This window comes from Manacus candei, unplaced genomic scaffold, assembly GCF_025592945.1.
Source record: "Manacus candei isolate 608988 ecotype Guabito, Panama unplaced genomic scaffold, ASM2559294v1 h1tg000151l, whole genome shotgun sequence".
Taxonomy (NCBI): domain Eukaryota; kingdom Metazoa; phylum Chordata; class Aves; order Passeriformes; family Pipridae; genus Manacus; species Manacus candei.
Window position 1 is genome coordinate 351,582 of NW_026138199.1, and position 286,560 is coordinate 638,141.

The 286,560-nt window shown below is 45.0% G+C and overlaps 5 protein-coding genes and 1 long non-coding RNA gene across 17 annotated transcripts; 4 read left to right on the top strand and 2 right to left on the bottom strand.

Moving 5' to 3' along the window:
* Nucleotides 1-9,428: 9,428 nt before the first annotated feature.
* LOC127463181 (uncharacterized) lies at nucleotides 9,429-12,990 on the top strand. The gene is made up of 3 exons (XR_007900684.1): nucleotides 9,429-9,478; nucleotides 11,909-11,946; nucleotides 12,587-12,990. It is a non-coding gene; the product is annotated as an uncharacterized LOC127463181 (long non-coding RNA).
* Nucleotides 12,991-60,897: 47,907 nt separating this feature from the next.
* Nucleotides 60,898-112,158, top strand: RLF (RLF zinc finger). Of its 4 annotated transcripts, none has more exons than XM_051772231.1 (8): nucleotides 60,898-61,128; nucleotides 66,279-66,433; nucleotides 73,410-73,491; nucleotides 83,234-83,366; nucleotides 92,652-92,854; nucleotides 98,771-98,907; nucleotides 104,168-104,309; nucleotides 106,299-112,158. In XM_051772231.1, exons 1-8 carry the CDS (start codon nucleotides 60,919-60,921, stop codon nucleotides 111,030-111,032), a joined length of 5,796 nt encoding a protein of 1,931 aa, XP_051628191.1. In that variant the 5' UTR covers nucleotides 60,898-60,918; the 3' UTR covers nucleotides 111,033-112,158. The 4 variants fall into 4 exon arrangements, with proteins under 4 accessions (XP_051628191.1, XP_051628190.1, XP_051628192.1 ...); XM_051772230.1 differs by lacking the exon at nucleotides 60,898-61,128 and adding an exon at nucleotides 61,157-61,544; XM_051772232.1 differs by lacking the exons at nucleotides 60,898-61,128; nucleotides 66,279-66,433 and adding an exon at nucleotides 76,017-76,069 and having other exon boundaries at nucleotides 73,411-73,491; nucleotides 106,299-112,157.
* Nucleotides 112,159-115,317: 3,159 nt separating this feature from the next.
* ZMPSTE24 (zinc metallopeptidase STE24) lies at nucleotides 115,318-137,771 on the top strand. 4 transcript variants are annotated; one of them, XM_051772258.1, is made up of 11 exons: nucleotides 115,318-115,477; nucleotides 116,745-116,891; nucleotides 120,680-120,766; nucleotides 121,361-121,516; nucleotides 125,097-125,249; nucleotides 129,557-129,698; nucleotides 132,690-132,850; nucleotides 133,973-134,059; nucleotides 134,228-134,332; nucleotides 136,528-136,671; nucleotides 136,975-137,771. In XM_051772258.1, the coding sequence occupies exons 1-11, from the start codon at nucleotides 115,361-115,363 to the stop codon at nucleotides 137,197-137,199; spliced, it is 1,524 nt and encodes a 507-aa protein (XP_051628218.1). In that variant the 5' UTR covers nucleotides 115,318-115,360; the 3' UTR covers nucleotides 137,200-137,771. The 4 variants fall into 4 exon arrangements, with proteins under 4 accessions (XP_051628218.1, XP_051628219.1, XP_051628220.1 ...); XM_051772259.1 differs by having other exon boundaries at nucleotides 121,361-121,477; XM_051772260.1 differs by lacking the exon at nucleotides 133,973-134,059.
* A 2,910-nt stretch (nucleotides 137,772-140,681) lies between these two features.
* Nucleotides 140,682-192,806, top strand: KDM1A (lysine demethylase 1A). Of its 3 annotated transcripts, none has more exons than XM_051772235.1 (20): nucleotides 140,682-140,981; nucleotides 143,605-143,770; nucleotides 148,600-148,659; nucleotides 152,225-152,358; nucleotides 155,123-155,201; nucleotides 165,548-165,640; nucleotides 166,390-166,496; nucleotides 169,172-169,253; nucleotides 171,950-172,044; nucleotides 176,606-176,748; nucleotides 177,269-177,359; nucleotides 178,077-178,211; nucleotides 180,184-180,257; nucleotides 180,934-181,045; nucleotides 181,407-181,539; nucleotides 182,193-182,380; nucleotides 182,807-182,921; nucleotides 186,863-186,990; nucleotides 187,348-187,494; nucleotides 188,517-192,806. In XM_051772235.1, the coding sequence occupies exons 1-20, from the start codon at nucleotides 140,697-140,699 to the stop codon at nucleotides 188,700-188,702; spliced, it is 2,553 nt and encodes an 850-aa protein (XP_051628195.1). In that variant the 5' UTR covers nucleotides 140,682-140,696; the 3' UTR covers nucleotides 188,703-192,806. The 3 variants fall into 3 exon arrangements, with proteins under 3 accessions (XP_051628195.1, XP_051628196.1, XP_051628197.1); XM_051772237.1 differs by lacking the exon at nucleotides 140,682-140,981 and adding an exon at nucleotides 141,230-141,518; XM_051772236.1 differs by lacking the exon at nucleotides 148,600-148,659.
* A 4,948-nt stretch (nucleotides 192,807-197,754) lies between these two features.
* Nucleotides 197,755-235,934, bottom strand: LUZP1 (leucine zipper protein 1). The gene is made up of 4 exons (XM_051772234.1): nucleotides 235,785-235,934; nucleotides 208,080-211,349; nucleotides 203,818-203,982; nucleotides 197,755-202,338 (listed from the first exon to the last, which is right to left on the bottom strand). The coding sequence occupies exons 2-4, from the start codon at nucleotides 211,239-211,241 to the stop codon at nucleotides 202,303-202,305; spliced, it is 3,363 nt and encodes a 1,120-aa protein (XP_051628194.1). The 5' UTR covers nucleotides 211,242-211,349; nucleotides 235,785-235,934; the 3' UTR covers nucleotides 197,755-202,302.
* A 16,176-nt stretch (nucleotides 235,935-252,110) lies between these two features.
* HTR1D (5-hydroxytryptamine receptor 1D) lies at nucleotides 252,111-264,335 on the bottom strand. Of its 4 annotated transcripts, none has more exons than XM_051772268.1 (3): nucleotides 264,172-264,335; nucleotides 255,325-255,544; nucleotides 252,111-254,472 (listed from the first exon to the last, which is right to left on the bottom strand). In XM_051772268.1, the coding sequence occupies exons 2-3, from the start codon at nucleotides 255,354-255,356 to the stop codon at nucleotides 253,305-253,307; spliced, it is 1,200 nt and encodes a 399-aa protein (XP_051628228.1). In that variant the 5' UTR covers nucleotides 255,357-255,544; nucleotides 264,172-264,335; the 3' UTR covers nucleotides 252,111-253,304. The 4 variants fall into 4 exon arrangements, with proteins under 4 accessions (XP_051628228.1, XP_051628231.1, XP_051628230.1 ...); XM_051772271.1 differs by having other exon boundaries at nucleotides 252,111-254,476; XM_051772270.1 differs by having other exon boundaries at nucleotides 252,111-255,246.
* Between the last annotated feature and the right edge of the window lie 22,225 nt (nucleotides 264,336-286,560).

The window sequence follows — 286,560 nt, forward strand, 5'->3', positions numbered from 1 at the left end:
TCATTGCAACAGTATCAAGTTAAGGTTTTGTTCTGTGGGTGGGAGGCCTGGAAGGTCACCAAGTTGCTGCAACCTCTCTATGATCTCTTCTATGGGTGCCCCTGAGTTAGACACTAACAGTGGAATAATGTATGGTTTCTAGGGTACAGGACAGCCTTCTAACAATTTGTTTCGCATTACTGGAATTAAAGGCTGTTGCATGTAAAGTTCAGGGCTTTGCAGCTCAATAACTATTTTCATTTCTTCCCCCTTTAATATTTTGATTGCTTGATGCAGAGTTACCCAGGATGAACTTCCATCCTACCATGATCCATCATTAGTAAAACGGTCACTGAGACCTTCAGCAATAACTGAAACCAAAGTTCTATCAACTCCTGGTGTTCGTCTTAAACGCCGAAGGGCATTTTGTACATATACATCATTAGTTAACCCTAAAAACTTTGTGGCATCAACATCGTCTATTATCACAGAGTCAGCCCCTTGCTCTGTGTGCCAACTCATCTGATGTTGATAACTTCTCAGAATTTTCTATAAAATCGTCCTCATCAGAATCATCACTACTACTCTATATGTTACTATGCCACTTCTCTGGATCTCAATCAGGGGAAGTGATTATAGCTCGCACCCCTGGTCCCCGATCACTTGGGTCTATTTTCCTTTGTCTGTGCCGAACAGTTCTCACAGCATATTTCTCAGCTAAAGTAACACATTTATCTTCTACCCTGTTCTTTTCGGCCTGAAGGTCAAGTAAAATCTGGCGTTGTACCAGCTGAGTGGCTCTTACAGTATTCAACTGTTCCTGCAGTTTTTTGCATTTTTCCATAGTTAACTTGTATGCAGTAAGCAGTGCACCCCCCCATTTGTCCAGCCTGTTCCAGATGACTGCTTGATTTAGTAGTAGGGGTAAACTGCTCCCAGTATTGCAATACCTCCATTGGGGTCTGCTGCCCCCAATACTCAAGAGGAATCTTTGTACATACTTCCCACTTATTCTACAAGGTAATCTATGGCTCCTGCCCCAATTCTATTAATTCACGGGGAGGAGCTTTCTTAGGTTCATTGCCGCCTGTGGCTGACCCTCCTAACCACTTTTTCATCTTAATCTACTAATGTTCTCACTAACAGAACAATGACAAAAGATTCTCAATTTTTAAGCTAAACACAATGAGACACACTAATCCACAAACTATGGCTCTTACATCACAAACAAGCCTAACTACACATACACATCAAATCTAAAATCTTTATATACCAACCACAAAATACACACTCTACAGTAACTCTAAATGAATCCTCAGAAAGACATATCTATGAGTGAAACAACAATAAAACCTAATCCACTGGGTATCTTCTAGGCTTTGATTCGCTCCACACCAAATACAATAAAAATTTAAAGTCCGATCTAGCCTTATCTCCTGGCTGCCTCTAGGTCCCAAGATATATTTATTACAATTAATACAACAAAGTCGTACATAGAAACAACAGTTGCAAAAAAGGACAAATCTTAATTCTAGGTCTCAAGAAGTGTGGTATACTCACAATTAATTGCTCAGAACTACCTCCCATATGCAAAAAACAAACAAAGCATATAAAACACAAGCATTGTCACCCATATAGTAACTTAATCAACAAGAACAACAAAAACCACTTTAAAACAAAACAATTATAAGATATGAACCCAGACACTGGCACTCACGGCACCCACACAGAGTTCACCACACACACAGGGACGCGGCTTCCCAGGCTATGCTCTCCACCTGAGAATCTCCCTTTTACACAACTCACACGGGGACACGGCTCTCCAGGCTGTGCACTCCACCTGAAGATCTCCCACCAATACACAGGGACACGTCAGCTGAGTACTCCACCAACGAATTCCCTGGGGCACTGCTTATTCCTCCATGTATCCTGCCGACTACGCCAATTTATGTAGCAGTACGTTCGGATACATGTCCGGAATAAAGACAAGTACCAAAAATACTCAAGCACACAAAATATCTTTTATTACAGTGAGAATAATAACACTAGTAATAAACTTAACGAGAGGGATTAAAAACTAAAAAGAAAAAGGGATACAAAATAACTATCTTATCGGGTGGCATTAAAACAAATACTACGAACAGCATTTAATACAGTATTAACTAGTGAAAAAGGGATACCAAAGAAGGATCTTAACACAATATTATGGATAACACGATATTGGTTAGTAAAAAGGGAAAACTAAAGGAAAAATACTATAAACATAAAAGGGGAATTAAAGGAACACTAAAAGGATATTAAAAAAGTTTGTTCTCTCAGTTGCTTCCTATCAAAAAACTGTGCTTACCCACACAGACAAGCCAGGGCTGTCAGGATCTGCAGCAGCTGGTCGGTACCCATGCTTAGCGGGCGTCCCCACGGAGCAACACAGTCTCGGTGGTAGGATGAGTATCGCTCAACTCAGCAGCCCCGACACCCCATTTTTATCAGTTCCACATTACACTACGTAGGGCCAGTACGCAGTATAAGGTGATGCCTGAATGGCAGCCAAACACCGCCTGATCATTACCTCATGGCAGCAGTCTGCGCATGCCCTACTTGTAGGGCAAGGGGTGAGCGACCCCTGCCCACATAATCTTCCTCCCATCATCATCTTTCTCACCCCTATGTGTGACCTCTACCATTGTGTTTCAAGGGTAGATGTCTCTATCTTGCAATATGTAGCAAAACCAAGGAAGAACTCAGCTCTGATAATAGGGGATATCAGGTTGACTTGCTCAAAAGCACAATGGACCTTACAGTTACCTTGTGCCATGAAGTTACATTGTACCATACTCTAGCTGGTTTCACATCCTAATATGATTCCGTTCTCACGCCTCTATGCTCCATTGATCATCAAATTCAAAAGTACCCCCCTTACACTGTGTCACATTGTGGCATGACAGCACCCAAACTGTTAGCATGCCTGTTGATACAGAATTGTTAAAATAAACCTTGCCAGTAGAAGTTTTCAGACACCGATTATTTAGTGTCGTTTCACTTTAATCCACCCCAAGGGAATTATTAATAAAAACCTGAGTTACCCCCTCTCCCCTTTTCCTGGGGCGGGTTGTAACACCAATCAGCACTGACTCCGCCCAGTAGGCGGAGCCAGTGACGCAGAACAATCAACACGGACTCCACCTCTTGACTCCACCCAGTGGGCGGGGCCAGTGATCTATAGAAGCAGAGTACATACCGGACGGCGGTGGGTATTCTGCCAGACGTGCAACAGAACAGCAACAGCAAAAGCAGAGACCCCAGAGAGAAAGCAAAAGATTCTGACAGCGGTGGGCACTGAATCGGGCTTATAGCCCAAGAGGGGTTTACTGGGCACCACTGCGTTCCTGGAATGGGGTAAACCCGCGATAGTTAGATCGCGCATTGAGACAGATTCTGACTAACCCTAATCCTAACCCCAACCCTAACCCCTAACCCTTACCCTAACCCTAACCTTAACCTTAACCCTAACCCAAACCCTAACCCTAACCCTAACCCTAAACCCTAACCCTAAACCCTAACCCTTACCCTAACCCTAACCCTAACCCTAACCCTAGTAGCTCGCAGTCTCTTTTTTAAAGTTAGGGTTAGGGAACTGGTTTTGTGCATAGCTTGCAGTCTCATTTTTAAGGTTAGGGTTAGGTAACAGGGTTTGCGCATAGTTTGCAGTCTCTTTTTTAAGGTTAGGGTTAGGGAAGAGGGTTTGCGCATAACTTGCAGTCTCGTTTTTAGGGTTAGGGTTAGGGAAAAGGGTTTGCGCATAGCTTGCATTCTCACTTTTAAGGTTAGGGTTAGGGAAAAAGGTTTGCGCATAGCTTGCAGTCTCTTGGTTAGGGTTAGGGTTAGGGAACAGGGTTTGCGCATAGCTTCCAGTCTCTCTTTTAATGTTGGGGTTAGGGGACAGTGTTCTATAGAAGCAGAGTACATACTGGACTGCGGTGGGTATTCTGCCAGACACGTAACAGAACAGCAACAGCAAAAGCAGAGACCCAAGAGAAAAAGCAAAAGATTCTGACAGCGGTGGGCAGTGAATCGGGCTTATAGCCCCAGAGGGGCTTATTGGGCACCGCTGCGTGTCCGGAATGGGCTAAAACCGCGATTGTTAGATCGCACACTGAGACAAATTCTTCCTAACCCTAACCCTTACCCATAACCCTAACCGTAACCCTAACCCTGTCTTTTGCTAACCCTAAACCTAACCCTAACCCTAACCCTAACTTTGGCTAACTCTAACTCTAACCCTAAATTTCCTAACCCTAACCCTAACCCTTTCTAACCCTAACCCTAACTCAAAACCTAACCCTAACCCTAACCCTAACCCTAACCCTAACCCTAAACCCTAACCCTAACCCTAACACTAAACCCTAAACCAAAAGGAAACTTCCTTTACTATGCCTACTGGGCGGAGTCAGTGCTGATTGGTGTTACAACCCGCCCCAGGAAAAGGGGAGAGGGGGTAACTCAGGTTTTTATTAATAATTCCCTTGGGGTGGATTAAAATGAAACGACACTAAATAATCGGTGTCTGAAAACATATACTGACAAGGTTTATTTTAACAATTCTGTATCAACAGGCATGCTAGCAGTTTGGGAGTTGGGCTATCAGTTGGGAGGTATGGCTCAAAACAGGAAACAACAGCCCTAATTCCCAGGAAAGAAAGCCTGGAAGCTTTGGCTTTGTGGTGCAGTTGGTGTGCCACACTGGGCACTCCATGGGCAGGCAGCAAGAGTTTTCTGGATCTGGGAGTCAATCTGGGGGCCTCGGAGTGTTTGAGGGGAAGTTGGGAGTGTCCTGTGGGACCAGGATGGGATTTGAGGGTTCCTGGAGGGGTTGGGACGGGTGTATACTGCGGGCATCGTCTAGTATTGATGGGGGTAATCAGTGAGCTGACTGTTTCATAATCATCCAAATTTTAACATACAATATGATTATTAGAATAAAAAGCAAAAAGGTAATATCAACAAAACAGTAACAGGGTGTACTGGTTTAAAAGTTAACCAGCAGGGGGAATGAACTCAACTCAAAGGAGAGATTATAAATCAGAATAACAATTTATTAAAATAATACAGTAAGTACAATAATACAAACAAACAATTGGTCTCAACCCACAAAAACCCAAATGTATAACCCAGTGCCCTGGGGCATGAACAAAGTGGTGTTCCTTGGGCCCTGTTTGAGTCCAAAGTAAAGGGAGAGGGGAAGAACCTGCTGGTGGGAGAGCTGCTGCAGTCTGGCCAGAACTGGTGATCACAGTCCAGTGGTGGTCTAAGTCTGGTTGAGAGCGATGAGATGCAGCCGCCCTCTGGATCCCACGAGTGGGTTGAAAAATGTTCCAAAACTCCAAGATTATATATCCTCCAGTTCAGGCAGGAATGTTCAGTGCTCCCCTCAGGGCGGGGAGTTCCACAAAGGGTGTGAGGACAGAAACATCCTCCTATCTCACAGGCCTCTTAACACCTAGTTTATAACCTGAGGAGTCAGGCTCTATGGGCAGAGGGTGCGAATAGTCTATTGACAACAATAGTCTAGTTTCTGGGAAATGACATGGAAGGCTATAGAATACAGTTTTGGGTTACACCCACCATGATGAACTGATCTCAGCTGTCCTAACTAGGACACAGGGTGAAGCTCTTGGTTGAAGACTGGTTTCTTCTTTTTCTCCAGTGATTTTAATTCTTTTTTGTCTGGGTTTTAATCCCATCTTTGGCATTTTGCTGCCAACATTTTGTCCCCATATCCATTGGAAATTGTATTAACTGTTGATGAGAACAAAGTGGAATCCCAAGGTATGTGATATATTGATAGGATTTCACTGGTTGACTTTTAATTTGTCCAGGTTTATCGCCATAATGCTTCTGCTCTTTAACCACTTGAATCAGAATGAATTGAGTTGTTTTCTGGGTTGGGTTCTCTTTTTGAGTCCAAGGTTTTTTAGTGGATTCAGTATCAGGCACAAAGGAAATTGAGGGAGGTAAAGAATAATCTTCCCTTTGTTCATTATCACAGGGATCACTCAGTCTATTTTCATTAATGTGAGGAAAGCTGGGAGGCTCTAGAAACATCAATTGAACTTCAAATTCTCCTTGTTTCTTTCTCTGCTGAGACTTAGAATCAGGGTTCTCTGTGGTTTCCCAAGTCTCAATGCCAGGGTAAGACACTGGTTTATGAAGTTGCCTGACCAAACCAGGAGCCTGTTTTTTTAGCAAGTTTTCTCTCTGCACTCTGGCGCAACAAGACTTTGAAGGTGGTCAACCTCAGTTTGAAGCAGCTCATTTTTAGCAACACGTTTATCCGATTTTTCTCCTGTTTCCCTCTCAAAGGCTAACGATGACTTCAGCACCACATTTTCTGATTTCAAAACAGTAGATTCAACATCAGAAATCCATTCATGACTTCCCTGTCAGCACTCCATCCAAATGTCTGTGCTCTCACTTTGACCTGAGAGAAACCTCAGGCAGGTGGAAAAGGGCAGATAAAGAAAAAACAGATGGGTCCAGCAGAAGTGACGCTGCTTCTGTCAAAAGCAGAGCAGAGACCGAAAGCACTTTAGGAAGTTGCTTACAGAAGCACTTGTGCATTCCAAGTTACAGCTCAGGAGTCTCAGTGACTTGTCCAACATGAGAGTTTCTTTTCCATTTCTCAACCCCCGATTCCTCTGGAGTAGGAAACTGGAAACACTGACAGAGAAAAGCTCCATTCCTTCCTAATAATTGTGCTTTGTCCTTCCCATTTGACAGTGCTCTTGGAAATGTGCTGCTGTGATCTGGATCTGGGAGCAGCCCTGACCTCCCAGAGCACTCATCCAATGGCAGGAAGACCCCAGCTGGCTTCTGCTGGGGTTCTTGCCACCACGACCCAGTATGGGTCAATGGTATGGGGAGCAGGGCGGTGGGACCAGTAAGGACCAGTTAAGGGGGTTGGGGGCACTTCAGCATCTCCATCAAGGTCAGACCAGTACAGAGCAGCATAGACCAGTATAGATCGGTATAGACCAGTATAAACCAGTATGGACCAGTATAGACCAATATGGGTCACTGGAATGGGGAATGGGGCAGTGGGACCGATAAGGACCAGTTAAGGGGCTTGGGGCACTTCAGCATCTCCATCAAGGTCAGACCATTATAGACCAGTATAGACCAGTGTAGACCAGTATAGACCAGTATAGACCAGTATAGACCAGTAAAAAACCAGTACGGACCAGTATGGACCAGTATGGACCAGTACAGGTCACTAGAAAAGCAAGAAGGGTGGTGGGACCAGTAAGGACCAGTTAAGGGGGTTGAGGGTACTTCAGCATCTCCATCAAGGTCAGACCAGTACAGACTGGTACAAACCAGTATGGACCAGTATAGACCAGTATAAACCAGGGTAGAGCAGTATAAACCGATATAAACCAGTACGGGTCACTGAAACAGGGAATGGGGTGGTGGGATCAGTAAGGACCAGTTAAGGGGGTTGGGGGCGCTTCATCATCTCCGTCAAGGTCAGACCAGTACAGACCGGTACAAACCAGTATAGACCAGTATGGACTGGTATAGACCGGTATAGACCAGTATAAACCAGTACAGACCAGTACGGGTCATTGGAATGGGGAATGGGGCAGTGGGATCAGTAAGGACCAGTTAAGGGGGTTGGGGGCACTTCAGCATCTCCATCAAGGTCAGACCAGTACAGACCAGTATAAACCAGGGTAGAGCAGTATAAACCAGTATAAACCAGTACAGGTCCCTGGAACGGGGAATGGGGTGGTGGGACCAGTAAGAACCAGTTAAGGGGGTTGGGGGCACTTCAGCATCTCCATCAAGGTCAGGTCAGTACAGACCAGTATAAACCAGGGTAGAGCAGTATAAACCAGTATAAACCAGTACAGGTCCCTGGAACGGGGAATGGGGTGGTGGGACCAGTAAGAACCAGTTAAGGGGGTTGGGGGCACTTCAGCATCTCCATCAAGGTCAGGTCAGTACAGACCAGTATAAACCAGGGTAGAGCAGTATAAACCAGTATAAACCAGTACGGGTCCCTGGAACGGGGAAGGGGGTGGTGGGATCAGTAAGAACCAGTTTAGGGGGTTGGGGGCACTTCAGCATCTCCATCAAGGTCAGGTCAGTATAAACCCGTATAAACCAGTATGGGCCAGTATGGGCCAGTATAAACCGGTATAAACCAGTATGGACCAGTACAGGTGACTGGAACGGGGAATGGGGCGGTGGGACCAGTAAGGACCAGTTAAGGGGGTTGGGGGCACTTCAGCATCTCCATCAACGTCAGACCAGTACAGACCAGTATAGACCAGTATAGATTAGTATAAACCAGTATGGACCAGTATAGACCAATATAAACCAGTACGGGTCACTCGAACACGGAATGGGGTGGTGGGACCAGTAAGGACCAGTTAAGGGGGTTGGGAGCACTTCAGCATCTCCATCAAGGTCAGACCAGTACAGACCAGTATAAACCAGGATAGACCAGTATAAACCAGTATGGACCAGTACGGGTCACTGGAACGCGGAATGGGGTGGTGGGACCAGTAAGGACCAGTTAAGGCAGAACTCAGCTGGGACTTAGTGGTTTGGGGGTGGGCGTGTCCCTTCTTTAGGTGGGCGTGGTCTCTCCCTGGTGGGCGTGTCCCATCCCAAGGTGGCCATAGCCTCTGCAAGTGGGCGTGTCTTTTGCATCCTCTCCCCCTCCCTGAACTGGGAGCTCAACTGGGACTTACTGGGTTTTGGGTGGGCGTGTCCCCTCCCAATGATGGACCCACTTTCAGTCCCTCCCCCCACCTTTAAGGGCCCCCCCAAAGCCCCTCCCCCCCCTTCCTGCACCTCCCCAACCCTCAGGGTCCCTCCTGTCCCTCCCCCACCCTCAGGGTCCCTTCCTTCCCCTCCCCCCAGTGAACCTACTACCCCTCCCCCACTCTCAGGAGCCCTCCCTGCCCCTCCCCCACCTTCAGGGGCCCTCAGGACCCCTCCCCCAACCTCAGAGACTCTCCTGCCCCTCCCCCACCCTCGGGGAACTTCCTACCCTTCCCCCACCCTCAGGGACCCTCAGGGCCCCTCCTTCACTTTCGGGGTCCCTCCCTGCCCCTCCCCAACCCTCAGGACCCTCCTGCCCCTCCCCCCACCTCGGGGTCCCTCCTGCCCCTCCCCCACCCTCAGGGACGGTCCTGCCCTTCCCCCACCCTCAGGGAACCTCCTGCCCTTCCCCCACCCTCAGGGAACCTCCTGCCCTTCCCCCACGCTCAAGGACCATCCTGCTCCATCCCCACCCTCAGTGTTCCCTCCTTCCCCTCCCCCCCCACTGGGGCCGTTACTGGTCCCTTACTGGTCTGTACTGGGAAGGGAGAGGGGAGGGGCCGCCCCCTCGAGGCCCCTCCCCCCAGTGACGTCACCGGGTCCCAAAAATAGCCCCGGGGGCCCAAACTGGAGGGGGGACCTGGAGTCGCTCCCAGTGTGACCAGTTCAGGTACTGGGAGGGACTGGGAGGGAACTGGGAGGGACTGGGAGGGACTGAGAGGGGGCAGGGCTTCCCCCCCTCCCCCCCCCTCCCCCTCTGTGTCCTTGGGGTGACCTTGGGGAGGGAGGGGGATGGGCCGCTCCCAGTGGCTCCCAGTAGCTCCCAGTAACCCCAGTAATGCCTCCGGTATCTCCAGCGACCCCCCCAGTAACCCCAGTGACCCCCCCAGTAGCTCCTAGTAGCTCCGGGTAACCCCAGTGTCTATCCCAGTAGCTCCCAGTAACTCCCAGTAATCCTAGTGTCCATCCCAGTAACTCCCAGTAACCCCAGTGTCCACCCCAGTAGCTCCCAGTAACTCCCAGTAAGCCCCCCAGTAGTTCCCAGTAACTCCCAGTAACCCCAGTGACCCCCCCAGTAGCTCCCAGTAACCCCAGTGTCCATCCCAGTAACCCCAGTGACCCCCCCAGTAGCTCCCAGTAACTCCAGTGTCCATCCCAGTAACCCCAGTGACCCCCCCAGTAGCTTCCAGTAGCTCCCAGTAACTCCCAGTGTCCCCCCCAGTGCCTCCCAGTATGTCCCAGTTTAACCCACTTCCCCCCCCCCCGTGGGCCCTGGGCCGGGTGGGGGAGGGGCTGGCTCACATTTCCATGGCAACATCCCTTTCCCTCTGGCCCAGTTTCTCCCAGTTCCTCCCAGTTTAACCCAGTTTTTCCACATTTTTCCCCATTTTTCCACATTTCCCCCCATTTTCCTACATTTTTCCCAGATTTTCCCCCATTTTTCCACATTTTCCTGAATTTTTCCCCATTTCCCGCATATTTTCCACATTTTTCCCAATTTTCCTACATTTTCCCAGATTTTTTCCCATTTTCCCCCCATTTTCCCAGATTTTTCCCCATTTTGTCCAGATTTTCCCAGATTTTCCCCCCATTTTCCCATATTTTTCCCCATTTTTTCCACATTTTTCACATATTTTCACACATTTTCACATATTTTTCTCCAGATTCTCCCAGATTTTTTTTCCCATTTTTTCCACATTTTCCCCGATTTTTTTCTCACATTTTTCCCAGATTTCCCCAGATTTCTTAACCCATTTTCCTGGATTTTTCCCAGAATTTCCCATATTTTCCCCATTTTTCCAAAATTTTTTTTTTCTTTCCCCATTTTTCCCCATTTCCTGGATTTTCTCCCATTTTTTCCACATTTTCCCAGATTTTTCCTCATTTTTCCCAGATTTTCCCAGATTTTCCCCCATTTTTCCCAGATTTTCCCAAGATTTTTTCCCATTTTTTTAAATCTTTCCCCATTTTTCCCCATTTTCTGGGATTTTTTCCCATTTTTCTCCATTTCCCCCCATTTTCCCAGATTTCCCCCCATTTTTCCCACATTTTCACACATTTTCACACATTTTTCCCCATTTTCCCCCTTTTTTTCCTCATTTTTCCACATTTTCCCATATTTTTCCCCATTTTCCCCAGAATTTCCCACATTTTCCCCCATTTTTCCCCATTTCCCCGGATTTTTCTCACATTTTCCCCAGAATTTTCCGCAATTTCCCCATTTTCCCACATTTTCCCAGATTTTTCACCATTTTCCTGATTTTCCCCCCATTTTTCCCACATTTTCACAGATTTTTCTCCAGATTTCCCCCACATTTTTCCCCCATTTCCCCACATTTTCTTGGATTTTTGGGTCCCCAGTTTTCCAAATTTCCCCAGTGGGAAAAAATGGGGGGAAAAAACCAGGACTTTTGGGGAAAATGGGGAAAAATTGGGGAAAAAAGTGGGAAATTCGGTGAACACGAATGAAAAATTGGGAAAAATGGGGGAAAATTTGAGAAAAAAGTGGGAAATTTGGGGAAAATTGATAAAAATGGGGAAAAATGGGGGGAAATTTAGGAAAACTGGGGGAAAATCTGGGAAAATGTGGAAAAACGGGGGAAATTTTGGGGAAAAAGTCAGAAATTTTGGGAAATGGGGGATTTTGAGGGGAAATGGAGGGAAAACTGGGAAAAAAGTAAGAAATTTGGGGAAAACAGGTGAAAAATCAGGAAAAATGGGGGATAATTGGGAAAAATTAGGGGAAATTTAGGAAAAAATTGGGAAAAAATGGCGGAATTTGGGGAAAATGGGGAAATTTGGGAAAAATGGGGTGAATTGAGAAAAAATGGGGGAATTTGGGTAAAATTGGATGAAAAATTGGGGAAAGTTGGGAAAAATGGGGGGAAATTTGGGGAAAAGGGGAAAAATGGGGGAAATTTGGGAACAATGGAAGGAATTTGGAAAAGAAATGGGGAAAAATTGAGAAAAATGGGGAAATTTGGGAAAAATGGGGGAAATGGGGGGAAAATTGGGGAAAGAGTGGGAAATTTGGGAGAAATGGATGAAAAACTGGGAAAAATGAGGGGAAATTTGGGAAAAACTTGGGTGTCCCCACCAGGTTCGGCCCCGCCATGGCCCCGATAGCCCCGGGATCAGGTGAGACCCCTACCCCATGCCCTGACCCCTCCCCCTCCCCGAGGTCACTGCCCTGACCCCCCGAGTCCAGGCTGTGACCCCTCCCCCACCCCGTGGCCCCTCCCACACTTTATGGCCCCTTCCCCATTCTGTGGCCCCTACCCCATTCTGTAGCCCCTACCCCACTCTGTAACCCCTCTCCCACTTCATGGCCCCTCCCCCACTCTCTGACCCGTCCCCCACTCTATGGCCCCTCATCCACTTTATGGCCCCTCCCCCACTCTCAGACCCTTCCCCCACTTTATGGCCCCTCCCCCACTCTGTGGCTCCTCCCCCACTCTGTGACCCCTCCCCCATTCTGTGACCCCTCTCTCACTCTGTGGCCCCTCCCCCACTTTACGGCCTCTCCCCCATTCTGTCACCCCTCTCCCACTCTGGGGCCCCTCCCCCACTTTACGGCCTCTCCCCGACTCTGTGACCCCTCCCCCACCGACAGCTTCTCCCTGCAGAGAGAACAGCCAACACACTATTTCACTTCTCACTTTAACAAAGCTCTTTTCTCCTTCAAGCCCCTCAAAGGCGCCAAGGCCACATAGGAGGCCACACACAAACAGTACTCCTCTTCCCACTTGACTACACCTTCTCCCTCACTGTTCTACAGGGAACACCAGGAATCTGCTTGCAGAGGCCTCTCGTTTCCCATCAGTAGCTCAGCACAAGGAGTTAAAGGAGCTCAAGCCTTAGGCCACAAGAGCTGACAGCGAGGAAACTTTGGGAGCAAACTAATGCTGCTAACACGGACCCAGCTGAATCCAGCACACAATCACAGAATCCAAGAGTCCTTCAGCTTGGAAAAGACCTCCAAGCTCACTGAGTCTTGTGCAGCCCCTCCCCGACCGCCTGCAGGGACTGGATGATGCTTTGCACAAGCACCAAAAGGAATGTTGTGAAAGCCATGGCCTGCAGGAGGACACAGAGAAGGGCTTGGTTGGGGCTGGGAAGGAGGGAGCTGGCGCTGGGGGAGTGGGGATGGAGCCTCAGGGATGTGGCGCAGCAAGGACAGGGGCCCAGGCAGCTGGCAGGTGGCAAGGCCTCACCCCCTGCCCCAGCAGCAGCACCGGGCCCTGCCCAAGGCACTCCTACCAGGGGCTGGGCCCTGCAGGCAGGGGCAGAACCCACTCCCTGGGGCGGCCTTGCTGCCCTGACCCTCGTCCGGCCCAGCCTCTCCCTGTGTGCGTGCTCCCCACAGCACAGGTTGCACTGGGCAGCATCCCCTGATGGGCCCTGCAGAGCTGCCCACGGGGACACTTCCCTTTTATGTCACAGGTGCCACAGCCTGTCCCAGCCAGCCCTGCCCATTGTCCCCACCCCGGCTCAGTGACTCACAGTGGCCCCTGGCAACCAAAGAACCAAAGCCCCACACCCCCAGAGTGCAGCCCTACCCATGTGCAAGGGGCCCCCAAAGGGTTCCCTGCACAAAGCAGCCCCTCCAAACCCTTGTCAGATAGAAAACTGGGGTCGTGACCCTTGGATGCTTTTAGTACAGAGATACAAGCTTTTCTTGAATAATGGAGGGGGTCACTTTTTTATTATTAATATTTACAGTTATCCATTTGGGGACAGGATGTCCTACAGGCTAATGTGCTGTCACATTTGGAGTGAAAAGTACTTTTCAAAGAAACCCAGGGTGCATGGGTGATGCAGAGGAAGCTGCCAAGACACCCAATGTGAAGCTCAACACTGCTTTGCAACAGCATTGCCCTTTCACACACATCTTTGGCAAAGATGTCAGGGTTTAGTTTCTAAATCAGTAACACTTGACAAGACCTCTTTATGAACTGACAGCAAGAGAACTTAGGAGCAGCTTAGGGTTGGCAAGTGTAGGAGCCAAGAAGAGAAGGGCAGATGGGTATGTCATGAACACTGACAGCTGGATGGTCGTGGAGCCGACCAAGGGCTGCCAGATACAAAAGACATCACCTGCTGGACTTGGCCCAAACACCAGCCCCCTCCTCTCCCTTCTCAACCACTCAACCACACCCTGCACACACCCACACCTGCCAGGGCCAACTGGCTGTTTCTCTTCTCTTTTCTGCCTGGGGGTGAAGGAAGAAGGACAGCGAGGGCATTTGCCTTCGGGTCAGAGGTAAGGGGAAGGAGATCCCCCCAAATCCATCCCTGGCAGGATGGGGGCTGGAGGGGACATTGGGGGACCCCCAAGAATATTTTCAAGGGAAAGAAAGGATGGGGGAACCCACAGGGGGTTGGGGGGGGGAGGGACCCAGGAATCTCGTGGTGGGACACTGGGGAGTTCCCAGTAGTTTCTTGGGGGGGTGGACCCCCAGCAGTCCGGGGTGGAAAAATGGATGGAGGAATCCGCCGTAAAGGCTTGGGGAGACCCAAAAGACTCTAGGAGGGGGTCGGGAAGGACCCCGGAGTCCTGAAGAGTGTTTGGGGGTCCCCAGGAGGGAGTCTGGGGGTCTGAGGTGGTCCCAGGAGATTTTCAAGGGTTAAGGGGATGCACAGGAGATTTGGGGGACGAGGGGGAAAGGCGGAGGGTCCCCAGGAGTCTTGGGGGGGATCTGGGCGGCTCCCAAGAGTCTTGGGGGAGATTCGGAGGGGTCACCAGGAGCCCCCGGACCCCCTGAACTCAGCCCACACCACCATGGTCTCGTTGGGGCCGCACGTGAAAAACAACGCAGCGGGGGGAGACCCTGGGACCGGGATCGATCGGGACCAATCGGGTTCAATCCCGATCCTCCCCTCCCCCGCCATCACCGCCCCGCTCCCGGCAGCCCCCGCGGAAGTTTCGACGTTCTATTGGGTGACTCACCGGCACAAGGACAGGGGCCCAGCAGAATTTGGCAATGACGTCATTCCAGCAGAGCCATTCTATTGGCTGCGACCCACGAGGGAGCCCCAAAACCTGTTCATGGCTTGGGGGGAAAGGACAGCCGGCACGGCCGGGAACGGGGGTGCAGAGGGTGTTCAAGTGCCCAGGAAAGGGGCAAAAAACTTTCCCCTCTCCCTCCCAGTGCCCCCTCAGCCCATCCCAGTGTCTCCCCTCTCCCCCAGTGCCCTCTCAGCCCATCCCGGTCTCTTCCCTGCTCTCCCAGTGCCCCCGTCCATCGAGGTCCCAGCCCGGCCCTGCCCCCTGCTCTGCTCCGGCCTGGATTTCTCCCCTGCAGGGGCAGCTGAGGTGGCTCCAGGGCGGGCGGGAGCTTTCGGGGCAGGGGGTGGCTCCTGACATGCTGCTGGAACCGCCCCTGCCTCGGTGGGCCCGTCAGCCTGGGGCACCTCCTCACCCGAGCCTGGGGGACAGGTCGGCAACTGGGAGGGGCTTTGGGAAGGAATGGGGAGGCTGAGAAGGGGTTGGAGGTCGTGGGGGTAACTGGGAAGGGGTTTGGGGGTTTGGGAGGGAGGTTGGGGAGATTGGGGCAGCTGTGAGGGGTTTTGGGGAATCGTCGGGGATGTGGGAAGGAACTGGGAGAGAGTTTGGGGGCATACTCAAGGGGAAGGGGGCAACTAGGAGAGGGTTTGAAAGGTCCTGGGAGGGCTGGAGGTAACTGGGAGGGGTTTGGGGGCATCTTGTGGGTTTTTGTGGGTCTGGGAGGCAGTCTGGGGGCCTCGGAGGGTTTAAGGGGAAGTTGGGAGTGTCCTGTGGGACCGGGATGGGATTTGAGGGTTTCTGGAGGGGCTGGGAGGGCTTTATGCCTTTAGACTGCGGGCATTGTCTAGTATTGATGGGGGTAATCCGTGAGTTGACTGTTTCATAATCATCCAAATTTTAACAAGACTTTTAAGGTGGTCAACCTCAGTTCGAAGCAGCTCATTTTTAGCAACAAATTTATCCGATTTTTCTCCTGTTTCCCTCTCAAAGGCTAACGATGACTTCAACACCACATTTTCTGATTTCAAAACAGTAGACTCAACATCAGAAATCCATTCATGACTTCCCTGTCACCACTCCATCCGAATGTCTGTGCACTCACTGTGGCCTGAGAGAAACCTGCCTGTTTGCAGCGCACTGACTGGGCAACTTTTCTTTTTGCAGGTGGAAAAGGGCAGATAAAGAAAAAACAGATGGGTCCAGCAGAAGTGATGCTGCTTCTGTCAAAAACAGAGCAGAGGCTGAAAACACTTTAGGAAGTTGCTTACAGAAGCACTTGTGCATTCCAAGTTCCAGCTCAGGAGTCTCAGTGACTTGTCCAACATGGGAGCTCCTTTTCCATTTCTCAACCCCCAGATTCCTCAGGAGTAGGAAACTGAAAACACTGACTCAGAAAAGCTCCATTCCTTCCTAATAATTGTGCTTTGTCCTTCCCATTTGACAGTGCTCTTGGAAGTGTGCTGGTGTGATCTGGATCTGGGAGCAACCCTGACCTCCCACAGCCCTGACCACACACACCTCATCCAACGGCAGGAAGAACCTGCCTGGCTGCTGCTGGGGTTCTCACCACCCACCGACAGCTTCTCCCTGCAGAGGGGTGGTCAACTACCCAGGCAGGATGAGACCTGACCCCAGTAGGCAGCAAAGTCCCTGCCCTGGCACAAAGAACCCCGGAGCACAGGGACCCTGCTCTGCAGGACAGCCCCGGGCATCCCTGGCTGCACCCCCACCTTCCCACCCCGCAGCCATCCCTGGGAGAAGGAGCCCACCTGTGCTGTCCCTCTGACGGTGCTGCAGGGAAGGCCTGCCCTGGAGAACATCCTCCTCCGGCGCAACAGAGAAACTGGGAGAGTCCTGACAGATGTGCAAGGCTGTGGGATGTGGTAGCTTTAGGAGATTCCTCCAGGAACACAAGCGACATTGCCCTCCACCTGTAGACTCACTCTGCAGAGGAGTGTGAAGTTGTGTCCCCAAGTTGTGTCTCAGCTGAACACCTCCCATCTTTCTACTGCCTTTAACCTCCCTTTGCCTTTCTTCTCTCGTGCCTACAGGCAGTGCCCTCGGCCCTGCTGGGCTGTGCAGAGGAGCTGCTCCTGGGCAGAGCTGTCTCTCTGCAGTGCTGCCCGCTTGCCAGGATTTCCCTGTGTGCCAGGAGCCCGGCCCAGCTGAGCAGCACAGCAAGAGCCAAAGGCAGCCCTTTCTCTGCCCCTCTGGGTTCCCCACAGGTGTCCCTGGGGCTCCAGGGGAACCTGCTGTGGAACAGACTGAAGGAAACAATGATGTTCCCTCTTCTCACCTCTTCAGTGACACTTCTTTCCAGCAGTGACACTTCTTTGCAGCAGTGACATTTCTCCTCTTAGAAAATTACCAGGGTATGATGATCACCTTTTCTAGTTTCATCATTACACAGGACACCAGGAGGGTGACAGCAAAGGATCTGGTAACTCCCTGGCACAGCGGGGGTTTTCCTGGAGTCACACAGAGAAATGTGTCAGGGCTCTGAGAGGTGTCCAACCCTGAGCTGGACTGATGCACACACGGGGGTGTTCAGAGACACGAGTCCTTCCCTGGCACACACACAGGCAGTTCATTGCAGCAGGGGCAGTGTCTCCCTGGGCTCCTGCTACCACTCCCAGAGCCTGGAGCCACCTCAGCCCTGTAATGCTCCCACCCTGCCCACTCCTACACTTCAGATGAACATTGGGGTTTTCTAGTCACTGCCCTGACCAGCCCCTCCCTGGTCCCCCAATCTCCCTGCCCCGCCCCAGCCCAGTAGAGCAACACAGTCGTTTCTGGTCGTGCAGCAAGAAAGGGAGGCAATAGAGGACAGGGACAGTGACTGCATGTCTGGACTGCTCAGGAGATCATCAGCTTAGGCGACAGCTCCTGCAGCCCCAGGGCCAGACCCGCTTCCCAGTGGCCCAGGTAGCTGCTGCCACGTGGGCACAAGCCCTGCTGTATTGAAGGGCTTTGCAGATGGCCACGTAGCTGTCATAGGACATGATGGTGAGAAGGGCAAGCTCCGCTGTGATCAAGAATAAAAGCAAAAAACACCTGTGCAGCTCATCCTGAGTAGGACATGCCCCTGGTGTTCCAGAGGGAATTGGCCATGGCTTTGGGGAGAGTGGTGCAGATGCAACCCGGGTGTGTGAGGGAGAGGTGGAGCAGGAAGAAGTCCCTGGGGGGTGTGCAGGTGGTGGTGGCAGGCTACGGCGCTGAGGATGAGGTCGTTGCCCAGGAGGGTAGCCAGGGAGATGCCCAGGAAGTAGCAGAAGTGCAAGAGCTGCAACCAGGAGGAGGAAGTGGGGGATGGAGCTGCTGTTGGACATGAGCTTCCTCCGGGCATCAGGAAATGTCCAAGGAGGAAAAGGCAGTGAAAACTTTGGGACAGGTTTCCTAGATCAAACCCATGAATTCCTCTGAGCATCTACCCTCATCCCAGGTATCTGCAGTCACACATATATAGATTCTGGACTGTAGAAGACAGGCTTAGCATGACTTTAAGATGATTTCTTCTCAATTTTTTGATTTATTTTTCTACTGCCAGGTCTGAGAGGGGCATCGTGGAACCAAAGGAACCCTGAGACATTTCAGAATCCCACATGTGTTGGGTCTGTCTGAGCTGGAGTTCATTTTCTCACTGCAGGCGTCGCAGTGCAGTGCTTTGCATTGGGAGCTACAAAGGGGTTAATCACACCAGTGCTTTGGCAACTGCTGAGCAGGGTTGGTGCAGCATCTGCATTGTCATCTTCGTCCCCTGAATCGGGGGCAAGATCATGGGAGGCGATACAGACAGGTCAGTTGAGCCAAATGGACCAAAGGGACATTGCAGAATATATGGCGTCAGCTCAGCTACAAGAGCTCAGGAAAGGAACAGGAAAGGGGGAAAATCCATTTTTTTACAATACATGCCTTCTGAGCGGCTTCTCTGCGTGGTGAAGCCCTGCTTCCCATGAAGTGGCCAGGTATCGCTGCTGACAGGAAGTAGAGAGAAAATCTTTTTATTTTCCTCTTCACTTATGCATGCGCAAACTTTGGCTTTTGCTTTAGTAAAGTGCCTGAATCTCAAGGTAGAAATAATTTTCCATCTTATTCTGTCTCTTCTGTCTGGCTGGGAAGGGCAGCAATAGAGCAGCTTGGTGGGCACCTGGCATCCAGGTAGGGTCAACCCACTGCAACATTGCAGGGTCTCATGGAACCAAAGGACTGCTGGGAGACTGGGGGAACTCACGGAATCAAGTGGCCGTCGTGGCACTGCCCTGCATCATAGAAGCAAATGTTCCCTGGGAAACTACAGAAACCAGGGACTTAAGGGACATCATTGGGATGTGCGGGACCTCATGGAATTAAACAAACCGTGGGATATCTTTGGAACTTCATGGAATCAAAGGGATAAAACAAAAGAATTAAACCCCATGACCAGAAACCATTGGATCAAACATTTCTTTAATATGCCAGCTGAGGATTCATGGGGGTACTCTGCCATGCATGAATCAAAGAATCAGTATAAATTTCGGAGTATAAATACAGTGATACTTGAAAGACCCTCCCCTTCACAAGCAGTCCAAAATTCTCTTATGATTTTAGGGTCAAATAGCCTCTTGGATTTTATTCGTGGAGCAAGACTGCCATCTAGCGTCCATTTCTTGTGGGTGGGGCAGTCATTTTCACAGAGTGGTCTTCTCCCTTAGCAGGCCTCGTAGCATCTCTGATTGATCTATCCGACCCCTAACCCCTAAACTAAATTATTTAGGACCAGCTAAGACGTGTCTTAGAACTTCCCATTTGCTTAAACAATGTATAATTGACTTTCTTCTTAACAGAACAATCTCTTATTAAACAAGTTTTCTGAGGCCTGTAAGCTAATTTCTTGAAGATGGGCATATGATACACTCTCTATTAGTTTCCATGTATCATCTACATTCTCTCTCCTACAACTAATTGTAGTCTTAAAAGAAAAGACAAAACTGCTACCATGCCAAGAAAGTAAACCCCTTTGTTGATTAGGATTTTTATCTAAGAAAAACTTCTGATTTACGAAGCCATTAAGGATGGAGATCCTCTCTCATTTCAGTGCCATTGTGACAACATGGGGCCTCATGTAACACATGGAACACAGAACACTGCACATTCCCAAGTAATCAAGGGGCCATTGTAACACTCCAGGGCCTCATGGAAGACGGAGCCCTCGCAGAGAGACCTCAAATCAGAGGTTTGGTCAATCCTCAACCAGAGGACGTTCAACAAGGGGAAGTACCAGATTCTGTCCCTGTGATGGGGCAACCCCGAATGTCCGGACAGACTGGGAATGATATTCTGCATAGCAGCGCTGGAAAATGGCCTCTGGGGTCCTGGTGGATGGCCAGTTGGCCAAGAGTCAGTGGTGCTCTGGCGGGGGCTCACTGCTCGGTCACAGGAGGGTTTTCAGACACACGAGTCCTTCGCTTGCACACAGACACAGACAGTTCATGGCAGCAGGGGCAGTATCTCCTGGGGTTCCTGCTGCCACGCCAGGAGCCTGGATGCACCTAAGCCCTTGTGGGGTGCCACCTGCTCTGCCACTATCTGAGATGCCCCACCGCCTGAGAGATGGAAACGCGGAGCTCTGTCCAAGAGAAGCACATCCCTGAGCTGCACGCATGGGTTTTGCCAGGATTTAGAACCGTAAATGCAATGTGACACCGAGACACTCTTTGTCCCACATAACTTCAAGGTCTCCCCAGGAGGTTGATGGCAATTGTTCTTGCTCAGGGTCATCTCCCCACACCAACAGCAGGTGCGTGCTCAAGACTTGTCTGTGCAATGCAAACAGATACACGCTGTCTAGTTCTTCCGGTCTCTCCAAGGAAGGCAAAAGAATCTCTGTGTGCCGGGTGAGAAGCCAGTGCTGGAAGTTGTGGTTCTATTGTGAGTGCCAAGAGCGGATGGCAGGTCTGTGATGAATGCCCTGAGGAGATGACCTGGGTTTTCCAGTGCACATGGCAATAGATCACACCCTGCTTTGGTTGTCATTTATGTCCTTCGGAGGCGACAGAGATGGGAAAGAGAATGAAATTTTTGAATGTGCCTCTGAGTGCCCCTCAACCTGCTGCCAATGTGCAGATTCCAGTACATCCAGTTCAGGTGTGAGAGGCTGTTCCCTGGTCCTCTGAGCAAGAAGAGCTGGACGAGGGACACAGCAGAACTCGCTTACTGAGACTGCATCTCCATGAATCCCAAAGCAAGTGCGAGGGGTTATGCCACGTCCGAGTTTTCTCAGGGGAAGGTGTTTCTCCCATGCACTGCCTCCCCGTGGCACTGGTGCCACAGCCCCCGACAAAACCACAAGTGGTCTTTGTCCCTAGCAAAAGTGCTCCTACTGCTAGCAGGGATGTTCCACGGGAAAGGCCAGGAGAGGTTGAGCCCGGAGGGCACTGAGCCCGGAGGGATGTTCTGCCTCTCGTGCCCCTCGACCATTCTCGCAAACGCTTGCCCTGGAGGACAATTCATGAGTCTCTACGTACCAAAAGAGAGATGTGAGGGAAGAGACGATGGCGGTGTAGGAAGCACATGTCCTGTCAACCTGAAGATCCTCGATACCAAACATCAACCCCTAGCATCCAGCCCGGCCCCGCCGGTTCTACGGTGCAGAGCACGGACCGCCGCCGCGCTGCCGCCGCTTTCGCCTGGCCTCCGCCTCCAACCAGCACCCGAGGAGAGCCCGAGAGGCGCCGGCGCCTGTCCCAAGCCCGGGGCCGATTTGTCGGAGAAGGAGAGGGGAGGAGGGAGAGGAAGGCAGAGGAGGCGGAGAGGAGGCGGCCCGCCAGGAGCAGAGAGTCGGGGCTGGCGGGGGCAGCGGGGCACCGGGAAGTGGATCGGCGGCTGCGGCGCTGTCGGGGAGCGGGATTGGTGGCGCTGGCCGCGGTTTTGATCTGTGCGCAGGGCTGGTGGCCGGAGACCGTAGGGGCCGGGACAGACCCCGGGGGTGGACGTGCATATTCCTCGAGGCTGACCTCCTGTCTGGTAGGTTCTTCACAAAGCTCTTCTCCCGAACTATCTTCCCAGCACTCCCTCCCTCTGGTCCATAAAGTATTCCCCGGGAACACTCATCGCTTTTTTCTTTGTCGAGCCGTTATTCTTTCCTTGCTTTACTCTCTGTCCTTCAGTGAATTCGTGCAGTCCGTCCTTCCCCTTTCCTACTTTTCTTCCTCTCTTCACTTGGCTTAATCCCGCAGCTTTCCATTCCTCTGTGACTTCACCAATCCACTTCTCTTTTCCGCTCCCCTCTCTCCAGCAATTATTAATGGACATTTCAACTACTACACACCTTTATATCCTCTTAAAATTCTTCTCCGTATTGGCTTGACTGCTGCTGTGCCCTTTGTTTTGGGAAAAAATATCCAGTGCAAAAACACTTTCGACGGCTTTTCTTCATCTCCCTGCCAGTGTCTGCAGGTAGAGCCCAGTTGTAGCAGGACCCATTGGTAGAGACCAGCGAGAGCAGTGAAATCACCAAGTGCTCACACACGAACATACGGAACGGTGAATTTATCCATTCCTACCGGCAACTCCCAGGTCACAGCCCCGTGTTCCTCGGTGCTACATGGTCCAGAGAGCTGCTAAATGGTCCAGAGATCTGCGGGCGCCAACGGGGCGGCTGTGGGTGACGGGTGATGGTCTTTCCACCGTCCTCTGGCTCTCCGGGCACCGTCATGGAGACGAGTTGGGTATTACCGCTTCTATTAAAACAGGGTTTTCAGCCATACAAAGAGAACAGGTTTGAGTACCTGGGTGCCAAGTGACGTAAAAAGCACAGCGCAGCGCAAGAGGTGCTAGTGTTAGAACACTGAATTTACCCCTGGCCTATCAAATCCTCTTCTACTTCCAGGTTGCCTCTGGCACGACCTCCAGTTTTCTCCAGGCTGCCCAAATAGTTAGAGCTCTCTGTTTTCAGGACAAGCATACATATTTCAGGTGTTCCCTAGTCTTCTGAGCAGGAGAAGTGACACAACTGGGATCTCATCACGGAGACTGTATCTCCATTGTTCCAAAGCAGGTGGGAGATGCCATGCCTTGATTTGTCATGGGCAGTTGCTTCACCCATGCACCGCTTCGGCGTAGAACTGGTGCCACAGCCCAAGTCTAAAACTAAGGTGCTGTTTGTCTCCAGTAGAAATGCTCCTGCTGACAACTCCTCTCCCCACAGACGTCGATCGGTCTCCCGGTGTATCGCAGCCCCCGTAAGCCATGGCCCACTGCAAACAGAGAGACTTGAATATGTTGCCAGCCGGGGAAAACTGGAAGTCGTGCCAGAGGCAGCCTGCAGGTTGAAAGGGATGCATTAATAAAGCTAGTGAGATGAGAGTTTGATAGACCTGGAGCAACTTTGGAATGATCTCCTGATTTTCTTTAGAAAAGGAGAAATGTGTGACTGCAGAGATATCTTTTGGTGGCAGCATGTGGAGGAGAGGACAGACGGAGAGGGACAGCGAAGCTGAAGTGGCGAGCAGAGAAAGAGAAGGAGGCCTGAGCTTTCACTTCTTTCCCTCTTTATTTCTTTAGAGAAGTAAGATCGCCTGGAGTGAACACATGAAAGACAGCAAGTACATGATCTGCAGCGATGTTTCTCTATTCAGTTGTATTCCCCCACGGGGCCTGAAAAGGCAGTTGACTATTTCCTGGGACGAAAAAGAATGCATTTATGAAAAACTGGGATATAGAGAGGATGTGTACCAGGCAGAAAGTGACGACGAGGTAGCCAAAATTCATACTGAGACAAACCTGCCTGTTTACTGAGAGTGTCAGAAATCTCCACCCTGTGCCGAGAGAAGAGAGTTGCCAGAAACGAATCTCTTGGCGGAGCAAAGTAAGCAGGAGGGCCGAGAAATGAACGGTACTTTCAGTACCTCAAATACTCTCTTTGGGTTTCTCCCTCCCCAAGCAACAGCCTGTCTGGCTCCCCCAGCCGATGGCATTCTGAGCATTGCCTGGCTCTGGGGTCTCACTCAGAGATTGTTCCCGGTCAGCTCGCAGTGCAGTCCTCCCCTCCCCAGTTGCAATCGGCTGTTCTGCTGCACACCTACTGATGTGCTTTTGGGAGCTCCGGGCTTCTACCCTTCTGCACCTTTCACATCTTCCTGTGCTGTCTTCAGCTCTCTGGGTTGCTTGCAGCTTCCTCGGGGAACACGTGTCTCCTCCGCTTCTGTGGCTTTTCCCCTGTCCTTCTTCATCTGCCTGGGAAGAATGCCTCTCTCCCAGCTCCCCGGGAAAGGGAGATGAGCCCTGCTGGGCAGCAACCCAGTGTCTCTAGATTTGCCTTTCTCTTCTGCGAAAACGCAAAGTCTGAGAGGAACGTGGCTCCAACAGGGCTGCTGGATATCCTAGCTCCAGTGATGGCAAGGAGAGCATATGCCCCAGGGAATGTACTGAGGGATGAGCAGGGAGCAGGATGAAGACCCTGACGCACATGCAGGGGGCACATGGGGCAACTACTAGAGTGCTGCTTGCGAGTGGTAGGGCTAGGAGAGCCCTGGCCCACCCAGGGCAGTTGAAGGTCTGGGGGCTTGGCAGATGGAGACCCTTGCACCCAGCCCCTTCCCTAAACCAAGTCCAGAGGCATCACAGGCAGCACTTACACCACAGGAAACAGACGCTTTCACATGCTTCCCAGGTGGAAGAGCATTATCGAGTTCACTCTCATTATGCCTGTGTGCTCCTGAAAATTTTCTACCATCTTAAGTATCAGAGGAGAGAGAACACATTTAGAGGAAGTTGAGAATTCTGCATTTTTACTGAGAGGCTAATGAAGGATGGTCCTGCAACCATCCTTCCTGAGGCCAGGGCCACATGGATGGAGGTCTCTCCTTTCTTACTGCTTTGTTTTCCTCTCTCACCACCTCTAACGCTTGGTCTGGCTTGGTTGCACCTCACTCCTTCGCAACACGTCCGAGATGTAGTGTTCAGATCCTTGACGAGTGACACTCCAAATCTTGCGGACCCTTACTCTCTCTCTTTCCCACACTCCAGGCAAGGAAAGAACCCCTCCTCCTATCCAAAGAGTAAGATCTTCATGAACCAGAGAATCGCGGTTCCTGCCTGGAGTGGATCAGAGTAACCAGGAGAGGACGCTTCAAGAGAAGCTTGGGACACACATGGCAACTGACTGCAGGATGCCCAGATTTGCGCTGCCCTGTGCTGTATAAATCACTTTGCACTCAGGCATTCTGTCGCAAGCCTGCACTCTGTGTAGGAATGAAAAACCATGTTTTCATAGGGGTGCTAATTTTCTCTGCCGTAGAACAAATGAACCTAATTTTGTTTCTAAGAGAATCCCCTGAAATCTCTGAAAACGACAGTGTCAATAAGTCCGTGGCCACCAGGGCCCAGGAATAGAGAGTCGCGTTCCCATGATGGGGCCCAGAGAGCCAGAGGACGGTGGAAAGACCGCCTCCGTCACAAACAGCCACCCCGTTGGCACCCGCAGCTCTCTGGACCATTTAGCAGCGCGTACGAGGAGCTCGGGGCTGTGACCCGGGATCTGCAGGTAGGAATGGATAAAATCACCGTTTCGTATGTTGGCGTGTGAGCACTTGGTGATTTCACTGCTCTCGGTGGTCTCTACCAATGGGTCCTGCTGCACCTGGGCTCTACCTGCACACACTGGCAGGGAGATGAAGAAAAGCCGTCGCAAGTGTTTTTGCACTGGATATTTTTTCCCAAAACAAAGGGCACAGCAGCAGTCAAGCCAATACGGAGAAGAATTTTAAGAGGATATAAAGGTGTGTAGTAGTTGAAATGTCCATTAATATTTGCTGGAGAGAGGTGAGTGGAAAAGAGAAGTGGATTGGTGAAGTCACTGAAGAATGGAAAACTGGGCGATTAAGCCAAGTGAAGAGAGGAAGAAAAGTAGGAAAGGGGAAGGACGGACTGCACGAATTCACTGAAGGACAGAGAGTAAAGCAAGGAAAGAATAACGGCTCGACAAAGAAAAAAGCGATGAGTGTTCCCGGGGAATACTTTATGGACCAGAGGGAGGGAGTGCTGGGAAGATAGTTCGGGAGAAGAGCTTTGTGAAGAACCTACCAGACAGGAGGTCAGCCTCGAGGAATATGCACGTCCACCCCCGGGGTCTGTCCCGGCCCCTACGGTCTCCGGCCGCCAGCCCTGCGCACAGATCAAAACCGCGGCCAGCGCCACCAACCCCGCTCCCCGACAGCGCCGCAGCAGCCGATCCACTTCCCGGCACCTCGCTGGCCCCGCCAGCCCCGACTCTCTGCTCCTGGCGGGCCGCCTCCTCTCCGCCTCCTCTGCCTTCCTCTCCCTCCTCTCCTGTCCTCCTCCGACAAATCCGCCCCGGGGCTGGAACAGGTGCCGGTACCTCTCAGGCTCTCCTCGGGTGCTGGTTGGAGGCGGAGGCCAGGTGACAGCGGCGGCAGCGCGGCGGCGGTCCGTGCTCTGCACCGTAGAACCGACGGGGCCGGGCTGGGCATGCGAGAATGGTCGAGGGGCACGAGAGGCAGAACATCCCTCCGGGCTCAGTGTCATCCGGACTCAACATCTCCTGGCCTTTCCCGTGGAACATCCCTGCTAGCAGCAGGAGCACTTTTGCTAGGCACAAAGACCACTTGTGATTTTGTCGGGGGCTGTGGCACCAGTGCCACGGGGAGGCAGTGCATGGGAGAAACACCTTCCCCTGAGAAAACTCGCAAGTGGCATAACTCCTCGCACTTGCTTTGAGATTCATGGAGATGCAGTCTCAGTAAGCGAGTTCTGCTGTGTCCCTCGTCCAGCTCTTCTTGCTCAGAGGACCTCTCACACCTGAACTGGATGTACTGGAATCTGCACATTGGCAGCAGGTTGAGGGGCACTCAGAGGCACATTCAAAAATTTCATTCTCTTTCCAATCTCTGTCACCTCCGTAGGACATAAATGACAACAAAAGCAGGGTGTGATCTATTGCCATGTGCACTGGAAAACCCAGGTCATCTCCTCAGGGCATTCATCACAGACCTGCCATCCGCTCTTGGCACTCACAATAGAACCACAACTTCCAGCACTGGCTTCTCACCCGGCACACAGAGATTCTTTTGCCTTCCTTGGAGAGACCGGAAGAACTAGACAGCGTGTATCTGTTTGCATTGCACAGACAAGTCTTGAGCACGCACCTGCTGTTGGTGTGGGGAGATGACCCTGAGCAAGAACAATTGCCATCAACCTCCTGGGGAGACCTTGAAGTTATGTGGGACAAAGAGTGTCTCGGTGTCACATTGCATTTACGGTTCTAAATCCTGGCAAAGCCCATGCGTGCAGCTCTGGGATGTGCTTCTCTTGGACAGAGCTCCGCGTTTCCATCTCTCAGGCGGTGGGGCATCTCAGATAGTGGCAGAGCAGGTGGCACCCCACAAGGGCTTAGGTGCATCGAGGCTCCTGGCGTGGCAGCAGGAACCCCAGGAGATACTGCCCCTGCTGCCATGAACTGTCTGTGTCTGTGTGCAAGCGAAGGACTCGTGTGTCTGAAAACCCTCCTGTGACCGAGCAGTGAGCCCCCGCCAGAGCACCACTGACTCTTGGCCAACTGGCCATCCACCAGGACCCCAGAGGCCATTTTCCAGCGCTGCTATGCAGAATATCATTCCCAGTCTGTCCGGACATTCGGGGTTGCCCCATCACAGGGACAGAATCTGGCACTTCCCCTTGTTGAACTTCCTCTGGTTGAGGATTGACCAAACCTCTGATTTGAGGTCTCTCTGTGGGGCCTCCGTCTTCCATGAGGCCCTGGAGTGTTACAATGGCCCCTTGATTACTTGGGAATGTGCAGTGTTCTGTGTTCCATGTGTTACATGAGGCCCCATATTGTCACAATGGCACTGAAATGAGAGAGGATCTCCATCCTTAATGGCTTCGTAAATCAGAAGTTTTTCTTAGATAAAAATCCTAATCAACAAAGGGGTTTGCTTTCTTGGCATGGTAGCAGTCTTGTCTTCTCTTTTAAGACTACAATTAGTTGTAGGAGAGAGAATGTAGATAATACATGGAAACTAATAGAGAGTGTATCATATGCCCATCTTCAAGAAATTAGCTTACAGGCCTCAGAAAACTTGTTTAATAAGAGATTGTTCTGTTAAGAAGAAAGTCAATTATACATTGTTTAAGCAAATTGGAAGTTCTAAGACACGTCTTAGCTGGTCCTAAATAATTTAGTTTAGGGGTTAGGGGTCGGATAGATCAATCAGAGATGCTACGAGGCCTGCTGAGGCAGAAGACCACTCTGCGAAAATGACTGCCCCACCCACAAGAAATGGACGCTAGATGGCAGTCTTGCTCCACGAATAAAATCCAAGAGGCTATTTGACCCTAAAATCATAAGAGAATTTTGGACTGCTTGTGAAGGGGAGGGTCTTTCAAGTATCACTGTATTTATACTCTGAAATTTATACTGATTCTTTGATTCATGCATGGCAGAGTACCCCCATGAATCTCCAGCTGGCATATTAAAATAATGTTCGATCCAATGGTTTCTGGTCATGGGGTTTAATTCTTTTGTTTTATCCCTTTGATTCCATGAAGTTCCAAAGATATCCCACGGTTTGTTTAATTCCATGAGGTCCCACACATCCCAATGATGTCCCTTAAGTCCCTAGTTTCTGTAGTTTCCCAGGGAACATTTGCTTCTATGATGCAGGGCAGTGCCACGACGGCCACTTGATTCCGTGCGTTCCCCCAGTCTCCCAGCAGTCCTTTGGTTCCATGAGACCCTGCAATGTTGCAGTGGGTTGACCTTACCTGGATGCCACGTGCCCACCAAGCTGCTCTATTGCTGCCCTTCCCAGCCAGACAGAAGAGACAGAATAAGATGGAAAATTATTTCTACCTTGAGATTCAGGCACTTTACTAAAGCAAAAGCCAAAGTTTGCGCATGCATAAGTGAAGAGGAAAATAAAAAGATTTTCTCTCTACTTCCTGTCAGCAGCGATACCTGGCCACTTCATGGGAAGCAGGGCTTCACCACGCAGAGAAGCCGCTCAGAAGGCATGTATTGTAAAAAAATGGATTTTCCCCCTTTCCTGTTCCTTTCCTGAGCTCTTGTAGCTGAGCTGACGCCATATATTCTGCAATGTCCCTTTGGTCCATTTGGCTCAACTGACCTGTCTGTATCGCCTCCCATGATCTTGCCCCCGATTCAGGGGATGAAGCCGACAATGCAGATGCTGCACCAGCCCTGCTCAGCAGTTGCCAAAGCACTGGTGTGATTAACCCCTTTGTAGCTCCCAATGCAAAGCACAGCACTGTGATGCCTGCAGTGAGAAAATGAACTCCAGCTCAGACAGACCCAACACATGTGGGATTCTGAAATGTCTCAGGGTTCCTTTGGTTCCACGATGCCCCTCTCAGACCTGGCAGTAGAAAAATAAATCAAAAAATTGAGAAGAAATCATCTTAAAGTCATGCTAAGCCTGTCTTCTACAGTCCAGAATCTATATATGTGTGACTGCAGATACTTGGGATGAGGGTAGATGCTCAGAGGAATTCATGGGTTTGATCTAGGAAACCTGTCCCAAAGTTTTCACTGCCTTTTCCTCCTTGGACATTTCCTGATGCCCGGAGGAAGCTCATGGCCAACAGCAGCTCCATCCCCCACTTCCTCCTCCTGGCTGCAGCTCTTGCACTTCTGCTTCTTCCTGGGCATCTCCCTGGCTGCCCTCCTGGGCAACGGCCTCATCCTCAGCGCCGTAGCCTGCCACCACCACCTGCACACCCCCCAGGGACTTCTTCCTGTTCCACCTCTCCCTCACATACCCGGGCTGCATCTGCACTACCGTCCCCAAAGTCATGGGCAACTCCCTCTGGAACACCAGGAGCATCTCCTACTCAGGATGAGCTGCACAGGGGTTTTTTGCTTTTCTTCTTGATCACACCGGAACTTGCCCTTCTCACCATGCTGCAGGACCAGAAACGACTGTGTTGCTCTGCTGGGCTGGGGCGGGGGAGGGAGACAGGGGGACCGGGGAGGGGCTGGACTGGGCAGTTCCAGTGAGTAGAAAACCCCAGTGTTCATCTGAAGTGTAGGAGGGGGCAGGGTGGGAGACTACAGGGCTGAGGTGGCTCCAGGCTCTGGGAGTGGTAGCAGGAGCCCAGGGAGACACTGCCCCTGCTGCAATGAACTGCCTGTGTGTGTGCCAGGGAAGGACTCGTGTCTCTGAACACCCCAGCGTGTGTGAGCAGTGCATCAGTCCAGTTCAGGAGTGGACACCTCTCAGAGCCCTGACACATTTCTGTGTGTGATTCCAGTAAAACCCCCACTGTGCCAGGGAGTTATCAGATCCTTTACTGTCACCCTCCTGGTGTCCTGTGTAGTGAGGAAACTAGAAAAGGTGATCATCATACCCTGGTAATTTTCTAAGAGGAGAAATGTCACTGCTGGAAAGAAGTGTCACTGCTGGAAAGAAGTGTCACTGAAGAGGTGAGAAGAGGGAACATCATTGTTTCCTTCAGTCTGTTCCACAGCAGGTTCCCCTGGAGCCCCAGGGACACCTGCGGGGAACCCAGAGGGGCAGAGAAAGGGCTGCCTTTGGCTCTTGCTGTGCTGTTCAGCTGGGCCGGGCTCCTGGCACACAGGGAAATCCTGGCAAGCGGGCAGCACTGCAGAGAGACAGCTCTGCCCAGGAGCAGCTCCTCTGCACAGCCCAGCAGGGCCGAGGGCACTGCCTGTAGGCACGAGAGAAGAGAAGAAAGGCAAAGGGAGGTTAAAGGCAGCAGAAAGATGGGAGGTGTTCAGCTGAGACTTCCCTTGGGGACACGACTTCACACTCCTCTGCAGAGTGAGTCTACAGGTGCAGGGCAATGTCGCTTGTGTTCCTGGAGGAATCTCCTAAAGCTACCACATCCCACAGCCTTGCACATCTGTCAGGACTCTCCCAGTTTCTCTGTTGCACTGGAGGAGGATGTTCTCCAGGGCAGGCCTTCCCTGCAGCACCGTCAGAGGGACAGCGCAGGTGGGCTCCTTCTCCCAGGGATGGTTGCGGGGTGAGAAGGTGGAAGTTGTCTAAGTCTGAAGAGACTAGAATGTTTGCTAAAGAGGATGAGTTATGAAATAGATCAAACTCCTCTCTCAGCAATTGTGAATCCAAAATTAAGGGGTTTTAATTGAGGAAGTGTGGAAAAAAACCCAGAAGAAATAACAACCCTTTATTAAAAGATATATATATATATATTGGCAACAACAGTAACAAAACACAAAAAAAAGTCTTAGGGAATACTTCTTTGTCCCTTAGCGCAGTCCCAATCGTTGCCTGCAGGGGTGCTGTTGGATCGCTAAAGCTGTAGGACCTGCAGTACCTGTCATGGTCAACAGGGGTGCTGGGGGATCGCTAAAGCTGTAGGACCTGCAGTGCCCTGTCATGGTCAACAGGGGCGCTGTTGGACCACTAAAGTTGTAGGACCTGCAGTACCTGTCATGGTCAGCAGGGGCGCTGGGGGATCACTAAAACTGTAGGACCTGCAGTACCTGTTGTGGTCAGCAGGGGTGCTGTGGGATCACTAAAGCTGTAGGACCTGCAGTACCCTGTCGTGGTCAGCAGGGGCGCTGGGGGATCACTAAAACTCTAGGACCTGCAGTACCTGTCGTGGTCAGCAGGGGTGCTGTGGGATCACTGAAGCTGTAGGACCTGCAGTACCTGTCGTGGTCAGCAGGGGTGCTGTGGGATCACTGAAGCTGTAGGACCTGCGGTACCTGTCATGGTCAGCAGGGGCACTGGGGGATCACTAAAACTCTAGGACCTGCAGTACCTGTCGTGGTCAGCAGGGGTGCTGTGGGATCACTGAAGCTGTAGGACCTGCAGTACCTGCCGTAGTCAGCAGGGGTGCTGGGGGATCACTGAAGCTGTAGGACCTGCAGTACCTGTCGTGGTCAGCAGGGGCGCTGTCAGGCTCCGGCAGTCACCACGTGGGAAGAGGGGTCTGGAGGGAGCAGTCCCGGCCCGCAGGAGAAGCCGAGAAGGGAATAGGGGCCCCTTTCCTCAGTGGAAGGAAGGGGCAAGGAAAAAAAGTTCACCCCCCAAGAGGACTCACTGTTCCCAGGTGGTAGCGTTCCAGGGCTCTCCCCTCTTTCTCCCAGCAAGAAGAAGAAACGGCTCGTCGGTCACGGCGGGAGTCACGAGGCATTCGCGGCGCAGGGCCTGTGGTCAGGTCTCACCAAGACGAAAGAACCAGGAAAAGAGAGCTGGCTCCCAGGCTTTTTCTCTAGAAATGCCTGAATATCCCCGTCTCAGTCCTGGTCAGAGCACTCTGCTGTCTAACCCATCCTCCCGTTTGCCCAACCATCCCCCCCCTCACTCCAGCAGTCAATGGGCCATTAACCAGGCCAGCCACTTCCCTTGTAAGGATAATCGATTCCCTTCCCCCTTCAAACTCTGTTTCTCTTACAGGGAAAGCAGGGGAAGGGAAAATTCCTCTTTCAGATGTATAACCCATAACAGGGGGCAGTCAGGGGTGCCCGGGGCTGTCTGGCAGAGCAGGGTCCCTGTGCTCCGGGGTTCTTCGTGCCAGGGCAGGGACTTTGCTGCCTGCCGGGGTCAGGTCTCATCCTGCCTGGGTAGTTGCCCACACCTCTGCAAGGAGAAGCTGTCGGTGGGTGGCGAGAACCCCAGCAGGAGCCAGGCAGGGTCTTCCTGGCTTCCGGCTGCTCCCAGATCCAGATCACACCAGCACATTTCCAAGAGCACTGTCAAATGGGAAGGGCAAAGCACAATTATTAGGAAGGAAAGGAGCTTTTCTGAGTCAGTGTTTTCAGTTTCCTACTCCTGAGGAATCGGGGGTTGAGAAATGGAAAAGGAGCTCCCATGTTGGACAAGTCACTGAGACTCCTGAGCTGGAACTTGGAATGCACAAGTGCTTCTGTAAGCAACTTCCTAAAGTGCTTTCGGCCTCTGCTCTGCCTTTGACAGAAGCAGCATCACTTCTGCTGGACCCATCTGTTTTCTCTTTATCTGCCCTTTTCCACCTGCAAAAAGAAAAGTTGCCCAGTCAGTGCGCTGCAAACAGCAGGTTTCTCTCAGGTCACAGTGAGTGCACAGACATTTGGATGGAGTGGTGACAGGGAAGTCATGAATGGATTTCTGATGTTGAGTCTACTGTTTTGAAATCAGAAAATGTGGTGTTGAAGTCATCGTTAGCCTTTGAGAGGGAAACAGGAGAAAAATCGGATAAATTTGTTGCTAAAAATGAGCTGCTTCAAACTGAGGTTGACCACCTTAAAAGTCTTGTTAAAATTTGGATGATTATGAAACAGTCAATTCACGGATTACCCCCATCAATACTAGACAATGCCCGCAGTATAAAGGCATAAAGCCCTCCCAGCCCCTCCAGGAACCCTCAAATCCCATCCCGGTCCCACAGGACACTCCCAACTTCCCCTTAAACCCTCCGAGGCCCCCAGACTGCCTCCCAGACCCACAAAAACCCACAAGATGCCCCCAAACCCCTCCCAGTTACCTCCAGCCCTCCCAGGACCTTTCAAACCCTCTCCTAGTTGCCCCCTTCCCCTTGAGTATGCCCCCAAACTCTCTCCCAGTTCCTTCCCACATCCCCGACGATTCCCCAAAACCCCTCACAGCTGCCCCAATCTCCCCAACCTCCCTCTCAAACCCCCAAACTCCCCCAAACACCTTCCCACTTACCCCCACGACCTCCAACCCCTTCTCAGCTTCCCCATTCCTTCCCAAAGCCCCTCCCAGTTGCCGGCCCGTCCCCCAGGCTCGGGTGAGGAGGTGCCCCAGGCTGACGGGCCCGCCCAGACAGGGGCGGTTCCAGCAGCATGTCAGGAGCCACCCCCTGCCCCGGAAGCTCCCGCCCGCCCTGGAGCCACCTCAGCTGCCCCTGCAGGGGAGAAATCCAGGCCGGAGCAGAGCAGGGGGCAGGGCCGGACTGGGACCTCGATGGATGGGGGCACTGGGAGAGCAGGGAAGAGACCGGGATGGGCTGAGGGGGCACTGGGAGGGAGAGGGGAAAGTTTTTTGCCCCTTTCCTGGGCACTTGAACACCCTCTGCACCCCCGTTCCCGGCCGTGCCGGCTGTCCTTCCCCCCCAAGCCATGAACAGGTTTTGGGGCTCCCTCGTGGGTCGCAACCAATAGAACGGCTCTGCTGGAATGACGTCATTGCCAAATTCTGCTGGGCCCCTGTCCTTGTGCCGGTGAGTCACCCAATAGAACGTCGAAACTTCCGCGGGGGCTGCCGGGAGCGGGGCGGTGATGGCGGGGGAGGGGAGGATCGGGATTGAACCCGATTGGTCCCGATCGATCCCGGCCCCAGGGTCTCCCCCCGCCGCGCTGTTTTTCACGTGCGGCCCCAACGAGACCATGGTGGTGTGGGGTGAGTTCAGGGGGTCCGGGGGCTCCTGGTGACCCCTCCGAATCTCCCCCAAGACTCTCGGGAGCCGCCCAGATCCCCCCCAAGACTCCTGGGGACCCTCCGCCTTTCCCCCTCGTCCCCCAAATCTCCTGTGCATCCCCTTAACCCTTGAAAATCTCCTGGGACCACCTCAGACCCCCAGACTCCCTCCTGGGGACCCCCAAACACTCTTCAGGACCCCCTCCTAGAGTCTTTTGGGTGTCACCCACCTTTACGGTGGATTCCTCCATCCATTTTTCCACCCCGGACTGCTGGGGGTCCACCCCCCCAAGGAACTACTGGGAACTCCCCAGTGTCCCACCACGAGATTCCTGGGTCCCTCCTCCCCCCAACCCCCTGTGGGTGCCCCCATCCTTTCTTCCCCTCGAAAATATTCTTGGGGGTCCCCCAATGTCTCCTCCAGCCCCCATCCTGCCAGGGATGGATTTGGGGGGATCTCCTTCCCCTTCCCTCTGGCCCGAAGGCAAATGCCCTCGCTGTCCTTCTTCCTTCACCCCCAGGCAGAAAAGAGAAGAGAAACAACCAACTGGCCCTGGCAGGTGTGGGTATGTGCAGGCTGTGGCTGAGAAGGGTAAGGAGGGGGCTGGTGTTTGGGCAGAGTCCAGCAGGTGATGTCTTTCGTGTCTGGCAAGGCAAGGCAAAGAGGAGCTGATGCTGATGCTGTCACTTGTTTTTGTGTCTGTCGGAACTGGAACAAGGATGTCTGTCCAGGAAAAATGCTGCCCTAGGATGCTGCCCTGCTCCCAAACATGGCCCCTTCCCCAGTCACATGTTGTTCTTTCTATTATACCAACAGTCCTTGGTCGGCTCCACGACCATCCAGCTGTCAGTAATCATGACATACCCATCAGCCCCTTCTCTTCTGGGCTCCTGCACTTGCCAACCCTAAGCTGCTCCTAAGTTCTCTTGCTGTCAGTTCATAAAGAGGTCTTGTCAAGTGTTACTGATTTAGAAACTAAACCCTGACATCTTTGCCTTTGCCAAAGATGTGTGTGAAAGGGCAGTGCTGGTGCAAAGCAGCGTTGAGCTTCACACTGGGTGACTTGACAGCTCGCTCTGCATCACCCATGCACCCTGGGTTTCTTTGAAAAGTACTTTTTACTCCAAATGTGACACCACATTAGTCTGTAGGACATCCTGTCCCCAAATGGATAACTGTAAATATTAATAATTAAAAAGTGACCCCCTCCATTATTCAAGAAAAGCTTGTATCTCTGTACTAAAAGCATCCAAGGGTCACGTCCCCCAGTTTTCTATCTGACAAGGGTTTGGAGGGGCTGCTTTGTGCAGGGAACCCTTTGGGGGCCCCTTGCAGATGGGTGGGGCTGCACTCTGGGGGTGTGGGGCTTTGGTTCTTTGGTTGCCAGGGGCCACTGTGAGTCACTGAGCCGGGGTGGGGACAATGGGCAGGGTTGGCTGGGACAGGCTGTGGCACCTGTGACATAAAAGGGAAGTGTCCCCGTGGGCAGCTCTGCAGGGCCCATCAGGGGATGCTGCCCAGTGCAGCCTGTGCTGTGGGGAGCACGCACACAGGGAGAGGCTGGGCCGGACGAGGGCCAGGGCAGCAAGGCCGCCCCAGGGAGTGGGTTCTGCCCCTGCCTGCAAGGCCCAGCCCCTGGCAGGAGCGCCTTGGGCAGGGCCCGGTGCTGCTGCTGGGGCAGGGGGTGAGGCCTTGCCGCCTGCCAGCTGCCTGGGCCCCTGTCCTTGCTGCGCCACATCCCCAAGGCTCCATCCCCGCTCCCCCAGCGCCAGCTCCCTCCTTCCCAGCCCCAACCAAGCCCTTCTCTGTGTCCTCCTGCAGGTCATGGCTTTCACAACATTCCTTTTGGTGCTTGTGCAAAGCATCATCCAGTCCCTGCAGGCGGTCGGGGAGGGTCTGCACAAGACTCAGTGAGCTTGGAGGTCTTTTCCAAGCTGAAGGACTCTTGGATTCTGTGATTGTGTGCTGGATTCAACTGGGTCCGTGTTAGCAGCATTAGTTTGCTCCCAAAGTTTTCTCGCTGTCAGCTCTTGTGGCCTAAGGCTTGAGCTCCTTTAGCTCCTTGTGCTGAGCTGCTGATGGGAAACGAGAGGCCTCTGCGAGCAGATTCCTGGTGTTCCCTGTAGAACAGTGAGGGAGAAGGTGTAGTCAAGTGGGAAGAGGAGTGCTGTTTGTGTGTGGCCTCCTATGTGGCCTTGGCGCCTTTGAGGGGCTTGAAGGAGAAAAGAGCTTTGTTAAAGTGAGAAATGGAATAGTGTGTTGGCTGTGGGAATGGGAAGGGAAAGAGGAATGGAAAGGCATCTGCTGATGCTGTCATTTGTTTGTTATGTCTGCGTCTAGCAGGGAGATTGCCAAAACTGAAACCAGTACACAGTTGAAAGCTGAACAAAACCACATTTATTCCAAAGAAAGTAGCAAACAAAATGAGAAACCTAGAGACAGAAAAGAGAAAGGAAACAAGCCCCCAAGACAACCCCCCATTGACTCAAATGTTACTTACCAGGTTGTCTTACCAATCCCAGAATGCTTAGAATTCCCCATAGCAGAAGCTGCATCCTCATTATCCTCAATGAGCCAATTTTCATTAATGTGAGGAAAGCTGGGAGACTGTAGAAACATCAGTTGAACTTCAAAGTCTCCTGGTTTCTGTCTCTCCTCAGACTTAGAATCGGAGTTCTCTGTGGTTTCCCAAGTCTCAATGCCAGGGTAAGACACTGGGTTATGAAGTTGCCTGACCAAACCAAGAGCCTGTTTTTTTAGCAACAGTTTTCTCTCTGTACTCTGATGCAACAAGACTTTGAAGGTGGTCAACCTCAGTTTGAAGCAGCTCATTTTTAGCAACAAGTTTATCTGATTTTTCTCCTGTTTCCCACTCAAAGGCTTATGATGACTTCAACACCACATTTTCTGATTTCAAAACAGTAGACTCAACATCAGAAATCCATTCAGAAGCAGGTGAATTTTTAGCTTCTTATTGTGCACAAGACAAACAGGTTTATAGTGTTGCAAAGCAATTTAAATTAGTAGTAGAATGGCTGAGGCTTAGCAGAAGAGTAGGCCTAGAAAGCAATGCTTCAAAGTAGCAAGCTAGCAACCTTGTTTGTGAGTGTGGAATGTACTGAAGAGATGGCAACAATAATCAAAGGATTAAGTCAAGCATGTATATAATGATTTGTTACCTGGGATGTGGTAAGGGTCTGTTAATCAGTTTCTAGGGGTAAGACAGCTTAAGTAAGATTTATGATTAGAATAGATGATTATTAATTGTTATCAGTATGAAGTATGAGCTTGTTTGTAACTGCACCTGGTTTGCTGTGGAAACTGTAACTGTTTTGCCATGGAAACTGCACTTAAACTTGTTTGAGTACAAAAGCTAAACTGAAAATGAGGGTCGGTGGAATCCTGACTTGGGGCGTTAGCCCGCAGGTTCCCGGGGCCCCGAATAAAGCACCGCATAAACCGGCACTCTGTTGGTTTGTGTCTCCTTTGGATTACGAGCAACAGTTTTCTGGCGACCTGCGGCAGGTACTCCGGGGGTAGCTGGGGCAGCTCACGAGCTGATCCACTCCATGCCGGTAACCAGGTGATTTCTGGGGAGACATCGACCCGTGCCCGACCCTGCGCCCGCCGGACGACCATTCAGGTAAGCCCGGAGGTGCTTTATTCTTTTACGTTTGTTGGTTGGGAGCCTGCCTATAAGACGGGATAATGAGTTTCCCGCTGGGTTGGGCTAAAGGTACCTCGGTTGGGAAGCCTAGACGCTGGTCGTAAGACGCAGTGAAAGCCGCGCTGTACCAGCACTCGCCTCTCAGAGGGAGAATTGGCGAGTTGGTTTTGGTTTTGGTTTTGGTTTTGGAATATGTTATTGGTTTATATTGTTGTGTTATCGTGCTGGTTGTTAAACGTATTGCTTTGTATCGTTGTGTTATTGTGAATTTGATGTTGAATTCAGATTGTGGTGTGTGTGTGAGCCAGTATGATGCCGTTTAAAACCTTTAGAGCACTATCTTGTGCAGAAAAAGATATCCCTAGCGATTCTCCGCTTGGTTGCTTGTTAAAACATTGGAAGGAAGGAAATTTTGGACAAGAGTTAAGCAGGAAACAATTGATTGATTATTGTAATAATGTATGGCCTCAATATGAGACAGAAGGAATGCAATGGCCCAGAAATGGATCACTGACTTTGGAAATTATAACCCCCTTGATGCGATATTTACTTGAGAATGAGAAGTGGGATGAAATACCGTATCTGGATTTGTTTTATTATTTAGAACATAGCACTGAATGGCAAAAAGAATGTGGTATCTTAAGTATTGAAAGAGCTGGAACTGGAGGATGATAAATGTAAAAAATGTCAAGAGCAGAGTATATTGATATTGAAAGGATTGGATGATAAACATGAGCGTAAAATACGGTTTTCAGAACCAGAGGAGGATGTGTCTTTGTTAGTCTCCCCCGGTAGAACTCCAAGTGCGCCCCCGAGAGATAGTCTCCCTTCAAGTGTGAGGGCACGGTCACCCACCATACCCCCGTTAGAATCGTCCTCGGATGAGGAAGAAACGAAAGGACGAGGATGTTATTTTGATAGAACTCCGCTAGCAGAACGGACTCGGAAGGGGCGAAAAGAAAGGGGAAGGAGTAGAGAAAGGAGACGGGGAGGGGGAAGGGAGGCAGATGTGTCGCTCTCACCCCCTAGATTGATGACCCCTTTGCGGGAGGCAATTGGAGCGGACGGAAAGAAAGTCATGGTAAAAGTTCCTTTTTCACCTAGTGATTTATTAATTTGGAAACAGTCAGCTGGAACATATAGAGAAAACCCGGAGCGGGTGGCTCGTATTATAAAAATGGTTATAAAAACTCAAAATCCAGACTGGAATGATTTACAGGTATTGTTAGATACAATTCTGGATTCAACAGAAAAGGAAATGGTATTAAGGGTGATGGTGGAAAAAGCGAAAGAAAGAATAAAAACTTTGCCCCGGGTGGTACGGGGAAACGTGAATGATTTTGTACCGCGAGAGGATCCCGAGTGGAATCCGGAGGTAGACAAAGATTATAAAAGGTTAAGAGTTTATCAAGAATTATTGGTAGAGGGAGTACGAAGTGGGACACCAAAAACGCTGAACTGGTCAAAATTATACTCAGTAAAGCAAGATAAGGGGGAATCCCCTTCAGCCTTTTTGGAGAGGTTAAAAGAGACAGCTCGGAAATATACAGATTTAGATGTTGAAGCTGAATCAGGGAAATTGCAATTAGCATTGATTTTTATGGGACAAGCACAAGAAGACATTAGGAAGAAACTTCAGAAGTTAGAAGGAGCAGAGACAAGAGATTTGGAAAAATTATTAGAGGTGGCATGGAAGGTGTACAATAATAGGGAAAAGGAAGCTACTAAGAGACAACAGTCAAACTTGTTAGCACTCCTGCAAGCTCCAGGAGGGAACAATGGGGCCGGTAGCCATAGAGGAAGAGGTCGTGGTAATAGGGGAAGGGGAGGAATGGGTAGAGGATTTAACAATCAATCGGGGTTTGGAAATCAATATGGGGGAGGACGTGGTAGGATAGGACCAAATCAGTGTGCTCTTTGTAAAGGACAAGGACATTGGAAAAACGAATGCCCATTGAATGCTGGAAATGGAATGAATCCGTGGAGTCCTCAAAGCTTTGCAAATCCACAAAACCCTGTTGGTATGGGCACGCCACAGGGTGTCGCCCAAGCGTTTATGTTAGGGAATTACCGAGGTCAAAGCCGGCTAGATTCAGACTTAAAGGTTGTTTTAGAAGTAGAGGGGGAACTGACAGAATTTAGGATAGATACTGGAGCTAGTTTTTCGGCAATGAATAAATTGATGGGGCCACTAAGTGATTCAACTGCATGGGTAGTAGGAGTTTCAGGACAGGTAGAAGAAAAGACGTTTCTGCGACCTTTAGATATCAAATTTAGAGGAAAAGAATTAGATCATCAATTTTTGTATATGCCTAACAGCTCTGAATGTTTACTAGGAAGGGATTTGCTTTCAGTGTTGCAAGCTAAAATTATATTTGAAGAAGGGAGGGTCAAAATGGAAATTCCGGAAGAGAACTTAGCGAAAATTTTCATTGTGAAAGAGGTACAAAAGGAAGAGATACCTCAGGAAATAGAACAGGCTGTGGTACCTTGGGTTTGGGAAACAGGGGTCCCTGGAAAATCTAAAGCTGCTATTCCAGTTAGAATAGAATTAAAAGAAGGAGCACAACCCGTTAGAGTGCGACAATACCCAATTAGTTTAGAAGCCAGGAAAGGAATAGCCCAAATGATCACACAGTTTTTAATTTTAATGATCACACAGTTTTTAATTTTAGGGATATTAAAAGAATGTGAGTCAGATTTCAATTCTCCCATTTTTCCGATAAAAAAACCAAACGGTAAGTACAGGTTAGTGCAAGACTTGAGAGCAGTAAATCTCATCACAAAAGATATCCACCCGGTTGTAGCTAACCCTTATACCTTGTTAACATCTGTTTCTGAGAGATTTCAGTGGTTCACAGTGATTGATTTAAAAGATGCCTTCTTCTGCATACCACTGGCACGGGAAAGTTGGAAAATCTTCGCCTTTGAATGGGAAAACCCAGAGACCGGACGGAAGCGACAGCTTACTTGGACTCGATTACCACAAGGATTCAAATGCTCACCCACGATATTTGGTAATCAGTTAGCAAAGGAACTTGAGGAATGGAAGACTACTCAGGTAAAAGAATCTTCTTTTTCATATATAATACTGCAATATGTAGATGACATTTTCTTAGGAGCTACAGAACAGGGACTCTGTCGTCAGTTAACCATTGAACTGTTAAACATGCTGGGACAAGCAGGCTATCGAGTCTCAAAAGAAAAAGCACAACTAGTAAAACAGAAAGTTATTTATCTGGGATGTGAAATCTCCCAAGGAACCCGGCGCTTAGGAACAAATAGGGTTCAAGCAATATGTGCTATCCCTGTGCCCCAAAATAATCAGGAACTGAGATCTTTTTTAGGAATGGTCGGATGGTGCAGACTGTGGATTCCCAACTTTGGACTAACTGCCAGACCCTTATATGAAGCAGTAAAGGAGCCCAAGCTGACCTGGGAGACGAAGCAAGAAAAAGCGTTCCAGGAATTGAAAAGAGCCCTCCAGGAAGCACCTGCCCTGGGACTACCGGACCTAACCAAGGAGTTTCAGCTCTATGTCTGCGAGAGACAACGAATGGCTCTAGGAGTCCTCACTCAGCGTCTAGGATCCTGGAAAAGACCGGTTGGGTATTTCTCCAAACGACTAGACGCAGTAAGTGGGGGATGGCCAGGGTGTCTCAGAGCTGTGGCAGCGACGGTTATTTTAATACAAGAAGGGCGAAAATTGACTCTGGGAAAACACATGGTAGTGTACGTGCCCCACATGGTTATAACAGTTTTAGAACAAAAAGGGGGGTATTGGCTCTCATCTAGCCGAATGTTACAGTATCAAGCTTTGTTAAGAGAACAAGATGATGTTGAACTGAAAATCACTAACCATCTCAACCCAGCAGAATTCCTTAGGTCTACACAGGAAGAAGGTATCCTGGAGCATGACTGTGTAGAGACCATTGAACAAGTCTACGCGAGCAGAAGAGACTTGAAGGACGAGCCATTGACAGATCCTGACTGGGAGTTGTTCACTGACGGATCTAGCTTTGTGGAAAATGGCACCAGGTATGCTGGGTATGCAGTGGTCACTCTACAACAGGTGATAGAAGCAAATGCACTACCCCCAGGTACGTCTGCACAAAAGGCCGAGATATGGGCATTAGTGAGAGCTTTAATATTAAGCCAAGGAAGGAGAGTTAATATATGGACTGATTCCAAATATGCTTTTGGAGTAGTTCATGTTCACGGAGCACTCTGGAAAGAGAGAGGACTTCTTACTTCTCAGGGGACAACGATTAAACATGGAGAAGAAGTTTTACAATTGCTAGAGGCAATACACAAGCCCTCAGCAGTAGCAATAATGCATGTCAAAGGACATCAGACTAACCCCGGACGAGAATTTCAAGGTAATCGACAAGCTGACCAAGCGGCTAAACAAGCCGCGAGAGAAGTATGGACTCAGATGGCTCTTTTGCCTGTTCGAAATAATCCAGCAATAGCATATATGGAAGAAAAACCACATTATTCACAGGAAGATGAGAAATTAGCTCAAATGACAAATGCAAGGAAGAATGTTAAAGGGTGGTATATTTCCCCCATAGGACAAGTGATTCTACCTGTCAGAATAATGAAAGCAGTGCTTTCAGAACACAATAAGTGCCACTGGGGTGCAGAAGCATTGGTAAAATTTTTGAAAAATGAGGTTCTCTCAAACCAGATGTTAACATTGGCAAAAAGGGTAAATGCAATGTGTCCTACGTGTATAAAGAATAACCCAGTAGTCAGGAAGCAGGTGCAGATGGGAAAATTACAGATAGGTCAGTTACCGGGAGATTACTGGCAAGTAGATTTTGCTGAGTTGCCTAAGGCCCAATCCTATAAGTATTTGTTAGTATATGTCTGCACCTTTTCAGGATGGCCTGAGGCTTTTCCTTGTAGGACTAATCAGGCAAAAGAAGTGGTAAAGACTCTCCTGAGGGAAATCATCCCAAGATTTGGAGTTCCCCTAGGGTTGTCCTCTGATCGAGGACCGCACTTTATAGCAGGGATAGTCCAAGATGTGTCGGCTGTATTAGGAATAATGTGGAATCTCCATACGCCATGGAGACCACAGTCTAGTGGACAGGTTGAAAGGATGAATCAGACATTGAAAGGTCAATTGAAGAAAATCTGTCAGGAAGCAAAGATTCCGTGGCCCCAAGCAGTATCCATTGCCCTGTTGAGAATTAGGATCAAACCGAGGGAGAGAATAGGAGTAAGTCCATACGAGATATTGTATGGCAAACCCTATCATGCAGCTACCTACCAAGGGTATCCTCATATAGTAGGTGATCAAGCAGTGTTTAATTATGTGTTATCTTTAAATAAGACTCTCACAGCCCTCAGAGGAGCATTGCAGTGGAATCGACCTTTGCCCCTGGAGAATCCAGTGCATGACATTTCTCCGGGAGATCATGTCTACGTGAGAAACTGGTCGGTGGAGCCGCTGAAAGAAACATGGGACGGTCCTCGCCAGGTGATAATGACCACTTACACAGCGGTGAAAGTCGAGGGAATCGACAGCTGGATCCATTACACTCGGGTCAAGAAGGTTCCCGTCTCGTGGTCAGTAGAGTCCCTCTCTCTGACAAAGATGGTGTTTCGAGCTACCACTTAAAAGTCTTAACATTTCTGGGACTGATAGGTTTGGCAGAGACCCTTGTGAAAATTCAAACCCCTGACCCTTACTTGCTGGTACCTGAGGTTACTGATGTAAACTTAACCTGTTTATTTTCTGATGACCAGGGAGCTGAATTGAGAGATGTCAAAGTCAAGTGGAGATGGAGAGATCAAGATCAAAAGATGACAGAAGGAGTGACAACAGTTTGGGATGCTGCACAACAAAAGGGTTACACCGTTCTGCAGGTACCCAAGGTGTCTAAAGCTATGGAAGGTACATATATGTGTGTAGTTTGGATTTGGGAAAGTTTTGATTATGGAAATATAGAAATACGGACAATAAACACGACTCAGAAAGCAGCGACCAAAGTGCGAGTTATACCCCCTAGGAAACAATCGGACATGTGGGATGGTCCTCCCTTAAAAATCAATTGTACTTTCCAATTTGGTAATTGTCAAAAATCAGTTAAAGTAAAATGGTGGAAATTGAATATAACAAATCAATCTTGGGAATCACAAAGTCAAGGAGTTAGCTGGTGGTCAAATAGTAAGGGAGGTAAAGGGTGGCTGAATATTTCTAATCCCAGAATAGGAAAGACAGAAGGTACATTTCTTTGTGTGGTCACATGTGGAGAAGAAAAAGATTATGGGATAAGGACAGTAGTGGCTGTATCACATCAAGGAGTAAGAGTCAGACCAGAATACAGTGTTTATCCGGCCCTGGAAGGAAGAAATCTGACTCTAAGTTGTAAAATTCCAGAAGGACAGTATTCTGAATATGGGTGGTGGTTTAAAGGACAGAACTTGAAAGTCGGGAAGAGACATCAGATGGTAAAGAGGGCAGATGCAATAGTTTTGAAAATTAAAGAAGTACGAAGAGGAGAAGATGAGGGCCAATATACTTGCTGGATAAGTAGAGATGACTGGTGGGATACTGGACTTACTGCCGTCTACATAAGGACTGAAAGAATAACCCGGCAAGTAAGTAACCTGCAGATTCCAGATAGAGAAGTGGGACAAGAAAACCTAGTCATAGGCCTAATTCGTGATTTTGGGAAAGTACAGAATGTCACAAAAATCACTGCGTGTCTCCCTATGCCTCATGCTGCAGGAGACCCAATCCCATGGGGAATAATTCCAGTGCCAGAAATTCCTAAAATGTTTAAGAATGCTACATGGAATTGCAGGTTTGTAACCAAAACATGGAATGAAATGACAGATGTATGTTTATTAAGAGACAAAATGACCAAAAAACAATGTGAACAGATGTCTGGATATTTCCGATGGGTAGTAGTTGGAACATGGTGTCATGGTTTGAATCTTGTTTTCCCCCAGAGGCTAGAAAAGTGGTAGACCCCAAGGGGTGGAAACCCCTGGAAGTTTTGGAGTTCTGTCCAATGGGCGCTCCTGCAAAAATGTAAACATATCACAAGCTCACCGGAAAAGATGAGTTGTTTTTTGGTTGTTGGAGAGGTGGCCATGTTGTAGAGCCACGAGGAAGGGGCTCTGAGCCCCTTGGGCCCTCTGGGCCCTCCCAGCCCCTGGCTGGGGGGCTGCAGGGACCTGGAACAGCATAAAGCTGGGCTAGGTGCCTGTAGTTATGCCGGGAGACGTTTTCTCCATGGGCACAGAGCAGCAGCCGGCACTGACCAGAGAAACGGTGGCAGAGAGCCAGAGCAGATAACACCTGAACTGAAGGAGCAGCAGAAACAACATGCAGCACCGCAGAGAGAAGACTCCTGGAAAAAGAGCCGAGGAGAAAGAGAGCCAGCAGTCTGAGAGACAGAGTTCTGGGGGTAAGACTGTACCAGATCCCCTAAAACTCCCCTGAGACCCCTCTTGGAGAAGAGGGACATGGACTCCTATTTAGGAGAAGAGTTTTAGACATGCAGCACCAGAGAGAGAGAGGAGCTGAGAAGCTCAGAGCGTCCTGGAGTTGGACCGGGACGGCCAGAGGAATGCGGGGGGAGTTGACCTTGGCTCCCCCCCCCTTGCACTGCTGCCACGGTGGCAGCCTGAGAGACAGGGCACAGAGGCCCTGCAAGGAGCTGAGTCTCCTGGAGATACCAGACCGTCACGAAGACCCCCCTGTGTCCTCGTGATATGACGTGGTGATACGACCTTGTCTGGGGTTACGAAGCCCACGGAAGACCCCTCGGTTGGAGGCGATGGGGCCGAGAGAGGCTTGAATACCTCCCTCGTGAGTGCTGGCAGAAAGCCAGCTATCAGTTGCTGCATGTGGAGAAGACAGACAGACTGCTGCCTCAGAAGATGCTGCTGTTCAGGACTGGAAGGGATCTGTCCTTCTTTCCCTCCTGGACTTTTATTTGGAGGGGAGAAGAGATCTGATCCACTGTAAATACATATGTTATGGTAGAGATAGTTGTGATCATGTGTATAATGTGATATGGTATTTATTTGTATAGTCACTGTAATATATTCCCTTTCCCCCACTTTGAGTCTGGTGTGTTTTGTCTGGAAAAACCCATCTCACATTAGGTTGAGATGTGGGAGGGGGAATGGAGCTAGGGAATTGGATTTTGGGGCTATCTCAAACCATGACACATGGGTAACAAAAGAAAACATTGACAAACTAAAAGGATCTTGTTTAGTTACAGATTCAGTAAAATACCCATGTTCTAAAGTTCCGGCTCAAATAAAACGAGAAAAACAAGAACAAGTATGTCAAAATATTACTAGCTCTACAACCATGGAAGAGTGGCAGACAATTTGGGGACCCAGCCTATTAGAGACTTATAGTTATATTGGAAAAGTACAGTGGTGCATTTACTGGAAAGGGAAAAGGAATCAAACTTATTCTACAGGAAATAGAGGAAATCATAATTGGAGGACAGAAACACGCACAAAGGAAAATTGGGATTGTACTCGGATATACACATGTGATACCCCAGACGATGAAATAGGTTTAATACCAGTCAAAACACTTCTACAGTTAGGATGTGAATGTCGGGGATATAATCATACTATTAAGGGATCTGTGAAAAATGTTGATTGCCATACCATCACAGTTAGGAGTCCAGGAAATTTAGTGTGGGTAATGGGGCATGGCCAGTGGACCACCCACATGCCAATAGATGGTCCGGTTGTACCTGTCACACTGGGGATACCTACTCTCTGTCCGTTCTGGAAGCAAGATAAGTTAACATCAGTAGAAATACGACCACGAAAGAAAAGAGGAATTAGTAGAGATATTGATGACCTGGGGTTGGGAGATTGGCATGAACCATCAGCAGGAGTTAAATTTGGATGGGCCTTAGAGTCTCTGTTTGCACCAATCTCAACATACCGTAACAGAGAGATGCTGTTTAAATTAATGGGACAAACTGAAAGGTTAGCAGCAGTTACTAAGAAAGGATTTAAAGATCTAAATTTACAATTACAAGCCACCTCTAGAATGACTATACAAAATCGCATGGCATTAGACCTGATATTACTCAAAGAACATGGAGTTTGTGGCTACCTGCATGCAAAGAACGAGCATTGTTGTGTACACATCCCAAATGTCACTCAAGAAGTTGAAAAGGACATTGATCAACTCGAACAAATTGACGAGAATGTTCATGAACTACAAAAGGAAGCAGAACACAATTGGATAGGAAAATTATTCAGCTCCCTAGGTCTTCATGTGTCAGGATGGATATCTTCTGTTATCCAGTACGGAATTCTGATTGTAATAATTATTGTCATAGCCATAACTGTTTATAAGTGTCTTTTAGGAATGATTGTAAAAGAAGGTCAACATACGAGACGCATCATGAAAGCCATAACAAGAAAAGAAGTAATCTCACCGCAAGATGGATCACCTCCCACCCATCAAGAAACTACAACCTGAAGATTGCTGTATTTGAGCATCCTTGCAAGCAAAGCCTGAAGAATGCTCAAAAGGGGGGACATGTTGCAAAGCAATTTAAATTAGTAGTAGAATGGCTAAGGCTTAGCAGAAGAGTAGGCCTAGAAAGCAATGCTTCAAAGTAGCAAGCTAGCAACCTTGTTTGTGAGTGTGGAATGTACTGAAGAGATGGCAACAATAATCAAAGGATTAAGTCAAGCATGTATATAATGATTTGTTACCTGGGATGTGGTAAGGGTCTGTTAATCAGTTTCTAGGGGTAAGACAGCTTAAGTAAGATTTATGATTAGAATAGATGATTATTAATTGTTATCGGTATGAAGTATGAGCTTGTTTGTAACTGCACCTGGTTTGCTGTGGAAACTGTAACTGTTTTGCCGTGGAAACTGCACTTAAACTTGTTTGAGTATAAAAGCTAAACTGAAAATGAGGGTCGGTGGAATCCTGACTTGGGGTGTTAGCCCGCAGGTTCCCAGGGCCCCGAATAAAGCACCGCATAAACTGGCACTCTGTTGGTTTGTGTCTCCTTTGGATTACGGGTAACAATAGCACTACACGAATTGTACCTTTACCATTTCCTTCCTTACATTTCTGCTTAGCCTGACATTGTTTCATGCATACCACAATTTTCTCCTTAACTTTCTGAAACCTTTGAACCAAGTCTTTCCCAGCCTGGGAAGGCAGAGATTTGTATTTTTGCAGCAGATTATCCTTGACAACCCTACTTTGCTGCAGCAATTTAATGCCACCCAAAAGGAGGGAGTTTAGAATTTTGCCTGTCGGTGCCCCCAGGAAAGTTGAGACTGTTATAAGTAAATGAAACTTATGCTGAAATATAGCAGCAAAAATTTATTAAAGATTTATATAAAATGCAAATAAACAAAAAAGCCCACTGGAATGCCGGGGAGACCCCTGCTCCACACACGGCCAGCAAAGTAGTGGGCAAAACCAGTATTCTTTATACCATTGTCAATTCCCTTCCCATAGTCACTTGTTATCCTTCTATTGGATCCGAGTTCGCAAGCCTGGTTCTGGTTGGGTCTTTTGCAAGCTCGCTTTCACTTACCAGGTACTTCCCTTTCCATAGTTTTAGGTAATTTTTCGTCCTTGAGGCCTACTGTGTGAGTGTCTCCAGATGTCCATCTTGGATACTTTTTATCGTCTTCGTACTTGACCCTTTGATCCTTGTCCTTCCCTTCATTACTTTAGGCGTACACATTTAGACAATATACAAAGACTTATTCAGTAAGGCATAATAACTTGTTTTGTCAGCTTAAGAACTGCAGCTGCAGGACTATCAGCCTATAGTACTGACAGGTTAATTACCCATTTTGCAACTTACAGTCTTTCGGCCTTAACAGAACATTGATTACAATAATATATATAGAAATATAACACTCAATACGATTGAATGAGTAAATTACTTTACTGCTACTAATTTGATGAGTAAATTACGTTACTACTACTAATCTATTACAAGACCCTTGTGTCCAACCAGTCCGTGGCATCTTGTAATGAGATCCTTCATGTAAAGATTCACAAGATCAGAGGGTGATTTGAGTGCCCTTGTCAGGGGCATCTCAGCCAACAACGTGAAGACCCCTCAGCAGACCCTGCTGAAGTGTTTCCCACTGCTGGCAACTGAAAGAACTCACTCCAACAGTTCAGGGAATAAAACTCTTTATTAATACAAGTTGGGACAGGTTAATAAGGTTTGTCATCGGTGGTGATAAGGTCTGGTTGCAAAAATATGTTTTAAAGCAATCTTCTGACATCTATGAAGCAAGCACAAGCTCTGGTCCTAAAAGCAATAGTTAACATGCCTTGCCAGTGCCCTTGGCCATCTCCAGCACAACTTGTCCTGTGCTGTCCTACAGTTGCTTCTGTTTCCCTGCAGGTTGCAGACACCCATCCGGCTTCCCCCCCGGCTCTCACCCCTGCCGTTTGCAACCCTTCCCTGACCGCTGCCCACCCTCACACTCTGTTACTTCAAATACACACATAGAGTGATCTCCTCCTTCTGGATGCTTCTCCTCCCACAGTAATGCCCTTGCAGGGACATTTCTTTCTCTTCGTCCCCTCTCTCCACCTTTCCAACTGCAGTGTGGGGCACTGTCTCTGTCTCGGGCAGTTTCCTTCCTCCTAGGAAAGCTCCAGCAGGTGGGACACAGCCTTTCCAGAAGCATGCTGACCCCTCAGCCTTCCTGGGGCCTTTTCCCTGCCCTGACAGCAGCAGCTTCCGTGTGCTCTCCCCAGGCTGCTCCTTTCAGCTGCTGGCACAGACAGGGCCCAACTGTGCCAGTTGCTGTCCCATCCTGCACTCAGCACGAGGGATGGGGCAGCCCAAAGAGAAGCCCCATTGCTGGAGTGAGCCCAGGCCCTCAGGCAGAGGGGATCTCCCTGTCCCTGTGACAGCCTGTTGGTCACAGCCTTGTGCTGGGCTGTCAGAGACCCTGCTCTGCCCCTCTCTGAGATGCCCCACGGCCTGAGGGACAGTCACAGGGAGCTCTGTTCACAGAAGCACTTCCCGGGGCTGCATTCAGGTGGTTTCCAAGGGGATGTGACTCTCAAAATGAAGTGATCTCAAGACACTGTCCTTCCTGGTCTCTCTAGCAGTAGCGGATGGCGTTTGTGCTCACTCTGATTCCTCTCTCCACACACACACACACACACACACAGTGTGAATGCTTAACTCTCTTCTTTACAGTGCAAATATGCTCATTTGATGTTCCTCCATGGGGAACAAACAATCCTTATGAGGTGGAGAGATAGACCAGTGCTGGGAACAGTGATTGCAAGGGACTGGTCTGTGATGAGTGCACTGGGGCCCCTTGAGCAGGGGGCCCAGAAAATAGGGTCACAGACCAGACTATTTTGGTCACTGTTGATCCTTCAAGAGTATTCATGGAGGCCTGGCTGTGGAAGGGACAGGGCTGTGTGCCCCCATCCTGTACAGTCACCAACTTCAGCTCTTCGGTGGTGCTTTATGCAGCAGGAAACTTCCTGGAGGTTGTTCTTGGCAGCAATTTTGAAAGAACACTTGAGCCTTCAGGCACTGCCCTGAGGAGATCCCCTTTCCTTTTGGAGCTCGGTTCTGTCCCAGCAGTGCCCGTGGCCTGTCCCTGCCTACATTGCAGGAGTGACACTCAGCAGAACTGTGACCAAGCTGGCAGAGCACTCAGGCTTTACATCAGCAATCAGAGGTGGATCAGATCAGAGGGTGGAAGTTAAAGAGAGCAGCTCTGGAAGACCAAGTATGGCGCTTCCTGGAAGATCTACCATGCCAGGAGTCTTTTCCTATCCATCCCTGCACACAGAACTGTCCCTGAAATTCAAAGAAAGGTCTGGGGTAAAGGATCTCAGGAAAAGAAAAAAAGACCCAAGGGCCCTTTGTATTTTTAAACACAGAGACTGATTCAAAGAAATCCTTAAACAATATGTAAAGCACACTTTTATTACAGCCGGGGTATACAGGGGGTTTCGCCCACCCGTGCATTCTGTTGAGCAAAGAAACACAACAGAGTTTTATACATTTGGAAGAAGTGAGCTTCTGCCAGATTCTGTCCCTGGGATGGGGCAACCCCGGATGTACGGACAGACTGGGAATGACATGCTGCGTAACAGTGCTGGAAAATGGTCTCTGGGATCCTGGTGGATGGCCAGTTGGCCAAGAGTCAGTGGTGCCCTGGCGGGGGCTCACTGCTCTGTCACGCAAGGGTTTTCAGACACACGAGTTCTTCCCTTGCACACAGACACAGACAGTTCATGGCAGCAGGGGCAGTATCTCCTGGGGGTCCTGCTGCCACGCCCGGAGCCTGGATGCACCTCAGCCCTGTGGGGTGCCACCTGCTCTGCCACTATCTGAGATGCCCCACAGCCTGAGAGATGGACATGGGGAGCTCTGGCCACAGAAGCACACCCCAGAGCTGCATCCAGGGCTTTGCCAGCGTTTAGGACTGTAAATGCAAAGTGACACAGAGACACTCCTTGTCCCACGTAACTTCAAGGCTCCCCCAGGAGGCTGATGGCATTTGTACTTGCTCAGGGTCATCTCCCCGCACCAACAGCAGGTGTGTGCTCAGGACTTGTCTGTGCAATGCAAACAGAGACACCCTGTCTAGTCCTTCCGTGTCTCTCCAGGGAAGGCTAAAGAACCTCTGTGGGCTGGGTGAGAAGCCAGTGCTGGAAGTAGTTGTTCTACTATGATTGCCAAACGAGAGTGGTTGGCAGGTCTGTGATGAATGCCCTGCGGAGTTGACCTGGGTTTTCCAGTGCACATGGCAATAGATCACACCCTGCCCTCGTGGTCCTTCATGTCTCTCCCAGGAGCCTGGAAGCGCACAGACACTGCTGAGTTCTTCACCTAACGCAGTGCTACTCTTGAGTGGTTCACTGGTGTTTTTTCTCCTCAATATGTTCTTGAGAGAGGACTTACAAGAAGACCTAAACTTTCAGGCACTACCTCGAGGAGATCCCTTGGTAGGATGGAAATACTGTTGCGGAGGGCAGCTGTGCCACAGAAGTGCTAATTGCCTGTCCCTGCCTGCAGGCCAGAGGGCTGGCACACTACAGCCCTTAGACTTAAACTTCCAGAGGGCTGGGATCTTACACCGACAGCTCTGGAAAAACCAAAGATTTGTGAGCTTGTCATACTGTGAGCAGCATGACAGAAGTGATCCAAAATACAGGCGGAGAACTGCAAGGGTAAGTTGACCAATTGTGAGAAACAGGGAACATAGTCCCGGACACTGGTGGGGAATCCCTTTGGCCAAAAAGCCCCTTGATAAGGGGCAGGCCTTTGAGACATGGAAGGGAAGGTTAGAGAAAGGGGTGTCTGGAGCACTCAGCGTGTTAAACGTAGGAAGAAGACCTCAAATAAGACAAAAATGTCCAGATGCTTGATCTGGTGCTTTTCTGAAGACTTGCCTATCACTGCGAGTCCCCCACAAATTTGGGGGGACTCCCAAATCTCCCAATACTATCCTAATGCTCTTCCAGCACCCAACAGTCCTCTATTTCCCTCCTTCACTCTCAAAATAAAATTCCACCTCCTTTACTGCAGCATGACTGTCTCAACCGGTGTTCTCAGTGATGTCACCAATGTCCCTGTGATGTCACTGATGTCCCCAGGGGTGGTACCCGTGTCCTCAAGTTGTCACCAATGTCTTTGTGATGTCACTTTTGTCCCCAGGGGTGGCACCCTTGTCCTCAGTGATGTCACCAATGTCCCTGTGTCTTTGCTGGCATCTTTGATCTGCGAGGAATGTTCGTCCAGATGGAAATTTTGGGACTCAGGCAGGCAGAATAAGTGAAGGGTTGAAAACAGGAAACAACAGCCCTTGTCCCCAGGAAAGAAAGCCTGAATGCTTTGTTTTGGTGGTTCAGTTGGTTTCTCAGCCTGGAGACTCCGTTGGCAGCAAGAGCTTTCTGTCATGGCCTCTTTGCTGCGGCAGGAATCTTTGTTTGTATGCAATTTTGGGAGTTGGGCTGGCAGTTGGGAGGCAGGGCTGAAAAAAGGAAACAGCAGTCTATATCCCCAGGAAAGAAAGATTGGAAACTTTGGCTTTGTGGTGAAGTTGGTTTGTCAGCCTGGGCACTCTATTGGCAGGAAGAGCTTTCTGTGCTGGCACCTTTGTTTTGGGAGGAATCTTTGTCCGTATGCAACTTTTGGAGTCAGGCTGACAGTTTCAGCACAGGGCTGAAAAAAGCAAACAACAGCCATTCTCCCCAGGAAAGAAAGACTGGAAGCTTTGGCTGTGTGGTGCAGTTTGTGAGCCAGGCTCGGCACTCCATGGGCAGCAAGAGCTTTCTGTGCTGGCACCTTTGGTGTGGGAGGAATCTTTGTTTGTATGCAATTTTGGGAGTCGGGCTGGCAGTTATGAAGCAGATCTGAAAACAGGAAACAACAGCCATTACGCCAGGTAAGAAAGCCTGGGAGCTTTGGCTTTGTGGTGCACTTGGTGGGTCAGCCTGGGCACTCTATGGCCAGCAAGAGCTTTCTGTGCTGGCACCTTTGGTGTGGGAAGAATCTTCATCCATATGCAATTTTGGGAGTTAGGCTGGCACCTGGGAGGCAGGTCTGAAAACAGGAAACAACAGTCCTTATTCCCAGGAAAAAAAGCCTGGATGCTTTGGCTTGGTGGTTCAGTTGGTTTGTCAGCCTGGAGAGTCCACTGGAAGCAAGAGCTTTCTGTGCTGGCACGTTTGGTGTGGGAGGAAGCTTTGTTTGTATGGAATTTTGGGAGTCGTGCTGTCAGTTGGGAGGCAGGTCTGAAAACAGGAAACAGCAGCCCTTATCCCCAGGAAAGAAAGCCTGAATGCTTTAGCTTGGTAGTGCACTTGGTGTGTCAGCCTGGGGACTCCATGGGCAGCAAGAGTTTTCTGTGCTGACACCTTTGGTGTGGGAGGAATCTTTGTTTGTATGCAATTTTGGGAGTCAGGCTGGCAGTTGGGAGGTAGATCTGAAAACAGGAAACAATAGCCCTTATCCCTAGGAAAGAAAGCCTGCAAGCTTTGGCTTTGTAGCGCAGTTGGTGGGCCAGGCTGGGCACTCCATGAGCAGTAAGAGCTTTCTGTGCTGGCACCTTTGGTGTGGGAGGAATCTTCGTCCGTATGCGCATAGTGCCCAGAGTGCTACACCAACGGCAGGGGAGAGAGGGAGGGTCAGGCCTTTTTTGCTGGCTGGAAGGGCAATCGTTCGTGGCAGGAGCCCCGTTCTTAAATGGGCCGTTCAAGGCCCAAAAGTGAATACGGATGAAGATTCCTCCCAGACCAAAAGGGTCCACCCAGAAAGCTCTTGCTGTGCACATAGTGCCCCGAGTGCTGTCTTGGTACCTATACAAATCTTGAGGAAAATATTAAAGTGGATAAATTTAACTGTTTTGTAACTACAAATAAGCCAGTACCCTTCCCCTACCCTTTTCAGTAAGGGAGGGACAAAAAGCAGAGACTATGAGGTGAGATAACAATTTACTAAAAGCACAAAGCAATGGAATACGACATGCACAATAACAACAGCAGTATTTATAGCAAAAGTATACAAAAAGAGAAGGTGTTTTACCCTCAAAAAGGTGTTTGTCACTGGGAAGGGAGTGAACCTGGTGAATAGGTGGCTCCTTGTAGGTCACATCCACGTATGCCCAGACAATATGGCAATTGTTCCCATGTGCCACCCTTGTGGCCATTGAAAATAATGGCAAGATGATGGGGAAGCTCCTGTGGCTAATGTTTCCTGCCCCCAGCCAAAAAACAGTGACAAACAAACCCCCTGAAAGCTAGGTTGTCTGAGCCACTCCACTGGGCTCAGCATGGCTGTCTCTGGCACTGCTTCTGACTCCATTTTCCAACTTTGAGGTGAGAACAGTTGTGCTGGTGTAATGGTTTGAACCAGGTTTTCCCCCAGAGGCTAAGAAAAAGTGGTAACCCCCAAGGGGTGGTAACCCCTGGAAGTTTTGAAGTTTTGTCCAATGGGCGCTCCTGCAAAATGTAAACATACCACAAGCAAACGGAAGAGAAGAGTGGTAGTTTGGTGGTTGTAGGAGTCATGTTGTAGAGCCACGAGGAAAGGAGCTCGGAGCCCCTTGGGCCCTCTGGGGCCCCCCAACCTCAGCTGGGGGCTACGGAGACTTGGAACAGTGTTAAGCTGGACTAAGTGTCTGTAGCTGAACCTGGAGATGTTTCTCCACTGCTGTGAGCAGCAGCAGCAGCAACAGCGGCAGAACTGCACTGACCGGAGCGGTGGCAGAGAGCCAGAAAAGATAAGATGCAGCAGAGGCATTACAGTCAAGCAGGAGAGACACAGTGTTGTCCGAAGAAAGAGAGTCAGCAGCAGAGCTACAGAGTTTCTGGGGGTAAGAACTGAACCAGACCCCCCCTAAACTCCTTCGAGACCTCCGGGAAAGGAGGGACATGGACTCCTATTTTGGAGAGAAGTTTCGGACGTGCAGCATTGAAGAGAGAGAGGAGCTAAGAAGCTCAGTCGTCCTGAGAGCTCAGCCAGGACGGTGTGGGAGGTTGGCCTTGGGGGCCCTTCCTTGCTGCAAGCTACAAAGAAGCTCGCAGCCTGAGGCAGGGCACAGAGGCCCTGTAAGGAGCTTGAATCTCCTGGAGATACCAGACCGTCACAAAGACCCCCTGCGTCTCGTGATATGACCGTGGTGGAACAACCTTGTCTGGGGTGACGTAGTCCACAGAGGAAGACCCCTCGTTTGGTGGCGATGGGGCTGAGGGAGCTTGGATACCTCCCTCGTGAGTGCTGGCAGAAATCCAGCCACAGCTGTTGCATGCATGTGAAGAAGACAGATTGCTGTAGAAGATACTCCTGCTTAGAGACTGGAAGGGATCTGTTCTTCTTCCCTCCTGGACTTTTATTTGGAGGGGAGAAGAGATCTGATCCATTGTAAATATTTATGTCATGGTAGAGATAGTTGTGATGGTGTGTATAATGTATTATAATATTTATTTGTACAGTCATTGTAATATATTCCCTTTCCCCATTTGGAGTCTGGAGTCTAGGAAATTAGATTTTGGGGCTATCTCAAACCATGACAGCTGGTTTAAAGGTAAACCGGCAGGAGAAATGAACCCAACTCAAAAAAGATTATAAGTCAGAATCACAATTTAATAAAAATAGTAAAATAAATACCATTATATGGACAAACAATTGGTTTTAACCCACAAAACCCAGATGTATAACTCAGAACCCTGGGGCATGAACAGAATGGTGTTTGTTGGCCCCCATGCTAAGCCCCATGCTAAGCCCCACATGGTCCCCTTCCTTTCTAAAGGAAAAGGAAAGGAAGGGCTGTTGGTGAGAGTGCTGGTCGCAATCTGATCGAGAGCAGTGGTTGCAGCCCAGTCGAGGTTCTCCTCTGGATCCAACGAGTGGGCCCAGAAGTCCCAAGGCCCCAAGATTATATACCCTCAGGTTCGAGTGGGAATGCCCAGTACCTCCCCCAGGGTGGGGAGTTCCACAATGGGTGACTGTGAGTAGTGAGATATTTTTGGAATCCTTGGTGGCCCATTAGCCAACATGACCCCTCAGGCTGGGTGTGGAGGTGCTGGTGACTCCCCAGAGGGGAGTCATCACACCTGAGTTATTGGTGTGAGGATAGGAACATCCTCCTATCTCACAGGCTTCTTAACACCCAGCTTATAGCCTGAGGGGTCAGGTGTGCTCTGGGCAGCTGCTGCAAATGGTCTATTGTTAACAGTTCTGGGAAATGACACAGAGGGTGTAGAATACACAGTTTGGGTTACACCCACACAGTGATGAACTGGTCCCAGCTGCTCTAACTAGGACAACTGTACAGACAGCTGAGCCCACAGACTGTGAATTGATCCCACAGAACATGCTGGTGCCAAGAGATTTTTTAAAGACTGTTGTTCATCAATGCCCATATCTTTCTCAATCCCCCCAACTAATGGATATGTTCTTAAAACTGGTTTGTCACCAGTACTATCAACAACAAAAAGACAACAGAATTATTTTGGCCCAGTCTGATTCTAGGCCTCTTAGAAAAAATTAACCATGAATGTTTGCTTCCATTATCTTTCATCCTTTGTGTAGGTTGGCCACGCCTGAGAAGAGCTGGGCTGCCAGCCCCAGGTGTAGCAGTAGAATGCAGCAGGAGAGATGTTGGGAAAGGGGGCTGTGAGGAACAGAAGAATTCAGGTGAACAGCGAACCCCAGGTATCCTTCATGGAAGCAGTCACACCCTGATTAGAGGATCTGGGGGGACCTGACAGGGAGCCATCAGTCACTGCTCAGGGATGGGTTGGGCATTGGTCAGAGGGTGGTGAGCAATTTTATTTTGCATCACTTGTTTCTCTTGGGTTCCTTCCCTAAGCCTTCTTTTCTCAAGACTGAACAAACCCAGGTGTTGCAACCTTTCCTCATACAGCAGCTTCCCAGCCCTTGGATCCTCTTTGTGGCACTTCCCTGGACCCCCTCCAGCCTGTCCGGTTCCCTTTTGGGTAGTAGGGATCAAAACTGTGCAGAGTATTCCAGGTGTGGCCTGACAAGCGCTGAATAGAGTGGGACAATGACTTCTCTCTCTGTTGGTGATGCCCTTGTTGATGCAGCCCAGCATCCTGCTGGCTTCTCAGCTGTGGCAGCACACTGGTCACTCACACTGAGCTTAGTGTCCACCCCCAGGCACCCCCAGGGCCCCTTCCTCAGAGCTGCTCCCCAGCCTGTGCTACACTCCTGGATTATGTTTGCTCAGGTGCAAGACTTCCCATTTGTCTTTGCTGAAGTTCATATGGTTCCCGTGAACTCACTCTTCCAGCCTATCCAGGTCTTCCTGCAGGGTGGCTCTCCCTTCCAAATTGTCCACTTCCCCACTCTGGCATCATCAGAGCAAACTTGGTCCCATCATCTAGATTGCTCACAAAGATATTAAACAACATTGGTCCCAGTATGGATCCTGGGGGTTACCACCTCTGACAGCTCCCAGTTTGGAAAGGACCTGGTTCCCAGCCCAAGCCAGTCCACGGACGGACGGACGTACATTCCAAGGTGTCAACTGCCATAGCCTTTCCTGCAATGTCCGATCGTTGCCTCCAGGTGTCCTCGCAGCCCCCTTCCGAACATCTCTCCTGCTGCATTTTTCCGTCCATGTGCCCAGGGCAGGGCCCTGCTGGGCGAGGGAGCGCAGCTGAGCCCCTTCCTCTGGTTCTGCCCCAGTCCTAGCCCCTGCCCCTACCCCAGCCCCTATCCCTGCTACCGTTCAGCGGGAAGCGGGACCCAGCCTGAGCAGAGGACAGGAGGTTAAAAGGCACTAGAGAGGAGTGGAAAAGAGGCCTTTTTACAAGGATCTGTCCTCCTCTCTCCTTTCCAAATAGCTGCTGAAAGAAAGATGAGGCTCAAAGCCACAGATACTGGCTCCCAGCTCAGCTCCTCACTGCAGCTGCTCCCTGTGATATCTGTGCTGCAGGATCACACAGTTGGCTGTTTTCCCTCAGAGCTTGGGGGTGGTGGGCAGGGGAGCTGCTGGAATGTGGAGGGCCTACCATTAACAGAGTCTGATGTGCTTGGTCAAGTGTGCCTGGAAGACTGCTGGGGTCCCCTCCTCAGCACTGTGTGAGAGAGAAGACGCGGACTAATGTTACCCATTGGTCTGTTGAAAATCTTTGTAACAAATAGGAATTAGTCTTGCTGATGCTGACTCTTCCGATCTCAAGAGTCAGAAATAGTTAACAATTTGCTCAGGGAGTTACAGGTGAAACAAGGTCCTGATTAATTGTTGCAAAATGTAAAATATGCAAAAATTTTCTTAAGAAAGGATGTTCTTTGGTCTTTGTAACTTTCAAACGTAATCAACAAGAAGGGAAATTTAATTCATGAAACAGATAGCAGCTAACAAGCAAACTCTGAGTGATGTCCATGTGTTAGAAAAACAAATTAAAGTTTAGGGCGTTACATACTTCAGTGATTTCAGACCTGTGGGGGGAGGCAATGCAGAATTTATGGGCCACAAGGACATTTGGCTGGACTCCCCAGATAAGGAAGAAATTAATAAAACTAACTCAGTAATTGTGCTGAAATCAGCTCCAAGTGGGTAAAAAGTAATTCTGACAGGTGGAAACTGTGACCACCGACTCACAGACCACTGACCCAAGAAACCCACTGACCCAAAAAAGAGAGAAACTGAGCATGTCAACTAATTAGCATAAAAAGCAAGAGAATTATTAACCAATAGAAGATAGAATACTAATTAATAAGAGAACTATGTAACTTGCAGCCAGTGAACTCTAAAACCTTTGCTAAAATGTATAAATAGTTAAAAGTTTTGATAATTGGGTGTGCATGTTAGGAGGTGCGATTCCCCCATGCTCCACCCAGCGCTGAAATAAAGTAATGCCTGCTTTCTAGTACTGAAATTACAGTGTTAGAGAGTTTGTCCTCAGGGCTAGCACAAGCCAGCCTGCCCTACCAGCTGGTATGATGTCCAAGTTGTTCTTTGTTGGCTTTGTGGATCTACCATGAGGACACCTCTAATAGCAAAGATGGAACAAGTTTTTCTGCACCCTACTCCACTGTGTGGTTGTCCTCACAGTTAAAAAGTTTTTCCTTGTATCCAAGGCCCCATATAATGTCTTGTTCAAGGAGGGGGCTTTCCTAGATTTTGGAAAAGGGAATGGGTCCAATCTGGAGGAAGAACAAGAGCCCTCCCCAGAAGATTCTCATATTTACAGGCTGCTGTTCACCCTATCATGAAACCCAGACTGTACTGGAAACATCCTCTCCCAATAAGAAAACTACTGAACCATTTAACTTGTAGGAGAATAATGGGGATGTGCAAAAGCTCAGGGGCAGATCTGTGGCCTGGGAGTTCCAGGCTCTTGTTTTATATCTCTTCTCTCCTTCCCAGGACATCTCTTAAGGCCCCCTTTCGCTTTAAATCTGCAAGAGGATAGTTGTGCTATTCCTAATTCACCTCTTATTTTTCACCCATCTCTCTGGATGTTAAGTACTCCACTTGCTCTGTACCACAAAGCTATGGGCTGAAATCATACAACATGCATGCAGCTAGGGAAGGCTTCCCAGATGATTCCATTCAATTCACCCCAGGTCTTCCTGACTTTACCATTCCTCTCCTTTTCTTGTTTGCCTTGCAGACTGAGGTGGAAAAACCCAGGTAATTTATCACATTGACATAGATGTGCTTAGACTGTTCATGCCCAATCAGGCAGAGTATGAAAAGGAAAAAGAGAGATTCTCATCTCATTGGAGAATAGAAACCCCAATTGCATGCTCGCAAACAAGCCAGGGGCCTCCCTAACCTAAATTCTCAAACCAAAAAAGGAACTACCACACCTCTGAGCTGCCCAGCCTAGAATGAAAGGAAAATGCCTTGTTTGCTTGTCACTTTTTTCCTGCAGAAAGCATATGTCATTCCTAGGACATATGAAGGCAGGCAAAATGCCTCTCAGTAGATTTCTGACCTGGGTGTGCCGGGCAACTGCACACCACTTCAGCCTCTACTTCTGTGTGGCCTTCAGGAATTCCCTTTACAGTCATATGGGGTAAAAGCAAGCCTGATGAGCACTGATGACTTCCTGCGAGGTTTCACAATCTCTGCTGCTCGTCCTGCCCATTTTTTTACCCCAGCAGGTGAACTTGTCACCCAGAGGGCTCAGGACAACTCACTGCAGAGCTTCCTGACCCATGGGCCCAGCATCTCGTGTCACCAGTCATGCTGTAAGCTCTTGGTAAAAGCTATCTACCATCCTCCCCGTTCTCGTGTCTGGGCACCAGCCCCTCTGGGGCTGTCCTCGAGTCACGAATGTTCTGCTTTCAACATTGTGTTGTTAAACCGGAGATTAAAATAACGGCAATCTAAGTTAAGCAGTTGAATGTGGACAGCGCGCACCCTCCCCTGTCTCTGTCACCTCACAGGTGCCGCGCCCCTCCCGGGCCGTCACCACCGCCCCTCGGGGCTCGCGCGCTCCCGGCGCGTCACGTGGCGCAGCTCGCGAGGGCGCGCCCGCTCCTAGCCCCAGAGCGCGATTCGCGCGGAGAGCGACACGTCACGTGCGCATGTCACGTGACACAGTCCCGGGCCGATGAGGTCATGCCGCGGTCACGTGAGTGGTGCCTACGCGCAGTGGGGCCGGGTGCGGATGGCGGACGCGGAGGCCGAGGCGGCGGTGCAGCCCGAGGTGCCGCGGGTGGTGCCGGCGCTCCGCGCCCGCCTTTGGCAGTTGCAGGCGGAGCTGCGCGAGCAGGAGGTGTCGGAGGCCTCGTCCCGGGCCTACTGCCGGGGCTTCTGCCAGGTAGGGGCCGAGCGGGGCGGGCCGCGGCCTGGGCTGCAGGCCGGGTGCGGCCGGCAGGGATGCGGCCCGGGCAGGCCCGGAGGTCCCGTCCCGGGGACTCTACTCGCTCCTCTGGAGCTTGCGTAGCGCAGGGCTCGCGCCACCGTGCGGGGCTGCTGAACGGGGCCGTGCACGCCCTGCCTAGGTCCCCCCGTGGGCCGCCAACCCGGGGCCTTTGGGCTTTGGCAGCGCTTCGGGCCGGGACATGCGGTGGCCCTCGACGTGCGGTGGCCCTCGGGAGGGTCTTTGGGGCGGGCGGGCCGCACCGCGTTTTCTCGGTGTGGTCTTGGCTCGGTTCCGAGACCTCCGCTTGTCTGTGCTTCATTTGCCTCGGGATCAAATCTCTGCGTTCCGCCTTGGTTAAAATCTGCCGTTGGGTAAGCAGTGCTTGCTGGTGAGGGCCTGCTGTTACTTTAAATCACTGAATGAGCTGTGGTTCGGGGGTCTTGTATGAATACTTGCTTAATGCCACACAGACTAAGATCAGCATTTTCTGAATCGAGGCCTTAACTTCCTGTAGAAGAGATGAACTTGATTAAAGCCACACTGATGGAGATAATTTATTCTCAAATAAGTTAGTGGTTAACTAATTTTTGCTTCCTCTACATCATTATTTACTGTGAGCTCTAAGGTTGAAAAATTGTTCTTAGGTTGCTAGGTTGGAGAGTTGTCCCTGTTGAGTCTGAAGAGACTGCGTTTTAAAGTAAAAAATAAAAAGCTTGTTTTCTGAGCTAGTATAATGACACCTCAGCAGATAAAGTCACAGTATTTGACTGGAGAATGGCAAAATCAGAGAAAAACGTCTACTGGTGTGTTACAGATTATGTAGAAGTGATGTTACCCTTCACAGTCTTCCATTTTGCATCCACAGGTTGTGTGCTTTGCCATACCATTCTAGGAGGATGTTTATTGAAACATCACTTATTGAAACAACAGAATAAGTGTATTTATTAGGTTTTAAAACTCTTGCTTCTCAAACTGCAGGGTGCTACTGTATACTGCTGTATGTGTCCCAAGTTCAGCATACAGTGAAGATTTGTGACCTTACACTGACGCAGAGCCCAGTACAATGTGTGTGACTCTTTCCATGTTTCAGGTTTTGCTGAAATTGTTCCCAGTGTTGTTTCTTGTATCAGAACATTGACATAAATACTAAGCTAACACTTAGGAGTGGTTGTCAAGATGATCAGTGTATGTACATGTCCAGTTGCCCAGATTAATTTGGTACAGAAGAAGCTTTGGAAGTACTTGATTGGTAGAGTTTGGTGAAAGATAATTCTATTACCTAAAAAAAAGGCAAACAAAAAAATACAACCCTAAACCCTGTCCCACAAAAAACATAGCCCTCTAGGTCCTTGTGCTGCTATTGTAGTCTCATTTAGAACACTATGATAGCACAGATAAAAATGAAAAAGATTGTTATTGGTTTACCATCAGTCTTGGAGCGTGGGTTGTCATGCCCATACACCAGGAGATACTGTGGGAAACATGGAACTGCTGGTCTGTCCTTCAGCAACTTCAACAGAGGATGAATTTGTGGTGTCATTGTGCATTTAGACTACTGTGAGTAGAATGTAATTTTACATCTTGGTTTCTCCTTCTGACTGGGAATGTTTGTGACAATTTAATAATTTCAGTCTGCCCCTAAGTGAAATTTAGAAGGCTCAGCTTAGTTTTATGTTTATGACTTAGAGACTACCACTGATACCTTCTCATAAGTCTGTTAAGCTACAGCAGAATGTGCCTAGAGAGAAGCTGAATTTAGCTGGGCTTAAATTTGGTTTTGGAAAGTAGATGACATAAGGGGAGCTGAAATGTTTTAGGTTTCCCGTCCTGTGAGTACAGCTGAGGAAGGGGTCTGATGGTGCTCAGTTTTGCTGTGAAAATTACCATGGCTGTCAGACACAGAAAACTGTGAACCAAATCAGTAACTTTTCTATGCTTTGAGCTATATGGATGCTCATTTACTACATATAAACTTTTGCTGCTCTGTGCAGCTTTCCGGTAGCTTTTCCTGGGAATGATGATGGATGACACAATTTCCTTGAAGATCCCTATTTTTGAGCAGGGGAGTAGGACTATTGTCCACAGTAACACAACAAAGAAACTTTCAAAGCCTATATAATGGGTTGACTCAGCAGCTTTATGTTGTATAGGCATATATGCTTTGCACATTCACCTTGGGAAGAACACATCTGTTGGTGAGCTCAGTATGTACCCAAACAGCCAGCTTAGAACGACTAGGAGGGTGTTTGAGGCTGTGCAATCACAGCTATGAAGAACATTTATCAGTGAAGCAGAGGTTGTAGGACATTAAAACATGGCATCTGCTTTCTGAAATTTTTTAAGGTGGTGCATTGAAGACTGTTGATTGCAACTGGATATGCTTAAGAAGAGAAGGAAGCGTTTTTCTTAAACAGAGGCTTAAAGCTGTAATAGCAGGTCAGGAAAATTGGAGATCTTCATCTTTAAATTGGGTCTGAGCAAAAAAATGATGCTTCTGAGGAAATGCAGCAAAGCAGGTGCACCAGCATTTGTGGAACATGAGAATCTGTGCAGTGCTGAGGCCTAGGCTGGTCTGTAGGTTACGTATTAGGTAGATGTGGTCTCTGCACTTCTCACCCCAGTTTTCAATCAGATGTGTTATTGGAGTCAAAGAGGAGGACAGGATGAAGTGTGATGAAGTGTAAATGGGCGTGTGTTAACTAGACTTTAAATATTTGAATACTCTCTTCAGGCAACTGGACTGTAAGGTAGTAATTGCCTCTAAATTATTGCTTGACTATTCCTTAAACATGTAGATTATCTAATTCTGACACATTAATAATTTTTCAATTATATATTTTATATAGACTGCCAGGAGAAATCTGTAGTAGGTGACTAAACTAATGTTGCTTCTGAAAGAGCAGAAGAGCTTTGAAGAGCCTCTGTAATACAAATACTGCACTTGGCTTGTCAGTATGCTAATGGCAGTATTTTCAAAACTACAGATCCTTGAAGTTCAAGCTATTAATAAGTCTGTGGCCTTGAATCTGTGTTGTACACTGAAACCATTGTTTATGTATTTAGGGAGAAGTTTCTCATAAATAGTTACTCAGTGAATTGCTAATGTTAGCTTTAAGACTTTAATCCCGGTGCTGTGATTGCACTTGAGCAAGGGTGCAGTGTTTTCTAGTACATTTATTTAGTCTTAGGAAATATTCTGCAGTGTTTTATCTTTTACACAGACCAAGTAGTTTATGATCAAAGTGTCTGTCAAGATAATTGAGCACTGAATTTGACTTTTTAAATAGATTGGTTTTAATGGATGTACTTTTAGGTAAGTGCAGACACTTGTAAGTTTGATCTTTTCCTGTAGTTGCTATAATGGTAGTGTTACTACTGGGTTTACCAAACAGCTGATTTATGATAGTCATCAGTTGAGCATCTCTGGGGAATTAAAGCTTGACAGCCTTTGAATGTCATATAATGCTATAAAGCCATATATGATTTGAGTTATATTATCAAATCCTTCATTAGTCTGTTAGATAAGCATGATGACTGGTATTACTAGTCATTTGCTTCTGCACTAATTATCTTTGTGCTGTGTTTAAGGAAAATCTTCCTTTCCCCCACCCTCCTTACATCTTTATTAATATTGTGTGGGGTTTTTGGAAAGTTTGTGGCTTCCATTCACCCAGGAGTTATATTACCTAAGTCTTGGAGAACAATCCACAAAACATATTGATTTTTACTGATTCTTAGATGGTATTTTTAATAGATTTTTTTTCCTTAAATATAACACATGATTGTGCTGACCTAGTGGATGTCTGCATTGTTTTTAGGCTAAGACTAGTATTGTATAGTTAGATTACTGACATAACACTGGATAGGCTATAAAATGGTGTCTAACTGACCACTTATTTTTTGCTGTGCTGGAAGGTAGGTTTTGTCTTAGAAGTTTCTAGCCATTATAATGACTGCACTTGGTTTTATTAAGCTCATAGTAGGACTCGTTCAGTAATGTCCTCAATCCAGTCACCATCTGATATGATCATGTTTTTGTTTAAGGTGTTAAAATAAATTTGTTGTATCAGAGTCTCAGCCTGAAGTGATTTGAAAACTGATATGACCATCACCCTCCTCTTAGGACAATTTAGCTTGTATTGGACTGTAGGGCGGATCACTCTGAACTTTTTTCCCCATGCAGTCTTGTCCCTAAGGGTTCCAAAAAGCACAGTCTCTTTCATTCATTATTTTTTATTATCTTTGCAGCTGGCCTTAATAAAGATTAGTACCTTTTTTGGTCTAGGGAGGGTACCACATGGGAAGGGGGTAAGAACAGGAGCATCACTGCTCTGGAGGTGTAAGGAAAGGGCTGTTATTTGTGAAGCAAGCTGTCAGTAGAGTTGAGGTGTCCTCAGCTCAGTGCCATACTTGTTCTCAAATTGTACTTCATAGCCTGTCAGAGCATAGCATGGTAGTGGAAGTAAGTTTTTAAAAAGTTGGGAGATACTTCTGTAGTCACTGTGCTGATGTGATTTCTCTTAAACTGGCTAGATTTTACATTGCTGCTTCAGTACTGTGCCTGGATAATGTGGGATTGCTATGGTCAAGGAGTAAAATTTAGGGTAATTTTACCTTTGAAAAATGACTGTGTAATGGTCAGGTCTGGGTTTTGTATCTCCTTCTGATGGCTTCATGTTTGCCGTGTGAGTAATGTATGTATCTTTAAAATACTACATCTGGAGTAATGTTCTTAATCTTGAGCTTCTTCCTTAGTGTTAATTATGTGTTTCTGTCTCCATGGTAGTTGTACAAAAGGAACTGAGTGCAGAACTTCTCCCTCAGTTTTTAACTTAACAGTTCACATTTCTGCCAGTTGCATCTAGCTTTCTCCCCAGTAGAAACTCTGATAACTTTATCAAAATAATAAAATAAATAAAAATATATTTGAAAAAAGGGAGAACTTCAGTTGAGGTGAAAAGCTGCCACTTTAAATTCTCCTTCAGGGTAAAAATTCTCACTTCCAGAATTCTTCCACTGTATGTGTTTGATATTGCATATTGATATTTGTTTTTTAAACAAAAGTGTGCTATGAGAACTTCTAATGATAACTCATTTTCTTTCAGACACTACTCCAGTATGCTGGCAGTCGGGGTGCATCAGAACATATTTTACCTTTTTTGGAAGTGTATCGAATCTCCATCCAAAGCTTTGCTAATGCAAGACCTTACTTGACTACAGAATGTGAAGATGTTCTTTTGGTACTTGGCAGGCTAGTGCTGTAAGTTTTGAGTTGGTATATTAATTTATTCTTTTTTAAAAGAACCGTAGTTTATAAATTAAAGGGCAAGTTGCTGAAATAAGTTTAATGTTAAAGTTGAAATAAGTTTAAGTTTAATGCTTGATTTGACAACTGTGCTTGTGATTTATTATCTAGTAAATGTTTTTAGTACATTTTTTATCATACCACAAAATGTACTTGAACATTTAATTAATTAACATGAACAAGTTCTAAGGCTTTGTTCTTCCATATTTTAATGATCACATAGGTATTAGGAAGGCTCTGTTCTTTCTTAGAACATTCCAAAAGTTACTATTTTCTGTAGAAAAAGCTTAATGTAGTGCTTATTAATTAGAAGTTTTAATATTAGACCTTCATGCATGGATTAATAAATATGTATCCTTTGCAATTTCTTATGTCCAGTCCCCTTTAGCACAGGGGCATTCTGAACGTGTCCGTTGCTGAAAAGGACAAGCTGATTTGTGTTCATGGCAGTCTGGGTTGCGCTGTAGGATAGCAAAGCAGACTATAGGACTTCAACCTGAGCTCTTTGACAAATGTGGGTAGACAGGACTTAAAGTACAGGAATTCCTTGAACAGAATAGAGAACCATTTTACAGTCCATCAGCTGAGTTTGGATAACTTGTGGTTCCTCAAAGTATGTTTTAAGTGCAAAGCAGATGTTTGTAATTGAAGAGTTTAACCTGAGGGCTTCCACATGCACTGGACTATAATCAGTTACTACCTGAGAAGGATAAGACTACATGCTGGTCATTGTGACATGCTGGTCATTCGTTGCTAGTAAGGTTTCATTCGAGGAGAGAGGATGAAGATCTAGAACTCTGAATATGAAGATCATCACAGAAAATAAAAGCGATTCTGTGGCAGTTTTTCAGTGAGCTGTTTTTTCTGTTATCAGCCTCTTGCTTGCTTTGCGGTCTGAACTCAAGTATTCTTTTCAAGAAGGATTTTTGCAGTGAACTCCTTGGTCAGATGCTTTATTTATAATGGACTAACTTGCAATATAAATCAACAACTTGGAACCAGAAAGCTCCATATGATGCCTTGAATTTTTTTTTTTTTTTTTTTTTTTTTTTTTTTTTTTTTAGTTATGAGAAATATGTGAACTATGTGTGGTTTGGGGTTTTTTTAAACCTTCTGTCAAGAAGGGGAAAACATGTGAAATCTGGAAAAGTGTGTCTTAATGTCTTAATATGAAAACTTAGGACTTTAACTGCTGAATCTTTTACTTGGTACATAATACACATATTTTTGGCAAAATATCTATATTGCTTTTGCAGACTGTCCCTTTATGGATAGAGTATTCTTGTCTTCATCATACTGTTGTTAATTGGCTTGTGTATTCTGTTTTCTTCTCATATCACTTTAAAAGTTTGTCTTTTAGTATATGTGCAGGTCATCTGTACCTGGGCTACCTTTTATATATTTTGCCACTGTTACTTTGGGGCTTAAATCCCAATTCTGTATAAAAATTGCTTTTCTCTTGTTTAGAAAGATTGGAATATTCTGCTTCTGTTTATATGGTTTCTTTCAGCTTTCAGTGTGAGGACTTTGTTTGCTGTTACTTGTATATTCAGAAAACCTTGTGGAGGAGGACAGTAGAGAGACTGACTCGATGGAATCTCCCCTATTCTTGTGATGATTACATTTGAAAGGAATCTAAAGAATGAGAAATACAAGGAGTGAGGTTGAAGATAGGGTGAGGTAAATGGCTTCTCTGAATTAACTCTCACGTTTTTCTTTTCCATAAGAGTTTCCAAAGGAGGGACAGAGAAGTTAAACAGGAAATTAAACATAAAAATTAAGTTCCATGAGAGAAGAAGACTGGTTAGGGACATGAAAGCGTACTGTTCCCGTGTAACTGTGGTTTTGGGGGAGACAGTTGGGTTATGCAGCAGCTGTTGTACACACTTGTGCATTTCAGACTTGAACCTTGATGAGAAATGAAACAAGCAAGCTTCCTGATTTAAAGGAGAAGTGCTCTACTTCCTATTGAACTCCTCCTTCCCTTCCAACATTCTTCCTGGAGAAGAGGGGAAGAACTTCCTGCTTCTGACATCCTTCTCAGCAGTGTGAGCCAGTAACAGCAAAACTCAGTATACTGGCTTTCCCTGCTGCCTGCCCAGGTCCATTGTGCATTCACAGTACATCTGATGTGATGTAAGGACAGTACCCCCCACAGGAAACATGATGCTGATGCAGTGTGAGACCTCGTTGGTCCACTGTCTAACCTTAGGAAAAAAGGGGAAGTTGCTCTTGTAGATTACAGATTTGACAAATGATTAGGGTGGGGGGATGGGGACAGGAATATTTTTCTTGAACGTGACTGGGAAGGTAGCTGACTATCGTCATGAGTCTCAGGAGGCCCTTGAAGCTGATTGTTCACTCAAGGTCCTGTGCTTTATTTCTGAGGATGCTATTTGAGGATCAAGGTGTCATTCATGTTACCATCAGTGTGAAAATTTTCCTTCCATCTGAAAATGCTTTATATGGTTCCGAGGTTAATAGATTCAAGCTAAAAGCATAGAAAGAATTGTTCATAATTCACAATGTATTTGCCAGTAGCTAAGATTTGACTGCTTTCTACTTTCTCCTGTGTGCTGTGATGGCACTGAATTGAAAGGGAGTTTACCATTTCCACAACTTTGAGAAGCTGTTTATATGCTTTTTCAACCATATAAAGGGAAAAGAGATCTGAATGTCATCTGATTTAAGTAGCAAAACTGGATTGAAACAATAAGACCAGTCTGCCTCAAGCTTGCAGCTCTATCTCATCTACTAGTCCTATCTATGGAGTCTAACAGATGTCGCTTCTGGGAAGAGTGTGCTTGCTTACCATAGCACCTCTGTGAGCAAGCACATGTGACAATTAGCTGTTTGCCTGTCTAACAAAGTAGTTCTCAATCTAATAAACTGCTGCAGTTTGATTCAGTAGCTTGCATTTACTACTCTGCTGTTTATCATTGAGCTAATTCAACTCTTAACAAACACAGGATAATTCCTGGCAATAAGTGAACTATTCCTGTTGATCATCCAAGGTATAATTAGTCATCTTTGTGATTCTAAGAAGATTAGGATAGAAAAAGTGTTCTAATACAATCTAAAGATGAACACAGTTCTAAAGGCTTTTAAAAATTAATTAAAAAAATTTCTGGGAATGAGGTATAAAGTGATTACAGAAAAGTTTTATGCAAATAATATGCAAATAATTTCTGCCTAGAGTTATTTCTTCTAAAGTAAAGAAATTCAAATCTGGGAGGTCTCTTCCTGAAAGATATTTTCAAGTTGAGTGTTTAAGATGAATAATTTTTTTTAAAATGATTTTAATAATTTAAACATTCAAGCCCCCATTACAGTTTATTTGCAAAAATTGAAATTAAAGTTTGGAATTCAGTTTTGTATAGGTAGGCATTGTGGTGGTACTGATCATGGCCAGGCTTTGCAAACGAAGATTTGGGGAGGGCTCTACCCACGTTTGTTACAAGCGCGCTGGTGGCTGAAAGGGCCAGTACGAGACAAGCACGTCCGGCTGCAAAAGGCACAGCAGAAAGACTCCTTAGGTGGTATATTCTGCAGGGCACGATTCTTTCTGCGTTGTCTCTTCTCCTCAAGAGAGATCCTGGGTACTTTCTCAAAGGCGTCAGCAGTGTTAGAGATGGTGTGTCTCCAGGCCTCCCGATTGGAGGCCAGAGTAGATCGGTTATGTTGGTCAATATGGCCAAGGCTGAGATGTTGTTTCTTCTCTTCGGGGCTCCTCTCATGCGGCAACCGGTGGCAAGTTCACCATAAAGCAAGATCTTAGGGAGGCGGTGGTTGGTCCTTCATCCTTGAGACGTGCCCTGCCAAGCGCAACTGTGTTCTCAGCAACATGGCCTCAATGCTTGTGACTGCTGCTTGTTCTAGAACAGAAGTATTGGTCACATAATCTGACCAGGGGATGTTTAAGATTGTTCAGAGGCAGCGTTGATGGAAGCGTTCTAGGAGTCACAGGTGGTGGCGGTAGATGACCCATGATTCAGATCCATATGAGAGAGTAGACAAGCACAATGGCTCTGTAAACACTGATCTTTGTACTTTTCTTCAAGTGTTTATTTTGCCAAACTCTTTTATGAAGCACTGTATGCCTTTGCCAACCTGTTGTCTATCTCTCCATCATCTTTTCACTGTCCAAGTAGCACCTTAACAGTTAAGTATAGAAAACTGATGAGTCAACACTGGCTTTATAATTTTGTTTAAGTCTGTTATTTTATATAACCAATATCATATATATGAAAAACTAATATTCTAGAAAAAGTAATTCCAGGAATTAAGAGAGTGGAAGTAGGTGGGATTGGTTGACCAAGTTTGAAAGTGAGGTGAGCATCAAAAGACTTTTCACAAACACATTTGTCTGTGAAGTTTGCAAATGTTGTACTGGGTGTAAAAAATCTTTGTATGACTTGCATGAAAACTGGACACATACCTAGTGATTTTCTTATTTTGTTTTTTTTTTTTTTGTTTTAGTTCGGAAGTTTTTAATGTTAAAATAGAGTTTAAGTGCTGTGAGACTTTGTAAAGTTGGTTTTGATAGTGAATTAGCTTGTATTACCAAGCTTGAGTACTAGGCAAAAGAAAGTCCTGATTATTTTATTAAATTGAGACCTATGACAGTTGGAATATCTGGTGATCCTCTTACGAGCTTTTTCATCAGCATAGTAATGCCTGAGATTTTTGTGAATAATGAGGGAATGACAGTGATGAAGGCTGTGTATTTTCTGCCAGTCTAATAAAAGTGTTTAGAGCTTTTGCAGGTCTAAACTTCTATTTATAGGAAAAGGATTGGGCAGTGAATTCAAACTTCTGAGATGTGAAAAGGATGGCCAGATATTCAGTATTTGTCCATTTGGTGTTGGGTGTGTGTGTGTGTGTGTGTGTGTGTGTGTGTGTGTGTATGTCTGCTGAATCTGGCTGAAAACTGATAAGGCATAGCGTTTGGCAGGTGATTAGTCAATGTATCTATCAGGTCAGAAGGAAGAAGGAAAGTCATTCTTTTTGGGTACTAAGCAGCTTTGAAACTCGTGTTTGCTTTATGACCATCTGTTCCACTTCCCCAAGCTCAGCTCTTCTATCTATCTATGGTAAGACTGAATGTGTTACCTTGTCATTCTTCTATTTAATACTTGGGAAAGGAGATTTTAAAGAAAGAGTAACATGAGTTGGAACTATCTAATAGTGTAGGTGTAGCTTATCGCAATAATTCGGTGCATTTGTTATGTGTGGAGTCTTAGACCAGTTTTCTTTCCTTATATTTTGTGATTTATGAAAATACTTTTGCTGTGTGCAAATCATGTGAATCTCTAGACAGAGTGTCATAGTTAACACTTCTAGTTGGATTGGGTATCCTGGTAACAGAGAAAAGGGGTGGAGTTTTTAGCGCTGTGTGGGTGTGGCCACGGTGCTTATTCGATACCCCACCCACGCCATCGCTGGGAACGTGGTTTCGCTGGAAAAGCCGAGCGCCGGAAATCGGAAGTTTGCCATCTTGCCTCGCTCGACAGAGCGGAGTGGACTGTGGCGGCGACCTTGTTCCCTTCTGCTGCCCGCTGGCTCTCCCTCCGGTTTTCCCTCCCTAGCGCGACTACGGAACTGTGGTGCTGAAATGGACAGCTCCGAGGCGTGGCTGAACCAGGAGGGCTGGGTGGTGCAGGGTCAGCATCCCGGCAGAGACGTTTTGCCCCCAACACACACAGCGGAGCGGAGAGTTGAAGGCAAGGAGTGTAGGCAGTTTTGGAGAACTGAGCTCAACCAGTGGCTGCGTGATCCCTGTTTGGACGAACTAGCTTCCAGGGCTTGTTTGTCCCTGCTTTCTGTTGGTTTTGGGCTGGGGGTGAGGGGGAAACGTTAAGCTACGGGAACTCTCTTGCCCTGTTGTTTGTGTTTCCCGAATACCATGTGCTGCAGCAGTGGTGACAGTCGCCGTATTGCCTTCCTCTGGAGACCACGTGGGCGCTGCCTTCGGGAAGTGTTTTTTTTTGTTCCCTGCGGTGAATACCCTTTTGTGTGTAAAACACCTTCTCTTCTGTATACTTTTGCTGTTCGTACTGCTGTTGCTATTGTGCTTTTTAGTAAATTGTTATTTCAACTAATTTCTTGTCCCTTTTTTACTGAAAAGTGTGGGGGAAGGGGAGTGCCTTATTTGGAGTTTAATTTCCCTGCTGGTTTTAAAACCAGCACATGAGGACAAATTGTTCTGTGCAGCAGTAGGGTTTTAGGTAATCCACGTGTCCCATACAAGGTTAGATTAGTCCCTGTTTGAGAAAAATATAGACAACAGTCCTACCATGGCTGGTTGCAGTTCATGCCATAGATGTTAGAATGCTGCCCCAGTTGGTATCAAAGGGTCTATAAGGAGTCTGTTTCTGTGCTGATGCTCTTCTTGACATAACTTGTCAGTCTGGTTTTTTTATGATACTATTAGGCTTCTGTTATCCAGATCCATTCCTGTGCTGGTGCATGTGTCTTCTTTCAAACTGTTCTTTAGTTTTATTTTCTTACATATATCAGTGTGGAAATGTTAAGTTAGGTGAAGCTGGCTTTCATTCTCTCTCTAGGCCAAGAGACCATGCTGGAGTCCATTGAGTCTTATTCAGAATGGTTATTATGTTTTCTTTGAGAGGAAAGAGTAGAAATTCTGTGATGCTGTGTTCCTGAGCCATATTGAAGAGGCTATCTTGTATAAGAGTAGCTATAATCTTAAATTAGCAAGATTGTGCATAGTAAAAAAGAGCTCTCTTTCCATATGAAGAATCATGCCTGATTCTCAGGCTGTTTCTGGCCTGTTAATTGATTTGCGCAGTCAAAGGTGTTTGTATTACTATCGTTTCTTATCTGAATGCTAAGTAATATGTGCTAAGTGTTATTTAATGTAACAAGAGAATGTTCAAGTAGCTTGTTTACTTGCCTTTTGCTTTTCCAGGAGTTGTTTTGAGCTACTGCTTTCAATTCCTGAAAGTGAATTACCACATGAGGTGTGGTTAGGATTCCATCAGTCCATTCAGGTAAGTGTTCTGAATTAATTTTTTGCATTTACATATTAAAAAAAAAAATCTGCTGTTCTGTTCCTTCTCTTCTACCTTTTCCCTGAATTCCACCTGTCCTGCATTACTGTTACCTAGGTACCAAGAATTTCTGAACAAAAGACTAACTGCTACTACAGTATTGGGAGCCTTAGGACCAACAGCAGGTTTATAACTATAGTCAATGGCAACTGCAAGAGGACCATAGCAAATCTTGATCTAGTGGTTTATGTGAGAGAAGGACTAAGTGACTGAGTTAGATGGAGTGATGTAACAGCTCTGAAGCGTTACTTTGAAGATAACAAAAGAGCTTTTGTAGAAGTCTAAGAGGCAAGTTAGTGTCTGTGCCTGATTTGAGAGGGATGGAAATAGTTGGACAGGTCTGTAGTCCAGGTGGTTCCTAGAAGTGTTTCTTCTGAGGTGTTACTGAAACAAGCTCATACTACTATGTTTCTACACTCAAATCAAGATGACTGCTGTAGACTGTGTAGAGATGTTTTCAGGGTTTTAGTCTGGAGGTAGTACCTAGCTGTCTGCAAGAACTTGTGTTCCTCATGGAGCTTAAAGACAGGAGTGGTATTTCTGTCTTCATATTGATAGACCCTTCCAGGACCAGGGACTGCTCTGTTGCTGCTGTGTTATGGCTTTAACTGTGACTGGTGAAGTTGGAAGCTAATACTAGTTATAAGTTACTGAAGTGAAGACTTTGGCAGGAAGTAGGTGGAAGTGAATTTAGACCTTGCAGCTGTCCTTGTACTTATCATAAGATCTTATACCCTTAAGACTGGGGATTTCCTTAGTCCCTGAGGCTTGGTTGCTGCTGCAGTAGCTCTGAAGATGCAGGTTCTGAAGGAGCTTCTACTTTTCTTTCACCTGCAGTCAAGGAAATAGCAGGTGTGGAAACTCTTCAGTAGACTGGAAATTAATAAACCTGTCACTTTAAACTGAGAGGAGTGTTTTGGTAGAGCCACCAGGCATGGTGTGGGTACCTTTTTATAGGTAGGTTTCCCTGTCCTGAAGTTAGGTTTCTCACTTTCTGTGCAAATTATTTCTCATGTGCAGTCAGTTTTTTCAGACCTTTCTGGAAAGGGGTAAGAGGCTTTGGGGATCTTGGGTGGTCTTGATCCCTCCCCTGCAATCCCTCCCCACTTCTTGGCCTCATTCCTGCGCTTGCGTGTTGTGCTTATCTCCAGGAACTAGAACAAGGATGTTTGTCCCAGAAAAGTGCTGCCCTACCTCTGCATGGCCCCTTCTCCAGCCACATCTTGTTCTTTCTCAAGGTGTTATTACCAGCAATCCTTGGTTGAATCTGTTGCCCGTAACAAAGACACAAACCAACTGAGTGCCGGTTTATGCGGTGCTTTATTCGGGGCCCGGGAACCTGAGGACTAGCGTCCCAAGTCAGGATTCCAAAGACCCTCATTCTCAGTTCAGCTTTTATACTTTTACACAAACATGTCTACGTGCAATTTCTACATGAAAGCAGTTACACTTAGTTACACACAAACTCATATTTCATACTGATAACAACTGGTAATCATCTACTCTAATCATAAATCTGCTTAAGTTGTCTTACCCCTAGAAACTGTTTAACAGACCCTTACCACATCCAAGGTAACAAATCATTATATACATGCTTGACTAAATCCTTTGATTATTGTTTCCACTTCTTCAACACATTCCATGCTCACAAACAAGGTTGCTAACTTACTACTTTGGAGTGTTGCTTTCTAGGCCTACTCTCTTACTAAGCCTTAGCCATTCTACTACTAAGTTTAAATTGCTCTGTAACAAATCCATAGCATCCAGCTACTGGTGTTGGAGGCATACACATGAGCCCCTTATCTTCTGGGATTATACAAAGGGTGACTCAAGCCCAGATCTCTCACATCAACCTTTAGAACTAAGGCCACTGCCAGATGTAGTAATATCTACTTGATTTTTGTCGTGACCTTTTGAAGCTATGACTTCCAAGTTTAGCGCTCACTTAATGTCCCTATAGTTCAGATAGTTAGCTGATTAAACACAGTGTTCTGAAACCTTGCTGAAGAGATTTGTGGACTTTTACAAAGAGGTGCTTCTGAAGAGATTTGTGGACTTTTACAGAGGTGCTTCTAATGAGATTTTGAAGTAGCACTCTGGCGGAAATAAGAGAATGAGAACATTTGTACTCTGTCCTGAATATAATAGGAACTCACTTGTCATCAGAGACAGAATACGCAGTCATACAGAGAGCAAGAGAAACCTTCAGACATGAATCACTCGTAGGCTGTCTTGTAGGTTTAAAGTTTGTGACCTTTTAATGTGCAAATCTTCAGGCAAATCCAGTAGCAAGGCACTGCAAAATTATGTTAGTACTTGCCCCAGACTGATGGATGTAAATGTGCTTATTGCTTTCCTAATAAAAGGGACAAATGTGGCTTCTGAGGACTATAACTCCTAATGTGGAACAGAGGTATATTTCAGATCTGCCTGCAGTAATTGTTGCTCTGTAACGATCTACACAGGTTGTGAGAGTTGGTGAAACTTCAAATAACTTTTCGTTCCAGGAGTGTGAAAGGTAAGGGCTTGCATTTTGAAGCAGCAAGGTGTGGGGACTGTCCTAGACCTGAAAGTGGAGTTTCACTGATGTCCAGCTTAATATACAAAATACTATCAAAAGCTCTATTTGGTGTCCTGAAGCTGTTTGTTCTGTTATCCTAAATAACAGCAGTTATGTCCTGCAGCCCCATGAGTCCAGTTTTCCTTATCTCTAATCAAGACCAGAGGAAACCTGTGCAAAATGAAAACAAGATGTGAGATTATATGGCAGGAGTCTTAGCATAGATTTATACAGTGGCAGTGAGCAAAAGGATGCAGATGCAGCTGGGGAAATGCTATAAAATATGATTGAAAAGATTGGGGTAGAATTAAAACAGGGCTCTTGATACAAGTAAACTCAGTTAATCTGGGGGAGGAACTCAGTGGAGAGATACTGTGGGAATGGATATAGTCTGGTCGGTTGAGGAATATGAAACTACACATTCAAAGATGACCTTAGTGAGAAGAGAGATATATCATTGTGATTATTGAATATGGATTGGGGCACAGGGTTCCCTTCAAGCCTTACAAAAAAAAAACATGAATGCTTTCTTTAGAAAAGTTGTGATTTGAGGCTGATCATAAGCCAAAAACTTTTGTGATATTGTAGGAGGTGCTGATTGCTTTAAATTGCCAGGATTGGAAAATCTTGGTGTCTTCAATCACCTGTTCCAAGGATTGTCTTCTGAACATTGTCCATAGGCTTACTGTATCATCCTGTCCTGACTTCATCTGGAATGAAATATTTTATGTCCTGGGCCTGTTTATGGTGGTGTCCTAGCTTAATGAGATCTATGTTCTTAAATGTTGCATTAGATTTATTCAGAGATTTTTTTTATGTATTCAAAATAGATTTTCACAAATATTCCTATTAATATTATCCTTTTATTCTTCAGTAGGTCCAATAAAGTTCAGGTAAGCATCTATAAAGGAAGTGTACTGGCAGTAGTTAGTTACTTATGTATGTTGGTGAATTTCATATTTGGTATTTTGGTATTGATACCCTGAATCTCAAACACAGTGCTGACTCAGCAAATCAGTTTACTTCTATAATAAGCCCCTTCTTTCTCACCTTCTAAGGTTCTTTCAGCCCTAAAATGTGAATGATCCTTATAACTGGACCGGGCTCTGCTGGCTCTGTACTGTGTCCTGAAGCCCTCGGATTAGGGAAGAGATGCTGTTGGGAAGACATTGTCTGTGTTCGATGTCTGGATCACAGAATGTCATAATTTGAGGGACAGTAGTCTTTTCAGTAGTGGTACCTGACCCATGTCCAAGTTGTATGAATTTTTTTTTTTTTTTGTCAGCTACATCATTCTGGTGGTGGTGGCAGATAAGTGGGCTGCTCTGGCTGTTTCTGAGGCAGTGGCTTCTAGCTCGTCAGTACTTTGATTGATAGTTCCACCCTTCCCCAAGGTATAACACCTGTACTGGATGCCTTTACAGAGCTCAGTAAAGCTCATTGAGTTCAGTCTTCTAGGTGAAGTTTGAATGCATAGGCTCTTAAATGCTGATGGTTTTTTTGGACTTAGTCTTTACCCTGATCTACTCTTGAGACTGGTAGAGGTTAATGCTCTAACATTAGTGTGAGGGAGGAGAATGCACAGTGGCAACCTGTTGTATTGAAAAGACTTAATTCTATGTGCCATGTAGTTGGGAAAGGCCAAAAGTAGGGGTTGTCAGAATGAGCTTCTATTGATTTTGTAGGTAAGATCCAGTATCTCTTCTACCTGCACACCTGTAACTGTTTTTTTAATCCTCCAGATCTGAGGATAAAATAATATACATAGACTTCATATAGGATCATAACTGCCAGTTATGGAAATTGGACTGTGGTTAGATATTTCATGGATATAGGTTTAGATCAGCTTGTTATTTTCCACTGACATTTTTAAAGCTGTCCTGAGGCTACACTTGAGCATCTTTTGGCAGCAGCATGGACTTAAGCGCTAAGTGTATCATTCGCCTGCCTGCTTCTATTGGCATGCCATTTAGCTCAGTGTGAAGTGGGGAATTGATCATGCTTTAATTTTATCAAAACAAAACAAAAAACCCCACTCCTCCCCTGAGGCTCTCTCTGGTGAGTTTGGTTTACTGATCCAGCTTGCACAGGAAGCAAAGACTTGAGAGGAGGAACAGCTGTGTGAGTGTAAGGATTGCTTAAGTGATGTTCTCAAATGGTTAAACACAGCCTGAGAGCTTAATGTGTTGTAGCTCATGTGTCAGTCTCTCAGTGCTGTTAGCTAACAGCAGTTTGAGCTCTGGTCAAGAACATGTAATTCAGGGTCCAACTGTGACCTCCAAAATGACTTTTTTTTCCCTTTGACCTTGTGAGTGACGTTTCAGGCTCGAGGACAGAAATCAGTCATCATACTTTGCTATCTTTGCATCTACCAGTTAGCACCAACTCTTCTACCAATATCAGCAACTGATTTTTGGGGTAGTCTCACTGATAACTCACTCACTAGTTTTACTTACTTTATAGTCACTTTTAGGAGTAACTTAGTCTTTAACATCTGGTTTCAGTTAGCAAGTATGCTAGGAGCTAAGAGTTGGAGCACAGTTACAGCAGTTATCTAAAATAAAATCAACCTTGGGGAAATATTTATAGAAAATCTTGAGTAAAGCTAAGGAAGGTGAGATGGTTAAAGTTATCAAAACTGCTTGATTGTTGCATTCAGCTATGAGACTTTTTAACTTTGGTGCTCCTTGGAAGGTGGAAGCCTGCACTATAGTTCTGCGTTTGAAAAGAACTCCTAATGTGTGCTTTTTCACTCACTTCTGATCTTAGTTTGATTTTGTTCTTGCAATCAGAGAAGTACTCGGGCAGGGCAGAAGCACTGACTTCCATTCAGTAGGTCTACTGACTGCTTTGAATCTGTAGTCCCCTGAAGGTATCTATTATGGCAGAGTCATGAGGTAGCTGGAGCTGGAAGGAAGCTCAGTTACCTGATCCACCTCTTCACTCAGAGTAAAGGCTGTCTTGAATCAGGTTACTTCGAGTCCTGCCCCAGTAAGTGTTAAGTGTCTCTAAGAAATGGAGGATGCACAAACTTCAGGTAGACCTTTCAAAGTGAGAGTATTTAAACCTTGAAACATTTCTCCCACACACACACTTACAGAATTTACCTTCATGTGACTCCCTCGCTAGACAGAGTCCAACTCCAACTCCCGTCGGGGGAATATAATGAAGAGAAAGACAGGTCTTAGATTTTCCTCTTCAGCCTCTCTTCTGAAGATGGTGGTCTTTGCTGGCCATGCTCCACTATGGTAAATGAGTTGTACAGGGCAAGCTGTGTGTTATTCTCCAGTGGAGTTTCAAAAGTGCCTAAAGGGAATAAACTCTTCATGAGCCTCCTGGTTATATTCTGTTTGGGACTGTTCAGCGCAGCTAACCTTGTTTGCAGTAAGGGCTCACTGCTGACCTGCAGTTAAATTACAGACCCTAGAGACCTGTGGTGCCAAACTGGAACCTAGCAAGCTGATCACTAGCCTGTACTGATACTTGGGGTTGTGCCAGGAGCAGCTCTTTGCATTTGCTTGTGTTGAGCTTCAGTGAGTCTCTGTCAGTGAAGTTCTGCAGCCTGTTGAATGTCTTAATGGCCACCCTGCCCTCCATTGTCAGTTGCTCTCCCAGTTCTGTATGGCCTGTGGGCTGGCAGAGAATGTCTTTGTCTCATTATTCAGACAATAAAGGTGTTAAAAGTATCAGCTCACTGTTGACCCCTGAGAAGCACTACTGGGAGACAGCTGCCTGTTGGGTTTTGTACAGTTTCGCAAGCCTTCCAAGCTGAGCTGTTGAGCTGTTTTTTCACCTGCATTTTGTCCACTTTTCCTTATTTTAACAGTTTGTTTTTAAAGATACTGTGGGAGACTGTCAGAAGACTTTCTAAGTGTGACTAATGTAATCTGCAGCCTGTTATGACAGAAGGTAGTCAGACTACTGGATGTGGTTTCCAGGAGAATATGTCCCGTATTCTTTCTGGGGACAGCTTATGCTGACTGGCCTGTAGTTCCCCAGGGTTTCTCACTCTTTGTGATTTCCTGAGTCACCAGAAACCTTCCCCCAGTGGCCGTGACCTTACAGAGCCTAGTAGAGGACTTGCAATGACATCCATAATCTCCATTGACACCCTTGGCTTCTGTTTGGTGCTATGGATGCTAATGTGATTATCTTAACATCTCTGTTGTGCTGATTCATGCCTCTTCCCCACTTCCAGCTCTGCCACTGGTGACAGGGACCAGGAAGGCCAGAGTGCAGATCTTAACAGGAAGACTTGAGCAAGGTTACTGAGTACCTCAGCCTCTTCAGTGTCCTCTGTTACTTAATGTTCTGTCCTGTTGAGCTGTTCTCTCACTTTCCTTGGCTCTTCCTTTCCTCAGCAAAGTGAAGAAAACCAGATGGATGTACATGTCCTTCAACTTGGCTTAAGGGCCTTGTATTTCCTTAAAGTCTGTGGTGTGACTAGAGTCCAGGTGTGCAAGCAGCAAGTAGTGATAATCTGAGGGCAAGCCTTAGCAGCTTCTCTGCAATATCCCACGTCCAAGTCCCTCCCTCTCAAGCACCAAACTGTATGAAACCTGGAGTCTGATTAGCTGCTGAATGTGGCAAATGGTTAGATAGGACTTTAACAGTGACAACTGATAATTTGCTTTCTTTCCTTTCTCCTTTTCCCTCTGGCCTATTACCTTAAAGACTGATTATAGCTGGAAATCCTGTTTATTTAAAGATGAGTCAGGATATCACGTTACTTTACTGTCATGACTAATGTAGGAAGATTAGCCTAGGTATGGGGTACAGTAATACCCATTTCTGGAATCAGGGATACATTTGGTGATACTTTATCAGCTTACAAAAAACATACAAAATATGCATTACTTTTTCTTGACTTCCCTGGCTGCTTCTGAGATTTCCTGCAGATACTTAACACCTGTGTTGCAGAACACTGCCCAGTGTTCTTGCTCACCCTCTAGAATTTCACAATTTATTGTGTGCTAGATGAGTAAGCAGTAATGTGTCTGCTATAATGAGCTTTGTAGGAGTATATACATTTTTTCATGGTCCCCTTTGGGTTGCTGGAATCTTCACTTGGTACTTGCTGGGAACGATGTTCTTCTAACTTTGCCTGTGTTCTCAGCTTGATGAAAGAGTGCCCCAAAATCATCTATGTTCAGGCTCTCTGAAGAGGTCCATACACAAAATTTTCTATTGTAGAAACTGACAGACTGTCCAAGGAATGAGTGGATCTGTATGAACTTGCTTCTGGACGTAGGCTTCAGTGGTACACTAATACTTGAGTTTATTACATATAGTACACAAGAATGCTGTGGGATACTTTGAGCAGACATGTGTAATCGGGGAGTGAGGAGGGAAGAATTCTGTGTTGACTGTGCTTCACTGTAATTTGGGATTTTCTAAGTAGCATGTCTGATAGGATGGTTTCATAGTTAGAGAGAAATCCTTTAAAAAAATTGAGATGGCTGTGGATCAGTGTAAATGAACCCTTCACTGCAAGAATGTAATTTTCCCCTTGTGAATCTTTTGCTGGGAGTAAAGCTTCATTCTTTAGTGGGGCAGTGCTTTGCCCAAGAGTTAAATGCAGGTTCTCCTGTGCAGAGATTTATAGAGTACAGTTCACTGCAGTATAATAAATAAAATAGATTGTTATATTAAAAAAGTGAGGATGTTCTGAAATTAGCATCTGATATTGGATATTGAACATAAATATCTGATTTATTAAGGGACATCTAATCATTAAATGCAAAGATGCCTTTTACTGTGAATGGTTAATAGGAAAATCTTGGACATTTTCATGACAGATTCCCTTGGTTGTAGAAGGTAACTCAGGAACTTGAAAAACATACGTCTTTTGTCTTGGAGTGTGTGAAGCAGTTCACTGCTGTGTTTTGAGAGCCCATGAGCTCTTTGGTTACTCTGGTATTCCCAGTGGTCATAACATTAACTCCATTTAATTCTGATCATTCAGAACATAGAATTGATTCCAGTATCTCTAGAGGATACAACAGAGGCTATTGAAAGAAAACCTAAGTTTAATAATAGTGTTAAAAGTGCAGACAACTTGAAACACAACTCAACAGAAGTAAGGGGCATTGCCACATACTGAACTTAAGATCTGTTGTGAGAAGCATTTTTACTAAAGGTGTATTGCTTACAATTAGTTGGCTTCAATTTGTCAGTGTTAGGAAATTCTGCGTGGTGATATTTTAATTCTTCAGGTCACCCCAGATCGGTTTCCCTACTAGGGATATGAAGTAGCTGGAATCTATTTCCGGTTGCTTTCTTTTCTGCATTAGGCTCTAGACTTCTTTCCCTGTGTAATGTCCTTTTTTTCTTCCTCCTTCACTCTTTAGATTTCCAGAATTCAAAGTGGTAGGGCCCTGATCGCTCTGAGCAATATGTATAGAAGTTCGATGGGTAAAGTTCAGATGGAGACCTGCTAAGTGTGGAGGGTCTCTGGGTCAACCTTCACAGCATCAAGACTAGGATCAGAAATGCATTGGACATGGATTAGTTTCTAAGGAAATAGCATCTCTGTATCCAGTAGAAGGATGTATTCATCTTAATGATGAAGTCTCCCACTGCATTGCTTTCCCCCCCTTTTTTTTTTTTCAACTAATGAGTGTTGACTTTCATGATTCTTGGAGAAGTGAATTGACTGGCTCATCTTTAGTGTTAACACTAAATATATAATTTTACACTCTCAGCATTTTGTTACTCACTTTGAAAACTATTTAGCCTTCATTACGGGTTCTTCAACAGCACTATATGCTTTGCTACAAAATCATCCTTTGTCTTTTATACAATAATTCCTGTAATTTTATAGACATGTACATGGAGAAACATAAAAATTGCAAAAGAGTTACAACTGCAGAATAGGCTTTTTGAGTTAAGCCATTTCAGTCAACTCAGTAGTCTGAAATTGGGAAGTTTCGCTGTAGGATTAGAGAAGTGACAGGACATTGGACTATTAAAATCCCAATGCAAACATGTCAAAGCAGTAATGACAGAGAGGAATGGTGTGAAACTATTAGAATAAAGTGAAATATTAGGATACATAATGTAAAATTACATTGGCTTAATTTTTAGCAAAGACTTTTAATGACTTTTTTTAACATTTTATAGGATTCACATGATGCTTTACTGGAATTTGGGAATAACAACCTCCAAATATTGGTGGATATCACAAGGGAAGGAGTATGGAAAAATCCAGTTCTTCTTAAAATTCTATCCCAGCAACCAGTAGAAACCGAGGAAGGTAAGAGTGTGATTTTTAGAGATGTGTGGTTGTTAAGAAATTACTTGGTTCAGTTTAGGTGGGTAACCAGTGATTTGAATTCAGAAGACAGTTGCATTTCAAATTGTATTGTGCAGTAGTATTTGCATGTTGCTAAATAACATCTGTGATGAAACTGTCTCACTGGCATTTTGAATAATGTGTGCAGCTGATGCATCTCTGCTTGGGCTATACAATCCATCAGCTTGAATATTTCAAAACTCCATTTTTAAAAATAATTATTTCTTTTTCCATCATAAAAACACAGACACTTTTGTCCCTGGGGTAGTTCGTTCCTCATAACTCTGTACTTTGAAATGTTTTCCTGAATGTTTCACAGGGAGGAATTGTGTGTGTCCATGCTTTTGGGAGGCATAAAAAATTTATGTGGAAGGGCATTGTGAAGTATTATTAGCTGTGGGCTGGAAATCTCATTGTATTTAGATTATTGAAATAAGATCTTTAATCAGAAAGTGTTGAGAGGTGAAAAAAAAAGGAGATTTTTAGTGTCACTTTATGTAATGTCTTCTGAATATCTTTTCTTAAACTGCTCCTCTACTCACTGGAGTTTTTTTCATATCTATTAGCGGTACCATTAAGTACTTTCAGGTATTTTATCTGTTCCATTAACAGTACATTAGACTGCAGTTTGCCTCTGGTAATCTAAAGTTAAAAATAACATAGAAAGGAAGAATAGTTTAAAATATTTTCTTAAAAATTAAAGAAGAACAAAAAGTCAAGGTTTCTTCCATAGTAGAATCCTTCTTTCTGGCTTTGGCTAGCCCCTCTTTATTATGTCAGTACTTTTTAATAAATAAATGAGAAACGTGTTATGGTTATTGAGAGGATACGTTGCTTCCATATGCTAAAAAAAGGATTAAAAAAAGAGTAGCAAAGGGTGGACTGCAGTCTCTACTAGCCTTCACTTCAGGTATTAATAACATGGCAAAAACATTTGAACTCTTGTTTTGGTTTAAACCCAGCTGGAAAAATTAAGCCTCCCTCAGCTGCTCCCTTCCACACCCCCACACAGCCCACCAGTGAGATTGAGACAAAGGCAGAGATTCCGAGCTGAAATAAGAACAACTTACTTGAAAACAGCAATGGGATAAGAAAGCGAACACTGTCAGCAACAATACTAATAACAGTATATAAAAGAGGGTGATAACGTGCAGAAATGCTCACCAAGTTTTACTCAATGAGACTGCACCACAGCCTGAGCCACGCAGCTCTCAAGACAGAGAAGAAAATGGCGGACAGAAGTGTCTGCACCAGTGTCTTTCCACCAAGCCCCGACAATGAAAACAGAAACAATGGCAAACAAGTCATCTGCACCCACTCTCCTTCCACAAGTCCAAGACAATGAAAACCAATGACGAACTGGAGCCACCCTACCATTCCACCTGAAGCTACGCCCCCCTCTTCCTGGAGTGAGGATGCCTCACTGCTGCCCCCAAGTGATGATGTGAGTGGTACAGAATAACAACCTAGACATGCCCACACAGCTCCAGGCTCCGCCCCCTCTCATCCTTGGCCAAAACTAGGACAACTCCAAACAGCATTTAATCCCATCTCCAACATATCTTGAAAAAAATTGCATTCCATATTAGCATCCTACCTTGGAGTCTTTCATTGGCAGTGTTGATAGGCCATCCAGTTGGACAGCTGCTCTTAGTGTATTTCTGCTCAAAAGGACTTCCATTTTAAAACTGGTCCATATTCCTGAAAACCTTCAGCTGTTGAAGAATTCCTTACTTGGAAAGCGGTGTACCAGTGGGGGTTAAGGGTTAGCTGGCTTTGCAAACTCGCTTTACATGTGGCAAACCAAGAGCTATTCTGGAGGACCGGTGTGAATTCCAGTAGGAGTGATGTCCTCATATGTATCTGTGTGGACTCCATTATAGACTTAATTTGCTTTTTACCCACATGGCTGGTTTTAACAGTGGCTAAATTACTGTTTGCTGCTATGCGTCCTTGTTCCTGCACAGGGCTACCTCAGGGTCAGACTACTTGTTGACTTCAGCAGGAATAGGATAGAATAGCTTGTTCAGTCTTTTTGGTTTTTATTTGGGTTGAAGTTTCTGCTGACAAACTCGTTGTTTGACACATCTCTAACCATGCTGAATTGAGCTGAGCGTAGGTGTCCATTTCTGAGATCATTTGGCAGCCTGAAACTGTTGATTTTTGTGTTTGGCTAGATCTGAATAGGTGTCCGAAAGAGTTGTCCTCACTGGTGTGTCTTGGATCCCAGCCGAGGCAACAGGACATTCGTTGGAGCTTTTCTGCACCAGTGCATTTTCAGGTAGTCTAGAATAGTCCACAGGCATGCTTAAACAGTCTCTGGAATCCCATATTAAACCAATCTTGCAAAAGCACATTTCTCAAGTAAATCGTAAGGTGAAGCGGTAAACATTTTAAGTAAAGGGCACTTCTGAGAAGTCGAAGATCTGCCAAATTGTTGCTACTTACCAAGTGTCTTGCATTTGTGACAGTCTTGGTTTTTTGCTTGCTTTGAGGGTATTGAAGAGCAGATAAACTAAGAAAAGTGTCATCCTTGTAGCCTGTGGGCGTGCAGCGTAGCTGCTTAGACATAGCTAGAAGATCTTTTTGAGCTGTCTGAATGTGTACTCTTAGCAGCCAAGCAGGATAGTTTAGACATTGGTTGACTGTTTTCAACTGACAGTGCAGGGAACAGTAAACAGTAGCAGAGCTCATATGGTACCTGAAATGTAGAAAGACAGTGAGAGCACCACCTGAGAGTGCTGTCATGTTCTACTCTGCTCTTCTGGCCTGGTTCAAATACTGTGAAAGTGGTAGCTCAGAGGAGTAGCATTATTAGTAATGCAAATGGGAAAATAGGGAGGCGGGGAGCAGGGATATTTAATAGCTATAAACACTATAAAGTAATGCTTTAATGGTTAAATAATTTGGTGCTCTTACATTATAGGGGATGGAAGGGTTTTTATTTGGTGGGTTTTGTTCTTGTTAGCCTCTTGGAAGACTAAGAGCACAATGAACAGGTATTGAATATTTGCAGGGAGTTGTAGGAGAGAACATAAGGCTGGGAAAGACAACGTAGATCTCCTGTAGTTGTTGCCAGCTATCCAATAATATTTCAAAGGAATCGAAATAGTGCATATTGGGAGTCTTAAAACTTTTAAAGTGGTGCAGAAAAAGAGAATTAGTCCTGCGAGGAGCAGGGAGTTGGACTGATAATCCTTATGGGTCCCTTCCACCTCGAGATATCCTATGATTCTAAGATTGAGGCCATATGTAAAGTTTACTTTTTTCTCAGAAGGCAAGACTTATGTGCCAGACTTCTTACCCCATGCTTTGGTGCAAGACAAAATGAAAACTTAGAGAAATCCTGCTCCCTAGGCCATTATGGCATATGGAAAATCTTTTAACTCCTAGATTGTGCTTCTAATGTAACTTGTTTATCCTCTTGATATCATAAGACAAATTCAGTGACTACAGAAGTTATTGCTGAAATATTAACTGATCCATGAAGCTGTGTCACATGTTATGATTAGTAAAGTCTTGGTTTTGGTTTACTTCCATTTCTTTGTTCAGTCCGTTGCTTCCTCTGTGCTAGGCAGTCAGATGCTGCTGTGATTTCATTTGGCTTGCAGAAAGTCTGTCTGGGTAGCTGGAATTACTCTCTTGACCTTGTATAGAACATGATTGGAGCTGGTATTAAACAACTCTCTCTGGATGTCTGCTGGATTAACTTAATCCTTTTTTGCCTTCAGAATCATACCAAGCAAATGCTTGTTTCTGTAGTAGGAGATCATATGACACTGATGAGTTACCTGGTTTGTCTTCCTTCTGACATCTGTCACTTCTTTGATCTTTATGATGTTCTCTACTGACCAGCAAGCTCCATTTGATAGAAATAGCAGGAATCAAAATGTACTTTCTGCAGGTCCCAGCAGGGATGGCAGTTTTGCTGTTTTGCTTGGGGAGTAAAGACTGCAGAAGGAACTCCAGTGCAATGGGCTTTCAGTTGTTTTAGTCAAACTGCCATTTTATCCTTCAGTACAACAGCAGCTTCGCAGAGTATATTCTGAAGTTTTGTTGTGTGTGCTATTTCAGTCATCTAAAGCTTAATTTCTTTGAATAGGTTGTATTTCATGCTTTTTGGGGTTTTGTGGTGTGTGCGCTTGAAAAGCATTCCTAGTTTTTGTGCTGTGGGACACTGGTAAACCAGATGTAAGAGTAGCTCAGTGTGCCTAGATGGAGCTGTGTTTTGTGAAGTGGTGGTTCATGTTAATGATCATCATATATTTACTTGATTGAACAATCCTGAAGATGTGTCATTCTCCTGCCTCTCTTGTTTAGAGTTCTTTCTTTATTGTTTTTATGCACTGGCCTGGAAAAGGAGCTGACATCAACTGTAAACATGGTTTACCAAATTTGTTCCGGCTCAGGTTTCATACCAGCTTAGTTCTGCTGCTTGTATGGCTGTTAATAAATTTCACTTCGATGTGCTAGGGTGACGGTTCCTGATTTTCACTGTCAGCAGGCTCAGGATGGTTGTTTGGAGCATTAATATTTGCTTGAAGAAAGGGCCGTTTTTTGGTTGGTTTTTTTTTTTTTTTTTGCAGCTGGACACCAACACCTTGATATGTCTCTGACCAGAGTTGGTTTGTAGGAAAGCTGGCAGAACTGTCTACCACACTGCTATTGTAAAATATACATACCTTAATGTCAGTTTTGCCTACTTAACATATGTTACTGCACTTCAGCTCATTGTTGTCCTGTTCCAGAGGTACTTTCAGCAGAAACGCTCACCCGAGGTGCTGTTTTTCATGAACATTTGTCAGAGCGATCAGAGTCTTTTTATACTCTAGTGCCATCTATGCTTTATAATATTCACAATATCGTGTTGTTATTTAAATCGTCTTTTACTGCAAATGTTTTGGGTGAGTGGGGAATCTCTTATCCTTTTTGGCTCTGGGATAAAAGAACTCTTTGGATATGTATGGAGTTTGGAACTGCACTGCCCTTCAACTAAAGGATTTTGAAGAGGGAAGGGTTGCAGGGTGTCTGCACTGATTTTTATAGCAAGCTGTTTTAGTCTTGATGTTTGGTAGAACACTGACAGAATAGACAACAGCAGGAGGTCTAGAAAGAGAAGGAACAAGAAAGTCTGTTCATGGACGTATATGGAAATGTAACAGATTTAGGACTGAGTGCAAAATTAGGTTCTCTGAGGGGAAAACAACTGCTCTGGGGAATAGACAGCAAAATGAGTTTTTGTTCCTTTTTCAGAAAAGGGAGGTTGTTGCAAGCAGGCTGCTTGGAAAAAAAACAGACACTTTAAGGGAAAGCTAAGTACCAAGATTGGTGTCTGGCTAGTGACTTATTTCTGAATTCCGCTCCTACCTTCATCACTTACCATCTGCATGACAGAGGAGCTTGGTTTGTCATTTGCCTTCATTGCAGAGTTCATTACACACTCCCTTAGGCGTTAAAGAATTGTCCCAGGGGCACAGACCTTCTACCCTTGGGGAGGACATGCTTACTGGCTGCTCCCAAAGATTGCAGCAAATTGAAACCCTCTCTCCTATTCACCTTCATCAGCAAGTTTCTCTCATTTGTGCTGGAAGATAAAAGTGTGACTGTTAACCTGAAAGTGTTTAATTTGTCTGGCCGACTGCAGGTACTCTTAAAACACCACCCATGTCTTGACTCGCTGGCTCTGACTTGTCAGTACAGCTTCATTTAAGCAGTTACCGAGTGCGTGTCTAGCTGTGTAAACAAGGGGAATCTAAATCATTCTCGGAGTAGGTAAAGAGAATATATTTTCTTTTATTCTTCCAATGGGCCTAAAAAAAATTAATTATTCTGTGAGCTGAGAGCTGTAGAAACAGGGGCTACAGAATTGCTTTGAATTGCTTGTGGGCACTAAACCCCATTCCCGCCAGGCCCATGAATAGCAGACTCCGCCAGGAGAGGTGAGCGATCTGATGCTGGGTAAGCCAGCCTTCTGGGACTTCTCCCTCAACAGTGGTCTTCTGGCCATCATGTGGTGGTAGCAGCCTCTTGTATCAAATAGGATCCATTTTGAAACGCTTTCCTTGATAAATTTTCAAGCGTGGTGTTATACAGATGCAATTTTTAATGAAGAGAGGATGCTTGTTTCCTAGCAACTGGAGATGTAGAGATGTTACTGCAGGCTGTCTCTTGGTCAGGCAGTTGAACTCTTTTTACTTTATCCATTGAAGTTACTTTAATGTGAAGTGTCAGCTGGGTCAAGAGTTTAAAGCTCAGAGGTTTTTCCTGTGAAAAATAGAAACCATTACCATAGGCTTGAATCTTAAAATTACCTCTAATGGGCCACTAAGCAGACTTCTGCAGAATACAGCTCTCACTACAGGCATGTGGTATGTGCCTGGCTCCTGAAATGAGTTTTCGTTTTAGGTGCACATTATGAGCCTTCTGCCAACTAGTGTAGTGTCTGTTAGAACATGTTCTTTTTCTGTTTGGACAATAATTTAAATACATAAAGCATGAAAACTTCCTTGTTCTGTGTTACATACAATCCTCTCTTTCAGAAATGTATATGCTTATTGGTTTCTTAGCTACCTATCTTGCATAGTAATAATAAGATACTAGCAGTGGAAGAGCCATTGCATAAAAATATTTTCACTAAGTTTTTAGTCTAAACCAAACTTTTTTTTAACGAATCCAGAGGCTATTGCAGGCTCCACAGGTAACTGGTTGACTACAGCTGCTGCAGGGCACCATTCTAGTATGTGTTTTATCAGAACATCTGAAGCATTTCCATTGTTATTCTGCCGTTCATCAGACCATTTGTTTCTTGGTTGATATGTACTACTGCACGTAGTGTAAGAATGTGTTGAATCATCTCTCTTCATTCTCAAGGATCTTTTAAAATATGTACAAATCTGGAGATTCATATCAAGCCTTTCTGTAGGTGTTTATGTTAAGCTAGAGATAGCACTACAGCTGTTTGAAAGCATACAATTTCATCAGCCAAGGCAAGTATGCTTTAGCAAAGCTTTGGATGCTGTCTCTCACAACATTGCTGGATTAAATATCTAGCACATAGCTTTGCAAGTCCATCACCCAGTGAGCTGATGAGCCAGGTGCAAAGGGTTACAGTAAATGAGATTAAGTCTGGCTAGTGATCAGTCACTGATGGGGTTTCCCAGGGCTCAGTTTCAGTTACAATGCTCTTAAATGTTTTTGTAAGTTATCTTGGTGCAGGAGTTGAATTGTACATTAAGTAAGTTTGCTGATGATATTACATTAGGAGGATCTGTGGTCTCCCTCAAGGGTGGAGAGGCCTTACAGAGAGATCTGGATAGACCAGAGAACTAGGCAAACACCAACCATATGAAATTTAACAAGTGCTGAATTCTCCACCTGGGACATGGTACTCCTGGTTATATGGACAAACTAGGGAATGGAGACCAGCCCTGTGGAAAGAGATCTGGAGCTTTGGGTTGACGGCAACTTGAATATGAGTAAGCATTGTGTCCTGGTAGCCAGAGGGGGCTGACTGTCCTGGGATGCATCAGACACAGCATTGCCAACCGGGTGAGGGAGGTGACTGTCCCTCTCTGCTTTGCACCAGGATGCACTCACCTCAAGTCCTTGGGGCAGTTTTGAGTGCTTCGATACAAGGACATCAGATTAATAGATTTGTCCAGAGGATTGTGGCCAAGGCACAGAGAGGCCTTGAGGCTCCTCTTTGCGAGGAGCAGCTGAGGTCACTTGGCCTGTTGAGCTTGGAGAAGAGAATGCTGAAGTGTGACTCCATCACAGTCTGCACCTTCCTCAAGGGGGCTGCGGAGGAGGAGGTGCTGATCTCCTGTCTCTGGTGACCAGCAACAGGACACAAGTATCGGCGGAGAGGCTTGGAACAAATCGCGCACAGGCCAATGTGGTCAGACGATGTCCAATTTATTATTTAAATGAGTTAACTTTTATAGAGTTTAGTTTGTTCCGGGTACATGCTCACAACAAGGTGATTGGATAGCTCAGTCTGTGCACGCGTCTCATGCCTTCAGTTTATTGGATTTGGTGCTCTGTCCACACGGCCTGAAATCCTACTTGGCATGCAAAGTCCCTTCTATTGATCCGCCTTTAGGGGTTTTCCGAAATCTTGCAGGTGTCTCATTATCTCCAGTTTCTCAAGGCTTTCTTACTATAAACATACTATTTTCTCAAACCTTGTAACTAAACACACAGCTAACAAGTATAAACATTGCATAGTTTCACACAGCTTGCAACTTCTGAAGTCATGTCAAGGAAGGCCTAGAGAAATGAAGGAAAAATTGTTCACAGAGTCTTGCTCTCCCAACACACAAGGACATGGAATGAAGCTGTGTCGGGACAGCACAGATTGGACCTTAGGAAAAGGCTCTTCCCCCAGGGGATGGTTGGGCACTGGAGCAGGCTCCTCGGGAAAATGATTACAACACCAGACCTGCCAGAGTTCAGGAGCATTTGACTGATGCTTGTAGTCATATAGTTTAATTTCAGGTAGTCCTGTGAGGAGCAGGTCCTTTCCAACTGAACTTTTTTTCTATGATAAACACCTGGGAAGAGAATCAAACTAAATCTGTGAGGTTTTTAATCCAAATGAGTACATTTTGCTAACTGCTTACAAAAATAATCTGAAGTTGCATTTTTACTATTGAGTTTTGAATTAGTTATCAAGTCTCATAATGATTAGTTGTATTTGTTTGATCTAGAGCATAAGCCTAGCATGTCTTAAACACAATTCTTCAAAAGTACTGCAAAGATAACATTTTCACCCTCAAGTTAATTTTGTATATTTTTGCATTATGTGGGGTTTTAACAACTTGGGTGGAAAACTCTCTAGTTGAAAAGCATGTAATGATTCGTTTAAAATGTTTTTGATTCTTTGGAATATGAAGCTACAGTTAAAAGGTGAAGATTCTGAATCTCAGTTAAACTGCTGATATCTGTCTGGTGTGATCAGTGTCCTTTAGCCATTGCTGTGGCATATGTCCTTACTACCTTAATGGTACTGTCTTTGGAGGGGGGTGGAGGATGGTGTGTGTCTGTATTCTATAGCCCAGCATTCTTTTCCGGCACAGTTTGGCAGAAGATATGCCATTGCTGTCACTTCCAACCATGCCTAGAGTTTCCTAAGAACACTGACCATACTTACACAAGTTTGTAAAGAAGTGTGAATGCAGTGAGACAATTTCAATTAAGTGTCACCTGTAAATTGGTCTATTCTCAAAGGCTTTTTTCTTTTCCTAGCTAATAAATTGATTACACGAGAAGGGCCTTCCTTTCTGCAGATGCGAATAAAACATTTGATGAAGTCAAACTGCATCCCCCAAGCCACTTTCTTGTCAAAATTGTGTGCAGATTCTCCAGAAATTGCAAATGTTTCATCTTTTCGCCAAGCCTACATCACATGTGTGTGTTCAATGCTGCCTAATGAAGACTCCATTAAGGAGGTTAGTAATCCGTAGTCCCTTTTGAATGTATATTTATCAAACATTTTAGAATTTATTTCTGTAATACTAAAAACTGAAGCTGAAGAGTGAAACTGTTGCAGCAGAGTTCCAAAAGAAGAATCTATTGCAGACTGCAGTAGGAAAGAACATTTGTATGAACTGCTGCTGTGGATAAAATGTGTGGATAGTATGTATTTATGCTTGCATTAGAGGTTAGATGTTTGAAATCTTAAAATAAAACTTGTAACTTCAGTTCCAATAGTAAGAAAAATATAATTGGAAAGCTGTCTTTTCTGACTCAAAACAATGGTACCAGAGCAATTGCTTTTCTTCTAGTTGTTCTGACCTAAGAAAGAGAAGTTTGAAGAAAAAAAAATCACAAAACAAACAAAATCCACTTTAGTTCTTCCTGAATTCTAAACTCGTTTTTAGCAATTAGTCTTCCGGATACAATAACAATCATAGCAATGATTTGTGTTCACACATTGCCATAGTAACTGTGGTCACACAACTGATTCTTGCCTCTGTTGCCTCTTGACATCACACCCCTGTTATGGGATCCGTCTCTCTTGTTAGAGTTGTATGCACTCGGTGTAGTTTTAAATGTTGGACTTGGGCATTTTAAGTAAACTTCAGTGAAACTGGGGGAAGCCTGAGATATTTAAAAAAGAAAAGAAAAGGCAACTCTGTCTTGCATTTCCTACATGAGTACCATAGTGTTCTTGTTGTACGTATTAACTATTTTAATTAACATTCCTTTAAAAATATTTCTTTTGAAATATAAGTATTTGCATAGGTGTCTCTTGAGTCTGCACTTTGAGCCAGATTCCCCTCAGTGTGCTGTAGGAGCAGGGAATGCGTTTAACAGCTCACTGCAGACACAATCTGCGTGCTGGGGGTTTTGGAGTTTATGGGTAACTTGCAGCATGTTCTCTGATTGGATTGACTGCTGCTGAGGAATGACAGAGAAATCATATTAAAATGTTTCCTTTTTAGTTTAATTTAAGTGTTGTGAAGTGTAGCTGTTTTAACTTGATACTCAGAACAGTCTTTTCTTGCCAGTCAAGTATAAAAGTTGAAACAGAGATTGATTAATTGAATCAGGTTATGGTAATTGCTGAATTAAACATTTTATGGGAAAGTGAAGCCACTAAGCATCAAAGGAGTATCTTAAAACAGTACAGTTTATTGACTTAACTGGACCTGTAGCCAGCGCTGCGAAAAGTGTAAAGTTAGTGGTGTTCCAATGCCAGAAGCTTGTAAATAACTGGCAATATAAGGATTTGCATGGCATGTGTTTTTGCATGCTCAGTCACAGGTGTTGGGCAGTTGGCACTCTTACAGAATTGCTGGAGTCCGAGACTTCTAAAACGCTTTCATTCACACCTTTGTTTTCAGAGGCAAGAATTCCGTTACACATGCATCTTACCTACGATCTTCCTCAGGTAGAAAGTTGTCAGGTCTAATGACAAGTGGGGAAAAAGAATGGGAAAAGGTGAAAGATGAAGAGTTCAAAGAATGGCAGCTGTTAGGGAATGAGAGGTGGCAATGACCAAAAACCCACCAGGGGAAAGAGGGAACAAACTGCAATGAATGAAACAAGGGTTAAATGAAATTTGAAGTTCAGAGTAGATGTAGAGGAGCAGGGCTTGGCTAAGAAAGTAAATGTTGCAGAAGGGTTGAATAGGAGTGAAGATAGCTGGGGGAGGATTGGAGAGAAAGAATTTATATGGGAAGATTAGACAGTGTATGATCATCCCTTTACAGGAATTGGAGGTGATTGGGGTGGTTAAGTCAGGTGTGGAAGTTAAATTACTGAGTTCCTATAAGTTAAGGCTGGTAAACTACTTATAGCTATGTCCGTAAGCAATAACATATATATACACATACGTGTGTGTGTGTGTATATGTATCTGTATGTGCATACATCTGTAGAGATATGTACACACATGTGCATGCGTGGCTATGTATGTATGGTTATAATTCTGTGTATGTGTGTGTATACACTGTGTATAAAGTTGTCCCTTGCATTTCTGGTACCTCCTGGCACCTTGAATTGATCCTGAGGCACATGTGTAACAAGGAATAAACCTATAGAATTGTTTGTTCATTAGAGTCTTGTGCTGCTCTGTGAGAATGTAGAAAGTAACAGAATTCAAGGTTGATGTCAGGCTGACCAGTTCCAATGTTTGGCTTGAATTTGCCAATTTTATTGGATCAATTAAAATCCTTATTAAAGGAGTTCTCTTACACAGTAGTTAATTAAGTAGCTAATAACACTTACTACTATTGCAAAAGCATGAAGCCCCAAATGTTCCATAGTCGAAGATGGTTTTCTCTGCAAGGCAAGTGCCAGCCACACGTAACAATAAAACAAGGTTTTCAAATGCCACAACCAGTTAAATTAAAGCCAAATTGAGTGTCATCTCTGCTGAATGTTAACATCTTTGGTAGGTGACATGATCTTCATATAGCCATCTCCTATTGTCAAAGTAGGGTTGTTTACTTTGGACTTCCTTTGGGAAAGACTGTTCCAAAGTCTTGAGAGTAAAGCACTTCAGGGAATCTGAATTTAAGCAAATGCCCTTTATCCCATTCATAAAAAATTCAATTGTGAAATAAACAGTCATCTTTTGGAGGCCCTCTACAAATAAGGAGTATTAACATGATTCCTACTACAAAATGGTTGGCGGTTTAGGTTAGTGTAGGAAATTTTTATGATGACATAAAAAATGAAGTAGTATTGTAACGTTACAGCTTTTTCTTCAAACTAAAATGACACAGAGGACAAAGACTTACATGGTTGTATGTTCTGTGGAATAACTTTGAGGAGAAAATTGGCATCCTTTTTAACAGAACACAAGGAGGATGACATCATGTTTCAGCAATTCTAATTAAAGATAACTTGCAGTCTCGTAAGTTTCATTCATAAGTTGTTGGGTTTGTAACAGAATAAGGGTGGTCAGCATTGCAGGTTTAGTAAAGATGCTTTAATACGTGTCTGGTTTCTCACTTAATTGACTGACAATATTGCTGGATGATTTCAAGCTGTGCATCTGGACTTTTTGTCTCGAATATTAAAAAAACACCCAAAATATAAGAAAAAAGCACTCAAGCAAAAAGCAAAAGCCCCAGGGTCTGAAACGAGATGAATCATCATTGACCAAGTTTGAAATAAACAGGACTTGAAACAAATTGCCTTGTTGCTTACTCAGTAGTTAATGTCCTGAATGTGAGTTTGTCCAAAGGGAACACTAGTTGCTCTGTGAGAAGGAGAGCAGCTCTGATGTACTGTGTGGCTGCAGGCTGCTCCGAGCACCAGGCAGCATGTGTGCTGGAGCTGGTGTTGGTCCTGCTGATCCAGTGCACAGCAGAAGTTCCAGGTCTTCCTACAATGTAAGTCTGAGTGAGGAGTAACTGCTGGCTATTTAAAAATGTGGGGTTTATAATTCTGCAGCGTTAGAAATAAGTAGGGTTTAAGTTTGTAGGTTTTAAAACAGAGGTGGTGGTGTTCAGTGATTGTCCTTTTAGTGGAATTGGTGATGAGTATGATCTCTGTCAAGTGATGTCTGGCCAAGTAACTCCCAGGTAGCCTGCCATGTTGTCTTCAGATCTGTGAAGGAAACATCCTGTATTTACAGGCACTGACAATTTTTATTTTTCTAAAACTGAAGATTTGGAAGATCAGACTTATATCAAACCACTTGCAGGCAGCTTCTGCATTATTTAAGAATATTTACTGTAGTATCGAGGAGATGGCAGTGTATAATTGTGAAAATTATCAAAGACAAAACTTTGTGTCACTTAACTTTGCTTTCTGAATTTGCTTTATAAAATATGCTGATGGAAATTGTAATCTATAAAGAATAGGAATAGCTGAGTGGATAGAGATGGTAGAATATTATGAGAAGGCTGGAGTTGCCCAGCTGTCAGACATGTATTCACCTAGACTTCCCACCCAAACTGCAAGGCCGGTGTACCTGTAGGTACCAAAGGTTGATGACAGCACAAGAAAGGTACTACTGGCAAGGAATGTTACCAGTAGCAACAAGATAGCATACAGCAGTGTCCTGTTAGCCACAACAACCCTGTTCTCTCCTGGGCAGTGATGAACACCTTCACCGTTCTGTCATGTGGCCATTGGTATGGGCTTGCTTTTCCGCCCTCCCCAGCCTGGTAGAGGTGGCAGTTGATTTGCGGATACTGTTGGGCTTATTATCTCTTGGAAGAATGATATCTGTCCCCTTAAACAGTAAAGCATTGTCCCTTAAATCAGTCCTCGAGGTTTCTCTATTGCCAGCGGTGAGTAGGGGCAACCCCCTCCCCCCAAAAAATAATGTGCTGTATTTTACTTTGTCAAATGCAAAAGTGACACATCTGCAAACCTTTGCAGCTTATGAATTGCTCTAGAAATGTCTGCTGCAAAAGGTCAGTCTTGTGTCTCAAGTTAAATAGCAAAAGTCAGTGGACCCTATAAGATGTTGACACAGCTCAATGAATTCCAGTGTCAGGCCTGAACAGGAAACTGGGGTAATATCCCTTCTTCTGCTTTTCCTGTTGAATGAGATATCTGTGAGAATTAGTTTATTTTAACTTCCTGTTGTTCATTCTATGTCATTATTTTTCATGATGAACAAGACATTTGAAATGTTTATAATATGAACAGCTGTTAAAAGTAGGTGTTGCTAGAGTACAGACTGTTCTGTGGAACAGATCCAGTGGAAAAATATATTAAAAATAGTGTTGTCTTAATAGTAAAAACTCTTCATAATTACTGTTTGTGGCTTATGACCAAGCTAACTTCCTGGTTTGATACACAAATATGTATTGCCTTAAGTAGGCTTTCCAAAACTTCCATGAGATTTGTGTTTCCTTGTCATGGTTTAACCCCAGCCAGCTCCTAAGCCGCTCGCAGCCACTCGCTCACTCCCCCACCAGCAGTATCAGGGAGAGAATCAGAAGAGTAAAAGTGCAAAAACTTGTAGGTTGAGATAAAGACAGTTTAATAGGTAAAGCAAAAGCAAAGCAAAACTAGGAATTAATTTGCTGCTTCCTGTGGGCAGGCAGGGGTTCAGCACCTCTAGGAGAGCAGGGGCCCATCAGGCATAACAGAGACTTGGGATGACAAACACTGTCACTCTAAATGTTCCACCCTTCCTCTTCCCCCCCCCCCCCCTTATGTAATGAGCATGATGTCATATGGTTTGGAATATCCTTTTGGTCAGTTGGGGTCACCTGTGCTGGCTGTGTCCCCTCGCAACCTCCCATTCACTTCCAGCTTCCTTGCCAGTACAAAAAGCAGAAAAAACCTCAGCTCTGTGTAAGCACTGCTCAGCAATAACAAAAACATCTCTATATTATCAACCCTGTGTCCAGCACAAATCCCAAATGCAACCCCATACCAACCACTGGGAAGAAAATTAACTCTAACGCTGCCTAACCCAGCACAGTCCTCTAAACAGTTCTGTTTTTAACATTATACTTTGGAGTGTGGTTGTTCAGAATCAGTACCTACAGACAAAGAGAAAAAGACTGGCTTTTTCATAACTCTTGACCTTTTTGGACCTGGGTTCTAATTTTCAAAAGTAACACTAGAATGCCTGCAAGTGCTGCAGAGGGAGGGTATGAGAAGTCTTAGGCCTACGATTGCCACATGCAAGTATTTTGCTAAGTTGCCCAAAATGGAAAGTTTGTCCCAAAGAAAACTAATACTGAGAAGAGACCAGAACAAATGTGTAAACTTCTCATGCCATGCTGTAGCTGGAAAGTGTGGCACGAGCTCTGGGTATTAAAAAGAGGTGTGTAGTATTTTGTTTATGTGTTTGTGAGACCATTTCCTTTGATACAGTAAACACACATTTCTTTTGTAAATGTGCTGAGAATAAAGTGCTTTTTCTTTTAATTTTTTTTCTTTAAGATTGCAAAGGTGGATTGCAAAGAGGTACTGGACATCATTTGTAATCTGGAATCTGAGGGACAAGAAAACACTGCATTTATTCTTTGTACAACGTATCTTACTCATCAGCTTCAAACAGCAAATGTGTATTGCTCTTGGTAAGTATAAGTATTGCTGCTACTGCTAACTGTTCCTCACTGACTTCAATGCAAGAGAATACTTAGAGGAAGTGAATATATCCTGAAGTTGAGCAGTGTATCAGACTGAAGTGCTTTCTAGATAACTTGTGACAAAATAAATAGTTGCTACAGTAATAGAACAGTTAGAGAAAAGTAATGTTTGAACCATTTGAAAGTGAAATGGCACTCACACTGTTGGTATGAACGGTACCACTTTGGCAGGGTAGTAGATCTGTCAGTGGTGCTGGGTCAGTGCTCTCTGAGTTGATATTCTATAACTGACAATTGTAGTACTAGATCTTGGCCGAATTGTGACTATAAAACTTCTCTGCCCTCTTAACTGGCTGGAGATTAGAGAACCTTCTGCGCTTCTGTTTCAGCAGTGGTAAAATCCTAGAGCCAAAGCAGAGGAGGTGGTTTCTGCCCTTTGCAAAATGGATTTGTAGTTATATAGTTATGGCTTTCAAGGCATGGCTAAATCTGTAGTTTTCTCCCATTTAAAATCCTGACCTGGATAAAGCTTTACATAGGCAGACATACTGAGAATATCTTGGGGAATTTGGATTCAGGTAGCTGTGGCATTGTTCATCAACTCACTCCACGTTTTAAAGCTATTAAGAAAAGTTTTTACAGCACTGCAGTGTCTGCAGGATGATTGACAGTTCAGCCTAGTCCAGTCATCTGTACAAAAAGACCAGAAGTATTTACATAAATATTGCTTCTACTTCAGGCCAGAAATGTCTTTTTGAGCAAAAGCATACCTTGTAGAGAGAAATGAACTTGTGGAAGACACAAGAGAGGAGAGTTCACCACACTTGAAGTTCTAGAGAATGTTTTCCTCTAGAATTCTCTATCGAATTTTGTCATTAAAGATAAGATTAGAAGAGTCATGTTCAAAGAGATACAAGGCTAGAGTCCACCTCAAGTTCTCTTCTTAAAAAAAGAAACAAACAACTGACATTGTTCTAGGGTGAGTTGTATTACTTGCTGTTGTCCAAGAAGACTTATTCAGTTCTAAAAGCTATATCCTTAGGATGCAAGCAAAGAGGGTCAGACTTCTGTTGTTGGACTGTTGGGACTGGAGAACAGACTTGAGGATGTAGCATTTATTGTTACAGAATAACATCTCTCTTTTGTGAGGACAAATGTGAGTAGTTTTCTTTGCTTGCAGTATGAAGTCTGAACTAAAAGTAGTTAGAATTTCAATGAAATTTTCAGATCCCATAACTCTAATTCAAAGCTGTAGATTTCTCATCTCCTTGTCAGTCTGACCCTGGGTGGGTCCTGCCTCAGGTTAACGCTACACAAAATACGGTGCGGCTGTAACTGAGTAGGTACTTTAAAGTTGGCTAGCCTAGGTGACAGGCACTGAAGTCTTGAAGATACACAGTCCAGTAACATAAGTTTGTCCCTGTTTACAGAAGGTTTGTGTCACTCATGCTGAGGTCTCGTTATTATGTCTATACTGTTAGTTGTTCTTGAGAAAAAAGGTGCTGGGTCAAACTGTGCTGCTCTGTCCATGCATACTGCAGGTACCCCCTCTTTTGCTGTCCCAACACACTTCTCAAGTTCCAGCTGCCTTCCCCAGGGTGGAGACGGGAGAATGAAGTCTTCTGTCTAACAGAAACACTGACATTGTATAGATGTATAAATTCAAGTTCTAGTACTGTACTTAGCAGTCCTTGTACAACAGCATTGCACACAAATGATGCTGTCTGGACCCACTGGAGAGAAAAGCTTCCAGGATGCTGGAGCACAGATGGAAGAAGTCACCTTCTGATGGACTCCTGTCTTGTGAAACTGGTGTAATAATTCTTGACCACTAGATTGCTTCTCACTTTGAGGCTTTATTTAAAAAATACTGTTGCTTGAAAGTCAGGATGCCTTGCTGGTCTGATGGTACACAGTGGTTAGATGAAGTGGCCTTTTCACTGACCTCCACCTGTGTTCCTGGGGACAGCTGTGGATTGAGCACTTATTTAGCCACAAGGTAGATGAATTCAAGTGGCTAATAAGACATAAAACTTTTAATTTAGAGGATTGCTTTTGTCAAATCAGCCAGTTTAACTGATGAGGCATGACATTCCACGTTACAGATTTAGTGAGCATTAAGGCTCACAAAAATGAGAAGCTGTGCTCCATGCAAACTCTGGAATTCACTGAAATCATTGCAGGACTGATTTGGATCAGTACCCTGGAGAAAAGATAAGGTAATGTTGCTTTCACTGCATTGGTAAATTAAACTCCATCAAAAGCATGACATGCCAGAGCAGGCTGGAAAGACAGGAAATGTGAAGGCAGACTCAGTGGATATTTGGTATCATCCTGCAGCTAAAACTAATGTGGAGGAACGACATGCTAGTGGGTGCTTGCGAGCCATTATATAGGCTTAAATATACACTTAATGAGTTAAATTTAATGCATAAACATATACAGTGCATAAAGGACGAGTTAAATTGAACACATTCTCCTTTCTGTGACCAACTGCTGTTTTTAAGGAGCAGCAATTGCTTATTTCACTTCAAAGAAGGTCTTATCTGGTTCAAACAGGAGTGTAGTTGAATGGTTATTGTACTCCTCTTGATCTGCTGATGATTTAGACTCTACTTAAAATTTTTCTCCCATACTCATTCTTGAGCCAATCCTGACAGTTTGCTGCTGCTAAAAAGCAAAAGGTCCATTCTTGACAACTCACAAGGCTGCCTTATCTGTTGTCCTGACTCTGGCCCTTCTGACTTGCGGTAAGCACATTATCTTACCCAGCCAAAACTGCGTACCTTTCTGCAGATTAATGCTGATTACCTAGTGGTCAGACAAGTTCCATGGGACAAGTGCAACACTGGGGCTTCTGGAAGGTGTTAAACCTCTTCAGCTGTAATTAATATCACTCTGTCTAGGAAGGGAAAATCTGCCTCCTTTCCCTCCTGTCTTCCTTCAGTGCCTCACCATCTCTCTGATGGTGCAGTGCTAACTCCCCATCCCAGCACAAACCTCTGACTATGATTCTTGCATAGTTGGAGAGGTTAAGCTGTTTGAATAGCTTAGCTTAGCTCAGATCATCCTGGAGCCTCAAGCCTGTACCTCCAGGAGATCAACAAACCATCTTGGTACGTGAGTTAGCTCTCGGTGTCAAGCTTTATTTCACAGCTGAAGATGAAAGCAAACTTAGGTTTGTATATGTTATTCCTCACCAAAATTGGAAAATTTTGCACTGGTTCTTGCTGAGATTCATAAAACAATATGTAAGGCTGCTCTTAAGACTAGAGGTACCTGCTGTGTTTGAAACTTTGTCGCAGAAGTAGTGCTGCTCTAGGCAGTGGTTCTGAGTGAGCTGATTGCCACAGTGTCCAGGCAGCCAGGCAGTTCATCAACCCATAAAATAATCTACCTTTACCGTTAACACAAGTTGCCTTAGGTGTTAACTGTAGCTAAGCACAGCTTCAAAAACCTCTCTCTGGTGTGATATGTTGGTAAGTTTATTTTTTTTTTACTTCTAAGTACTGCTAGATATCTGTCTGTCTGGAGATCTTTCTGTTCTCTGCACTGCCCGAATACTTGGAGTTGTCTGGTTTTATCTTTCCATATATGTGAAGATTATCTGAGGAACACTTCTTCATCACCATCCTTGATCCTTTCCAGCAAGATGCTTTAGCTTTGCAGAAAGAAAGGGTGGTATGAGAAAAAGAACAGAGCAAACACTGAAAACTTATTCTCAAGGCTTTTTTGCAGAGCACTAAGAGGTTACTCAGAGTGAAGCCCTTTTCTTGCTATTCTCCCAGCTCCCAATGACATCAGTGTAATAAATAGACATATAAAACGAGTGATGTCTTGATAAAGTATATTTCAAGTTCATTTTTTTCTGTTGTAATGCTGAGTTAAAATTTTTTGTAATACTTTTATATATATATTCTGCGCTTTTCTTGCATGAGCTTCGCTTCATACAGTTCCTCCATATTAGTCATCCTGATGTTTAATTAAATTTTACATTTTGTCAGCTTTTGGGGGCTAAAGGGTAGTAGAAGACATTACTGATATTCTGAGTGTCTACCTTTTTATTTTTTTTCTCTCTAGTTCTATTTTAGGATTTAAAATTATAACATCCTGGGTTGTAATGCTTGTATGGTAATTCCTCGTAGGCCTGTCTGGCTTCTCAGCTGTCTCTTCCTGGTTATGAAAGGGTGTTAATTGCATTTCAAGGCCTTTAAATAATGCAGACAAAAAACTCCAAACAAAATTCACAAAAACTGTTACCAGTAAACATTGTCCATTTTTGGGCAGTAAAATGATATCCCAGATCTGATCCAGGATAGACCCCATTCCCTTTCTTTAGGCTTAGTGTTGAAGAGTAGGATTGCAGTAATACAGAGGAAGAACCTCACCAGTGTTTGGTTTAAAGTTTTCCTGGATATGTGTTCTTGATAGTTGGTTCTTGAGGCTGTGACTGACCTTGCACCTGGAAACCTGTGTGTGTAGTTTATGCACACAGTGGGTAAGTTAGCAAAGGTCAAGTTTGCTCTATCAAAGGAAGAGAAGAAAAGTTTTTTTCAAATTATATAAGAGATATGGTCTTATGGCTTTACTACTCTAGTGCTTTTGGGCACTCCATGTGGTGGCTGAGCAACAGCGATAGGTTACATCCTCCATTGGCTGTGCTACTTTGGTTATAATAAATTGCTTAACAAAACAGCTTTGTGCTCTCATGGTATGAATAGCAAAGTACAGAACTGCTCACAGACAGCAGATGCCTTCAGCTTACAGATCCCTTATGTGATGCTTTGCAAAGGGTGTTCTGTGGGAGGGCCCTTTTAGTTGGCAGCCACATCACCTGGATGCAGGTGTCAGCAGCTAAGCTCCTTGCCTAGTGGAAGAGAAGTGGCTACGTTCCATTATGATTCATATTACCCTTTTTAAATTTCTGTGTGAAAAGTAAAAGTTCCACAAGTGTGCGACTGTTTTTCTTGTCTAGAAACAAGGTCCGTGCAGCAATAGATGCCTGTATTAAATGAGATGAATCCCAGTGTCTTTCCCCAGTATTAGATGATACGTTGTGCTTTGATCCTGTGCTTGTTTAGGAATAGTCCTCTTCAGTGCTGCTTGGAGATCAGGACCTGATTGAAATGTGTGCTGTCCTTGAATAACACTTAAATTTTTCCTGGAGTCAACTCTGAACCGAAGTGTGTGACTGCACAAATTGTGTGCATCTACAACGTTCTTACTTTCTGCTTTCAACTCTTTACAGGGAACTGACACTTTTCTGGAGCAAGCTGCAGAGAAGAATAGATCCTTCTTTAGATTCCTTTTTGGAGAGATGTCGTCAGTTTGGCATCATTGCCAAAACACTACAGCATCTGTTTTTCTTGATAAGAGTCATACAATCTGAAGTAAGTAAGCTACAGTCCTGAGTCTTTGGACACAGCCAGAGCTGTTTACATGAATTTATTATTTTCTTAATAATTCCACTGAACTGATTAGAAATATAAATTATTTCATTATTCATGCTTTCTGATTAAGTGCCCAATAATGTACTAATAAAAATCTATGGAAAACACCCGCCATTGTAGTTTTGTGTCAGCCTGATCCTGTGAAGTGATCACAGGATCAATGTGGAGGGTTAGTTTTGTTGCTTTGAAAGTACATATGATAGAATTTTGCAAACAAAGCATAGCTGTGTTTTGATCTACTGCCTGTTCAGAAGCCAGGCACACAAGAATTTTCTGCAACATCTCTAAGAGATGGAGACTTGACTGGAATGTCTCGTATTTTTGTATTCCAAGAAAATACATCTTCCTCAAAATATGTGATACAATCACATCTGGACTTTTACTTTCTATTCTGATGCCTCTCTCTAGAATGTCACAGAAAGGTGCAAAAGATGCTTGACAGCAGTTTTTATAAACTCGTCATCCCCGTTTAAGTACTAACAGAAAGACTAATTGATCTCAGGAGGCCAACCCGGCATGCTCTTTGCATTCTGACATGGCCATGGGTTAATTCAGGTTTAAGATGGATTAAACATACAAGATTCCTTTTTTCAATTCCATTTCTCTCCAGTTTCAGATTTGTTTGTCTGTGAGTCTCTTTCACTGTCTGGAGTCAATACTGTGACCCAGATGAGTTACAGAGTGTGAGCTGACAAGAGCAGAGCAAGTGCCAGAGCTCTGGTTTAGAATCAGAGTAGAATCAGAAGGATTGCATAATTGTCCTTTTGACAGGTCATAGAGTCCAGAACTCTATTTGGCAGAGATGCATTCCACCAGGGATTGCACAGAGATGTATTTGGTCCTAATTTCTTTAAAGTTGGCCCATTTCTACTTTTAAGACATGCATGAGTGTGCACTTTCTATATAAATCATAATATATTGGTAACTATATACCAGGTTTTTCTGTGTTTCCTGCCAACCCTTTTAAATTTCTTCTGAATTAAAGAAGCACAGCATGATGTATGGTGGGCAGTGAATGCTGAGTATAAGAGCTTGCTAATTCTGTTAACCTGTTCTTAGTTCTTTTGGATGATTACAGTCTGGGCTGGTGCAGGTGTGGTTGTGGTAGCCACATGTCAACTCTCCTAAGTTGTTCATAAGTATCTTCACTGTTACTTATCTTTACTAAAAATGGCTAAATAGTTACTGCGTGCATTCAGATTCTTTATGCCGAAAAATATGCCTTTGGAACAAGGTAACTTTCAATTTTGTCCCGGTAGAATTTAGAATATATAATTTCTTAAATCAGCATGTGATTAATGTAAGTATCTTCCCAATACTATTGAGCAACACCTCAGAGTTGCACAGACTGCTCAGAAACTGTTTGGAAGTGAAACACCAGTTACCTTCCTCATGAATCATTTCTGCTACTGTACTGCTTGGAAGGTTATTTTATTTCAGAGAGTGAATTTATGTAAATTTCCTTATTACACAGTACCCTATGTTCTGAATTAATATCCGGTGTGGATGGTGCAGGAGGGATGTACATAGATTTACACCATTCTCTTTCAGTTATCTGACTTATGGTTGAGAATCACTCAGTTAAGAGAGAGAGGAGTTAGAAAGGTATTTTGCAACATCTAGTGCCTAAACTAGTTTATGTGACTCCTCCAGACTGCATTAAGTGTGCAGTGGTTCCCATTGCTTGAAAAGCAAAAGAGGTTCCTCACATAAGATAAACTGCGGCTCTCTAGAGAGTGCTCAGTGACTCCAGACACTTGATGCTCAGAAGCCCAAATGCATTCAGAATGAGCTGTAGTCTGTTGGATGCTCTTATTGCACACTTTTTTTTTCTAGAAAGAATGTACTTATTAAAGAAAAGTAACATTTGTTTGGTGACCATTTGTTGTTTGTGTTTTTCTGTTGTTGGTTTGTTTTTTTTTTTAACAGGCAGAAGAAGCGGGACTTGCTGTGTCTGTTTTGTTATGTGTGAGAGCCCTTCAGATCAGATCCAGTGGAAGCGATGAAATGAAGACATCAGTGTGTAAAACAATTGCATGCCTTTTACCAGAAGACCTTGAAGTTAGAAGAGCCTGTCAGCTTACGGAATTTTTACTGGAGCCAACATTGAGTGGATTTAATGCGTTGGAAGAACTCTATATGCAACCAGACCAAAAATTTGATGAAGAGAATGCAGTGGTTCCAAATTCACTCCGCTGTGAGCTGCTGTTAGCTTTGAAAGCATATTGGCCATTTGATCCTGAATTTTGGGACTGGAAGACTTTAAAGCGGCATTGCCTTAAACTGTTAGGGAAGGTAGCTTCTGATTCCGAAGATGATGCAGGTTGTCATATGTCACTCAATGAAACTGACATGTTAGAAACTTTCTTTAGTGACTATGATGAGACAAAAGAACACAAATATTATGATGGGAAAGATACAATGAACCACCCTAAGGAAAAAGCAAGAATAAAAAAACCAATTGGTTCTTCAGAAAGATACCAGAGATGGCTTCAATACAAATTTTTTTGTGTGCTCTGCAAAAGGGAGTGTATAGAGGCCAGAATACTGCATCATTCGAAGATGCATATGGAAGATGGTGTTTATACGTGTCCCGTATGCACAAAAAGGTTCAAGAGAAAGGAATTTTTTGTACCACATGTAATGGAACATGTTAAAATGCCACCTAGTAGAACACACAGACCTAAAAAGAAAATAATTCTGAAAAAAGAGAGATCACCACAAAATACAACAGCTTCTAGCAGCCCACCCCCAGCATTTCAGGAAAGGTCACACCAGTTACAGTTCCCTGAAAGCTTTGACAATGACACACATGAATATGTCACATTCAGCCAACTGGAAAATTGCCAGCTGCAAGACAGAGACATCTACCCGTGTCCTGGGACAGATTGTTCTAGAGTGTTCAAACAGTTTAAGTACTTAAGTGTACATCTGAAAGCTGAACATCAAAACAATGATGAGAATGCAAAACACTACTTGGATATGAAAAACAGGAGGGAGAAGTGTGCTTTCTGCCGCCGGCACTTCATGACATCCTTCCACTTGCGGGAGCATGAGCGCGTGCACTGTGGGCCTCAGCCATACATGTGTGTGTCCATGGACTGCTACGCCAGGTTTGGGTCAGTTAATGAGCTTCTCAATCACAAACAAACACATGACGATCTTCGCTATAAATGTGAGCTAAATGGCTGTAATATTGTTTTCAGTGACTTAGGGCAGCTTTACCATCACGAGGCACAGCACTTCAGAGATGCATCATACACTTGCAACTTCTTTGGTTGCAAAAAGTTTTATTATTCAAAAACTGAATTTCAGAATCACCTCGCAGCGCATAATATCCAAGTGTCAAATGGGGAAGGGAAACAAATGCTGAACCTTGAGAGGTCGATTTCAAAAGACAAATGCAGTTATCTCCCAGAGTCTCAACTGCTTGAACAATCTGAAAATTCCAATCTCAATGATAACTTGGATCCCTCAGGCTCGCAGGAAATTCCAGAAGTGAAGGAAGAATCTCTCTCCGACAGTGAAGATCTAAACAGCGAAAGTAACTTCAGCCTGCATTGTGGGGAGCACAGAGCAGATGCAGCAGTAAGCAAAGGTCAGGTGTCTCCTCTGCTGCTTGAAACAGTGGCTCACAGCCAGTCAGTTCCAGGTTTAGTTGTGTCCCAGGAAGGAGTCTTCCATCCAGCAAATGTGAAACAACAGTGTTCCAATGTGGCGGTTTGCTTTGATGAAAAAACCCTTTCTTGTGGTTTTGAAGGCTGCTGTTCCATCCACAAAAATTCCAGGAGTATGCAGAAACACCTTCGAAGGGCCCATCCATACAACTTCAAAGGTAAAAGAAATATGGAGATGAAAACTAAATACTTTCTCAATCTGTTGAGTGATGCTCAGGACAGTAAATCCCCTACAGACATGAATACAGAGTTAGGTCATAATTCCGATACAAATGCTGACTCTCCAGAAAGTGTGTGTTGTGCTGTAGATGGTAAAGGAAGCAATGGTCTGAGGGAGGAAACTTGTCCTTCTTCCCCAGAAACGTCTTTTTATGACAGTTCTAAAGAATCAAATACTGAAGATAACATGTTGGAACTAATGTTAGGTTTGAAACATCTAAGCTTAAAAAATGCTAACATTCAGAATTCTTCAAGACACAAACCTTTTGGAGGCTATTCATCTCGGGATGCCAAGTGCCCTGAGTTAGTTGATGAAACTACCTCAAAATTTCAGCTTCAAGAGCAACAAGATAATTTACCCAGCCAGTACCTTACTCAGCTGGCAGCTAAACCATTTTTCTGTGAATGTCATGGATGTACATGTGAGTTTGTGACCAGAGAAGCTCTCTTAATGCATTATGTTAGAAAGCATAACTATTCAAAGGAAATGGTTCTTCAGCTAAATATGTTTCAGCATCGATATTCACCATTTAAGTGTCATATTTGCCAAAGGTCATTTACAAGAAAAACACACCTTCGAATTCACTATAGAAACAAACATCAAATTGGCTGCGAGAGGGTGGCTCACAAGATATGTCCTAATGAAAAACTTGATCATGTAGGTTTATGTGCAGAGGACATGCATAAAAATGGCAGTGCTCCAGCACCTACCTGTGCAAACAGCGTTGGGTTCACTGATCATTCAGACCACTCTGAACAACTGTGTCACCCGAAGAAGGATGACTGCTGTTCTGAGACAGACTTGGAGTCCAATGAAGAGACAGACAATAATGTAACAAGAAAAGCGTCTAACATAGCTTCTCTGGACACTCATAGGGAAGAACTGGAAGCAAGACAGGGAAGAGGAAGCAAAAGAACAGTTGCTAAAGGAAACTTATGCTACATATTGCATAAGTACCACAAACCATTTCATTGTATACATAAAAGCTGCAACTCGGCATTTACAAACCAGAAAGGTTTGATACGCCATTACAGAACCGTTCACCAGTACAATAAGGAACAGCTCTGCTTAGATAAAGACAAAGCGAGAACTAAAAGGGAACTTGTCAAATGTAAAAAAATATTTGCATGCAAACACAAAGAGTGTGGTAAGCGTTTTCTGTGTTCTAAAGCTCTTGCTAAGCATTGTAGTGACTTCCACAATGAAATCTTAGAGGATCAAAAACTGCTTTCTGAAGCTGAGTCTGCCAGATTTGCTTGTAACCAAGCCCACTGCCCTGCTGTATTTTATACGTTTAATAAGCTTAAACAGCATCTAATAGAAGAACATGCCAACGAAGAAAAATTAAACAAAGATTTTGAAATCCATTGTGACCTTAATGGCTGCAATCGAATTTTCACAAATTACAGTAACTATTCTCAACACGTGTATTTCAGACACAGTGAATATTATGATAGTCTCTTTGGAAATCGGAAAGAGGAGGACGATAATGAAGATAAAGATAAAAATGAGCAAAATTATTTGAAAGACAGCTTTGACACAAGCAAGCAGAATGGAAAGCAATTAAAAGAAAAAGTTAAAAGAATTAGCAGAAGTAGAGAAAAACATTTGCTGAGTTTCAAAACAAAAGAGGAAGCCCTACAAATGTGCAAAGAGAAGTCTAACCAGACCCAGTATCCCTGCATGGTCCAGGGGTGTCTGTCTGTTGTCAAGCTGGAAAGCAGCATAGTGAGGCACTATAAGCGCACACACCAGATGACCAACGTGTATATAGAGCAGCGCCTTCAGAAACTTGTTCTTTGTGTGAAATGTGGCATCATGATTGAAAAGCAGTCTTGCTCTGACACAGCTTCAGACATGGATAGAAAAGGTGTAGAAGTTAACGAGGATAAATCAGCTAATCCTGAGCCTGTGCAGGAAAGTGACAAAGCTCCTGTTCCAGACCCTGCCAGTGATCCTCCAAAAGTGAGCAATGAAGACCAAAAACAAAGTCCACCTAGTAGTGCGAGTTTTGATGCCAGTGCCTTTGTGCATTCAGGCACTTCAAAATATAACCACAGTTCAAACAATACCTGTTTTGAAGAGCCTAATGTCAGGGAGACAGCTGTGTCTAAAACTGAAGATTTTTCTGAAAACAGTGAAAGAGAGAATAGCTCTTGTTTCTCCAGTTTACAATTAGAGTTGCCAAAAGAGAAAGACACAGAAGGATGTCAGCATAGTGCAATTAATCTGAATGGGAAAAGAAATGTACTTTGTGCTACAAAAGACAAATTTCAGAAGCCTCCAGTGTCCAAACCATTTGATTTAAAGACATATAAACCAATGGGATTCGAGTCTTCATTTTTAAAATTTATTCAGGAAAGTGAGGGAAAAGATGATGACGATGATGATGATTGTGATGAGGTAGTAGAATGGGAGTCTTCTGAGCAGTTGCCAGTAGATGAAACCTTGAAAAAAGAGGGAGACAGTCAGGGGGATACACCAGTAAACAACTTTGTAAATGATGAAAATGTAATCATAACCCCGAATAATTCTGGGGAATTAACAGAGATCCAGCCCTTGCTGTCAGAGTCCTCATCTGCCCCTTCTTTAGAAAATCTGAGGGCAATCCTGGACAAGGCCCTAACAGACTGTGGAGACCTTGCCTTAAAACAGCTGCATTACTTACGACCAGTAGTTGTTCTTGAAAGATCCAAGTTTTCCACACCTCTCATAGACTTATTTCCAACAAAAAAGGCAGATGAGCTGTGTGTAGGAAGTACGTAAGTAGCTTTACTTAGAGCGTATTGCCTCCACTACTGCTTTATGGGGAGAACTTCAAATTAGAACAGTAATTGTTACAGTACACACTTTTAGGTTAGTTTAGACTGTTTAATTCCATGAATGTATAATATCTGTCAAAAGTATTGGCCAAGTTAATTTAGCTCCCCCAATTTTTTCAATGAACAATGCTGATTTTGGTGCTATTTAACACATCAGAATACTGGGGGCTTCCTCTTGAAGAGTAAATGTGCATGATTGTATATGGAACAAGTACTGGGGTACCAGGGTTTGGGGGGTGATGGAGTTATTACTTGACTTGAATGTGCACCCTAGGGTGCTTTGTGTAACATATTGTACACTACAGCATCTTATATTTTTTGAGTTATGAGTTTCAATAAATTACAGTTTTTCACCCATTTGTTTACTGTACAGTAAATCTTTAATGTGCTTTAGTTGTAATTGAGTTTGGGACCATTCTGAGTGCATTGGAAAATGTTGCTTAAGTTTTATGCATTTGTAGATAATTTATCAGACTGATGAAATAGATACGGAAAAGTAAAGTATTACATTTTATTTTACAACATTCTCTGTGCTTTTTTCACATTTGAAAGATTTATAGTTAGTACAGGCAGAAAGCACTTGCCAATTAGGGACAAGAAAATCCGTGTTCCTTTAAAGGCAGAAGGTGCTTCTGAGACTGTATGGCACCACCTGAGTGTGTGACGAGTGTTGCCAGACTTCCAAGGAAGTTGTGTCATATGAAAGTATCAGCGCACATTTTGGGTTCCCCGGTTAGCTTTTTTGGCAGTGAATAAAACCTAGTTTGTCAGTTCTTTTTATAATTGGAAAGATTCTGGGACCACAGAAGTTGTCCAAAAATAAGGAACACAAAAGTTTTTGCCTGGCATGGTGGAAGCTTTTCTGCTTCATTTTAATTCTGTGACTGAGTTTGCATTTCCTGTGTGCTCTTCATGTAAGCTCTGCTGCAAACTTGCCACCAAAGAACGGTACAAAATCATACAAAATTACACTTATACAATCCTACTGTGCTTAAACTGTATATTAAACTTCTTCAGCGTTCCAGCTTTTCTATTAAAAATTTAGTCCTGCCACTTGGTACATAAACAATTTTGCATAATACACATGAATTCTGTGACATTTCCATAATCCCATGGAACAAGTTGTGTGTGAAACTTTCATTTCCTCAGAGATAATTCTGCTCTTGCCAAATGAGTTACCGCATGCATGTAAATCACCACCACTGCACACAGGGCAGGCTGGTACCTGTTGCACATGTGGTGTTACAGAGCCCATTAAGTAGGTTGCTGCTGTTCAGTTACTGCTATTTCCATAGGCTGGGATATACCACAGGAGTAGACGGAGACAAACATCATTTCTGTCTGCTAGATGTGGAGACAAGTCATGCGACACTCCTCAGTCCAAGAGTTGCATTTAGAAAGTGGTGAGTGGGTTTTCCTCAGGGGCTGCACAAAAGCATCTTGGAGGCATTTTCCTGAGGTGATGTGGCACCCCATGCACTGCCAGGACTTTTAATGAGTGGGCTCAAGGTGTTCATATTTTTGTTGAAAGATACCAGTGCAGCACTGGTCAGTCAGATCCTTCCTTGTTACAGAAATTATATCTTGCCCAGTTCAGAGACTGACAGTGTATTTCAGATTTTGAACTCCACTTGTTTATCGTCTAGGTAATAGGTGTCACAGCATCAAAACTGTACAGCTTGAATCCACATCTTTATCCCAATTTCTTCTTGGGCTTGTCTGATCTAATTGCCTGTCATGGGTGGGCACCAGGAAAGGAGACCACAAAAGGGTAATGGTCTGAAGAGTTTTTAACTGTCTGTTTCTGTTTTCATGCCACGAGGTAGGCCATCATTTTCCTTTCCAAGGGCTACCAGAACTTGTCTTACAGTGAAGATGTAACATTTCCAGCTTCTTGCTTTCAAACATACCAGAGAAATGTTTTGTTCCACAGTAAAGGAACACCTTCACATTGACTTTCTAAAAAAAAGAATTACTGTGAACAGCAGATAACTCAGGAAACACAGATGCAAGTTCATAATCAGGGAATGTTGCTTCCATTTTTAAAATTACTGTGTGGATTTTTTTGGACCACAACATGTTTATTGGTTGTACATGCTGAAATTCCCCAAGGCTATGGGGCTACCCTGCCATGTTCTCATGGTTAGTAAAAAACTGTAAATACCTTTAAAAAGAGAGACCTTCCAGGCTGACTTCTGTCCCGGTAGGGCTCAGCAGAGCCAACGGGTTAGTTCCGTGGTTTTTCTTGCCTGTTGTTTTCTGTTTACCTTTGCTCGTGCAAGATCTTTAAATTTTACGATGCTGGTAAGGCCTTGTGACATTATTTCGCAAATTCTGCATCTTGACTACCTTGAATTCTTCAAGAGAAATTCACTTCCCAGTTAAGTCCTCCAATGTCTTGTCAAGAATCTGAGCAGGGTTATGACAGAGAGCAGGGGAGTCTGAAATTAAACCACCTTGTCTTTGTCTGGCCCTGTGAGGTGCTAAACCTGGTCTCCCCCCTAAAGTTTACAACTGCTGCCTTTGAGCCCTTCTGCTCTCCTGACTTCCCACAACAGTATTCCCTGAGTTTGGAGGGGGTGAGGTGGGACAGGAGAACTGTTTGCTCTTCTTGAAATTATCTTAAGATTTACAAGTGTAGAGAAGGAAGGTAGGTGAGGGATTATTTGGGATGCAGTGCAGTGCCGGGGAGGGCTCTGACGTGGCCATCTTGGATGAATTTCTAGAGCTTCCTCTATGGAAGGAGAAAAGTGGTAGCCAGTAGCAGGCCTGACTAGGAGTAGCACTGCCTCATCTGCCCTGGCAGTATTTCTTCTGCGGGGACATACTAACTTGAGAAAAACTCTAGGCTTCAGTATGTTTTACAGGTCATTCTGCTAAATAGTAACAAAGGTAACTGGTAGAAAATGAGAAAATTAAGTTGGCATTATTTTATTAAAAGTTAATGATAAAAATACACAAACAGGTTCTGTTATACTTTGAACTGATAGACACTAGATGAATGACTGATACTAAAATGCCATATCAAGAACTGGCTAAACAGGAGCATTCATTAATGCCCCTTGTAATGTGTCTCTCTGTGTTACAGTCGCTGTGCTCTGCGTGGCACATGTGTCCTCAGTGCTGCTGGGTGAACTCTGGATTTCAGCAGCACTGTGCTGTCTTCATAGAGCATTACAGAGACCAAATATGAAGCAGGTGGTTTGGCTCTAAATAAACCCTTGATTCCTTGTAGGTCTGTAGCTTTTTATTTCCCAAAACATTTTTGGTTTATTCTGACTCAGGAAAAGAGGTGTGCTTACCTTCAGAATGAACTGAGTTAGGCAAAAGCCATGACAAGAAATGCTTAAAGTGTTGTAAAACACTGAGGAGTCACCCTTCCCTCATATCACAGATGTTCCAGTCCCTTTGTTACCTTCATAGCCCTTCACTCCAGTAGCTCCATGTCTCTCTTGTACTGGGAAGCCCAGTTCATCGTCCTTCACGTGAGTCAGTCACTACTATGTGCCAAGTTAACTGCTACCTCACCTCATCCCCAGGGATGGTCCGTAGCAGCTGCTTGCCTCTGTGGCAGATCCCTGGTGGCATGACCAGGAGCAGCAAATCCCTTGAATTCTTCCCTGTTTCTTAAAAAGGAAGGAGCCCACATTATGGGAATTTCTCTGCAGCAGTATCTCTCTGCAATGGGAGAGCAAGCAGCCAAACAAATGACTTTATGGAAGATGTGGTATGCCAGCCTGCTTTATTTTAGGAAGGACTTAACAGAGCTTACTATAGGAGGATTAGAATCGATGATACTGCATTGCACAGAGATAAAAAACAGCTGTTGAGAGACAGCCAAGGGGCTGCCTGCAATAGGCACAGGAGAGAAAAACAGTGAGTACTAGAGCAGTCAGTGTTAATTTTTGTACTTCTCTTAGTGTTGCTGTAAAAGGATTTGGACAAGTACTAGCAAGCTTTTATATGCATTATTGTGCGTAGTCTGGGTAACTTGAGAAAAATAATTTAAATATCTGGTGCATTGACACTCAGATTTTCGCCAGGCTGACCTCCATGTGCCTTGACCCAGCCCTGTGGGCTCCTGACTGGGGTGGACAAGCCGAGCCGAGCCGTGCCGAGTTGAGCCCAGCCCGGCCCGAGCGGAGCCGAGCCAGCCCAGCCCAGCCCAGCCCAGCCCGCCCCTCAGGGCCGCCCCGCCCCCCCCGCTCGCCCCCCTCCCGCGGCTCCTCCGGCCGCCAGGCGGCGCCGCAGCGCACAGCGGGCGGAGCGGCGATGGCGCTGCCCGGGGAGCTGTGGGCAGAGCTGCCGGCCGAGCGCCGCATCTTCTGCTCCGTGCTGCTCTTCTCTTGGGCCGTCTACCTTTGGGAGGCCTTCCTGGCTCACCGGCAGGTCGGCAGGGCTCCGGTGGGGATGGGAGCCGGCGGGCCGGGGCCGTGCCGGGCCCGGCCCAGCCTCACGTGGCGGGGGCCGGGGCTGGGGCCGAGCGAGGCGAGGCCTGTCGCCTGCCTGGGGAGGGCTTGGCCCTGTCCCGGGGTGCGGCCTCAGCGGGTGGTGAGGATGCTCACAACGATGAGTTGTGTGAGTGCGGTGGGGTCACTGGCGGCCCAGCACCCCCAGAAGCTCGATTCTCCTCCCCGGGACAGCTGAGAGAGCGGGAAGAGTAAAAATGAGGAAACGCGTGGGTTGAAGTAACGACAGGTGAAGGACAGAGCGGGGGGAACCCCGCAAGCGCTGCACAGGCCGTCACTCGCCTCCTCCAGGAGGCTACCGAGTGATAACCACCCTGGAAGGCACGTCCCACACCCCTTTTCGTATGGCAGAGTATATCATTGCAACACGGAGTGTCCCTTCTGTCAGATCTTGGCTGTCTCCTGCCAGCAGGTTCTCCACCCCCATCCTGCCCGTGGGGCAGAGCAGGGTCAGCCGTGGCAGGTTCAGCAGCAGCCGCACACCGGGGTGTCTCCAGCGCCCAGAACGCGGGGCCATACCCGCGCACCTGCCTGTGCCAGGCCCTCGTGGGCAGCGCTGCAGAGGACAGGGAGCGGTGCTGCCAGCTCCTGTGAGCCCTGTGATCGGGGACACTGCAGACTTGTGCCCCGGGCAGAGGGAGAATGTGTTTTGAAGTGACAGAGAGTACCCTTTGAGAAGGGGTAAGTATACTGAAACAAGATAAGGCATCAGAGGGAAAAGACTTTCATTCTTTAAAAATTTTCAAGTGGCAAGTTCTGTACTGAGAATGAAATAGCACCTCGTTTGTGCAGCCACGCTGTAGATCTGTGTTCTGGTGAAGTCTCATGGTTTGCATTGGAGGATCTGGTGTTTGGTTTCGAATTCTGCTTAGTCTTTACTGTGGTGCAGTAAGTCACATCCTGTGGAAAAATCAGTTTGTGTGATCTGTATTTGAACTATTAAATAAGTTAATAAGTCAGCAACTCAGTTCCTGGTTGTAACGTTAATAATTATGCTTCAGTTTTGTATTTGGAACTTGATAGAAAACAGGCATTTAGGAATATTTGTTGCTTTGTGTGTTGGTTGATTTTTTTTTGGTTTTTTTTAAACTTTCCGTGGTGGCCCATTGTATCATGTTAGATGTTACTTTTAAATCTTGTCTCCTTAAAAATATTAGATGTAGACTTTAGTTTCTTCGATTTTTCAGAGACGGGTGTATAGAACAACAACACATGTACCACAAGAATTGGGACAGATCATGGATTCAGAAACATTTGAAAAATCTCGTCTCTATCAGCTGGACAAAAGTACTTTCAGCTTTTGGTCAGGCCTCTATTCAGAGATTGAGGGCACCGTAAGTACCTTGCATGTGATATTTTTCATGTACTTGAACTGTGAAACACTTTGGTTCTTAATGATCCCGTGTAGCTGCACCATTGGCATTCTGGCGTCTTATGGCAAACACTGACGTTTTTGTGTTCCTTATTTGTGGCTGTATTTGCTATATAAGAAATAATTATTCAGAGAGCACGTAATTTCTCTCTGCAGTGCTGAGTCATACTGCACAACTACAACATTACCTTACATTTTATTATTTTATTATATTTAATATATTATGGTTTCCGTTGCCAAATAATGAAGCAGCATGAGAGCTATTTTAAATTGTTAAAATGCAGACCTTTCCCTGTGTTTGGAAGGATGCAAGTACTTTCATTTCTAGATAAAATTTAAGTAGAAGATAAAAAGAGAAGCTTGTGAGAACAAGGAGAGTACCAATTGATACTTCTGAAATATAAGAATTAGATTGGGCAAGTAACATTCACATGTATGAAAAAAACAGAACCACTGAGTTAGAAGTCTCTAAGACTCTTAAGACTGTTTGAAGATCACATACATATATACTTTGTTCCAACTTGCTGCTGAAATGCATTGCTCATCAGTAGCACAACTGGGTCAAAAAGGAATCCTCAAGTGCTTGGCATTGCCAAGAAAAATTGAAGTATGATCCTATTTCATGATAAACTTAAGGAAGCAAAAACGACAGTCATAAAAGCTAATGAAAATAGGATTGTAAAATAGCCAGTCATGTAACTGTAGAATGATGATGCAAACCCAGTGCTTAAGACTTGTGACACCTCTTACCTTCCACATTTCCTGATCTCCTTTGTGCAGCCCAACCTGTACTTTGTTTCCTTTTGTATGTATTTGTAAGGATGTTGTGTCAGTGCAGTATGTTATTTTCTTTTTGTTGGGATTTTTGGTATGCTGAGTAAAACTTGAGGCAATTCTTATGTGAATTTGAAAAGCTTCTGTGTTTCTGAGCAACTTTAGAGGCAGTGTTTAATTTGTAAATCGAAGCTGCTCTCCAGCAGTGGTTTGGTGGGCACAGTAAGGTGGTACCGCTTAGCAAATGCAATGAGTCAAAAAGTTCTGAAGCTTTATCTTGATTTCAAGAGCTCTAGGCAAAACAGGTTCCCTTGTTGTTTTTAAGGAAAATATACATGATTGAAATGCAGTTCTTTTCCACTGCTATTCAAAGAGCCAAATCTGTAGTCTGTGCTTATCTTCATTCAGGCCTATTGTTATGGTCCTCCACAACACTGTAGCCACTAAATTGGATTTGCCAGATGGACTATTAGATTAATAAAGAACTGGCTGGATGGCTGCATCCAAGGAGATAAAGCTCAGTTTCCAAGTGGAAACCAGTGGTGGTTCTCGAGGGTCCATACTAGGGTGAATGCTGTATAATATCTGCAGTGGGACTGAGGACACCCTCGGCAGGTTTGCAGCTAACACCAGGGTCAGCAGGGCGGCTGATGGGCAGGAGGGATGGACGCTGTCCAGGATGACCTTGACAGGCTCATGGAGTTCAGCGAGGCTAAGTGCAAGGTGCTGCACATGGGTCAGGGCATGCACCAGCACAGACTGGGGGATGAGTGGATTGAGAGCAGCCCTGTGAACAGGGACTTCAGGGTCCTGGTGGACAAAAAATAGGGCTTAAGTTGGCAACGTGTAATTGCAGCTCAGAGAGCCAACTGCGTCCTGTGCTGATCCACAGCAGTGTGGGTAACAGGGTGATTCTGCCCCTCTGCTCCGCTCAGGTGAGATCCCACCAACGGTGCTGCCTCCTGCTCTGGGGTCTCCAGTGCATGAAAGACACAGATTTGCCAGGGTGGGTCCAGAGGATGCCACAGAAATGGCCAGAGGGCTGGAGCACCTCTCCTTCAAAGACAGGCTAAGACAGTTGGGGTTTCTGGGAGCTGGTGGTAACCCACAGAAGGCTGGCTCCTTGGTCATCAAAACTTTATGCCATTTGTACATATTGGGAAACAAAATGGAAGTTTGTTGGCTACAAGTTACATAGTTCTTTTATTAGTTAGTATTCTACTTTCTGTTGGTTAAATTACTCTCATGCTAATTCTCAGTCTTTCTCTTCTTTTGAGTCGGTGGGTTTCTTGGGTCAGTGGTCCATGAAGAAGCTGTGGCTGCCCCATCCCTGAAAGTGTTCAAGGCCAGGTTGGAGGGGGCTTGGAGCAACCTAGTCTAGTGGAAGGTGTCCCTGCTTATGGCAGGGGGGTTGGACTGAGGTCTCTTCCCACCCAAACCATTCTGTGATCTTTAAAGGTCCCTTTCGACCCAAACCATTCTGTGATTGTGCTTGCCTGTGTAGGAAAAGCACAGCTTTTGCTTTCTCTCTTGACTTTTCTTTCTGTTCTGTCCCTGTTTCTGTAATAACAGGTCTACAATGATTTTGGTAGCTGATTGATTTGTTAAGGAAATTAGTGCATCCAGCTGTCTTCCACACCTGAGCCACAAAATCCAGACTATGCTGGTGCTTTCTAAGCAGCAGCCAAAGCCAGTTACTAAGTCAACAAGCATCTTAGTGTGTATGTTGTTCTACTGTTTCAGCTGTGATGGTGATAGACAGCTGGAAAATAGGTATGTCTCAAACTGCTGCTGCCATTATTGAATTGATTGTGTCACAGTGATGCTGATGTTCAAAAGCCAAGGAAAAAAACATGGAATATGTGAGTTAAAGCTCTCAGCTAATTGAACACTGGCCTGAATGAGCAGTTTTTGAAACAGTTTTCAGCTCCCAGGTCCTGCCCTTGGGTCACAACAGCCCCAAGCAGTGCTCCAGGCTGGGGGCAGAGTGTCTGGAAAGCTGCCCTTTGGGAAAGCACCTGGGGGTGCTGGTCAACAGCAGCTGAACATGAGCCGGTGTCCTTCTCCCAGGACTGACTGGACCAGAGGAAATGGCCTGAAGTTGTGACAGGAGAGGTTTAGATTGGATATTGTATTTCTTATACTGGATATTATATATATTGGGTATTGTATTTCTTCACTAAAAGGGTGGTCAAGCATTGGAACAGAGAACAAGAGGAAACAGCCTCAAGTTAAACCCCCTCCAGAGGAGGTTTATCTGGGATAAAAGATTTCTCCATGGAAAGGGTTTTCAAGCCCTGGCACAGTCTGCCCAGGGCAGAAGTGGAGTTACTATCCCTGGAGGGATGTGTGAATGTGGGACTTGGGGACATGAGTTAGTGGTGGGCTTGGCAGTGCTGGGTAACAGCTGGACTCAATGATCTTAGAGGGCTTTTCCATGGATAGCCCTCATGTGTAGGCTATGTGCAGCTGCTTCTCTACATGTCTGTAATGATGAGTTGTTGCTCCTGTCTGTGATGCTGAGCTGTGTCTTTCGGTTTGTCAGAATCTGTTCTGGGATTATCACATTCCAGTTCAAGTGAGGTGACCTTTACTGTCCAGGTTTGCCACTTTCTTCAAACTTAAACTGCATCCTTTATTGGCTTTTGGAACTGCCTGAACTTAAAAGAGGCTGTTGTGACCAAAGCTGATGAAACTGGATGTCAGTTTTTGCAAACTTTTGCCTTTTTGAAGTATGATTCATTAACCCAGCAGGTTAACTGAAGGGGAGATGCTGTGTTAGAATTACTAGTATGCTTTATTTCAGCCAGATATTCCAGGCTTGCTTTATCACTGTTAAGATCAGAGGGAGACAAAAAGCCTAATTATAAAATTTGTCTTATTCACCCTTAAAAGATCCTTATCATGCTGAAATTTTAGTAGATTAAGATGACAGTCTTTCATACTGTATCTTTGCTATGTGGTTTTGTTTTCAAGATGATTCTCCTCTGTGGAGGAATTCCTTTTCTCTGGAAACTGTCTGGTCAGATCTCTGGTCATGCTGGATTTGGACAAGAATATGAGGTAAGCAGGCTTTATATTTCTGTGAGAACATTTGTTCCATGCTGCAGTAATTTTTATTTCAAAGTTAGCATTTAGTTAAAAGTGGGATTTAACTACCCTATATTATAGTAAAAATATCAGATACTTCCTGGTGTACACAATGATGGTGTGAATCTGAAAACTGGTAACAGTATATGACTTTTAAATTAGCTTACTAATTAAAATAGCCTTGTATATTAAAAACCTACGAGTCTTGTAGCTACTTGAGTCAAACCATGTGGTGGGTCAGGCTTTTGGGTGCTCTTTATTTGGGTATTGTCTTTTTACTTATCCTAGATTTGATTTTCCTGCACAGTAAAAGGGTAAGAAATTTGAGGTTACTGCTTATGTTGTCTTTGTGCTGTGGATGAGGCATGTATCCAAATTTGTGTCCCAAATCCTTAGTAAACTATTCCAGTGAGCAGTAATCTAATCATCACAAATTATGTTTGTGAATTTATCTAGCTTCATCTTCTAACCTGTTTCAGTTAAACCTAAAATCCATTTTTAACACCCAGAATATTTATGTTATGGGTCAGTAAATATCAGGTGGATTTATTTGTTTTTTTGTTTTAGATTGTTCAGTCATTGGTATTTCTGCTGCTTGCAACACTCTTCAGTGCCGTGACTGGTCTCCCATGGAGTTTATATAATACATTTGTCATAGAAGAGAAACATGGCTTCAATCAACAGGTATTGCAGAGAGCACTTGTACTGACCCAATGGCTTCAGGTTGGTTAGATGGACTGGTCTGTCCATATCTGTGCCGAAGATCGTTGGTTTTAGGAACATTTCTTCTACTTACACTGCATAAAAATCAGAGCAATGGCAGTTTGTGGCTGTTGCAGGAGTGCCTATGCTGCAGCACCTCTGTGAGCCTGTGCCTCTGAGTGTGTGTTCTGGGGGTGGGACCAAGAATGTTTCATACCTCACCCATTCAGTTTTGGATGGACTGTTCTTTGCCCTTCATATGCGCACCCTTAGAAGTCTGGATCACTGCTTAGTAGGGTCAGTCCTGATTTATGGACACTGACCAGGTGAAAGAAAACTGAGGAATTATTCTCCTCCTCATTTTGTTTTGCCTGCTGATTTCTTATATCAGCCTTTACTAAACTGGAGAATTCAGCTCTTCATTTGGTACCTCTGGCTTTCTTAATTTCTTTCAACAACTTGGTTTAACCTGTGTCAGTATCAGTTTCTCGTGAGATCAGATATTCTTTCTGGGAGAAGAACCTCAATGTGGGACACATCATTAGCCATTTCATGCAAGAGCATAAGATACGCTTTCTGCTTTGGACCGAGCTGGTCTTGTCTACATTACTTTCTGTTCCAAGTCTCCTAGGAAGTTGTTGATTGGTTGGGGGTTTTTTTGCAGTAGAATGAAATTTGGATGGGTAGCAGATGTGGGATAAATCTGTTTGGCTCATTTTAATATCAGTAGATATGCTCTGGTATTTGCCAATTTCATCTTCCAGTCTCTGTGGAGGCAGGAAGACTGAGCAAGGTAAGACCTAAAGAAGTGAAATTAGTTTGTTTCTAAACCCTTACGTTCCTGGTAAATTGATGAATTGATGTTTCATATTCCTTTTTATTAAAAAAAACAAAAAAAAAAGTGATAAAAAAGCTCTAAATGCAGTGATCAGTTTGCACCCTTTAAAACAGAAATGTGTAGGTCCTGACACATCCAGTATTATTTTGGTTCACATCAATTATTTAGTGGCATACTGTTAAAGTAGGGAAGCCCAACTGTGAAAATTCTCACTGCACAATTTTATGTGTGTATTCCCAGAAAGCAACAAGGCTGGTTTGGCCACGTGTCTGCCCCACCTGCGATGTCTGAATACTGGGCCAATGGCAGATCCTGCTCCAGGCTTTGGGAAGCAAATCTGAAGATTGTTCTAATTAGTCATAAACCTTGAGCTTGTGACAAACTCAGAACTCTTTTATACTCCATTTAGCACTCTAGTCTTTTGAAAAAGTCTTGTGCTTCTAAAAACCCATGTGTTAACTTTTTTCTCTTACCAGTGAGGAAATGGTTGCTGTCAGAATGACGGTGTCCATGACCATTCATGTCCCAGGTGGTTCTGAGGCAGAGTCCTGGGGATCCCCTTCTCTTCTGTAGACTTAACAGTGAGCACACTGGCAGGCTAACATCCACTCCTAGCAAGGGAGGAAGGAATGTTCCCATGTTTCCAGAGCATGAGTCAACCAATCTTTTCTTCAGAGGAAATATCTGTTTAATGTATTTGGATTATTCTCCAGCTATCACTTAAGTTCTGCAGTCCTCAAAGATTGTAAGGTCTGGCAAAGTCGTTGTTCTTGCTTCTGGCCTAGCTTAGACATCCTTTTGACATTCAGAATCCTTAAACACATCAAAAGCCATCTCTCACTCTTATCTCTCATGTCAATCCTGAGTAGTTGCATCAGGCCTGCAGCTCAGTTGCTTCTCTTACCTTAGTGAGGAATAAGTTCCATCTTGGTGCAGGGTCTGCAAGCCCTTTATGTTCAGCACACTTAAGTCCAGAGACTGGCAGTAGAATTAGAGCCAGTCGGCAGACTAGCTGATTGATGGAGAACTTAACTTGATCAGGTCCTGCCTCTGTGCAGTAGAGGGCCAAATACTGCACTTAACAGCTTGGGCTTCTTTTAAAAGTGCCTTGAGAGCCTGCAGAATTCATGTGGTTTGTGTGCTTTAGGGAGGGTAAGCAGTATTCTGGGTGTATCTCTGAGCATTTTCTTCTTGGAGCACACAATCTGTGTACTTCACTGTTGTCAGTGCAAGCACTGCCTAATCAAATGAGAAGATTTGGCACTGACCGTGGAGATTTAAGTGCTTGACTGAGCTACCTGCATGATATCTTTTACAAGGGTTTTTTCACAGCAGTTGTGTGGGGTTACGAGTGAGTTAATACGGGATGCTTGTTGTGTAATGGTCGCGGTGTACGCTGGGAGTTGAAGTTCTGATGGAAGCCTGTGAAAAAATGACCAATTAAAAGTGTCCTGGGAAGAAGCTTTAAAGTGATTGAACAGGACTGCACTGCCCCCCCCATGTTTTGATGTTTTGTTAGCACACCTTTTTGGAATATAAGAACTTGTTCAGCCATTAATAAAGGATCCTCCATTTTCCATCATCCCAGGGGGGTCTCGTTTCTATTCACTGCCACACAGTGGTCCTCATGCTGAGAGCTGAAGGCTCAGTCCAGGTCCAGTTCAGTCTGAGGTACTAAATGTCTTACAAACACAGTCAAATTTCTGTCTCTCATTTCAGACTGAAGGGCTGGTCCTTGGTGAATGAGCCAAATTCACACACGGTACCAGCCCAGACTTGGGAATTTCTAGCATTTCTAGCGTGATAATTGACTGATCTTCAGATAGACTCCTTCTCTAGGAATGGCTTGCTGAAAATGAGGATTTTTCTCAAGGTCATATTTGCCTTAGAAAGCAGGAAATATACTGGGCAAAGATGAAAGACACCGTGCAATTTTCTAGTTCTACTCCTCCAAGACTGTGGAACTGGAAGTAAAGAAAGATTTAAAATGCAAATATGAGCTAAATGGGTTGTAGTTGACCTGTTTTTATTTGCAGACAAATTCTTTAAAATAGTATATGCTTTCAGTATGGCCTTGTTGGAAAGATCTTTACATATTAAGCTTCTAGAGCTAGATGTGTGTCTGATCATGTTGCAGAGTCACTATATCAAATTCATTCAGGTAGAGGTCTTTGAAATTTCTATTGCTTCTATTAAAGTTATACTAATTTTAAAACCCAAGACAACTACTTGAGTAGTAACTCCATGTCAGTGGAAGCTTGGAGTAAAATGCCCAATGTATTGCTGAAAATCTGTAATAGGGTTTCTATATATTTTCACTTAAGACAATTAGCATAGTGGTAACTGAAAGTTAAGACGAATGGAGGCAACTGTTAAGTGGAAGACAAAACATTTTACAGTAGCTGTGTTTCTTTGAGTATTTCTTATTCTCTAAGAATGCCTTGATGTCTGGGATATAGATTGGTAAAGATAAGCTTAAATTTTTCTTTTCTCCTTTAATGAATGTGCAACACAAAATAAGGGTTTGGGTCAGACTAAAGAAGAAAGCATCTGCATGGGCTTGCATCCGTGCGCGTGTAAAGAGCTACTAGCAGAGGAGTTGAAAATGTTCTTCCACCTTTTCTGACTGACTCTCATTTCCTTACCACACTGGCATCGCTGTTTTCCCATTTGTCTTATCTGAAGGGATCAGTTCATTAACCGCAGTGACACATTAATATTTGCATTGACATATCACTGATATTCTTTATCCTTTCTTTTCAGACGCTGGGATTTTTTTTTAAGGATGCTATCAAGAAGTTTGTTGTGACTCAGTGTATTCTGTTGCCAGTGACATCTCTTCTACTTTACATTATTAAAATAGGGGGAGACTACTTCTTCATCTATGCCTGGCTCTTTACCTTAGTTGTTTCCTTGGTGAGTATGAGAATATGTTTGGGTTTCTTCCAAACACCAACTTATTTGCATGGCTCAGCACACTGAGTAGAGCTGAAAGGAAATGGAGAAAAATCTAAATCTCATGTGAATTTTAGTGTCTACAAACTTTAACAGTGTCTTGCTCTCAGTGTACTTGTTCAGAAATAACAGCTCATAGTAATTGTCCACATTAATGTGATATATTTTATCTATTCAATACCGGAGTGTCTTCATCAGTTGAAAAACAAGCATTGAAAAAGCTTTAGAATAGGTAGTGGAAATACAGCACTATGTGGTGATGGGTTTTTCTTAAATATAGAAAGGCACAGGGACAACTGCTGGCAGTTTGGCAAGACAAAGCAGATCATGCTTTGATCAGTTGTATTTGCATCATGCATTTCTCTTAGGTTATTGCACACAGCCCTCAGTGCATTGCTTGGTATCGAGGTGAGTAGCAATGTTCCATTCCTGGTTCTGTTTATATAGCTGCTTTCATACTGAATTGTAACTGATGGTTTTAGGGTTTATATAAAAGGATCTTTTTATATACATCATAAGCATTTGATACTTTATGTTGTTACTCCAGGGTCTGAAGGCTGTATTTTTTGTCTCTTTCAGCATAGTGCTCTACTGTCTTTTTGCTTAATATACAAACCATTGCTCACCCAAGGCAGAAATTACACAAGTACTGTTGTATATAATCATTCATTTTTAGATTAGAAAAGCACCTTAACAATTGAAAGAATTACTACATTACAGTGATGTAATAAAGGCTGCCTTATTAGCCTAACAGTAAGTATGGGTCAACCAAGCCCTAATTCTCATCTCAAGTTCAGACTTCCAGGTTGAAGTGGAGGGCACTATCAAGAAAACTTTTAGGAATACTTGGGTAGGAATTGTGATTGTTTTCTTTCTTAAGCTTCTCCAGTCCAGGTGCCCTTATGCTCTGACATCTTCCCTTTTTTTGTCACTGAACATATTCTGAAAAATCATAATGTTAGGTGTCAAAAATGCCAGGTCATTTGTATTGAAATGGCTGTTACAGAAAGATTTGTGCAGACAACAATTCTCAAAGAATTGTTCTTTTTCTTGCAAGTTTTGATCAGCAGCATGCTCTTAAATCCTAACTCAGCATTTGAGTTACTTCTCTGTCAATTTGTGTGAAGCAGTCCATACTTGCAGACTTCTAGTGAAGCCTTATTATTTGCAAAATTGGATATTAGTTCTTTATGTGATATCCAGTTCATATGTGAAGTGTTTAGTCTTTAAGGCTTTAAAGACTTGCTTTTTCATAGAAGGATTAAGTTGAAATTTTAAAATAAATCGTAGTTTCAGGATGAAAGATACAGGATTTTCTGAAATGGCCTGCCCTCATTTGTACACTGAAAGATTTTTTTCTTTAACCTCCTTTATACCTGTCGTTGACTGTATTTATTCTTGCCATCTTTTCTTTAAAATACAGATGGTAAAAAATGTTGTATGAGCTCATATGAGAAATTTTCTGAATGCCCCTTTTATAGTCTTTATTGAGCAGGTTTATGTCATGGGTTGACCTTGGTCAGATTCTAGGCACCCACTAAAGTTGCTCTGAGCTGGGAGAGGTCACACAGGCAAAACAGACTCAATGTGGGGTTAATACTAAAATTTATTACTAACAGGATAAGATCTAAAGAGTGAGAAATAAAACAGTCTTAAACACACTTTCCACCCACCCCTCCTTTCTTCCATGTTCTCCCTCCTTCCCCCTCAGCAGTGCAGGGGGACAAGTCCACCCCTCAGGCAACAGGTCTTCCAGATCTGCTGTCCCATAGGTCACCCTTCCATGGGCTGCAGGGGGACAGCCTGCTTCACCATGGTCCTCACCACGGGTTACAGGGGGGGGCCACAGCTCTGAGTCCTTCCCCTGCTCCGGGGGGTCCCTCCCACAGGTAACAGTCCTTGATGGACCTCTCCAACGTGGGTCCACCCCCCAGGCAGTAGTTCTTCCATATCTACTGTCCCGAGGGTCACTTCTCCATCCTTCCTAGGATGCAGTCCTTCATAGGGTGAGCTGTACCGATATGGATCCCCCACAGGGCCATGAGTCCTACCCAGGAATAAACTGCTCTGGTGTGGACTTTCCTCTCCACAGGCCACAAGTCTCTTGAAGGACTCCACTCCATCCTGGGCCTTCTGCAGGGGGTAATGGCCTTCTTCCATGCATCCATCTGCTCCAGCATGGGCTCGGCTGCACCGTGGCAGGCCGCCCTGGCCCAGCTTGACTCGGCCGGGGGAAAGGGAGGGTAGTGCCTGCCGGCAGGGCCCACTCTGCCGCCCTGGTCTAGCCTGTGGGGCAACACCCTCCACCACCACCTCCGCAGTGGGGGAGGTGGCGGGGCCTCCCGGGAGCTTCGGTCAGCTCTCCCCTGGCTGGAAAAAATTCTTCTGCCCAGCAAACTTGTTTTAAATATGTTATCACAGAGGCATGATTATTGGCTCTCCCTTGGCCAGCAGCAGGAAGTCCCTCCTGTAGCCAGCTATCATTGGCTTCATTGGGGGGGAAACTTCTGGCAGCTTCTAACTGAAGCCCCCTATGTAGCCCCCCTCACTATCAAAAAACCCAGCCACCTCAACCCACGACAGTTTACTAGAAAGAAGAGGTGTAGGTGAGTAGTACCAAGCACTAAATTTCAAGGTGATAACCAGAACATACTCAGCTGACACCATATTTCTTTCTCTCACTTTCATATCACAAACTAGTATTTTATTTTTGAGCTGCCTGTGCCTTCCCATTGAGCTATCAGTGTAGATTTTGTCTTGAGGTATTACAGATACTTTAGAACCTGATAAAACAGGGGTTGGCCTATCTTAACAAAAGCTAGAAAAAATGTCTTGGCAGAGTTACAATCTTCCTGTACTAAAAGAATATATAGCAAGACCTAGTGGCGCACTCTTCTCCCAGGCCCTCGACCCTGGCTGTCCATGCCACTGTCCCTTCAGTCCATGCCAGATTAAGTGCATGCCCAGACAATTGGTGCTCTTAGGCTTGCCACCTCACTGCAGCTTTGTAGGGTTTCAGGCCTTAATGTGTTAGTTTGACATGCAAAACCACCCTAAGAGGTGTTAGGTTTACCCTTTAGAGTTTGGTTTAGGGAAAAATTCCAGTTCCATGACTCTTTAATCAGAGTTAGAGTTGCATCCTTCTACCAGTCTGCTGATATCAAGGCATTACACAAAGATCTGAGATAAAAAAACCTTAAAATTAGTCCCTACGTGCTAGATGGTCTGAGACTGGTCTGGACTAAAGAGCTGATTTCTGCTCTATGAAATACCCTCCTACACTTGCTGCAAAATATCTGCACAGGTTTAAGCCCTTAACAGTTACAGTAATAAAACCCCCTTATTTTCTAGTGGTGCTTCATATTGATATCCTCAGTTGCTCTGACTTTGCAGAAGTCTGTTTCCCTGTTTTTTGATTTCATTGAACTTTTTCAACAGTGCACACACTGTCAAAAGTCCAGGTAGTTGTTTTTGGTGAAATAAAACGTGAAGATAACTTCAAAGTTAATGTTTATGTCCATTTGCTTCTCATGTCCTGCTCCTTTTTTGCTAACCAGAATTTAAACTTTTAAAATAAATAAATAAAAATCACTTTGTGAAGGTCCAGAGTGTGAGGAAAGGGAGTTCAGCTTTCTTTCCCAACACAGTGTTATTCTAGTTCTGGCTTGCTCAGCTGAGCTGCAGCTGATACCAGTTTGAAGCACTATGGTGATATTTTTTGAGGGGGGTCTAGGTGGACCCAGAGGCATCAGGCAGTTCCTTAGCCCTCCTGACAGCTGGGAGGAGGGAAAGAAAATAGGGGACATGAAATTTCTTACCTCTCTTTAGACTGTGGCTTTGCAAGTTAGCAGGAGTTAAAAGTGAGACTGTCTCCTGGATCCTTCAGCTCTGCAGCTCAGTATGAAACACTTCAGAGCTTTCCAGGATTGGTGAATTGTGTGGAAGTGACAGCCTGTCACCAATGACCCCCCTGCTCCCAGCTGCCCAGCGGCCTTGTCTTCTGCACTGTTCACACCAGTTCTGCTGAGGTGTGTAGTTGGTTTGTGCACCTGCCCTCGCCCTGTCCTGCTGCTGAACTGCAAAACTGCAGACCTTCCACCAGACGAAGCAGTCCGTAGAGACCCTGGCCATAGATCTTCCCTTATACAGGACTCTGCTTTATCAAGTGTTTTCTTTCTGAAATTATGCCCTCTTTTTGTACTTAGGCTCCATCTTTAACACTAAACACGTTTCCTTGCCCCATTCTTAATATCCCAATGTGTTTGCAGGTGCTTGTTACAATCTATGCAGACTATATTGCACCTTTGTTTGATAAATTCATTCCACTTCCGGAGGGAGAGCTCAAGCAACAAATTGAAACAATGGCAAAGAGCATTGACTTCCCGTTGACTAAGGTGTATGTTGTTGAAGGTGAGATTTATTCTTTTTTTTTAAAAAAAGACTTTATAATTTTGAATTTGTGGGTTTTTTTAGTTTTGATTGTGGATGCTGTAGTAGGGCAGTTGCTTGCATTGTTCAGATACTGCAGTAGTTGTCAATGTCTGTAGCATTGTTACCACCCGCCCCAGAAAAAGGGAGGGGGGTAACCCAGGTTTTTATCAATAATTCCCTTGGGGTGGATTAGAGTGAAACGACACTGAATAATCAGTGTCTGAAAACATATACTGGCAAGGTTTATTTTAACAATTCTGTATCAACAGGCATGCTAGCAGTTTGGGTGCTGTCATACAACAGTGTGAGACAGAGATAACCTTGGGGGGGTGGGGAGGGGAAGAAAATGCACAGGGGAGAGAAAGGCAGGATAAGAGCAAGGGAGAGTAAGGGAAAGAAAAGTTGAGAGTGGACAGATGTATATAGTCACCGCCCACGGGGTCCAGCGATGCTTCCATGTCTGTCAGTTGAAGTGGTGGCCTTGATCTGCTGGGGGTGAAGGAGGGAAGCCCCCACACTCCAAGAAGTTATGAGTTATTATATCCATGATTATTGTCACGGGCCATGCCTCGAGCCTCCAACATCTCCTGGGTCTGTGCTGAGGTTTTTTGTGTCTCGTCTGGTTCCTGCCTTTCAAGATTAGCAGAGGGAGGGAGGGGCCTGATTGCTCAGCGGAGGTATCAACAGTCAAAAGCTTGCGAGCTCGGCTTCTTGCCTTTTCAGGGCTTCACACCTTCAGCACTGGAGGGAGGGAGGGGCTCGACTGCTCATCAGAGGTATCATGCAAGTCAAAAGCCTGCAAAAGTCTCCTAGAATGCATAAATCATTAACCATTTCAGTCTCTGACAAGCATTTCCCTGGTTTTTGCCCTGAGGTCAGAAAAGTGAAGCTGAATGTACAGCCTGAACTCAGCCTCTGGTTGGAAGCATTGACCTGGCTCTTGTAGAATGGAAATACATGGCTCAGTCAGGAATGGAAGCAGGAAAGTAGTCAAGATTACAGTTTTAGAACTGTAAAACAAGGGAAGACCTTTTTTTCCTAGTCTCAGTTTAGCATTAATCGTCTCAAAGTCCTTGGTGAAACAGTTGAAAAAGTCTTGAAAGTTAAAAATGCCTATTTCTTCCAAAATTGTTCACAGGTATGGTTTCTTATGGTGTGGCTGGATGGACTTACACCTCTGACTTGAGACTAATTTTTTTCACTTTCTAGTACTGAATTTCTTATCTTTTTTTCTTAGGTCATGGAATATGGAATATGCCAGCTGCCATGTCACTTCTTCTCTGCTTCCATGTTCATGGACCGTTTTACTATCTGACATTTCCAGTATTACTCATTTTGCTCCTGTCTGAACTTGATTTCAGGGGTTTTCCAAATTTTGTTTTGGTTTTGTGCTCCACCTGTGAGGCTCAGATGTGTTGAAACTTGGTGAAACCCATATGAGATGGCATAAAGAGCTAAAATGGTAGAGTTTTTGCAGTCAGAGAGGCTGGTGAAGGCTTTATCTAGCCAGGAAGCTGTGATTTTCTAAACTTTGGGCTGGTCAAATCCTGCCGATGCTCTGCCTCAGTGCTGCTGGGAACTACTGATACACTTGGGGCACAGGAAACTCTTCTCTTTTCAGGCAAAGTTGAAGCTTTTCAAGGTTGAGAGTCAGTGCAGAGGTTTTCTCAAATGTACTGCTGGTTCTGTCCCAGCTTTTAGCCATGGTGAAAGTCCTGTGAGCCAGTACTGCAGCCCCTGTGCAGTGTGCTGCATTGGCTTCTCCGGGATGTCTGCTTTAGTGGCAGGGAGGCTGCCGAAACTCCAACCCCCTCCCTGTTTTTTTTGTGTAGCATCCTTAAGAGCAATGAGCCAGCACCATTCCTTTCTGACATGGGGGACTGGATTTGTGAACATCTTTTTGCCAGTGTTTTTCTGAACTCTGTCTTGGCTCTTCACACTCTGGAACTGACTTCTTGGTAGCATGCCCAACCAAGTCCTGTAATCTCAGGGTTCATTCTGTAAGAGGGAGATTACAAAGGTTCCTTCTCTACCAACACTTAGTGGAGAATGAAGTTTTTTATGATACACAGGTGAAAGGAAACATTGCTACCCTCTGGCTGTTCTGATTTCTTCACTGAGAAGGGACTGGTTACTGAGGGTTCATACTCTGACCAGTCTCTTCCTCTGTCAATCTGTATTGGTTTGGTGCTGAAGGTCACCATGACCATCCCACAGGTTGGCTTCCAGTGGAACAGTAGATGTTTTGTTCTCTAAGGGATTTATGTGGCTCATACATTTATAGTGTATCTTATCTTTTGCTGTAAAAAAAACCCACCTCTGCTCTCATAGAGACATCTTTCAGTCCTGATGTTGCAACAGCTTCTTTCCATAGTCAAAAAAAAGCTTTTTAATCAGCTGAAACCATGGACATTCCATGGAAAGAGATGAGTTTCTTGGCCTCAGATGTTTTGATGGTAGAAACAGTCCATGATTGACCTGATCTAGATAAAGGTAGCTGTAAAAAATGACCTATTTCAAACAAAAATAATATTACCTGTAGTTCATCTCTTCATCTTCTCCTTATCTGTTTCTAAAATCTTCATCTTTATCTGTTTCCAATCATCTTTGCTGGCACATTCTAAATTATTTAGCACAGGTTCTTTGCCAGGAGGCAATGTCAATGCAGAATGCTCTTTCCAATCTAAACCTGAAAATGCAATAGAATTTGCTTTTCTTCTTGGACATTAGTTCTTCATGACTGCTCTTACACTTTTAGTGCTTTTTGTGTTACATTTCTCTATTGGAGTCATCATTACTTAGATTTTAAAATATGCTTCTGTCTGCAAACCGATTTGCCTGAGTTTGTGTACTGTTCATTTGGGGACTTTGAGAATTCCTTTGGAGGAGTCTGGTCTGTGTCATGCTGCACAGGCTTTGGTGCAGGGGATTATTCAGATCATGATCTTTAATGTAAATTTTCTCCATCAGGTTCTAAGCGTTCTTCTCATAGCAATGCTTATTTCTACGGATTCTTCAAGAATAAGCGGATAGTGCTCTTTGACACCCTCTTGGAAGACTATTCTGCATTGAACAAAGAACCAGCAGAAGGAGAAGATGGTGAGAATGAAGAAACAAAGTCTAAAACCAAAGTGAGTTTGTCTTTGTTTTTCATCTTGTTATTTACATTAACTTCTTGGTGAGATTCCCTTGTGCTTTCTAATGTATTTTAAAGGTTCTGAGTTGCTAAAAACCAAACTCTATTGATTTCAACACCAAAATATTCCTGGTTTGCTAATTGGAATTTTTGGGGCTGTTGGAGCATCAAAGAGACTGTAAAATCCATAGAGGCTTTAGCAAAACATGTAAAAACTAGACCTTCCATGTAATTGTCTGAATAAAGGACCTGTTCAGGGTTTTAGTTCATGTTCCCTCTCTTGGAACTGCCGCACTAAAGCTTCCTTTTGCAGGAAATGCTTTTAATTCTCAGTGTGTCGTTTGTGTGCTTTTTACTGCACGCAGAATTTTTGGTGCAGGAGGAACGCACGTGAGCACACACAGACAGATTCTACATGTGCATCCTCTCCCACCCTGATCAAGAACAGAATGGTGGCCTGGCATTGGCCTCTCCATCAGGAGCCTGCTCTAACAGCTGGTGTGACCTCAGGAGAGTATGGGGATGGTTAAAGCTGATGGAATACTTTCTGAAGAACCTGAAGGAGTAATTCTGAGAAAAACAAATGACTTGTGCAGCTAAGGTTAGGCTAATGTCTAGATTATTGCTCAGACCAGCTTCTGTTTCTTGACACCATGTTGGTGGTGGAATTCTCCTTGTACAGGTTTTGGTTTGGCAAAAACTGCAGAAATGGGTGATGAGAGGAGGGGATTTTGAGCTCACCTGGTCTAGTTATAATGACTCATTTTTTCCATTTCAACAGGTTCTTCAGCCCTTCTGCTTGTTTTTGACTTGCTGATGTACCTGCAAAGGTGCAGATGTCCTTCCTAATGATAGCTTTAAGGCATTTCATAGGGTTTTTTGACTAGGGCAGGGATGTTGTCATTCCTTTTTAAAGGAACACTGGTGCCTTGGGAGGAAGGCCACATGTTGAGTGTTGAAGGAAGTAGGGAGAGGGCTTTGCTCTCAGTTCTCTCTGAAAGTCTGCAGCTCTGAATGCCTGCCTCCATCGTACTGCTTTTCTTGAGTAAAGAAACAGGATGAAATCAGGGGATAGTAGGAGAGAGTTTGGAAGGCAAATCTTCCAGTGTTCTTCCAGGTTTTCATCAACGTATCTGCATACATTGAAATAAGAGACCACCACCTCATGGTAGAAATCTTCCTGAACTTAAAAGGTTATATTTTTGTAAGTATCTTCATGAAAAAGGCTCAATATATATGTGTACCTGCTATTAGAAGGGAATGGCCTGATCTAGGGACACTTAAGTGATCAAGTTAAAAACAAACAAGTAAGAAATTTATTCAGTGGTGTTCAGTCATAGCTGATATTACTTCTGCTTTGTTATTCCCTCAGAATAAGAAACAAGGATGTAAAAATGAAGAAGTTCTAGCTGTACTTGGTCATGAATTGGGTCACTGGAAACTAGGTCACACTGTCAAAAATATTATTATCAGCCAGGTAAGTTATTTAAACTGGGGTGTTTTCTGGAGTATTTTGTAGTTATTGCTGTTTCCAAATGCCTGCTTGCTTCCAGATTTGTAAGTGTACATTCAGGTGTACACTGATATGCTCTGTGACAGAAAGTTGGTCTGGTTTTTTTTTTCCTTGTTCTACGGTGAATATGCACTCACCTTTCTGTCCCGTCCTTGCTTCATCTGGTTGGTAGGGAGCTTCTCAGAAAGCATGTCTGCTGCCATTTTAATTCATCTGTGCAGCCTTCTGAAGTTGTGTTGTGGTTTAGGAATGGTACTCCCCAATCCAGTGCCCCCATCGACACTTTCCAAACCACACACAGCTCTCTGTCACTCCCTTGTTTTTCCTCTCCTCCTTCCCGCTGCTTCGGGATTGCAGAGGAGATTTGGAAGCACAAAAGGCAAAGATCACAGGTTGAGATAAGAACAATTTATTGAAACAGCAATGAGATAAGAAAAGGAACAGTAACCAACAATACTAATGACAGAGGATACAAGAAAAGAAAGAATTCACACAGAAGAAAAACCCAAAACAATAGTAGACAATACTGGGCCGCCAGGTTCTCTTGACTAGAAGAAACCCCTTCTCCTCAGAAGAGTCTCCCCCCCATCTCCAGTGGCAATGATGTGAGGTGGTATAGAATAACCTCTGAGTCCTAGCCGTGCCCCTTCCTACCTACAGTAAAAATTAACCCTTTCCTGGATGATACCAGGACAAGTTGGGACACATTTTTTTTGCTCTGTAATGCTTGTCTGTTTGAATCTCAGGGCCTTCTCTGCAGTTCTGTTTCCATCCCTGTGCTAAGGATAGGCTTAGATGTGTATTGACTCCCAGCCTGAGATTTTTAGTTGTTTGTCTTTACCTCTGAGAAAGCTTCACATGTGTCTGAGAGCTTCTGTCAGCCTCGTTCCTTGTAAAGCTGAGAAGGAATGTGATTGAGGATTAGGAAATCTGACACAAGAGGGCATTCTTATTTATATTGTATTCTCATACCTTGTGCATTAATTATTGATAAATAACTTTATTGTGCCATTCTTGGTGCTTGCCAAAATGGGGGTGAACAATGAAGTAATCTCCGTAGAGATATGTAATTGCGTTGGTGTAGATCTGTGTTGTTCCAGGTATCACTCAGCCTTCTTTTCTCCAAGTTCTCAGCCTTTTCTGTTTTGTTTCTCTTAGCTGCCCTCCAAGCACCTTCTGTAAATTCCATGGTATCTTGAGATGCGTGCACCATTCCAGGAGTGCTATTCTGTTCTTTTTCTAAGGTTATTCACAAGCTTTTCAGGCTATAAACATCACAATTAAACTCCTCCGGTTTAAGCAAATCTCTCTGTTTTCGCATTGGCATTTTCTTACCTGTGCAGCTGATCACTTCAGTGAGGCTCTTCTTGCTTTCTTTAAGGTGATTACCTTCCAACTTCTGACATCAGCACTGATCCCTGCTGCCAACTGTTACAGTAATTTTGCCACATTCCTAACTCATGTAATTTGTCTTTGGATCCACTTTCTAGATACTACTATTTTGCTGTAATAGGTGGACTTTATCCTCACTTTCAGAAATTTGTCACAAATTCTTCTGCGATGTCTTACACTTTTTCTGTATTGTTTGCTGTCTGTCACAGCCATCCCTCTTTTCTGTTCCCTGTGTTTCAATAACAAAAAGTATTCTTTTCACATTGCTGTAAAAAGACCAAACAGCCACTTGGATAGATTGAAAAGGTACCGACTGCCCTCTCTGGAAAACTTGGTAAGGCATGGTCCTGCCGCTTGGCTCTGAAAAGCCAGGCAAACTGTACACAGTGCTGCACGGCTTAGATAGAAGCGGAGATTGTTTCCAGGAAAGGAAGTGCAACACAGCACAGACACATTTTGTTTACCTTTAAACTTTTAGAACCTATGCTTAATTCCAAGGAGATGGGTTCTATCTTCTACTCCCTCCTCACTTGTCTTCTTATCTTTTCATCTTCCTTCATTACTTAGCCTACTTTTTTGCTCTCTGTCTGAAAATAATGGTTCTTTATTGCATGCATTTTCAGAAAGTAGGTAAAGACCAGCTGTTTGTTCCTCTTTGTATATTAGTTCAAAAGTGATTTACAGTGGCATTCCTATGCAAATCTGTAATGTGATATTATGTAGTGTTTAGACTCATCTTAATCAAGAATGTTGTTTCCTTTCTCTAGATGAATTCCTTCCTCTGCTTCTTCTTGTTTGCTGTGCTAATTGGTCGAAAAGAACTCTTTACTGCATTTGGTTTCTATGACACCCAGCCTACCCTGATAGGCTTGATGATTATTTTCCAGTTCATTTTTTCACCTTACAATGAGGTAAATTGTTTTCAAGACATAGACGCTGAAGTATCATCTTATTTAAATAATGATTTTGTTTTGACTGGGAAAGTTTGAAGCTTCTAGCGGCCGTATTGGGTGTCTCATTTTAATAATCAGGGCTAGCGCTGCATGTTGAGTAAGACTCTTGGTTTAAGGTGTGGCGTGGATAAACCTTAGTGAGATCATTCTAAAGCCACGGCAATGTGTGGGATGTGGAAAGGTAGATATAGTAGTATTTACTGTAAGGAATTTGCAGATAGCTGAATTTTAAAATAATTTTTAATACATTTCTCTCCACAGGTTCTCTCATTTTGTTTGACTGTATTAAGCCGACGGTTTGAGTTTCAAGCAGATGCATTTGCCAAGGAACTTGGGAAGGCTAAAGACCTATATTCTGCTTTGATCAAGCTAAACAAAGATAATTTAGGTTTTCCTGTTTCTGACTGGATCTTTTCAATGTGGCATTACTCCCACCCACCCCTTTTAGAAAGACTTCAGGCCTTGAAAGATGCAAAGCAAGAGTAATAGGAATCATTGCTGGTTCAGAGACACTGCTTCCATCTCAGAAGCAAAGTTCAGAGCTGCTTTTTAATTTTTTTTAAAAAATTGATAATGCCAATTAAGTGCACTGTTAACAGCACCACAGATATGAGAATCCTGAAACAGGTGTTAAATTATAAATTACTTCTTTTTAACAAAAACAAAACTGTGGAACTTAATTTAGAAAAAGTACTGGGTGATGACCTTTCCCCTCCTCCCCAATGACTTTTATTCAAAGTATAGACTTTTAAAGGGAGGAAAACAAGAGTAGACTTCGAAGCACCTTTTTCTTCAGTTTGTGTATGCCTTGAAAATTGCTTTTGATCCTCTTTCCATTCTCTGTGTTCTGTGAACCTTCCCGGTTTTACTCTCTTCACAGTGAAGAGGCTTTGGGTGACTTGATTTCCTGTATAATGATACCTGTACTCGCCAGTCAGTGTGTTGTGTTTTAAAAAGCTGAATGCAACAGCAGCCTTTCTCCTGGATTCATGTTTGTCATAATGAAAAATGCTACATAATAAAACCTTTCTCTGAAGTGTGGGAAGAAGGATGAATTACAACTGAAGAAATGTACCGTGGCTTCCTTGAAAATGAGCACTAGTTGGTATTTAGTAGCATTATAGTGGGATTAGGCTGCTCCTCTTCCCCACTGTGCTGCTGGGGATGTGGAAGGATGTTACAGGAATGGCATACACATGTTAGAGAAAGATACTAATTCTCTCTTGTTCTCTTTTTTGCTTGCAAGTGGGATGGTTAACAGCTTTCCCACACCTCAGGTCCTCCATTTCGGTTCTTCTTTGCCTAGATTTTTTGTGTATATGGAAGTGTCCAGTTGCTCAGCAAGTGTATCAGAGCCAAGCTTTCATTCTGAGAGGGTTTGTCATCCACTCCATGGAGGGTTTTCCATTAATATGAATCCAGTTCAAATAGCAGTGCTGGAATATTTGTTCTTCATCATTGTTCTTATATATAAAAATTGTTCTTATATATATAAAAAAGCCCAGGAAACAGTTTGCCCACATCAATTAGTGAAGAATGAAGTGAGTAATTGTGGAAATGGCTTCGGCATTGATTATTTCAGACTTTCCTGATGAAAGATGCAATTAAATTTACTTTTGTTGAAATAAAGATAAAAGTTAAATATAAGTTTGCATGTGCATACAAATGTTTTGGACCAGCCTGAATGCACATACTTCATATAAAAACTAGGTTTTCTATCTGCAGTAAATTAAAAAGTTTTGCTCAGCTCTGTACAGAGGTCATCAAAGCAAATTGCCGTTGTTTCAGATGTCAGAGTATTCTTAGATCCTTTTTTGATAGCTTTGTTTCCTTTTCTGATCATAAGGAAAAATGCCTTTATAAAATGATGGGCATGATGATGTCTCAGATGCAACAAGATGTTGCTGCAAGTCCTTTGTATGCCTTATTCTAATTGTGTTTATACCCCAGCAAATACAGAGCTAAACTATAAATATGGATTTAGGATTTGGTTTTACAAATATGGAGAGCCTATATTTGTCATGTTAACTGCATTTAATAAATGGCCCTCAAAAATAAAAGGATTAACTTGAATCTGTCAATTCAGAAGAATAAATGTGTCAAGTTTTGAATGAGATGTTGGCTGGTCTAAAGCTATGGAAAACATGTTAAATGTGCTCTGAGAAAACCATTTGTCTCATCCATTAGGTAAAAATTATACACAAAAATCTATTTTGTGGCTATTTCAGAAATTTGGCTAAACACAAATAAAAGGGAGACTAAAATGGGTAGGTAAAGGAAATGTCAGTACCTATGGAAGCATGAAATACTTGGCTTACAGGCGAAGATAGCACTCTTGCAGCAATTGCCTGTTACTTCCTTTTCTTCCCTGTCACTATTTGGAGTTGATCTCTGCAGTTCTTGTAGCTGGATTTCATATCTACCTCCTGAACAAGAGTTTGGGTTGGTTCCGTTCTGCTCCAGTCACTTCTCAGCACTGGAACTGTCAGTGTGTGTTGCTGACCTTCTGCCTGCTCACATTACTGCTGGGCAGACATCTGGAACACGTCATCTACACCTTGCAGACATTCTACAGCCTCTAGTTGCTTCCTGGCTTCCTGAGAATGGTTGAAATCACACCTGAATCTTCCTGTGCAGCTTTTGCCTTCCCAGGTACATCAGTCCTCCTATAGTGTCTACACAGCCATGTGATCAGCCAATACAAACCAGCTTCATGATAAGGTAGGTCTGCTTGGACCAGCCACTATTCCTTCCAAGGAATGACCAGTTTTAAGGAGAGAGGCAAGAAAATTACCTGTTATCTTTAGCAAACCAAGAGCAGAACATCTCTGGCAGTACTCTCCTCAAAGGCATCTGTGGGGCTGCTGGGCATTGATCAGCAGTGTCCTGCCCAAAGGTTGGAGATCCAGTTTCCCATTCCCACCTCACCGGCATTTTCTACTTGTTTAAGTAGAAACTTGAGAGAGGACATGGTGAGGAAAATTCTCAGACCTCAGAAGGTGACAGGAAGACTAAAATTTGAATGCTTTGTGGATGTGAAGCTTGGTAGGTCTTGGCAATGTGTGCTGGCAGCCCAGAAACCCCCCGTGTTCTGGGCTGATCCCCAGCAGCCTGGGCAGCAGAGCAAGGGAGGGATTTTTGCCCCTCTGCTCTGCTCAGGTGAGACCTCGCCTGCAGTGCTGCCTCCAGCTCTTGGGTCACCAATATAAGACACGGACCTGCTGGAACGAGTTTGGAGGAGAGCACAGAGGTGTTCCAAGGGCTGGAGCCCCTCTGCTCTGGAGCCAGGCTGGGAGAGCTGGGAGTGTTCAACCTGGAGAAAAGGCAGCTCTGGAGAGAACTTAGAACCCCTTCCAGTCCCTAAAGGGGCTCCAGGAGAGCTGAAGAGGGACTTGGGATGAGGGCCTGGAGTGACAGGACAAGGGGAAATGGCTTTAAGCTGAAGGAAGGTAGATTTAGATCAGATATTAAGAAGAAATTCTTTAGTGGGGCACAGGTTTCCCAGTGAAGCTGTGGCTGCCCCATCCCTTGAAGTGTTCAAGGCCAGACTGGATGGGGCTTGGAGGAACCTGGTCTTGTGGAAGGTGTTCCTGCCCATGCTTTAAGATGAGCTTCCCTGCCGACCCAAACCAGTCTATAATTCTATGATGAAACAGGCACAAACGTCTCCCTTTCAACTGTCTTGACGTGTTTCAAGGGCCTCCATGTGTTCACACAGGACTGCTGTGGCCGCAGGGCTCCTTGCTGCTCTCAGCCGCCAGGAGGTCCTGCTGCTGTGTGCAGGCAGGGGAGCGGTGGGGGAGCTGCGTGTGCGGGGCGGGGTGTGCGGGACCGCTGAGGGCCCGCTGGGGCCGCGGGGGGGGTGACGCTGCGCGGGCCGCAGGCGGCGCTGAGCGCGCGAGGCCCGGATGTGACGTGCAGGGCGGGCGTTGCCGGGCGGTCCTTTGTGCGGCCCGTGGCGCGGCCCTTTGTGCGGCGGGACGATGCTTGCGGCGGGCGGCAAGAAGGCGGAGGCGGCGGCGGGCGGCGAGGCCGGGCCGGAGGCGCCGGTGCCCCCGCCCGCCGCCGCGGGGGCTCTGGGCTCCTCTTCCGATAGCGGCGGGGCTGCGGAGCGCACGCCCCGCAAGAAGGAGCCTCCGCGGGCCTCGCCCCCGGGCGGTGTGTCCGAGCCGTCGGCCGCCGGGGCCGCCCCTGCGCCCGGCGGCGAAACCACCGGCATCGCCGAGACCCCCGAGGGCCGCAGGACCAGCCGCCGCAAGCGGGCTAAAGTAGGTCTAGGGTGCTCCGGCTACGGGCCCTGCTGGCACAGAGCCGCGACCGGAGGCGGGGCTCGGCCCTGCTCGGGGTATTGCTGCCCCCGGGACCGGGTCCGGCGCGGGGCTGAGCACGGGCCCGGGCGCTGCCGGCGGGGGCGGGCCTGTGCCCGAGAGGGTTCGGGGGCGTGAGTTCGAAGAATAAACACACGGGCGCGCAAGAAGGCAGTGCGGGTCAAGGTCCCGTGGTGGCCCAGCTCTTCGTGGACTATGGCGTGACACGGTGCATGTCACAAAGGAGAGCATTCTGCAGCAGCCCAGGAACTTTTTGGGGTTCCCGATCTGATACCGAGCAGTAAAAATACTCCAAGTCCCTGACAGTGCATCGGAATGCTCATGAGCTTCATTTCATCAGTGCATTCTTGTCGCTGGAGTATAGAGATGCAGATTCTCCTGAGGCTCATGTTCATGGGCCTGTGCTGATTTTGCAAGGTTGTGAAGGTGATGGCCACGCTCAGTCCACTGTTCCTCACCTTCCCTCTATTGGCTTTGGTGAGCTGAGTCAATGCTGTGTTAAGGGTGAGACTTAGCACTGAAATCTAAAGGCCATAAAGAGTCACCGGTAATTTGGGTCTGTAACATGTAATTCTCATCTATTGTTCTGAACATGTGAGAACGTTATCTTCTTTTTGTGAAACTTTTTCTTCGAAACCTTGTCTCAGAAGATATTGAAGATCTTGGCTGTGCCCAAAGCTGGGGTGTTTGGCTGGGAAGCTGAAGTTACTTTTCGGAACTGTTTTGTCCTGTGGCTGTGGCATTGAATGTCTAGCTTTTCAGAGCCCTTGTGTGATGTGATAGCTGGTCATTTGCATGCAGGAGCTGCTGGGTAGGTCAGTCTGGTGCATCTTTTAAACTGAAAGAAGGTAGATGTAGATTGGACATAAGGAAGATATTTTTTACTATGGGGGTGGTGTTGGGCAGAGAAGCTGTGGCTGCCCTACCCCTGGAAGTGTTCAAGGCCAGGTTGGACGGGGCTTGAAGCAACCTGGTCTAGTGAAAGGTGTCCTTGCACATGGCAGGGGGGTTGGAATGAGATGTTTTGAAGGTCCCTTCCATCCCAAACCATTCTGTGATCTTCAGAAGCAGCATTTCTGCTTTATGGTGGTCTGTTAACAAGTAGGAATTAGTGCTCTGTGTGGGTTGTGTGTTGATGGTGTTTCTCTGCACTGACAGTACTTATCTGCAAAGGGTTGTTCATCTCTTATGACACCCTCTGTCCCCATGAGCACTTCAGCCCAGCACGAGATTGCCTTACTGTGAATGTTTGTGGGGTGAATTTAGTTGGGGGGTACCCAGGTTAAAAATAAACCTAGGGAAAAGCTTAGGTTTTTTATTGGACTCGATTGTTCTTGGAAAGCTCTGTGAACTCAGGGGGAATGGGAGACTTCTGAGGGCACACGTGGCTTCAAATACGGTGGTAATGTACGTCGGGGCTGGAGGGTCACTGTAACTTGCTTCAGAGTGGGAGTTCGCAGAATGTCCTGGTGGTGCAACATTCGCTCAAGAGTGGGAAAAACTAAATATACTGGAGATTGTGGAATGCAAATATTTAAAAGAGAGCAGATCTTGGTGTGTGTTAGTGTTTTACTGAATCCAGGATTTCCTATACAGAGGCTTCCCAGTGAAACACAGTTGTGTTTTGAATTGGTGCCTGTTACTGCCGTTTCTGAATGATTGAACTTGAGCTATGAAAGATTTTTTGTTCTTTTAATGAGAAATGCAGAGTTGCTTTTGTTATTTCATGGTGAAAGCTGACCTGTCAGATGTTGGAGGGTCACTAGCTGCTTTCTTTTTATTTTTCCCATGGCTGCATGTCGAGAAGTGCTTTTTTCCTTTCCAGTAGATAGGGCTATTCAATAGCGTTGTACAAAGCTTTCTTACTTTGGAATTCGTTTTATTAAACAGTAAGGGATGCATCCCTTCCAGGCTATTCTTGAGGTTTCCGTGTTCCTTTAGGTTGGAGCAGCGTCTTTTTGGCTGGTAATATTATTTATTTTTACTGGAAAACAGTACAAAATGTGCATGGCAATAAAGATGGGTGGGAGCAGGGCATCGTTCTGGTGCTAAGCCACTAGTGTGACTGTCCTGGAAAGGAGGCAGCTGTGAGCCTCTGTACCAGGACAAGATTCCCAGGAGACTGTACGGGACACAGATGGGATTTCCTCAGGAAATCTTATGTATGGTTCTGATCACCCATGTTTGGCAGATAAAGTCAAGTTGGAACATAGGGACACAGAGGCAACTTGTTATCCCCAGGTTTGACAGGGACATGAAGGAAGGAAAGAAAACTAGACGGGGTTAAATGATGACACAACAAATACACCTAAACTGGGCTTCATATGAGTAGAAAGCTCCCACTATTGGGTGCTGGAAACCCTTTTTTTAGGTGGAGGTGAAAACATGGGGAACTTGTTAAGCTTTGTTGCATTTTATAACATTGTATCTGTAATAAGACTGCATAAGGTAACACAAGCCTTCTCTTTGAGCTGTAAGCAATTTTGTTATTTGCAATGTTTATTTTTGTAGTCCAGCTTACAGACATCTTCAGTGCGTTTATTCTCTGTTGTGCTTTTTACAGGTGGAGTATAGAGAAATGGATGAGAGTCTTGCAAACCTGTCAGAAGATGAGTATTACTCTGAAGAAGAGAGAAATGCTAAAGCTGAGAAAGAGAAAAAACTACCCCCACCACCTCCACCAGCTCCTGCAGAAGAAGAGAATGAAAGTGAGCCGGAGGAGCCATCTGGTGAGTAAAGAAAGACCTCTTTTGACACTACTTACCTAGTTTATTAACAGAAATGTAGCAGGGCCAGGTGTGGCATCATGAATTCCATGTGTGGGTTTGATCTGGTTTCAAATTATTCTACAGTGTTTTATTTACTTGCCCCATTCTCCTGAGGGGAAAAACTCAGAAGAGCAGCCTGAAAAAGTTGAGAATATGCATGAATCTAATTCCAAATGAAGCCAGACTTCTCGTGCTAGATTCTCATGATCCTTACTGACTTGTCTTTGGAAACTTATTGACCAGAGTAGCCTCTTTGGCTCTCTGCTGCCACACCTGCTCATGTAGCAACATTCACTTACTCCTCTGAGAGAGAAAAAGTTGAGTTTATGGGGGGAGATTCTGTGCAGAAGAACGAATTTAATATACTGTGATTCCTGTAGCTTTAAACTGTGGCTCTAATCTTAAGTTCTGGTTGAATACTGTTCGCTTAAACTTCAGTGTTTTCCTCGTTATCTTTGACAGAGCTTCACTTTACAATGAAAAGTTTCTTAGACAGGAGGCAGCTTTCAAAATTTGTGGTAGTAGCAGTACCTTATCCTTTACCTCTGTTGTGTTTACAGTTCCCATCATTAGCGAGGTCTAGTGGTGGGGCATCACTCAGGTGTCTACAAGATGGTGCTTTTACAAAGTTCAGAGTCCAAGATTTTATGAGATAAAATGTGTACTAGTTGTTTTGGATAAGAGCTGAAGTCTAGTAGTAGTTGAATCTTTGCTGATTCATCACCTGTGTGAATTACTGCTAGTCTTCAGTTACACTCCCTTAATTTTCTTTTTATCTGGCAGGTTTGAGAATGTAGGCAACAGGACTGATGTCAGCTTGGGGATACCTACCTTTAGTTGCAGAAAAATTATTAAAAGCCACAGTTGTGTTTTATCTCTTAGGATATTCCCTTGTAACCTTTCCTTGTTGCAGCTGTTGGCTCCTGCCTTGATACAAGAATACTATAGCTGATATGCTTGACTAAAATATTTGCAATGATAAAAAACCTCCTCCCTCAGTTGTAGCTGATGTATCAAAAATGGAATTTTAATAGATGTAATTAAGCAAGTATCTTAAGTTTACTATTTAGTTTTGCTTAGACCTTGTGTTTAATCATTGAGACCTAATATTAATACATTTTTTATTTCTCTCAGATTCCATTTTATGCTTCTAAGAATGATTATTGAAATCAGTTTGAGGCATAATCGGTGAAGTACAGTGAATCAGGTTTTATCCCATGAAGGAAGAAATGTGGAAGATAAGCAGTGATGAATCATGCCATTCTATACACACAACAGCCTGTTAAGCAGTTATTCTGCAAGCACTATATTTAGCCATCTAAATACAATCAATTTTCAAACAGGCTCTATGCAGCTGCCTAGAAATGAGTTGACTTCAGGTCATCATATAATTTCTCTATTCCTAGAAATTCTGTGATACACATGAAGCAGTAAAGTAGGAAAAGGACAAATTTTCAGTTGTCATTCCATAGCTAGTCTTGCTGTAGTTTTAAAGGCTTCTGAGACTATATACATTTGTGGATCTCTCTGTCTTTGTCTTTATTAATGCAGGTGTCAAGAGCATCAGGTGTTATGCTGGCTGTTAAAGTGCATTGAAACTTGTAATTCAGGCACCTGTTAGGAGGCATGGAGTCTGCTATATATAAAAGCAGTGTTTATAATTGAGGTTTTCTCCTTCTCTGTCGCTTTGAAGCAAAAATTGACATATGCAATAAGAAATACTAAATTGGACAGTAATACTAGAGTAGGATTGCATATTGAAAATTTAGCAAAATTTTAATTAGCCTGTGTATTACTGTTAATTTATTCTCATTGCAGACCTTAAAAATTTCCTTTCTGTGTTTAAAGCCTATAAAAACACAGGAAATGCAGTAGAGATGTTACAGGTTATGCCCTTTAGAGTTGAAAAGCCTGACTGTGCAACTTAAAAATGTCTTGGTGCCAGTGTCTGGCATTTCATTAGCCTGTTCCCACAGACAGCTTACAGTGAAGTAGGTTACTGTCACAGTTCAGGTGAGAGTGAAATGCTGGTCTTATTTGGGGTAGGTCCTGTTGATGTATTCAGCTGTCAGGAATTCCAGGTGTTTTGGCTATATACATTATTACAGTCTGGATTTGCAAGATTTACTGCCTGCTATTGCAGAGCAGTTTTAAAAGGTGTGACAGTATTTCATAGTTAAGATAATTTCCTTAGATTATCTCTTCCAAATTCCCTTTCAGTGCTGAAAGACATTTGTGTTCTTGTTTGCCAGTATCCCTTCTGAAATTAAGGAGGTTGCTTCTTTTGTTTTTCTTCTCTAAGGATCTTTTTGGTTTTCCTCACCAAATTGGATTTTTATTTTTATAACTATTGAAGATTTTCTTTGCCAGCTCATGGCCTTTTAGTGTGTTCAGTATTCTTACTTTGTGGTAATCCTAGCTGCTGTTTTCCGAGGAACTGAGTATGATCGAAATTAACATCAAGTGAATAGTCAAGCGTAGTGGTGCTCTGTCTCTGTCTGTCATCTGACTTTGTCTGTTTTTCTAAATAAATTCAGTACTCTGTGATACTCGTGTGCAACTATTTTTTATTTTGAGACAGGGGATGATTATATGAAGTGGACTCCTTTGTGGATCTACTTCCTGATTGCTCTTCAGCTCATGGTCTGTTATTCTCTTACCTTGAGACTTTCAGCAGATTCTGCTCTTGCACATGTTCTGCTGAGCTACAATAGTGTGATGTTATCGTAGATCAGCAGTTTGCTTGCTGCTTTGTTCCTTTGCAACTAGAACCTGACTTTCTTCCAGGGAAGGAGAGCCAATCTTCACTAGCAGGCCTTGTTTCCACACTTCTGTGCTCAGACTGGGTAGGATTTAGAATTCTGTCCAAGCAAACAGTAATACTCATGAGAAGAGGAAAATACAGATTTCTTTCTGTAAGTAAGCCGAGAGCAATTTTTTCCCCTCTACTCCTTGTCAGTGCTAATTCATGGATAATGAATTCTGCAAACTGATGTCAGCATCTTTTCACTTTCTTAATTTATGGAAGGCATAAGTGAAACTTTGATTGCAAATTAATGGCCTGTGATTGAGTGTAAATATTAATGTTTGAGCAATGTTAGTCTCTGCTAGAATGGAAGCAGGTCTTGAAATGTTCCCAGCAAAATAAAATACTTGCAGTGTAGGTCAAGTAAGGAATTTTATCTTGCTGTTGCAGGTACGTTAGTTCATAGAATCCTGACTTTGGGTCTTGTAAGGCCTTTCAAAATACAATTATTTATCACAGTCTCTATGTGAGTTTTTGAACTTTCCTGCTGGCTGACTGATTATCTACAAGTACTGACTATTGCTCCTCTGCTGTAGCTGAGTGAAAATGTCTGTCTTGTTTCAATTCTTATTTTGTTTTATAGATGTGTAATGTTACGACATTCTAGATGTTAATCCAGGTTATCACAGTATGCAAACATTTGGTTCACTTTTTGCGTCTTACTGTAGGGGTTAAATTTGTAGTTCAGATGAAATTCTTCTAAGTGTATCCCCTAAGAGCCTCAAATTACATTCTGGCAAAATTGTCCACCTGGTCCCAGACTCTTTAAAAGCGCATTCAGCCACAGATTAGACCTTGCTCTTATCTGTTTGGAAATGACACCTTGAACAGTTGTGCTCTAGGAAGTGGCTGTTGCACTCCAGTGACTGTTGCAGCAGTGTGTTTCAGCGGGGGTTGGTTTGGGATTGCTGATTGTTGAAGCATGTGGTTTGAAAGAGCCTTGGTACAGCAGCAGCCAGCTGAACAGCGCTCAGCCATCTCTGGAGTGTGCCATGGCTTCCTGCTCTCTGCAGGTGACAAGACTCCAGGCAAACATCTGACTGTGGAGGAATATTGCTCATGAGCTCAACCCGGAACTAGTGTCTCCTGAGAAGTGAGCAGTGTGTGAGGTGACCTGTAGTGGCTTTGTTCCTGCAGGCACTGCAGCTGCACTTATCTCTGTTCTCAGCATGCTCTGTTCCTGCTTGTGTTGCAGTCCTGTGAAGGCTGCTGCTCAGGACTTTTGTGCAGGCTAAGGTAATTCTGAGACTTCTTCAGATCTTTCAGATGAGTGCTTAGCCTTTCCCCATGTTTCTGTCACTGGGTATGTTGAAAGACTGATGTCTTTCAGTGCTGGGTGTTGATCACATCACTGATCGATGGTCTGATATGTACTTGGCTTCAAAGGCAGTCTTAGTGTGTTAGAACACTGATGGGTGTATCAAGGGCACTGAAGCCAAAATAAGTGGTCTGAGCCTTTAAAGAAATGTTCTGGCATCAAGCTTCAAGGAAGGGTTTATGACAAAAAGATTAAGAATAGGCTCTCCTGAATGTAAGAGGCTTTTCAGAATGGCTCAGACTATCCCCTTGCATATGAGGAGACTCGGGAGCACCAAAGGCAAGCTTATCAAATTCTTAGGGTTTGAGATCCATAGAATCTGATGGTATCCATCCATCTTAACAGTAAGAAATGTGATCTGAGTATTTAAATCCTAACCATTAATGAAGTTGATTATAAATATTTAGTCACCAGGAATGCTACATATTGTATACTTCTTTATTTCCCATAAAATCTCATGTAAAGCTTTCCAGTAACGCGGATAACACTTTAGAAGATCACAGTTTGGTGCCCTGAATCTAGGTTCCAGAAGATGGAATTCTCAGAAAATGGGTTTAGTTAGTTGGTGAAATTTAATACCTACAACGCCAACTTGCCAGGCCTTTATGTCCAGTATGGTTTAACTTATGGAGTAAGGTCCCTGAGTTCTCCTCTTTCCTTCCACAGGGCAAGCAGGAGGACTTCAAGACGACAGTTCTGGAGGGTATGGAGACGGCCAAGCATCAGGTGAGGGTGGCGTTTGATGCTTGCCACTGAGTAGCAAGAGCCGCCAAGTTAGGGATTGATGCTTGCAAGTGCGCATGGGTGTGGTTGTCCCGAATTTAGCAAGAGATGTAGGAGTTGTGTACCCACCTGTTCAAAAAGTGTGGAGTATTTTCAAATTTCAGTTGAGGACTATAACAACTGTGGAAAAGGGCGCTAGCTAACCTGTGTTGAAATGCCTCAGGCCGATCTCTCATCCCTCCACTCCTCTCCATGTTCAGAGGAGTCCAAACGTGCAAAAAGCTGTTTCTTACCTAGCCAGTTTGTACCACCTGGACTGACAGAGAGAACCCTGGGCTTTAGAATAGTAGACCTTTTTTCTAATTTGCTGAAGAAACAGCATGGAGTACCTTTTTGCTCCTTTATTTTTGTCTTGAAAGGGTTTGTGTTTGAACTGTGTGCCAGTGGTTAGACCAGGAGATTATCTACTGGGCAGATTCATAGTCTGCGGCTCACTGGACTTGTTTGTGAATTGCATTTGCCATTTGACCTCAGTACTGCTGCTGGCAGTACGCACTTACTGCTTCAGTCACGGGATTGGTGTCTTTACTCTTAAGTACTTGAAGTGCTACTGAAAATCTTCTCTACTTTTGCTCTCACTTCAGGATTAGGGTTTAAGCAAAGGAGTCGAAGGCTCTAGAACCTGTTCTGTACCTCCAAGTTGCTCTTTTTGAAGAAAACAGAACTTCGGGATACTCATCTAAAAGTGCATCCTTTGCTGTTCTAAGTAGGGGAGCCGAGTACTGTTATGAATCTTACCACTTAAACAGAACTGCTGGCTCATGGGCTTAAGGATGCACTGCCTATTTCATTTTTAGGCAGGCATTGGCTAATTGGAAATTCTGCATATTTTGCATGTACGCTTGAGAGTATGCTTTAACAATTGTCCAATTCATTGGCCAGAAAACTTTCCTTCAGAGTGTTTTCCATCTGCAGATGTTTCAGTGAGTCTTTAAATGAGTAGCATCCCTCAGGATTTCTTCTGTGAGGAAGAAGATAATCAAAACTTCAGCGCATGAGTTCCTGATGCTGAATGTCAGGAAGTGGCAAGTGTGTGTGTGAATGTGTGTGAAGAGGAGCTAGGCAGAGCCATTCCTTCAGTTGTTAGAGTTGCCTGCCCCAAGAAGAGAAGCATGTGTAGTTCTGAACTGGTACTTCCTGTAATGTGTCACTTTCATGGAATACAAGCAATAAAGGTGTGGAACGGGTGGGATTTAAGTAGCCTGAAATCCAAATCCATTTAGCTTTCAGCTGTGTAGTTGCAGAAGCAAGTTCAAGGACATTTAGTTCTTATAAGATCTTCCAGTGCTTGGCCGAATAAAAACTATATATTTGCTATTAATAGCTATGCTTTTGCTAAATTCTTGTATCAAATGCTGTTGTGGGTTAGGTTTTTTGGTTTTTTTCTTAAATACCATGCTCATCTGGACCTATTCTGACATTTTTGTTTTAAAGTTTATGTATTCCCATGAAAGACATGTGACCTTAAAAAAAAAACAAAAAACAAAACAACCTAACCCACTTTGGAGTTCTTTACAAAAATATTGGCAGCGCCATATTCTCTGGCTGCTCAGTTTGAAGAAATAAATCCCAAAGCTTTTCAAGAAAATACCAAGTTGCCTTAAATCCACATGTCTGAGTTCCCCGGTTATTCATGATTGCATGGCTTTTTAGCACGTACCCAGAGGAGGACACTTCTTTTAGCACAAGTCTATAAGATGGAGTCAAATTCAGCATTTCAGGTCTTTAACTGGCCATTCTCTGAAACTGTGCTGCTAAGCTTTTTGCTAGCACTTGAGGATCTAGAACCTTAGTTAAGATTTGTTAACATTAATGAAGTATCACAGAATTGGTAACTTTGGTTTGATTTCCATGCTCAGTTTTACAGAATTTATAGTTGAGCATGTGCGTTCTTATGCAGATGTTGACACAGTTGGGCCAGTGTTAGATGGAAGGACAGCAAAAGGGCTGGGGGTTGGTGTTACTGGAGAAAGTGAAGTTCTAGCAGAGCTGTAGGTTTCTATTCCATAGGTGAATATCAGCGCAAGAAGCATTGTGGGTGTGGCAATTTCTCCTATGGTTACTTTTATTTTACTCGTAGTGCTCTGTAGCTTCTGTTTCTAATTTCCTCTTGTAAAATTCCTGGATTACAGACAGTTTTCTTTACCTTGAGTCATCACACAGTTAGATCTTTTGATCTTTGCTTGTGGATGAATTTTTTTAGTTTTATAACCATTTCCTTCCTTAGTTTTTTTTCACTACCTTTGAAATGTAAAAGTGCTTGGAGTGTGTGGTGGCACCAGAATTGGAGAAAGATAATTCCTCTTCCTGATACAGTGACATGTACTGCTGCAGGGGAACTTCAAACTCTCAGAGAGTTGTCTTGGTTAGTGTAATACACTGCAAGCTTGTATTTTCTTTGATATTTATAATAATCTTTTGAACAATTCCAGTTTCAGCAAATGATCTTAATCTTACTGCATTACTTGTGGGATTTTTTTCCCTTGGGATATATTGGCTTCTATCTTTCCAGACTGAATGCACTCTCCTCTGTCTCACTCCTGATCGTAAGTCACTTCCTAGGACACGGGAGATTGCTATTGTTCTTGCTATATTTCACATCTCCGTACTTCATTTTGCTCACTGTGCCTGCAGGTTGTGCTTTCTGCACTCTGCTTATGCTGTAGCACTTGGTGCACCTGTGTCTTAGTTTGTTACTTTATAGTACAACATCACAGAGACTGAGGAAAGCAGGGTACAGAATTATAGTTACTTCACTGCCAGTATGTGAATTGACAGAAGTGCAGGTGCCTGTATGAATGAAGGCTTTCCCTGGAGAAAACCTCTCCTGTGTGGGTTCAGCGTCACTCTTTTACATGTGGAGCATTTAAAAGGAAACGTAAGAAATCTGTAGTTGTAGTGTACACAGCACTTAGGGAGGCACAGGAAATGTGTGTGATTGTATTTCATTGCACTGCATGATGTGAATATGCAAAAGGAGAGGTTAAGGTGGGTTCCTCTAGCTGGAGGAGGTCAATGCAAATTAAACCTTGAGAAGCAGGTGAGAGGGGACAGTAGACATTGTGCTTGTTTCTTAAAGATATTTTGTCTTTGAATAGGTTCCAAAATGTTGTCCCAATTCTGGTAGAAACTGGAAACCACACAAATTAAGGACAACATCTAAAGTAGTTACATTTTATTGATATTATATTATATATGTGTTATGCATAACATATTGATATATGCCCCTGCCCCACTTATTTTTCAGGCTTTGGGTTTGGGGTTTTTTTTGTTTGTTTGTTTTTTGATTCCCCTCCGTAGTATAGCTTTTTCATTAACTCTAGATGATACCTGTAATTCAAAGTACTGTTGACTTGGAAACCTGTATGTCTTGCACAAATAAATAAAAGGACTGATTGAAAGCATGATGTGAAATTGGCCACCATATCACCTCATGGCTGGATGCACTGGCTAGGAAGGGTGGTGTTCCTTTTAGGGTGCCTGTAGACAACTTGTCTTTTTATTGTAGGTGTGGAGGGTGCAGCTTTCCAGAGTAGACTTCCACATGACCGTATGACATCTCAAGAAGCCGCCTGCTTCCCTGATATAATCAGTGGGCCACAGCAGACTCAGAAGGTGTTTCTGTACATCAGGAACCGCACCGTAAGTTTGTTGTAAAAGTATTGATGAAAAAAGGGTAGGACATTGCAAAGAGTTTTGGCAGTTACCATGTCTAACAGTTGGTAGATTGTTTTTTGTTCTGAGACAGTGGGGTTTAATTTCTGGCATTCTGTCATGCTCTCTGTTGCTAAGGAAGTTGCTATCCAGTTCTTGATCAAAGCAGTGCTGTAAGGCAGCATAAAGAATCCGTAGTGTATTTACAATATCCAAAACAGTCATAGCAAACTACTTGATTCAGCTAATGCAGCTTTTAAAAAGGAAACAGAAAGCTGGTGCAAATGTTCTATTACTTGATTTCAGCTTAAAGTAGAAGCCTCTCTAGATTACTTAAAAATAATAATGAAACACATTATTGCTTAAGGCAAACCTCTAAGCTTTTATTTTTTACTTTGCTTAGCATTCAGTTGCTGTATTCCTGAGACATCAAGCCAATCATGTGGCTTATTCTCAGACCAGAACAGTTACTTTGCCAGCTTTGATTTCATAAAAGAAATTGTAATGTTGAAGAAATGAAACTCTATTTCTGAATGTTTGTAGCATTTCTGCCCAATTCAAAACTTCCATGCAACTTAAGAATGAAGGGGCAGTATTCAAATAATTATTCAGGAGTTCACTCACTTGAGTCCAGCCAAACGTGCCTGAAGTTTAGCCCTTAATAAAACTTCAGTATTAGTATTCTGTTTTGCAGATTGCGACAACACTTTCAGGGTCCTCAGCATACCAACAGGGATCAGGACTTTCTCCTGTATTTTGAAAAGTGTGTTTTAGAAAACTTAAGTCATGATAGAAAAAATTACAGTATGACAGCAAGAAATATTTTGAAAATTGCTGTATTGCCATAGTTAAGGGAGAAAACACCTTATGTACCACTCAGTTTTTTTCACAGACTTAAGATAATCAAGGAGCATCACGGTGTACTGACCCTGGTAGCACCCAGTGCTTAGTAACTTAAGTTATTTAAAATTTATGTGTGGTGGACATCTTCATGCTTTTCCTGTGAAATTTCCCTCTAACCCAGGTTGTAACTATTGGGAAGTTATGAGATGTGTAAAAACAGACCAAAACATGCCAAAAAGTTTGAAAAACTGTTCTCTCAAAACAAATAATGAGTAATCCTTTTACAGATGTGTTAGAAGCAGAAAAGCCTTCCACTGAAACTAAGAAATTACTGGAGAGGAGTATTTGCAGGGCAAACCAGCATTGCTGGTCTGTCGGCCTTATTCACTGTGGAGGAACTTGGAGAAGTTCCTGAGCAGGAATCCCATTTGAGGAAGGTTTGTGAGAGGATCTCCTCCAGTGAGGATAGCAGAGGTTATGGAACAGCTGATATGAACCTGGTGCTCAGCAGAGCTCTGGCAGTGCTGGGAACTGCAGTGCGCAGTCTCGTACTTTGAGCTGGAATCAAGAATTGAATGAATGATCTGATAAGTAAAAAATATAGTTTTGAAGACTTACAGTAGCTTTTACAAAGGGAAGTCAGTCATTTGATCTTTTATGTGAATCCCTCCCACCCCAAAACAACATTAAAAAAACCCACAACCAACCAACTAATGAAAAAACCAAACCCAAACCAATAAAAGCTCTTGCTAAATTACTGTGACATAAAACAGATGATGAAAATCCACAAAGCAGAATGTAGTATAAATGATCTGTCATGGCAGTGCAGGGCAGTCATGGTTTGAAGCCTTTAAAATCTTCTAAGGCCTGTGCTGTTGTGTGCTCATAGAAGGTCTAAAAATCAGAATTTGTAGAAAAAATGGAAGTAATTGTATATATGCATACAGAGAGATTTATATATAAAAATATAATTATGGGCTTTGCACTCTTCCCTCTGAGAATGGAACCTTAGCATTGTGGTACGTAGTACTGTGAAATTGTTAGTTCCGCGCTCAGAAATTGTTAGAAAAAAGGGTGTTAAAAATCACTGGGAAAATGAGTACAAGGAAGTACTGAGCTAAAGATGAAATTTGCCTCAAATAGCCTCCCAGATTATATGGAAATTATTTCTTAATCCTTCCTATTCATTATACTTGTATGACTTGTTTAATATCTGTGAGGAGCTGTAAAGTTAAGTAGTGCAACTGTAGAGAAATACCCCAAAAAATTACTAATTCTGGAAGGTAAAATGATGTGGAGATGCTATGTATGACCTAGATCTAGGCATGGAACAGTAAAATTTTGTGGCACTCTGTGCAACAAAGTGGGCGTTCTCTTGGGAAAACAGTTTTTTTCCTAGCATGAAGTGCCATTAACATTTCACAGACAGTTCTTCCTGCTCTATTTTTGAACTGTAACTGTCTTCTAAGTATGCTTTTTATGTGTGTGTGGCCAGTATACATGTGTAGTATGTGTATATGTGGTAGTGTCTTAAATTGGTGAAGATGGATTGAATGATTAAATGTCTGAGATAAATAAACCTTATAACATGACAAATATTGCTGTAGCTTTTACAAAAACAGGAAATTTGATGCCGAAAAGGCAGTGCTGGCTGATGTTGTCAACTGCACACATCTTCATGCTACCTTTGTGTATTCCCACTTACTTGAAATGGTGTGAGAGTTTCAAGTGGTCTGTATTGCACCTTAAGGAACACTTGAAGGCAAAATTCAGTGCAGCTTGGGTAGTCCTACCAAAGTTTAACCCATTAGAGGATTTCATCTCCTGACAGTATTTGGTAGCAAACACCTCGAAAACACCTCTTTTGTATTGCTTAATATGACATGTCATATTTTTTGTTTAAATACAGCTGCAGCTCTGGTTGGATAACCCAAAGATTCAGCTGACATTCGAAGCAACTATCCAACAATTAGAAGCACCTTATAACAGTAAGTCAAAGCTTTCACTACCAAAACCATCCCGTGTGTACTGCTGTTCTCTTTCACTTTTATTTGGGGAAAAGCTGCTACAGATGGGTCCTTTGTTAGTGGAGCTCCATGAGCGTTTGTGTGCAGACTGTGTTACTGCATTATATTCATGATTTAGGTTTGTTAGAATTCGTTTGTCTGGTAAAGAAATATCACTACCAGGATTCATAAAAGCTGCTAAAAAGATGAGTTGTTACAGAAGTTTCCTGCAGGGTTAATTCACGTGCATCTTTTAAAGTTTGCTTCAGCTTCATGTTGGTTTTCAGCTGTGAGACTTTATTAATCATATGGGTTTTGGGAGGCATTAAAAAGTTGCCTAAGACTTGAGCAGACTGGATGTGATGAAAGAAGGCAGTCAAAGAGTGAGGAGTTACTGCTTGCAAATGGAGACTATTCTACCCGTCTCAAGATCTCAATAAACTGAAAAAAGGTGGAGAGGAGTCATAAAAAAAATTAAGATGAAAATAGTACTGAAATGAACACAGATACAACTGTCAAGGATTGCAAAATAGTGAATTATTGTGTGTGCTGGTTTAAGAGTTAACCAACAGGGGAAATGAACTCAACTCAAAGGAGAGATTATAAATCAGAATAACAATTTATTAAAATAATACAGTAAGTACAATTATACAAACAAACAATTGGTTTTAACCCACAAAACCCAAATGTATAACCCAACACCCTGGGGCATGAACAAAGTGGTGTTCCTTGGGCCCCCCTTGAGTCCAAAGTAAAGGGAGAGGGGAAAAACCTGCTGGTGGGAGAGCTGTTGCAGTCTGGTCAAAAGTGGTGATTGCAGTCCAGTTGAGGGTGGTGGTCTCAGTCTTCCTCTGGATCCCACGAGTGGTGGAAAGGTTCTGAAACTCCAGGTTTATATATTCTCCAGTTCAGGCAGGAATGGTCAGTTGTTCCCTCAGAGCGGGGAATTCCATAAAAGGGGGTATGAGGATGCTCAGAGCGGGGAATTCCATAAAAGGGTATGAGGACAGGAACACCCCCACACACCTCGCAGGCCCCCCCCCAACAACAGTTTCTGGGAAATGGCATGGAGGGCCATAGAATACACAGTTTTGGGCTACACCCATCCAGTGATGAATCGGTCCCAGCTGTTCTAACTAGGACATTGTGCTTTTAAGAATAAAAATGAGAATTCAGTGCTCCAGTAAGGGGTTGGCATGATATTGGTAAATCACATCACAGTTCTGTGTCAAGATCTCGGGATTTTGCAGTCAGTTTCAGAAAAGGTGTTCTTCCCCACTAGATTAAAAGAAGCACTTAATGTCCTGTACAGCTTTTCAGGCAGGACTCAGAACTGCAGTATGGCATGGAAAACAGCTTATGTTTTCCAGAACAACTAGTCTCAGGCACCTTCAGGAAGATGGATTGCTCAGTAGGGCAGCAGGGCTACAGGTGATGCGTTCAGTAGGGCTTGACTAAGTTACTGCTGTGAGTATGTCCTTAGTCCATATGTTGCCCGTAAACAAAGACACAAACCAACAGAGTGCCGGTTTATGGGTGCTTTATTCGGGGCCCCGGGAACCTGCGGGCTAACGCCCCAAGTCAGGATTCCGACGACCCTCGTTCTCAGTTCAGCTTTTATACACAAACAAGTTTACATGTATTCTCACGGCTAAAACAATTACAGTTTCTATAGCAAACCAGGTGCAGTAGTTTATAACAATTAACAATCATCTACTCTAATCATAAATCTGCTTAAGTTGTCTTACCCCCCTAGAAACTGTTTAACAGACCCTTACCACATCTAAGGTACAAATCGTTACGTACATGCTTGACTAAATCGTTTGATTATTGTTTCTACTTCTTCAGTACATTCTATTCCCACGAACAAGGCTGCTGCTTAACTCACTACTGTAAAGTGTTGCTTTCTAGGCCTACCCTCTTACTTAAGCCTTAGCCATTCTACTACTAAATTTAAACTGCTTTGCAACAGTCCCCCCTTTTGAGCATTCTTCAGGCTTTGCTTGCAAGGATGCTCAAATACAGCAATCTTCAGGTTGCAGTTTCTTGATGGATAGGAGGTGATCCATTTTGCGGTGAGATTACTTCTTTTCTTGTTATAGCTTTCATGATGCGTCTCGTATGTTGACCTTCTTTTACAATCATTCCTAAAAGACACTTGTAAACAGTTATGGCTATGACAACAATTATTACAATCAATATTCCGTACTGGATAACAGAAGATATCCATCCTGACACATGGAGACCTAGGGAGCTGAATAATTGTCCTATCCAATTGTGTTCCGCTTCTTTCTGCAGTTTATGAACATTCTCATCAATTTGTTCTAATTGATTAATATCTTTCTCTACTTCTTGAGTGACATTTGGGATGTGTACACAACAATGCTCATCCTTTGCATGCAGGTAACCGCAAACTCCATGTTCTTTGAGTAATATCAGGTCTAATGCCATGCGGTTTTGTATGGTCATTCTAGAGGTGGCTTGTAATTGTAAATTTAGATCTTTAAATCCTTTCTTAGTGACTGCTGCTAACCTTTCGGTCTGGCTCATCAATTTGAACAATATTTCTCTATTTCGATATGTTGAAATTGGGGCAAACAAAGATTCTAGTGCCCATCCGAATTTAACTCCTGCTGATGGCTCATGCCAATCTGTTAGTTCCAGGTCATTAATGTCATTACTAACTTCTCTTTTCTCCCGTGGTCGCATCTCTGCTGGTGTTAACTTCTCTTTTCTCCAGAGTGGACAAAGAGTAGGTATCCCTAGTGTGACAGGTACAACCGGACCGTCTAGAGGCATGTGGGTGGTCCATTGACCATGTCCCATGACCCATACTAGGTTTCCGGGACTTCTAACTGTGGTAGTGTGACAATCAATGTTTTTCACATGTCCTTTAATAGTATGGTTATATCTTCGACACTCACATCCTAACTGCAGAAGTGTTTTGACTGGCATTAAGCCTATTTCATCGTCTGGGGTATCACATGTATATATTCGGGTACAATTCCAATCCTCTTTTGTATGTGTTTCTGTCCTCCAATTATGATTCCCTCTATTTTCTGTAGAATAAGTTTGATTCTTTTTCCCCTTCCAGTGAATGCACCACTGTACCTTTCCAATATAACTATATGTCTCTAGCAGGCTGGGTCCCCAAATTGTTTGCCATTCTTCCATGGTTGTAGAACTGGTAATATTTTGACAGACCTCTTCTTGTTTTTCTCGTTTTACTGAAGCCGGAACTTTAGAGCATGGGTGTGTTGAATTTGTAACTAAACAGTATCCTTTTAATTCATTAATTGTTTCACTTGTTACCCATGTCCCAATTACTACCCATCGGAAATATCCCGGCATCTGTTCACATTGCTTCTTCATCATTTTGTCACTTAATAAACATACATCTATCGTTTCGCTCCATGTGATGGTTACAAATTTGCAATTCCTTGTAATATTCTTAAACATTTTGGGTATTTCCGGCACTGGAATTATTCCCCATGGAATTGGGTCTCCTGCTGCATGAGGCATAGGGAGACATGCAGTAATTTTAGTAACGTTTTGTACTTTCCCAAAATCTCGAATTAGGCCCACAATTAAATTTTCCTGTTCTATTTCTCTATTCGGAATCTGCAGATCTCTCACATGTCGAGTTTTCCTAGGGGGTATAACTTGTACCTTAGTCATTATTTCCCGAGTTGTGTTTATCATGTGTATTTCTACATACCCATAATCAAAACTCCTTTGAATCCAAACTAAACACATGTATGTCCCTTCTACGGTTTTAGACACCTCAGGTACCTGCAGGACGGTATAACCCTTTTGTTGTGTCGCATCCCAAACTGTTGTCACTCCTTCTGTTATGATTCGATCTTGATCCCTCCGTCTCCACTTGACGTGGACATCTCTTAATTCAGCTCCCTGGTCATCTGAAAACAGACAAGTTAAGTTTACATCAGTGTGTTCTGGTGCAAACAAATAAGGATCTGGGGTCTCAATTCTCACGGTGGTCTCTGCTAAACTTATCAACCCCAGGAATACCACAATCTTCAATTGTTGGCTCGAAATACCATCTTTGTAGGTGAGAGAGGTTCTACCGACCATGAGACTGGAACCTTCTTGACTCGGGTGTAATGGATCCAATTGTCGATTCCCTCGACTTTCACCGCCGTATAAGTGGTCATTATCACCTGGCGAGGACCGTCCCATGTTCCCTTTAATGGTTCCACTGACCAGTTTTCCACATAGACTTGGTCTCCTGGAGAAATGTCATGAACCGGATTCTCCAGGGGCAGAGGCCGATTCCACTGCAGCGCTCCTCTGAGGGCTGTGAGGGTCTTATTCAAAGATAACACATAGTTAAATACTGCCTGATCACCCACTACATGAGGATCCCCTTGGTAAGTAGCCGCATGATAGGGCTTGCCATACAATATTTCGTATGGACTTACTCCTATTCTTTCCCTTGGTTTAATCCTAACTCTCAGCAGAGCGAGGGGTACTGCTTGGGGCCACTGGATTTTGGCTTCCTGACAGATCTTTTTCAATTGACCTTTTAATGTCTGATTCATTCTTTCTACTTGTCCACTAGACTGCGGTCTCCATGGTGTATGGAGATTCCATGTTATCTCTAATACAGCTGACACATCTTGGACTATCCCTGCTGTAAAGTGCGGTCCTCGATCAGAGGACAACCCTAGGGGAACTCCAAATCTTGGGATGATTTCCTTCAGAAGGGTTTTCACTACTTCTTTTGCCTGATTGGTCCTGCATGGAAAAGCTTCTGGCCACCCTGAGAAGGTACAAACATACACTAGCAGATATTTAAAAGTTTGGGCCTTAGGCAACTCAGAAAAATCTACTTGCCAATAGTCTCCTGGTAACTGTCCTACTTGTAGTTTTCCCATTTGTACTTGCTTCCTGACTACTGGATTATTCTTTATACACATAGGACACATTGCATTCACCCTTTTAGCTAGTGTTAACATCTGGTTTGAGAAAATTTCGTTTTTCAAGAATTTCACTAGTGCTTCTGCACCCCAGTGGCACTTGTTGTGTTCCATTTCAAGCACTGCTTTCATTATTCTGACTGGTAAAATTACCTGTCTCGTAGGAGTGATATACCACCCCCTGATATTTTTCTTCGCTTCCATCATCACAGCTAATTTCTCATCTTCAGGTGAATAATGCGGTTTCTCTTCCATGAATGCTATTGCTGGATTATTCCGGGTTGGTAAAAGAACCATTTGAGTCCATACCTTTCTCGCAGCCCTCCTGGCTGCTTGGTCAGCGTATCGATTTCCCTGAAACTCTCGTCCTGGATCAGCCTGGTGTCCTCTGACATGCATTATTACCACTGCTGAGGGCTTATGTATTGCCTCTAGCAATTGTAAAATTTCTTCCCGATGTTTAATCGTTGTCCCCTGAGAAGTAAGAAGTCCTCTCTCCTTCCAGAGTGCTCCGTGAACATGAACTACCCCAAAAGCATATTTGGAGTCAGTCCATATGTTAACTCTCCTTCCTTGGCTTAATATTAAAGCTCTCACCAATGCCCATATCTCGGCCTTTTGTGCAGATGTACCTTGGGGTAGTGCATTCGCTTCTATCACTTGTTGTAAAGTGACCACTGCATACCCAGCATACCTGGTGCCATTTTCCACAAAGCTAGATCCGTCGGTGTACAGCTCCCAGTCAGGATCTGTCAGTGGTTCGTCCTTCAAGTCTCTTTTGCTCGCGTAGACTTGTTCAATGGTCTCTACACAGTCATGCTCCAGGGTGCCTTCTTCCTGTGTAGACCTAAGGAATTCTGCTGGGTTGAGATGGTTAGTAATTTTCAGTTCAACATCATCTTGTTCTCTCAACAAAGCCTGGTATTGCAACATGCGGCTGGAGGAGAGCCAATGCCCCCCTTTTTGCTCTAGAACTGCTATGACCATGTGGGGCACGTACACTATCATGTGTTTTCCCAGAGTCAATTTGCGCGCTTCCTGTATTAAAATGACCGTCGCTGCCACAGCTCTGAGACACCCCGGCCATCCCCCACTTACTGCGTCTAGCCGTTTGGAAAAGTACCCAACCGGTCTCTTCCAGGATCCTAATTGCTGAGTGAGTACTCCTAAGGCCATTCGCTGTCTCTCACAAACATAGAGCTGAAATTCCTTGGTTGGGTCCGGTAGTCCCAGGGCAGGTGCTTCCTGGAGGGCTTTCTTCAGTTCCTGGAATGCTTTTTCTTGCTCTGTCCCCCAGGTTAGCTTGGACTCCTTTGCTGCTTCATACAGTGGTCGAGCAGTCAGTCCGAAGTTAGGAATCCACAGCCTGCACCATCCGACCATTCCTAGAAAAGATCTCAGTTCTTGATTATTTCTAGGCACAGGTATAGCACATATTGCTTGAATTCTATTTGTTCCCAGGTGCCGGACTCCTTGGGAAATTTCACATCCCAGATAGATAACTTTCCGTTTTACTAATTGTGCTTTTTCTTTTGAGACTCGGTAGCCTGCTTGGCCCAGCATGTTTAACAGTTCAATAGTTAACTGACGACAAAGTCCCTGTTCTGTAGCCCCCAAAAAGACGTCATCAACATACTGAAGCACTATATAAGAAAAAGGAGATTCTTTTACCTGCGTCATCTTCCACTCCTCAAGTTCCTTTGCCAACTGGTTACCAAATATTGTAGGAGAACACTTGAATCCTTGTGGTAATCTGGTCCAAGCGAGCTGTCTCTTTCGTCCTGTCTCCGGACTTTCCCATTCAAAGGCAAAGATTTTCCAACTTTCTCGTGCCAGTGGTATGCAGAAGAAAGCATCTTTCAAATCAACCACAGTAAACCACTGAAACTTCTCAGAAACAGATGTTAGCAAGGTATAAGGATTTGCTACAACCGGGTGAATATCTTTTGTAATAAGATTTACTGCTCTCAAATCTTGTACTAATCTATATTTTCCATTTGGTTTTTTTATCGGAAATATGGGGGTATTAAATTCTGATTCACATTCTTGTAATATTCCTAGAGTTAGGAACTGTGAAATCATAGGGGCTATTCCCTTTCTTGCTTCTAAACTAATTGGGTATTGCCTAACTCTGACAGGTTGTGCTCCTTCTTTTAATTCTATTCTAACTGGGGTAGCAGCTTTAGATTTCCCAGGAACCCCGGTCTCCCACACCCAGGGTACAACAGCCTGTTCAATCTCTTGGGGTATTTCTTCCTTTTCCACTTCTTTCACAACAAAAATTTTTGCTAAATTTTCTTCTGGAATTTCTATCTTGACTCTCCCTTTTTCAAATATAATTTTAGCTTGCAAGGCTGAAAGCAAATCCCTTCCTAATAAACATTCAGGACTGTTAGGCATATACAAAAACTGATGGTCTAGTTCTTTTCCTCTAAATTTAATATCTAAAGGTCGCAAAAACACCTTTTCCTCTACCTGTCCTGAAACTCCTACCACCCATGCAGTTGAATCGCTTAGTGGCCCCATCAATTTATTCATTGCCGAAAAACTAGCTCCAGTATCTATTCTAAATTCCGTCGGCTCCCCCTCTACTTCCAAAACAACCTTTAAGTCTGAATCTAGCCGGCTCTGTCTTCCACAACTCCCTAACATAAATGCCTGGGCGACACCCTGTGGCGTGCCCATACCAACAGGGTTTTGTGGATTCACAAAGCTTTGAGGATTCCAAGGATTCATTCCATTTCCAGCATTTAATGGGCATTCGTTTTTCCAATGTCCTTGTCCTTTACAAAGAGCACACTGATTTGGTCCTATTCTACCACGTCCTCCCCCATATTGATTTCCAAATCCCGACTGATTGTTAAATCCTCTACCCATTCCTCCCCTTCCCCTTCTGCCACGTCCCCTTTCCCTACTACCGACCCCATTGTTCTCTCCTGAAGCTTGTAAAAGCGCCAACAAGCTCGCTTGTTGTTTCTTAGTACTTTCCTTTTCCCGATTGTTATATGCTTTCCAAGCCACTTCTAACAATTTCTCTAAATCTCTTGTTTCTCTCCCTTCCAGTTTTTGAAATTTCTTTCTAATATATTCTTGTGATTGTCCCATAAAGATCAATGCTAATTGTAATTTTCCAGACTCGTCTTCAACATCTAAGTCTGTATACTTCCTAGCTGTTTCCTTTAGCCTTTCTAAAAAGGCAGAAGGGGACTCAGTCTTATCTTGCATTACTGAATATAACTTAGACCAATTCAACGTTTTTGGAATGCCACATCGTACTCCCTCTACCAATAATTCCTGGTAAATTTTTAACTTTTTATAATCTGCGGGGTTATTAGCGTCCCAGTCGGGATCCTCCCGCGGTACAAAATCGTTTACCGTCCCCCGTGCTGCCCGGGGCAGGGTACGAATCCTTTCCTTTGCTCTCTCCACCATCACCTTTAATACCATTTCTTTTTCTGTTGAATCTAAAATTGTATCTATTAATACCTGTAAATCATTCCAGTCCGGGTCTTGTGTTTTTATAACCATTTTTATAACACGAGCCACCCGCTCAGGATTTTCTCTATATGTCCCAGCTGACTGTTTCCAAATTAGTAAATCATTAGGCGAAAAAGGAACTTTTATCATGATTTTTCCCCTGCCTGCTCCGACCGCTTCTCGCAAGGGAGCCATCAATCTAGGGGGTGAGAGCGAAACGTCTGTCTCCCTCCCCCCTCCCCGTCTTCTTTCCCTCTCCCTTCGCCCTCTCCGAGTCCGTTCTGCTAGAGGAGTTCTGTCACATTCCCGCCCCCCTGTTTCTTCCTCATCCGAGGATGATTCTAACGGGGGCATGGTGTGTGATTGTGCTCTTGCACGTGAAGGGAGACTATTTCTCGGGGGCGCACTTGGAGTTACTCCGGGGGAGACTAACAAAGACACATCCTCCTCTGGTTCTGAAAACCGTATTTTCCGCTCATGTTTATCATCCAATCCTTTCAATATCTTTATACTCCGCTCTTGACATTTCTTACATTTATCATCCTCCAGTTCCAGTTCTTTCAACACTAAGATACCACATTCCTTTTGCCATTCAGTGTTTTGTTCTAAATAATAAAACAAATCCAGATACGGTATTTCATCCCACTTCTCATTCTCTCGTAAATATCGCATCAAAGGGGTTATAATTTCCAAAGTCAGTGATCCATTTCTGGGCCACTGCATTCCTCCTGTTTCATATTGAGGCCATACATTATTACAATAATCAATCAACTGTTTCTTGCTTAACTCTTGTCCAAAATTTCCTTCCTTCCAATGTTTTAACAAGCAACCAAGCGGAGAATCGCTAGGGATATCTTTTTCTGTGCAGGATAGTGCTCTAAAGGTTTTAAATGACATCATGCTTGCTACTGGCTCACACACACACCACAATCTAAATTCATCAAATTCACAATAACACAACAACACAAAACAATACTTTTAACGACCAGCACGATAACACAACAATATAAACCAGTAACATAACCAAAACCAGAACAAAACCAAAACCAAAACCAACTCGCCGATTCTCCCTCTGAGAGGTGAGTGCTGGTACTGCGCAGCTTTCGCTGCGTCTTACGACCAGCGCCTAGGCTTCCCAACCAAGGTACCTTTAGCCCAACCCAGCGGGACACTCACTATCCCGTCTTATAGGCAGGCTCCCAACCAACAAACCTAAAAGAATAAAGCACCTTCGGGCTTACCTAGAGGGTCGTCCGGCGGGCGCGGGTCGGGCACGGGTCGATGTCTCCCCAGAAATCACCTGGTTGCCGGCATGGAGTGGATCAGCTCGTGAGCCGCCCAGCTACCCCCGGAGTCCCATCTGGGTCGCCAAAACTGTTGCCCGTAAACAAAGACACAAACCAACAGAGTGCCGGTTTATGGGTGCTTTATTCGGGGCCCCGGGAACCTGCGGGCTAACGCCCCAAGTCAGGATTCCGACGACCCTCGTTCTCAGTTCAGCTTTTATACACAAACAAGTTTACATGTATTCTCACGGCTAAAACAATTACAGTTTCTATAGCAAACCAGGTGCAGTAGTTTATAACAATTAACAATCATCTACTCTAATCATAAATCTGCTTAAGTTGTCTTACCCCCCTAGAAACTGTTTAACAGACCCTTACCACATCTAAGGTACAAATCGTTACGTACATGCTTGACTAAATCGTTTGATTATTGTTTCTACTTCTTCAGTACATTCTATTCCCACGAACAAGGCTGCTGCTTAACTCACTACTGTAAAGTGTTGCTTTCTAGGCCTACCCTCTTACTTAAGCCTTAGCCATTCTACTACTAAATTTAAACTGCTTTGCAACACATACGTGCTGTTGAACATAAAGAATAATTTTAAAACCGTACACATTCTTTTAGGTGACACAGTGCTCGTTCACAGAGTTCACAGCTACCTGGAGCGGCATGGGCTGATCAACTTTGGGATCTACAAAAGAGTGAAGCCTCTTCCAAGTAAGAAACTTGAACATTCTTCTGATTAAAGTTTTGTTTTGTTGTTCTGTGATTTCTCAGGACAAATTTTTGACTGCTTTTTTTTTTCCAGAATTGCAGTGCTAAGAAAATAAAAAAAGTCTGGAAAGCCAGCTGTTTATAGATGTTAATGTGTTTTATTTTGATGTGGAGAAGCCACATACTTACATAAATTACTTTGAGAGGAGAAATGTTGGCAAATCTTCTTTTGAAAATTTGGTGACTGTTGCTGTTTTATGAGTTATCTTTGCTCCTCAGTTAAATAACTAAAATCAGAAACACAATATTGTACTTAGATCTGTTACATGCTTATGTGATGCTTGAATTTTGCAACTTCTCTGCCCTTTCTAGGCTTTATTATTCTGGGGCAGAAAGAAATAAAACTATGATACTTGTCCCATAATTAATAAGAATCAGTAAGTAATTAATAAGAATCAGTCTCTTCTTCAGACAGTTCTCCTTCAGTAGTATTTTTCCTCCTGTTTTCTTCCTTGTCCCAGATGTACTAGTGGTGCATTTTTCTTGTATGTGTCTCATTAAAAAAAATGAAGTATAATGTACAGAATTGCTTCAGTTTTCTTTTTGCTATAGTTTGTTCTGTCAGAGCTACTGATGAGAAGGAAGCTACTTTTTGTTCTTCGTATCTCTTAAATGTAATTTTAACGTAACTGCTTGCAATCTAGTACTGCATATATAGAGCATTACTATAGCTGATTTTTCCCTTTCTTTAGCCAAGAAGACTGGAAAGGTGATCATTATCGGTTCTGGAGTCTCTGGGTTGGCAGCAGCTCGCCAGTTGCAGAGTTTTGGAATGGATGTCACAGTTCTGGAAGCCAGAGTATGAATTTCTGTGCTATTTTACTTCTATATAGCAACTTAACTAGTAACCACATGTAGTACTAGCACAAGGCTGTGTCCCAGAAGCGTGCCCAGGGTGGGTAAGTGTGTGTGCTGTTCCAGGTAGCATCCATCTGGGATGGATTGCTGATTCTGAACCTGTCTCACAGTGAAACAAGTGGATCTGTTCTTACTGGGAGCTCTCTGATGCTTTCTCAGGGATGGGCTGGTGTAGTAGGGAAGGGTTCGAGACATACTGAAGCTTGAAAACCACGACACCGTTAAAAGCTTAACAAAACCCAATATTTATTACCAAGAGGTGGCCAACAAAACGAACAAACCCAAAGGGGAGGAAGGAGGAGAGAAATAAGCCCCCAGCACGACCTCCCCAGTTACCCAGCTGTTGCCCATAAAGTTATCTTACCTACCTAGCATGCCTATAATTACCCATAGCAGAAGCTGCATCCTTGGAGAGTCAGTAAGTTCACAAACTGGCAGGCGTCCCTGCCAAAAGGCAATGTTGTCCTTGGTTTGAAGTTAGCTCCCCTCCAAGAAAGTACTGTCTGCTTTTATACAATTAACTGAGTGACCACAACCCCCCAGGTGTGGCCAGCACCGCCCAGCCCGAGGCCCTCAGTCCCACCTCCCGGTTATGTAAGTGCACCTCTTCCACGCACGCGTGAGAATTTTGGAAATCCCCTCACGCACACGCAGTGTGCTTTGGGGGTCTTTTCTAATTGAGTTGGGGGTCGAGCCTTCCTCCCCTCCTCATCACTTTCTCCTTCAAGCGACCTTGGAGGACAAGTAGCCAATCACAGAACACCAACTAAAACAGTTTATACAGAAGTTCTCCCTCCAAGGATGAACTCACTGTTTTATCAGTGAACTTGGCAGGGAGAATATAAACTACTGCAGATGGCTGGGGCCTAACAGACCCAAAGTGTCAGCATAAATTCACCCTGGTACAGGCTGGGTAGTCAGGTGCTAGTGTTGTGTGCTTACACCAGGAGCAGCTTAGAACCTTCTTCCTTTCGTGGTTAGAAATTGGTTTTTCACCAGAAAGCAGAATGCAAGTCTGTATTTTGAAAACTTGCTTGTTAAATAGAATCATTGCTTGGAATTGTTTTACAACATCAAGCAGAATATTTTTCTTGTAACTTTTAAGTCTACATTAATTCTTTCCTTGCTTATTACTGTGTGCTTAACAGAGACTTTAAAATTATATAGGACCGCAGTTTGTGGTATGTGAACTAACTGCTTGTTCTTTCAGGAATAAGGTATTCTTCATATCCAGCCCGAAGTGGAATATCTTTTTTCCTTTTTAAGTGAAGTTTTTTCATATAATCTAATCAAATTGAGAATAGCTTGATACACAGTTAAAATAAATCCATTGACCAATTGGACTTATATCTTATGTTTTACTTCCTGGCTTCGTTTGGTCATACATTGACTTCTGACACTTTTCTAGCACAGATGAAAATAATCTGCTCAAATTTTTATAAGATTTATGTTTCAGGCTCTTAATATTGCTACTGCTCTTCTGGCTGGGGAGCAGAGCCGCTGACTCTGTGCTTCCCAGGTGCCACACCACTGCAGAAAGTGGAGTGCAACAGTCTAATGGTTTAGGAGTCTCTTGCTCACCTGAATGTATTATGTGTGTGTGTGTTGGGGGGGGGGGGGCTCTTATTGTTTGCTTGCTTGAGTTTTGGGGTTGGTTGGGGTTTTTTTGAAGCTGGAATTAAGAGATTCGTGATGTAACCTGGCTTTTGTTCTGTGCATCTTAGTACGAAAATCTGGCACAAAGCTATTTTAAAATAACGTGTGATATTTTTCAGCCATTTTTCTCTAGACTGCTCTTCTTGAGTAGTCTGTATCTTTTATTTTTAATGCAGTTTGGTGTTTTCATGCACTATGATTTCCATGATCTGAGTGATAGTTTCATTGTTTCTACTCATTTTCTGTTGCTTTCAGACTTAATTTACATGCTTCTGAACTGCTAACTTAATTACTAAAAATCAAACTTAACATTTTTATATTAACTGGAAGCTGTCTGGGATCTGTGCCCATTTGTAACCAATATTTTTCTCTGATACCATCCTGCTAGCTGAATGAGAATAGGGGAAGGTGACTTTTTTTCTTATGCAGTTTAAAGTGGTCGAGAAATAAGTATCATCTTTAGCAGGATGTGAAAGGATCAAAATTTTTTTTCGTACTTCCAAAGTGGGCTGCTAATTCATGATTTTCTTTTTAATTGATAGCACAGCTAAATCATTTCCTATATAGCTATTGAATTTTGTGGTAGGAAGTAAAAGGAGGAAATTTATATGTAATTTAATTTGTTCATGGACAGTGCAGGATTGGTTTTGGAATCAGAGTAGATCCTACTGTAGATACAGTTAAATCTGCCCAAATCAGATTAAGCATCTTTTTTTCTATTTTTATTTCCTTTTTTTCCCCTTCTCTTTTTTAAATGCAACTTAAACATTTTACTCCTTAACTTACACGAATTAATTGTATTCAAGTGTTCATTTTCAGAGGTTTTTGAAAAAGTGTACGTTCTGTACGTTTGATTAAGAGAACACTTGCCCCACGTTCTATAGAAGCTTCAGTGATTATATTTCAGTGAGATGTCTTGCTGAATGTAACTGGAGGTTTACTATACTGTGCTTTTAAAAGGACCGAGTGGGAGGAAGAGTTGCTACCTTTCGCAAAGGGAACTACGTTGCTGATCTAGGAGCAATGGTGGTAACAGGACTTGGTGAGTTTTTCATAATCAAAAGGAGCGGGGAGGAAAATGAGGATGTTACAATTCTGAAACTTTAATGCTATTTCCTTTCATGGCCAAAATAATTGGGTATTTTTAACTATTATAAAATACATGTTCTAGTTCAGCCTCTTTGGTGGTTAGCATTTTTCATAAGTAGCAAGACTATATGATGGGAGTGACCCCAAAGAGATGGCACGTGTTTTTTCATTTACATGAAAAAACAAGGAAGGAGGGGAAGTGCAGATTAGAGCCATTTTAAGGAGAAAGCCCTTCTTCAGAATTTAAACCCCAAAAGTACTTTCTCCAAGTGATTTAAAAAATAATTGTAAAAGTAATGGCAAAGCTGTATTTCTTCCTATTTATTACTATTTTATGATATGGCATCAGTTACTGATATGGTTACTCTTCTAAGAAGATGGGGAGGTGTTTAGTGTGGAATATCTTTCAGTAATGCAGTGAAATGATAAAATGATATAAAATCTGTACTAAACCTGAGTTTTACTGACTGCGTAAAGTTGGTGTCTGTCTTATGGTTAGTCTTATTAAATTGCATACAGAAGCTGGTTCCAGACAAAAAACTTAAGTGGCACAGTCCCAGAAAAAGAAATTTCAGGTTACCTAGTGAAAGACTACTATTTTTATGTTTAATTCTTGTAATCATAGAATGTGAAGGGGTTGGAATGGACCTTAAAGATATCTAGTTCCAACCCCCCTTGCCATGGTCGGGGGACACCTCCCACTAGACCAGGTTGCTCAAGGCTTCATCCAACCTGGCTTTGAACATTGCCACGTTTGGGACGTCCACAACCTCCTTGGGCAACCTGTTCCAGTATGTCACTACCCTCACAGTAAAGAACTTCTTCCTAATATCCAGCCTGAACTTCCCCTCAGTCGGTTTGTACCAATTACTCCTTGTCCTGTCGCTACAGTTCCTGAGGCACAGTCCCTCTCCCTGTATGACCCCTTCACATACTGGAAGGTTGCTATGAGGTCTCCACTCAACCTTCTCTTCTCCAGGCTGAACAGCTCCAACTTTCTCAGCCTGTCTTTGTAGGGGAGGTGCTCCAGTCTTCTTACCAAATTCGTGGCCTCCTCTGGACTTGCTCCAACAGTTCCATGTCCTTCTTATGCTGGGGACACCAGAACTGTACACTGTGCTCTAGCAGAGGGGGAGAATCCCCTCCTTTGACCACATTCCTTTTGATGTAGCCCAGAACATGTTTGGCTTTCTGGGCTGTGAGCGCACACTGCCAGCTCATGTTGAGTTTTTCATCCACCATTACCCACAAGTCTTTCTCCACAAGGCTGCTCTCAGTCAGTTCTCCACTCAACTCTTAGGTGTGTCTGGGATTGCCCTGACCCAGGTGTAGGACCTTGCACTTGCACTTTGCTTTGTTAAATTTCATGAGGTTTGCATCAACCCACCTCTCCAGCCTGTCCAGGTCCGTCTGGATTGCATCCCTTCTCTCCAGTGCATCCACTGCCAGCTTCCTCAGGTCCCATGGACTTGTGCACCTTCAGGGTTCCTTAGATGGTCTCAAACCTCAACCATGAATGGTCACCCATTTGTGATTGGTGTTTCCTTTCTAAAACAATCTGCCCTTTTTCTTGAATGAGGCAGCATATGCTATGAAGAAAGATTCCTGTGAGGATGGAGATGGTTTGAAAGGCATCTTTCATGTTTCTGAATGTGGAAGAGAAGAGAGAAGGTTACTGAAGGGGTTGAGCTTGTGGTTTGGAAAGGTGAAAGACTTAAGTAATAGGATCTTTTCTGGTTTTGATAGTAAACTGTGGAAGAACTGTAATTTTTAGTAGGTTGTTGAACTAGAAACAGTAACTTATTTAGACCTACTTCAACTCTGTTCTGCTTGTTCGGTCACTTCTCCAAAGACAGGAGGTATTAGGGTGGCAGAGCTTCCCCCTCTATTTTGAACAAACACTCTTGGTTCGATTGAGTTGCAAATAAGAGACCATTGGGAATCTAGACCTGAAAAACTTTTCTCAAATTTAATTTTGTGGAGGAAGCCTATGTTGCTTCTGTTCTATACCATTTTCCATTTGTGTCTATTCTCTTCCTTTCTTCTGCTGCACTCAGTTTGATGTTTAGGGATTTGAGATGCTTAAAGTTGTTGCTTTCTGTCTTTCTCATTGTTCAGTTGTGGGATCTCCTCAGTTGTTTTCTAATTTGTTTAGTTAACACAGCTTCCAGGTACAGTTGGTGTTTGGGGTTCATCTTCTACAGATTGTATTCACTAGTGTCACTTGTTGGAGTTCCACTAAGTTTTTAGAGACTGGATTCTTTTGGTTCCATCTCCATGTCACCACACTTGGGCAACAACTCCTGAAGTTCCTGTGCATCTGTGAGAGCTTTCCTTGACTTTTCAAACATCGTGCTTGCAGATGTGTTTGTAGCTATAAACTCTCAATCATACTAAGGTTGCTGCCACTCTAGGACTCTGCTTGTATAATCACCCTTTTTTACATCCCGTCCTTCAAGTGTTGGTCAGCAGGTTTTTTTCCATGTCCTCATTGCAGGAATTGCTGTGAAGAGCAGACCTTTGACAGTGTTACACTAGGTCACTGGAGCTGATGTTTTAATCTCTGAAATAGCTTTAGCTGTTGAGTTTTTGTTTAATTGCAGACAAATTTTGCAGGAATTTCTGTTAACTATATAAAATCTTTTCCAGGAGGAAATCCCATGGCTGTGGTCAGCAAACAAGTGAATATGGAATTGGCAAAGATCAAACAAAAATGTCCACTTTATGAAGCAAATGGACAAGCTGTAAGTCTGATACTGTTTTCATGAACCTTTTAAAAAGAAGTATATCTCAAGTGTATTTGTTACCAGGCTATTGGTCTTGCAGGAGATGGCTTCCAAGGAGAGGGAAGAACAAAAGCGTGTCTCCCTTTTTAGGCATTGTAGTAATATGCTAGCATATCTGCACATACTCTTCTAAAACCTGCTCTTTGCACATGAGTTTTTACCTTTATATTTCAGAGGTTTTGTGTAAGCCAAGTTCCTGTTTGTTCTTCCCAAATCCATTACTATTTTTCCTTAGACAGTTGTCTGTCTCACTCTTTGAAGTAATTATCTGCTGTGCTGGCACTCTAGCTTCTGTTATTGTTGCTGCTACTCCTTTTCCCTGAAATAAGCTCGTTCTTGCTGTTGTACTTTGCTGCTTTTTAAAGACTTGACTGGCCAATGCCAGCTGGTTGAATACATGCAGCAATAATAATCTAGAGCTGCGATTCACAAACTTAATTAGCTTTATTCTTCCTGCTTTAATGTCAAGGAATGCTGTTAGAGATAGAAATGATAGATCTTAGTGTAGTGCTGAATCTCACACTTGTGTTTACCAGAAGTGTCTTGATGGATCTTCAATCATGGTACAAAGATTAACCTCTGAAAGAAGACAGGTGAGGATGCTGGGCATCCTGCTAGAGGCCTGGAAAAGTGATCCTTGGCTCAGACTTGTTTCTAACCTGGGATCTGCAGCTCCTCTTACTGCACGTGAGTCAATAGGATGTTGTAATAAACTCAGGGAAAGCTAGCAAAGGCATTGTAAATAGTTCTGCAGTAGACAGTCTGCTCCTGTGTTGTGAAGCCAGTCCTGTGCTGGTCTCTGCACTGCTGTGTTCCCTCTCTCCCAGCTGGTTTCAGTTTCTGCCCAAGGAATGCCTCAGTGGAGCAGATGAATGTATCCCTGTGCTACTGGGACTCCTCTGGTAAAACCACCCACCCACTTAGACACAGGTCAGCTGCTTTGAACTTCAGCCCATGCTTTGGTTGGCTCGGTACACACTGTGATGTCTGCAGCCTGACCCTGCAGCTTTTCTTTGGTGTAGCCCAATGCTTTCTGTTCCCTAGTATGCAGCAACTGGATCACTTCTATCCAGCTAAGCCCCTCAGGCATAGGCAGCCTCTGTGGACCAGAAATTTCTCTTACTCATCAGCTAGGCACTTACTCCAGTGGGAGCGGAGTGTTCTTCTGAAAAAGAATATTCTTCTTGATTACTCTCATGTTTCCTGTACTGCATTCAAGTGTTGTTGATCTCAGGAGACCCAGTCAGGATGGAAACTGGCAGTGTGGCTGCATGCTGCCAAGCCCTGGTGTAGGGAGGAATCCCTCAGCAAAGACAAGGGTCTTACTGCTGCTTTGGCTGACCTGGTGGGACAGGTAACATCACCTCCCGTGTTCAAAGGTAGTTGCTTCTCTTCAGGTGTGTGCATGTATTAGTGTGTGCTGGTTTAAAGGTAAACCAGCAGGGGAAATGAACCCAACTCAAAAGAGATTATAAGTCATAGTTACAATTTAATAAAAATAATACAATAAATACAATTATACGGACAAACAATTGGTTTTAACCCACAAAACCCAGATGTATAACCCAGCACCCTGGGGCACGAACAGAATGGTGTTTGTTAGCCCCTGTGCTGAGCCCCATGTGGTCCCCCTGAGTCCAAAGGAAAAGGAAAGAAAGGCCTGTTGGTGAGAGTGGTGATCGCAGTCCGGTCGAGGTTCTGGTCCTCCTCTGGATCCGACGAGTGGTACCAGAAGTCCCAAGACCCCAAGATTATATACCTTCAGGTTCGAGTGGGAATGCCCAGGGCGGGGAGTTCCACAATGGGTGACTGTGAGTTGTGAGATATTTTTGGAATCCTTGGTGGCCCATTAGCCAACATGACCCCTTGGGCTGGGTGTGGAGGTGCTGGTGACTCTCCAGAGGGGAGTCATCACACCTGAGTCATTGGTGTGATGACAGGAACATCCTCCTATCTCACAGGTTTCTTAACACCCAGCTTATAGCCTGAGGGGTCAGAGCACACCCAGGTGTGCTCTGGGCAGCTGCTGCAAATGATCTATTGTTAACAATTCCTGGAAAATGACATAGAGGGTGTAGAATACACAGGTTGGGTTACACCCACACAACTTTGTTTACAACTTGGGTTGCTCATTTTGTCTTTATTAGTATACTCCGTGATGCTACTGCCCTGTGGAAACTCTGTGGAGGGCCTCTGTTCAACCTTAAGGCAGTGCTTAGCAGTAGCAAGTCCTGTTTTCCACAGTCTTCTGCTGGGGACGTACACCAAGTCATGGCCCACAGAAAGAGGCTTTTACTTACGACAGAAGCTGTAGCATCATCCTGTCTATCCCCAGGGTCTTCTCTTCAGAAGTAGAATCACTTATCTATGGACTGACTAAGAAAGTATCCTAGAAAACAAGTCATTTAGATCAAGCCTTTTCATTTTCAGCTCTTTCTTTTTTATCATTAAAAAACTCGAAAGGTCACAGTAGTGTGGACCCACTGAGTTAAAGTAGATCCTGGTGTTCAGGTGTGGTACTAGAATGCCAAGGTTAACTCAGCAGTGGATGTATCACAGGAATGTGACAAAAAAGTTTGCATTTAGGAACTGCCATTTGAGGCTTTCCCTATGCCTCTGCTATGCTCAGTAGCCTTGTTGAAGCTTTCTGGTATGCATAGGAAAATAGTCTCATAATTATGAAATACACATTCTACCTAGAATCAAACCCAAATGGTTTTGGACAATAGTAGGTACAAGTTATATTTCTTACATAGATATGGAGTTACATAATTGTTATCAAATACTGACTGGCAGGCACTAGTAGAGAGGGTGGCATGGAGGAATCTTAAGTACAGATCTGGCTGAAGAAGTTTCAGCTTTAGTACTGAAGGGGAGCAGTATTGATCTGGGTGATCAGTATGATACAGGCTATTGGGGAAGATACTCAGTTTTTCACAAATGAGCAGAAATGTAAGCATGCATCTACATCTTGAAATTGTAGATGCAACAAGACTGAAGATAAGTATAGGGGTAGTTTGAAATACCATCATATATAGTTAAAAATATAATCTGTGCTCCAGTAATCATATAATCTGTGTCTTCCATAGTGCTGTTGCATATAATATTCCAGCTTTTGAGTTTACAGTATGACAAAACTTTTATCAAGTTTTAAAAGCACATGATCTTGAGAAATGAATAGTGGACATAGAATAGAATAGAATAGTGTAAAAAATGAGATCATTAATTTCTGAGACCTAATAACTTTAATGATAGGAGAATTAAGAAGCTAGGAGAACCTTACATGGATTGCAGAGTAGGTGAGTCACTAATCTTTGACTGCCATGGGGTGGGGGAGGCATCTTCATTCTTAAAATCCTCTCAAAAATGGAGATGCATCAGAAATAGGGAAACTCATTTCATGATGCCTTAAGTCTCCAGGGATATGCCACCTGCAGATCAGTACAGGGTTTCTAAGACACTTCACCACAAAAATAGTGGGGGAATCAACATCTTAGTACAGGCGGGTGGAAAAGTTAGCTTGTGGTGCTTATGGGATGTAGGCAGAGATGAAGTATGACAATAGTGAACCTTGGTGTTTCTGTCTGGGAAAATGCCAGAGAAGAAAGACTGCAGGGCTGGAAGGTAATCACTGGCACAAGAATGAGGGGCCAGCTGCAAAGTGGGAGAGGAGTCATAATTAGAGCAATGAGATACCGATAGAACTTCCTAGTCAACACGGGGTATCCTTTGAGTTAGGGCTGAATAATTAGAAACAAGACATCCGATCGAGCCGTAGGGATAGGCTTAGCGCTGTTAACAGGACCTCTCAAGCTATTTTTGTTCTGTTTAGCAGAACAGTACTGGGAGCTTTCCCAGTATTTCTGAAGTGCATACTTTTTTCTCCTCCTCGTGCTGTTCTTTCCCTTTGTCAGTGTTTTCTCTCTATGCTTTGTTTAACCCAGACTTGGTTTAACAGATGTGAGGTTTGCTCTTTCCAGCGCATGAATTCTCATCATCTAACAGATATTTCCACACTGGCAGCACACACTATTTAACTGAGTATCATCAGTATAGTCAAATACCATGATTCTGGAAGTGTCCTGCTTCCTTCATTGTCCTAGAAAAGCTGGATTGGTAGTTCTTAGTCACACTGACCACTCCAAAAGATAAATTACAGCCTATCTACTTCAGTGAGCTATGCCAAGCCTCTTAAAGACTTGTGATTGTGTAGAGCCATCCTACCATCAGGGTGGTCTTTTGGCAAGTTTTTGTATCTATGATGAACACACCTTCATTCCAATAAGGAAATCTTTGTGAACCCGTTAGTTGGTTTAGTTTCCTCTTACAAGAGAAGTCTGTTGTCATGGTGGTTTGACACTGTGGTCAGACTTTTGACAAAATGACATTGTATTGTACAGACCTTGGTGTCTGACCGTTTGAGAGAGCTGAGGTTATTAAATTTCTCTTTACAATGACTGCTCTCAGCTACTGTATTATTTATGAGTAGGTTAAGAACATTTGTTCTTTTGTCTCCTAGGTTCCCAAAGAGAAAGATGAAATGGTGGAGCAAGAATTTAACCGTCTACTGGAAGCCACATCCTATCTCAGTCATCAGCTGGATTTTAATGTTCTCAATAATAAGCCTGTCTCTCTAGGTCAGGCTCTGGAGGTTGTCATACAGTAAGTGACTTCTCTCTTTGTGGTAGACTTTCCTGTTTTGTGAATGAATTTCCAAAAATGCCTGAAACAATTGTGATGTTCCTAGGATAAGGATTACCCTCTTAATACAGCTGCTTGATCTCAGCTGAGCTCTTGTTTGCATATGTGTTTCTTGTTTATTGAAGAAAAATATGCCACAGAGCAAATCTCTCTTCTTGAAAGTTTACTGAAAATCATTGCTGCAGTGATGAATAGTGGATACTTGACTCAGTGTGCATACAGCCCACTTACATTACTTGAAAGCTAATGGCAATTGTAATGGCCTTTAATAATAGCAGGTGACTTCAAACTCACATTTAGCTAGTCATGTATCCCTTATTTACAGAAACTTGTATCAATTTTCCAGTTGTCATACAAGTATTAAGTAAAATGTCCCATGACAAGTACTTTTATTACATTCCGCTAATTTGATTGTGATAATGAGTTCTCATTAACACAAGGATTTTCTGCTGAACTGACTTTCACTTATCACCTTTTCCAGATTGCAGGAGAAGCACGTGAAGGATGAGCAGATAGAACACTGGAAAAAAATTGTGAAAACACAGGAAGAATTGAAAGATCTTCTTAACAAGGTCAGATGATGACATTTAGAATAAGACAATAGCATTGTGTTCCTGAAAAAGTGCCAAATTTACAAAAATGTCCAAAGAAAAATACCAGAAAGTTGCTATTAATGCTGTTCTTAAAATACCTCTTTGCTTAAGACCTGCTTAGAAGCCCTGTTAGGACAGGGCTCCTTCTTGAGGAGGAACGTAATTGATTAGGCAGAAAACCATAAAATGTAAATACAGGAAAAGAAAGGAAGAGGACAGACTTTATAAACTGTGATGTTTTGTAGCTTCCTTTAGAGATGCTGATAATGGCTGAAGCTTTTGAGAGGTTATTTAAAAATGTATACTGTCTTTACTACAAATCTGATTCATAGTACGAAACACTGGGTTAGACCTCCTTCTGATACTTTTGCTTGTGGTAGGTGACATTTTCTTCTCTGTGGAAGTTTTTCAAATGAAAAATTTTTGTAGACAACTCTAATATTAAGTTATCTGCAACATAATTAGTAATAAATCAATGTTGGGTTTAAACCATGTTGTTTGGGGGTTGGTGGTATTTATTATCGTTTCTTGGAGGTAGAATTGCATGTAAGTAACATCTGCCAAAACTAGGAAATCTCTTCAGTATAATGGCATAGCTTGAGGTGAATATGCATTTTACACAGTAACTTATTGAAATCTAACTTTCCACATATTTTTTCCCCTCTCTTTCTTCCTTTTCTCGCTCTGTCTGAAAAGATGGTGAATTTAAAAGAGAAGATTAAAGAACTTCATCAGCAGTATAAGGAAGCATCAGAGGTGAAGCCACCTCGGGATATTACAGCGGAATTCCTTGTGAAAAGCAAACACAGAGATCTGACTGCACTTTGCAAGGTAAAGGATGACATACATATGGCATATTTGTCTGCTTCCTGAGGACTTCAGCAGCCAGGTAAAATTAACCAATGTAAATGTTTCCACATCTCTCACTCTGATCCAGTGCCTTCAAGAGAATGTGGTAGTAACTCTGGGTTGTAACACTGATAGGGCTGCATTGAGTACTTTTAGGTGGGGAGTATTAGCATGTTGAAAACTCAGTTTTGAGTAACAGTCTGCGCTGGCTTGTGTCAGACAGCACTTAATGGTTTGAAGTTGAAATTTTATGTCAGGCTTGATCTTTTGGTACAGCTGGGTCTCACAACAGTCTGGAAATAAAATCCGCATTTGAAGAGAAATACCTTTTCTCTAAGATAAAAAAGGTGGTTTACGAATAAAAGACTTCTTTCTATCCAAAGATTATTTTGTACAGAGCTCTATCTTGACAAGCAGAGTTAGTTGGCCCTCTCTGGGGGTATCTTGATGTAGAAATGTGCTTTAAAAAGGAAACCTCAAAAACTGTTCTTTTTATGATATCTTGCTGGTTTAAAGGTAAACCTTTGGGAGAAATGAACCCAACTCAAGAGAGATTGCAAGTCAGAGTTACAATTTACTAAAAAGATTACAATACAGTGATACAGAGAAACACTGGTTTTAACCCACAAAAACAGATGTATAACCCAGCACTCTGGGACAAGAACAGAACAGTGTTCATTAGCCCCTGTGCTGACCACCACGTGGCCCCTCTGGGTGCAAAGTAAAAGGAAAAGAAAACCTGTTGGTCCAGATGATGGTCGCAGTTCTGTCAAAGTTCTGGTCCTTCTCTGGATCCAACGAGTGGTACCAGAAGTCCCAAAACTCAAAGTTTATATATACTCAAGTTCAGATGAGAATGCCCAGTACCTCCCCCAGGGCGGAGAGTTTCACAATGAGTGATTTAACTCTCTGAGTCATGGGATATTTTTGGAATCTCTGATGGCCTAGGTGTTGCAGCTGCCCATTATGCCAGCCCATTGTGGCCCATTAGCAGAGGTGACCCCTCAGGCTGCGTGTGAAGGTGTTAATGCCTTTCCGGAGGGGAGTTATCACAACTGAGTCACTGGTTTGCAAACAAAAGAACACTCCCTTGCCTCACAGGGTTTCTTTAACATCCAACTTGTAGCCTGAGGTGTGCCCCTGGGCAGCTGCTGCAAAATATCCGGTTAATAACAGTCCATCGTAAGTGACATAGAGGATGTAGAATACAAATTTTGGTTATACCCACATAGTGATAAACTGGTCCCAGCCTCTGTAACTAGGACAGATACTGACAGACCTCTTGCTAACCCAGGTCAGGTAGAACCAAGGATCATTTTTCAGATACTGAAGATATGTACCTTTATTTGGAAGCTCAGCATGCGTGTGTATACATAAGTAGTGGCTCTCCTATTTTGTCACCAGTAACAGCTTTGTGCTCTTCTTGCTTTTGTTGGACACTCCAAGTTATTCTGCCTTGAAGGAAAATGACTGTTGCCTTTATACCCGGTTCTACTAATGTTTTTTAAAATCAGGAAGAAGCTTGAATTAGATCATGTCTTTATCTTTTATGCATGGTTACTTCTGCTTTGGAAATCTCCATATTCAATATTAGCTATAACTTTTTAGGAGAGAAAGAAAAATAGAAGAAACATCTTGTGGAATATGAAGCTTTTAGTACCACAGGAACCCTTAAAATATCAGGACTGTAAGGGACCTTCAAATCTGAGTGTCTAAATTCCTAAAATATCACCAGACTAATATTTTCTGCAGTGTGGTACAGAGTTCAAACAGCAGAAGAGCAAAATATGCTGGATTAAATGTTGAAAAAAATAACAAACCTGATTTAGCTTCCACTAAATCCATGAATCTTACAGTAATTTCTCTAGAGATTAGGTCCAGTCTGATGGTACATGATGTCTTCAAATCCTTTTACGTGTAAACTGATTTTAATGTTAGCTTTTAATCTTACTAGGAGTATGATGAATTGGCAGAAACACAAGGAAAGCTGGAAGAGAAATTACAAGAACTGGAAGCCAATCCACCAAGGTAAAGATACAAACTAAAAAAAAATACTCAGGAGAGCAGTTCTTTTACTACTTTTCTATGAGTTTCAAAAATTGCTATGGTATGCTTTAATTATGGTAACTCAAGGGGTTAGGAAGGTACAAACATGGAGTTTGAGCTCCTTCAGCTTTAGAACTCAACTTCCTCTTTTTTTAGAGGTGACTCGAGCAGAGAAGGTGTTTCTGAGCTAGGGCAATTCAGTAGGAATCCTGACAGTAACCAGTGCCTGATCTCAAGAGGCCTTTGAGACCTGAAATCCCTGTCAGTAATGATAGCATACAATCCTACTTATTTTGGCAAAGAATTATTATTCTGTTCTGTGCTCTGTGTGATTTTACCAGGTTTTTTTCTCATTGTCTTTATGCATGCTGCTTAAACCATTACTTAGGTAACCTGTTTTATTTTTAAAGTTAAGTTTGTAGCTTCCCGCTAGAGTATGAACTCTACTTTAAAAATCTGAATTTGCTGGGGTTTGATCCTCAGCTTTCATGAAGGAGGTCCAAATGTTTGAAACAGAATCTGCTTGTGTTGTTTGTTAATGTTTTTATTTCTTCACCAAGGAGGGACACAATCATTTTTGTTTGAGGAGAAATTTTCAGAAGCAATGCATTTACAACATCCTCTAGCAAACTGGATGTGTTATCTTTGTTTTTTCTAGTGATGTTTATTTGTCATCAAGAGACAGGCAAATACTTGACTGGCATTTTGCAAACCTAGAATTTGCTAATGCTACACCCCTCTCTACACTTTCACTGAAGCACTGGGACCAGGTAGGTAATCAGTGTATTTATTCAGCAATTTACTAAAAACTTCAGCTATTTTATTTCATTCTCATGAAAGTTTCTCAGTGTTAATAGTTTCTAACTGTTAGGTCCCGTCTGCTTTTGTGTAGATACTGAATTCTTACGTGATTATTATTTGCTGATGAAATTCCAGACAGCTTTTTGTTAGTGCCAAACCAATCTTTAACGGTAGTCTGCTGAAAGTTTCTATACTTGTTATCTGACTAATAACCACAAAGGATTTCACATTTATTTGACTCTTGAAAGAATTTTTCCGTTGTGTAGAGTTGTTGATTGTTTTCTCTTGATTTAGGGGACTTCATTATAAATTTATGCCTCTTTATTTTAGGATGATGACTTTGAATTCACAGGCAGTCACTTGACTGTGAGGAATGGATATTCCTGTGTGCCTGTAGCCTTGGCAGAAGGGTTGGATATTAAATTAAACACAGCAGTTCGACAGGTTCGCTATACAGCATCAGGTATGTGAAACATCCATTATACATTTGGGGTTAGATAAACAGACATGGTTGTTATTGGGATTAATTGTGTAAAAAGTTGTTAGAGATTTATTTGTCTTGAATGTTTTTTTGCTTATTTCTATGACTCATTTGACATAGTCCATTTCAGTTGTATTTACTGATTGTTCACATTCATTCTTTTATTTCTTTACATCATCAATCAAAGCATTTGGAGTAAGTGGTCTGAGACTGCTTAAGGCTTGGTGCCACAGAATCTGGTATTAAAAATATAAATTAATATAATGGAAAGAATGTATCTTTTTGTTGTTTTTCAAAACATTAGGCTTGGGAAACTGTGAACTGGGAGAGCAGTGCAATGAGAGGCTCACTCTCTGCTTGCTGTTTATTTATGCGTATCTTTAAATATCATTTACTGGATGAACTTTTAGGCTTATCCCAGTTAAGGCCATTTTCAGATGCTGTATTAATTACCTTTTCTGCAGTGGAACTAAGTGGTCAGTAACATTCACTTGCCTGCAAGTTAAGCAGTTGTTAGTGTAAAGCTCTCTCAATAAACAAAATATTTTCTAATGTGGTTATGGTAGTTTCTTTAATTTTTAATCCAATGCTCTTGCCTCCTGGCCTATTAAATTGTTTTTCTCTCCCCTTTCCAGGCTGTGAAGTAATAGCTGTAAATACGCGATCTACCAGCCAGACCTTCATTTATAAGTGTGATGCTGTGCTGTGCACTCTGCCCTTAGGAGTGTTGAAACAGCAACCTCCAGCAGTTCAGTTTGTGCCACCTCTTCCAGAGTGGAAAACATCTGCAGTGCAGCGTATGGGATTTGGCAACCTGAACAAGGTGAGCTGTCACTGAGGAAACTGCATTAGTTCAGGGGTTGCCATGGGTAAAATCTGAAATGTGGGTGGAATATGTGGTGGTGAAGAGGAAGAATGTCTTTCCCATGGCTATTTTGCTAGGGTTTGATGATGAAATTTGTCTGAAGAACTGTAAGGACCTCCTCTCTATTTTCCAGGTTTTAAAGAGTTAAATTGCAGAAGTAGGTCTGCTGGATCTTATTAACCAACAAATTGGTAAACTATGAGAGCACACTAACCTGTGGGAAAGCAGTGTAGGCGCACACCTCCATATTATGTACATGCAGTATATATTCACCAGATTTCCCTTTCTTGACCTGTCCAGTGATATAAACATCAATGAATGCAGTTGTCTTTATTTCTTCTGTCCTTAGTTCTTCTCCTAACTGTTGATACTCTTTCTTTCTAGGTTGTGTTATGTTTTGATCGTGTCTTCTGGGATCCGAGTGTCAATTTGTTTGGCCATGTTGGGAGCACTACTGCAAGCAGAGGAGAACTTTTCCTCTTTTGGAACCTGTACAAAGGTATCTGTGGTGCATGTCTGCTTTTGCGAGTGTCTCATTTGTGTAGTTTCAGATCCAGAAAAGATGTTTTAAGATGCTGTCAGTGTTCACATATGGATATGATAAGAAGATAGTATTGTAGGAAGACAAATGGAAGCAGAGAGCAGCACTGACTGCAAACAGTTCTGTAGTAGATTAGGGCAGCACATAGCTGAATGTGAGTTTACTGATGCTAGATTCCAGGCTGTGCATGTTAAATTGCATTACGACTATCTACTGTAACACTTGCACTTCTATAGCTACTTTATTGTCTTAGGTGGAGTTGTCCTGTGACCTACTCAGTGTTACCTTCCATTAAGCATCTATTAGTTGCCACTGGTACTCTGGAACCACTCAACTTCCAGTGTTGTCCTAATTATCTACTTTGTCAGGAGGGTGCATTGAGTTCTCCAAGGAAAGGTGATTTGTCACTGCAGCATTTCTGAATTAAAAGCCATTTCTTAGTTCATAAGTGTATTTGAAATTGAGTTTTTTCTCTGGCCACTTGATAACTTACACTTTTTTCAGATGTAAGAGGTGCTATTGATCTGTGTATTCCTTTAAGTGGCTGAGTGCAGTACTCAGTACTTGCAAGTTATACTCCTTCAGTTTGTTGGGGAGTACAGTGCAGCCTTTGGAGTACTGAACACCTGGATTTCAGTGGAGCAGACCGGAGGCTTTGGGATAGCTCTGTTCCTCTTGCTGAGCAATGCCATTCCAGCTTGATGAGCTGCAGGCCCATCCACATGGTTAAGCTGCAGTGTGCCCCCCCCGGCAAGCTGTGGGGTCTCCAGTTTGTTGAATGGATGACCTCGGTTCCTGTTTTGAGCAGCAAACTAGTTGTGACTGTAAACTATGGGTCTCAGACTGACAGATAATTTTAGAACTCCTCTTTAGAAAATGCTTAAGTAGGCAAAAGGTATTGATTGCTCTGCCTGTTTCTACAGATGAACTTTGCCATTAGTAGTTTTGGTTTATCTGCAGCTGATGCTGCCACAATAGATTGTCAGGAGGTCTCTGCAGTAAGCATACTGTTTTTTTTATTGCCATAGACCAGACTAAAAGCAAAAGTGTATATACAGTGAGCCTATTAAATGAGATATATTTGTCTTGCAGATGACCAGGCGGTTTTCTTCCTTTCTGTCATAGGCAGGCCAGATTTTTCTTTTAACTGCAAAAAAATTACTGTGCAAGGACAGTGCCTTTCTAGGGTATTGAATTGTAAAAATGTATGATAAGACTTCACTGGAGAAATACAAGTAATGAGCCTTGGATAGCAAGGCTGTTCATGTGGCTTTTGTGGCTTTAGGATGGCTTTATTACATCCTTAACAAGTAGTGTGGAGGTTTTGGTTTAAGGTGGAAAGACCATGTCACATAGAAAGGTTTTGCTGCTAGGTTCCAACCCTTCTTTCTCATGAAAATAGGCAGAGCAGGTAAAAATAAAACAGCAATGCAGTAAAACCCCATGCTGAAGCACAAGTCAGGTGGCTGAAATTGAAAACAACAATTACCATTTATCGTGGATAGTTGGGAGGCAGTTAACGTGGTTAGACTGAAATATTGAAGTAGACCTGACTGAACTTGTGAAGCTGCTGTTTATTGCTGTCATAGTCTGTATTTCTGTAGCTGTAGTATTTTAGGCAGAAACTCTGTAAACTGACTGAAGAAGTTATTAATCCAGAAACAAGAAGTGTAGCAGAAGATAGAATTATCGCAGCATATGCTGCATGAACTCCTTGGGTTGTCAGAGACCAGTTGATCTCTGAGAAGTGTTTAAAGATATATGGGGGAATGGATCAGGTAAATAGACTACATCTGTCTGTATTGCCTGCCCTGTTATAGGTCAGACAAGAGTCCTCCCAGTGGTTTCAGTATAGCCCAGGGTAATGCCTGCTGAGAACACCTGTTGGCTCAGGAATGCTGTAGCTAGCCCAGAGCAGCTGACCCATGCTGCTGGTGCCTCTCGCTCTGCCACACTCTTGGGTTATTGTCATAGCTGTGAAGATGGAGAAACTCCATCCACAGGGCAGAGGAACGCCTGGCAGAAATGTTCAGTGTTTTCTGGAAGTCCTATAACGTTTCAGTCTCTGTTTTCTTGCCTGACTCTTCTATTTTTCCTAGAGATGAGATAGAGAAAGGACCTCATCATCATATCTCTGTGATTGCTGATCTCTGGCTAAACCGCGTTCTTGGTATTTGGTATCAAGGCTTAGTAAACATCACTGCCTCAAGGAGAGAATTTTTTGGGGAGCAGTGACACGTGCTCGTCATACAAGAAGCTTTTCTGAGCAGCACTTGGGTATTTGCATAGCAAAATAGTAATTTTTCTGCTACAGCCATCTGCCTTTCTGTTACAGTTGTGAACTTACCAGGTGGCTGAATAGCAGTATTTTCAGGTCTAGATAAATGCTTACAAAAAAGGAAGGATTTCCATAGAAATATTTTGGGGTTGTCTGGATACAAGTTTTCCGTGAAAAATTCACTGGAAGCTGCATTTTGAATACATAGTTGTTCCATCAAAAAAAATATGTTGACTGAATAGTTGCTAAGACGTTCAGGATCTCATTGTGTCAGGGATGGCAAACTAGGAAAGACCTGGCTGCTGAAATGACAAAAAAAATCCCCAATGCCTATGGATGATAGGAAACCAGTTTTTTGTTCTTTCCTTCAATTGTTTGAAAGACTGGCCTTAATCTTTCAGAAAATTGAGTTAAATTAGAGGAGCAATCCTGTATCTTTTTTCTCTAGTCCTGCATATTTAAGTGTCTTAATTGTGTCTGAAGTAGTGTAATTATCAGAATTTCAAAGGCTTTTGTTTTTAACCAGAATACTTTATTGGGTATTTCAACCTGTGTATTGAAGCTGAACTTCTCCCAGTTGTCTTTAAGGACTTGATGGGAATGTACACCAGGAGATCTTCATCTATACCAGGACAGAACAAATTCACTAATCACATTGGAAACTTGTACAAAAGTTAAAGCCAGGTTTTTAACAGGGACTTTATTTTCCATTTCAACATACTTGATGTCTGTTTCTAGTTGTAGTATTTTCTTTGCTAAATTTAAGAGTTCATAAATACCTCCAGGAGAGAAAGATCAACTGAGAGAGTTTTCATTAAGTACCTGTGCTGAGATCTGAATCACCTGTTTCTTGCCCCTGAGTTATTTTGGTGTTTCTTCAATACTTACCTAAAATTTTCTATGACTTTGTGACTACCAGAAATGTGAGCTTACTCTTACCGCAGCTGGCCAGAGGGAAAACAACATAATCTCTTTCGTGTATATCCTGGAATCACATTACTGCTCTTAACCACAGCGTCTCATGGCTGCTGAGTTATTTGATACCTGTCCATTTGACTTCTGAATTCTTCTCAGAATTGCTTCTTTTCTGGAAATTGTTCTACTGCTCATTGTTTTCACTCCATTGAGATTATTTAATGTGAATGTTCTTTGTTAAAAAGGAAATCTGAATATTTGTATGAGGGAGTTACACTGGTAACTCAACTGCTCTGCTGCAGTTAATCATGCCTAAATTAGACTGTTTGGAAGGTACTGAGTTCCCTTAAATGTGGCACAGTTGCGTGTTAGATCCCAGTGGACGCTTCTATGTCAAACAAGTGATATCTTAACTGAAGAAATCCTCTCTTCTGCTTGCTGTGCTTCCTGATGTGTGTATTTATTTTGTAATACATCAGTTCTCTTGATAATTCTAAATAGCACCATGGCATATATAAATACATTTTCCTTTTGTTATTTTGACATAATACTGGAAGATTTAGGACTACTTTTGTCGGATTTGTTTAGTTTCTAACCTTGTGACTTACCTGCAGATCTTGGATAGCCAAGTCCAACTTGTCTGATTAAAATGTTCGATTTCAGTAATTGAAGTGTTTTTTTTTCTCTCCTTCCCCACCCCCCGCAGCGCCAATTTTGTTGGCCTTAGTAGCAGGAGAAGCAGCGGGGATCATGGAGAATATCAGTGATGATGTCATTGTTGGTCGGTGCCTTGCTATTCTCAAAGGCATATTTGGCAGCAGCGCTGTGCCCCAGGTCAGTACAGGCAGCGGCTTGGGCTGAAGGAGTAGGAAGGTGCATTGTCATCATGTTGATAATGGGAGAAGAAACAAAGAAAGTAGTATATACACAGTGGGTGTGAGCAGCTGTACTAGGTGTGAGTTCCAGTTGAGAAGCCATGTGCAGCAGGGTCTGGTGATATATTGGGAAGGATTAAGGAATCACCACGAAAGATTTAGTTTAGTGTGTGTTAGAATATAAACATGAAATTCCACCATTAGCGTCAACCGAAGGACTTTGTTCCTTATATTGTTGCAATTTGCACCATTTGTATTTGGCACAAACTGTAGAACTTGCACTGTCTCAACAACTGAAGTTCCTGTCTTGTCTCAGCCTAAAGAGACCGTGGTGTCCCGCTGGCGTGCCGACCCATGGGCCCGGGGGTCATACTCCTATGTAGCAGCTGGATCCTCTGGAAATGACTATGATTTGATGGCTCAGCCAATTACTCCAGGGCCAGCCATTCCAGGTGCCCCACAGGTGAGAATATGTTTCAGTTATTTTTAGAAAAAGTTCAAAATAGGATGATTTCTCTGAGTGATTTGCATGCATATCTAGACACAAGTTTAGATAACTTGCATCTTATGATGAATTATTAAAACCTGTAAAATAATTTTTCCATCCATGAGTTCTACCATCACAGGTTTGGTGTCATTTGTTTGCTAAAAAAAAGAGCATTTTTATTCAGAAAGTCAGTGTGGTAATGTCTGAACGGAGTATTTAGTATTACACGTGTGTTTCATCCTCTGTATTTTTATTGTCCATCACCATATTTAAGTGACTTGTAGTGATTTGAAAGAGGGTGAAGGCCAGAGTGAGATGACCGGGAATCAAAAGGTCTGTCCCAAATAGGGGGCAAACACAATGAAGGCAGGAGTTATCTCCAGTTCATGTTGAGCAGATGGAAGTTTGAAAGGATCAGCCATTCTTGAAAGCACTGCCAGAAAAGGGTGTGTAGCTTTAGCTTTATTTGGGTTCTTGTTCTAATGATACAAGTCTTTAATACACTCAGCTATGGATAAAGTGATTCCTTGCAGAATGAAATACATGATTTTCTCCTACGTTTTATGATTCTGTGGATAGTTGCTTTAGGCCTCAGTTTAAAGAGAAACCGCTGATTTTAGTGAATTGCTAAAGTTTTTGTTTGCTAACTGTGCTAGAGTTCATGTACCAGGATCAGAAACCATTCTTCCTAAATACGTTTTGACAGTTTGGCTGTAGAGTTACAGATACAACATGCAAATGCTGCTTCGATACAGCTGGGACATGACCCTCCTCTGCTTCTCTGGCTCTGCAAACATTGCTTATTGAGTAGAGCTTTATTTTCTTGGTAATTTGTACACAGGTTAAAATAGTTTAATTGGAGACTATTTTATATGCACCACCTTCATGTTAATGGAGATTGTGTTGTGATTTGAGGACTTTTAACATCCTTAAAGTATCATTTGCTGCAGGATCTGAAGGAACGTGAGCAAAGCCTAACAGTGCTCTCTGTCCCCCAGCCCGTTCCACGCCTTTTCTTCGCGGGAGAACACACCATTCGCAACTACCCCGCAACGGTGCACGGCGCGTTGCTGAGCGGGCTGCGGGAGGCCGGGCGCATCGCCGACCAGTTCCTGGGGGCCATGTACACGCTGCCGCGCCAGCCCGCGCCCGGCGTGCCCCCGCAGCAGGCTGCCAGCATGTGAGGGGAGCGGGAGGCCTCAGAAGAGGGTGCAAAGCCCACAGTGCTACTGTTGTGGACTCTGGGATGGAGATACTCATGTAGTCTCTAGCAGAGTCTGCTGAGAGGACCCAGAGTTACTGTACAACATTTGTGTGAGAATGGCCTTACAGAAGCTCACTGAACCTTTGGCTTGGCAGCCTTCTAAAAACTTTAGAGCTGTTTGAAGGGACAGTGTAAACAGAATCCTTTACTGTGAAACTGGTGAGGGACTTTGATTCTGCAGGTACTTTTTGAAAGTCAAGCTTGTAGCTGGAGGTTTTTTAGGATGGGATTTTTTTCTACCTGTGTGTGTATTTACAGTTTGGTAATTGCACAAGGCCCTCTAGAAGCTGGTTGCTACAAATAGTAACTTAGTGTAGAATTTATGTAAACTTCTTTGTGGTTTTTCTATGGTTTTGTTTTGAAGACTAATATTTTTGACCTATTCCTGTGTGGTTTTGAGAATTTGGAGCAACTGTTTACCTACCAGTAACAGCAAATCACATCCCTCCAAAAATGGTCCATTGGCTGCTACACCAGCTGCATCCTGTTGTAGAGAGTAAGTTGGTATCACTGAGCATGCTAAGCATACTGTTTTATTAAATACTTTCAAACAAAAGAAATCTTCAGAATTGCATATTTGTAAGTTAAAAACTAGAAAAAATATTAGCATTTGTTTATATAGAGAGACAATTGCCTAGACAGGAAGTTAACTGAAAGACCTGAGTTCTTGACTTCTGCTTAGTGCAGGTATTCACTCTGTACCTCTTGGCTTTGTTTCTGCCAGACTGATGAGATGATGTTGCAACTGCCACTATGCTTCTGAAAATCACTTCAGTTTGGCTGCTTTTCCATGTATTCTCCTTCTTATAATTCATCACAAGCACAATAGAGCTTTCTTTTCATTGCACAGAGCAGTTTTATGTAAGCATTTAGATCTTTTTTCCCTCTCCTTTATTTCCCCATTAGCATTAGACTTTTCTTATTTCTTGAACTTTTCTCATCCTCCTTTTTCTGCAGTTTATGTCTGTCTCGCCTAGCTGCGGTCTCTGTTCACACTGGCTTTTCTGCTCTTCACTGCTCCTCTTCTCATTCTCTGACCCCATGTCTGTATATGTGCAGTCTATCCCAACTTCCTTCTGCCCTTGCACCTTCTGTTCTGATACCTTCTCTTGTTCCATGCTTATCCATCTACAATTACACTGCCCATGCTTCTTTCTGAAGAAAATACACACAGAGGCACGACTGCAGACCTTGCTTGTTTCTGGCTCTGTTGTCTTTGGCCAAAGACTCTCCATCTTCTATCATAATTGCTTCTGTTTTCTTGTGTATCCTTCTTTGCAGCAGGAGATCATTCATCCTGACCATGTCTTGTGGTTGCTTTCTCCTGACATGTCTAGGTCTGTGAGCAGGTATCTCCATAGCCGGTCCTTCTGACAAGCTGTGAGAAAGGGCTCATGTGGCCAGAGTATTAGGCTGTGAAGGGGACACAGATTGGAGGTGTCAAGGACTAAGCCCATTGGAAGTTGGTTGGATTTGGTGCCATGGGAGACCCTTTATGCCAAACCTCCCGTCTAAATCAGTGTTACCTTCCTCAGGTCTCTAACTTTGCACATGTTGTTGCTACTTGAGCCCTTGGTGAAAAGGGATAGTATTGAGCAACATCACTCATTCTTGCTGTGCCTTCCAGGGACAAGAGAGACTTGTGATGGTTGCTCAGAAAACTGTCACTGAAGGGGGGCAGGACTTGAAAGTCCAGCAAGGCATGGAGGAGGAGTGTCTGAGGGTGACAGAGAGTAAATGGGGAGTAATTTGAAACTCAAGAGTCCCTGCCTTATGCTCATCAACACCAGGGAAACTTGTTCCAGGATGACAGATGTGACAGACCTTTAAAATCCACCAACAGCTGAGCTCCTTTTGGCTACTCTGACTGAAGATGGGAAGAGAATTGGGGTGCTATGCCATGTAATTGGGTCTCCATATTTGTAGGGTGGTTTGCTGTTGGGATTCATGATGGTGCCATCTCTGTCGTGACATCCTGCCTGCTCTAGCAAAGTGTCAGAAACTCTTAAAAGCACTTCAGGCCCACTAGAAAATAAAATAGTCCTGAACTGAATGTAGTCAAAGATGTCTTTTTCCAGACAAATACCAGGCCACTTCTGCATGGTCTGAGGCAAGCGTGAGTTGCTATCACTGCAGCTACACCATAAGTATCGGACTGCTGAATCTCCGCTCAGCAACAGGAGCCAGTGCTTTCTGAACTGTCAGTGGTGGAGGATGCAGTGTGGATTTGAGTGTGGCTATGGTACTCCCATGTGCTCTGTTGGCCTTCATTAAGCCTTGCACACCCCCTCTAGTGTTTCCTGTGTGCCCCTCGGCCCAGAGGGACCGGAATCTCCCGATCTCTACTACAGTGCTCTGTACTTGTTTTGGGTCAGCAGAGGGAATGTGCCTGTTGAATGGGTAAGGATTTAGAGTATCACTTACCTGGGTTTTGGGGTGGGTATGACCTGCAGGTCCTCATGGTTGAAGTGTGCAGACTCTGCCTGTTTTAAGAAGCAGCTGAGGTGCTGCAGCTTTCAAAGAAAACAAATTGCCATTTATTGGCAACTCACTACAGTTCTGGAGGTAGCTGGACCATTTGAAGAGGAAGGATAGCCAAGTTGCTCCTGAAAGGAGGTCCTGGAGCCTGGCCTGGGATGGGAATGGCTGCAGCTGGTAAGATTTTGGTAAGCCCGAGGACACTTGGAAAAACTCCACCTGAAAGCATGGAGCTAGTGGAAGAGCATGAAGGAAACAGTAAGGGATGGTCTTGTCTGAGCCTCCGCCTCCTTCCAGGAGTCATGTTCAAGCCTACTTGGCTTTATCTCATTTCTTAAGAGTCATAGAATCATTAAGGTTGGAAGAGACCTACAAGGTCATCCAGTCCAACCATCCACCCAGCACCACCACTGTAACTCCTAAACCACATCACCCAGCACCAGAACCAGGTGCCTCTTGACCACCTTCAGGGATGGTGACTCCACCACCTCCCTGGGCGACTTATTCCAGTGCCCGACCACTGGAACAGTGAAACAATTTTTTCTAATATCTCATTTGAATCTCCCACCTCAGCTTAAGGCCATTTCCTCTGGTGCTCTCACTGCAGGCACGGCAGAAGAGACTGGCCCACACCTCACTCACCGCAGCCTCCTGTCAGGGGGCTGTGGAGAGCGATGAGGTCCCCCCTGAGCCTCCTCCACAGAAAACAAACTCAGCTCCCTCAGCCATTCCTCATAAGACATGTTTTTCTAGACCTTTCAGAGCCTTGTTGCCCTTCTCTGGACACACTCCAGTCTGAAAAGAATGAACAGGCCTTCCCTTCCCTGTGGAGTCAAGGCTACCACCTGATAAAAACATGACTGCTTTATTTGGCTTTTTTGAGGGGAAATAGCTGTGGCTGCTGTGCCTGACTTGGTGCTGTCTCTGAGCTTGGATGGTGTTAACAGAGTCTTTGGGGACTGAAGACTTTGCATCTCCTTAAACCTCGTTTGCATAACCTGATGACACTGCACAGAATTCTAGTTCAAGCTGAGTGCAGAGAATTGTGGCAGGTGCAGCCGCTCCAGCAGGAACCAAGTCCTCCAGGCAGTGCCTGCCACTGAGCTGCTGTGTTGTGGCTGGCATCAGGTGTGTGGTGCTGATGGCCCCTCTGCAGGCTGACCCCCATCACACCTACATGTCAGCTGTGGTGGGGCAGAAGGTCAGACCCTGGCCAGAGAAGGTTAACGTGACTGTATCTGACCACAGATGCAGATCAGAGTGGGCTATAGCTCTGCCAGTTGAGTCTGCCCTCAGAGCAGCAGGTGGGGCTGGGGCCTTCCTGTGGGTTGGGATGCCACTCAGGGTTGCTCCTCGAAGTCAGTAGCCTTCACCTTCTTAGGTGAGTGAGAGCACGTTCTGGGTTACTCTTGTAATATCTTGAGAATTCTTAACTCAGGCCATATGAATTCCACTGGACATCATGAATCTGTATTCCAGTGTTGGCAGAGCTTTAATTGGTTTATTTGGTTTCACTGGTTTATAAAATAAATCTTGCTTGAATATATTATTTGTCTTGATTTTGTAAGGCCGAGCTTACAAATTTCTTACTTGGCGAATCAGCAGGATGCCAACAGGGAATTGTTACAGAGGCAGCGCTGTGCCCCTCTTCCTCTGGGAATGGAAGGGGCAAAGTTCAACCCCCACAGCATCGTAGAGAATACATCAATGCCAAGAAAGCAAGAAAAATGGGAAAGGCAGAGGAGCTGTGTGTGCATCTCAGGGTGTGCCTTGTGCAGGCACAAGGGAGCTTGAAGAAAACAGCTGAAGATAAAGGTGTAAAAGAAGTGAAAAGAGAGCGGACATGTCTGTTAGAACAAAAAATTGAAATTGTGCTGGCACCAGTAACAAAGCCCACAACCCAGCATTGTCCAAATGCTGAAATTAATCACGGGCACAGAGCCCAAGGAGTGGGATGGGAACACGGGGAAGATCTTGGCATGTATGAGGGGGGACAACAGGGTGCCATGGCCATGCCAGTGGCCCCCAACCACCTTAAACTGAATCAGCAAACCCATCAGCTTCCACCTACACCTGCAGTGACCTGGGCAGATGCTGCACAGCCCAGTTACCTACAGGCATGGGGGGGGGCTGGTATGGGCAGTGGGGCCAGCAGAATAGCAGGGTTCAACAGACCAGTGGGAAACCTCTCCCCAAGCAGCCCCCACTCCACCCCTCAACAGCCTCAACTGCCTGAGGCACAGCTGATGGAGCCCACCCAGGGGACGATAATCCCTCAGGAAAGGCCCAAGGGCTGGGAGTGCCCAAGTGAAGTTACACGTTCAGTCAGTTGCCCTCCAAGCCTACAGGCAAGGGGCAGAGCTGTTAAAAGGGATGATGAGGGGCCAGGATACAGGTGTCCTCCAGCTGTGTGCCATCAACCCTTTTGCATCTTTCCAATAAGACCTGAAGGAGTTCAAAAACTGGAAGCCAAGGTTTGGGGTTCAGGCCACCAGATCAGTGTGGTGAATTTTTGCCAATGGTCTGTTGATAAGGAAAAGCACAAGACACGTTCCTGTGGGCCCACTAATTGATACAGGGGCCCAAATTAGTGTTTTGAATAAAGGCAGGCAGAGAGTTAGGAATTACACCATCAAGGAAAGCTTTAAATATAGTGGGGGTAATGTCTGTTAGCCTGACCCAGGGAAAAATGACTCATGGCTGTGGAAGTGCTCCAAGCCCTCATATGGAGAATTTATTAGAATTTGACAGACTAGGAGGTAAGTAGTGGTACAGTAGAGCAGGATGACGTCCTGATCAAAAGACATACTGATGTCTCGTGCCACAGTTGAGATCTGTGTTTGAGACACAGTCATCATTGCCAGTAACTGCTGAGGAATTCATGGAAACCCAAAGATTTGCAAGTTATGTCCTACTGGGCCACTGACAGGTGCCACCTTGACGACTGAAGGGATCAGTTCCCACTGAAAACACGTGGGACAACCCATTCTGTTGAAATTGCCTTCTACTGTCATTGAGCCTGTGATCCTGCAAAACTCAGGGGCTTGTGAGTCCTGGGGAGCCCTAAAGGCTAGTGGGAAGACCCATCTCATTAGTGCCTGATGGACGACCCCTGACTTATAACTCTGAACCCATCTTCAAAGGGTTCAGAGGTCTGGATTTATTTTCTTAAAGTGCAGGACATGGAGACCTGGGTCACCCAAATTCTTGCTGGCAACAGGGTAGTGTGCAGCATCAACAACCAGAACCTGAAAGACTGTGTAATAACAAAGATACAGTAGGTTTTGCTCAAATGATGAAACTAACCTTGAAAACTCTCCTTGAAACTCTCCTTGAAGAGAGGAGCCCACACTGGAGCAGGTTTTCCTGGCAGGACTTGTGACCCTGTGGAGGACCCATATGGAAGCAGCTTGTTCCTGATGGACTGCACCCCATGGAGAAGTGACCCACGTTGCAGCAGTTTGTGAAGAACTGTTGCCTGTGGGATGGACTCACGCTGGAGAAGTTGGTGAAGGACTGTGTCCCGTGGGAGGGACCCCACAGGGAGCAGGGAAAGGACTCCAACTCCTCTCTCTGAGCAGCGGCAGAAACAACAACTGACCATAACTCCCCATCTCCCTGCACCACTGGGGGGAGGAGATACAATGTGGAAGGAGTGAGGGATGGGGGGAAGGTGTTTTTATTTTATTTCTCACTGTCCTGCTCTGATCCTGTTAGTAATAAATCTCATTATTATCCCTGCTTTGAATCTGTTTTGCCCATGATGGTGATCAGTAAGTGACCTCTCCTGGTCCTTATGTCAAATCATGAATCCTTTGTTGTATTTTCTCTCCTCTGTCCAGTTGCAGAGGGGAGTGAGAGAGTGGCTTTAGTGGGTACCTGGCCTCCAGCCAGGGTCAACCTACTGCACTGTGTTACCACGTACCTGGGATGCAAGTCTGGGATTCCATCTTTCTTCCTGCTGGCAGAGACGGGCTGGGGTTGGAAGGTACTGAACTGTGTTCCAACGTCCCGAGGTGAACTCTGCACCCAATGGGATATGGCTGCCTACTTACTGCAGTACATGAATGCCTCTTGGTGTGTTAAACTCCCCAAAAGAGACGGCAACAGTTGCTCCAGCGCATGTAACCAGAATGCCAGTGCTTGTCAGTTAAACTTTACATGGACCAGGAGAACAGGCTATGCTATTTGGGATGGGAAGAACGGTAGGACATCTCCAGCCTGGAAATCCCTGCTTGAAACTGCCATTAAATGTAGGCACATAGGTAAAATGCCGTCGTTAAGGTTATATCCTCCTGCCTGGAAAGCTCTGGCACAGGGCTGACTCCTGGTGCAGTAACGCTGGCTGGCTGTGATCCTCTCTGTCTTAATGTGCAGCAGAACCAGTGACACCCTTTGCCCACCTGGCATCTGTGATACCAGGCTTGTGGCAACCATCAGCTGCTCCTAGTACCTTCACCTAACTCCAACAGACACTTGTATTCCTGATTATCTCCTACTATTCTGGGATTAGCCTGTAAATTGTCTGTGCCCTCTCTATGGCCCATCTTTAAGGACGGGTCCATGTGCCACAAGTGGTGTGAATACATTCCAAGAAGCCAGCAGAGGGGGTGGCAGGAAGCTTCAGCACAAGTAGGATGGTGGTTAGAATCAGTATATGAACTGGGAATCATCTGGATGTATTACTTGTCTCAATTTTGTAAGCCTCTGTGACAAGAAACTGAAAACAATTATGTCCATCTGTGCAACTGCCAAAAGCAAGGAATGAGTCTGGGTTTCAGATCCTTGGACTGAAAAGCTTGTTACTGAAGATACTAACAAGGATGTTGGGAACAGGATGGCTGGATATAGGCAGGCAGCATGCCCTGTGCTGGTGAGAAGCAGTGTTGCATGCTAAAGGCATCAAGAGGTCAGCGGGGCTGGCTCCGGAGCCACTGGGTGTTCCCCACCTCTCTACAGGGCTGTGAGCATTGGGGCTTGTTCTTTCCATTGGGGTGGTGGTAATGATGTTGAACAGCTGTTTTACAAGGTCAGGAATCGCAGCGAAGGGGAGCTGTCGGCTGCCTCTGCAGCTTGGGTACACGCTGCTCTGGGTGTGATGCCAGAGGTAAATGTGCGACGCTGCTTTGCCTTCTGTGAACAGCTGATCAGGAACCCAGGGCAGGAGCAGGAATGACCTGGGCATGGGCAGCACACAGGATCTGGCTCAACATCTCACCATTAAATAGAGCAGCAACCTTCTCACAGGTGTGACTAAAGCAGAGAGGTTTGCGTCTGAAATAACAAGAGAGTACACCTGTTTGTAGGCAACAGGAGGATCACCTAAACCCACCAAAGCAAGCAGATGTGACTAATTAAAAAGATCAGAATAAAAAAAGGCTTTGGAAAAAGTGAAATTTCCTGGCTTTTAAGCAGCAATGCCATGGTGGGTGGCCAGTGGTCCAGTTCACGTTCCTCACTGTCCCCACGTAGCAGTGGTGAGCCTGGCCTTGAACCACAAGGCCAGATTTGGCAGCAGATTTGGCAGCTATGGAGAATAACGCTTCACTAACATGTTTACAGGTCTCTGCTGCTCTTAGCAGGCCAGACATAGCAGCATTTGTGTTGTAGCTACAGTTAAACAACCACCTCTTTAATGATGCTCAGTAGCTGCCTGTGTGAACTGGGACAGAAAGGGCTCAGAGCCAAGCCAGAAGTTAGTTTTCTTAGACAAATATTTAACAGAGGGTACCTCTGTAGGACTTTACCTCGCATTAATGGGCTCTAACCAGGGAGCAGCAGCTGAAGCAACAGTTATGGATGGCCCCTAAAATGTCTGTCCATAATAACAACTCATTTCATAAAGCTGCTGGAAACATATCCTGTTTTGCAAACAGAATAATCCAGACACAAGGAAAATAGTTTTGTCTATAAAGTGTGGTACCCCCCTTACAAATCAATGTATTTCAAGTTATAGTCACAGGGGCTCATCCTGAATGTGACAGGTGCTAATTGTACCTGTATCTGTGCTAACTGTACCTGCACATGAGAAACAGAAATCATGAAGGAGATTTGCCACTTGTACTGACCTCTGTATCCTCCAGTGCCTTCCAGGTGACGAACGGATCCTGGTTTCACCACAATCAATACTGACGGAGTGAAAGAGCTCTAACCAAGTGGTGGCTTCTTTCCCTCTGTAGTAACAACCTTGTTCCCCCACTCTCAGCAATGCCATGTTGAGCTCATCCAGCCACAGTGGAGAGTGGCTGTGTGCAACTGGTTGTGCTGTGTATGCACTGTCCATGCCCGAAATGCAGCCTGGAATGGGTGTTTGAGATACGCCTCAACACAGGCACAGAATGAAGCACAAGGTGCTCAGCTCCTGCACTGACCCACACACACACACACACTCTGCTGCCAACCAGGGCTGCCTCAGCGCCTCACCGAGGGGCAGCAACACCCCTGAGCAACAGGACTTGCAGAGGTTCAGCTGGAAACACCACATCACACACACGTAAAAAGAGAAGTGTTTATTGATTATATACTGTAGCGCTGACAGTGTTTGAGTCAGGAGAGACATGCAGATAAGTGTGTGTTTACATTTGGCATGCAGACTAAGAGCACTGTGTCACTTGAAGGAGGTGAGCACCATCAGTATCCACTGCATGGGCAGCGTAGGGAGGAAAGCACTGGCTTTCCTCTACTCAGCATGCTGAGACAGGCAAGTTCTGAAAGGGTGGAACAGTGCTGATAGCTCTATTTTGGACACAAAAGTTTGTTTTAGGGATAAAGGCAATACTGTTACCCTGGAAAATTTGCTTAACTTAGATGAATCTGTGATTATGAAAAGATTTCTTGCATTATTTGTCTTCTAACTAAGCTGCCCCAGCCCAAATATATGTTTGCAAATACAAAAAAATAGATTTATTCTCTTAAAAATACATTCCATGCAGCCTGGAGTGCTGCTTCCCCAAGGCAGGAGCTGGGACTGCACACGGGGCAGCCCAGGAGGATGATCCTTTGGGAGACTTGGGTTCTGACCATCAGAGGCATCTGCAAACAATGGCTTTGTGTTCTGTTGCACACAGCACAGCCCGTGGGAGGCTGGCCTGGAGCAGGGCCCTGATCACTCCAACACTGTGCAAGGGTGGCAGAGATAAGGTCTACTATGTTAGAGATGACACCAATATGACTATTGCTTCGATCTGTAGTTAGGAAATGTGCTTGTGTCAAGTGTCTCTTGAAGCACTGAGGTGCACCACCCCACCCTGTGCTTCCTGCCCTTTTCCCTTGCTGGAGGTCCCATCTGTGGGAGGGCCACAGGGCTCCCCTCAGCCAGGCCCACTGCCCAGCACCAGTGGGCACATGACCAAGCTGTCACACCCACGCTCCCCGAGCGGCTGGAGAGGCAGCTCTGCGCGCTGCAGAGGTGTTTCTGGGTGTGAAGGAAGCCATTCTGTGAAGCAGCAAGCTGCTGCCCCTCAGGCTGGCACCAGCCCTTCTGGGGAAAGCCACTGGCTCTCCAAAAGGAACCAGCAGCTCAGGGTCCTTGGGAGCAGCGAGCACTGACACACTTCCTCTGTACAGCAAATACATTTACAACTTTGGAATTACCCAAGGGCTCGATGCGTGGCCTTGCGCATCATCAAGCCTACTGAAAAGCCGGTTATATTTATATGCTAAAATTACAAATACTTCTTCAGTGATGGCAATATTTACACATATACTCTATTTTACAGCTGTTCAAAAAAAGTGTGCAATTTGAGTAAACACATTGTGTTTCCTGAAGTCATTGCTATAAGGTTAATAATACAATCAGCTCCTATTGCACTCATTGACCAGAGGGCATGGCCCCTTTTGTTCTAGGGAGGGTTTTCTTTCTCAGATTTAATCTTGGTTGTGGTAAAAACAACCAGTGTGACATCTGTGTCCAGTATTTACAAGCAGTGAGACTGATTCTAGAGCAGGAGTTCAACGTATCTGCTGTAAAATACTGAATAAATGACTGAGGCAGCTGGAGAAAGGAGAGATGTTACCTTGTGAGAAGCACTTGAGGAGAGCAGACAGTGCCCAGCAGCTCTGCATTGCTGGGGCAGCAGCTGTGGATAAGCCAGCTGAGCAGCAAGGTGAAGCCCTCTAGTTGCTCCAGCAAAGCCTGGTCCTGGATGACAGAAGTGGAAAACCCAACAGCTATTGTTGCTGGTGGTTCTTTCCTTGCAATTTAGACACAAGGGTTCCTGGGTGAGCTGTGGGGTTGAAAAGTTGATGAATAAGCCAGTGTTTTGTGGGTAGGCACAGGGAAACCTGTGTTTATCCTGCATGTCGTGTCACAGGGATGCAGAGACTTCCTGGCCAGGACTGAAACCAGTTCCCTTGGATGGAGCTTTGGGAGCACCATGCGAAGCTGTATCCGTATCAAGAAGACGAGGAGAGGGCTGGTAGATGAGTAGGGGTGTCCCGTGGGATGTGGACCAGTGTCCTGCAGCAGGATGGGGTGGGGACTGGGAGGAAAGCCATTCAGTTGCTGCCCAAAGCAATACTTGTACAGTGCAGTACATGCTGTCCCACGGTGTGTACGACGAGCTGCAAGTCCTGGGCAGCAGTGACCCAGGGCAAGGGGAGCCCCCCAACATGCCAGCTCTCTGGAGGCACAACTGCAATGCCCACGGTGACTGTGACTGGTACAGGTTATACAGCTGGAGAGCTGCTTAGCAGCAGGTTTGGGAACGCACAGAGAGGGAAATAATCCCTGTGACAACTGAAGAGGCAGCTACATGCCAAGGTGCTTCCCAGCTGCTCCCAGGTTAAGCAAGCAGGTACTGCATGAGGCATTTGGACTGCTGAAACAGCAGGTTTAGTTTTGAGGGGAACATGAAAACAAGGGGTAAAGAGAGGCAGCACTCTGCGGTGGACAGGCTGCAGCAGCCCCATGGAGCAGTGCTGAGCTGGGCACTGCTGGGCAGGCTGCAGGGCCAGATCTGCTGTGGGGGCAGCACAGCATCGGGAGGCAAGTGCTGCTGGCAATCCATCTGATTTTGGGTGGTGGCAGTGATCCTGACATACAGTGAGTGCTGAGCAGAGCAGGGTGCTTAGGAGGGACATGGCCATTGCAGAGGATTGTTACAAAGAAACTGTGGTTTCCCATTGAACAATCTGCAAGGATTTGCAATCCTTCCTGATAAACACATGGGGAAGCAGTTCAGAAATCTGAATTTAGCTTCAGAATTTCACTTTCTTTTAGTTTGTATTTTGAATTTAAATTTTTTCCCTATTATCTTGTTCTACTAGCATTGTTACCATGTCAATGGTAACAGAGAATGGTTCATATAATTTATTTTAATATAATTTAAAGATTATTATAGAGCTGCCACTCAGTACTAATTTAGAAGCATTATCTTTGTTATGCAACTTGAGACTTATACGTCATGACATATAAAAGAATAAAACGAAGGGTTAAAAATATGAATTTGGGAAAATATCTTAAAAATTGCAAAAGGAAACACTTTTTTTCAAAAATAATTTTTCCCTTCCTCCAAACAATCTTCATAAAAAAATAATCATGTCACTGAAACACATCTTTGTGTTTTCATAGATATTTTGCAGCCAGGGAGGAGCTGCAGCACAGGGATGCGCAGTACAGGCAGGCACACAGCTGTGGTACCTGCTTCTCTGGAGGCGGGATATGGGAATGAGTGTGGGGTGCAACTCAGACATGGGAGCTGCTGGGGTGCAGCTCTTTCCACAGGACCTCAGAAACGGATCAGGGACCTTTTCCTTCTGGCATATTATCCCTGTCCCTCTGCAGAAAAGCACAAGCAGCAGGAAGCACTAGGGGGGGTCAGTGCTGTTTGTGTACAGGCCAGCCCAGCAGCTGGGGGGTGGAATAGAAAAGAAGGACTAGCCAAGCCCTGCCTGTGCAAGCCAGGAGCAATAACCCTGCTCAGGGCAGATGTTGCTCCAGCACCTGAACACTTCCTGGAGCTGCAGGGGCAGTGTCTGCCTGACAGTGACACCGACTGCATTCCGTGGCCTGGGGGCACTGACAGGGGGACACATCTCTGTATTTGAAGCAGTCTCTGACCACACTTGAGTCCCAGGCACAGTAGATGGCAGATAGAGCACAGATCGAGGCTGTAACCATACTGGAGATCAGCTTAGGGTTCAATCCTGCTGTCTCCACTCTGTTTTGGGAAGGAACAAGGACATTCTGCTTGTCTGTGAGGAAAAGCACTTGTTTCTTTTTCTCTTATGGCTCAACTGCTAAAAATGAGCTGCAGAGCTGTTGCCTGCAGAGTGTGACAGACATAAAGCTTCAGGTAAATGGCACTCCAGTCCCAGGCAGGAGGAACTGTTGCTGCTGCAACACTGGTTTGGCTCACTGGATGACTTCTTGGTGTGGGATCTCAACTGGTGATGAGTAGGTCATGCAAGGCTCATTGCAGAGACTGACAGCAACAGGGAACAAACTGCTTCTAAACAACATTTTCTGTTCTCCTTCCCTCTCAATGTGTAAAGCAACAAGCAACCAGTGGGGAATGGTCTCCTCCTGCCTAGAGAGAAAGGGTGCTGGGAACACTGAGGTGACCACTACCCCAGCCAAAAGGGGGTATTAGGAGAATGCAAAATGTCTCTAGGAACTGAAAGCTTTCAATTGTGGAGGACAGCTGTCATGGGTTGGATGTAGTCATAGGGACACTGCTGGGATCTTGTGTGAATGTAAGTGGTTAACAAAAAATTCTCTCTTGTCCAGGGAGTACCATTGTTCAGAGAGGCTATGTAGTCAGAGTTTCCATATGGAGACAGACTTATCATCCTACATGGAAGATTGCAGGTACAGAGATGAGAAAAGGGAGTCCCCTGAGCAAAGTCTCTGCAGCTGCCTCTTCAGCAATGAAGAAGAAGAATTCACTGGTAAAGCTCCTGTACCTTTCAAATCGCATTACAAAAGTGGTTTCAGACTAGCTGAAGCCTCTGGAGAGGTTACAAACGGGTGTGATGCCTGTGAGCTTGGTACTATTCTGCCTCTTGCTCCACTGTTTTCACTGACCAGAAGGGAATGCAGCTCATCTCCGAGATGTCCGGCAGGCCCGGGAAGTGCCCTGTAAGAGACAACCCACAGCGTCACAGACTGGCCAGGACCTGCAGCTGCCCCACAAGCATTTCTACTCTGTGGAAAAGGATTGCAAATGCCTTTGGCAACCACCCCAAATCCCACCAGGATCCCAGTCCAATGGTAGGGTGGAGAAGAGCAGTGACAGGATGGGTTTGGAAGACAGAGGTTCTGCCAGCTGGGAATAAGCCCAAAGCAAAGGGACCTGGCCCTGCCTCACATAGCTTTTTTTATGCTGTAGGATACCCCGCACCCATTTCCACATCCAGCATGTGGGTCCTGGAAGTGGGATGCAGAACACCTGACAACAGAGGCGCTGGAGTTGATTTAATGTCAGAGCACACCTTTTGTGGTGTTCAGGCTTCTGCTACAGCTGATGGAGGTCTGGGCAAGACAGCAGACCCAGATGACGGTGTGTATGTTACAGGGATGTTACCCAAGTTTATATTTGCTGTTGATCCAGTCTGTGCAGACAAAGAAAGCACAACACAGTCTCAGGTATGGGACTCTGCACCGGGCCAGGTGAATATTACCTACGTAACACCTCTTGATGACCACATAAGAGCATTGCTGGGGTGCCGCTTTCCTCAGCTACCCACAAGGACAGTGTCAGTTCACTAACCTCTGCTAACCTTTCTTCAAGTGCCAGTCTGCGAAGGTCAGCTGGGACCATGGACCTCTGGGATCTTAATTCTGTCACTCACCATAAGGTATGACTCTGTAGGGCATTCAGTTGCCTTGCTGCAGTCCTGCTGCTCTCATGGCAAGACTCAGCAACTGTGCATGTCCAGTGACATACACTGGCAACGGGTTTGGGGTCTTACGTATTTCCTGCTGTAGACGATCCATAAATTGAAAGATACACTTTGCTCTCGGCAGCTGCACAGGCCAAGAGGGAATGCCAGGAGAAAAAGGAAGTCTTTTGTACAGACACAAGCATGCCTGTGCACCTGAGAATGAATGTCTGCCTGGACCTCTATATCCTCAGAAGGAAGCCCCTTGTGAAGAGGCTGTAATACATACTTTTTTCATATTTCAGACAATAGGTCATAGTCACTATAATGTGGGCCATTTTGCAATTGTGTGTCCAGAAGGATGTATTTTAGGAAGCAGAGCAGCAAGTATGTAGCAGCAGAGAAGCACTCCAGTAATACAGCAGCCAGCTGAAGCTGGGACTCTGCTTTTGTCTCTCCAAATGTTTTTTTCCATCCCTGATTGACTCGTGTACCACAGCATGACTAGATGCAGTGCCTCTTAGTCCTTGGAGAATATTTTTAGCCATAAAGCTAGCTGAAACAAGTTTACAACAGAAAATACAGCAGCCACTCCACCCCTGGGAAGTGCTAACTTCAGACTGGATTTTTTCTACAAGGTATACTTTCTTTTTGGACAAGCTCTCTAAGTTATGTTACTTGGATGTCAGTTCAGATATTGGCTTCTTGCTTTGTAACTACCTCCCCTCACATACCTGCTCCTCTGCTTGAAGACCGGGTTGTGCAGGGGAGTTGGATTCAGGGTCCTGCAGCTCCACCTTGGTGGCTGGCCTTTTCCCTGGAATGTCAGCCTGCAAGAGATACTCAGAAGAGCTGTACTGCTTCCTCCTGGAACTGGACACAAAATCCTTGCTTTCATCCTGTGCAAAGGAAAATAAAAAGGGTTGGGACCTGGGGACTCTGAAAGGCCTGGAATAACACTGGGCTTCTAGTCCTGGGTTTGTGGTGTGAGGTACTGTCTTGAGTCCCTTTGGCAAGGAGGGACTTGGGGCACCAGACCAGCTATGGCATGGCCTCACTTATGTACACTATTTCATAAAGATTTTTTAAAAAATCCAGTATTTTTAACCCAAGTTATGGATGCAGAATCACAAAACAGAATAGATCCCTTGGACAAGGTTACTGAGGTCCAAGGAAAGATGAAACCACTGATGTGATGTAGCTGGCTGCTTAAGTAGAAGCTTATGTGGAGTGAGCAGGAGTGAAAAGATGATGGATGCTGTGTTGGGTTTGCGTGGCCAGGTTTTGCTAGGGGGGGAGCTACTGGGCTGGCTTCTGTGAGAAGCTGCTAGAAGCTTTCCCCATGTCCATCAAAGCCAGTGCCAGCTGGCTCCAAGATAGACATGCCACTGGCCAAGGCTGAGCCAATCAGAGAAAGTAACAGCATCTCTGATAACATATTTAATAAGGAAAAAAAGTCACTGTACAGAAGTAATTGTGGCCAGGGAAGAGAGGAGTGAGAATATGTGAGAAACAGCTCTACAGACACCAAGGTCAGTGCAGAAGGACGGGGAGGAGGTGCTCCAGGAACTGGAGCAGAGATTCCCCTGCAGCCCATGGTGAAGACTGTGGCGAAGCAGTCTTCTGCAGCCCGTGGAGGTCCACAGGGTTGTTGAGATCCACCTGCAGCCTGTGAAGGAGCCCCTAATGCAGGTGGATCCCAAAGGAAGCTGTGACCATGTGGGAAGCCCACTATGGAGTAGGGTCCTGCTGACCTATGAGGAGAGGAGCTCATATACTGGTAGGATTTGTGACCCCTTGGGGGACCTATGCTGGAGCAGCCTGTTCCTGAAGGACTGCACCTCATGGAAAAGTGACCCATGTTGGAAAAGTTCATGAAGAACTGTAGCCCAGGGCAGGGATCCCACGCTGGAGAAGGGGAAGGACTCCTCTCCTGGAGCAGTGGCAGAAACAACATGTGATGAACTGACTACAACCCCTATTACCCATCTCCTTACATTACTGGGGGTGAGGAGGTGGAGTCCTGGAAGTAGAAAGGGGAGTCCAGGAAGGAGGAAGGTGTAGGGGGAAGGTGTTTTTAAGATTTGTTTTACTTCTCATTATCCTCCTCTAATTTTGATTGGTAATAAATTCAATTAATTTCTCCAAGTCAAGTCTCTTTTTGCTTGTGACAGTAATCTGTGAGTGATCTCTCCCTGCCCTTATCTCCCCTCATGAACTTTTCATCATATTTTCTCTCCCGTGTCCAGTTACAGAGAGGAGTGATTGAGGGGCTTTGGTGGGAGCCTGGCATCCAGCCAGGGTCAACCCATCACAGATGCACTGCACATCAGTCCCCAAAGCAGGGGAGAGAAGGGGCGAGAGGCAGCACATCCCTGGACATTGTCAGGGATGAGCCACCCATCATAAGAAGGTATGAGGGCTTCCTTTGAAGACAAGCCTGCCTTTAAGGTTTTGTCTAATATGTGCAGCACACAGCCCAGCTCCAGTTCTGTTAATGTCAGAGGCATAAGAAAACTACGCATTCATCTGGCATTGCTGCTGCTCATCAGCTCACTGCCTGCCAGTGCCTTCGCACTAATTTTCATCAGTCAAACATCAGATCAGAGAAATATCTGAACCATGAAGCCCAACAGAATGACTGCTCAAGGTCTTGTGTTGCCTCAGGTCTTTAGGGAGCTTGAGGAGGTTGACTGCCAGCACCAGAGGGAGCTGGTCCCCAGGCTGCAGCACCCATCCTGCTCCCTGGAGCTCCCAAAGCAGTGTTACAGAGAACTGCTGCTTCTGCAGCACAGGTATTGCAAAGGACTGTCAGTAACTCCTGTAGCTTCATTAGGGACATTTGCCTACATCAGCAGCAAGGAAGGGAAGGCTGCAATGGAGGAGAGGCACATGGATTTTGGCAAAACCAGCACAGGTCTTGTGTTTCCCAAATCAGATTGTTAAGGGAATCTCCACTGTGGACAGCAGAGCTGGAAAGAGATGACAGCGATACCTGCACAGGACAGCTGAATGTCAGCACAGAGCAGTGCCTAGCCTTCTGCCAGAGAAACAGCTACATCTTTAAATGAAACATAAATCTCAGCAGAAACAGCCTGCTGTGATATGAGGCATATTATAAGCCTGAAGATACCCTTCAAAGGGTTCTTTTCCAAGGGCATATGCAATAATTTAAGTTGCCCAAATACATACCATTTGGTATATCTAGTACACCTATGTATCTACAGTCTTTTAGGTTAACTTCATACTCCTCATTTACAAGCTAAAAACATACTTACTTTATGACCAAGAATTCAGGTTTGTGACTATGTAGTGTCAAGGGTGAGTTTATTGCAAAGTGATGCCGAGAGAGACTGCATCAGAGAGACTGAGCTCAACTCTCAACAGCCCTGTGTGAACTAACAACGCGATTGCTCTCCTTACTGCCTGTCCCTGGAGACATGGGCAAGGCTGGAAGTCAGCTAATCCTTTGGATAACTTGGGATAACCACACAGAGGTCAGGTTGCGCTGTGAGGTACACTTCAGCTGCTGTGAATGTACACCACATAGCTGGCAAATTTGATTTGACAGTGACCTTGAGAGCACCTGCAGAACATACTGCAGAGCTACACTCAGCCCTGGGTGGGCTGTCAGGGGGAAAATGGAAAAGAAATCAGTGCCTACCGTTTACAGCTCCATGACCAACCACATGTGAACCCAGCTGCAAGTGGAGAGAGTCAAGTCAGCTGTGAGAGTTAAGGTTGTGGGTGCTGTGAATTGAAACTCCTGGGATACAGGGAGGCCCAGGAATGGATCTCCCATTTCCCAAGCACATAAGCTGTTGTTATGCAAAAGGGCAACTTCAATCATATCAGCTCTGCTTGGATTCATGAAAGAGCAGTACAGATTGCCTGTGACCCACCCTGGCCAGGGAGATGATTTATTCTCAGTGTCACAATATAGCTGGAAGGCCAGCCTGCACTTTGTAACACCAAGTGACAGGCTCTCTGCAAAGCAGAGCACAAATTCTTCTGTGCTTCTCATCATCAGAGAAGTAGAAGTTTTGAAAATGTAAAACTCCTTTCCTATCTCCACCGCCTCATCTTCGTCAATGCCAGAATCATTCAGTTAGGAATCTGTCCCCTCTGTCACCAGCACTGTTGGATAACCCAGCTGGGTTTTTCCTGCAGACTGGCAATGGCAGCAGCTGCTCAGAGCCGTGCTAAATGAATAGCAGAGGCAGGAGTTGCAGCAAGAACTAGTGTGGTGTTTAATGGCCTGGAGGGCAGTGAGCTCACTTGAAATCTACCAGAGCCTGCAGCTCCAGTGGCAAACACAGCTCACCAGACCAGATATATCTACATGTGTCACTGCTTTGAGGGACACCCCTCATTGGTGCCAGCCAAAGGAACAGGAAAAGAGCACAGCCATCCTTGTAGAATACGGGCGCAGACCAAGGAGGGAGCAGCCTTGTGTTACCAGCCACCACTCATCTGTTTAGGAAATGCCCAGGGAGCATTTCCAGACCAGAGTCTGGTTTCACGTGAGGAAACCATGCAGCTCTTACCAAAAAGAGCTCTATCTCTACAGCTGCCTCTATCTCTATCTCTACAGAGCTACAGCTCTGCCTGAGGTACAACCCCACTCAAGTCTGCTCACTTCCAGCATTTTTTCATTGCTACTCCAAGTCAAAAATGCCATGCAAAGCCACTCTGAAAAGCATACCATGTCCTACTTAAGCTATGACTATGTCTTCTCTAATCTTGGCAAGACTAAATGCTACTATGTAGTTATTCATATGGCAGTACAAGACCCAAAAGCAGATGGATCTAATTTCAATAAGGCTAAATCTGGTAATTCACATATGAGATGCTGCACTGAAGATAGCAGGAGCTGGGAGAGGCAGCACTTAGGAAATAAGCTGTAAGAATTTCAAATCACGCATCCTACAACTACCAGGCAACGTGGAAAACCTCATCAACTGAAAGAGAAGAGTGTTGGATACAGAATACTTACAGGTAGCGCAGTCCGGTGCCAAGCAGCAGCTGCTGTAGGATCACTTGCATAGCTCCTGCGTGTCAGCAGTTCAGATGCACTTAAGTTACTTTTGGTCCTTCGGGACCCCAGTTCAGGGGCACTCCAAGAATTAGCTGTGGCACTGGTCCTTGCTGAGGCCTGCTCCAGGGAGTCTGTTCTTGCACTATTCCCTTCCACTTCGGAGAGGTCCACTGAAGACCTACACAAGTTTGTAGTACTGGAAGCTGCACTTTTCTCCACTTCAGTTTGAGAGTCCTCCAGGGAATGTAAGCCTTGTCTTGTTCTCCAGGAACTTCTCATAGCGGCATGCTTTGTTTCAGATGAAGCTGCATCTGAAGAGCCATGGCTCTTCCAGCTGATTGTCTCTGAAGGCAGTTCACTGTTCCTCTCTGTGAGTTCAGAAGTCTTTAGCATAATGCTGCTTCTGGAGACCACTGTTTCAGCTTTACTTCTCGGCACTGCCTCTCCACTTCTGTCCATCTCAGATAATTTCAGAGCACTTTTATTAATCGATATCTCAAAGGGTGTGGGGACATTGTTCGTTATTGATTGTGAAGGCTCATTTGAGGCTGCTCTGATGTTGCTGCTGGTAACATGCCTTTCCTTTGCTGGTATATCTGCAGTGGTCCTTGGAGCTGTTGGCTCAGAAGGGAAGATTGTGATGCTGCTTGTCATTTTATTTGTTACCATTTTAAAAACAGACTTCTGTTTTTCTGACTCTGCCTCCGAAACAGTCCCTCCCATGACTGCCTTCATATCCTTCTCAACAATTGCAGGTTTAATGATGGCTTTTGACCTCAGAGCTTCTCTCGGGCTGAACGACCTTCTGGATTTCAATCCTCCAGTGCTGGCATCCGATGGTTTTATACACTTGGTGGAGTCTTCATCATTTACAGTGTTTTTCTCATTTTCAAAAAGTGATGCTCTAAAAACTCCTCTAGAATTGGAGAACTGCTTGGAACTGACTTTCTTTCTTGTCTCAAAATCTGACTGAGTGGTTGTTTTTTTGCCTCTTCCTGATTCTTCATCTGAATTAAGCTTTTCCTGGTTACTCTGGATTGTCTTGGAGTCAGTTTTTAAACCCACGTTTACATGATCTGTTGCTGAACTTGAAGACTGCTCTGTCTCTTCTTTATCAAAACCTGTGAGAATCTGCAGAATGTCTTCCTGACTCCTGGAGCGATGGGAACGCTTTGTTAGTATTGAAAACTTCACACTTTCAAGAGATGTGTCTGTGACTTCTTTTTCCTGGGAGATTATTGCCCTTTTAGCCCTCCCCTCCAAGGGCTGTCTGTGTGACGCAGCAAAAGCGTTCACTGCTTCTACTTTAGAGCCAGCAGAGTCTGAGGCTGACACATGGGAGGACAGATGGTACCTGTATGCCGAAGCTGTGCCATTGGAAGAGGTGTGGTTACCCCTTGCGAGCTGCGTGTCCCCCGTGCAGTCACTAACTTCAGCCTGGCTTGTTTTCAGCTTCTCAGCCAAAGAAACCATTGATTCTTCTTTGCTTGACTTTTCATCCCGTGTGTCAGCACCATTTTGGCAGCTGCCACGGAGCACCTGAGATGGCTTTTCAGCCTTGGATCTCAGGCTTGTGTCACCAACAGATTTGGAAGGTGCTTTCCAAGACTTCTGCTCCTGTGCAGCAGGAGGATATCGGCTGAGGACAGATGGCTGCTCTTTGGATCTCCTCCCCTCATTCTGCATGACGTAGCCTTCCTTCTGACCAGGAGAAATAGTGGAAACTAAAGATTTCTCTTCCAGTCTTTTTGTATCTGTGACAGCAGCGTCCGAAAGGGCAGATGCACCAGATGTTTTTCCCGCTTTTCTGTTCATTAAGCTTGAACTGGACACCTGCTTACCACCATGGCTGTAACTGTCATTACTGACAGAGAAGTCTCTGTTCCGTGCTCTTTCCCGGCGCTGCTGTGGCGAGAGCTCCCTTGGCTTGTGCTTGGCAGCTGTCAAGTCAGCCGTGACACCTCTGTATTTAGGTCGGTCATGTTTTCCCCTGCTGGTAAAGCTTGTATCTTCATTTTCAACCTCTCCGTTCTCCAGATCTTTCTGGTTTTTTATTTGCATTTTTATTTCTTCTAGCTGACCTGTTAAGAGTTTGTTTTTATTCTGTTCACTCAAGTAACTGTCTTGCAGGTCATTGTTTTTGGCTCTTACTTTTTTAAGTTCTTCTTCTAAAGATTCAAAACGTTTGATCTGAGTTTTAAGTTTCTCAATTTCTTGGGTGAGATCTTTCACTTTGTTGTCTTCCTGGTTTTTATTCTTTTGGTTTTCTGATTTATTCCTGGTTTCATTTTCTACATGTTTCAGGTAATCCACACTTCCCTTCCTCCTGGTCTCCTTAGAAGGCAGTGCAGAAGTCAAGTCATCTTCAATTCTCAAATCATTTCTGTCCAGGAGATTGTTGGATGACCTTTCTAGCAAGTTGGATGCATTTCTAGTTTGATCTGCCCTATTTAGTTTATTGTTTTGTTCTAGTTTCTGTGTTAGCTCCTGGATTATTTTTTCATTCTGCTTTTCTCTTTCATTAAAATGTTTTCTTTCTGTGATAAAGCTCATAGCTAAGGATTTCAGCTTTTCTAGCTCACCCGTTAAGCTCTGCTCAGTTTTATCTAGCCTGTCCTCAGATGCTTCCAGTTCTTTCACTTTCACTCTAAGTATTTCTAATTCTGTAGATATCTTTTTGGTCAAGTTCTTTTCTTCATTGAGGCTAAGACACAGCTGTGTACAGTCATTCTTGCTCCTCCCGAAGGCCTCCTCCAGCTTCTCCAGCTCTGCCATTCTCCTCTGAAGGTGTTCAATTTCTGACTTCAGCTCTCGAGTGAGGCTCTCCTCCTCTTCAAGTTTTTCTTTCATTAATCTGCAAAGCTCTTCAGCCTTTCTAATTTCTTCATCCTTGCCTTCAATCTTCAGTACTCTTTTCCGCAGGGCTTCGATGTCAGCCAGCATGCTGGAGTTGCTGCCTTCTGCCTGGATAACTTTGTCCTGGAGGTCAAGCAGTTCATCCTCTGCTTTCTGCAGATTTTTGGTTGCTTCCTCCAGTTCATCAAGGCGGCGACTAAGGCTCTGCAACTTGAAACGTAGGTGCCGATTTGAGGTTTCCTTGTAACCTGTAAATTCTGCCATGTTTATTTTATTTCTTTTAGGTGAAAGCTTTGCTTAGTCTGGGTGAAGGGTGTAGACCTTGTGTATTTCTGGTATGTTATCGTTCCTTTGAACAGAGGCAATCTCACTCTGAAAGAAAAAATGTTATAAATCAATATAAGAGCTCAGAATATAAAGTATTCTCACTATGTAAGCTCGACTATAAATGTTCATCTAAGTAACTTCTTAATTAAACACATTTCTGAGTGCTAAATTAGGAGAAATGAAACTGCAGAGAAGACCCACAGTCCACTTACTTCGGTTATACAGGGTTCCCAAAAATAGCTTGCTCCCAATATCTGAGGGCAGGAAGTGCCCTCCCCTGCTGGTCTGCACAGGCGGTTTGTGCACTACCAGCAGATTCTAACCCAGGGCTCCACAGTCAGTGCAGCTGCCTGTGTGCAAGGTCCCAGGCTGTAGAGGGTCATGCAGGACTCAGGTCCCTGTACATGGACACGCCCACACAGCAGACACCTCTTTTTTCAGCACTGCACCAGCCTCCTGAAGACACACCTTAGTGAAGAAGATTCAGGATTTCAGAACCAGAAAAATGCAAGCCCCAGCCAGGTGGTAACCATTGAGGAGAGGGCAAGCCCCCCATGCTGGCTTGCAGTTGGAGGGACTGGGAGCTGCTGCCATTCAGCACTGCCCATTGCTGCCAGGATTTCTCCTGCATCCTTGGCTGCTCAGCAGAAATCTTCCCCTGGAAAGGACATTATGCTAGTGGAGTTTCAGGTTTCTCCCTCCTGTTTCAAAAGCTGTCGTTGCTCTTGCCTGCCACCCACTCACCCACCCAGGAGATGAGCAGTTGCTTACGCCTCTCCCTGCTGCTGCTGAGAGCAAGTATTGATTAAAACACACCGGCACACTCTTGATGTACTCAATGTGAACTCTTCCTAGCTCAGCTCAGAGCTGGTAGGATGTTTTTTAAACAGTCCCTCTGTGCTTGGCAGGGAGTAGCAGGGAAGGGGCCCTGGCCACACCAAAATGACCGCTGGGAGGATATGAAGCTCCCCTCTGGCAATCAGCATTACCACCGTCCTGTCCTGGGCCTGAGGCACAGCCCCAGTGAGTGCCAGGGCTACTGCAAATGTGAGGAGAGGAAGGGTGACTGCAGCAGCTCTTTGACCTGTGCCCTTGCTCAGGCTGGCTGCCTTGGAGTGGGACTTGACCTCCAGAATTTTTGTGGAGCTCTCTGCAGAGGAAGCACTCAGGAGTTTCCTATTTCACAGTGCCAAGACGCAATGAGCAGGATGTGGGGAGGAGACAGGGCCAGTAAGGGAGGCAGCAGTGCCCCAACACATATCCTTGGGCTGGAGACGATCCATTTCCAGCCAGGCAGAGGGGCCCGTGCTGCAGACAGGCACCTGCCATGCACGCCATGGAGGTACTCCTGGTGGACACTGGGCACCCTTTGACCCATCTCCTGAGGGACTTCTCTCACTCCGGGGGGGTCACCAACCTATTTGGTTGATCTCACGCTCCTCAGGTACCTACCTGAAAGGAGCACTCCAAAGAGTACCCGGAGAGGAACCTTGGTGTCCTGTGTGCAGCAGTGCACAGCCTTGGCCACATGCCTGTCCCCTCCCTCACCACCACAGCCATGTCCTGCTCCTGGACAACCCTCTCTCATGCTGTCCACACACCGTGAAGGCCTCGTGGGCCACAGCCCCACTGTGCAGCTGCCTGCAGGCAGGAAAGGATGCTCAGACCCCAGCAGAACCCCACGAGAAACATCACCAGAGCGGCACAGGAAAGGCCACGGTGAGCAGCTTCGCAGTGCCCTGAAAACAAAGCAGGCCTAGGAGCTGGGAGTTAATGGTTAACCTGGCATCAGCTACCAGCTGGGAAGTGAGAGCAGTCTCCTCCCCAGGACAGTCAAGAGTGTGATGGAGGCAGAGCCGCACAGGGCTGGTACGCAGCACTAGTATGCTGTGTAGGTGTGCGGTATCAGCGCACAGTGCTGGTGTGCTGAGCAGGTGTGCAGTGCTGGTTTCCAGGCAAAGCTGGTATGCAGCACTGGCTTTCAGGCCACAGCTCCCACAGGTCATTTCTGCAGAGTTCAGAGGACAGAGCTGCATGTGGCCCACAAGAGTCCTGCCAGCTGGGACAGGGTGACTTTGGCTACCAAGCAACAGGCTCCTCACCAAAGACAGACCATGGTGGCTCAGCAAGCTCTGCCACTGGGACGAGTCCCACAGCCCATTTTATGGGAAGGGCTGGGAAATAGAGAGCTACCTCCACAGGCAGGTGGGCAAAGGGGCTGCTCTTCTCTTTCCTCCCTCTTCTACATTCCAAACAATCCTGCAGCATCAGCTGCCACCTGGATGGAGTAGGACCCCTGCTCTCACACACTTGGTGCCCTGGGGGAAGGCCCACCATGGAGGCCAGTAAAGGCTCAAGCTCAGTGAACAACTGGGTGCAGAAGAGTGACCTTGTCATGAAAACAACAGGCTTCTGCAGATGAGAAGAAACAATCACCCTGGGAGGTGACCTGGAGTGGTCCAACACAGACTCCACCAAGAAGGAAGGGGTTATGGGCATAGATCCCTGGGATGGGACCCAGTATTGCTGGTGAACCAGCTATCTTGTAGCTCCACCAAACCATGCTCGTAAAGTTGGTTCCTACAGAGTCTGGACCATGGCTTATAACATGCTTTTGTATTTGCACAGGATAAAGCCGGCTGTGGGCCGTGGGTCAGGATTTAGACCCTCTGGCTATGTTGTCACAGCTCATGGGTCATAAGGAGGAGGAGAGGGATGTTGGGACTAAGTTACTGATTTCTGTGGATGTCAGAGGCTGCTCAGCAGAGAACCTGATTTAGGAGGAAACACTCAAATTTTCAAATTATGCAGATAATTGAACTCAACAATTACTGTATGAATGAATTACTAGAGATGGCCCTCAGGGGTTGATGAAGTTCCATGTCTTTATTAATGACAGAGATGACGGGATGGAGCATGTTCTCATCAAGTTTGTGGATGATACTAGACCAGGAAGTGAAGGGGAGCACGACTGATATGCTAGAGGGCAGGTCTGCTATTCAGAGGGACCTTGACAGGTAGAAGAAAGGGATGGACAGCCACCTCAGCAAAATGCAGTCCAAGGCCAGTCCCTGTGGCACCAGGACAGGCTAGGGATTATGGCTAGCAATCCGCTTCACAGAAAGGGATCTGGGGAGTCCTGGACACTGAGGAGCTGAACAGAGGTCAACAGTGTGTTCTTCTGGCTAAGAAGGCTACCCACAGACTGGGCTGTGTCAGCACACTTACAGCCAGGTCGAGGTGATCCTCTCTGTTTGGCTCTTGTGAGGCCACCTCTAGAGTGTTGTGTCTGATTTGGGACTGCCTGGTACAACAAAGACATGGTTGTACTGGGCTGAGTCCAGAAAAGGCCACTGAGATGGCCATGAGCTGGAGCAGTAGACACACATGGAGACACTGAAGGAACTCAATTTTGCTCATCATTATCTACAGTTTTATGAAAATGTTTCTTTAGCAGCATCATTGGATATAATCTTCCCCTGGAACCACTTTATCTTGCCTGCACAAAACATACATAGTCAGTTCACAGCTATGCATGGAGGCAAAAAACCTCCAGCTAGAAACATTTGTGTTAGCTAAATACTTCATGAAATGGGAGATAAGCATCATCTAATTCAGGAGCAGCAATTAAATGACTGCTCCATGAGATCTGCATAGATCATCTATGCCAGAGCTCCTTAGGACTGTGATGCTGTTCCTCTGCAGAAGCACAGAAGCATCTTACCCTACACATTGTCTTCCTTGCTCTGGTTTGATTGTTGGTAAAAGTCCCATGAGCACCCACAGCTCTTTGTTTCAGGATGTCCCCAACACGCTCATGTGGAAATAACTGTTGGCACCCACTCCTACTGTGCTCTCTGCTATGCCAAGATAAAAACATGGCCAGTTGCCACATATGTCTATACTAGGACACTTGTATATCTCTCCCGAGCGCATTTTGCACTTAATCTTTGGGGTTTTTAACCTTTTTGCTGTGCTTTTATTCTGACAATGCAACATCCCGCACTGTAGCTGGGCAAGCCTGAGCTCCCACTGACAGTGCTGCTGGTCTGCCATAGCACCTGTCCTCTTAAGAGTCACAGTATATGTATTTCAGCCTTACCCAATCATAAAGATAAATGAGTATTATTAACACCTTGGCCTGCAGACTCTTTTTATTAGTTTCTTTGTTTGCTCTTAAAGTTGTCAGGGTTTCCCATAGATTCTAGAAAGTAGCACTCATCATAAGCAATAGAAAAATCAATAGATTCAAGCTTAGCTATAATCAGAGAATAGAAAAGCAATTTGTCCCATTAGAGTTGGAGTCCTTGGGATTCCCTGCATTGTGAAACACCACAGGCTGAGGTTTGTATTTCTCAGCTCACAGGTGGTCCAGTTTCAGGTGAGGAGCAGAGAGGGGCTATTTTCCATGCTCTTACGGATGGCACTACGCCCTCCACTTCCCCAAATGGTGGGGTGAACTGAGATTCTCCCTGTTCTATTTTCTGTTAAATTATTATTCAGAATACCCATGGGAACTGTATTTTTGCACTGAGCACAATGCTGGGAGTGTTTGCACACATCTGGGGAAAGGGAGCCTTAGGCAATGCAGGTCTCCAAACTATGGATTCAAATTGCATTAGGCAGTTGACAGTCACTTCAGGCATGAGGACAGCTCTGGAGGTGTACATCAGCAAAACCTGGGGTAGCAAGGGGTTTCCCCTGAGCAGTTAGGGAGGAACTGGTGAAACTATGCTCCTGTTCTAACACATAGTCTTCCACCTGAAGAATAGGTTAGGTGTGTTTGTTGGATTCTCCCCCATGTGCACATACACCTGCAGTTTTATTTAAAGGGTTTCTGGTGTTGCATACATAGGCAAGGGAGAGTGAACATGCCACGCTCACATGAGGTAACGCGCTGACGAATCATGCTTCTATCACAGCTCAACGTGGTACGAGCATCAGTGGGACTTTTCTTCCCTGCCCTAGGGTGGAATGTGCTGGGAGGAGTCCAGCATGTCATTCTTCATTTGTAAAGTAAAATTTCTCTGCCGTTTATACAGAAAAAGGACATGGGCGTTACAAATTGCAGGAAAGGCAATACTGTGGCCAGAGCCTTCAGTCAATTAAAGAGAGAAGGAAGGAAAGTTTTTCTTAATTTGATTTTGCCTTTTGTGAGCTCTTTCCAGCACGTGGTTCTTGACCTCACACAATGATACATAGTCATGGGAACAGGAGAGAAACATTCAAGAAAAGAAAAAGGGTATAAAACAAGACAGACTAAATAACAGCCAGAGTCCACTATGTGACATCAACTCTGCATCCCACCTCCTGGGGCAGCTGAGGAGGAAGACAAAGTGTTTGCTCACACAGGATGGGGACAGGGAGCCCCTGAACACAAAGGCAGAACGCCGAGAGACTTTTTGGGATGTGTTTATTTTGAGGGATGAACTGTCTCAGAAATGTCTGCATTTAATGGGAGAGGAAATTCTCAAAGTCAGAAAAAGCTCAGCAATCTGGAACTGGTTTGAATATTGACTAATACAATGCTAGACTAGAGACATGTGAAATAATGAGACAGCAGCCAAAAATAACCACAGCAACCACAATCTTCAAGAAGACTCAAATGAAGACACCAAACAGCATCCACAGCAAGTGTGAGACATTGCAGCAGGCTCTGCAGATGCAGAAGAGGATCTGGCACATCCCTGAGTCACACTGACCCTATGTCAACACACAATCACCCAGCAAACTCCTCAGTGCCGCTCTTCTCCTGGCAATGTAAAAGGAATTTCTCTACATGGAGTTGGCAGGGCCAATGTAAAAGCAGCAGAGCATAAAGGCAGATCTGGTTGCTCACAGCAGATGCTTTGAGCAGCACTGGGGTTTGAGCAGTTGCTGTTGCTTTACTGTGCACAGCAGAGATTTTGTTTTCCCCTATTAAAGCTGCTTTCCTCTGGCTCCCTCTTGAACTCACTGCTTGCCTCACACTGGAAGGGCTCACTGAGACCAGGTCTGAGCATTTGGTGACCAGGTGCAGCATCTTCCTTCCAGCAATACACAACAGTGTTAACCTGCACAAGTGCCAAACAAAGCCCTGCAGCTAGTGGCAACCTTGCCCTGGGAGCCCGATGGCAAGGAGGATGTTATCCATACTCCAGAGCTCTTGTTCAGAAACTGATTTCAAAGCCCCTCAGCACGCTACTCCTATGTGCCAGGTATCAAAAATGCCTTGTACCTGCAGCAGACAAGTTACCTATTTTGACAAGCTTATATTTGAATTCAGCAATGCATTTTTACATATTGTAGGCAAGCAAAAGAGTTGGTGGGACAGCTGGGGACCTCATCAAAATCACAGGCCTCAAGAATTACCTTCCTGCCTTCTTCATGCTCTTCCAACTAAAATGCCCCATCCTGCACTGGAATCAAAGCTGAGAAAGATGTTTTTGTCTTCCCATCCTGCCACTTGTACTGTCCTCAGAAGCACATTTTACTGTCACATTTGATTTCACAAACACTATGCAGGCATCTCTCCAGCAAACTTGGCAGCATCCAGCAGACAGCATGGGAAAAGCAGCCCCAGTTCAGTGGTGCCTTTGTAATATTTACTGGACACAGAGGTCTCCCACCTCCTTCACCCTCCATCCCTCCCTCCCATCAAGATCAGCACTGCAAAGGCTTCAGGGACCATGGCTGTCACCATCATTTCACCCCCATAACATGTGCTAGCATGAAAGCACCTCCTAGAGCTAAGCCACCCACGGGCTGGCTAAAAGCCCCAGGATCCAAACTTTACAAGAGCTTCAGACTAACTGAAAAGATTCAGAGGAGATCAGAGCAAGCAAGATCCAGAAAATTGTTAGAAAATTAATGAAAGAATATTTCAAAGATTATTGAATGTGAAGAAGTGACTCAAGAAGTCCCTGGAAGTGGACAGTGGGGAAAATCATATTCACTGTTCTCATGCTCCTCCCCAACATCTGGTTTTGGTCACTGGTGCAGGTAAGATGCTGAGGAGACAGGCACCTCAGTCAGACCTACAGTGCCCTTTCTTCTCTCCTCCAGTTCCTTTTCTCCTGCATCTTCTCTGATTCTCAAGCTTCTACTATCTGCAGATATTTAGCATATAGTAAAAGCTCTTCTCAGACTTATCTTCCACACTGTCACTTTAATAAGCTTGATTCCTGAATTTGCTCTTCTAACCTCTTCATCTGGCCACCACAAATCTTACCCTTTGAGCACAACTCTGTTCCCTCCACTCTCTTCTCTCATGCTTGTGCTGAAGGCTGGGCCAGTACTATTAGTCCCAGTTCCTGCTGTTGTTTTCACTCCTCATCTCATCCTGTTACCTTCTGCTTGTCTCTGGTTGGGCTCACTTTGTTCAGCGTCCTAATTCTGCTTGCACGTGGTGTTATGCTGGAGAAATCCTTGCTGCACAATGCTGTGGAAGCTAAAAGTCCTCGTGGGTTCATAAAGCAGCAACTAGATAAATTCATGAAAGAAAAATCCCTCAAGGTCACAGATACAGGAAAAGGGACCCCCATCCTAGTTCAGCAAGTCCTTTGAGACAAAACTTAGAGGCTGGGAGAATTCTCTGACCTGCATCATTGCACACTTCCCTGTCCCTATCCTCCTTCCTGGGAGCCCATTTCCAGCCACTGTTCTCATCCATAGAGCTCTTATTATCTTCTTGGGCTCTTGTATTGTCCCATCCCAAACACCTGTCCAGGTGAAACAGGACTAACACTGCACATCTGTCAAGTGCCACACTGCAAATGGGCTACATACCCAAAAGCTTAAACCCACACAATTTATCATCCAGCAACACTTACAGAGCTGGGAAAGGCCTTCCTGGTAGAATACATCTAATAAGATTAACTTCAAGTACTCATAACCATCTCCGAATCATTTTGCTCATTAGGCATAGGCAGTTTCTAACGCTATATCCAAGAGCCACATGGCAACAAATAGATCCCTGTGGGCATGAAAATTACAGAGTATTGTGTGTTTCTCTGCACCCCATCTGATACAGGGCACATTCCACTCTCCTAACAGAGTACTAGAAGGACATCCAAGTCAGCTTCTTTGCAGGAACACTCCTTTGATTGCTGTGAGCTTTTCTGGCAAAAATCTTGGCTCAGGCGTTCAGAGGTTTCCACGTGGATCCCTACAAACTCTGCAGAAAATGGAGATTGCTCTAAAAGTCCTCTCAAAAAAATAAGCTCATCAATTCAATAGCACAGACAGCTGGTTACCCTTGTGACTTTCTTCCTGGAAGAACTCAATCAATGAAGTTTGTAAGTAGTAAAAGAAAAGCTTTTCAGCTCCCTTACGCACACAGGAACAGCATGAGGAGTTGCCATAGCTACTGTCTGTCCCGGACTGCTGCAGCTCCCAATCCATCTGCTTTCTGCCTTGGACAGAAATCAAAGGACAGGCGGGCAACCAGTCTGTGTGTGGGTGCCTGCTCAGCCTAGGTAGAGAAATGCAATTCAGCAAACTTTCAGTGGATGTCAAAAGCTGGGACAGAGCTGAATTTTGGAAAAAGGAAGCATACAGGCCCCAAAGAAGCTATACAACACACCTGCACCAAGGCAGCAATGTGGCTGCAGGGCAAAGCCATGTGGGGAGAGTAAACAGACAACAATCACCTAACATCTCCCAGTGTGCTGTTCAACAGCGCAAACAATGGGATGTACCTCTCATCCCCACTCACACAGTCCCAGCAGTGGTGTCCAACGTGAGAGTGTGTACTCCACGTCCCAGTTGTATTTTCTCTCGGCCCAGCAAGGCTGTTGTCCTCACAGTTTAAGTGCATTTCAGAAGAAAGCAGCAGCTCTGTTAATCATCCTGAAGAGCAGGGGCCCAGGCTGCCTGCTGCTGCCAGGGAGCAACTCTGAAAGCTGCAGAGGCACATTTGATTCAGACAAAAAAGGCTACAGGGCATCACACTGAGTCCCAACCCATCCCGGCTGGGCTTCCCCAGCAGCCCTGACTGGTCTCTTGATGCACTCCTGCACAGCTCTTTCCATGGCCTATTTTCAACACTGTTTTGGACGTCCCACTGAAATAAATCTGTTGCCCCAGCAATGGCTTTCTGGCCCTCAGATATACAATAATGCTCCAGAAGGAAGCTGCCACTCTTCAGGTTTTTTGAGAAAGTCTACTCTTTGATAGTACTTGTTCAAAGATTCTCCCAGGTCCTCTTTCTTATGCTGCCCATTTGCCACAAGGTTTATAAGCTATCTTTGCTGAGGTCCATGCTCTGATGAAAACACAAGTTTACTTGCTTGTGTTGCAATTTGGATTCTTGTGCTTTGCTCTGCTTCAGCCACTTAAACAAGTACTACATCTGTTGCCACTTTTTCAGGGATGTCCCAAACTGTCCTGACTGCAGCTCTGGAGTGTTGCTGAGCTGGATCTGATGCCTTCTCACTCCCAGCTGCATATTCCCTTGTGCTATGCACACTCACACACTCCTGTCCCATGCATTCGTACAGGATTTCTCTGGGCTAAAACTAACCTCACTAAGGTAAGAAATAATGGACAGAAAAATGTTTGTCCCAACACAAAGGAGTACAAAGTATGAACAAGGGTGAAAGTGAGCAACATAGAAACAAGGAAGGCAGAGGCAGAAGGCGGCACTACTTCTCCATCAGTGAGACTTCCAACTGCCCATAGCTGCCAGGTGCATTTCTTAAGGAAAACAGTGACAGAGCTCTTATTAGCTCCTACCTACATAAGCACTTCAGGAGAAATGGGTTTACCACCAGAAACTTCCTAGATTTGCACTTAACTTTGAACTCACACCTTCCTGAAGAAGCTAGTGCCTGCACATGACACCAGCAATGTGGGACCTGCCCTCACCGCCACCCTGCATCCACATGTTTCTCTACTGCATTAGTGAAAGCAGCTGAGGACACTCTGAGCTTAGGGTCATAGAGGCAAAGGATAACTCTGAAGATCTACGGAAGGACCTTCCAAGTCTAATGAGGGAAATGAACAGATGATGTTCAGTGTAGATTGGCATTAAGTTACAGACACGGAAAAAGTATCCTAACTTTACAAGTAAAATAACAAGCTTTCACCTTACCACAACCATTCAGGAAATTATCAGCTCATTGCTCCACAGTGGTCAAAAATGATGTCTAACACTATGAGATCCTAGTAAAGAAGTGCAACACAAAAAGAAGAGAACATTAATTTCCCACTGTATCAACCCATGGTGTGTCAGCATCTCCAAGGCTCTTTGCAACTCCAGTGCCACCTCAGCCTCTGCTGCCAGCTAGAACAGATATACAACAAAGCTAGTCATAAGTATGATTTCTGAAGAGGAAAACCCTGACAAACAAGAACTATTTAATGTAGAAAATTAAATGACTCAGAAGGAATGTGACAGTTCTATAAGATTATGAGTAATCGGGAGAAGACAGATATGATCAATTTGTCTCTCTGTGCAGTCACAACAAACATGGAGAGATGCTCCTCATGACATGCAGATAGGCTGTTGGACTCTGCCACAGGATGCTGTAGATACTAGAAGTTTCCATGGGTGTTGAGACAGCACACAGAAACTACTTACCACGGGTTTGCCCTGTTTCAACTCCCTTTCCTAGGGCCCTGTTCTTGGCCACTGCAAAAATACTGGGCTAGATACGCTTGTGGTCTGATCCAGGACAAACGCAATGGCCTTGGGTAGGAAAGTCAAGCCCAGCTTGAAGATCTGTCCTGCTAAGACTTGGGTCAGGAGCTGGGTGAAACCAGAATTATGGCAGAAAGAAATCACGGATAGTGGCTCTTCATGGACAAGCCTTTGCCCTCTCTGGAAGGCCAGGCAAAGCAGTAGCTATGCTTTGTTTTATGACTTCAACAAGATGTAAAAACCTTGGATGCCACATTGCTCTAAAGCACAGCTTAACAGTGAGAGCAAAGAATGGGTTCATCTCACCCACAAGTCAGCCCCCAGCACACTCCCAGAGGTGGTAGAGCTACAAGGTGAAGCCGAAGCAAACCCATCATCCAGGTCTGCTGACAAATCCTCTAATCCTGAAGCTGACACACAAGGTGACTGAGGCGACCTACTCCTATCTTCGGTATTTTAAACCCCAAGAAGGCTGCACGGTTAGGCTGTCCAGATGGGCGCTGTGGGCTGGACATAGGCAGCTCTGTACTTGCTTCCACGCTGCTCAGCATCTGCTGCTTCAGAAGCACTTTGGCTCCACAATCGCCTGGAGGTGGAGGCCCTGCAAGGAGGCAGTAACATGCAATTTCACTGAAGGAATGTTCTGATCTCATGTCACAACTCAAGACAGAGCTGTCAACAGATTATTTAACAATCTAATTTGCATCTCATTTTTTAAGTAGGTGTTCTGTGCCAGCATCAATGAACAAGACCGCTCATTGTCAAAAGCAACATATAGTCCTAAGTAGGCTAAACTCTGATAAAGAAGACTGATCCCAGTTCAGGGAGGTTCTCACCTCTAAAACCAAGCCAAAGGTAGAGTATGAAGTATGAAGATCTTATTTTGTGAAAACAGAGAAAGAAATAGAACGTTCAAATTTATGGTTGCGCTGGTAATTACCTTAACACTTCTTAAAGCTGAGTAAGAATCACACTCAAAAGATGAAGAAGCAGAAGACGTAAGGAATCCTGACTTTATAGATGCTTTTGATAGCACATTCCATGTGGATTCCCACAAGCATAGTAGGGAAACACATGTCTAGAGGAATTATGATGAGCCAGAAATCCCAGGACTCCCTAAAACTGTCCCTTGATGGTAAGGGAAGCACCTAAACAGAGAATGGGTGGACTCACAGCAGAAAGCAGAGGTAAGTGTTCTTCCACCTACCTACAAGGCCATCTTGTGAAAAAAAGGCAAGTCATGCTCTGGACTTATTAAGAGCTTTACACACAGTAAGTGAAGTAATTTTTTTTACCTGAGGATCTTGGTGGCACAATACTGTCTTCAGGGCTTGGCTACAGGTTTGTACATGACCACATAAAGGGACCACCAAGCCACTAAGGTGTTATCCAGGAATCAGTCATAGTAGCAGGCAGCTCTGTGCTGCACTGAAGATGCAACTGCAGTGTCACAGGGGCTCAGAGGCACAGATCTCCTCACAAGCTGCCTGTTCTGCTCCTTGCTGGCTCACTCCCATGTCCCACTCACACCCCACCTGTATGGAGGGCTCAGCTACCTGCAGGATGGAGCACAACCTCAGCACCAAGTACCCAGCACATCTGCAGTGCCCCACCATCACAGGTACCAAAACAGCTGCTGAAAAACCAAAGGTGAGCAGGGCAGGCCTTTGGCATCCCTCCCAGCTCTCCTATGCTGGGAAATCCAGCTGCCTGACCTCAATGTCCCACCCAGACCTACTGCTGTACAGTTTGAGGAAAGAACCTGGCTTAGCTCTCTGCTTGAACACTCCATCTCCTTGGATGGTACCGGCATCCCCAAAATGTAGCTGCTAGAGCTGTGTATTCAATATAAAAATGTACAGGCACCCTCCACAGATAAAAAAAAGAAAGTAGGTAGCACCATCACATAATCTTTCACCTGATCCCAGTTTGCTGCCTAAGGCCATGTGGATCAATGGCCCCTTGGAGACTGCACTGTCATCACAGACCAAAGAGAGGATTCAGGGTACACCTGTATCAGTACATGAGACTAGCTTAGGTCTGTCCTCCGTGCCAAGGCCAACTGGCATGGATCAAGCCCCCCTGCCCTTTTAAACTTGCTTTGCCTCCAAACATGACAGACCTTGCTAAATCCTGATCCATCCCCAGGAGATGTCTGCGAAGGTCCAGGCCAAGCCATGCCAAGAACTGTACAAACAAAGCAGCATTGATGACAGTGATCCCTGGCTCAGGATTGCCCCCACTCCTTAGCGCTAGTAGGAAATATCTTTTGGGAACAGGCAACTTCTAGCTCTATTTCAGAAAAGGTGCCCTGTCCTCTCTGCACATTTTGCCCTGCACTTCCTTCTACTCTTTTCATGCAGAAACTCGCTCTGAGCAGGCTCAGCAGGCACTGGACAGGCCCTCAGACTAATGGCACAGTAGCACAAGGAAATAAAATGTGGCCTGAATTAAAAATGATCATTCATATTTCAGTCTAAATTTTAATTTTTTCATTAATCCTTACTAAGAGTCCTTTAACTCAGTAATTCTCAGGAGACTTCTAGGACTGATTACTCTGACAAAATTCAGTATTCAAGATAAGACCAGTTTTATCTGCTCTCTTGTAGGTCCACTTTATAAACCATTATCATTGCTATCCACACATTGAACAGAACAGCCCTGCCACTAGAAAGAAACATGATCATCAGAAATCTCCCAAATCAGTAAAAGTTTTACCCCAAGTCTCTGTAGAGTTGCTCTTGTTGGGGGGATCCCTCTTCAGGGTATGCTGCTCTTCCCTTGACTCATCTGCAAGAAGCTGCCCTGGCCTGGCTAACACCCAACACAGCCTCCCTGCGCAAATCCACCACTTGCTGTGCTTAGTGCAGATGCAGGAGATGAATTTGCTGGGATTGTTTCAGGACCCTACTGTTGGATGGATGGATGGACAGCAGTGCTTCTGCAGGCATGCTCAGCAGCCTGGCCTGTGCTGTACTTGCAGCCAAAATGCTTGGGGCTGAATGAAGGCTGCAATTAATATGAATTCAGACTTGTGGAAAGGCCACTGAGGAATACAGGGAATTTGATTCAGGTTACAGGTGCCACTGCTGCTGTTCCTGGAGCAAACCAGAGTTTAGACTTGAACTGCGTGTTAGAGGAGCTGCAGGGCCCAGTGTGCAGGCACGCTGGCAGCAGCAGCAGCACGGCAGTAGCTCAAGCATACGCTGGAGCCCACTGCAGCTGTGCCACTCTACAGCTTTTGGACAAGCATTTGTTAAAGATGGGGGAGAGACTAGTAGCATACCTCAGCTCAGCTGCCTGGGGAACGGCAGGGATTAACACCACGTGAAGAGGCCAGGAGGAATTGGTCAGCCAGTTGAAATGCCTCTGGCATAAAGGGTGGCCAGCTTGGGTTACACCAACAGCATCACTTCTAGCTCCAGGCAAACCTTTCTCGGCCAGGGAGGAGACTGTCTCCTATCTGCTCCTTTTGCAATTCATGAAATCTACACACTCTAAACCAAGACATTGGGTGCTGTTACCCAACCAAGGCGCTATTGCCAGCTCTGTGTCTCTTCCAGAGCTCTGCAGGAGCAGCAGCTGAGCGGAGCAAGCGTCCAGGGCAGCAGGCAGGCAAGATGAGGCACGATGCTCCAGCGGGACGCCCTGCTGCTAGCAGGGTACCCACCCACTGCATGCACTGACTCACAGGCAGCACAGCCAAAGCCTGTGTGATTTCTCCCCAGTCATGTGACCCAGGTGGACCTCAGGTAGAGCGTCTTACAACCACTTGTACAGATAAATGAAGGCTCGCTAACCAACACACTGCAAGTAATCTCCAGATCCTTCATGGCACCCCAACACAAATTGTTGTTAACCCTGTCCCCTGGCTGTACCACAAATATTAACTGTGATTTTGGACTCCTTTATAACAAGTGGCATTTTTTTTCCTTCTGAGCTCCCAACCTGCAGCTCTTTTGTTCACTGGCAAGTGTGAAATCAAATGAAAGGAAGTATTCGGGAATTTATGCCACTCTTTCAAATGTGATGTACTCAATGAAGACAGCTGGGTGGACTGGAAGATCCTAACAGCAGTCTTTGTGTTCAATTTATTGCTGAAAATATCCTCAGGTAACAAAAAATAACTAAAATAACACTTACAAACAGATCACAGCCTGGATCTTCTAAGGAACAACACTGCCTTTGTGAGAGCATGCTTGTAGCTATGAGGACTTAAACACATTAAACTTCAAAATTAATGCTCCATGGACAATAGGGAGACTCCAAGACAAGCTGCCAGGATGGTGCACACTTGGCAGCTGTGCCACTGAAAACTGCCCACTCAAAACCCTTGATGAATTTATGGATGGAATATGTTCACTTACAGGTTGAGTCTCTCAAAAGGACAACAGACAATTCACATGCAGAGCATTGTGCCAGGACTGGGGTAAACAGGGCAAAAAGGTGAGGGCATCTCATTGCCCTGGCAGGCAGAGACCAGCTGCATGCCCTGAGCTACAGACTCTGCTCTGGGCAAGAGCTGTTAGGATTTCCCTTAATGCAGAAAGAGATAGCAGAGGGATACCTGGCCTCTGCTCCCTCTTCCCAAAAATGGGCCAGAGCAATTCCCCATTTGCTTGTATAAAGTGTCTCCTTTGACTAGGAGGGCACCGACACAGCAGAAGAGCCATAGCTTCCCAGAGAGATCACCCTCAGCATCCATTTGCCTCCTTCAGTAAGCAGCTAAGAAGCTGTTTCAAGTCAGAAGTGTTGGATAGGATTTCCATCAGGAAGGTCCTGAGTCATACTTCTCCCACAGACAAGGGTGAGTAACATTACCAAATTCAAAGTTCATCCATCTCCCACCAGCCTCTTGTCCATAGAGCACGAAAGAGTTAAAGATGCCATCCAACTCATCATGGCTATCAAGGGAAAACTTGGTTCCAAATTTTCCATTTCATGCTGCTAGAAAACCAACAATCTTGAAATACCCTGTATTAACAAGAAAGGCAGTTCTACAGGGCAGCCTGCACTTTTTTTAAGTCCACTGTATGTAGTGGACAACAGGGACAAATTCTATTGCTCTTAAAGCATACGTATTCCTGCAAGCATTACACAAGATGCTAATGAGGAAATCTGCAGCTTCAATGCCAAGCATTAATTTATCTGAATCCCATCCTAAATGAAGATCAGAGCCAAGAGGGCATATACTTTTGTTATAGCATGTTTAAGAAGTGGAGAGTGAGAAACAGAGCATAAGGCACAAATGGCAGCAGAGGATCACCTCCAGCCCTTTTTCAGGACATGGCTGTCTAACCTTGCTCCCTGACATTGTTATTTATGTGTCTTTTCTCCCCCTGTACTCCCTGGACTGAAGGAAGGAAGGAAGGATGTTTCATAGGAAGGACTGGCATGGCTGTGCCGAGTCGGGACCACAGCACTTCCCCCACCGCGCTGTTCATCTCTACAAAGGAGGGAAGGAGTGGGAAATTCACATTTTCTGTCTCGTCTTGGTTGCCAGCAAGGGGATGAAGTTAACCCTAGTCCAGCTCTTGCTCCAAATAGGTTAGTGTCCAAAGCTGGAGCAGGTTGTTCAGGACTGCATCAAGTTGTGAAAATCTCCAGGGTAGGAAATGCCAGAACCCTTGGGGTCTGTCAGACCAGTCTCAAGGTGAAAATGATTTTACTTTATGTTCAGTCAGAATTTGCCACGCTGCAACTTCCTGCACCTAGAATGGGGCAATCCCCAGAATGAACCTAGACTGGGGGATGAATGGATTGAAAGCAGCCCTGCGGAGACAGACTTGGTGGTACTGGTGGATGAAAAACTCGACATGAAAGCTAACTGTGTCCTTGGTTGCAACAAAAAAAATAATGGCCAGCAGATCAAGGGAAGTGATTCTCCCCCTCTGCTCTCATGACACTCCACCTGAAGCACTGCATCTGGAGTTCTGGAGTCCTCAGAAAGACTACAGTGGGTTCACACAAGGCCACAAAAAGGATCCAATGACTGCAACATTTCTTGTCCGAAGAAAGACAGAGAGTTGGGGTTGCTCATGCTGGAGAAGAGAAGGCTCTGGGGAGACCTTATTGTGGCCTTTCAATATATGAAGAGGGTTTATAAGAAAGACAGAGAAAGACTTCACCACGGACTGTAGTAACAGGACATGAGGCAATGGTTTCAAACCAAAAGAGAGTAGGTTTAGATTAGATATTAGGAAGAAATTCTTCCCTCTGAGGGTGGTGAGGCCCTGGGACAAGCTGCCCAAAGTGCTCCATCCCTGGAAGCGTTCAAGGTCAAGTTGGATGGGGTTTTAGGTAACCCAAAGGTCTAGTGAAAGATCTACCTCAATTTCATGACACTTCAGACACCACCTCACTAGTACTAGGCAGAAAAGAACAACCTTTTCTTTTGATCTGCCCCACATTCAGTCACTGCCATGCCATCAATGCTTTGCTGACACCATTCTTGCTTTTGCAGAGGAGAGGTGGTGTGCCTCACCAGCTCACACACAGCTAGGTTGCAAAGCAAGGACTGTGCTTAATGCTCTCAGCCACATGCTGCAGCAGTCACAGCAGTCACCGGAGGCACACAGGCAGAGATTACTAAAAAAAGAAAAAAGGAGAAAAAAACCAAAACCAAATAAACCCATCCTGCTCTGAAAATCCCCTCAAAGAGTAGGCAGCAGAGGAAAAACTGAATGGAGATGATCTGTGGGTAAGGACTTGGGAGTATGTTTCTATTGTAAGACAGGCAGAGAAAGCAAGCCAGAGGACAGGACTCAGGAAGGGAAATGTGGGGCAGGTGACCTAAGTTTGAGGAGTACCACCTGGCAATCAAGGTAGTCAGCAGGGCACAGCCATTTTCCTGCACTAGCAGTTATTGTTTCACTGCCTCAAGCCAGCCGCTCAGCCCAGCTATTAAACACCAGCTACCAGCAGCCTGTTTGCTGTCGAAGCTCTGCAGAGACTACACACCCAGGGAGCCCCCCCATCTTCCCATCACTGCAGGAAGAGAGCCCCCCACCTCCACAGCTGGTCATAGCATTGCTCCCGCAGTCACCTTCAAACACAATCTCACGGCTTTACCAAAGCACTGCTGATACTTGTTCGCCCTTTCACACAGTCCCTCTGTGACAGTGGTTACAGACAAAAGGAAAAGCCCTACTCCAAACTCTGCTTCTTGCTGCCATCCTCTGCCCAATGCAAAAAGGCAACATCCAGAGAATTTCAGAGCATATGCAGACAGTTTACAATATACTACAGCCAAATCTCAAATAGAAACATCAACTATTACGTCACACGGGATACCTTTATGCAAAGACATTAATCACACTTAACAGCACTAAAAACAATCCCAAAGAGCAGAATGGGATACAGACAGTAGAGTGAGAAGCCTCATTAGGAATTCTCAATTGCTGCAAGTTCAAATTCTCACCACAATGCAGTACTAGCAGTTATTTACTATCATCCAGGAATTATTGTTTCTCAGTAAAACAGACATATTTCACGCTACCTGAGGAATTAATGTTTTTGCAGCTCTGTTCCAGATCCTAGGTCAGGAATCTCCTTTCTATTCTGGTAAATTCCACTAAGATAGCACATGTAACAACAAGTTCTTGGAGCAGTTCATCAGATTTTCCCTTTAAGGTAACCCACTGCACTCCCACGTGAGGCATAGGCACCTCAAAGGCACAAGCAGCTGAAAGTGCTGCAGTGGAATCAGATGATCAGCGAGCGCAACCTTGGAGCCTCTGCAGCCTCTTTTCAGCTTTGGAAACGTGTCCTGCAATTTTCAAACCAATCCACCAGGGAAGACAAAAGGCAGTCTCAGAGCTTAAAACCCAGATAAGGCATATAAAAGTAATTTATATTAAGGTAATTTTGAGGATAAATGTGAAAACAAAGTCTGACAGATTTTGCTGCAGCACTGCAGCAAAAGCTGTCACTCCCAGCTGTATGGAGCTGTGCAGCACGCAGCACAGGGTGGCAGGGCTGACGACACCAGGCAGCAGAGCCACACTGCCAGGAGCCCTTGCTACATAGCCCAGAGCTGTTCTAGCTTTCTGCAAGCATCTGCATTGCACATGACAACAGAGGAAAATGTGAAAAGTAAACATTCAAGGTAAAGAAAAACATTCTTGAGTTAATTAAAGATTTGCTTGAGCTTATTTCATCATGATCAGTCATGTAGAAAGGTACATCTTCTTACGATGAAGCTACCACTTTTAGAGGTCAATTAGAACACTGCAACACATACATGAGAAGTACAAACACAGGTCCTACCATGTCACGCAACAACGTGCTCTCTCTTTCACTCCCACTACACCTTTTCCTACCACGGCACTTATACTTCCAGTGCAGTGTGTTTGCCGTCGCCTGCTCCTGCCCCCTCGGAGTAGATGGGATGACTTGCTACGTGTTGCTCACTGGCTCTCTGAGTGGGAGGGGTGCTGTCCTGCAGCAGAGGTGATGTGTGTCACCAGAAGGCACCCTCCTCGGCTGCCCCGCAGGACTGCTGTGTGGTGACACAGGTCAGACAGCCCTCTCATATCACCTGCCTACAGCCACAGCCTGACACATGAGCCCCAAGCTCCAGTGGTTTTGTAATATTAACCATCAGAGCTGAATCCTACCAGGGCTAAGAAGGTCTCGGTTCTCATCTCCTGCTGCTCTGTTTTCTCAGAGGTGTGCAGTGTACACTCAAGGATGTATGCCTGGTCTTGGCCACAACACTGTTTGCAGGGAGCCTGAATGAAATCTCTCCTGCTATTTCTGAGACAAACAATCACAAATCCAACCAAGTAACATGGGGTTTTGTGGCAAAAAAAATCTTATTTATATCAACACCCCCCAACCATCAAGTTTGCAACTTGAAACTGCAAACCTCAAAACCGCCGAGTTAATGAGTTAATTCAGTACTAAGTGAGGCTTGAGACTACAGCCTCAGTTGTACAGTAGGTCAAACTATGACTTAATCGATGGCTTAAAAACCAATTAGCTAAGTAAATTCAGAACTATAAACGTTTACATGCAGGGGCTTGTCCAATCAGTACTAATTAAAAATCACTAAAGCTTACACTTTCCCCTTTGTGACTTGAAGGGGTAAAACCACATTCCTCCCAAACCAGGGCAGACAGTGAGGGGTGGTGAAGAAGCACCCATACTTGGCAGTGCATGTTTCCCCCTGCTTCATTCTGGAGCACCCAGGAGCCCACCTGTGAGAATTGGGAACTGCCCACAGAGCCAAGCCTGCCTTGTGCCTGCTGCCAAGGGAGGACAAGGGCTGGCACCAAGCATGGCTGGGTTGTGGACAGCCAGAGCAGCTCAAGATGGCAGCTGTTACGCTGCAGTGGGCTGAGAAGCAGCTATACGGAAGTTTCCAGCTCACACAAAGTATTTACACACGAGACCAGTGCACTTTGCTGGCCCAAGTTCAATACAGCTGATCAGACCCCAGACAACAGGGCTCAGAAGTAACTTTGCAAGGAAAACATTTGAGGTTAGCTCAATCCAATGAAGCTTTGACAAACAGGGCCAAAATTGTTGAGACTTAATAAATACAGGAATTTTTCCACTGAAGTACTCTAAACATGGTGTCTCTACTCCTCTGCCCAAACCTGGGCAGCGCTTTGTGCAATCAGGAATTTTACAAAGGCAGGATGTCCAAAGTGAAAGCACCATGAAAGCAAGGTGGTGGCAGAGCTCTGAACAGAGACAGCAATACCTAGTATGTTCAAGGGATGCTATCACTGCACAAGTGACCTCACAGACTTCGGACTAGATCCTCAAACTTAAGTTTCATAGTCATTTTCAGGTGGCACTGCACTGCACCTGCCCCTTTCTAGTCCCATGCTTCCCTTCCTTGACCAGAGTAAAGCACCCTGGTAGTCAGGCTGGGAATAAGGCAGGGCTAAAGGGGTGAGAGGGAGGCTGATGGTTAATTTTCATCCAGATCAACTGCTCCCCGTGGCTGCATGGAGTTTGTGTCAGCTGGAGCAGGGCTAGAAAGGGCCCCTGGAGGAGAAAGTGGTCAGAACAAGGGGAAAGGCAAGTCCACTTCCTCCAGCAACAGTGCCCACCTGCGCTGATGTAGCACTTCCAAATCCATGACTGGATAGGATGTGAAAATCCCTGTCTCTCCTGCAAGTAGACAGAGTTGCAGCAGCAAGCAGCCACTCTCATCTTCGCACTGTCACACAGAAACAAACTTACCAGTTGATGTGTCCTTACACTTTATAGGTGTGTATTTTGGCAACTTTTTGTTCGTAAGCGAAGAAATTATCCATTTCATTCCTGGGGTTATTGATGCCAATCCTAAGGGGTTCCACTATGTGCATAACTTCTCCCACTTTCATGGCCCAAGGCTGCAGAGCAGGCTGAGTGCTGAGCGTAACATAAAACCTCTCTCCTTTCAGCCTGTCACTCTGATAGTACATTCGCCTTTCTAGATTTTGTTTCTACGAGAAATTCAAATGTTCAGGAATGCAAGTGTTAAATTCACTGCACAACTTCCGTAAGAAAGCACAGAAACATTCTCAGCTTTGTTTTACATAGAAGGAAACAGAAACTGCCTGTGAATGGCGTTCATACTTCTGTGCATGCTGAGGGCACTCTTAGGTAAGGCTATGTGTTGCATCTGCATATCTTACTCCACCCTGGCAAGGGTTAAAGAACACAGGGCTTGAGCCGATCCTTACAACCCCTTATCTGTCAAAATTAGGGCCTTAGCAGAGGAACATCACTGCCAAAACCTAAGACAATGCCAGAGACACAAAAATATTAAAGCCTAAATTGCCATATTCTGATGGCTGTTATCCAATGCCACACTTCATATTTGATCATCTCAAAAAGCACTGGTTTTCAGGCTACTGAATCAACCAAAACCCCACTGACTTCACAGAAATAGCATGCCTGGAGTGCCTTCTCAGAGTCAGGGTGGTTATGAAAGCTCCTAAATCTGGACTATGAAAGGCAAATGGTTTGTGGGTTTTCCACTAAACTGATTCTGTCACCAGCTCTAAACCCTCAAATCTGGAGAGATGTGACTGTCCACAGTGTGTGCAGTGAATGGCCACAGTTGCCATTACGAGCAGGCAGCCAGCCCCTGTTACCCTGGCAAACAGCTGAGCTTGGACAGGGAGATTAATCCTACCTTTGGTGACTATGGAGAGAAGAGGACATCAAATTAAAGGACTAAAGCCTGTCAAAGATTCAGCTCATCTAAAGCAGAGAATAACAGAATAGAAGGACGAAGTCAACCACCGGCATTGGAAATGCAGGAAGTGCTGGCAAGCAACACCTGCTCATCAGCTATCATCAAGTATTTGAAAACACTTGTACTTTCTACTTCACATGAGTGGATCCGACCATTACCCAACGCAAAAAGTTTGTACATCGGGCCTTAGACTTGCAAAAACCTAAGTAACCACGCCATAACCATCACAACGAGGGCTCTCTCTTCCAACATATTTTAAGGGCTCCCATGACCTGCACTGCACTAGTCAGTACAAAACATATTACTGCTACGAATCATCTACAATTCATCACCCTTGCATGAATCTTCCAATCCTAATGGCCTCCTAAAAAGATTATTTGCTTCTTTTTAGTGTAACAACTGTATCAAAATTGTTCTTTTTTGTCATTTGGCTCAGTCATGCCAACCACACTTTTTGAAAAACTTCCATTAGGAAGGAAGCCTTTGGTTCCTCACAGACCACAGCCTGTGGTGGGAAGGAAAGGTTTCATGGAGGATGAGTACAACCTCAGAGTGCCTGTGTACAATACTCTGGTAAGGTCACGCTCAAAGAGGTAATCACCAACCCATTTGAACAAACAAAATTACGTGGTCTTGATTGCAAGGCATACCAGGCTTTTAAACATTATCATTTCTGGTAACAGCTACATTTGAGAGTTCTCTTTTTTAACAAGAGTTATTTTTGCCTGTATTTCCTAGCTCACATTAAATAATGAAAATCAGTAACTTATTCTCAGTTGGGCCAGATTTTCAGAACACAGAAAAAGCCAGAGGGCTAGCGAAAAGCTCAAGCTGTTGAAACTTATTTCTACTTCCTAGGAAGTCAAAGTCGGTCAGGCTGCCCTGTACTGGAGTGCAGAAACTTTACCATTTATAGGATTAAAGGGAAGTTGGGGCTGAAGTGCTACTCAGAACAGGAGACACAGGGGGGACGTGGCTACTCTTGAATTGCACTGTTCTCCCACACTCTACCCCGATTCACTTCTTTCCACAGGAACTTTCAGCAATAACTCCAAAAGAAACCAGCTCTCCATGTCCTCCTCCTCCTCCCTGCAGTGGTACAGAGGGCTGGCTGCCCTGAGCAGCCCCAGATGGCCCAGGTGTGATCCTGGTGAGGGGGCCCCATGCCCAGGAAGGGTCTTGCACTTCAGGGCTCCCTGCACAGTCATCACTCCCTCGGGCCTCCTGGAGCCCCAGGGTGGGGGAGTCAACCTGGCAGGCAGTGCCGACCATTTTTTGCCATCCTGACCACTGTAGAGCCAAAACAATGGAGGAATTATACTTCTGCGAGTGCCACAAATGCAAACCATCCATGAAGCACGCTGCCCCTGCCGAAATGTGCCAGCTGGCCACTGGCTGCACAAACTGACCAGAGCACAGAGCTGTTGGTTCTGTACTCACACAAACTGTGACACTGAGGAACACTGTCCCCCCTCACTGTCCTGAAGGCTGGGAGATGCATATCTCTGCTAAGAGACTGTAGGCATGTAGTAAGTTGCTGCATTTTTTCCCTAAATTCTGAATGCCTGAGACTACTCCAGGGTTGTAAAAATACTTGCCCCTTTCCACTGTCATCACTGTAGTATCACTCAGAGAGCGTGGCTTGCCCACCCCAGCGGCTTTCAGTAAGCAACAATAAGCAACAACCCCAATACACACGGGTAGCAATGAGCACTCCTTCCCGTGATTTTTGTGGAGGATTTTAACAGAATTTATGCATCAATTAAAATCTAATCCCACTGCAGCTAACTTGAACATGCTGATTAGTTGGGATGGTCACTTTAACTTGTGTTTAATCGGTTTAAAGGCTTCAGATGTAGCATTAGAAGGGAAAAAAGATGCAGATTTGCAATGAAAGTGCGGTGACCAAGGACAACCAGCAAAGGTCTGCTGTGCTGCTGGCTTCACATGTCACGTGGGACACCTGACAAAGCCAAATGGGGTACATCTGAGAAATTCTAGGAAGACGAAAAGTTTCACAACGCTCCATCAATTAATTCCTTCACGACGGCAGAGTAAAGAAGACTGAAGTGATTAACAAAGGCAGAGCGTCGGACAAGCAGATATATAAAAGAACGTTATTAATTATATGATAAGCATAGGCAGGCTAGAAAAAAAGGTAATTCAGGAAAAATAAGCATCAGGAAAGGGAGAATGTGGCTGCAGCAAGGGAAAAAAAATGGTTATCCACAGAAATCGCGTTAAGCGCCTGGAAATCTCCAAAGTCTCAACTCCACCAAGCCCCAGCCATAGGTTAAGGACCTTCCCAGAGGGCAGCTCGCGGCAGCCCCGGAGGGACCGTGCCCTTCCCGGGCGGGGACCGAGCCGCTCTCCGCTCAGGAAAGCGGCTGTTCCGGTCCCGTCGGAAGGAGCCCGACGGCGGCTCCATTTCCGAGCGGGAGCCGAGGCCCCGCCGGGCGCCTGAGGGCCGGGTCGCCCGCGGGGAGACCCCACCGCCCCCGCCACTCCGCGGGCGACCCGGCCCTCAGGCGCCCACCCGCTCGCCCAGGAAGCGACGGGAAGGCGGCGGTCAAAGACAAAGCGGATGCCTCAAATTCCTCCCCGCCCCGCCGGTCTGCGGCACCCCCCGCCCGCCCACTCATCGCCCACCTCTGCCTACCTGGGCAGCGGGAGCGGCCGGGCCTCCCTCCCTCCCAGCCCGGGCTTGGGCAGCCGCAGCCCACGGGGGGCTCCGGGGCTCGGGTGTCGGGTGCGGGCGCTGACAATGAGGGGAGGGACGCGGTACCGGGCGGTGCTTGACGTCAGCGGGAGCGGGGCGGGGGCTGGCGGGCCGGCCCGGCCGCGGTGCGGAGCCTGGAGAGGGCGGGGAGGGACCGGCCGCCATTTTGGGGGGGTCGGGCTGCGCTTGGGGCGGGGGGAGGGAATTTTCCGAGGGGGCCCCAGGAGAGAACCGGGCGAGGCGGGTGTTGTGGACGCAACGTTGTTGGGCGCAGGTGAGGTGCTCCCATGTTTGGTTTCACGGTGGATTCGTGGTCCAGAGCGCGCCGGATAACCCACTCCTCAGCCCCGGCCCGGGGCTACCACTGCCTTGGGGCTTTAGGGGCCGGTGGCGAGACGGGCAGTGCCGGTGCCGGCTCCTAAGAACAGGGCAGAGCCCCGTGCCAGGTGGCAGAGCGAGGTTTTGCCCTATCTCGTCGTTGCATCCCCTCCTTCAGTGCCATCTCCCGGAAAGTTTGGGACTTGGTGTTCAGTCCAGCTGTGGTTGGTTCCACGTCTGGTATGTGCAGCCCTGAGATGCTGAGATGGGATCAGAGACAAGAGATCCCCCCAGCACTAACCGGAAAAATCTGCTCCCGGTGTTCCTGAGCTGTAAGCAGAGCCCCGGGACTCCTGACCGGACGGGTGGCATGGTGAGGGACACCGGGGAGCATGGCTCGGTGCTCTGTACAGCTGAGTCCACAGCAGACATGGTCAGGCTGATGAGCAATTCCAGCCTCCTGGCCAGTCAGCAAGACAGGACAGGCTCCGAAGGCGTTGTCACCTTTGGCCACTGTATCCTTAACTAAAGTTGTCTCTCCAATATTGTTTTATTTCAGATAATGCCAAAGGAAGATGCTTCAAGTGCAAGGTGATCTGCTTGTAATGCTTTGCTAAAGTGTTGTCCTTGCTGTCACACCGACAGCAATAAATATCACTCTTTAATCCTGTTTCCACAGCACAGCCTGAAATACACTTGTTCTGAATGAAGTGTCAACACTTCAGTGAATTCTCTAGGTTACAGCTTAAATCCAAGATCACATGAAGATACAGAATGAACAAGACCTTGCTTGCAGGCGAACTGTGTAGTCATTCTTGCTGGGGAAAGTATTTGCCTTCCTGGCACTCCACCTGTGCACCAGCGTGCAGCAACAGAGGCATGTGCTCCACGTGCTCTGCAGTGCAACCACATTCAGTGGGTTTTGGCTCTCCACTTTACAGATGTTACTTCTAATTTCTGAACTGGTGTGAGGGAAGTTTACTAATACAATTCCAGCTCTTGATACCCATCTAGCAATGGCATTATCTGAGTATGACTGGGAGATGAAGCGGAATAATAAAAAAAAAAAGGTATTTATTTATTTCAGCAGGTGCTAAATGCAAATGCCTCAGGCTTGCCAGGAGTTGGGTACATTAGAGCCTAGTGTCTTCCATGTGCTTCTTGGATTTGCTGTGTTGCGAGAGGAATGTGGCTGTACTTGGATACTTTTTCATATGTTTTATGGTGAAACTCATTGCCGAAGCATGATATTGGCACTAAAGGTTCCCAAGTGTTTCAAAAAAGCATGAAACATGAGGGGAAGAAAACTGCCAGGTGCTGCCAGGGGATCGCAACAATGCCTCCTTTTGACTAAAGAAGAACCTGAAGAGATGTTAGGAAAGTATTGTTATATGTTTGGCATCCTTCCTCAGGCATAATCTCCCTTGCTGTCGTCCACATTGGTTTCCACAGGGAAAACAGCTGCAAGTGTTCATAGTTCAGTCCCCATCATTATGAAGATGAAGTTTTGGGTGCTGAGATGGGCTCAGGGACTCCAGAGGACCACATTCAGGAGTGGATGAGATGAGAAGGGACAGAAGAGGGAATGTGTCTCCCCATGGCAGGCCCTCTCCTTGGTGTATCCTTCGTGCCATTTGTGTGGATCTCACCTGGTCATTGTGGTCATCAGTGTCTGCTGGCTGCAGCAGGCTCTGCAGGATCTTTCCAGGCACCGAGGGGTGCCGCTTAGCAGCTGTTGAGGAGACATCTAGGGAGAGAGGTTTCTGCCAGTGGTGCTGGCAGCCTGCTTTGTGTTTTGGAAACCCAGCACCTGTCCTTCCAAGCCAAGAGACAAGCATTGCGACCATGCCCCAGTCTTTGGCGAGTCCTCATCATGCAGTAGTGCAACCAAGAGCAGAACACTCACTTAAGGACTCAGTGGGAGAGATACTCCTCAACCTCCTGTGCCACTAGATGCCAGCAGCACTGGCACAGTGAACTGCTGCTGGAGGGGAAGCACAAGGTGCAAGGTAAAGTCCCACCCAGCATGAGTGATGGAGGCAGATAAAGGAGGTGAGGGGGAACAAACTGAGCTGAGCTGATAAAGGGGGAGAAGGAAGCCCTTCCCCAAGGCGGCAACTGAACCAGCTGCTGAGTGGGGACTGCAGCGTGAGGAAGAGACAGTGAATGGAAAACCAGGGAATGACAAATATCAGATCTCTAGATCCAAGTGGGAGACACCCTGCTCACTGTGTGTGGTGCAGAAGCAGCATGGCTGCAGCGGGTGGTACAGAGCCTGTGGCAACAGGGCTGCCAAGCTGATATCCCACAGAAAAAAGCGTAGTGAGTGAGGTTAGAAAATTAAAAATTTCTGTCCTGGGAAAGGAAATGACATAGAGGAAAAGAGAAAAACTAAGGAAGCTCTGGCTGCTCTGAGAGAAAGCCATTTTTTTTGTTTTTTAGTGTTTTTATGTATGGGGACTTTGTGCAGGCAGTGGAAGCTGCAGACAAAAGGACAGAAAGGGACAAGTGGAATGAGGGATTTAACAAGGTGAGGAGGCAACTTCAGCTCATGGCTGGGCTGGGGAGGTGCTGAACAAAAGGTATCCAATTGGCAGGGAAGATGGGAGCAAAGTAGGGAAGCCCAACTCACCCTGAAGGGTGAATGGGACCAGAAAGGGGGAAAATGACACAGAGGCTGGAACAGAAAGAGGAGGCAGAGGCACAGGGGAGTGGAGGAGGAGGCGCACTAGAGGTTGCACTGCTGGTGGTGTGCCCTTGCTTAGGGTGGTCTGGAGAAGACTGCTCTGCTTGGAGGCAGATATGGATAGCAGGGTGGGTTAAAGATGGAGGGAAGATGTGATCTCCTTAGCTGGAAGACTGTACCTGGAGAGTGGTATCTTCTTATAGTACATGATAGAAAGATTGTTTAGTTCCAAGGGAGCAGGGTATAAGTAATGTGGGCAGATGTGACCAGAAATGATGGGCAAGGGGAGATGACAAAACCCATAAAATCATGAATAATATGGGGAAGCAACAGAAGCTGTCAGTGTGTCTGACAACAGAGGACCCATATGGGTGTAGTAGCTTTAAACAAACAAAAGTAGCTCATACAGTTTATGCATAGCTTGGTAACGTGAGAAGTGGATGGCTCCAGGATGCCATGAACATCAGAGGCATGAGATTGAAAAGGGATTAGCCAAATTCACAGAGAGCAGATTTCTCAGGGGTTATTAAAAATGTCAGTCTGAGTCATCTTCCAGTTCTTGAAGTCCCTGAACTAACTCTTCAGATATTCTTGCTATTCTGTACTCACTCTGTTTCTATGGTGAATTTGAGTGAAGTGTCTGAGTTGATCTAACAGCTTGCTGATGATGATACATGCAGTTCTGCATCCCTCCTAAAAGTACCTGTGCATCTGTGCTGCTTCTGCTGCACCAGTTCTGGGATTTATTCAGTTCATTAAACTGGCAGATAACTCAGAGCGAATACTTCTCTTCCTGTTTAGTGAGCTGAATTAGTCCACTGTTTTCTAAGCTAGTGGTTCTTGCTTCTCTCTGCAAAGTAAGATTAGATTTTTTTTTTAATGGAAGTGAAGATTATTCTGTTATTATCTGATTCCAGGTGTTCAGGTTTTAAGTATTTAGAACGTCAGAGTCATGGTAAGATCCTGATATTATAAAAGCTCCCAACAGAGCTGGAGCCTTGGCTCTCCTGAGTGCCACACAGTTTAGGAATATTATTAAAACACAGCGAGTGGGGAAAAAAGAATCATGCTTGTCTGGGCAGCAGTGCTGCATGGCTTGGTAGTCTCACATCATTATAAGCACTCTGTATGGCAAACAACGTAAGTTTTGTTGGGTTTGGGTTTTTGTGTGTGTAACTGTTTCTCGTTCCTAGTAGAATCAGCAAGGTGCCACCATTACCTCCCCTAGGAGCCTGCAGCCATGCCAGGGTATGGTAACAAAGGTGCTGAGAAGCAAACAGGCACATAAGAAACAGGTCAATGTCTTGTTAGTTTGTACTACTGCCACCTTCCTCTCAGTCAGAAAGCATATGCTATGGCATTACAGTGAGAACACTTTCTCCTCCTCAGACTGAGGGTTTTCTTATCTATCTTCACCAGCTTCAACCTGGCATGCCAGGAGCCACAACCTGGCGTACCTGGAGAACACCAGGATGGGCAGTTGCAGTTGCTGGGAATAATAAACAGGATTTGCACACAGTAGGAGCAGGGTTTGTCTGCATGTATGAGACATCTCCACTACAGATTCTTCCATGTAAGTCTCATTCCCATCCTTCAGTCTAGGTAATGGAAATAATGTCTTCAAAGTCAGTTGAGCTTAGGGGATGTTTCATCCCTTCCTGGAGCAGACATCTTAAAAATGTCAGATGAATTAGGTCTACACATGAGGCCAGAAGGGATGCATTTGAGAATGCCAAGGGTGTTTGCCAATATAATTTCAAGGTTGATTTCTGTCATCTTTGAAAGATGCTGGTGATTGAAAAAAAGACAAATGTCATCATACCTGTCATCAATGGCAAGAAGGAGGATCCAGGCAACAGTCAGCCTCAACTCAGTCCCTGGGGAGACTGGACAGCACATTATCCTGGAAGCTATTTCCAAGCACATGAAGGATGAAAAAGTGACTGGGATTTGCCAGCAGGAATTTACCTGACCAACCTTATTTCCTTGTACAATGAGACAACAACCTGTATGGAGGGTGTCGAATTGATTAGGATTGGCTTTATCCAGGCTTTTGACATGGTTCTGCACAGTGTACTTGTAGGCAAGTTGGTGAGATTTGGACTGGATAATTGGAATGTGAAGGGAATGAAGAACTGGCTGGATGGTTGGGCTGAAGGGCTCATATCAACCATATGAAATCCAACTGGCAACTAGTTCCTGGGGGCATCCTTCAGGGATGCACACTGGTAGGTTGATAGTGACTAATGTCTTTTTTAATGGCCTGGGCAATGAGCTGTCTTGCACTTTCAGCAAGTTTACAGACAACACCAAACTGGGGAGAGCAATTGCAATATGCCTTAGGTCAGGGCTGCTACTCAGATGAACCTTGGCAGGCTGGAGAAGAGGGCCTCTCCCTCAGTAACAGGTGCTGGAAATACAACTGCTGTGAAGGTATGACTGTTGCCACCAGAAGCTGGAGGTGGTGTGTATGTAAAGGAGGTGGCTTAGAGGAAATCTGGCTGAAAGGGCTCTTCACATTTTCTTCTGTTTCACCAGTGATGAAATCTAAATGCAAAATCTGTTATTGGCAACAATTGTGTGGAATATGTGTCTGGTCATTGGTATTTTGAAGACAACCATCTTGGCTGTATTGAAAAAGAATTCAGAAAAGTTGAATGAATTTTGCCGAAGCTGTTGGGAATTCCTCACCTCTGAGTGACAAGAGCTACTGAGAACCTGTAGCCAGATTGTCATAATGTAAATTGCATGGGAATTTTAGGTACGGCCGTTCCTCTTGACATTCCTTCAAGGACTTGCAAGGTTTACCACAGAGGGAGTTGTAAACTCAAAAAGGAGAAGCAGGGTACCGAGAAGTAGTTTCTGTGCTCTACTGGTAGTTCAAAATTTGAACCAGCAGAAATTGTCTATCCATCATTAACTGCTACAGAATAGCCAGGAAAATATGAGCCATCACATCTTCATGGTATCAAAATACCTTTTTGCATTAGAATATCAGGGTGGCAAAAATTATAATTGTCAAGGAAGACATTCTGACACTATGTTACAAAGTGTCTTGTGCAAACACATTTCCATCATGCCATATACTAGTTACATTTACAAAGCAATCATTTCCAAAAGGATTTTTTTGCCAGGTTTGTTTGTGAAGATGTGATCTGTTCATCAATAGGGCTTCATATGTGTAAGTAGTCTTACATAATGTTATAGTATTAGTTAAATAAGAAGCTTTTTTGTTGAATTTTTTGTATCATCACATAGTTCAAAGTACAGGGGACTACCCCTGCCCTGCCAGGGCTGCACCAGGGAGGGACTGTCCCCCAGCACTGGTACCCTGCTAGAAAGAGTAGGGTGGTCCCTGAAGTGAAACATCACGAGAACTCAGGGAAAGGGGATAAAAGTCTCCAGTGCTTCTGGAACTGTCTCTCTTGGTACTTGTGGTTTTGCTCACTGGAGCCTTTCCCCCAGGGACCAACCTGCTTCATCAGTGGTTGTCTCTCGCTCTGTCGCCACCCGGCTTTCCCTCACCGAGGCAAGCTGCCACCAGCGCTTTTTGCCGTGGCAACTGCCGTCAGCTGCCTGAGGGGTGCCAGCGCCGCTGCCAACCGCTGCCACAGCCATGCCAAAAGCCTGGGAATTTCCTTCTGGGAGCTGTACGGGGCACTGCCACCACTTGGCTCATGATCACCTGGTCCCAGCGCCGCTTTGGTTCCATCGTTGTCACGTCACATGGTTTTGCTTCGTCGGGATCCACGCTGCTGTCTTGGTGGCATAGGACTCCTTTCTTTGAACGAAACACTCTTCCAGGTTTTTCTCATTTTCACCAAGGGAGAGGAAGTGACTAGGTAATATATTTTGTGCTTTTGTTTGTTTTTGTTTTGTTCTGTTTTGTTCTCCATTTTTTAGTAGAATTGTTATCTTTTTCCTCCTTCATTCAGACTCCTCGTAACTTCAAAATTTGTCAATATTTGGGAGAAGGAAGTAAACAAAAGAGAAGTGAAGGTTTACCTCATTAGAGGTTCCACCTCCTGAATATATTGTCATTAAACCAAGACACATATACAGCATTTGTTTCCTCTGTAACTCCCTCACAGGGAACTGTTTTCAGATTGGTAAGCATGGCAGGAGTCCCCCAACCCACAGGCTTTCCACGACCGACCATCTTTCTTTCACATTGCAAGGTTCAGGCTTATCCTGAGAGGACTGATCAGGTTCCATTTTCATTGTCCTGCCAGTCTTCAGTCATGGTGACTCTTCATTGCTGACACTTTGTCCTCTTTCCTGGCTGTAGGAATAACCTGCACTGGAATTTAATGGTGCTGCAGTGAACACATGTGCTTTGACTTACATTTAGCTATTTCTTCTGTTCTCAATAAATTCCACATTTTAATTGAAATAACTATGTGCTGGGACATCTCAGTATGTACTTCAGTAGAAACATAAAATGTGTTTTAGGTTACCTGTGTGGTCAGTGTTGCAAGAGCTTCATTGTAGAGGCACTGAGAAATCACACAGCCCTTGTGTACCTTCTGTGAAATGAATTTGTGTGCTCTGGACTGCAATTCACAGAGCATTATAAAACATGGTAAATATGGACATTGATCTCTGTGACATGAGAGTCTCATCCTTTCCACTCAGAGGTTGTGAGGTGTTATTTATCTTTCATTTATGATTCCTAGCAAGTGTTTTCCTCTGCCAGTTCCATATCAGTTTTTTTCCAATATGAGTTCCTGAAGCACTATTTCAAATATTTACCAACATTAAGAATGGTATAATATTTAAATTAGCTTATAATCTAATCAAAGAAATGGCCTAATTTGTTTACTCTTGAATTAAACAGTGTCATAAAAGCCCAAAGAATAGTAGTGGATCATCTTCCTATGCTGTATTTTGCCATTCTGTTCATCACTGGAAATTTTCAAGAGTAGGAAAGAAAAGGGCAAAAGCATAGCTGATACAGGCAGAGCAATGGGAATGGACTAGCCGGCCTCTCAGAGGCCCTTCCAGGACCATGATCTATGGTTTTATGTTTCACACTAAGCAGGTGAACCATCAGAAGAAATTCTGTGGAGACATTTGGCCTCTAGATCCCTGTGCATGTGTACGTGCTGTCCCAGCTTTCTCAGCTGAGAACTTTCCTTGGCTTTGAGTACTGATGCCAACTCAGCTTTTCCTGGAAATGCCAGCCTCCTAAGGCAAGGGCTGGGAAGTCTGCTGGGAAGTCTGTTTTTAAACAATGTCACTCCCTAGATACTGAAGGACAAAGTTCACAGTTTCAACTGCTGTTGTGCATAAACCCTCTACTACTTATTAGAGAACTGACTTGACCCTCTGTCTTCTGCTTTCTAGGTGTGTTCTAACCAGTGGGCTGTACTGCCAGGGTCTTGCTTTCCTTTCCCTCTTCCTAGCTTCATTTGTATATGTACAAATATCCTGGTTTTGGCCAGGGCAGGGTTAATTTTCGCAGTAGCCAGGAGGGGGCGTGGCCAGGACACAGAGGTTATTCTATACCACCTCACAGACCGTCTCCCAGCGAAAAGGGGTTCCTTCTGGTCGAGTAAATGTTGCAAATGGAATAGTCTGGTATTGTTTATTGTTGGGGGCTTTCCATGTAAATAGTCTCTTTTCTTGTACCTTTTGTTACTATTGTTGCTGGTTTTGTTCTTTTTCTTATCTCACTGCTGTTTCCAGTAAGTTTTTCTTACCTCAATCCCTGACCTTTGCCTTTTGTGTCTCCAATTGAAGGGGGAAGGGGAAGTGGAGCATGGTTTTAGAGGGAGTACTAAATGGGAGAATACCCTTCCTAAACCATGACAGTCTTAATTGGCACACAATGTGGGGCTTGAAGGGTTGCGACAACAGATCTGCCCAGAGCATGTTGGAAACAAATATGATCTAGCATTTGTTGTATTAGGTACAAAGCTGCTGGTCACAATGTTGCTTGGTCTGTTCATGTGGGTGTGGTACTGAACCCTGATATGTTTGCATATATGCACTGTGTGACCATCATGATGCTCTGTTTCAGAGCAAGGAGGGGATCGGGATTGTTCTGTTGCTGTACTGTGTGGTATCAGTGTGAGGGTTATTCAGTGCTGCTGTCCTGCCCTCACCTTGGGCACTACCTTTGGGAGTCCATTAATAATTGTATCCAGCCTGTAGGGGGAAAAGGGGAGGATGATATTCCCTAGCTTTTCACCCCCTTTTCCTCCTTCAGGGCTGTTACAACAGCTTTTGAGACTTTTGAATTTCCTTTGGGTGTTAAGGACAGCATGTTCTTGTTGCTAAGCCTGCCAAGTCTCCATAGTGCAGTCCACGCCATGTTTAGAGCCAAGAGAAATTTCTAGGAAGTTCATTTGGGTATCTGCCACGAGGGTGGATAGTCATGAGTGGCATGGAATGTGGGAGAGAATGGGCCAGTTTTTGGATAAATTCTCTGCTCCAATGATTTAGGAATTCTTCCCTGAAGAACTACAGGACCCTAGTAAAATGAGAGGTAATCTGCAAGGAGAATGCTGTGGCAACTCCAGAGGAACAATTTATTGCAGTGTGCTGGACCCTGGCTACTATTTATCAGACACTGCTTGCTATTAGACAGCACCCTCAGGGGGAGGAGGAAAGCAGACCAACAGGCACCGAGGCCACTCAAACTACAGCTGAACCAGAGGAACAACCCGTGATGGTAGCATTCACCCCTACACGTTCAATACAACATCAGTTTGCTTAGTGAGGGATGAAGAGGAAGAAGGGCCCTCAGAACAGAAGGAAGAGGCAGGGCTAGAGATAATCAACCGATCCCTATCCCTATGTGAGCTGCAAGATATGAGAAAAGATTTCAGTCACCAGTCATGAGAGCCCCTGGTGACCTGACTGCTCCAATGCTGGGATATCGCAGCCCACAATATGAAACTAGATGGGAGTGAAGCCAAGCAATTGGGATCCTGGGATGAGGGGATTGACAAAGGGATGGGGAAGAAGACAAAAACTCTCATGTCAAGGGTGAAGGAATTCTCTCAAGGATGATCTAATAGTGCATCCAAGCAGGTGGAATGCCACGGAGAAAGGTGTCCAGTACCTGAGAGAATTAGCTGTGCTGGAGGTAATCTACAGGGATTCAAATAACAAGCAGTCCTTGTAGATCCAGATGAGGTCCAGTGCACACAATCCATGTGACGGAAGTTTGTATGGGGCGTGCCATCATCATACACCAACTCATGGGCATTGATGTCATGGAAAGAAGGAGAACAAACAGTGCTTCAGGTGACTGCCTGACTCTGGCAATATGAAGATCAGGTCCTCCCTACTGACCTGCATCTCGACTGTGGAGACACTGTCCAAGACTGTGGACAGGTTCAAAAGACACACTCCCTTCACTGAGACGGTTCCTGCTGTATTGTAGGGATACAATGAAAACAGAAAGCTGCTATGTGGAGTCCTACACAGTGAGTCACAGAAACTGTTAGGAACAGCCATTGAATATAGAAATGATACCTGTGCTTCTGTATATATATATATATATATATATATATGTATATGGTTGGAAGGTGTAGGATCTGGTTATGGCATAGATGGTATAAAATAAGGGGGGGATAGTGCCCTGGTTTCAGCCAGGACTGGGTTCATTTTTTGGCATGGCCAGGACCCAGGGTTATTCACCACTTCACCTCATTGCTGGAGGTGGGGAAAAAGGGACTCTCCCTCTTTAGGGGAGAAGGGGTTCCTTCTGGTCCAGTAAATTTGGCAGACAGAACAGTGGTATTTTTCATTGTCAGGAGCTTTTGTTCATTTTCTTCTCTTATTGCTGTTTCCAGTAAATAGTTCTTATCTCAGTCCTGATCTTTGTTTTTGTACCTCCAATTGGAGGTGGGGAGGAGAAGTGGTGTGTGGTGTTAGTGGGAGTACTAAATTTGAAAATGCCATTCCTAAACCATGACAGCAAATAGGGGAATAATTTCAAGTTGATCAGCTCATAATACAGGAATTATGGGAAGGACAGTGGGTGGAAAGGTTTCAGATTTGTTGAAGTCAGGTGAAGTCCCTGATGACTGGTGAAAGGAAAATATAACCTCCATTTTTAAAAAGGGGAAAGCAAAAGGCCCTGGGAACTACAGACCAATCAGTCCCACCTCTGTGCCAGGCAAGAACATAGAGCAGAGTCTGCTAAGGCTCATGAAAAACAAAGAGGTGATTGGCTTTACAAAGGGAAAATCATGCCTGACAGATTTGGTGGTCTTTTATGATGGGACTGCAGCAGTGGTGGATGGGGCAGAGCAACGGACATAATCTGCCCGGACTTATGCACAGTATTTGACACTGTCCCACACAACATCACTGTCTCCAAACTGGAGATGTGGATTTGATGGATGGACCCTTGGTGGGTAAAGAACTGGCTGGATGATCGCACACAAAGAGTTGTGGTCAATGGCTCATTGTCCACATGGAGACCAGTGACAACTGGGGTCCCTCAGGGGTTGGTACTGAGGTCAATACTGTTCAAAATCTTTGTTGGAGACACTGACAGTGGAATTGAGTGCACCCTCAGCAAATTTGCTGATGACACTGAGCTGTATGGTGCAGTCAACATGCTGGAGGGAAAGGAGGCAATCCAGAGGGACCTGGACAGGCTGGAGAGGTGGGCTGATGCAAACCTCATGAAATTTAACAAAGCAAAGTGCAAGGTCCTACACCTGGGTCAGGGCAATCCCAAACACACCTAAGAGTTGAGTGGAGAAGTGATTGAGAGCAGCCTTGTGGAGAAAGACTTGTGGGTAATGGTGGATGAAAAACTCAACATGAGCTGGCAGTGTGCGCCCACAGCCCAGAAAGCCAAACATGTTCTGGGCTACATCAAAAGGAACGTGGCCAGCAGGTCAAAGGAGGGGATTCTCCCCCTCTCCTCTGCTCTTGTGAGACCCCACCTAGAGCACAGTGTACAGTTCTGGTGTCCCCAACATAAGAAGGACATGGAACTGTTGGAGCAAGTCCAGAGGAGGCCACGAATTTGGTAAGAAGACTGGAGCACCTCCCCTACAAAGACAGGCTGAGAAAGTTGGAGCTGTTCAGCCTGGAGAAGAGAAGGTTGAGTGGAGACCTCATAGCAACCTTCCAGTATGTGAAGGGGTCATACAGGGAGAGGGACTGTGCCTGAGGAACTGTAGCGACAGGACAAGGAGTAATTGGTACAAACCGACTGAGGGGAAATTTAGGCTGGATATTAGGAAGTTCTTTACTGTGAGGGTAGTGACATACTGGAACAGGTTGCCCAAGGAGGTTGTGGACGTCCCAAACGTGGCAATGTTCAAAGCCAGGTTGGATGAGGCCTTGAGCAACCTGGTCTAGTGGGAGGTGTCCCTGACCATGGCAAGGGGGGTTGGAACTAGATATCTTTAAGGTCCATTCCAACCCCTTCACATTCTATGATTCTCTGATTCTGTGCCCATCTGAGTAGTGGGAAGAAACAGAGGACACCAGGTCCTTCCCAAAGAACAGGCACAAACACTGGCACGGAAGCAGAGGTAACATCCTTCAATCCAAAGGGGTGAGAGGAAGAAGGGGCCTTTCTCTTTAAAGACTTCCCTATGATTTGGATTTCTACATACCCTGCCTCCATTTGCCCACTGGTCTTTGCAAGCGTGAAGAAATCTCAATTCAGCAACCACTTGGAGCCAGCCCTAAAGTTACATCAGCGAAATATTATTTATCAGAACATAGCAGACATAAACTATGTGCTCTCCTCCTTCTCTTGTTCTCTGAGACACTTTCCCTGTGGGCTGTGGTCTAAGTGAAAAGGTGCTGCACAGGTCACTCAGACTGACCTCTTTTGAGCTCCTGTTTCTGTGCCATCCTGCCCAGACATTTTCTCTTGCAACATGGTCTGAAAAAAGAATGGCAAAGTTCTGGCCCTCATCTGTAATGCCTTGGGAGTCTGGATCTGAGCCAAGAGCACAGTGAACAAAGTGAGCAGTCAGCATGGATTTGCAGAGGGTAAATCATGTCTGCCCAGTTTGATTGCCTTGTATGAGACATTTACTGGGTCTGTGCATGAGCCTTGACAAACTCAAGGCTTTCAACACTCACACAATATCCTTGAATCCAGTTTGGGATGCTGGGATCTGTATGGGTGGACAGCCTGATAATAGGCAGAGTACTAGAGGGAACTGTCCTAGGACCTGTCCTGTTTCTTTATCAGTCGCCTGGAGGAAGTGATGGAGTGCACTCAAGTCTGCAGCTGATGCTGAGCTGGGGGGTTCAGTGCATACATTCAGGGGCAGAACCACTATTCAGAGTGACCTAAACAGTCTGGAGGAAGGGGCTAACAGGAACCTTCAGAATTCAACAAGGACAAATGCAAAGTCCTGCACCAGGGAAGGAAGAACCCTTTGAGATGATACAGGCTGAGGACTGACTGGCTGGATAGCAGCTCTGCTGGAAAGGACCTGGGGGTCTTGGTAGACAGCAAGCTGAACAGGAGCCAGCAGTGTGACGTGGTGCAGAGAAGGCTATATTACCAGAAGCATAGTTAATAAATCAAGGGAAGTGATTGTCCTGCTCTACTCAGCCCTTGCTAGCCCACATCTGGAAAACTGTGTCCAGTTTTGGGCCTCTTAGTACAAGAAAGGCATAGCTAAAGCAGCGTGAGGTTGATGGATGGACACCAGAATGGTCAGGAGACTGGAGAACTTACTTGCCGCAGGAACACAGAGGGAGAAGCTGAATGGACTGGGCTTGCTCAGCCTGGAGAAGAAAATGATGTGAGGAAACCTGACAGCAGCTTCCCCAGGACCTAGCAGGAAGTGATTGGTGGGAGACTGAGAGACAGCAGACATAAGTGAAAAAAGAGAAATTCAAACTGGATATAAGGAAAATCTTTGTCTAACAAGATTACAACTTTGAAATTAAGAGTCTGCAAGTGAAAGTGTGGAAAAGGAAAAGAACAGCTCTTTATTACCAAATCCGAATAAACAACAATGGTGCAACCAAAACTTTCAAAAGAAACAAAACAAAGTCCTAATTCCCCAGGGGGAAAAAAACCCGCAGCAAACTGGGGTGGGGGTGGGAGGGGGGGCTGATGGCAAAACTGTCCCTGGCAGCTCAACAGCTGCTCGCAGCCACGGGAGCGGCCGGTGGCTTCATAGAAAGAGTCCTTCTTCCCAAAGGCGCAGTGTCAACTCAGGCAGCTCCGATAATGGAGCCCCCACGCCCCGAGAGCATCTCGCTGCGAGATGCGTTGGTCTCTCAGTCGCTCTCCACGCGGTATCCGGCAGGGAAAAGAAAAAAACTTCCCATCAGGAGAAGGGGAAAAAAAAAAAAAAAGAGGTGCCGAAAAAAAACCCTCAAAGCAGCTCCCGCTCTGTCCGTCGGTGGAAAAAAACCCCAATCCTCCCGACAAAAGGGCTTCCGAGGCGTGGCCCTGGCCCGCTCTTTAGAGGGGGCCCCCGCCCGGTCCCGCGCTGCGCAGCGTGTGGCGTTCCGCTCCCTCTCCCCCTCCTGACTCCCCCCATCCCGGAACAAACAGATTGGGAAGGGGGGGCGGGCGACACTGGGGAAAAAATTCCAAGATCTCTTTTCAAACCTATGACAATCTTTTTCGCCAGGAGGACAGTCAAGCACTGGCTCAGGTTACTCAGAGTGGTTGTGCATCCTTATCCTTGGAAAGCTGAGAAAATCGTTGATGGTTATGCTTTGAGCAGAATTTTGGACTAGCGACCTCCAGAGGTCCCTTTCAACCTGAATTACTCCGATTCTATGTATTGTACATCCCCAGATCTGAGAAGGAAGACACAAACACTAAGTCTCATTGCCCCTGTCAGTATTTCTAATAAGATGTGCCATCAGCTGCTCCAAGGCTCTGATTTCAAGGTTAGAACCAGGCATGAGGCCACTCGAAGGACACTGTGCAGAAGGTCCCTAAGTGATGTGCAGACCAAAATTCAGCATCATTTAGACAACAGAGTGACAGTCTTGCTGCCAAGTTTTTGCAGGAGCACTGTGACCCAAGGGCTCATTGCTAGCACGACGTCCTGAAACATGAGATAGGAAGAGAACAGGTATGTAGAAGGTAGTTCAGAAGTGACCTGGCTGAAGACAAGCCCTGCCTCAGGCAGCATGAAGCCATATGGTGGGAAGGCCAGACTAGCTCTCAGCAGAGACTGGTACAAAGCAGGAGGCACCAGCACTATGCTGGTGGTGCTGGAGGAGAGGCAGAGAAACTATGTTTAATTCTCTTATTCAAGTCCCCGAGGAACCCAGAAGATGCCAGTGTTCTGGAATATGCCATGTTTTGTGTTAAGCTAGGAGAGCTTTCTTGAGTCTCTACAAATGGTTCTTTGAGTGACAAGACCCTGTAAGATTCTGCAGTTGTATCTCTGAATTCATGTAGTCACACAGGTCCCCTCTTGCAGGCCCAATATGAAACTATATATCTCATTTTTCTAGCAGAAGTGGTTATACCAACCTTTTGTGATGCCTCCATACCTCAGCTACCTCCAGAGCAAGACTGGACTGGTAGTGCCATACCGTCTTGTCCCTTAACGGTAGCATCTCTGAGTGCCCTGGGCACGGGGATGGCAGCCCAGAAGGGAATCTGAAGCTCCAAGTTGGACACTGCTGTAACACCAAACTGAATAATGCCAGGGACTGGCCTCAGGTGTGAGAGCTCAGTTGTCAACACTAGTTAATGGTTCAGGCCTTCCCCTGTGTGGCTGTGGCCTGTGTCAACTCACATGTCCCCTGGCAAAGCAACAGCACAGCTAAGGAGTGAGCACAGGCGAGAACCACCACAGCCAGTGGGCACTCTGGAAGCACTTTAGAAGCAGACTGTGTGGACATGGCCACGTAGCAGCACCATCAAAATCTTGAGCTGGATGGAGCTAAATCAGCACACTTCTGGGAGGGGAGGAGAGCTGTGTCCCAAACAGGGCAGCCTTAAGTGCCCTTGGTGGATAATGTGAGAGAGAAGAGTACATTTCTGTGACCAGACAACTGCTCTGCTTGACTCTGCAGCATACAGGTGGTCCCAGGCCATCACTTTATGGTCCAGTCCTCAGCAGAGGCACCGGCAACAGGGAGAAGCTGTGAGGCTGTGCCTCAAATGCAAAGGAGAGGTAAAAGCTGTGGTGGGCCTGGGCTGTGGTGGAGTGCATTGGAACGGCCACAGCAGTTGATAGTGGAGATGAATTGGGGTAGGCCAAGAGACTGAAGGGCTGTCAGAAGGAATACAGGATAACTTTCAAAGCAGTGGGTGCCTCTCATAACACAATATGGACACTTCTGCTGTAAAATACCCAGAGACTAAAAAGTTGAATGAAATTTGGGCTGCACCACTTGGTGTGCTGTCCTGTCCAAGAGTTCAACCAAGACCTCCATGTGCCAGCTTTCCACCTGCCAAAGCAGGGAAATAATCCCAAAAGCAGAGAAGTGCAGATTAGAGGGGACTTGCTCCACCCTCTGCAGCCCCAGCAGAGGGTTCTGACAGTATGATTCCTGACAGATGTTTGTTTGACCAGTATTTAAAGACTTCCAGAGACAGTGATGGCCCATCCAACCCAACAACCTTAATTGCTAAGAAAATTTTCCTTAGTGTGTCACTTCATTCTCTCCTGTCTAAATTCCCATTTCTTGTCACCAAGGAGTGAAGCTCCTGGCTGTTTTCTGAGGTTCCAGTCATTCCACACTGGCACTAACCATATTCTCCTGTTTCAGCTTGTGCATGCAAAAAAATGAAATAAAAATATAAGATCAAGGTACTTCGCAATAATTTTCATGCTATTTATTTTGCAGTATTTATGCACTGGCTATTCTATTAATGATAAAATGTGTAAAAATTGCTTCCAATAAATTGTCTTCTTTCTGCAGTTCACCAAAAACATAGCTTCAAATGCAACAGTTGTGAAATATTCATATAACTTACATGCCTCTCTGCCCTGCTGCTCGTTATAGCCAGGCTGCGTCACACAACTTCTGAAAATGTTACAGGTCTTATCAGCTTCACATGGATATGATACAGGTTATAGAAAATGTAGATATCAGATCCTGCTCTCCAGAAACTTTCTCAACCTACATAAATGATTAATAATATGCAGCAGAAATACTGACATCCTGCAAACACATACACAATTTCCTCCCACCAGGTTACAAAGCATGGTAGAATTGGATAATGTGTCACCTCCTCACACAAGCCCAGCTCCCTGGTTTGCACACCTTCCCTCGTTACAAAGCTTATTTCACGTGTTGTTGATCTTATATACACACACGATCACTGCAGAGACCACAGACAAGTTCTGTTATGGAATGCAGAATTCCAGACAGAAAGTATCAAATTGGCGAGAAGTCCCCAGTTACATGCACAGAACAGGGTTGCAGCAGAGTTGGCAATTACCACTCTGTTCCTTAGGAATAAAAGCATGGAAAGTTTCAGGTAGGCTATGAGATTGCACAAGGGTCAGTAACACAAGAGGAGAGTCTCAAGATGAACGCTTTTTGAAAAGTATTAGTTTTTGGAAAGCCTGTTTAAATTCTTCATTAAAAGCTGTATAAATGACTGGATTGATCAATGAATTTAGGTAACCCAGCCAGGTAAAAAAGTCCAGTAGGATGGGATGAAACCAACAGGCATCTTGGCAAATGGGCAGGACTAGGGACATGACAAAAAAAGGCAGCCAGCAGAAAATAAAAGCTCCCAAAATAATGCCTAAAGTTTTGGTGGCTTTCCTTTCTCTTGCAGTAGAAATTCTTTTCCTTTCCAGGACACTATCTGCAACTTTTATTTTAACATGATTGATAAATATTGGGGATCCACCTGAAAGGGAATGCCCTTCATGGAGGCTAGCATTAATGGAGCAGAGAGAAGACCCCGCAGAGCCGGCGATCAGGTGTGCAGTAGTAAAACGTTTCCCACATAATGAGGGTGGCTTCAGAATTCTGGATCGAGCTGCTACATAAATTCTACCATATAATATCAGGAGGAGCACAGTTGGGATGTAGAAAGCTCCACAAGTGGAATAGATTGTGTAGGTAATTTGATCTGTGTTCACAGTACACTTTGCAATTTCTTCATGAGCTTTCACTTGCCTCCAGAAAAATGGTGGCACAGAAATACTAATAGATATCATCCAGACCACTGCAATCATGAGGGCTGCTCGGCCAGCAGTCCGGCGTTTGGTGTATTCCAAAGCATCTGTGATAGCCCAGTATCTGTCCAGGGCAATAACACAGAGGTGCAGGATGGAGGCTGTGCAGCATGTGATGTCTGATGACAACCAGATATCACACAGCACTTGGCCAAAGGCCCATGAATGGGTGACAGTGTAAGCAATACTGATGGGCATTACAAGGACAGACACTAAAAGATCAGTCACTGCCAAGGAGCCAATGAGGTAATTTGCAGGTGTGTGGAGCTTTCTAGTCAGAAAAATTGTAATAATAACAAAAACGTTTGCAAGGATTGTTGCCAAAGTTATAACAGACAGAAGGATTGACAGTGAAATCTTCAGCCCTAAGAGTGTCCTTTCATCCCAAGCCAGTGGTGTTTCAGTGAAATTTAATGACTTATTTGCTGAGCTCTGGAGAGAGAACTCTGCTGAATGGTTGTACTGAGTCATCCTCTGCTCTGGTTTCACCTTCCAGTGTAATCTTTCTAGGACAATGAAGAAAGATGCTCACTTTTTTTATGAAATAGAACTTTTCATACTTCAGTCCAACATGGAAGAAATATTAACTTGTTGAAAACTTCAGCTGACACAGTAGATGAGGTACTCTCCAAAACAAGATCTTCCATCACATCACATCAATGACATCATTGTTAAAGCAAAATGTTAACATAATCATCCAGATATCAATCTGGTGTACAACAATGCAAGCAGGACTATTAAGTGACAAGAACTTAGGTGGGTTTCATTTTCATCTTGAAGATGACTGAATCATTCTTTGTCTTTTTTTCTGAACTAACCATCTGAAAAGCTGCATAAATCAATACTGAAGGATGAGAGACAGAAAAGAAGCATCTGGGCATGTAGTTAATGCCCCTTTGCTTGGGATAAAGCTGCCCTCAACAGTATTTCCCCTTTCTCTCTAATAACTGACTGTCATGTTTTTGGTATTTACAAGGGACACTTTATTAGTAGAGTACCTAAGATATAAAACAATACCATCTGGATTCCTTCTGTAAACACAATTTCTGCCAGATTTGTGAATCAAGACTTCTTTTTGAAAAGTACAGATCTTTGGTTTCATTTATTTCTCCAGACCATTCAGGTTTTCTCTCAACATTTAGTCTTCAAATGCTGAAGTCAGATGTAAGGTACCAGAACTCAATGTGTTGGCACACATTATAGCACAGTATGCAATCTACAGGCTTTCCATACTTTTCCTTGGATTCACTTAGTGTAACGTGAAGTCTTCACAAACCTGAAGAAAACATCCTAAGATAGATTTCCCTCAGGCCTTTCACTCACTTGCAACCATGAGTACCAGAGTGTTACTTACATTATGCCAGCCCAACCCTTCTTGAAAGACATCCTGAATGTGGGTCACGAATGGCTTTGCAGTGTGCAAGGAGGGCTGCAAAGAGAGACACTGAACTTCTCCAAGGAAATAATCATCAGGTCAGCCCTCTCCCAGTCATCGAGGAGAAATGCCTCTCTCAGTCATCACTGGTACAGATTCATGCATCCAACAGAGAATGGACAGTCACTTGATTGGGAATCTGTGGAGCAAGAGCAGCATATATTCTACATGAAACATTAGCACTTTGATGTCAAACAGCCTCTCTTAAGCTCCTAAATCCTAACATAAGAAACACTTTTCCGTTTGGTGTGTTTGATTTTTTTTATAAACAACCACCTTCTGTGAGTTAAATTGATTTTTAGAGATGCTTTTTCTTTTGAGGTGTACTTTTCCAATTAGGGGACGTGAGTCTCATATTTCATACTAGACTATTACTTTCTTGATTTTTTTTTCTCCAGGAAGGGGAAGATCCCTTCCTAATAACCATTTTTGTGACACTGAACAAAGGTGCAATTTACAAGAATTTTTTAACATAAAAATGCGTATAGTGACCAAAGTCCATCAAATCCTGACAATGACCCATACGTTCAGCTCAACCTTGTTGCCTTTTTCTGACACTTTGCCAACACCGATATGTTCTTTTGGAGACAGAGACCAGAATCACAAACACTTGTTGAAGATGTGAATACACCACAGATTGATACTGCAGCATAATGGTGTTTTCTGTTCTCAGTTTCTTTCCTCATGATTCCTGAAATTTACTTTGCTTTTTGAATCATTGCATAGCACTGATCTGACATTTCCACAGAGCAGTCCCAATTGATATAATTCCAAATACCTTGAGTGGTATATCAGCTTTTTTTCCCTGGCAGCTCACTTTTTACATCTATGAGCACTATATTCCTTCTCCCACTTTTTAACTAAGGTTCTTTGCAACTCTGCACAGTCAGTCCTTGTCTTTATTACTCCGAAGACCTTTGTTTCATCATCATATGTCATCACCCCACTATTCATGTACTTTCCAGATCACTCAAAGTCTCTTGAGAGTCTAAGTAATTGTATGGGTTGGACTTCACTCACTCCATATACTCATCTGCTTTTCTTAATTACTTCAACAGATTGGTGAGACATAACTTACCTTTACTAAAGCCTGAACTTTGACTGTTCTCCAAAACACCATATTTACTATGTGTACAGTAATACTATTGTTTATTGCAATTTCTGCCAACTGGCTATATGTACAGATGTTGGGTTATGGCTCAGCAGTTGTCCAGATCTCTTTGGGAAGTGACACCACAGCGGTTGTCTTGCAGTTAGCAGATGCAAAGGGAGTTGAAGTAGAGGTTGACCCTCCCACTGATACCATTGCACTTTGGATATTGAGTTGCACTGAACTCTCTAGCTGAGCACTGTCTCACAGTGAAGTTATGTTGTTGTTCCCTTTGGTCAGAAATAAAGAGTCCACTTGTAAATATCCCCCAGTTTCTCTTTAGTGAACAGGGATGCTGAAGTTAATCTAGTTTCTCTGTGAGAAATTTCCTTTATCTTCTCTGGATGTATTTTTTTTCCATAGCTTTACCATCCCTTTAACTCTTTGACACAGTAATGGCTCGCTTCAGAGCTCTCACTTACAGAGTCTAAGAAACCTCTTACCTGAACACTGGGCTGACTGCACATCCCACGCAGAAGAAACCAAAACCACCAGACAGACTGATTAGCAATATTAAAGACAATGACTGTATTTCTTAAAAACTAAAGCCAAGGCCAATCTTGATTTCAGTTATTGAGAAAAGTGATATCGAGCCTTTCACGTATAATGTGATTATCAGTCTTAGAATAATTCCAGCAACATGAACTAAAGTGAAGTGCACCTCACCCACCCACTTGTACATGAACAAGCTTATTAGTAGTCCTACTGCTTCCAACAGCTCTCAATCACCATGGGAAAAAATAAGTTGATGTGAAACATGGCATTTTCAGTGAAATGAACTAGTCTAGAGTTCAAAGGAATTATTAATCTTCAACATGCCAGTAAACAGGACACTCCTACACTGGGAGAAAGTCTTATTGAAACCAAATAATGTGTTAACATATATTGAGTTACTGAATTAATTAAGTGATGTCTCAGAACAAATTTTTTACAAAAATGCTCCAAGTCAGGTATTTATCCTGTACTCAGAAAAAGTTACCATCTAGATAAAATGAACATACTCCCAGTAATTTAGCATTTCAATTAAGTTACCTTTTACTCACCAAAAAAAAATGCTGAACAGAGGTAAGTGATTTTCCCATAAAAAAAGAAAAACATTTGCATAAACTACAGACACTGAAAAAATAACACTAGATGTTGAGCAGTCATTAAATTAAGTATAAGGTCATGCACATAACTGCCTATTAATAAAAGCAGAACACAAATGCACAGGCACACACATCCTGAAACCCCAGAGCCCAGGAGTAGTGACTGGACGTGCTGCCTGGGCAGAGCGCATGTGGTCTCTGGAGCATGAGGAGCACTGGGCAGAACTTGGTTGTTGAGGAAAACATTCAGTGCCAGTAGCTCAGGGTGCAGCTGCAGCGGAGCTGCAGGTTGAGCTCTGTGGGACAGCAGCCTGAGCCCGAGGCAAGAGGCCATGAACTGTCGACCCTTTGAACAACAAAGGGCCCCTGGAGCTGTGTCCCAGCCAGGGGACACGACACTCAGAGACACAGCAGGAGCCGACAACCCCCAGACTTTCCTGTGCTTGGACTGTGAGGGGATAAAAGCCCAGGGGTTCCTTTGTTCTGGGTCCCTCCTCAGAGGCACCAGCTCAAGCTGTTATTTTGGTATTGCACCATGATCAAATTACTTTTAGGAGTCTGAGACTCAGCAATGGGGAACGTGGGGCGGAGCTGGTGAGAAAACCAGGTCTGACTGTATGAGTCTGGGGGGAGCAGCTGCGAAGGGGCTTCGGTCCCAGCTCAGGTGGTGCGAGAGCGAGTGCCAGAGGGGCTCCTGGAAGGTCAGACAGGGAAGTTTACTTAATACTGGTGATGTTATCACCCCTAGATAAGAGAGCATTATTGCCTCCAGTGTGTGCAACTCGCAGTCTGGGTCAGTGCTCCTGCTGCCTGCAGGCAGTAGTGTGCACAGTGTGGATCAGCCCGCGCCACCCTCTGGCCCTGCCAGGCAGGGCATAGCAGGTTTGTCACCCACACTTCACAGGATGGGAATCCTCTCAGATGGCTTGGCTGCATCAGCGCTGTCCTTGGTTCATCTTTTCTTGGGCTTCACCTGGTGCTCTTGGCCACGGACTGTGGGTATTTTTTTCACTTCACAGCTTCTGAAATAAACTGATGTCACAGCCAACACAGCGAGGTTTTCACAGCACAGCATGTGTGATGCACAATGCCTAGCTGGAGCAAACCAGCATTGTCTTAGATGCTTGCAGGTGAGGCAAGATGCTTGCAAGAGCAGCTAGGAACAGCATAGAGTAAAGGAGGGTACACCTGTCCTTGGTTTATCCATGCTAGTGTCCCCAGTAGTTTCTCCACACTACTGTCCCTGTGGATTGTCCACACTACTGCACTGAGTAGCATGCAGGTGTGGCAGTTGGGGGAGGATGGGGCAAGTACAGAGCTGTGCAGTGAGAATGATGAGAAACCAAGGCACAGAGTAACCCTGGGGTGAAGAAACGTGATGATAAAACCACAGCAAGCAGCCCAGTCACCAGAGCCTCTTCTGTAACCAGTAGGGACAGAACACCACGTCCTGACTGCAAGGCCACAGAAACCAGGACTGCCCTCTGCAGCTGCCTCCCTCCTGCATCCCAAATTTGATCTGGGCTGACTGTGGCTCTCATTTATATACCTCCAACAGTACTGAAGGTTGCATGGGAAGGGACCTTTTGATCCCTGTGTCCACACACTCAGTAGTTCCTGTGAAAGTCCAGGAGGTAAGGAGATGTGTAATAATGTCTTGGTAACCTGGAGAGATTCTTTTTCATTAATCAGAAAGAAGGAAAGAGTATTTAAATGGAGAGACAATTTCAGACACTGCAGTGCTATTTAACTTAGCAGAAAGCTCAGCTCAAGGACTGGAATGTGAAGCAAGATCATGTGCAATGTGAAAAGAAAACACACTTTAGTTGTTGGTGATAGCATTGGGACTGCTTCACTGTTCAGGGTCCTCACTTAAAACTAGGTACTTCTTAAGAAAAGGTGCTTTGCATCCCAGCTCTGCAGTTAAACTCACAGAGCAAGGGCAAGGTGGCAGGGTAGGGTCCCTAGGAGGAAAAACTGAGTTCCAGGTGTGCCAAGGCAGGAACACCGGCAGGCAGGAGGAGGCTGGGTGGCCCCAGGAGCTCCACAGGACCGAGTGCCATCATGTAGGATCCAGGCATGGAGCTGCAGAGACTGCTCAGATTGCCAGAGATGCTCAAGGGTAAACAAAGGGTAAACAAAGTCCTGACACATTTCTGTCCTTTCTGGAGTACAGCCATTAGTGGAGAGTGGGGTAACTCCCACAGACTGCAATTTCATGGTGCAGCTGATACACTTTCTGAGGATGCTGAGCTGCAAGGAGAAGGCTTTGGTGCACTCTGAACTGGGCTGGAGGGGGGTAAATAGTGTGTACAAAATAGGTATGTTGAAAAGAAAATACAGAAATTTACTCTTTCGCTAAATAGAACAGTAAAAAAATGAAGAACAAGATAAAATGTTCCTTAATATGTTGCACATTTCCTTTAAGTTCACACCAAAGTTAGAGAAATTAGGAGATTCATTCTCTTCTTTGAAGCTGGGGAACTGCAAAGGGATGGCTGAGAACAGAGTTAAAGTTCAGCAAACTACTGAAAATTCATTTTGTAACTGATTCTCACTTTTTACATGTAGAATCCACTTTCTTACCTAAATAGACCAGGTCTATTCTGTCATGCTGAAAGCATGACCAGCAGTGAAGCTGCTCCCAGTGTGAGCTAACAGCAGGTGGCTAGGAGGCACCCCTTGGGACAGGAGGTGGCACTCCAGCCAGGAGGCACCCCTCTAAAGGCATATTTCAGAGCAGAACTCAAAAAAGGGAGCGAGTTTTGAATAAGTTCTTGTAGATTTGGGACAACTGACTCAAGCATGGAGAATAGGGTAGCTGTGGTGTCCAACTCGGAGACAAAAGCCCTTTTCAAACATCATGAAACACATTTAGAATTAGCTCTAGGAATCTGCCTATCCAGAGATCATAATCACATCCAGATGCAGCTTCTGGCAGAAAACCAGGCAATGCCATAGTGCACTGAAAAGGTGAGAGGTACAGTCTGTAAATTCTGTTTGCACCTGAATTTCTGGCCAGCCCCAGCAGCAGCTGGGCCCTTTAGGGCTGAGCATCTCTCTTCACTGCCTGTGAGGGGAGCTGGCACAGAAGAGTTCATGTTTCTAAAGAACTGAACTGACTCTGCGAGTGTTCACTCCGGCATGGCTCATACAGCACAGCTAAATCTCTAATGATACAGTTATTGTGACTATTTCCAAGGAAATCAGGCATTTTCTTTCTTTAACACAGAGAACAGCACTCTATGTGAGAAACTGTAGAGAAAACATTTCTCATTTTAAATAAGCAACTATAGTAATTGTCACGCAAATATTGGCAAAGTTTAACACTTTTGCTGCCTTCTCCCCACCTTCTATTTTGCTTGGCTTTCAAGAAAGTATTGTTTTTTTCCTTTCTTACCTTTATTTATACACAGCCAACATGTATTAGCAATTAACCCATTGCTAACTACCAAGTTACAAATGCTGTTATAACTAAATATTACTTATAAAAGAGACAGGTTGAGATTTAGGAGCAATAATGTTGGCAAATACTACATTGCAAAACCAGACTCTACAGTATGTTACCATAAGTTCTTTGAAGGCAGCACAGTCTGGAGCACTTAGCTCCGCATACTCCCTCAGCCATAAACAAACACACACAGTGCAAACGCACACAATGCAAAATCTCCAGTTAATTATTTCTTTCTCGCATTTCATCTTCCATCATTATTTGGTGTCATGAAATCACTGGAATTTTAAGTACCAAAAAATACAGTGGGGTGTGAGATTGTAATGCCAGCTGTGTCCAAGTGCCTGCAAGGTGGGATCTGGGACAAGCAGCGACATGACTGATCTTGGGGAAACAGAGCCCCCAGCCTCCACCATTTCAGAGCATGAACAGGAGGAAGGAACTCCCCATGATTGTGCCAGGTAGGAGGACTGCACCAGAATGATCTCTTGACACACTAGGGCATCAGCCCACGAGCATTTTCTACATGCCACTGACTTCCTGAGTGTTGCTCCCTACCAATGCTCTACCCTCCTCTCTTACTGCACTCTGACCTTTAGTATACTCCTCTGCCTTCTGGTTCACTTTCTAGGATGCAGACACAGGCTTCTCTGATATGCAATGCTTGTTCCTTTGGTTCCTGAATGTTTGTAAGGCACTATGAAGTAGCATTCCCCCATATGACCTGTTAGGAGCTCTCCAGTCTTGGCAAAGAAGCTGAACAGTTATTGCTCTGACCACAGTGTTTATGGCCACGATGCTGGTTATTTTTTTGCCTGGTTTAGAATAAACTCTCCTCATCACCCCAATTTCAATGAGCTCAGAGATGGGAAAATATCTAAACTGCCCTCTGCACAATATCTCTGTGCTCATATAGGGTCAGAAATGGGCAGGCTGGGAGTGGGCAGGAAGGAACATCTTAGCTGAGTCCTGCACTGTGCCTCTGGGGATCACAGAGGATGGATCATGGCTTTTGTGCACACTGAGGGATATCTCTCTTTACATGCATCTCTGAGTGCCTCGCCAAAGGGCAGAAAGGAATCTTTACTCCAAAGACAGAGGAAAAACCAGTCAATTTTTATTCTAACTTTTGATATCAGGCTGGTTCCTGTATGTAGGACAGCTCTAGCCAGGCAAACAGCTGCAAGACAACTGCATCACCTTGCTGTGTACATGGCAGAACAGAGTGATACTTGCCATTGGGTTTTGTTCTGCATTTACGTGAAGACAGTGCACTGCCATCATTCTTACTTTGTGTTAGATGCTGAAAGTAGCCAGGCCCCTCACATCTTCCTGCATTTTGACATGTTTCAATGTAAGAAATACATTTCCCAGATTTCTAAGGAAGCTGCAAACCAGCAATGGGTTTGATTTTTTTTTTAATTTCCTTATTCTCTGCCATTTACTCACACATGCTTGCATTACACGTGCTCAATTACCAGCCCTTCAGAAGTGTGATACATTAGAAGAAAATGAATGAATGATGACTGGTGAGGATGCTACTCTGAGAACATCCAGATGTGGGGGTAAATGGGAAAACCAGAAAATATTACAAGCAACATGAAAAACAACAGATTGACTATTTGTTTGATATTTGTTAACTTTACTATTTGAGAAGCATGTGTAATGTACAGCCTAAATCCTTTGTTATGATGCTCCCCTGACTTTAGGGAGAACATGAAAAATAAAAGCAAATTTGTCTTGAGAAACCTCACACATTCCAGCCATGGCTTTCTAGAATAATCTACATAACACTCCACTGACAACAGTTCCTATGAAGTTACAATTACCGGCAAAGTAGTCCGACCTCTCTGAAGTCAGCTGTCCACTTAGTTTTGCAAAGGGAGTTTCTTCCTTGGGGTTTACATCAGGCTCACTGCTAGGAAAGGGACTGTCTGTCTGGGGAAGCATTATTCTCATTGAAGTCTGTGTTCAAGTCTCAAGCATTGCTGCCTGCAGTATCCTGGAAAAATCAGGATCATCTCATGACTGCAGGGCAATGCAGTCCTTGTTCTTGGCTATGTCCTGCTCTTTGCTGTGGGACCAAAGCTCATCCCAAAAGTGGTTCACATTCATCACTGCTGCAACAAGTGACAGGTGGTCCACTGGCTCCATGTGAGAAAACAGTGTGTTCTGTCCTGGAAAGCCTGGCTTGCATCCAAGCAGGTACATACATATGGATAGGTGAGGACTCCAGAAGTACAACATTACAGCAGCAACTCCTAGCTTTGCGCTAGCACCTCATCAGAGGTAACATTTGGTCACCATCATACCTGAAGCAGGAGTGAGGAAAAAGCCAGGTTAGCCGGGTCAGTCATGGAATACAAACCAGAATGGTGTGGGATAATGACGGAATAACCCTAAGAAGACATATCTCAGAGGCACAGTAACCCAAAGCTTTCCCCAGGTCAATCCACATAAAATTACACTTTTAAAATGGTCAATTCATTTACCCAATATCATCCTGTACTTGGAGAAAGAGACCTGCAATACGCATTTAAAGCTCTAAATCGCCTGTGAGAGCAAAGCCTCCCTCTCAGATACACAGCATAAAGGGTCATTACAAGCTGCCCAGAGAGGCTGTGGCTGGAAACATTCAAGGTCAGGTTTGACGGAGCTCCGAGCAACCTGATCTGGTTGAAGATGCCCCTCGTGTCAGGGGGGAGGGACTAGGTGACCTCTAAAGGTCCCCTCCACCCAAACCATCCTCTGATTCTGTGACAAACGCCCGTGTCCGGTGCCGCGGGGCTCCCCGCTCTCCGCTGGCCGGGGCTCCGCAGGACGACGCCGCCGAGGGAGCTGTGCCCGCCCCACCCACCGGCGCTCGCCGAGCCGGGGCGATGCCGCCGCAGGCCCCGGCCTCGAGCTCCTGCCCCTCGCCCCCGTTCCCCCTCTCCCGCCGGCGGGTCCTGGCGCTTCTCCCGGGGCCACAGTAGCGAAGCGCCCGGTGCTTCGTCCCCGGGAACCAACTTCAGCCGGGGCTCCGCGGGGCGGCGGGAGCCCGCCCCGTCGGCAGCGCTCCGGCCGCCAGCACTCACCCGGCTCCGCGCCGTCCCGCTCTCGCCCGGCTCCGGCAGCGCCCGTCCTCAGCACCGGCGGCCCCGGCCGGGCTCCCTCGCGCCCCGCGCCCCTCTGCGCTGCCCCTCCGCTCCGCTCCGCTCCCCTGCTCCGCGCCGCTCCGCCGCTCCCCTGCTCCGCGCCGCTCCGCTCCGCCGCGCCGCGGGGGCCCGACCGCTCCTCGGCGCGGCGGCGGCTGCTCGCTCAGCGTCGGGGGCCGGGCCGGTGCTCTGCCCGCCAGCTGGGTCGGGGCAGCGCGGGGCCCCCGGCCCAGCCTCCAGCGGCCGCCTGCAAGGGCAGCCCCGGGTCGGCGGCGGGCGCGGGGGCAGCGCTGCCCGGGGGGCGGGGGTGGGGCCTGCGACCCCCTCCCAGGAGGTCTCCTCACCGGACCCCACCACGCCAGCCCGGGCCTTGTCCCCGGTGCCGGGAAGCGCCGCCGTGGCAGGCTGCGTGGTCGGAGACCTCGCGCTGTTCCCGTTGGTTCGAGGATCAATAACTTGCCCTGAGCGGCAACGGAGGCCCTGTCGATAGCCAAGGATAGAGGACTGTTCAGAGCTCACCTAGATGGGTTTGACCCAACTGCTGCATCAGCTTTGCTCCGACCCGGGGCTCGCAGCCCCCTTTGCAGAGCAGCCCTTCTGCATCCAAACCTAAAAGATCTAGAGTGTTAATTCCAGCTTTTATAAGCTATGCAGTTAGTGGGTTTTAACTGGTTTAGTTGCTAATGAGAAATAAAAGCTCTTTTTTTTCAGAGAAGCAGTAACTTTTCACACTAGACAAAACTTTTACATAAAAGTAATGCAAAATCCAAGGTCTTGAAAGAGCAATGCTAAAGTCGCAGCCCCTTTGCAGCATCGTTTAGGGTTCTAAATAGATTCTAAATTAGCCATTGCCAAACAACTGTCTCCATTTCCCTCTCGCAGCTAATTTACATATTGGATTATTTCAAAGTACAGATAATCTCATGATTTTTGAACACTTACTACTGTTGATAGCCAGGCTCTGCCCTCTCCATCACACTGTCTCAGTGAATGGTTTTTGACCCTGAGCCCAAGTCTGCTTGAGCTGCCCGCAGCTCAGTCTCAAAAATGTCACACACTTTCCAAATATTTCAAAGGGTTTTGTCCCAACTTCAACACGTCAAATAACTGGCTGCTCACACAAACAGCAGCATTTTGTCTATTCTCCACTGCAATATAGGACTTAGAACACGCTTTTGAACCCGAAGAGGCTGGGTATTGTGTAAGTCATAAAGCTAAAACCTCATTTGAGACTGAGAGGAAAATGGGAGCTTTTTAAACTGCAGCCACATGGTGTGAATCTTATACAAGAAATAATTCCCTGCAGCATCATTTCACTTCCAGGCTGGGAGAGGACACATGGTGAATCTTTTGAGCCTCCAGAATTTCCCAGAGACAGACTGAGACAAGAGTAGCTACAATACGTTTTCTTTGAAAGTCTGAAGATGCCTCTCGGTTTATTTTCTTCCCAAACAATGTGGGTGTTGTTTCGTGGGTGGGAATGTGTTAGATGTGATACAATGTACAAGGAAAGAGGTTGGCTCTTTTATATCTCCAGCTGAGGAATAAATTCTGCCCTTGGGGTAGAGATATTCCAGGGAATCTTACAGAGGTTTGCAGCAGAGTGCAGGCTGGTCTGGGGTCTGTGGCCACCCCAAGACAGCTCCTGATGCTCTGCAGTCCCTTGTCAGGAGAAGGGAACTCACGGGCCACAGGCAGAGGCCAGATTCCTCCTAGCACAGGAAAAACATTTGCTGTAAAGTCATCGTTCTCCCATGCCAGGGCTTCACAGATGTCAGTTATTTTTCAGAACCATTAATTCTATGCAGAAAAAGGAAGTGCCTGGTGTCTTTCCTTAGGCTGACTGGGAAAATCAGAGAAAATTTTGGGGTGTGGACTAGTCTGATCCTCCAGATACTCTTTTGCCCCATAAGAGCTATAGCTCATTCTTTCATGCTTTACAAGGTCAAAAACAGTATTGTATTTAATATCCTGTGTTGAATGCACTTAGAAAAATAACACAACTACTCTTTTTTTGAGATATTTTTTGAGATTTTTTCATTTTTGTTCAGGCACAGAGAGAATTCATGTGCAGGCCAAGAGCCAGTACGTATGTGCATCAGTAAGACAGGCAGATCTACAAATAAAGGAGATCTACAAATAGAGGCAGATCTACAAATAAAGAAGCCTTTGAAACAAGTCTGCTCTTTTGCTTAACACTAGGGAAATAAACCGTAGCTGCATTGGCAAGGTTGGCAGAGTCACAGCAGTGTGTTGGTGATGCTTAGTCTATAGACCCTCGTGTTGAAGTAGTCAGAGCTGTACATCAGTGGAGCTCAGGCACATTTGTACCCACTTGGTACCGGTCCTTGGGAGAAAATCTGAACTGCACACACAGCTTTTAGTGAGTTTCTTCCTTTAATCCAGTTATTTTACTTTCGCAAGACTGATTTCAGTTTTCAAACTGAGCTCATCTCAGCAGTCCTACCTCTAATTTTGTTTCCTATTATGTGTGACTCTCAGAATTTCTCACCACTGTTGCTCACAGCTTAAACTTTTGCCCAGCAGCCTGAGCCAAAGTTACAATGCAGCTGAGTCTTCGGTCCTTGGGACTGCAGGAGGGTGTAGGTGGGGTGGGTCACAGACCCCTACAAGGAGAATTAAACCTCATTCCTTAGAATCCTGAGTGAATACCTCACCATATCGACCAGACTGTTGATTGCTCTAAGGTGGTGAAGTGCATCTCCTGGATGTCTGATCTCAAAGGGCTCAGGTTTTTATTCTCTTGCTGCAGAAGAAAGTCTGAAAACTTCATATTTTCACAGTGTGGGAAACAGTTTCCTTTCTTGGTGTAGCTGGAAGACCATCAAAGGCAAAATGGATGCTTTCCTTCCCAAGAGTATTGGCTGTCCAGGTTGTCCCGGAGTGAGCCCAGGATCTGTGGTCTGAGCCCTGCTCTGGTCTGATCTATCTCAAGTTCAAATACATTGGGGTGATGTTGCTTTTCCTACTGTGACTTCCCTGTGAATAATAATAACTATTTAACTTTCCCAGACATGCTGGAGAAGTGTTTTTACTTGTTTGAGCTGGCAGGAGGGGTGGCAATCAGTAATAAAGGGCTCTGCAGGACTGTGCATAGGCACAAACTAATCTGGTTCTGGTTAAAGACTGCTGAGTTATACTGAGAACCAGCACTGCTTGCACAAGTGAGACACACAGCACCACTCACACAAGTCAAGACAAAAACTCTGAGACTGGAATTGTTTTACTGCCCTAATTGAAGTTCTCCAAGAGCTGAAAACTGTCCTGGTCACATTGTCCAGCAAATGGGACTGACAGTAGACCAAGCAATTGCAGTGAGTTCAGCATGGAAGCCGTCACCTGAATACATCCTCCTCACAAGATGGGAAATGACATTAAAATGGCTGTGGCCTGGATAGTGTTCAAGTAAAAATACCTCCTTCCTCGCTCTCTCTGTAGATCTTGCCAAGCCCAGACTAGAGAGGAGGGGAGGCAGATGTCATTCTGAGAACTACTCTGAGTACTTCAAAACTGCTTTTGCTCACTGTTAAACTATGCTCAGAACACTAACACATGGGATCATCCTAATTTTCATCCTAATTTTACCCATTGCTAATTTACATCTATTTCGTCTGCATTCAGTGGCTCCTTCTTTGGCATTTACCCTTGTGATTAACCAATCAACTCTTCTGAGGCAACAAAATGTACTAGCTTCTTGTGACAGAAATTTACTTTGGTCGAGGAAGGCAAATGCATCATGTGAGGTCCCTCCTTTTGGTTCAGGAATTTTCTCTGCTCTTTGGTATTTTATGTCACCTTACTTTGTCATTGAAAACCAAATCAAAGACATGGACATTTCAAAAAAGGAAGAAACTCACAGTACTTATTTTTCCTAGATGAGTAATTTTCCTCTGAATTCCACGTTTTTGTCACATTCCAAACCTCACAGTTAGGCACTGGCATATGGAGAATTCCTCAGGCACCACTTCTCTACAGAAGGTGTATTTTGGCTTTAAAGCTTTATTCTCAGTCTTGCAAAGGACCATAGCCCAGTTGATGCTTCCTTCTCCTGAGGCTGCTCTCTTTCTCTTCTCTTTATCAAGTAGAGAAATGCTCAGAAATTGGTACAGTATCAAAATACAAAACTTGCCTTATAATTGCTGAGATAACTGGTACCAAAGCCTGAAACTGCTTGACAACTGCCTTCCCAAAGAGTTCCTTGAACCTGTTTCAAACTTCAATGCAGAAGATGGCTGAGAAAGACAGCCATCTCCCAAAAAGTTGTGTGTGCTCACTGAAGCTCCATGAGGTCACAGGTCTTATTTATACATTAAAAAAAATATCATTTTGTTACAGATGGACATTCATTTTCTTCCACAGGGGAAAGGAATTCTGTCAGCACTGTTCTTCCACTGACTTAGTGAGGCATTTTTCTGGACAGTGCACGGTTCTGACATCAGAGCTGGAGGCAGCCCACCAGAGGGCACTGGGGCAGGAGGGGCACTGGAGCACATTGCATGAGGAGAGGCTGAAGGACCTGGCATGTTCATTTTGGAAAAGATAAGGGACAGGGGGATCTAACTGCAGTGTTCAGTTAACTATGGGGTTACAGAAGATGAAGCCAGGTTCTTCTCAGCTGTGCACAGTGGAAGGACAACAGACAAAAGTCATAGCAAGGGAAATTACAACTAGACTCTAAGGAGAGTGGTAGCTCCTGCCCATCACACCATCTCACTGGAAATTTTCCGGTTGTCATAAAGGAGTGAAGCAATCAAAGATGTGAATTCCTTACAGCTCTGGGAAGTGTCAGGAGTGGGGCAGGGAAACAGAATGGTGCAGACCAACTGAGTGATCGAGCAGATATCTGGACTTGGAGGCAAGCTGCAAGTGTCCTAATCTGTAACCAGCCTTGTGATCCACGGCAACACGGCAGGCAGGGAAAGGAGAGTAGCAGCACTGCTTGGCATAGCAACAGCTTTGAACGATTCATGGCAGGATAGCAGATTCATGAGCAAACTCCTGACAGGGTCCTTCTCCTGTGATTTCCAGTAACTGCCTCTGCCAGTTGATTCTTCTGAGGCAAAGACAACCAACCTCAACGCTCTCAGTACTGGCCACAATGCAAACACATACATCACACTCTCAATGAGGAACTGTTTGTTTTGATCCCAACCATCTAGTAAGAATCACGTGACTTTTCCATTTGTCCTGCAGCTGGTGTCTCAGGAACAAAGTGATACGTGTCAGACTCTATGAAACACATCTGGCTGAGACTCCATGTTCTCATGTTCACACTTGGAAAGTGGATATTAAAACATTGAAAGCATTTTAAATCGTTTGAATTTGAACCAGGAGCTCTGAGGCTCACCTTTCACAGATCTAGTAAAGAGATTCCATTCATCTAATGTCAGAAAAAACCAGCTTCATGGAAAAATAGGGTTTGGGAAATAAACTTGGTTTTATTTTATTCTTTATGGACATGCTATGTTTAACAGCTATAAAAATGTTGGCACATCAGTAGTACACAGCTTTTTAATTTTGCATGGCAGTTGCCTCTGGCAGGGCTGTACCACAGTCCTGTAACCCTGGGAGCCCTACCAGGTTTCCTAGCCCTTACATTACTGAGGGGAAGATAGACTGTCAGGTCAAAGGCTTTCACTGCTGGGACCAAAGGCTCAGATTGGAGCCCCTCCACAGTGGGTGGCTTCAGTGACCCAACAGGTCCCCACCTGACTACCCACGCAGCCCACACTCACACAGTCAGACCAGGTTTCCTCACCAGTTCCACCCCAGGTTTCCCATAGCAGACCCTCAGATGCCTCGTTCCATAAAACAATTTATTCACGGTGCAATAACACAGAAACAGCTCCGAGTTGGTTCCTCCGAGAAGGGACCCTGAACAAAGGATCCCTGGACTTTTATGCCCTCACAGTTTACCTGTGCAGGACTCTCTCTTCTCCTCCTGAGTCTCCCGCTCCTGCTGTGTATCCCAGTGTCCATTCCCCTGGCTGTCACCACAGGTCTTCATGCCCTTTGTTATGCAAAGGATCAACAGTTCATGGCCTCTTGTCACGGGCTCTCACCCAGAGCTCAATCTGCAGCTGGCACTGCAGCTGCACACCGAACTACCTGCACCAGATATATTCCTCAACAAGACTCAGGTGTTTGTCTTCTGGCTGCTCAGAGCCAAAGGGCAAGGCAGCAGTCTCCAGGACTCGGGGACAAAGCATCCATGATTCACTGAATTGGTCTAATTTTAAATTTAAGCTGTCACCAGCTGTAATTGCAACTACTGCTTCGTCTCAGGTAAAACCGTCTAGGAGCAGGGCAGTTCATCCTCTGCACCCCACTGCCAGTGGGACAGAAATTGCATGAGCTGTCCTGTGAGTTTCACTCCAAAAGAGGTGCTAAGACAGAGCCGAGTACTCAGAGCCTGTGCAACACCTCCATGCACAGTGTGGGTATTGCCGTGTCCATAACTGGCTGGGGCTGGGGTCAGTGTACATAAAGCAATCGTCAGTCACAGCATGAAAAGGAAAGGGCTGTAAATAGGCTGAGTCAACATTTAGTTTTTTTGACAGTGATCCCTGCATGCAACAGCCAAGAATCTTGGATTTTGAGCTGCCATTCAGCTCTGCTGTTTTGGCAAATCCTCTGTGGAGGAAATGTCCTTCTGCCCCAGATGGTCATTAATGGGAAGGCTATTAAATAAATATTTGTATTCTTGATTAAAAGCCATACTTCCCTCGCCTTACAGGCTACTATGAAATTGTGTGAAGAGAAGAACAAGAGAAAATAGCAAATACTGAAGCACTTTGATTTGATTTAGAAAAACACTTGTCCCTATCAATTCCTATTATGTCCCTAAAAATATGTTTTGCTAAGAGAAATTAAAATATTCAAAGATGTGAGAAAAAGCAGCCCATGGGAAGTGCATGATCCCCTGCTCTCCAGTAAAGAGGTACAGCATGCAGGATGGTGCCCAGCAATGCAACATGGGTGAAGAGTGGGAATGTCGTCTGTGGTGGTGGTGCCTTGGCTCTCATGTTATTTTCATGAATGTCATAGACTGAAATAGCCCCAGTGTATAGAAACACAAGTCAAATCACAGGATAACTGGAAGGGATCCCTGGGGATCTGTAGTCCAGCCTCCTGCTCAAAGGTGGGCATTCTGGAAGGTATAGACCAGGTTATGCAAAGTCCAGCTGAGACCTGAAAATCTGTGAGGATGGAGGCTCATAAAGAGCTAGATTCATATGATACCAGGGAGTGAAAAAGAGAAGTGTTGCCTCCCTTCGGAAGCAATTCCCATGATGGAAAAGCACGAATGATCCCAGTGGTCCCACTGACACATTCCAAACAAAGGTGTTCCTCCCACACCACAACCGGCAAGCACACAGCAAGATGTTCTAGAGGATTATATTACATAGCAGAGGAGAGAGACAAACCAGATAAAAAATCAAAACCAATAGAATGTTGATGTCTTTAATGCATGATTCAAAATTACACATCTCATTTTTTTCAGAGGCAAAAAAATCAAATAGAAAAAGAGGAGAAGGATCAGCCTGGGAATGGAAGATCTGCTTCATGATTCACCTAGAAAAACTGGTCTTGGTGTTTCTAGTCAGGAGAAAGACAGAATGTATAGACATAATGAATAATTCCTCATAATTTGCAAGTTTATAAGTAATCAAAAATTAGAAACCATATGGAGAAAATGATACTGGGGAAAAAAAACCTCATCATAATTTTCATTCTATGCATTTGGAAAAAATACATTTTTGGCCTTTTTTCCAAAATCTCTTATGAAATTTTTGAAAATTTGTGTTTTTAAATTTTTTACTGGCTATTATTTTTTGTTACTTTCTGCCTTTTTGTGTGTGTGTGTCCAAAATTTTGAGTGGATTCTTGTTACTTTTGCTCCATCTTCTTCTTTTACTTGTATTTGGCATTGTCTCACTTGGGGTTTTTTGTGGGAAAACTGAACAGTTTAAAAAAATAAACTATTTGCACTGCTCTAAATCCTGTCTAAAATTACACTACAAAAAGGAAATTAAATAAGGGAGAAGATAAAACCCATTTGATCAGATGGAATCTAGACTTATAAAGAAGAAGAGATAGGAAGAAATATCTGGAGGCTGCTGGACCCTACTTGCCACTCTGAGCAGATTCAGTTGTGCAGAGCCTGGTTCAGCTGAGCTTTAAATGAAGGATCAGGAGTCCACAACTCCTCTGGGCTCCGTTCCACTGGTTGACTGTCTTCACAATAAATTTTTTTCCTAATACCTCATTGAAATTCCCAGTGTTGCAGCTTGTGTCCGGCACAAGCTCTTGTCCTTTGCTCCGCACCTCCAGGTAGAATCTGGTTCAGCCTTCCCTTCCATTAGATACCTGAAGGCAACCATGAGATCTTATTTTTGTTTTCTCCATGCTGAACAGAGTACCTTAACCATTTCCATGTCCTTTGTCCCCAAGTCCTCTGCTTGGTTAAGTAAGGGGATGCAGTTTTTTAGCATCTCTTTTTCTGACAATGCATTTAGAGAGTCCATCTGGTTCTTCCACACAGACTGTGCTGGCTCATTCCCACTCCAGCTAGGAGTGCTCTGATCAAGTGTGCCAGCACAGTGATTTTACAAGTCAGTGTTAAAGATATGCCCTGGGCCATGCTGTGAAGATGAGTTGGGGCTTCAGGGGTGTCAGAGACTGAAGTGTTTGATGATTTATGCATTCTAGGAGACTTTTGCAGGCTTTTGACTTTTTGATGGGCAACTGGGCCCATCCCCCCTCCTCCAGCGCAGAAGATGTCAAGCCCCGAAAAGGCGGGAAGAGCTGAGCTTGCAGGCCTTTGACTGTTGCACTGTACCTCTGATGGCCCATGGGAGCCCATCATCCCCCCCCCGCCCCCCCCCCCGCCAGTCGAGAAAAGGGCGGGAACCAGGGCAGACACAGCAGCTCTTGGACAGGGCCCAGGGAGAGGCTGGAGGCTCGAGGCATGGCCCGTGACACTGACCATGGATATGATAATTCATAACTTCTTGGAGTGTGGGGGCTTCCCTCCTTCACCCCCAGCAGATCAAGGCCACCGCTTCAACTGACAGACATGGAAGCTGCAACTATCAAGTTCCATCGCTGGACCCCGTGGGGGGTGACTATGGACATCTGTCCACTCTCAGCTTTTCTTTCCCTTACTCTCCCTTGCTCTTATCCTGCCTTTCTCTCCCCTATGCATTTTTCTCCTCCCCAGAAAGGTTATGACAGCACCCAAAAATGTTAACTTACCTACTGATTCAAAATTGTTAAAATAAATCTTATCAATATATGTTTTCATACACCGATTATTTAGTGTCGTTTCGCTTTAATCCACCCCAAAGGAATTTTTGATAAAACCTGGGTTACCCCCTCCCCCCTCTTTTCCTGGGGTGGGTCATAACAAGGGGGTAAAAGGGAAAAGCACTGGAGGAGGATGTTAAATGTAGGGAGACAAAATTATTTGGCTTTTCTTTTGGTACCTACTTCCAACAGTTTCCAGGCACAGCTTAACCAGACCTTAAGAGATTGCCTAAGCAGGAAACATGACTGACTGAGTGACATAGCTCCTGAAAAAATTGGCATTGCCTGTTGAGAGACTGCACGATAAGGACAATTTATAGAAACTAATTAGTTAACATTGGCAATACAGAATGTACAACGGAAAAACAGTAGCACTTCTGCTTCCCCGGCTCTAGTGAATTGCTGACTGCTAATTCCTTTCAAAATCTTACCAAGACCAACTAAGACACAGATGGCAAAAAGGCATCCTGGAAAGCCCCTCCAGGTCTTCACTGCAGAAACTGTTTGCCCCAGTAGGAGATTAAACCTTCTCAGCATAGGCAGTAGATGTTGCTAATTGACTGTATTGCTGACAGGAGAGCTTACTGCACAGGTAACATCTTGATTTATATCCATGAAGTCAGACTGTCCCATACTGCCCAGGGCTGACCAGTGCAGTTGGTTCCTGTCCTCCCATCAGAACACAGGCTGCTTCTCCCAGGGCTTTTTGCATTTCCTCAGCGCAAAGCCACCCACCTGCTCATGGCCATGTGCATGGGCAAATACAGACCACCGGCAGCCCAGGCTTCCTCTCAGAACTACAGAGATGCCCAGACTTTTGCTGGAGCTGAGGAGGAAATGGTGCTTCCACATCACTAGATGTCTCATAGGGGAATCATGGCCAGGCTTTGCGAACGAAGATTTGGGGAGGGCTCTACCCACGTTTGTCACAAGGGCGCTGGTGGCTGAAAAGGCCAATACGAGACAAGCACGTCCAGCTGCAAAAGGCACAGCAGAAAGACTCCTTAGGTGGTATATTCTGCAGGGCACAATTCTTTCTGCCTTGTCTTTTCTCCTCGAGAGTGATTCTGCATGCTTTCTCAAAGGTATCAGCAGCGTTATAGATGGTGTGTCTCCAGGCCTCCCGATTGGAGGCCACTCTGGTCTACTCATAGAGGAATATACAACAAAAAAAGGGTCATCAGTCCTCTCTTCTCTTCCAGTTCAGTTGCAAAACACAACTGTGGGCTCTCTGTCCACATGTTTAGAAATGGGCCCATAATTAGAATATTTTTTAGAAGTTCCCTCCATCAAAAGCAAAGGAAAACATGTGCCCAGCCAGAGCAGGACCAGCCTCTGGCAGCAATGACTGTCCCTTCAGAGGCACAGCAGTCACCTCCAGGCACGGCACTGCCACACAGCAGCAGGATTCTGACTCTACTGGGACACTGCCCTGGGGCTGTCTGGCATCTGATGCCCTTGCACCCAGAGGTAGGCAGAGTTTTGTTTAGTTCACTGAGCAAAGGGGCTGTCAAAGCAATCAGGTTGTTTTTATTGCGAGGTGAATGTTGACATAAGGACAACAAGCTGCTTATTGAGTTTTTGTGTTATATTGGTATCATACCTCAGGTAGCATAGCAGTCTGAGTTGCTTGCTATTGTTCATGGATGCTAGTGAGGGGCTTTTACTATTGTTATCTCCCGTTTTATAACCATGGAGTTACTTTCACTTTAATATCATATTTAGATTCTGTGCTTTCAAAATAGTTGCTTCAGTATCTGGCATTGTCACTAAAGTAAGGTATTTTGGATGTTTCCCCTGGGTCTGATCCAATTTTTTCCTGAAAAGTGTAGCAAGCGCCCCCATCCATACCAAGGCAGCTCACGATGGAGCTTTAGTGCCTAAGAAATTTTGTAATTTCCTTCTTTTAAAAATCTAGCAGACAGGTATAGTAGATAAATGCTTTGTTCATGAAGTTCAACAGAAAAAGATATTGTTCGTTTTCATATTAAAATACCTCAGAAACCTTTAAGCATGGCAGAAAAGAAAGAGCTAAGCATTTTAATGTCAAATAAAGAAGTGGATACTGTTTAGTTGGCCTCTGGAATAGAACTACTTGGCCCACAGCTCCTCAGACAAGGTCTGATGCCCTGTGATGGGCAGCGGACTCTGCACAGCCCTTGCAGAGCAGCACCCAGGAGAGTAAAGGGCTGCTCCTTCCAGAGAATCCAAAGACCCTGGAGATAAAGAAGTGGATCCAAACCCAGAGCGCTCCATCTGTGCTTCCTAGTTGCCAGTCAGGAGATGAACTGCAGCTTGGCAGGCAGAGTTGCCCTGTGGCTGGGCTCTGCTGAGGACGGGCGGGCTCAGTGCAGAGGTGGGGCAGGCACTGGTACTGACCCTTGGAATGTGAATTTCTCCTCTCCACTCAAGCCACACACGTGAAGGTAAGCACTGCCTTGTATCACATTGGCTAAGGATTAAGCACAAGGGGACTGTGATCCAGAACAAAGTCTCCAGATGTTACTCTCAGAGAATTGCAGTTGCTGAGCTGAAGGTGGCCCAGCAGTTCCCTGACCTTGCTGAGCTGAAGGTGGCCCAGCTGTTCCCTGACCACTTACAGGAGAATACTGCCCAGGAACAAGGTGAAACGCTCAAAGCAAAGCAGAGCAGGTGGACCATCACCAGGTAAATGTCTAAAGGATATTTTCTAATTATTCTACTTCCTTCTTGTATTTGCTGTGCCTGCCCCAACACTTGCATACAGAGCGGGCACCTCACTAGCTGCAAAATCTGCTGGGAAACGGGTGAGCTGAAATGGCACTGCAGCTGCCTGGGGGCTCAGGTACTCACCCATCCCTCCCTCTCTGTGGGAATACTGAGGCTGCAGTCATGCATCTTCAATATCAGTGGTTCCTAGAAAATGTTCACTTTGAAAACTTTTTGGATCTTCTGTGCTGCAGGAAAGCTCCTTAGTGCTTACCTGGCTGTCTGCAGGCTCTTCAGCTCTCGCAATGGAAGGATCTGGCTCTTTGAAGGACTTTCTCCCACAGCGAGTTTCCTTACAAGTTGCACAAAGTAAAGAAAATTAGAGCTATGCTTCATTTCTCTCTTTTGATTTCCACTTCTAGCTAGGAACAGGGTTTATTTGCAGTCCTTCTTCTAAAATGGGCACTGGCATGTTGCTAGTTACTGCCCTGTGCAGAGCACCTCTCCCTGCTGAGATTGTAATTCATGGTCCTTGCTGTGGGTGAAGTCACACCCTATTTGCTTCCTTATCTTTCCTTGTTCAGTTCTCTTTTTAGCTTTCCTCATGAAGCAGCATTCACATCACTTGCTTTGAGCCTCCACATTGCAGCCGTCTGAATGAGTCACCCTGGAAAGACAGTGAGAAGCAAAGTCTCCCAGAAAGTGACTGATCTGATCTAGGTCCTCCTTGGGTTTGGCTAACTGCACCTTCCAGTGAGTTCACTGCTAAAGGGAGCACTGGGCTGGACAAAAACACCGATTTCATCCACCACTTCCACAGTGCAACTGGTACATCCTCCAGCATGCCTCTGTCCCCAGCACCTCCCCTGCAGAAGCACAGGAAAATCAACAGCTGCCTTCCTTTGGAACTCTGCACCACTGCTTTAATGGCACATTAAAGTCCACTCTGGGGACTGTGCACTGGAGGGAGGGACATCCCCCCAGAGCCCTGGCCCACCAATCATGCTTTTTGTCACAGCAAGGAAGGATCAAGCCAGGACTACCACCTCAAGTGGGCTTCTCCCAGTCTTTCTGATCCGTAGCTACCAGCAAACACTGTCCATAGGAAAACACTGCATGACAGTGAGCAAGTCTCCACTGCAGAGGTTCAACCACAGGGTGCCAATGTGCTGCTCAGTCTGGAGTGTGAGTGGGCTGGACCTTCACCCTCTTCCTCAGCTTCCTTTGCTAGACTCTTATTACATGGTACAAAAAGCTCAGTCCATTGCTCTCTCCTGCTGATGTGAGAGGAACCACAGTCACAGTCTTCTCAGATGTAACCACTCCACTCTCTTCCCATGCAGACCATGCAGACCATTAAGCGGTGTTCGCTTTGAGAACACAGCACCCTCTTTATCCAAAATACCAGTCAAGGCCAAAACACTCCCTTTTGATCCTAATTAGCTGAATGCAGGTGCTACTGGCTTAACTTGTTCCCAAAATGAAGATATTAAATAACACCATTAAATATTATTAAATAATAATGGCCCAGAGAGTGAAGGATCTGTAGGAATTGTTCTGTCAGCATCCTCTACTCCTGAAATAATTTTTTTATCACTATAGTAGACATTCTGGCATAATCATGCAGAAACCCGAGCCTGCAACTAGCCATGCCATGCCGGAATATTGCTCTGTTTCAAGGAATCACAGTTCCAGAACAAGTATTTTCCAGGTGTTGCACAGAGTGCTGCCCAGGAAGGATGGAGACAAATCATTGGTGTGGGGAACTCTGAAGGCATTCTCAGCAGCAGCTTCTCTGAAATCTATGGATACATGAACCAGAGAAGAGTCAAGACAACCTTGCTGTTAGACAAGGGCTATGGCTCTGTGCTAGGTGTGTCGGGTTTGCTCTCCTGAGCAGGCAGGGTGCTGTCACTTCAGATGTGTTAAAGCAAATGGGAGCTGTGGGGATGGACAGATTATGCCACCAGCTATAGAAATCAGCTCTACTTGCCTGTGAAAACTTTGCTCTGAGCAAAGAAAATGCAAACCAGCCTGTTTTGTGTTACATGTTCACTAGGACTAGAGCGACGCTTAACAAAGCTTGTAAATGGCACTGCAGGTATCTGACAGGTCTCTGTTACATCAGTGCTGCTGTAGTGGCAGCATGTTATCAGTGTGATAAAGCATATTGCGAGACTTGTCTGAGACAGAGGATTATTTTGTTTATTTCACTGAATTATTAATCTTTATTTCAGTGAATTTCTAATAAGCTACTTACACTTTTGCATTTGCAGCTCTTCATGCTTAACATAAATATTTGCTCCTTGGGGTGACTTAGAATCACAGAATGACAGAATCCTTGAGGTTGGAAAAGCCCTCTAAGATCATTGAGTCCAACCGTTCACTCAGCACTGACAAGGCCACCACTAAACCATGTCCCCAAGTCCCACATTCACACATCTTTTAAATCCCTCCAGGGGCAGTGATTCCACCACTTCCAATGCTTGACCATCCTTTCAGTGAAGAAATATAATATCCAATATAAGAAATATAATATCCAATCTAAACCTCCCTAATCACAACTTGAAGTCATTTCCTCTGGTCCGGACACTTTTACGTGGGAGAAGAGCCTGACCCCCACCTGGCTCCACCCTCCTGTCAGGGAGTTGCAGAGAGTGAGAAGGTCCTACTGGAGCCTTTTTTTCTCCAGCATGAGCCCCCCCAGCTCCCTCAGCCACTCCTCATCAGACTTGTGCTCCAGACCCTTCCCCGGGTCTGTTGCCCTTCTCTGGATACACTCCATCCCCTCAATGTCTTTCTTGTCATGAGGGGCTCAAAACTGAACCCAGGATTTGACTTGTCAGTATCTAGAGGATGAAGAGATTTTTCCATGAGAAAAGCAAATATCCTTCTGAAAGAAGAAAGGAGCTGCTCTTCCAGGCTGCAGCACAGAGGCTTTTACTTTTGGTGCAGATGGTCCTTACCCTGTCCCTATGGTGACCTCAAGAAGCAGTGCAGGAGAATGTCTCACCCCAGGTAGCCTCAGGCATCCATGAGCTGTTTGTCTCCATCTGAGGTGGTCTGGGCTTGTTTATTGTCAGCAGAAACAAATATATTTGAAGGGGTCACTTGGACACTCAAAAGCAGTTAACTGAGCAGCCCTTAGGAGGATGGACTTGTAGTGTCACTCTGGTAATGGAAAGGATTATATAGAGTTACATGAGATCAATCCAACCTGCTTTAGAAGGTGCGAGAAACAGATCCAATAAAGAATCTTGTATCTATATATGATAAATCTCTATCAAAATGATGCCTTATATCAAGACATTTGCTCTGCCTGACCTTGGAGTGATAAACCTTAGAGCCTTAGTGCATTTCATGGGGTTTCCTCCATGAACTGAAAGGAAAAAGAATTTTTACATCTCAGTTGTTTTGGGATAGTAGCAATTTAAAATATAATTTTTCTGCACACACTCTCAATCCCTAGGGTGCAACAGAGCCTCACTCACACAACATATTCCTGATTCACTCTGCTACCAGAGTGAATATTTCCTATGCAGCACAAACGTGTTCCTGCAACAAGCCCATCCTTTGTCCCGACGGAGGGTAAGAAAGGGATGATCAGTTCAAGTTAAATATCAAACTCTAGAGCATTTCACTCTCAAACCATCAGCCTGTGAGCTTGGTAGAGAAGGAAATGAAAAGAAGGCATGGTTATGATTGCTTCCTGTAGCTATAATCCATGAAAAGTTTAGTGCTGGTCATTTAGGAGGTCTGGGTGCCACAGCATCCTGCATGGTGCAGACAAGTCAGAGTTAGATGTAACAGGCCTGTGATGAACAGAAGGACCATCCAACAGGGCTCTGGAGGTGCTCCCTGCTCCCTGTGCCTGCTTCACAAGTACTTTACCATCATTTCAGTGGAGATTGCTTTTTCCCTGTTGTCGTGGCTTAGGAATGGTACTCCCCAATTTAGTGTTCCCACTGAAATACTCCAAACCATGTGCCAACTCACTCCCCCCTTTCCCAGGGTGGAGAGGAAAATTGGAGGCACAAAAGCTAAAGATCAAAAGTCAAGATAACAATTTACTGGAAAGAGCGATGGAATAAGAAGCAAACACTAACGGCAACAGTATTAAATAACAGAGGATACAAGAGAGATGAGCGATTCACAGGTGAGTGCTCACCATGCGGAACCAGCACTACCCTGACCACTCACCTGCCACCGACCCACCAGAAGGGCACATTCCCCTTGCCCCCTGCTAGAGCCTGAGGGGGTACAGAATAATCTCAGAGCCCTGGCCATGCTCCTCCTGGCTACTGCAAAAATTTAACCGTGTTCTGGCTGGAATCAGGACACCTGTTGAAGCTGCTTGTACCGCTTTTATTTTGGAGTTTCTTCAATAATTATTTGAAAAATTATTTTAAATAGTAAAAAACCAAAAGGCTTTTAACCAGAAAAATTTTGGTTTTGCCTGAAGTGTGATTCCTGAGGTATTGTGGGGTCTGATTTTAATGACTTTGTCCTATGTATGACTCTTTATTTAAATGCAATACTGTAGTTTATCAATAGCCACGGGGTATCCAAAGGCCGTGTCTCGATTGAGTTGGAGCTGTTGCGTAATGACAGATGAGAGGAACAGCTCTGGGTTTGGAAGGGGAGGTTGCACTGCACCAATGGGAAGCAAACCAGCATTGGTTCAAGTCAAGATCTGATGATGGAAGGAGCTCTGGCACTCAGTCCACTTGTCCTGGAGAGCAAAAAATCCCACCACGCAAGCATAGGATTTTCACCTCTTTGTGAAATACAAAACACATAGAAATGAGCAGCTGGTGGGTATGGAACTGTCCTTGTTTTATCCTGAGAGCTGTCGTGACTTGTGGGGAATCTGTGCTGCTGTAAATCAGGGGAATTTTTGCAACAAACGATTTACTAAATATTCCTTAAAATCCACTTATTTTCCTCATGTAGTTGCGCAGCTTTCTTCCTACTGTTAAATGGAAAGGTGGAGATAACTGCATCTGTTATTTAAAAATATATTGACCTTAAACTTCTAATTATACAATGAACAATTTACAGAAATGTCATATTTTAATCACTCTTCAGTATGCCAGAAAAAATCACTTTTAAAAGGCAGTTCTAACTGCATTTTTGTGTCAGTGGGTGAGGTGCAAGCCAACATTTTGTCAAATATGCTAAACTTCACGAGAAGGGAGTTGCATATATCTTTAACTGTGTGAGGAAAGGCCTGTGTGGAGAGGGCTCTGGCATAGAGCAATTAGTGATGGCAATGCTTTGCACAAGGACTATTGGAGAGAAAAATTACAAAGCAACATTCATCACAGCTTTGTATTCTTCCAGATGCAACCTCCTGGGACTTTGGCTCAAACCTGAATGGCCATTCATTATACTTTTCTTTGTTATTTGTTTATGAAGTTCAGCATTACAGAGTAATACAGATATTAAGGGATTTCTGGTTGCCACCTGGTCCAACCAGCCTCCCTAAAGCAGGAGCGCTTTGAAAGTGGAATAATTTTGAAATTAGTTTAGGTTGTTGTGGGCCTTTCATGTTTAATATCTTTAAGAATGGAGCCTCCACAACCCCACTGGGTTCCTCTTCCATTGCTTGATCCCCCACTTCAGAGTGGAAACGTTTGGTATTTAGAAACCTGGAGATAATAATTCATATCCCTCTAAAAGCCTGAGCAGACAAGTTCCAGCCTATTGGCTGCTTCACAGAACTGAAAAGTCAGCAAGGCACATAAAGTAGTTAATGAGATCAAAGCCTCCTGCTCCTGAAAATTTCAATCAAACAAACAGCCTGTTTTTCTCAAGTTTTGGAGTTTCTTTGGCACAAACCAGGTGACACTCATCCCCATTATCAGTTTTCTTGGGCGGAATATGTTAACCCGCATTTGATGTGTTCTCTAAAGATGCCTGATGCACTCTTGAATCCATGTGCTCTGACTCACTCACTGGAAGAGGTTGGAGGAGTTCTCAGAGCCAGTTGATTTACAAGCTACTTCACTTCTTTAATTGATCTTATTTGCCTGTGAGCACATTTGTATGGAAGATAAGACATCTTTGATATGAGATCCAGCTCTACCACAGCAGAGAACTTCCCACATGACCAGATAAAGTCAGGTTCTGGTATGTTACCCTCAGCCAGTCACTCTATAATAATGTTTTGCAGGCTCTGGGATGTGTAGGTCTATCTATGTGCGAGGAAGGAAAGTCCACATTGGCTCCCACAGGATGTGGTTTCATGGGAGCAGAACAGTGAGCTGGCAGTTGAAGCTGGCTTTGCGCCGGGTTTTCCTGCACCCAACACTGCCAAAACATCTCCTGGGATAGTATCTCCTTTTTGGGGGAGCCACATCCACGCCACATCCACATTGCCCCAGCTGCAGTATTTGTCTGCACAAGATCCAGAGCAATTCCCATTCCACCAGCCAGCTTAGACAGGCGGGCAACACCTGCAAAAGTTGTCTGAGAGGATGAGGAGACTGTTGGCAGTATGTCACAGGGCCTCCCCTGCCATGTGGCATCTTCTCAGGTCTCTCTGTCCATCCCTGACTGTTCCCACTTGTGTGATGGCTGGTTCCACACTGGGACAGTCCAGCCTCTCTTTCTCCTGATCACTTCATGTAGAGCAGCCTTTGCGAGCTGCATCCCTCAATTGTCCTGCTTTCCTTCAGCACCACAGCTTACTTTTGCAGGCCCAGGCAGCTTAGATGAGAGACCCCAGTACCTATAATGCTGCATCCAGCTCTGGGGCCCCCAACACAAGAAAGACATGGACCTGATGGAACAAGTCCAGAGGAGACCACTAAGGTGCTCCAAGGGTTGGAGCACCTCTGCTAGGGAGATAGAATCAAAGAATCTCAGAGTCATAGAATCGGACAATAGTTTGTTTTGGAAGGAACCTTAAAGATCATATAGTTCCACTGCCCTGTCATGAGCAGGGACACCTTTCCCTAGGCCATGTTGCTCAGAGTTCTGTTCAGCCAGGCCCCTTGATGGGGCATCAACAACTTCTCTGGGCAACCTGTACCAGGGCCTCACCATTCTCACAGCAAAGAATTTCCTCCTAATATCTAATCTAAAGCTACTCTCTTTTACCTTGAATCCATTCCCACTTGCCCTGTCACTACATGCTCTTTTAAGTAGTCTCTGCCCATGTTTCTTGTAGCTTCTTCAGGTACTGAAAGGCTGCAATTAGGTCACTGCAAGCTCTCTCTTTCCCAAGCTGGACAGTCCAAATTCTCTCAGCCTTTCTTTGTGGGAGAGGTGCTCCAGCCCTCAAATCAACTTGGTGCCTTCTCTGGACTCGCTCCAACAGGTCAATGTCCTTCCTGTGCTGAGGACCCCAGAGCTGGGCAACCCCTGTTGCCCACACTATGGGATCAGCCCAGGGCACGCGGGGTTCCTGGGTGCATTTTGTTGACATTGATCCTGGGTCTGACTGAACCAACAGTCCCTTTCTCGCAGAAAGCTCCAGTTCAGTTTTGTGTAGACTGGGTTTCTTTGTTTTCTTTGGCACAGGTCTAAGCCTTGTCCCAAGTTCACACCCAGCAAATCAACTCAGCTGTTTGAGAACTCTGTGAACTACATGTGCTTGGGAGTGATGATGCAAGTGTTTTAAAAAAGCAGTGTGTTAAAGACAAAGAGAACAGGAAGATAAACAAGGTGCTCTGTAATGAGCAGCTGCCCATTTTCCAAAATATAGCTGTAGCACTGACAACTTTTTGTTGTTGCTCTTTTGATTCTGAAATTGTTTGGAGAAATAGCTGCTCCCCACATCTGCTCCCCACACTACTCATCATGGGTGACAACCTATGTGCCTGCCTGTACCGGGTATCAAGACCTTCTCACTGCTCTGACCCTGTAGTACAGAAATTCCCCGAAGTCCTTCTGGATGCTCCACAGGTGCACTCTTTAGTTTGAATTTCCCAACAGAAGAGACCACACTCAGTCTTTCCTATCTCAGGAATTATTCTCAGATAAAACCTACTCTTCTTAAGGTAGGAGAATTGCATCCCAACACAAATTAAGTGAAGGTGATCACTTACCTCAGCAGTTTCAAAAGTCCGATTTGTAATTTTATATTAGAGATTTAAAACTTTCTTACCTTAATTTTAAGAGCTATGACTCCAAATATAACAAAACAAAATGCAAGTAACTGGGTTTAAGTTCTTTTGAGTAGTCTCGTGTGACACTGGTTGTAAATTGTGAGGATCTCTGAAAGGTTTTACAAAACCAACAAAAATGATGGGGCAAAAACAGTCTAGAGAAGAACACAGCTGCCTTCCAAGGAAAGGTTAAAAAGGTTAGCGTTCCAGTTTGAAGAAGGGAACACTGAGGAAGGCAGTGTGATCAAGGTTCACAAAATCCTGAAGGCAGGGGACGTGCTGAAAGCTGAGCTGCTCACCCAGTCCCACCCAGTCCCACAACAGAAAGCCCTCAGGAACTCACCAGAGATGGATGTAAGACAACCATGGAATTATGGATGCAGCAGGTCGGGTCATGGGCTATCCTGGTCTGCCATGGGAGCTGCTGACTGCTGCAGGTCCAGAGAGGAACTGCACAAAATCATGGGAAACAAGTCCCCGACTGGCTGCTGGAGGGTGAGGAAGGGACAACCCTTCCACAGTCCCTCATCTATGGCTGCTTGAGGGGTGAGTGAGGGGTGGTGGAGGTGACCAGGCTCACACATGTCGTGCTGGTGGCATCTGCTACTGGAGACAGCACGCTGGGTTGGGTGAGATGACCAGTGGGGCTTTTCCAATGAACTTACATTCGGGGCCTTCGCATCAGTTTCTTTCATTCATTTTCCACCTCTCCATAAAGGGAACATACATTCTTCTTTCGCAGGGCTCTTGGTAGAGACAGCCCTTCCCTCTCAGCCTCAGTCATAGGCTTTGCGCCTCCTGGACTCTGCAGGTCAGAAACACCTTCACTGGGCAGTGGAGGTGTCATTCCAGGAACATTGTAGTTGGCAGCAACACCAGTGCAACACTGCCTCTGCTTGGTTGCTCCACAAATCCATATAAAAAATAACCATATTCAATAACCAAAATCCAAATTTAAAAGAAATCCCTCAGCGTTGCACAACTGGACTACCCCAGCATTGCAGAAAAGGCAGTGTGGTCACGTGGGTGAATGACTGAGATGGAAAAGCTACTTAAAAATTGACCAATTGAGTGCTTATGAAATTAGGCTTTAAAAATACTATTTATTGAATATGCTTATCATTTAAATTATAATTAGGGCAATTAAATTTTATATTTTACATACTATCTCACTAATTAAATTTAATATGCAGATGAATCCTCAGGTCAGAAGACAAACAGGGAAAGTTTTTGGTGCAAAAATTTTATAAAGGAAAATATTCAACATTTGCTTAGGAAAACCAGCTTCATGTAAAAATTGACCTAGTGTCCAATGCAAGTAATTAAAGTGAAAGAGCTAAATAACCCCAGAATATAAAGCTGAACATTTCAAAGACATTTCAAAGAATCACAGAATATGCTGACTTGGAAGGCACCCACAAGGATCATAGAGTCCAGCCCTTAGCCCTGCACAGGACCATCCCCAAGAATCCCACCATGTGCCTGAAAGTATCCAAATGCTTCTTGAACTCTGTCAGCCTTAGGGCTGTGCCCACTGCCCTGGGAAGCCTGGTCAGTGCCCAACCACCCTCTGGGGGAAGAACCTTTTCCTGAGATCCAACCTGAGCCTGCCCTGACACAGCTCCAGCTCTTCCCTTGGTGCTGTCCCTGGTTCCCCCCAGAGCAGAGCTCAGTCCCCGCTCCTCTTCTGCCCCTGCCCAGGCAGCTGGAACTGCACTGAGGTCTCCCCTCAGTCTCCTCTGCTCCAGCTGAACACACAAGTGCCCTCAGTGTCCTCCCACGGCTTCAAATCCAGGTCCTTCCCCATCTTGATTGCCCTCCTTCGGACACTCTCTAATGGCTTAATGTCTTCCTTATATTGCAGCAACCAAAGTTGCCCCAATGTTGCAGGTGAGGCTGCCCCAGGGCAGAGCAGAGCAGGATAATCCCCTCCCTGGCCCAGCCAGTGATGCTGGGCCTGATGCCCCCAGGACAGGATTGGCCCTCCTGGGTGCCAGGGCACTGCTGACTCAGGGCCAACTGGCCACTGAGCAGGACCCCCAGGGCCCTTTCCAGCATCTCATTCCCCAGTCTTCACGTACACCCAGGGTTGCCTCCTCCCAGCTGCAGCACTATGGCTTGAGAAAAATAACCCAGGTTTACTCAAAAGTTTAAAATATTCTTAAAATTTCTTCTTGACTCTCATCAGGGTTAAATT

Coding starts and splice junctions, on each gene's coding strand:
- RLF (XM_051772230.1), top strand. CDS start 61,188: ATGCGGCCCGGGCAGGCCCGGAGGTCCCGTCCCGGGGACTCTACTCGC. Junction 61,545..66,278: donor TGGTTAAAATCTGCCGTTGG/GTAAGCAGTGCT, acceptor ATTTTCTTTCAG/ACACTACTCCAGTATGCTGG. Junction 92,855..98,770: donor ATGAAGACTCCATTAAGGAG/GTTAGTAATCCG, acceptor TTTTTCTTTAAG/ATTGCAAAGGTGGATTGCAA.
- ZMPSTE24 (XM_051772258.1), top strand. CDS start 115,361: ATGGCGCTGCCCGGGGAGCTGTGGGCAGAGCTGCCGGCCGAGCGCCGC. Junction 129,699..132,689: donor TAAGGTGTATGTTGTTGAAG/GTGAGATTTATT, acceptor TTTCTCCATCAG/GTTCTAAGCGTTCTTCTCAT. Junction 134,333..136,527: donor AAAATATTATTATCAGCCAG/GTAAGTTATTTA, acceptor TCCTTTCTCTAG/ATGAATTCCTTCCTCTGCTT.
- KDM1A (XM_051772235.1), top strand. CDS start 140,697: ATGCTTGCGGCGGGCGGCAAGAAGGCGGAGGCGGCGGCGGGCGGCGAG. Junction 148,660..152,224: donor TGGAGACGGCCAAGCATCAG/GTGAGGGTGGCG, acceptor TTTTTATTGTAG/GTGTGGAGGGTGCAGCTTTC. Junction 181,046..181,406: donor CACTGAAGCACTGGGACCAG/GTAGGTAATCAG, acceptor TCTTTATTTTAG/GATGATGACTTTGAATTCAC.
- LUZP1 (XM_051772234.1), bottom strand. CDS start 211,241: ATGGCAGAATTTACAGGTTACAAGGAAACCTCAAATCGGCACCTACGT. Junction 203,983..208,079: donor GGCACCGGACTGCGCTACCT/GTAAGTATTCTG, acceptor TCCTTTGCACAG/GATGAAAGCAAGGATTTTGT. Junction 202,339..203,817: donor GTCTTCAAGCAGAGGAGCAG/GTATGTGAGGGG, acceptor TGTCTCTTACAG/GGCACTTCCCGGGCCTGCCG.
- HTR1D (XM_051772268.1), bottom strand. CDS start 255,356: ATGTCTTTCAAGAAGGGTTGGGCTGGCATAAT. Junction 254,473..255,324: donor AAGGGTTGGGCTGGCATAAT/GTAAGTAACACT, acceptor TGTCCTAGAAAG/ATTACACTGGAAGGTGAAAC.